Raw genomic sequence first — 287,467 nt, 5'->3', positions numbered from 1 at the left:
GTGATGGGTCTGGAGCACAAGTCTTATGGGGAGCAGGTGAAGAAACTAGGATTGTTCAATCTGTAGAAGAGGCACAAGGGAGACATTGTCACTCTCTACAAATCTCTGAAAGGAGGATGTGGAGAGGTGGGGGTCAGCCTCTTCTCCCAGATAACAGTAACAGGACAAGAGGGAATGGCCCCAAACTGTGTCAGGGAAGGTTCAGGCTGGATATTAAAAAACATTTCTTCTCAGAAAGGATGGTCAGGCATTGGAATTGGTTGCCCAGAGAGGTGATGGAGTCACCATCCCTGGAGGTGTTTGAAGAGAAGGTACATTTACTACGAAGAGACATGGTTTACTGGGCACTAGTGGTGGTAGCTAGACAGTTAGACTAGATGATCTTAGAAGTCTTTTTCAACTTGTATGATTCTGCGATTCTATAATTACATGTTCAATACGTACTGCAAGACCCTGTAGAAGGGATAGATCTCTAACAAGATTTACCATAAATAAAGTAAGGTCCCAGAGGCAGGAACTGTCTTCTTGTTTTGATCACACACAGCACATCTGAGTGGGTTCCCATGATGGTAACTCACTGTACCATACAAATAATAAGCAGGTGAAGAACTTGGACAACCCAGGGATTCCCTAAGCAGTCGTATTTCTGCCTATTTTGTTCCCTTTGCACTTTTGCACCCTCTGAAAGCATAAAAGCAATATGAGTTTTTCCACTGTCTTCTGGCTGAAAATGTTACTTCAGGGCCTGGGATAGTTTCCACTGGACACCACAGTGAAAAGCTTTCCAAGTGGCGTGCATCATTCATCAGTGCTGAAGAAAGATATTGACATTCTCACAGCAGACAAAATCAAATGGACACAATCTTGGAAATCCCATTTTCAAACGTTTTAATGCAGCATGTTAACAAACACATACAGGGCTCCTAGTCTGTGGCAAAATGCCATGTAACTGATTACGATACCAGATTATACAAGCAAATAAGCCATTTTTAGAATCATTGCTACTACTAATTAAGCTTTCGCTCTCCCCTGTACCCCAGTGGACTGCAAGTTGCTGCTGTGGCTGAAGATAATGAAGGGAGCTCAGGGACCAGATGAAAGGGTTGGTTTTTGTTTTGTTTTGTTTTTTTGTCACCCCAGAGTATTTCCTGACACTGTAAGTCTGATTATTCTTGCTTGTCCAAATCTACCCTTCTCCAGCACCTCGGCATCTTCTCTTCACTGAGAATTAAATACTCTAGTTCTCACCTTCAGAAGAAAGCAGTACCAAGAGCTCATTTAATTTCTGCCATATTTTCTTTTTCAGGCTCACACAGACAACCCAACCAGGCTGGAAATGTACCAAGTGCTTCTTAGCAGCCAAGACAGATATGAGATCTCCAAGGAAGAGCCAAAGACAGAGTACACCAAGTCAAATGTTCTTTCTTTATCTCAGGATGTTGTTCTTTGCTAACATATGGAGCAGATGGAGGCTCTTTTATGCTTTTCCCAGCCAGACTGATCCGTTCAGGTTTTAAAACAGTTACTAACAGCAACAATGCAATGATGTCCCATAATGCATCATGAACAGGACTCCAGCATACCAAACCCTATAAACAAGCGGCAAAGATACATCAAAAAAGGTATTGTTTTTCCCTGAATAATTTGCACTGCAACTCAGACAGTATAAAAGCAAGATATGCAATATATACATGCAGTAACTGGAATAAAGGCCAATGAATGTTTTAACTATACCATATTTTAGTTCTTGTTTTTTGTTATTGTAGATACTACACTGAGATATGTTTAATGAAGAAAAAACAATTAGACAGAGTTCCAGGGGCTATGGAATTAGTAAAGAGCAAGAGCGCAGGCGTGACAGAATGAAAAACATGGCAGTATGGAGTGGATCAGATGGAATAGAGGAAGGTAAGTCAGAGAATGGACAGATGAGGTTGTGGAAAAGACAGTAGAAAGAAGAGGTCCAAAATGTTGGGGAAAACACCCACGTCCAGTGAGGAGCACCAAGAATGACATTTATGTCTTGCTGAATAAATGAACCATCTACTGGCCTTTTAAAAAGTTTCTTCATTGCTGTTCAAGTGCTACTACAAGACATGCAGTATTATAGAAGGATTTATTCCAGAGAACTTTGAGGAAAAAAGTGCTCACCATAAAAACAAATAGTTTAAGTGACTATCCAGACATCAGCATTAGGAACTGCATGAAACTATTAGAGGCACTTTGGCATCTGCATAATTGCATCACCTTGGGTTTTAATAGGGGTCCATTGTCTTGTAAAGATTTTTAAGTATCTGTTATTTCTTCCCTAATGCACACAGACTGCTGATATCCTGAGAATATTTTCTTATTATTGCTCAGTATAATTCCCCAAAGAATTTCCCACACTTCATGAGAGGATTTGTGAGTATAATTTTAAGGCAGGAAATAGAATGTCTATTTTAGACACAGTAAAAATGGGGCAGCAATTGTTGAATACTCTCCATGAATGACATGTGATAAAACTAAGTATCATAAGAGTTAGTCTTTAGACTGGACGACTGAGTATTTTGTATAATTTCAAAGTGACTCAAAAATAAAATGGAAAGAAAGAAGACAAGGACGTGTAGAAGTTTCTTAACATCAGATGCAATAGGCATTGCAGGTAGAAAGCTAGGATGATGCTCAGAAATTTGATGTACAGTCTGCAGCATCTTTGTCATATCAGCTCATTATTATGGGTACACTTTGAAAAATATCTAGAATTAAACATCTGTGACTTGTTACATTTTCCTTTTTTAATGAAATGGTCTGGCCTATTCACCTTTTGGGAGCTATTAAATGCTTCTTAAGGTTCGGCATACAGCAGAATCAATTAACAGTGAATTGATAAAAATAGAACTAAAAAATAGAACTAAAGGAAAGTGTTCATGAAGTTGAGTCAAATTGCTGACCAGCAGTTTTAACAAGAAGACAGACTGGAAAATCCATACAAGCTGAAACAATTCAACTTATTTGCAGCAAAGCAAAATATTCTCATTCAGGAATGCCAAAAGCTTTAAAGTATGAATTTTTCTTTCAAAATAACATTTTTTCTCAATTTAAAAATAGCCTAAGCTAAAATGAAAACAAGAATAAGGAAAAGAGGTAGCTCTAAATGAAACAGTTTCACATTTTGGCCAATACTGTTTTTTTGTTACTGTCCCCCCTGTTCTGGTTCAATCCAAAATACTTATTAATTCCCAGCCTTCCCTTACTATATAACGATGATTATTTTCTGATTTGTAGGCTCTGTAAGTCTGTTTTCTTGGTATAAAATTCACTATTTTATCAGTATTATACCAATACCTAGAAGACTAGAGGGAATGATACAAAAGTGGTTTTGGTTAGAAGAGATGTCTTCTAACTAACTGAAGAGGAGTTGTGGAGAGAACAGAGCCCAGTGCTTATCAGATGTGCACATCAGAAAGACAAGAGGTAATGGCAGCAAGCTGCATCACAGGAAATTCAATTGGGATACAGTCCTGGAATCAGAAACCAGGGAACTCAAAAAATCTCCATTCTTGGAGGTTTTCAATATCTGACTGGATGAAGCTGAGCAACCTGATCAGACTTCATAATCAGTCCTGCTTCAAGCAAGGAATGGAAATAGATGGGCCCCTCCAACCTTAATTTACTGTGTAATTTTAAATATGTGTGTTTTGCATAATAGTGCTGTGGTTGAGATGAAAACCATACATGGAACATATAAGTAATGAATGTGATTCACTAAAAGCATTGGTCTGGAAGTTAATGCATAAAACCTCATAGAAATTGAGATGGCCTCTTTTGTGCTCTGCTTTCACACTGAACTTGGCCAATGTTGAGGATGAAATTTTCAAAAGCAAACACTTCTCAGTACCTTTGTTACACATTTGGGACAGACAGATAAATAAAAATGTGAATAATTTACTCTGAGCATTCACACTCCTTAACCATTAGTTTTCATTCAGGCTTTGTTTTGGACCATAGTAGCTAACTAACTAGAAGGATTTGCTGTAGGTTGTAACCTGTTCTAGGTGGCCCTGCTTCAGTAGGTAGGTTGGGCCAGATAATGTTTGGAGGTCCCATCCAGCCTCAACCACTCCATGATTCCATGAAAAGGCAGGCAGTGTGCTCAGAGCAGTTTCCTGCAAGCACTGCTTTATAAGGTTTGGCTTCTCCAGTCTATGGCCTTCACAATTCAAACATATTCATATAAACTTAAGGTGCACAGCAAAGCATACGAGTGCACCCCACAATTTTATTCTATGTAAACTCACTCTGGTAAGCTGCAATACAGCTCACATGGTCCTCAGGGAATTTTAAATGGAGCTGAGTTTTTCAGTAAGGCCTCTGCATAGGAATAATTTCAATCTGAGGTAGGTTTTATGATTAGGTAGATATTTTCTTCTTTTATTTTCTGAGAAGTCTAATTGGTATGGAAATTCTCACATTAAGAATAGCTAAGAATGCCAAATCAAGTACCCAAAAGTTGGGAAATGCCAGACTTAGCACTGACAGTGCAGATTGAATCCACATATGCTCCATGTATTATTCATAGCTTCATGACTGACTTGTTTTTTTTCCTCCCAAGGGACTATACAGCTTCCCCCTGCTAGAAAAGGCACTGAAAATTCATGACATTCTATCTCAGACAAGGGTTTTCTGTGTTTCCAAGAATACAGCTGCCTTCTCAGGTCTTCTCTGTGGTAGGCTTAGACCACAGCAGAGGATGCCCAGGCTTCACAGCAACCTGTTATATAGGACATCAGTTCAGGAGCAGATCCAGTTTCCTATGGGAATCCCAGCTACAGTACATTAAACTAAAATGGACACATGTCCCTTAGTGACTGTCATTTCCCTGAATGGCAGTTTCCTGCTAACATACGGTATTTTTTAACATTCTCTGTGACTTCCTGGTCAGAATTGCCAAAATCAGCCCATGCCTATAACACCATTTTTTAGGGTAGAATCAAGAGAAACAACTAAAAGAGTTTGAGCAGGTCTGAGTGCTGATGTTCCTGCTGCTTCTGTTACTGGCTGGCTCAGGTACTGACAGTATTCAAGACTCAGCAATGCAGACTGCAGTGCAATAGGGTAATTGCACAAATGAGCCTGCACACTTTGATTCTGAAATTACATTCCTAATAAGTGAAGCACATGGTCTCAAGCCAACTCAGTTCCATCTGTACAAACAGCAACCACTTCTTGATTGAAATGCTCTATTAGGGAAAAGTGCCTTGCCTACAAAATGAAGCCACGAAAACTCTCTGAAGATAAATATTAGAAGACCTATTACAAGGGATACTTAATGTTCACTTGAAAAAAATACAGAAAACAATTTTGTATAACCACGGATACAAGTTAATGGGCCTATAATTCTGTGTTTGCTCTGTGTTAATTTGAACTTTTTTTCGCAGCTGGATAGCAAGTCTTTGCATATTTATTTTTCTCAGTGCTTAATGCTGATAGAAATTCGAATGTGAACAGTCTGCCAAAGTGTTTTTCACCTCCCAAGACACTCATATCAGTCATAACAACAATTTAGTTTTGATGGCTAAACACTATTTATGTCAAAGGTTTAATGAGAAGAGACATACTTCATGCAGGGAATTAAGGTTATGATTTTTGTCAGAATGTTTCCATATTTGCATGATTTGGTTATGCAGAAGAACATGAGCTATCATGAAAAGTAATGTAAAATTAATGAAGACTTCGAAGAAGACAGTATTCCTTAGCAGTAAATTTTGATGATAGATTCTGCGTCAGCCCTAAAAGATGAACATGTCGATAGAAAAAATAAATGAGTTGAATTTCCAAGGTAAAAGTGGAGTATGGAATAGACATCCTTTAACTGAAATGCCCACTTACCTTAGGTGGGAAAGAAATCTTTTTGGAGGTGCTGGGGTGAAGAAACAGAAACTGTCCCAGACTTGCTGAAATCATTCACTAGGCTGAGAACAGAGGTCACTGAGAGTTAGATCAGATCACCCAGTCACAGCCCAGATGAACAAGACGTCAGGGCACAAGTATTTTTTTACACTTCATTTTGTTTTTTTACAGCCTACACCTTCCTTCAACAGCTGCTTTCAAGACTCTCTTCAAATTGAGCACTATGTTTTGTCTCTCAACCCTAAACCTACATGCTGGTGAAGACCCAGCCTAAAATAACCCAGCTATGGCCCAGACTAATATGTCCACATATGAGTATTCTGTTTGCATGCCTCTTTCCCATGACAGATCTTTTCCTGCTTCACTCTCTGCTTTCCCTCTTCCCAAATACAAACTCTCTCACTCTAAACTTGTGCTGCAGCTGAAACTTAGCACAACACCTCCAGGCTTTGCCCAGAGGTCTCAGGCATTAATTTTATCTGCACACCACTTCTTCCCTTTGCAATCTTTTGAAATCCATTCCAACTGGAGCTTTGTACCTCTAACCTTAACCTAAATCTTAATCTATGTGTTGAATGAGACTTAGCCCTAAATATCCTACCCATAGCCCAGATAAAAATGTCCTCACATCAAACAATGCTCAACATAAGATCCCAGCCATGGCTCAGGTCAAAAAGATCTCAGAGAAGAACACTTCAGATACCCTCCTCTTTACCTTGGAGGATTACTTCCAGACAATTACTGCTGGAAGTCTCTGCATCTCTTCTAACTCTTACCCCAAACCTAGGTATCAGGTGAGCTCAACAGCCACAGACAGAGACTACATCTTCAGTTTGTTTACTGAAGATAAAGTTTGCTTCTTTTGATCACTACTGTCCTTTGCCCTTTCAAATACCTCTACAAACAGAGCTTTAGATGTTCTCCCTTCTCCCAGCCCTAAACATGACCAGATCCCTAGCAGTAAGAACTGAGACTTAGCCCAAAGCTCCTTACCATTGCCCATGTGAGAAACTTCTCAAAGAGCAGCATTTTTTGCAGCCCCTTTCCTGGTCCACTACAGAGATCAACACTTTGTTCTCTCTCTCTAAGCTTAACTATATCCTGAGTTCTAACACCCAACATCAACTGGGATAGCCAAAGGCTCCAAGTTATAGTCAACATGATTAAGATCTCAGAACAAAATTCCTATGGCAACTCCTTTTCAGCTACAGACTCTGACCCCTTAAAACTCTTAGTATGAATGTAAAGGATGTGTTGAGCATTTGCTTCAAACTCCAAGCTAGATGAAAAAGATCTCAGAGAAGAATTAATTTTGCAGTGTATCCCTTACTCTGCAACATCAGCACTAACCCTAACACTAGCCATCAGTCAAGCCTTCCCCAGCATGCCCAACCACAGCCCAGATGTAAAAGGCCTCAGGGAATAATTCTTCCTGTGGACTACCCTTTGTAGCCCCATCCCAAGCACGCATCCAGGTGTAATGACCCTACTATTCCTAACCCAAACCTTAACCCTGATCTTCAGCCAGGGCTAAGCCTTAGCCCAAGGCACCCAGCTGTGAGCCGGGTGAGTAATTTCTATGGGTAGAACTCTGTGTGCAGAGTGCCCTACCCCTTTACAGTTATTTCTTAACATTGCCAAGGATAATGGTTGTTGGACTGGAGAACTTTTCCTTACTTCAGGATAAAGAAATCCTTAGGATTTTCCACGTACTGGGCACAGTACGCTGCAGGGTACAGAAGCTTTTCTACATACCACATCAAAGAGCAGGTACTGAGATTCACTGAGATTTTTCTGCCCATCTTCTGTGAACTCCTCCATAAAACTTTTCTGCTAGATTAAATTTTCTTATAACCAATTTCCTTCCATGCTTAGAGCCATAGAAAGGCATTATGTAGGCGACGTCTAATGTTGCGGTAAAACAAGGAACAAAGAAAAAGAGAAAGATTAAGTTTTATCTTTATTCTTCCTGGTTTTGTCATTATATTCTCTCTTGTAATGCAATGTGCTGCTCAATGTTCTGCTCTGATTCTTTGAAGACTGATACATGTTTTATATTCAGCTCTGCCAGAAGGAATCCTCAGGGTGGCTTCGGTCAAATCCATTAAGAGATTTTTAAGATTAATATTAATCTGCTGTTAATATAGAAATCAGTATGAAATAGAACTTTTCCTTTAGTTTCCTTTCTTTGATGTATAAGTCAGAGCAGCATGCGTGTTTCTGCCATTTTCAATGTCACCAAAATATTTCAATCTGCTACAGATTTCATGTCTACCTTCTAATGTGTCACATTAGTTCAGAATAAAAAGATTGTTAGCTTTATTTTGTTTCATCATCCCAAGCAAACTGAAATAGGTTATGTTTGACGAGTGTGTATGAAGAGTCTGCTACCCGTCCTAAGCCAACCAGAGACTGCACTGCTATTCACAATGCTGCCATTCGGTGGTGCCACGGGGCCGCATATAAAAAACTGAGCTGGTCATCACCTGTGCTTGGAAGGTTCTTGCAGTGTTTTCCTGCCCGTGTAAAGTCAAAATGAGCAAAATCTACGTCCTGCGATTCGTGCTTTTAAAAGCATTGTTCCTGAATGGTGGTCTGATTTTTGTGTGGTCAGTGCTCCTAATGGGTCTCTTCCACATTCAGACAAATGCTATGATTCGATATGTTCATTATTTTGCCACCTCAAATTATGTAGGGCAACATCAGAAACAAAACATTTACAGAATATGAATTTATTTAGCAAGTTAGGGTGGCTGAGTTGTGCAACAGCCTGTACCATAATAGCTCATACCTTCCAAAACAAGTGCATAGTCCGTGCTGAAGCATGAAAGCACAGAAAGAAGCATAAAAGCAGAGAAAACAAAGCATAATGGCCTTTAATTAATCTTCTAGAAGTATATAAATGTCTATTAGTAAAATAGCTGCTACCACTCCTCTCAGCAATACTTCTCACTCCAGACTGTACTCCATTAGAAAACTAGCATTAAATTGCCAGCTTAAAGGTGACATTGTAAAATATATACATATATCCTGAACTTTAAGAGTGCTTTGCTAAAATTAAGGAAGTTAAAATTCTATAAATACTTGTGTATGAAAAAATATACTGACTTTACAAATAAATTATCAGCATACAAAAGCAGTACAATCTATCATTCGCTGTTTAAGCAAAATTTATTACACCTTTTCATTGCAGTATGAAAATTTTTCTACCAGACTTCAAGAGACCAGTACTCTGTAAGGAAAGTAGCAAGCAGAGGAGATGGGGCATGCCATTATTTTCCAGCAGTGCCCACTGCAGGAGGCCAACATGTAGTTCCTCATGAAGCCAACCGTGCCAGATCCTAGGGCAGACGTCCATAATCCTGCAGTATAGAACAATCTCTATCTAAGTAATAATTTTCATAGAATCATAGAATGGCTTGGTTTTGAAGGGATCTTTAAGATCATGTCATTCCAACCCCCTGCTGTAGGCAGGGACACCTCCGTCTAGACCAGGTTGCTCATCCACAACCTCACTGGACAACCCATTCCAGTGTCTCACCACCCTCACAGCAAAGAATTTCTTCCTAATGTCTAGTCTAAATCCACCCTCTTCCAGTTTAAAGCCATTTCCCCTCACCCTGTCACTATCTGCCCTCATAAAAAGTCCTTCCCCAGCTTTCCTGTAGGACCCTTCAGGTACTGGAAGGTTTCTATAAGGTCTCCTCAGAGCCTTCTCTTCTCCAGGCTGAAGAGCCCCAGCTCCCCCAGCCTGTCCTCATACCTTTAATGTGCATGGGGAAACTTATTTGGGGAGTTCTTTACAACGCAAAAAACCTCCCTTTGCCATGCGTTCATCCATACTTACATAAAGCTTAACATATAATTCCATCTAAGCCAACTGTGGGCGTTGAGCTCTTAGGAAACATGACTCTTAGAAAACTTCTATGTAGTCATATTACCTTGCTGGAATACTCCAAAATAACATCTAATTCTTTGTGACATCTTTGAAAATGCTTTCTGCACCAGAGAAGGCCTACTGTGGTGCAAGCCTGATATGGAGCAGCATCCACATGCCTGTCCCATAGAGTCACAGAATTGTAAGAGCTGGAAGGGACCTCTAGAGATCATCTAGTCCAGCCCCCTGCAAAGCAGGCACCCTAGACCAAGCTGCACAGGTAGGTATCCAGCTGGGTCTTGAGTGTCACCAGAGAAGGCGACTACACGACCTCTCTGGGCAGTCAATCTCCATGGTGCTGAGGTTGCACCGTGGCTGCTTTGGTGCTCTGCATTTGCCACCGGGACCCGTCCTTACGTGCTGATGTGCACACAGCGTGTGGGATATGCTGAGCTCTGAGCAAGAGGTGCTCCCACAGGGCTGGTGACTCAACATCGGGAGCTTTAGGCCCCTGGGGTCTCCTCTGACCTGACAGGCCCAGGAAGGTTATCCTGTTTGGAGCTGTAAGAACAAAACCCTGTAAGATCTACAGGCCAAGAACACAGGCTGTTCAGGGAGGTTGTGGATGCCCCGTCCTTGGAGGTGTTCAAGACCAGGTTGGACGGGGCCCTGGGCAACCTGATCTAGTAAATGTGTATGTTTGGTGGCCCTGCCAGGCAGGGGGGTTGGAACTACATGATCCTTGAGGTCCCTTCCAACCCGGGTCATTCTGTGATTCTGTGAGTGGTGAAAGCACACCACAAACCCGCGACACCCGAGAGGTGGTGCAGGCGAAGCGAATTAAAGGCGGCTCGATGTGGGAAGCAGCCCCGCCGCTCGCTGGGCAGGAAGGTCACGGCTCCCTCCCTCCAGCTGCCACGTCGAGCTCGCCCGCCGCCCCGCAACGCCTCCACCGCGGGCAGAGCAGGGCGGGGAGAGAAGGAGGGCGGCTGCTGAGGGCGGGGCTGGCGGCTGCACGCTGCGGCAGGCGCCCGGCGGGGCGGTGACGTTGGCGTAGGCCGGAGGGCGGGGAGGAGGAAGAGGAGGAGACCGGGCGCCTTCGGAGCAGAGGCGATTGAGTCCCGCTTAGGCTGTGCTCGTTTCCCCCTGGGCGGCTCTCTCGGGGCCGCGATGCGCTCCGCCTGAGCTCTCCCTCTGCGGCGCACCCGCTTCGGGCCTCCTCAGGGCGAGGAGCCGCGATGGCCGCGGGCGGCTGGCAGGAGGTGGCGGCCCAGCAGGCCGAGGAGACGGCGGCCCGGGTGCGGGACGTGCTGTCGGGCGGCCTGGGCCTGCTGCGCGCCGAGCTGGGCCTGGAGCTGGGCCTCGACCCCCAGGGCCTGCCCACCTGGCTCGCCCTGGCGCTCCCGGCCGCTCTAGGGCTGGCGCTGCTGGGGCTGCTCCTGGCCGTAACGTGCGGAGGAGGGCTCCGCAAGAAGGCGGCGCGGAGCGCGGCCGAGAGGAAGGGCGAAGAGGCGGCGGCCCTGACGGCCGGCGGGGGCCCGGGCAGGGCGGCGGGGCCAGGAGCAGGGCTGCTGAAAGGCGACGAGCAGAAGAAGAGGAACAAGAAGAAGCTCCCGGAGAAAGCGGCGAGGGTGAGGGGCTGCGGGCTCTGGGGATCGGTTCGTCCTGGCCCGTGAGCTGGGGCCGGGCCGGCTGCGGGGCTGGGGGCCGTGGGTCAGTTGGCATCGTCTGAGTGAGGGGTCCGTGCCCCACAGCAGCTTCCAGAGCGAGGAGAGAGAGTGCTGTGTTGGTAGTGAATGAGGAACGTGCCTTCTCGAAGCGTTCTGATGGTTCTACGAATTACACGAAAGCAGTATCTATATTTCTCTCTCTCTCTTTTTTTTTTTAATCATCATTAATCTAAAGGCTTACTGGGTTGGGAACTGGTAGTGAAAACCTTGCTCTGGTTTAATTTCAAGGCAGGAGGTGCAGCCCAGGCAGGTACAGACGGCGGCATAACGAGCCTCGTAAATGCTGCAGTGATTCAAACTTTAAGGCGTTTTGTGGCAACGTCAGTCTGGCAGTGAGCTTCCCTCGGTGGGAATATGTCTGACTTAGTTGTTACAGTAAGGATCATCTCCTTTAATAAGGAAATCTCTCTGAGCAGCCCCTTAAAAACAGATCATTCCTGTCTTTTTTTTTTTTCGTTCTCAATATGTGCTGTGGGAGCCTTGTGTCTTTGTCGGTGGTTTTGTGACAAAATTAATAGACTACAGAAATTATCAGCTGTCCTTTTCAGGCTTCTGGGAATCGTAGGTTGGGGACTTGAATGAATTGCTTCAATAGCTTTTATTTTGTTGGTATGTTTGTAATCCTATTTATGTCCAAATGGATTATAGGAATGAAAGTGCAGCAGATGTCCCCTGCCTGTTACAACCATGTCTTGTATTTTGCACTGTAAAATCTGAATTATTTGCCTATGACCAGAGAAAGGAGGCACAAAAGGAATTTGTGCCTCTGTTTGATTCTGTGGCAATATTGAGGCTTGAGAAGTTGGTTTTTTGTGTGTGTGTATGTTATATATATTTTTTAAGATTATTTAGCTTTGGCTTCTTGTGAACAGTGCAAAAGTCTCCGTGTACCACCAAGATGTCTTTGAGCAGTGAACTACTGAAACTTGCTGGAGTTGTTTCAGTAAGCAGCAGGAGGTTACATAGAGAACATAGAGAAGAGGAAGCACTATGATTCAGAATTCTTTCAGATGTTACTAGGTCTCCATTTTGGAGAAGACATACTAAAGATGCAGCTCTTTTTACCCTCTTAAAGGGTGAAGAGATTTAACAGGTCTGTTTTATTTGCTTGGAATTAGTGGGTGCTCTCAGAAATAATCCACGTTTCTCCTATTCTGTTTCAATGCTGGAATTAAACTACAATCTCTTGCAAGTCATGACTGGGGACGCTGGGAAATTTCTCAACAGAAGACAGTGAAGAAATACACCATTAACTTGACAGTGCTCTGCTGTATAGGGCTTCATGAAAGCAAGCTTTGTATTAATTGTATGTAAACTTAACTGACATTTTTAGTGAATATAAATACTTGTATTGTCTCAGGCTTGGTTTTCTCAGGCGCAAAAGTTGAGGCTATGTAAGAGCAAACAGTTCTATGGTCAAAAAAGAGTAAAAAATGTTTTGTAGCTATGAAGCTGTTATACTATATCCTCAAGATCTTAAAAGCTATTTTCTTAGTACTCTGTAACCAGTATTTCCATGCAAAGATAGGAAAAAAAGAACCAACTTTCCCAACAAAAGAAAATGCATCAACTAAATCATTAACTACAGTGCAAATAAGTTTCTGTCAGCGGTGAAGTGAAATAGGCCTGCCTTGTGCTCGTTACCCAATGTAACTTCATAAGGACTGACCGGTGTTTGCATGGCCCAGTGTTTTCTGTCTTAGTTTCACAATGAAGAACTTAAAGGAGAACTTTGTGAATTTTAAAATGGGACAAAAATTCCTACCAAAGGATGCATGTTTGTTTTCATGTTGTATTTTTCTATACTGTGGTGCTGGTAATGAGGTCTGTGGAGGAAAAAGAGTAAGCCTATTATCAGTAGATTTACCAAAGGGCTTGCTATACCAAAGTCTAGATTTCCATTACAGGTATTACAGAAAGCTTAGAGCAACTGGTCTGCAGCATTAAAAAGCACACTCCAGATGTCTAATTAAAAGCTGTAGGGTTACTTTAATGTAGAGTTACTGAGCTCATCATGATAGTGATGTATAACTCTTGTCAGTCAGGATCAGAAATGTTCTTTGCTGTACCCTTTCCAAGGAGGAACATCACTGCCTTGTTTCATGAGTTTAGAGATCATGAGATTCAGCTCCTTCACGGGTACTATACAATCTAACCGATGCCATTAGTAAAATAAATGTAATTCAGTGGTGCTGAGCTGACTGGATGCAGTAGCAGCAGTGGGGTTCTGTTGGTTTACTTGTTGTCGATAGAGGTAAAATGAGGCCGGAATGGTTTAACGTTCATTAACATTTTTTAAGCCCTCAGCAGAAAAAGGTGGAAGCTGTCCTTAGATGGTATCTGTCCAATCTGAAAAACACCATAGAAACTTAAGAATAATCCTCTTCTGTGTTCTGCTGTACCTTGTAAAAAATAAAAATAATTTTTAAAAAAATCTTTTTGCATGCAGAAAAAAATACCAAATTAGCAATTTATTTCCTAGAGGTTGAAGTGTACCTGCACAGTTAGGGCTACATGCTAATGCTTGCTTTCAGTACAGGCACTGGCATTCATTTGCAAGAGCTTTCTATTTGGCCTCCTTGAAAGAGCTTCTCAGGCTATGCTTGTTGCTCCTAGAAATTGGCCACATAAAGATTTTTTTCATACTTTCAGCTGATACTCGCATGTTGTGCCTGTCAAATTGCAGGAGTGAGGCTGTAGGATTGTCTGGTGCTTCAAGAGAAAATTGCTGCATTTCTTTCTTAAGAAAACCTTATAGAAAATAGTGGTAAATGGATTCTTTCATTGGCCAAAAAGACTGTAGGTAGTCATAGCTCTGTCATGTGTAACTAAGGACTTGGGCTAATAAGGCCCTGTAAAACTGAAATGATAGTAATTTCATTTCTGCTTTCTTAAGTCTAAAGCTGAGGTATCCATAGCACTGTACTGTATTGAAAGAACACTACGTTTCATTTTAGCACTCAATCTCAGCAATACCTTTATTCTACTTCTGGATTAACTTAACACCCTCTAAAAGGAATATGTGATGAAAAGGGTTTATTTAAACAGCAGAGTTTAAAGGTCAGCAGGCAAGTTCAGAAGTTTGTTTGGAAATGAATATTGTTATAGACAGCATTATTTCTGCTCTGACATTATTTCACATGTTCCTGTTTGGATCAGACAAAAAAAAAAAAAAAAAAAGGTAAATAATAAACAGCAGCATTTGGATGTGTTAATATTGTTGATGGAAGTTGGGTATATTACCGTGAAGTTATAAGCTTTGCCTTTTAAAAGAAATGCCCTTGAATACTATGGAGAAGCTTCTGCTACTGCTATATCCAGAAATGGTCACATGAATTTTTGCTTAAAAGTCTATGATTCATCTGTGGGCAGAAATAAAATGTGGAAAGCTTCCACCGAGAAGGCAAATATTACAAATATTCAGGGAGAAAAGTGTGAGGGTACAGATTTTAGAACTTATTTGTGATGGCTGATGTTTACGTGATCAGACGATCCGATGGTGTTTTAAGCGGTCACGTGGGTGAGTTTTTCTGGAGGGTTCTTAATGGATATGAATTAGTTCATTTCTTCTGAGAGACGGCTGCTCTTTTTCGAAAGTGAGAGTTAAAGCTGTAATTGAAATGTTGATAAGGAAGATTTTCATGCTGAAGGTATGTGTGTTATACCAAGAAGTGAAGCAAAGCCCTGCATGGAACTAAAAGTCAGCGGGCTGTGAACATCTCTGACGCAACTCAGAGAGCAGATGTGGCAGCTGTACTCTCTAGGTACACCGCTGAATAACTCACATTCTTCCTTTAGCTTGCGACTTGAAACATTGTGGATATTGCCATGGGTTTAAAAGGTATCCTGCTGCTAACAGCATAGCTGTATGACATCTAGGGGAAATCAAGTTCGAGAACTGATATCGGCAACGGGTTATTTTCCAAGATTGATTGTTAACTCGTTGGTATCTCTGTGGAGCCTTGTTCTGGGAGCTTTGTGAGAGGAGCTTCTGGATGGTTCTGAGATGTAGATCTAGAAAATGTCCTTCGTTGTTCAGAATGCTGAGGGATCCGTTGCAAGTTAGATTTAAAAAGTCTAATTTAAGGCAGGTTATTGCAAAGGAGGAGTTGAGTGACCTGATCTTTCAATTTCTATTAATAGGTACAAAATAACAAGCTGGCATGCTCACTGGCTACAGTAAGCAATACTATGATATGCTCTGGTGAGAGCATGCCAAGGGTGCTCTGTAAGCATAATATAGCATGGCAAGATGTAATTCCAGTTCAATTGGGGAGCCATGTAATGCAGAGTTAAGGTAGCGCACGGTTTTTTAATAAACAAAATAATAATATGTGGATTAATTTAAGCTTCTTTCGAATTGATCTTTTGCACAGGGAATGCTTTTGCACCAGTAAAGCAGCTGTGAAGTAGTTATTTATGTTTATCATCCTCAATTAGAGTGAAAGCTCGATGCAGAAATCATTATGGATAACAAGAAACTTGTGTAGACACAGTATCAATTAATACCTTTTGATAATGGATTTTCACTCAGTTAGTTTAATGTCTAGCAGAATAATATTTTAGATTCTTTCAAGTCTGCAGGCACAGTAGCGTCACCCTTAGGTTTGTGTCAAAATTACTTTCACAGAATCAGAGAATGACCCGGGTTGGAAGGGACCTCAAAGATCATGTAGTTCCAACCCCCCTGCCTGGCAGGGCCACCAAACATACACATTTACTACATCAGGTTGGCCAGGGCCCCGTCCAACCTGGTCTTGAACACCTCCAAGGACGGGGCATCCACAACCTCCCTGGGCAGCCTGTTCCAGGGCCTAACCACTCTCCTAGTGAAGAACTTACCCCTAACATCCAACCTTTAAATTACTCTATTTCTGAAGAGGGAGTGTGTAAGCTAAAGCATTTGCTTTTCCTGCCAAAGGTGATGATCAGACTAATGGCTGTGCAGTAACTTCATTATCATGGAAACTTTTGGAAAGCAATATGTGCCAGTTTCCTTCCCTTTATTATTATGTGTGGAGAAAATGGTAGGCTAATGAAGTCGGACTGTCTGAACAGAACAATGGGGGTAGCCTTTGTTCGTGCTGTATGTTTAATTTCTAATCTCTCTTCTATGAAGTTGAACTAGTGAAGGAAGTGAAGGTTACGTACAGATTTGGAGAAGAAAGTGCGGAGATTTGTTCGAGTTAGGAGTACTTTAGAAAATTTAAGCTCATTCCTGAACTGCCACAAAGTGCTAAATATGTTCATTTAGTGAGTTAATTTGTAACACGTGCAGATGTAGCTGTTCTGAAAGCTGGTAACTTCTTGAAATTTGCATTCTGATAAGTAATTCCTGTGAGAACAGAGATAGAATGGAAACAATACAGAAGTTCCTTCATTCTCATTTGTACATTTGGTAAATGTGTGATTGCTGTGAATACTTGGAGCCCTCATCCAAAATTCCCCGTGCTCGCAGGTACTTCTCAGTCAACAAATAGTTGTGTTTTGGTAATTGTGTCAGTCAAGCTTTGCTGCTTCTGCTTTCTCCAGTTTTTTTATTATCATGCTTCTTGTTTATGCAGCCTAATGGACGGTCTTTCCTTGATGTATCTGAGGATGAAGTAGTACAGCCTGTCCGTAAAGAAAATATAAAGCAGCCGTTGGATGCAGAAAAGAAGAATGAAAAGGTCAGTTATGGGTTTGAAATGAAAACGTTTAATGCGCATCACTATCACATAACTCTGCTTGTGATTGAAACTCCTACTGCTTCTGTTTGAGCAAAGGGACACATTTCTTACTATGGAGAGCACTAATCTAATGTGTTGGAAAGAGCTGATAGTATTTTCTTAACTTCTGAGATCAAGCCTTATCATGGATTGTTTGCATCAAGCAAAACAAACCCCCATGCTGAACACTGATAACGCTGTTAGCAAATTGAAAATGTTAAACCTACAGAAATTAAGTTTGTTTAATCATTGCTGGCTTCTGCGGAGATACAATGTAATGATAGTATTGTTAAGTGGCACAACAATTGAGGGACTATTATTGAAAGGACTGAGACCATGTGCTTGCTTATTTCTTTTGTCAGATGTATCCATTAGTGTTTAGAGATCTTAATTTCTGCTGACAATTAAGGGCTTTGAAGTCTGGTTCGAGCTTTTTGTTATGCAAATTGAACAGCTGCGTTAGAACATCTTTTTCCAAGCATAGTCTGTAGCTTTATGTAGAAGGTAACTGTACTAAATGGTTGGGGGATTGAGTTGGAGGGTGGAGAAGGGGGGTTGGGGTTCTTGTTGTTTTTTACACTAAGGACAAATCTCTTGTAGCTTTATCACAAATGTTCTCAACTCCAAAACTCCAAGGCAATATAGATGGATTTATGGTAGGCCCCTAACAAAAAAAACTGTATTTTGGTTCTTTTTGATAACATTGTATGTGAATTTTTTTCTTCTGGCATGAATTTCTGAAGGTGCATAGTAGATATCGTGGCTAGTGCTGCAGTGAAGACTGGGCTCACAGTTTTGTTCTGATCTGGCAAAGGTTGTTGGTTGTATTTGTGTTCTGTCCTATTAGGGCTGATTGAAAATTCACCATTTTAAAGAAATATATATACGTATCTTTTGACAAAATAATATAACTTAAATCATTTGATATATTTAAGCATGAATGAATAGAATTATTTCCTCCAAAAATGCATTTGCTTTGCCTATGCTAAAGAGTAGTGGAAAGAGCAATTGTTATGCTCTAGCAGTCAGGAAACAGTATTTAGTTATTGTAATGAGTTTAGCTTGCTTGGACACTAATTAAGTTGCTTGACATACCTTGCAGTTAGTATGTTCGTTAAAGCACAACTGTACTTGCAAGTTACCTGTATTGTGTCAGTTGGCTATAGAGCTCTGAAAGCTTTCATCATTGCAAACAGGTTTCTCCGTGAAATGGCTTTGCCTTAAAATTTCATGCAGCGCACTTCTTTCTCTTCTCTATGAGTCACATATCGGATTGACTTTGTGGGTTTTTTTTCAAGGGCAGAACAAAATGGGATCGTGAAGGAGTAACTACATTTATATTCTTAACTTTCACTTTATCTTATGTGGCTTTCCCAGTAGGTAAGGTGTTTAAATACTCAACTTGAGCCTTACCGTAAAATTGCCAGCATAGTAATGTGAATTTTGAAATGTTAAATTGAAGCTGCAGCTCTGTGAAGTCAGTACATAGATTTTTATGCACCTTCCACAGATTAAGTGTTCATAGCTCTTCAAGGAAGCCTGGGAAAGCATATTTGCCTCAGGAATTGATTGTTGCCCTTCAGTTAAAAACAGCCCCAAGTACTTCCTTTAAGCTACGTTTAATAGTACAGATATCTAATTATTTGGTTAAGCATCTTGGGGTATCTGTTGTGTTTGTAACAGTATATGCCTGCTAAGGAGAATGTTGGGGGTCTTGTGTAGGTGTTCTTTGTATGGCTTTAGGTGGGTGGTATAAGTTGATGGCTGGGATTTTAGAGATGCATGCGTATGAATATATATATATGTATATCTGTGACCTGAAGGGTATGATTATTTTTTGGGGGGTACTGCTGTGCTTTAATAAGTGCTTTTGGTGGAAAAACAGCACTTCATCTGTGTTTCTATATTTCTTAACTGTTTCAGCCTTGTGAGTTTCATGTATGTTTTTTCACAATAGATGCCACTTCTTGTTCTGCTTTGTGAGGAGGGGAAGCTTTGGATAATGGCTCAGTTGTGGTTGTTTCATACGGTTCATTTCGACACTGAATAGTTTCTTCCCTTTTCTCCATATTAGTGACTTGTGTGGTACAGAGTTCTTTAGTTTTTAGTATGTGGAACCTAAAAGAGTGGAAAAAATATTTTCTGATGAGACTGTAAGATCTTAGAACTTCACTGCTGGTTCTGTTTGCCAGTACACAAAACTGCCTTGTCTTGACTACTAGAAATAAACCGTCCATTGGGGATGAAGAAGAAAGACTTATTTTTCTCTAGTTTGTTCTTGTGGGTTGTGGGGCTGGGGTGGGAGCGTTTGTTTTCAGACCTAAGTTTTGGCCAGCCTGCCAAGTTCCTCATGTGCTGTTTGGCTGGTGGCAGACCCAACACTGTCAGCTTTCTGTGTTGCAAAAGCTGACACTTTGAATGAATAGGGCTTCTGCAAAATGATTGGCTCATTTGCTCAAGAACCTTTAACGTCTTTAACCTTTGGCAGTCAGTTTGTTACCAGGATAACAGTGACTGTTACAGCACTGTGTTTGGCAGTTGATGAGTAAATGGTACCTAATGGTAGTTCTAACTTCAGAGATTCGGCTCCAGTGACTGAGGCTAAGATTGCAAGTATCTTCAGTATTTAAATTATTGACTTTTTAGAAAACAATCTTTGCTTTCAAAACTACTAAACATTGGATTTTCATGCAAAGTGTAAAACCGTTTCTCTGTAAAAGCAAGTTATTTAAGAAACTGCAGTTATAACTTAGCTGTTAAAGATGACTGCTTCTCTATATGAGCAGTGATGGCTTTGTGGACATGAGACTAAGACCTCAACTTCCAATCTCAAGGCAGCTGAGAATGGAAAATGAATATATGATAAAGTCACCGATCTCCTTTCAAATTAAGTTGAAAGAAGCAAGTCATAATAGTTTTTCTTACTGTGTGCTGTCATTTTTGATTCTTTACTTGGAAGGTGCTTTGGCAGATAATTTGGGCTATTCATGTTCTTGGAACAGCTTCTTCATAGATTGATTTTGCAACTGGCCCTACTCTTCTGGAGACCTTTCAGAAGATAAATAGCCAGTATATGGGTAAATGCAGTCTGCTGAGCAAGTGTGGGATATAATTCTGTTTGTATGCATATTATGCAGTAAGCAGTGAGTTAACCACTCTAGTCACTTCTGTAAGGTTGCGGGGTGACCTCATTGCAGCCGTTCAATACCTGAAGGGAACTTACACCCAGGAGGGGAGTAAACTCTTCGAAAGGGCTGACAATAGCAGGACACGGGGAAATGGTTTTAAGTTAAAAGAGGGAAGATTTAGGTTGGATGTTAGGGGGAAGTTCTTCACTAGGAGAGTGGTTAGGCCCTGGAACAGGCTGCCCAGGGAGGTTGTGGATGCCCCGTCCTTGGAGGTGTTCAAGACCAGGTTGGACGGGGCCCTGGGCAACCTGATGTAATAAATGTGTATGTTTGGTGGCCCTGCCAGGCAGGGGGACTGGAACTACATGATCCTTGAGGTCCCTTCCAACCCAGGTCATTCTGTGATTCTGTAAGTGCTACAGGTATATTGATATAGCACCGCATACAACCAGTGGCATTTTTATTAGCTGCTGTGCTGCTCTCAGTACCAATTTTGAAACGTTCTAGTGGTTTGGGGACATGGAACTCAAAGGCATGTACATTGCATAGCATTTTGGAGCCATAACATATCTACTGCAACTGTGGTGTTAACTTGGTTGTTAGCAATCCTAGAGAGATACTCAAAAATGTATATCAAAGACTTGCAAATTGTGAGGTCTGAACTCAAGTGAAAAGCAGGCTATTTACCTTCACCCAGTTATTAGACTTGCTCTGAATGTCCAGGAGGATGCTGGTATGCTTGGAATACTGTTATTAAAAAGTCATGCCAGAAATGTGCGTCAGTGAAAGCTGGATCTTAATTTGAGTAAATAACCTTCTTTCTTTAACAACTTGCTTTTCTTAATTATTTATTCAGATTTATCTAGTAGTTCTTCACTAGGTTGAAAAGCTTTTCAGCATTGCGTTTTCTTTCCATGAAGGCAGGTAAATCACTTTGTCATCACCTTAGCTTATCAAAAGATTAAACTCCAGGGCTTTTCTATATTATGCTCCCTCCTGATTCCTGTGTCATTTTTCTTTTTTTTTTTTTTTTCCCTTCAAAATTGTCTTTTTAACATTGTGTATTACTTACCTGTTGCATCAAAACTACTGGCAAAGGTTGTAATTTCTGTTCTTAGTCATTTACTTAATGACAGTGGAAACCTTGATATAAACAAGCTGTATATATATATTGTATGGGCTGCAGTCACATTTGCGGTTTGGAAGTCATTTTCCATGCTGGAGTTATCTTAACTTTTTTTAAACGATGTGGCTGGCATTCTTTAGCAACTGAAGGAACTGGGGCTGATTAGTCTGAGGAAGAGGAGACTGAGGGGTGACCTGATTGCTCTCTTATAATACCTGAAAGGTGTTTACAGCGAGAGCGGGGTTGGTCTCTTCTCACTGGTGACAGGATGAGGGGAAAATGGCCTCAAGTTGAGCCAGGGGAGGTTTAGGTTGGATATCAGGGAAGACTTCTTTACAGAAAGGGTTGTTAAGTACTGGAATAGGTTCCCCAGGGAGGTGGTTGAGTCACCATCCCTGGATGTGTTTAAAACCATTTGGATGTGGTGCTCAGGGACATGATTTAGCAGAAGGTTGTTAGGGTTGTATGGTTAGGTTGCAGTTGGACTTGATGATCTTTAAGGTCTTTTCCAACCTGAGCAATTCAATGACTATGATTTTTTTTTATTTTTTTATTATTCTTCACATAGAACTCTATACAGATTTTACTGGAGTGGAATCTTCCTGCCAAACAGCTGATATTCCTCTGTGGTTAGAGTAGCATTTAGCTTCTTCCACTGGGATTTGTACTCCATAGAATACAGTGTTGTTCCGAACACTTGCATACCTCACAAGTCTTTCATGTCCCTCCACAATCTTAATTTATGTTTAGAAATCAGTACAGTGTAGTATGCTTCTCATTTTCAACTGCTTGTCCAAGAAGCTTTAAGGAAAATGTATTCAAATTTGCCTGTGTTCTACTGATTGTTTTGTGCTTGGGTGTTTGTTTTTTTAATCTAAATTACTATTTTGTTCACTACATATTTAAGATAATGCTTTTTTTTTTTTTTTTTTCTTTTCCTAGTCAAAGAAGAAAAAGAAATCAAAGGGAGATGCGAAAACGGTTCCAGATGCATCACGTCTAGATGGAAAGGAAGCTGATGAAGGTATTGAGCACAAAATATAGTAGTTAGGTTTATTTTGACTTCTGTGCTATTTAAGAATTACTTGCTTGTGATTCACAAATGGGAAACTTGTTCTGTCATACCTGTGGAATTGTATGTTATATCTGCTCTTAATAGAAATTTCATAATAGAAATCTCATCTTTGAAACAAGTTTGTTTAATCATTATAAAAACAGTTGAAGTTGTTAAACTTACAGAAACTGAGAGCAGTCATGAATAATAGCTAATTTTATCCATGTTTGCTTTGTGAAGCAGATTTATTGCACTGCATCCAGAACAACGCTTACCTTTGGCCAGTCATTTGTTTTCTCAGGCTAATGCTGAAGTTGACTGCCGCATTAGTGATGTTGGGTAGTTGTTGTTTTAAAACTGAACCAGTTTTCAGACTTCAGCTTGATAGGAAACAAGGCAAAACTGTCGCCTTATCTCTCTAACTTCGTGTTGTTTTCACTCGGCAAATGTTTTAGGAGCCTGGGAAACAAAAATCAGTAACAGAGAAAAGCGTCAGCAGCGTAAGCGAGACAAGGTGATGACTGATGGTGGTTCGGGAGAATCAAATCTCCAGGGGACAGACAGCACAGCGACTGTATCCATTGAACAACTGATGCCGTCGCCATCACTGCCAGTTGGTCTCAGAAAAAATAAAGGTATGATGGTTTAGAGATCTCTAGAAAATTCTGGAAAACATTTGAGTTCTTAAATAGTGACTGTTGGAAGTATAGTTGGTATATTTGGAGATGCAACTCATGAGAAAATTATTTGAAGCCATATAATGTAGTTTTCAGTATGCAAAAATATCATTTTTGAGCCACTTGTGGGAGAGCTCAGGGAAGGACATTCCTGGGGTAAATGGCAGAGGCAGGGAGTAGAGACGTACTGCCATATTAGTGCTCCACTGACTCTGACCTTTATGTTCCTGGAAACTTCAAACTCACCCACAGCACTGTTGCAGCCACTACCATCTTCTCAAATTATTACGTACTTCCTTGTGGCAAGATTATGCCTATGAGTACTCTACATAGATCATTCACTGCTTAACAGGTGGACTTTTGTTTCGGTTTCTAGTTTATTAGTAACTGCACTGAAGTGATTCATGGTGGTGGTGGGGCACATCTGACTGAAGTAGTCAGTTGTAGCAGCTAAGGTTTCAATAAGGAAATGTAGGCTTTGTGGCTGCTGTTCTTTCTGAAAGTTGCATGGGTTTAAACAGTGTGTAGGCATAGGAATTCATATTTGGCTGTAGCTGAGCAGAGGCTTAGAAAGCTAAAAGAATACAGGCATAGTTTAGCTTTGTGGCATACTTCTAGACTGTTGATACCCTTGGCTCTTTAATTTGATAAAACTTGATGTTCTAGTAAAGTGACAAGGAGGTCAAGCCTAGCTACTGTCTATACTTTGTAACAATATATTGAAACTTTCATGATTTATTGTTTTTTAACTGATACTTGTTTGCACCTTGACTGAGTGGCTTGTTCTTTAAAACCTGAATCAGTTGTCTCAGGTTTTTGTTATTTTTATCCATTTATGTACAAACAGCTTCAATGAGTAACTTCAGTATTTCAGGCAGTGCATGACTACTGTAACCGCTTTAGGCAGAGTCCATTGTGCATATGTTCTTGAGTCTCACTGTACCAGATCGATATGAAAAGAATCAGTTATGTCTCATGCACTCATGGTAAGGTAGAAGCTAGAAATAGCTTTATGTTTCTGAAGTACTTAAAGCTGCCCTTGGTTGGAAAATGACAGCTTCTGTTTTAGATTTCTGCTCCTCATTCTTAAGAAAACTATATCTAGAATTCTTTGTAATATGCAGTTACCGGCTGTATAGGTCCTTAATTGCCTTCGAGTGTTTAATCTGTCTATAAGAATCAATGTCAAAATAGAGCATTATTTTTATTCTTGAGTTCCCTGGAAATGGCTTCATTTACTTTGAGGTACTGATAATTGTGTTTTCCTTAGATATCAGTAATGAACACCCTCAGGGTATTTCTGGTCTTTGCAAAAAACATACTCTAGCTCTGTCTCCTACCTCTTATCCAGGTGATGCTCTTCTGAATGCGCAAGTTAGCAGCTCTAAACCTTCAAAGGGGGAGTCATCGGTTCCACAAGGTAAAAGGTTTTTGTTGCTAGGCATCCTAATTAACTGGAAAAGTGTTTTACAGAAGTGAAAACAAACTGCCAGTGCAGGATGTTGCGTGGTTACTAATCTGGAACTCTATTATACAGCTGGCTTTTTTGGCTATGCAGATGTTATATTTCTAAGTAGCAGGTGGTGCTTAACACACTGAAAGTGGTCACCTTACATCTATTGGGGTGTATAAAACAAAAGGTGCCTACAATATTCATGCAGATCATCTGCTACACACGTTGTTACTTATAGAACAGCGAATCTTATCTCAAGCTCTGGTTAAAAGTCCCTCATGCTAGCTTTTCAAATTTACTTTCTTTTTCTGTTATTGAGTTACTGACTCAAAGAATTCACATATGTGAAGTTGTTTCAAAGACAAGTCCCGGCTTTTGTAGTTTGCACTCATTGCAAGTTATGTGTGGTTGATTATTCAGCTCTTTCCATTCTCCTTTGAGAACCATGCTGTGAATGCATTCATTTTGAGAATGACATTATTTGTCATTTGTCTGATTTTTACTATGTTGGGCTATGAGTGGTGAATCTCAATGGCTTTTTGATGAGCAACAGTGACATTGTGGTGATTAAAATTTGGTGTTGTGAACAAAGGTGATTGTTTCTCATAGCCATCACTAATAGTATTTCTTTAACCAAGAGCAGTCATTGTATTTTAGGCAAGTCAACAAATGAGCTATTGAAAGCACCCAGGTCCAGAAAGTGCATCACTGCTAGTTCTTGAGAGCTTTGATTCACACATTAGCTTCCTGTACCATAGCTCAGAAAGGAGGAGCTGCATTCTTCAGAGCTTCAGAGAAGTGTAATAATAGGATAGGAAGCAATGATTTAAGTTGCAGTAAGAGGTGAGGTATTCTGACTGGGCATGAGAAGAAAAGCTCTTAGTAAGTTCGCCCAGAGATGGTTTGAACTCTCAGCCTTTATGATTTCCAGAACTTGAGTAATGTGATAAAACTTTGAAATTAACTGTACAGAAGTCAGTGAAGGGTGGAATCAAGCGACTTCCAGGGATCCATTCCAACCTTCAGTTTAATGTGATTTTTGTAAAAAGTTGCTGATTGCACAGAAAGTGAATGTAAGTGATAGAAGAACAATTTGATAAACAGAACATTCAAGCTTTTACTTGAGGACTTCTGCCACCTTCTTACTAGTTTGCAACAGTTGCTTTACCAGCTACACTGTAGTTTCTGTGTGTTTGCTATTTTTGTTGCCTTCCTGTGAGAATTTTTATTGACAGAGTGTAACAGCCCTGGAGTTGGGTAGGAAAAGAGCAGTAGTTCTAGATATAGGGATTGGGTTATTACAGATGCCTGTGTTTGGAAATAGGATTTGTCTAGGAACATATAGTCGGAACTCAGCAAATTTCCTTGCCACTGATGCTGCCTTGAATGTCTTTTTGCTGCCTGAGTGGAATTTGTTTATGAAATAAAATATTCTGCAGCTTTTGTAAGCATGTTATGCTGACATAGCTGAGTATTTGCATTACGTTCTTGATACACAAATATTGCACAGATTGGCAGTTTTATTGTTAAATGATGCAGATTTCTTTTTAAAAAACAAAAACAAAACAAAACCAAAAAAAAAAAAACAAACACATGATAGGGCTATTTGAGAAAGGCTCGTCATGTTTAGGAAGTGAGTCCTCTGAAAGTATATATGAAACTTGCCTTGACTTGTAATTCCTTGGCACAGTAGTTGTAGTAGTTGTAGGCCAAGGCTTGTGATCTCTTACCATAGTGAGAGCTCACCATGTTCTTTTCCCTCTAAGTTGGTGGACTCCAGTTAATGATAGCTACGCTTCTAGTAATTTCCACATAACATTCAGAAAGTGTTTTCTGTTCCTTGGTCATTTCTTTCAGTTTGTGCTTATAGAACTGTTGTATGTTACCATAGTTACAAAACAGAAATCACTCTTTGCTCAGTACATGAGACTCTCTACACAACATCAGATCACCACGATCTGTAAGAGAAATTACCCCTTTTGTTGTTGAATTAAAAAGAAATTCTATTTTAACTATTCATCCAGATTGTATTTTAAATGTTATTTTTTATTATGCTTTTATTTATAAAAGTTTCCTCAGGATTAAATGAAAGCCATACAGTAAATGGTGGAAGCTGGAATGAGAAGCCTGTAAAAATCTCCTCCCAGATTGGTGTAGGAGAGGAAAAGTGGACTCCTGTTTCCTCAGCTACAGCTGGGAAGAGGAAGACTGAGACATCTGCCTGGGCCCAAGATGCTGCAGATGCCAATGGGAATGGGAAGGACTGGGGTGTAACCCTGGTGAGCAGGCCCTGGAAGGAGCGTTCTTTGTTCACTCCCATTGGTAAGATGTTCTAAGGAAGATGTGCATCACTTAAATGTTCTTATATAATTTTTAGTAATTAATTTCTTGAATATTGTCTCTATGTTAGAGTAATAATTGAATGTTCTAGGGAAATGTGAAGTAAGAATTCTCTGTTTCTTGTAATTTCTTATGGTCTATCATCTATGTTTTTGATTACAGCTGAACTGGCTTTGTCTGAAATAATTTTATTTCTTTGTAGGAACCAATTTTCATATCATTGTCCTAAAATTCTGAAATTGCCTAGTGAAGTCTTAGTGCAATGTAACTTCTTTTTTAATATATATTTTTTATAACATTGATATGTTCTGTTGATACAAAACAATCAAACAAGCTATAATTAGTTTGGAGAAGACTCTGGGGACACCTCCCTGTGGCTTTCCAGTACTTCAAGGAAGCATAAATAGGACGGAGAATGACTTTGTGAGGGTGGATAGTGATAGAACACGGGGGAATGGTTTTAAACTGAGACAGGGAAGGTTTAGGTTAGATACTAGGGTGAAGTTTTTCACACAGAGGGTGTTGACACACTGGATCAGGTTGCCCAAGGAGGCTGTGGATGCCCCATCCCTGGAGGCATTCAAGGCCAGGCTGGATGTGGCTCTGGGCAGCCTGGTCTGGTGGTTGGGAACCCTGTACATAGCAGGGGGGTGAAACTACATGATCATTGTGGTCCTTTTCAACCCAGGCCGTTCTATGATTCTGTGATATGATTTTATGTTGTCTTTTATTTATCATTTGTTTAGGTTTCAGCAATGAAGGTTGCTTAGATCTTATGGTAGGCTCATAGATTTCACTGACACTTATTTTCTCATTACAAGTTATTTTTCAGTCTTTTGAAGTGCAATTCTTAGCCTTTGTTGCTTACACTGTCCTGAATAATAAGAGATTTTTTATTTTTTTTTTCATTTGTGGAACAGCCTTTTTATTTAGTAGATACTGTAATGTTGTTCTTTTTACTGTTCAGATCCTACTCACTTTTGGAAGTCATTGTTCTTCTTTAGTCAGAAACACTCCTATGAGTCTAGACAGATTTCATTTGTCCCATGTATCTTAATGTGTGGCATCTGAATCTAGACTACTGGAAGCATTTCTTTTGGAAGCTTGATTATTGCAAAGTTGAAGCCAAGGTGTGTTTTGATTTCTGTGGTATTTCTTCAGAAGGCTGTATTCTGCCTTGCATCATAGAATGGCTTAGGTTGGAAGGGATCTCAAAGATCATCTAATTCTAAACCTCCTTCCATGGATGGGATTGCCAATCACTTAATCAGGCACTAGATCAGGTTGCCCAGGGCCCCATTCAATCTGACCTTGAATGCCTTTAGAGATGTGGTATCCACAGCTTTCCTGAGCAGTCTGCTTTAGCACCTCACCATCGTCTCAGTGGAAATTTTCCCTGACATATAGTCTGAATTTCTCTTCTTTTAGTTTATAGCAATTTCCCCTTGTCCTGTCAGACAGTACTTCATATTCTAATACAGTGTTTCTTATTGACTGAACATCACGTTCTTGTTTTGTTGTGGGGGGCAGATCTTGTTTGACTAGGCTGATCTGCTTCTGCTAAAGTGGCGTGATTTGTGGATGAAGGGGAGAGCAATAGATATCCTTTTTCCATAACTTCAGTAGGGCTTTCAGTATTGTCTCTGGTGGACGCAGAAATGAAATGCCCTTGAAGCAGAGGACACCAGCAGAGTTCAGGGCTGAGTTAACATTAGTCAGTCAGTCAATTGTGGTAGTAATTATCCCCTTCTACTGAGCACTTCTTGGGCCTAATCTGGAATACTGTACCCAGTGTGGAGGCTCCCCTGTACAGAAAGGATATTGATCTACTGGAACAGATACATTGAACTCAGGAATGGTTGGTTGTTGAAGCACTTGCCCTTTGAGGAGAAGCTAAGGGAATGAGGCTCATCTTGCCTGGGAAAAGGAGGGCTACAGGAGGACCTAACAGCAGCCTTCCAGAACCTGCAAGGTGTTTCTAAGACAGAGACTACTTTACAGTGGTGTATGGTAGAAAGATGAGTCAACAGACATAAACTGAAATAGAAGATTTGTACTGAATATAAGGAAAAACTTTTTCACCACAAGGCATTGTATGTAGGTTGCTCCAAAAGTAATGCCTCCTATTTATTTTTGGTGGAGTCTAAAGCAGCTACAAATTCTATAATAACTCTGGTAGAGCAGATTCCCAGCCACAGAATACTGTTTTTCAACACAGTCACTGCCATTAGCTAATTTGTGCAGATGAGCTGAATGTGGTTTGTCTTTTATATCACTTTTGCCACAGCTGAAATGTACATTTATCAAGCATCCATGAATGTCAGTGGGTACAATTTTTTTGGCATGGAGAATTTCAATGACACACCTTTGCTTCATATGTGTTACCATGTCAAATATTGTGTTGTCAGACTACCTTTCTGCTGTCACCTGTCACATGGCAGCAAATGTAAGGGAATATTGGAGGGAGTTCATCCTTTACTGCCATACTACCAACATCTGCCTCTGACATCGTGGGGCAACATAATAAATAGGCGGCATTAAGATTGAACAGCCCTTGCACAGCCTTTCTTAGTAGCCACAGTCTTCATCCTTTAGTCTTTAATACCCAGCTGGATAGAATGCTGTGCATCCTGGTCTGACCTCTGAGCTGACTGTGTTGAGAAGGAGGGTGTACTAGGAACCTTCTGAGATCCCTCCCATCCTGATTTATTCTGTTTTGTAGTTTGTTAAATGCCTGGTAGCTTTTATTTGTAATCAGGGTCTTACCGTCTGTTTCTTTTAACACAATTGTGTCACTGGTTATTTTGTTTTGTTTTCTGCTTTATGCTTCAGAGTCAATTAAATGTCCTAATTTTCCATCAGCACCTATTTGTCAGAAATACAACATAATAAGCAATTTTCTGTAAGCTAGATGTCATCTACAGAACTAACGTAAGATGTTTAATAGCTCAGGTGAAGGAAAGGTGGGGAAAATTACAGCAGTGGGGGGCTCAAAACACAATCAGCTTCTCCTCTAAGAGTTTATAGGGAAAAAAAAACAAAACTTGTTTCATATAGAAAAGTCTGTAGGGAGAGGAAGATAGTTTGAAAATCACTTCAAACTGAATGTTCACACATTCACGCCACTTATCAGCACTGATTATATCATTAATAATCAAAATAATTCAGTTTTGTAGAATGTTAATATGACTAGAACTTCCTCTGTTTTTCTCACCATGTTCATCATTAAATAGCGAACTTCTTCAATATTGCCAGCAGTGTGAAATTTGTTGGCTTTTTTTTCCCCCCTGTACTTTCCTACAGATGCTTGGAAGGTAGATGCAAGGATTAATACCTCCGAACAGAATTCTACTTCTTTCTCTTCTTTTGGATTAACTCCTGGAGTTTCTGGTATGTATGTGCTTCCAGAGATCCTTCTCTCTGCTTCCCTACCAGATGGAAATAGGATTTGCCAAATGTTATTAATTTGTATTTTTCTGAATTGTCCTTTGAAATAGTAGTGGTAAATGTAAACAAGTAGAAGACCTGCTTTGTGGAAGTCTGGGAAGCTTTTTCTTTTTTCTTATTATGCTGCAATAATGCGATAAAGTAACTTTAAAATTGATAGTCAATGCTTGGTATTGCTACATTTCAAGATGAAGATTTGAAAATTGCTTTCAAGGAAGGTCTGTTTACCCAGAATTTTGAGGGATTTTACTGTTCATTGATTGTTGGTTTGTTCATTTGTTTTCCTTCCTGAAACGGAAGCACTACTGGAAAAATGTGTTCAGTAAAATTCCCAAGTCCTTGCTCTTCAGGATGGATGAGAAAGCTGAAGTGCAGAATTTTCTTGTTTTAAAGGGTGAAATCGCTGTAGAGTGCAAACCTGGCTTCCTAACAAATCCTGTGTATTGCGCCACTGACATGAGTGCTTCAGTGATTTATTATGCAATAAAGGAATTGTATGTCAGGTTTTCTGCTCTTGCTTGCTTACTCCAATTACCTTGGAGCTTGGTGTGGCTATTTTCTTCTAGGAGGTAGCTAGCCAAGTGCTCACGTGCTTAGACTTCTACTTGTATTGCATTCTGCAGTCTTTAAACTGCAAACCTGGAGCTTGTTGTCTTATAGCTCACAAGCCTTTCATTCTCTGTGCACTTCTGTGCCAGTTTAATAAAGAAGTCGTGATTGTCAAGGTTTAATTCACCATACTTTCTGAAGACCAGTTCCATTAATGAAAGTTTGTGCAATTAAGACAAAACATTTTAATAAAATTTGATTTTCCAAGGGTGCCACTTGAATTCAAGTTCAGTTGCTACTCTGAAACTTAAGGAAATTCAGTTATTAAGAGAAAGAGACTGATCTGTGATGCATCTGCAACAGCATCATTCCAACTTCAATTCAGAGAGAAGCATAAATGGAGTATATTCATCATCTTTGATGCACATCAGTCAACAGTGTCATAATTCCATACTAATGAATATTACTGCTTTCTGTTGTGACCAGCTGGCAGAAGATGAGAATGTGGCAAGATTCCAGTCACTTGAGATATCTTTCGCAGAAGAGTTTATGAATTAGAGAGAACCAGATAGGACCATATTTGGCTACTTAAACTTACTCATTTCAAAAACAATTCTCATCATAACGTATATTAATTTATTTTAGTCTCACAATTGAACTTCATGGGTTTTTTTTTCTAAATTGTTTCTGCTTGCCCTATTTTTCTAAAATAATGTTGTTAAATGTCTAACACTATCATAGCTGGTATTGGCCTTGCTCTTTGTCCTGCTGCCTTTATTCTTCTGGAAACTTTTACTTGAACTGAGAATTTGATTCTTACTGGTGAATAATGTAATTGCTGTATCTGGTGCAAATGATGAAGTTTTCTAGTAGTTGTTTATCTTAGGCTGCTTTTTTGAAAGCTAAATTATAGAAGGTGATGGAAATTTTGTGGGTTGTGAAGTTATTGTTTTCCATTTTGAGGAGACGGCTGCAAATCTTAAGAATGCTGTTATTCATAGAGTCATAAAATTCTTAGTGTTGGAAAGGACCTTTAAAGGTCATTTATTCCAACTCCCCTGCAATGAGCATGGACACCACAGTTAGATCAGGTAGCCCAGGGCCTAATCAGCCTGACCTTGAAAGTCTCCAGGGACAGGGCATCCACTGCATCTCTGGGCAACCTATTCCAGTGTCTCATCACCCTTAATGTAAAAAAACAAAACAAAAACAAAAAATGTCTTCCTTATGTCCAGTCTAAATCTCTTCATTATTTTAGATTGAAACAATTTCTTCTTGTTCTATCACAGCACACCCTGCTAAAGAGTTTGTCCCCTTTTTTCCTGTGGCTCCCATTTAGATATAGAAAGGCTCTCAGGTCATGTTGCAGCTTTCTTTTCTCCAGGCTGAACAGCCCCAGCTCTCTTAGCCTGTCCTCATAGGAGAGGTGTTCCATTCTGTGGATAATTTTTGTAGCCTTTCTCTGGATGAGCTCCAACTGGTCTATGTCTCTCCTGTACTGAGGACTCCACATCTGGACACAGTATTTGAGGTGAGGCCTCACCAGCACAGAGTAGAGAGGCAGGATCACCTCCCTCACTCTGCAGGCCACACTTCTTTTGATGCGGGCCAGAATATGGTTGGCTTTCTGGTCTGTAAGGGCACGTTGCTGCCTCATGTCCAGCTTACTATCCATCCGTACCCCCACGTCTCTTTCAGCAGGGCTGTGCTCAGTCCTTTCATCCTCAGTTTGTATTGGTAATGGGGGTTACCTTGACTTGACCCAAGTGCAAGACCTTGCATTTGGGTTTGTTGAACCTCACGTGGTACACCAGTGCATGCTGCTCAAGCCTACCTAGGTCCTTCTGGGTGGCATCCCCTCCCTCTGGTGCGTTGACCCTACCCCACAGTTTGATGTCATCTTCAAACTTGCTGAGGGTGTACATGACCCCACTGTCAGTGTCGTAGATGAAGATGTTAAAGAGTTTTGGGCCCAGCATCAACCCCTTGGGGGCCACCACTTGTTGCTGATCCCCATGTAGATGTGGAGCCATTGACCTCCACTGCCTGCGCTCAGCCTACTACTAGCTGGTAGCTTGTTCTTCGTCCGTCAAACAGTCCACCCATCAAATCCGTATCTTTCTGATTAGGTGAGAAGGATGTTGTAGTATACTATGTCAAAGACCTTACTGAAGTCCAGATAGGTGACATAAGTGGCTCCTCCCTTGTCCATTGGTGCAGTGACACCATTATAAAAGGCCACTGATTGGTCAAGCAGATTATGTCCTTGGTGAAGCCATGCTGGTTCTCCCATATCACCTCTCAGTCTTCCATGTATTTTAGCATTGCTTGCAGGAGGATCTGCTCCATGGTCTCTTCCTGGCACAGAGGTGAGGCCGAGAGGTTGGTAGTACATGGAATCATCCTTTTTACCCTTCTTAGAAATAGTTGTGATGGTGCCATTTTTCCAGTCAACAGGGACTTCATCTGATTGCCACAATTTGTCAGATATCATAGGGAGTGGTTTGGCATCTACATCAGCCACTTCCATTAGGACTCTGGGATTCATCTTGTCAGGACCCAGAGGCTTGTGGATATTCAGGTTCCCCAGGTCTCAAACTGGATCTTCACTTACAGTGGGAGAGGGATGTTGTTTCCCCAGTCCCATCCTATTAAACAAAACATTTGAGGGTGGTGTGACAGGCAGTTATCAGAGAACACCGAGGCAAAAAAAGCTGTTTTAAAATAATAATAAAAATAAAGTTCATTTGTATTACCCCTTTTTTTTCTCCCCATAGTCTACTAATTTTGCTTTTTTCTGATTCTCTAGTTTTCTAGAAATATTTAATTCTGAAGAGCTTGTAGTTTCCTTGTATTGTACGGTCTTTAGAATATGACTCTTTTTGTTTGTCTGTTTTTCAGTCTTCTGTCTTCCTTTGTTGCTTTGCTTTGAATTCCTTTATCTAAGGTGATTCAGGAAGCTCGCAGCTTACAAATATAACTTCATTTATTCCCTTTCAGGATCCAACAGTGAATCAGTTTCTCAAGCTGGTACTTCTGATTTTCCATGGGATTTAAGTCACGCTCAGCCCCCTGTTGATGATGAATGGTCTGGGTTAAGTATGTTCCTCTAAAATGTTCATTAACAAAAATAGCAATTGCTACCGCTATACAGCGTACATACTTAGTAGCTCCTTGCATTAGCCAGTTGCTATAGTGCATTAGTAGAGTAATTGAGTTTGCCTTTACATATTTGTCTATCTGGTTGAAGGATTAGAGAAGCACGTTTCAGTGAGTCATTGAGAAGTTATAGTTTTACATCATGAGTTTAGAATTTATATAATTTATTCACATTTCTGGGCATAGAATGTTTATGGTTATACCTTCTTATAATCAAGTAGTTTATTCATAGATACCAAGTAATTGAAGTTCCATTATTTCCCTGTTCCTAGTAATGCACTTCAGCTCTAAGTGATATGTCAATATACCTTGCTGGCTTATCAGGTTCAATACAAGGAAGGTAGCTGCGTGTGCAGAAACTGAATTTTTATATTTTATTGAAAAGATTGTATTTTTTTTCTTTATTGTCCCACCATTAGTTTCTTAGACAAAGGTTATTGAGCTTTACACTGCGTAGTGATTTCTTTCAGATCAGTTAATTTTAATGTTAATGTTTCAAAGTATGAAGTTTAGGTCAAATTTATGCATGAAAGCAGGAGATGAGGGGAGAGAAATCCTAAGTAATCTTAAAATCCTACTGTACTTTTGTTTTCAGAGTATTTGTTAGTAAATATAGTTGGTTTAACTATTTTTTCTTATGTAAGTTTTCACGTATTTAAATTGAATTCTCCTGTAGCTGGCAGACTGTTTGCATCTTCACATTTGGCATTGACCGAGGGCAAGAAATATTATTGCTGATAGTCTTTCATTTTGTGTTTATATCATGTCTTACAAGCTGCTCGGTTTTGCAAGAAGCTTACTATAGCTTTCTGCTAAGCAGGCTGTCAAAGGCTGAGTTCTTCCCTTCTAGGCTTTTTAATCTGTATACAAATAAACCTGTCATCCTGCTGTCATAATGTACCATTGTAAAATGATAATACTAGCAAAATGGAATTGGGGCTTTAATACCTTATTTCTTCTAACATTTTAAGAAATGTCTGTTACAAGAAGACATTTGCTCAGTAAGACAGTTTTAGATAAGTTACTTTTAAAAAGTAATTTCTAAACATTATTGTTATTCACAGCTCATCCAAATTCCTTCACGAACTAGAAAAAATTGAGATAAGGAACTTTACTTAAATTTGTCCTTCTTTACATTGCCCATGTGAGTGTTCTGAATTGCATCTAGATAGCTGATGCTGTGTCTAGTTTGTAATCCTATCAGAACTGACTCATTACTTGCCAAAGTCTACATACTTAATTTTTTTGGAAATACGGGGAAATGCCTCTTTATATCTTGGTATCAGGGAGAGTTCTTTGCATAGTATTTTTTTAAATTATTTTTGAAGCCTCAAGGAGCACCTCTAAAGTACAAAAACTTTCCTGAAAATCTCCTTTATCTTTGTAGATGGACTTTCTTCTGCTGATCCTAGCTCTGATTGGAACGCACCAGCGGAAGAGTGGGGAAACTGGGTAGATGAAGAAAAAGTTGCTTCTGTTCCACAGCCTGAAGAGGCATTATCTGATGTTCAGAAGGTAAAAGGTGATATTTTCTCCTTAGCACCAAGACTTTGCCCTTACCGCTCCCATTTCTTAAAGCAACTTAAAGGTGATGATAAAGGTAATCTCTCCTTTACCCTGATAAGAACATCGTAATTTTGTTAATGTGTAAAGATGGATGTTGCTAATAGGTAAAATAGAAACCAATCAATTAGCTCCACATCAAATCTTGCTGTCCCACCATAACGTAAGGTATTACCTTTCATTATGTACTAATCAAGGATTTGGATTTCTCTTCATAAACACTTCACACCAAAAAGAATAATATTGAGAAAAGCAGCATTTCTGTGCCACCAGTCCATTGTTCTCTGCTGCATTTTTCATTCCCAGCTCCTATACTTCCGCTTTTAGAGAGTGTATAAAGAGTGTGGTCTTCCCAAAATGAACAGATAAGATTCGCTTCCAGTTTTATGGGTAGTTACAGGCATTGCAGCCGGTAATTTATGTATAGCATATGAAAAGGTTATTAAATATATCTTATTTCTATATCAAAGGCTTTAGATAACGAAAGAGAAAAAGCAGAGCCAGTTCTTCAAAGTTCTACAAGTGGGAAGTCCAAGAAAAAGAAGAAGAAAAAGAAGAAGCAAGGTGAAGAAGCTAACTCTCCTTCACAGGTAAATGGAGTAAGATCAGTTTGTGAGGAATTCCAAAATCAGAGAAAGATGAAATTGATTTATTTGTTGTGAAGTCTACTACTCTTTTGCATGAGAGTTTAATTTGTCAGCATTTCCTTTAATTTGATTGATTCTATGAATTGGCTGGTAAATACGTTGTAGTTCTGCTGGATTTATGGAAACACGTTTATTGTATAAATAGCAAAAGCAGGTTGCACTTGGCAATTGAAGTGTGTTTGAATAGCTGAAAACAAGTATTTTTCAAGTAGGAAAAATCTTTTGTCAGGGCATGCTGAGAATACATCCTGCTTTTCTGCCTCTGGTGGCAGCCATTCATAACTTATGTTCTTCACAAAAAAAGGAATTCTCAGTTGAATCTGGCAGGATAGTTAAATTGGAGGGGGGAAGGCAGTACTTCAGTCATACTTACTTTGGATTTGCTTCTTGTGGTTGTCATGTTTTTAGTCTGAGATTGTCCCGTCACAACAATTGTAAAAGATAATTCTTATCAAGAGTTCTAGTTAAATATCAAATATTAAAAGGCTTCCATTTCCCCTCCCCCTCCCGCTTGGTAGGACACTGAGGAACTGGACAGAGAAGCTGGAGGGGAATTTCATGAGGATACCTCAAAAGCTAAACCACAGCAGGAAATAGCTTTTTCTCTGAAGACCATAAGTACTAGTGAACCAGCTAAGGTAGGAAGACAAAATTGTGTGATTTCTGATTTTGAAACATTTAAGATGTATCGAAACATTAATTTGTGTATGGTGGTATTACTGTAAGAATACTGCTTTGAATTACTTTTATTAATATGAAGGTGATCAAGAGGTTGAAGTTACTAAGTACAGGTCAGTTATGAGTTTTCAAAAGAGGCATCCACTCTGAAAACATTATTTGCTCAAACAGTAGTCCTTTTCTTGACTTTCAGGGTTGGATTTTTTCATTTCTTTGAATAAATGGCTAAAACTTTGAAATCTTAGAACCTAAGAATAAATAGGTAAGGGTACAAGACTATAACCTTAGCATATTTTTTGGCTTCTTCGCAAACAGGATACAGTAAGTTGGTAATTCTTCATTCTGAGTTGTCATTAAACCAGTTCACAAATGGACTGTTTGCTTTGGCTCACAGTTTAAATGTATACACAGAATACAAGTTCTTTAATCTTTCTCCAAATAGATCTGTTAGGTAGAGTTGTCCCCCCAGCATCACACTTCAGGAAGGAGTAAAATAGTCAATATTTCTGATAGTATTTTGTACTCCATAAGGAACAAACAGTACCAGTGAGATGGTACCTCAGAATACTGAGTTTTTCATTTCAGAAAGTAAGCATTTGTTACTAAAGATATTGGAGTCTTAATATGTGAATCAAAATATTAGAATGGAGTCCTATATGGAAGGCTGCAGGTCAATAGAGAAAAGCTGGAGAAACTGCATGTTGAGAATGTATGACTTGAGAAGCACTCTCAAACATTAGCTCAGTTTCAGCAGACTACCTCATTGCTTAGTAATTAAAACTAGTCCCAACTTAATGGTTAAACAGCATCAGCTCTGTTGTAAGCCAGGATTGTGTACTGGCTGTTTTTTAGACTTAAGCAATCCTGTCAATGACCTGTCAGTTGTTTTCAAGATGCTTTGACATCAAATTTGGCTTTTCTGCAATTTTGCTTATGCTAAGTGGTTTTCTGATGTTTTTTGACTTCCTTGTTACAAAAAGTTTTAGAAATAGTCTTTAACTGAAGACTGCAGTGGATGACCTGAGTTTCTGCCAGAGATGATCTCTTCTTGAGCAAATATTTTGGAGGCTGAGAAGCAAATACAAGGAGAAGGAGCATGAGAACTAAGTATGAGGGAAATAAATCTAATATTAGAGTACACAAACTAGTTACTCAGAATTTTATAGAATCACAAGGTTGGAAAGGACCTACAAGATCATCTAGTCCAGCCGTCCTCCCATTACCATTGCTACCACAAGCCACTAAACCATATCTCATAGCTCCTCATCCAGATGCCTCTTGAACACTGCCAGGGATAGCGACTCCACCACCTCCCTAGGCAGCCATTACAGTGCCTGACCACTCTCTGAGAGAAAAAGTTTTTCCTTATATCTAACCTAAACTTCCTCTGATACAACTTGTGGCCTAATGAAGACCAGAAACAGGAAGACACTGAGCACTTTTTCCTTTTTTTAATCTGGTAATAGTTCCCCACATAATACATTCACTTATTTATACATTAGGCTGCGCATGCTAAGGGAAACCTCCAGTATATTTTTTCAGAAGGTACAACTCTCAAAGGATCATAGGATCATAGAATCTTTAGAGTTGAAAGGGACCTCTGAAGGTCATCTAGTCCAACTCCCCTGCAATACACAAGGACACCACAGCTAGAGCAGGTTGCCCAGGGCCTGATCCAGCCTCACCTTGGAAGTTTCAAAGGGTGGGGCATTAAACACAAGGCTAGGTAATCTGTTCTAGTGCCTCCCCGCTGTCACTGTGGATATTTTCCTTATATCTAACTTAAATCTACCTTCCCTGTGCTTGAAGCCATTTCGCCTTGCTCTATCGCCACAGATGCTGCTGAAGAGTCTTACATCAAGAGACTGATGAAAATCTTTCATTTGTAATAGTTTTGAGATGGCAACTATAATTAACGTCATGCTCTGTGACAATAGCTCCCTTTTCAGGCTTGTATCAGCTGTGCAGCAAACTTCTCTATTCATAAAAGATTATAGAAATTTATGTATGATGTAAGCAACTTTTTTTTACATTAATGATGACGATGCTATAAACTAATAATGGTAATCTTAGAACTGTGCACATCTGCACTGAGTACTGGATATAGACATACCATTATGCTCTGATAGTTTCACATTGTTGCTGTTGTGGCACAACTGTAGCTATTGCTTCTAAATAATGTCCTTAAGTTTGTTTCTTGACTGATGCTCAATTTTATTGTAGTATATTGTTATCTGAAGCCTCTTTGTCAGTGGGTTGCCTGCCATGGGATCATGTAGTAATTTTTTTTTTTTGCTCTGACTTTCCTAGTGAAATATCTTCTTTTATTTTTACTTCAACTTCTGTTTTACTGCACTTTAAATCCCTTAGGTGCTACCCAATAAGCTACAGTTACAGTTCAGCTCTCTGGTGGCAACCTTCAAAATAATTTCCAAGATAATTGGAAATGTTTTAGTCATACAACTGAACCTAACCATCTTGCCTTGAAACAAAACATGTATGTCAGTGACTTCCATTTACTCTGAATATGTATTTTAATATCTTTTTAGGTTTTTAGTGACTTTGGGATTGTTTCTCCCTTTCTTAACATGTCATGATGTTTTTTTGTTGGTTTTTTTTTTTTTTATTAAGAGGAATTAGTTTGTGTGGCTTTGCTTGTATGCAACTAAAAGTTTTGGCACTAGATGGCAGTCAGCGTTGCAGCCTTGATTTGAATTTTAAGGGTTTTTAATACTGTTTTTTCAATGCCATCTTCCCAGCAGTTGCTAAGTAGTAGTATAAGAACGTGTAAGAAAACCTTACTGATGTATGGCATGGTAAACTTTTGGGAAATTGTATTCTTTCTTTCCAACAGCCTGAGGAGGCTCCTTCTCTTGCTGTTTCTACTGAGCCATCTGTAATTGTATCAGAGAGTGATTCTGTCAAGATTGCTTCCCAAGTGCCACAGATGCTGCAAGAGACAGATGTTTCTAGTCCCAGTATTAAGCAAAACAGTGTGCCTCCTCCCCAGAGTAAGTATGTCAGTACAGTCCTTTGGTCTGGATTTAGGGTGTGGCTTTTTGTGTGTTGGCTTTTTTCCATAGAATTTGTATAGTCAGTGCTTTGCCTTGGGGTTTGGGTGTAGGGTAGCACATCAGCTATGTACGTATGTATTTTAGGTATGGATCTTGTGGTATTATAGCTTTCACTTAATTAGTTTGGCAAATGTCTTTTTGCCATGAAGAAAAACGAACTCTATATGCTCAAATGACTGAAAACATTTTTGGCCTTGTCTGATCCTTGACAGACATTTGGCTGCACTGTTCACCATCAGGACTGGAGTTCTATGCTGTGACTAAGCAGCTAATATGTCAATATCCTGCTTATTGCTCTGGGTCTGAAGTAGGAAGGCTTTTGTGACCAATTCCAGCCTTGGCGATTCAGAAGAATATCTTCTGTTCTACAGATAAAATATTTCACCTGACTTAGTACTTCTGTCAGCCAGCATGTTCTAAGGCTATCTATTTTAATAAAATTACACTGCTGCTTTACTTGATTTTGGATAGCATGTAACCACAGCTTAATATAGTTCATTATTTTAAACAGTAGTCTTTTGACTTGTAAGTGTTGTGGGATTATCATAGAATGGCTTGGGTTGGAAGGGGCCTTAAAACCCATCTAATTCCAACCCCTCTGCCACAGGGCAGAGCTGCCACCAACTTGGTCAGGCTGCCCAGAGCCCCATTCTGCCTGGCCTTGAATACCTCCAATGTGTGTATGTTTGGTGGCCCTGCCAGGCAGGGGGATTGGAACTACATGATCCTTGAGGTCCCTTCCAACCCGAGTCATTCTGTGATTCTGTGAAGGGAGTCAGTGGTTAAAATCCTATGAAAGTGAACAGTTAACATTGTGTACACTTAGATTATTTCTAGTTAATAATAATAATGACTAGTCGTGTTCCATCTTATTGGATGGGTTACATTACAGAAAATCATTCATTTTATTATTTATGGTGTAAAAAAAAAAAGTAATAAAAATAGGTTGGAGTTAGCAGACTTTGTTTTAGAGACACTTCAAATTAGCCTGTTTGGTACAACAGATAAGCAGTAGTCTCCGTCAAAAATGATGCTTGTTGCTTTATCTTAACATAGGATGTAAACATGAAAGTCTGTCTAACTGTTCTCAGTTGTGACTCTGTAGTTATGTTCTATTTTCTAGCAAAGTCTGAAGAAAGCTGGGAATCCCCCAAACAAGTTAAAAAGAAGAAAAAAGCAAGGAGGGAAACGTGAACTTGCGGAGATGGACATGCGTTGCTGAATACTGTCATGAAGATTATGCTGTTTATGCAATAATTTGTGAACATGTACAGAATTTTATATAAGTTTCAAACAATTTTTAAAAACAGAACTGCTGTGAACACACACATCTTCAAAAAGGAATCAAAGGAGAGTAACTTTATAATATAGAAAACAGAACGTGCTACAAGACATTCTGAAGAGTCCGTTTTTCCAACTTTTGGAGAGAGATCTTAAATAAGAACTGGTTTTAAAACACAATGCCCTGTTTACAACAGATTATATTCTCATCTACTGCTGCGGATAAAAAGTTAATTTCAAGGAAGGATTATCTGTAAAAAAAAAAATATTTGTCTGTACAATAGTGGGTGTTTCTTGCCTCTCTTGTGGGTGATGCAGTAGAAGCACAGAATGTCAACCATTTGAATTTGTTTCATGCCTAAATCAAAGTGCTTTGACTTAACATGTACTCTGCCATATCCTTACAGTAAGTTGGTTAGCGAGTCTGCTAGCTATTGCAGGAGTCACAAGTGCAAATCGTAATTATTTGTACAAGTCAGGCCTTCGTGGCTTGTATACGAAGTTAACACAATAAAACTACTTTGGGTTACAAGTTTGAGAATGTGATTTGAAACGTAAGTATGGTCCATGAAGTTATTTTTGATAATGTCTCTTACCTTACTTGAAATGTTGAAGATAACAATATATTGTTAAGAACGCAGTCACCTGCATAATAATGGGTTTTTCTGCTTCGTTCGCTGTAGTTCTCGGTTGATTCAAATTCCCATCCAAAACTGTAACACTTTGAACTCCTAAAATCATGCAAGGAATTGAGATCAGATGTTCTCTTCCCTTGAAACTTACTCATTTACCGCACCCAATTCTCTTTTATTCTCTACTGCTAAAGCTCAAAATAAGGTGAACTTCTTTCACTCGACAAATTATATGGGATTTCGATGACCTGTTGGAGAACTGCAGTGGCTTCAGACAGCTTTAATTGACATCAGCAAGACCAGTTATCAGGAACACGTCCTTTTTTTTTTTTTTTTTACTGCCTTAACCTGTAGTGTGTAGAATTGTCTGGACTTCTGAACAGGAGTTTGTGTTTTTATAAAGAAAAGACAGACATTAACTCAAGTATAGCAGTTACGAAAAATAAAGAACATTTCCTGCTTGAAACTGTTAATTAAAATGGTGTTTAAGATGTGTTGTCATTTTCAGGCACTGTGTAACTACGTGGTAACGACCTGACAGCTGTGTTTGTGTCTGTAAGGTGCATGCTCAGCCATGGACACTGTAAATAGCCTTTACAACAAACTGTTTGATGCAGAGGGTGATTAACATCACCTGCTGGCATTCGTAGAGAAACCGAGATGTTTCTAGGTGATTGACTTCTGGTTTTCTACCTTGAGCAGAATTGTTAACTGCTACAGGACAAGATTAGTTAATGAAGCAAGCTGGTTTTACTTGTACCGAAAATGCACCTTGCTGGTGGTCAACTTTGCCAATAAATGAATACTAATTTACACAGGTATTGACGCCTGTGTGTCAGGATCGGGTGACCTCTAAACCCACTTGTCAGAATAAATTCAGCATATTAACAGTACTCATTAATTTGCTGGGGGGATAATGCCTGATGCTGATGGCTGTCAGGCAGGATTCTCATAAGCTAAATAGAGAGCTCTGAGGTACAGTTTTCAAGGAGTATCCGAAGGCCGACACACAAATGGGATGTTACAAAATCATACAGAGTTGTATGTGTGTAAATAATACTTTAGTTTTACATTTTCTTGGCTAGAGATCGCCCTTTGAATTCAGGTTTGTAATGTACTTTCAGAAAGGTCTCCTTTCAATCTGTATGTTGTGCGATGGGCTGCTCTTGGAGGCGATACAGAGGGAGGGACTGTCCCAGAGCAGAGTCACTGCATACAGCTGGGTTTTGGTCTCTTCATGGCGCAGTTGGTGGTGTTCTTGGGTTCACATGCTCATAGCTCTGTCTGGAAAAACAAAACTATCAAACAAACAAGGTAGGAGCCCTGCTGGTAAAGTGCTGCTCCCAAACAGGATGGTATCAATACGTAGCCTTCCTTTCCAAATGTTGTTACCTATTGAGCAGCGCCTCTTACTGTTTTCTTACCATGCGGTTTCCATGTCTTAGAAAGCGAGCCTCGCCTTGTTTGACACTCATTGAAGAGGTAGTAACAGTATAGCGTATTGTCTATGAATAGAAACTTGGTTATCTGTGTATTGTCGTGTTCCTATGGCTCCAGCAACGGTTACTCTTAATGATACACTGACTCCAGACTTTGGTACCGACATAGAAAAACACCATTTAAAGAAACAACAGCCTACTTTATTTTTTCTTTTCCTTTTTGTTATTGAATGCATGGAATGGCTTCATCAATCCAACATGTTGGGGTTGTTTTTTTTTTTTAAGTACTCTGGAATTATTTGTACGTGTAATTTAATCTTGTTGTGATGCTGTGTAATCGGGTACTCATGGCATATTTTCCTTTTGTGGGGACGGGGAGGTGTACAGAACTCGTATGTGCTTGTTACGGAGGTAACCACAACCTGTGCGTTGATTTGGAAGGCAATGAAAACTGTATTTCTGATGCCCTTTTAGAAGTCTAAAGAAAACGTGCGAGAGAAAAAGCACTACTTTGATATTGACGAAGAATGTACATATTAAAAACATTTCAAACTTTATAGAAACACTTCTAGTACTGTTGTGTTGTAACCGGGTTGTATCTCCTTGGAAACTGCCTGAGTCGCGGCTCCTCGCTGACGGATTGTCCTGTGAAGGGAGGTTTGAGATAACAGCTGTGAGGTGATACCAGAATACCTAATGTAAACAACCTTTGTTGTTTAAAAAACTGAAAGAAAAACACTCCAAAGAGTTCAGCCCTTGTAGTTCATGTTCCTTTCTTCCCAGCCCTCACCTTTATTGCTTGATCCGCAGACAACAAATCCTGAAGGGGTCCCAACTGTGCTTTGTACTGGTGCTATCACTCGTCTAGAAAAGGAAGGGCTGCTTGAGATAGTTACCACTCCATACGTATCACATTCCTTGACAAAATAATTGTAATAATCAATACTTAAGTTCCTGTATTGTTTGAACATTGTATTATGAACAGAAAACTTTCGGTATGCATGTATTTCATTTGCTTGTTTGCTTGCAGAATGCACAAAGCATCTCTCCATAGCTGTGTTTTTTGGTAGTCAAGTCCTGTGTGTTCTTCTCAAGGTTATTCTTTCCAGAGCGTTTGCTGTGAGTTTGGGGATTCAGTGATGCTGGTTTTCCAGCCTGGAAAATGGGAGCATCTCAAGGTCTTTGATAATTTTTCAGATATTTTCTCCTATGATGAAAGTTTGAGGAAACTGGGCTTGTTTAGCTTGGAGAACAGAAGGCTTCAGGGAGTCCTCGCTGTGGCCTTCCAGTGCTTGAAGGGAGCACATAAACAGGAGTGGGAATGACGGTTTAAATGGGTTGATAGTGACAGGACAAGGGGGAATGATATTAAACTAAAACAGGGGAAATTAAGTTAGAAATTGGGAGGATGTTTATCACACAGAGGGTGGTGACGCACTGGAACAGGTTGCCCAAGGAGGCTGTGGATGCCCCATCCCTGCAGGCATTCAAGGCCAGGCTGGATGTAGCTCTGGGCAGCCTGGTCTGGTGGTTGGTGACCCTGCACATAGCAGGGGGTTGGAACTACATAATAACTGTGGTCCTTCTCAGCCCAGGACTTTCTATGATTCTGTGATTCTATGATGGTAGAGATTGCTTCCATTCATGTACACAAGGGTAATATCTAGGCAGTGATGTTGGGCAATTGTGCCACTCTGGCAAGAGAGCTGGAAAAGTCAATAACAGCGGGCTGTCAACCAGCACTGGCAATGTATCCCCATACCACTGCCTCTATAGGGATATTTTGGAAGCAGACTGGCACGTGACCTCTATACTGATGCTGGTGTCCATCTCTCATCACAACCTTTGTCTTCTGTGCCATGAAAGGGACATGAAAGGCCGAGGATCTCAGACCTTGGCTTCAGCTGAACTCTTTGCATGAATAAGAATGTATTTAAGTGCTCTTCTGGCATGGGCTCAGGATGTTCAGCACTTGGTAGAATGGAGCTGGAAAATCAATACCATTCTATTTTATGGTCATAGATTGAGGAGGTGCTGCTCAAAGTCATTCCAGTTGTGCAGCCTGCTAATGTAACAACTTTACAGTGTTTTAGGAGCACTTTAGCTAAGAGTCCTTAGCAGGCATGCAGAAAAGCAAATGTAGTGATTTTTAGAGGCTTTAAAACACTGAAGATTGCCCTGTCTTGAATATAAAAATACTTTGTAGGCTGTGGCAGAGACACGTGGCTGGAGGCTTCTGGAGTCAGGTGTGTCTATGACACTGGGGGCTGGTGTTTGTATATCTTGTATTTGCCATTCAGGACTTTCACAATAACATCATCTGGACACTAGCTATGGGAAGCTAGAAGTGGTGTATATCATAAGTAGTGTACATCGCACCAGAAAATAGTTCTTACCTGTTCATTGCCGGCTTGAAACGTTGAAACACTGAGTTGCCAAACAACAATATTTTGGCAGAATTATGTTGTTATTTACAATGTCTTTTGCTATACTAAGTGGAAGATGAAATATCAGGCATATTATTTCAACCTTAGTTCTGGCTTGAGGGATTTTAAGTGGGCATTTTAGTCATTTGGAGGAGCATGATGAAAAGAAGCCAGGGGTATCTTTGGTTGCTCTAATTGGAAAAACGTTAACAACTTTGTCTGTCTCTGTTTATAAGAGACAACATAAAACATACAGCACTAGAGAACTTCAGTTTTGTCCATGCCACAGAATTGTACGGGTTGGAAGGGACCTCTGGAGATCGCCCAGCCCAAACCCCTGCTACAACAGTTCTCTACAGCAGAAAATCATAGAATCATAGAATTACCCAGGTTGGAAAAGACCTTGAAGATCATCAAGTCCATTATGCCATTCCAACTTTGGAACCTGAGTAACAGAAAAGATGTATCTAGGAAGTATTTGCTTGTAAGTTATGGGCAGCAGTGAGGTGCAGTCATGGAATCTGTGGTGTTTTAGCTCTTTCTGACTGTACTTAGAAGTTGATGCTGGTTCTGGTAGGATGGAAGAAGATGGTCTGTCACTGCACGGGGTTGATATTGAAGGGCAAAATGTTCATGTCTTCTGCTAGAAACAAGGGAAAATAATACTAAGAATTATGCAAACAGAACATGGCTGATGATTAAAAATGGGAGGAGCATCTATTGCTCTGCACTAATGAAAATAAAGATGTAAGCCTTCACAAGAAGGGGAGAAACATGTGCCTACATAGAGGAAAAAAAAGAGGAATTAAATTTGGCAGAAATCCCAGTATTGAGCCAATACATAAATGAAGTCATAAATTAAAAATTAACTAATCTAACTAATGGAGCTGAGAGGAAGTAAATACACTTTGATGTACATTAGCTTTTCTTGGAAGGTCTAAAAGCCTTGCGACCCCTATGACCACAAACCCAATGTGGTATTAAGAACTGTCACTTACATTTCCTTTGTTTAAGCAGTCTGGCAAGCAGTGAGGCACTGCTGGCTGTGTAACAACCTATTTATCCCACAGCCAGAATCTCATCCTAATATGCTGTGTTCCGTGCTTTAGAATTGGCTGCAGACTACAGATAGTTTGTATCCGTCCTTATCAGTCAGTGTAATGCTGTCTACTGTAGATACTGGGGGCCAAAGGACAAAGCAAGCTGCAAGTGTGACCTTCCCCTGTGTCATCACATCAAAAGGTCAAGTGTAAATCCTGGGATGTTTGCTGCTGAGTGGTGAGGAGAAGTGGAAGAGCAGTCTCAACACCGCACCCATTGATTGAATGGATACTGTCATGTCAGATGCCCATGATTTTTGAGGATCTTACAGCACTGCCTAGATGCAGATCTGAGAGAAGCAGTAAGTAAGGACTAGAAGGGGTGTTCAGTTGGTGGAAATTCAATATGGCAGAAAGATTTGGAGCAGACTTCATTGTAGAGCAGAAGTCAATAGGTGCTAACAAGTTGATGATGGGCAGAACCAGGCTGTCAAGACCAGTAGTGGTGTCTCCACTTCTCAGTCACTCTGGATGAGTGCCTCTCATGAAGCGGGTCTTTAGCTGGGCCCAAGGTACAGGATTCAATACAAGGGCAAATAGGAGAGACTTGAAAACTTGTGCAAGGAGTACCAGAGCACGCTGCCTGGTGCTTTCTTCAGGCTGTATGTTCTGCAAATGAGAGCAGTCTGTCTGTGAGAAGCACAGCTGCAGTGGTATCCATTGCACAGGGATGGGCAGCCAACCATGCTGGGCCAGAAAGGGGAAAACCAAAGCTCTTTGATTCTGCTTTCAGAGCTTGATCCATGCTGGGCTGTAAAGCCTCTTCCCTGGCAGTTAGTAGCAGGGTTGTTCCTGCCAAAGGGCAGTTTGTCCCCTACAAGCCAGCTGATGGTAAGTCTGAGTTCATGCGGGGAGTTGTTTATTACATCTTTTATACTTCTACTTGTGCTCTGTGTTCACTCCTTTCAAATCAGATAACACGAATCTGGTGCTGGTGATGAGCTTGGGCTCAGCTCATACTCCTGCTGATGTCTAGCACCTCCTTGTCATGAGTTAATTCAACATTTCTTTGTTCCCTTTATCTCTGTTTGTGTGACTTCATTATCACTGGAGATTTGTGAGGGTCAGAGACCAGCAGGCCTCAGCTTGTCGTGTTGGGACTTTGGTCATCCCATACAAAGTGCAGAGACCCACGCCATGGCATAACCAGGAATTCTACCCTGTGAGGGCACCCCAAAGGTATCTTCTCAGTGTGCTGTGCCATCCCTCGTCTATACAGTGCCTGCCAGTGTAGCATCCTATTGATCAAAGTGGGATCTATGTATTTTATACTGTAGGATTGTGCTGGAGGAATGATGCAGGTAGCAGCGCAGACAAGAATAACACTGGATATTTTTGACTGACAAATGCAGAATATAAAAATATTTGAGTTATATGTGTTTAAATGCATCTGACTTAGAAACAGAATTTCAAAAGGATGACCCAATGGAACTGGTCTTGAAAACACTGAACACCATCATTAATGAGTATATGTGAAGTATACCAGTTGAGTCATTGTCTCCTATAAGGCCGATCATGACGTAGTGCTCCAGAAGTGGGAGAAAGAGGTCCAGGCATTTCTCTTAACAACTATTATAGGTCAAAAGAGGAAGGAAGGAAGGAGGAAGGGAAGGGAAGGGAAGGGAAGGGAAGGGAAGGGAAGGGAAGGGAAGGGAAGGGAAGGGAAGGGAAGGGAAGGGAAGGGAAGGGAAGGGAAGGGAAGGGAAGGGAAGGGAAGGGAAGGGAAGGGAAGGAGAGGTAATATTTTATTATTCATTGCTCAGTGCTGAAACAAGGGAGTCTGTCTATCTGTGTGTAGGTACCCAAACTGTCAGTGTGAGGCTTCCTATGTGCCTCTACCATACATAGTGATTTGCAATGTATTGGAGAAATATACAGTTCTCACCTTGAATTGTTTTACTCAATCCAGGAGGATGAATGACTTTTGGAACCCATTTTGAGTTGCAGCAGCAGCTCAGTTTTATTGCTGGTCCTTCTCTGTGGTACAGAATTGGTGTTGGGTATTTATGGGAAGGTGTTGGGTATTTTCGATAGTATTATTTTGGTTGGTTGGTTGGTTGGTTGGTTGGGTTTTTTTGTTTGTTTGTTTTTAGATTTGATTGCATTGACTATTTCTGCAGCCCTAAATACTTAACTCATTGCAGCCATCCTGAAACACAGGCTCTGGACCTGGCCAAACAAGAACCTGATCTTTAAAATCACTCTTTACTACAATCCCAGGCAATTTCCCAATCCTATGCTTAACAGACAAAACCTAGACCTTGGTTTGAGGGCAATGTTTAACCCTTCTCTTATCTGCTCTTAGCCTGGCCAAATACAGAACAATTGACTTATTTGCTTACCCTGGAGCACGAGGCTGATCCCACTGTGAATCACTGGCACTTTGAAAGGGCTCCAACTGCTGCCCCTGTGTGAGCTGCAGGCAGGGCTGGTCTGCAATGTAATGGGATCATTCAGGGCTGGTTGAGTGATGCCCTACCATCTCTACAGACTGTGGGTGCAGACAGAAGGTTGGAGTGATGTGCAGCTTCCAAGCTGGTCATGAAGACATTAAAACATTGGGAGGAGTAACAGCAACCAGCTCTACTGAGCACTGGACTGCACAAGAAAGTACCAGATGGGTTGGAACAGCTGCTAGCAGGAGGGAAAACTTGTCTCCTGAAGTTATTTGTAAAGGACACAGTGACTTGAACTATGAAGTCTGTGGCTGGAGTAATGCGTGGGCTCTGAAACAAAACAGTAAAAACCTCTAGTGGAAGGTGTCCCCGCCTAGAGCAGGGGGATGGAGATGGATGATCCAAAGAGTCCCTTCCAACCCAAACCATTCTATGATTCTATGATCAAGTTTTGCATATTTGCAAACTCCTCCATTCCTGACGAATTTCTCACTTCATACACAGATGACATTTTAATTTCTAGGCCTTTAAAGGCATGTGTTGCAGCACAGGTGGATTTCTCAATGACTGCACAGCCTCACTGTTAGCAGGGCAGTGTGTGGCACAGGGGCTGCGTGAGCTGTTATATCAAATCAAGTGTGCTGAGTTTTCACACTGGCTTCTATTTAAAGTCAAAAATGTTCAGAATGCACCTATCTAATACATAAGTCATGCTACCTATTATATATTCATAAGATTACGTAAGTAGAAGGTTACATAAATAGATTTGAATACTCTGCTCTTGCATGGGGGTCTTTGGTGGTCATTTAGGGAGCGTCCCACTCACTTTATCCATATCTGAACACAGGGACACAGGCTTTCTAAGGACACATAGTCTTTTCTAATTGGTTTCTGCCTTGGATTTGTGCCCCTATCTCAAGGATGCCTGTTCTTGTTGCTCTTATTTATTGAAGTCTTGAAGTCGTGAAGAGGAACACCCAGTATGTTTATCATAGATAAGCAGAACTTAAAGCAGAACTTCAGCCTTGAGCAAATGCCTCAGCCAGACAAATACATCAAATAATCAGTTCTGAGGCACTAGATGTAAGTTACTGGGTGTCCCAGCCAAGGATTATCTGTGCTTCAAGGCAGGGACTAGGACTTCTGTCTGCTCAGCATCTATCATGCCACACAAACAGAAGTAGAAAGGAGCTTCATCGTTCTCTAGGCTCTGCCTGTGAGTCTGGTATGTGATAGAAATTGATGTTTCCTCATCTTTCCCATCCGGTGTTTTTTGTTTTTTTTTAATGGAAATTAATAATTATACAGGAAACCACTTTAAAGTAATTAACATTTGGCCTCTCATTCTTCCTTTATCTTGTGAGGACATCGGGATCAAAGCCATTGATGGGAAACAATGAGATCCCACTGACCCCATTTGCTGACATCACAGCCCCGGGTGCCTCCATTCTATCCCACAGCTCTCACATGCTCCACCAGGAGCCGGTATCTGCTCCTACAGAGGCAAGTAAGGAAGTATTTTATATCTGCAGTATTTTCCCGACCCTGGTCCCTCCAAGGAGCCCCCCGGGGCTGCGGTGACCGCTCCGGGACCGTCTCAGCCCCCTCCCACCGCGGCTGCCGCGGGTCCCGCCCGCCGGGAGGGGCGGTCCCGGCCCGTCCCAGCACCGCCCCCGCGGAGCAGCGCGGCCGAGAGTCGCGGAGCGCGGAGCCCCGAGAGTCGCGGAGATGCTGAGCTCTCCCTGGGCGCGCTTCTATTCCAACAGCTGCTGCCTCTGCTGCCATGTCCGCACCGGCACCATCATCCTCGGCGTCTGGTACCTGGTAAGCGGCCCCGCTGTGTCTGCGTCCCCACGGGGTGGGGGGTTCTTCGGTCTCGTGGGTCGGCGTGGTTACACTCCACCCGCTGCGTCTGGGGTTGGGGGGGGAGCCCCGCTCCCCGTTACCAGCATCTTGGCTTCGGGTGAGCTCCGGTGCTTCCTCTCTTGTCCTTTTAACGCACGCACAGGCTGGTGCTGATCCTCTGCTCTGGGAAATAAAATCCGTGTGTATTTAGGACCGGGGCGGGGGGGGAAGGGCGGGAGGGGCAAGGCTGTCGACACAGAGCACGGCTGGTTCTCAGGCAGGGGTCTCGGTCAACGAGCTGAGTTCACATCTTCACCCCGAGCTGGGGGTGAAGGTGTGACAGGCGGGCTTCTCCTCCCCCCTTCTCCCTCGGCTCAGGCTGCGGTTCTGGGGATGGCTGTGGAGTCTGCCTGAAGTGTGCCCTGAAAATCTGGTTCTGTCCTCTCTGGTTGCTGCTTTGTAAAGGAATTCAGTATCAGAGAAGCGCTGGTCGTTGGAGCTTGGTCTGCCTGGCAGGGAGCTGAATGTGGCGGGCATCAGGTGCCAGGAAAGCTATATGAAGGGAGTGAGGAATTGACCCTTGGGACACAGCTTTAATGGGTCACCACCATCCATCCAAGCAATGGCTGCACACAGCTGTCTTGCCAGGAGAAGGCTCAGGAGAAGGCACGCAGAGCCCACAGCTCCTCTGCCGCTGCTGCAAATCTTTTCTCAATCCCTTGGGTAGCAGTTCCAGGAAAGCCGCTTTCCTGGAGCCAGCCCTGCCGTAGTCACAGTGTTTGCAAATGTGTCATGGCAATAAAGAGCCGGTTCATTGCTCTAGGTTACGTAGATGTGCTTCAGCCTCTTTCTCCTTCCCTGTTTCTTGGTACAACACATCCATCTCCATCAGATGCCAAGGCCACCCAGAGCTGTTTGCCAAGCGTCATTTTTCAAGTGGCTGCGGACGGAAGCAGATTAGACCCAGGCTTGTTTGCTAACTACTGAAATTCCCTTCAGAAGGAAGTGAAAAGTGCAGGGCTGGCCTCCATTGTTGGACAGCTCATTAAATAAATTCAATCAGCTTAACTGAAAGGCTGGGTTGACATTCGAGTCCCAGAAATCATATAAAATACCCTATGTCCTATAAGATGCATATTTCACTGTTTTAGAAAATGGTTCATCAGTTGAGCTATTCTTGCTCCTGATTAATAGCTAAATGAAATATCCACAGGCTGCAGTATCTGTAGTAATTGCGGCACTGAAGATGCCCTTTTTGCCCAGCCACAACTGTTTCAATAAGTTGGACTAGGACCTGAAAGCCTTTGAGCATTTCTTGCAGGATGCTTATTATTACTTTCTGCCTTCAGCTGAATGAAACCTCCACACATCAGCTCCATGAAGACAGGGACACTGATTTTTTGCTTTTCAGTGGACCTAAAAATATTTGAGGAAGAGGGAATTAAGTGCATCCATTGGTCTTAGATACAAAGAAATGCCTGAGAGCTCTTTAGACTTTGTTCAGTACAGTGAACTAATGTTTAAAAGCCGGTGCCCCGCTTTCACATACCATTTTCTGCCGAATCTGTTTTAAAATAGTCTTCCATAACTATCAGTTCTGGTTTACACTTCTTCTTTTTTTATAATGTTTTTCAGAGCAGGCATCTGAATGACTACAAACTAACACTAACACAAAACATCCCAGTGTACACATTGCTTTCTGCCCTTTCTCCAATATCACAAAGGTTTTCGTTTTTAAGGTAGATTGTTAGGAATAGAATTTGTGATGTATGTTGATAAGAAACACTAAACCTTTTTGCTGGGTACCAGGTTAGGAGGTGAATAAAGGGTAGTTCCTCAAGTAAATGCTGCTCTGGTAGCAAAGTCTGTTTTACAAAGTCGTACAAGAAACTATCACTTTATTCAAGAAAATCAACTGCAGTTTGATAGCATACAAATAAGAATCAGTGCCAGCCCGGTGGTAATTTTTTTCTCTGCATTGATTTTGGTTGCATTACTCCAAACCACAAATGAGCTATAAGCATAAAGTCAGAAATTAAAACCCTTTGATTTTTCTCACCACAGCAATATGTATTCTCTATGCTGTATACGTATTCTCTATGCTGTTTGCCATTATGCTTCCAGGACATTCATTCAGGAAAGGAATCCTCCTAGAGAAGAAAAAGATTTCTTGTGGCCTTTTCACACCTTGCTTCCTATGGAGTATAATTCTTTTTAAGTCTCTGACTATCAATACAATGATTCAGTAGAGCAAGTATCAATAGTGCAGGAAAAAAACAGCAGCTTGTAAGCTTTGGTGGACTTTTAACATAGTGTTTTCACACATAGAGCAGATTCTGATTTAGGATAATTTCAGGTGGTAGAATTTTATGTCTTGTAGGGCTACAAGATGCCCTGCACTTCAGGAAATGCTGTGTTGTACTGGGGAGAAGAGCTTCAGATGTGCTGCAATATTGAATTTAAATACAATGTTCATAAAGGCTGTTTGGAAGTAATATGTATTTCAGAATCTGGGGAACCAGTTCAGTTCAGATGGCTGTTATCTGTTTTCATCCCTTGACATGAACTTTATGCTTCTTAGTAACCTACCAAACATAAGGACAGAAGTAATTAAGCAGAAGACTTTGGGGCACAAAAGTCTTAGAAGTGTCATACTCAGGGAAAGAAGGAAAATTAGAAAGTTACTTCCAGTCGCTTAGTTCTGATATAGATATTTGTATCAGCATGCTGTTCAAAGCCTCTGAAATGAGGCTACTTCAGTTCTAAAGTCCCCCGATACCGGTGTCCAAGGTAGAGCTGTCATTTTGGTTAGCTCCATTTGATCCATTGCATATCAGTGAGTCAGTGTACTGTCTCCTTTGGCAACAGCATTTATACACAGAGCATGTTGTCTTCCTGAGTGTATAGGCTCCACTTTCTTTACACATGAAAAAGAATAGATAAAAAAGAAGAAACATTATCAGATGTTCTGATAGTGTCACAGAAGAATTTTCCACTGGCTTAAGTACTGTGTTCAGTTTTGGGCACCTCAGTACAGAAAGGACATTGAGGTGCTGCAGCAGGTCCAAAGAAGGGCAACAAGGCTTGTGAAGGGTTTGAAGAATATGCCCTATGAGCAGAGACTGAAGAAACTGGGGCTGATTAGTCTGGGGAAATGGAGGCTGAGGGAAGACCTGATTGCTCTCTTTAAACACTTGAAAGGTGCTTACAGTGAGAGCGGGATTGGTCTCTTCTTACTGGTGACAAATGACAGGATGAGTGGAAATGGCCTCAAGTTGTGCCAGGGTAAGTTTAGGTTGGATATCTGGAAACACTTATTTACAGAAAAGATTGTTAAGCACTGGAATAGGCTCCCCAGGGAGGTGGTTGAGCCACCATCCCTGGATGTATCTAAAAACCGTTTGGATGTGGTGATCAGGGACATGATTTAACAGAGGGTTGTTAGTTAGGGTAGAATGATTAGGTTGTGGTTGGATTCAATGGTCTTTAAGGTCTTTTCCAATCTGAGCAATTTGATGATTCTGTGATTCTATGATGCACAACAATGGTGCTTTGTGCACATCTGTAAGAGATTATTCTTTTATACCACTGACTCAAAGCTTGCTGAAGGACACAGATGAACAAGTCCAAGCAAGTCCTGGGCAAGGGTTGAGAAATCCTCTGTCTGGAGAACACTGATGGACAAGTCCTGAGCAAAGGTTACAAAATCCTTTGTCTGAGGGACACAGATGGACAAGGCCAAGGGCAACAACAGAGAGATAAGCTGCAGCTTAATGGCCATGAATTGATCTTTTGTGTGGACTTATCTCAAGGAAGATGGCCATCTCAGGTCACTCACATGACACTTGCTGAAGCACCCAGGGATGTCAAGTAGGCAGGGGAAAAGGAGGATAAAAGAGGGATCAACAACTATGAGGATAGGTGTCTGCTATCAGATCCCTCACTACAGAAGTTTTGTTTGCTGACAGACCTTCTTGGACCTGCTACCTGAATCCTGCTGCCTCCCTCTCAGACTTACCCTGTGGCTTCTTCCTTCTACACGCTTGCTGCTCAAGGCCAACCACGCTCCTGCTGCTCTCCCTCTCTGCCCTTTTGCCTCAGACCATCGGAACATCTCGCACCAGGACCACTGCTGGATCCTGGTGGTGACTATCCCCGCTTTATGCCTCTTTATATCTTTTCTATCACCTGCCTTCCCTTCCCCATCACCCTAAATCATTTGTTCTCACCTTTCCCATCACCCTAAGTTGTCCGTCCTCACCTTCCCCATCTCCCTGATTAAGATTTGTAATAAACTGGTCAGACCAACATTTGAATTGTTGTTTCTTAATCTCACTCTGGGTATACATATACCAAAGAACCTCTTCTCCCTCCTATAAACTGGATCAAGACAACACCCAGTGGCTCCACTGGCACCATCAGGGACAACAGCAATTATATTCAGTTGACTTGTGGAAGGGAAAGATGAGACATTTAGGGGGAAAAAAATCGAAGAAGGGTAAAAAGAAAACGAAAACAATCAACTTTGAAAGAAGGAGCTGCCTTTGGTGCTGTGCAGCAGATTGGGGCGACCCGGACCCCGGGGCCGCCTCGGGAGCTGTCCAGCACCACAGGAGCTGAACCGCTGCTCCGCGCTGCCTCTGGGGCCCTGCGAGGGAGCCTAAAAATAACATCTAATGGAAAAGCAAGAACCTTTTATAACTGCGAGTTATTCAGATTGCTGAAGCACCCTCTGAAGGACATGTGGGAAGAATATAAATAGAGCAAGCCTAGGTTTTTAGCCAGGGTGGCTTCGACGTTTGAGCTGCTATTTGTGGAAGGCTCAGGATGGATTGTTAGTCGTGATGTTTCAGTGCTGGACTTTTTTTCTTTAAGCACGCAGCTTAATGGTTTCTGTCTGCATTCTAGTTTTCTAATAAAGGGATTGCATCCTAATGGATGAAATAATGCACCGATAGTAAACTTTTTATTCTTTTTTAAGTCAAAAGAAAAGTACTGCTTACCATGCCCTCATTGTGCAATGGGTTTACAGGTTGAATGTTCTGCTGAGATCATTAGAGAGTGCTTGATCTGACTTAAAAAATTGAAAAATAAAAAAATAAAGGTACATATTTTGTGACTAGGTTACATTTATTCCCTCTTCCTTTCCAAGGCCTGTGCAAAACTGCGTGTATAGTGACGTGCTTAAATACCAGTTAGAAGATTACTGAAATCTAGGCTCACTTGGCAGGGAGCAGAGATCAGCATTGACTGCATGTAAACAAAAAATACCTATGCCAAGGTCCTCTAAGCTACTCTGTCCCCACACTTGCAACCTTTAAACAGTCTAGGGCTGCTCACATCAGCAAGCAGTTGTAAGTACATGTCACTTGAACAGGATGAAAAGGCCCTTTCAAGGAAGGTAAAATGTAATAATAATAATAAATTATTGTTTTGAAACTTGCATGTATTGGGAGATTTTGAAAAGGAGAAGTTACAAAATGAAGTCCAAATTGTGAGAAATTTATGTTGTACAATCAATAGAACAACTTGAAATACCCTAATCGCTCAACTATGGATGACCGAATTAATCCGTGAACAGGCCAGAAAGTCTACCTGAAAAAAAAGGATGGATTTGTGGTCCCTGGTATACTACATTACCCATATTTCTGTTTTGAGTGAAAATAACCAGTTATGTGTGTCTACTTGAGTTGCACAAGGAGCAGAAACAGCATTTTGTCAGTCTTCCCTTGAGTTTGTCCCACATCAGTGTGTTTATTAATGTGTCTGTTTAATACACTTCTTAAGGTACTGGAAGGTTAAAATTCCTTATAAGCATCTTTTGGACAGTCCATGCATTTAATGAACTGTTTATTAGCCTGTAACACAATACCAGGATTTCTGAGCACTTCTTTAAGCTCTAATCACCTTGCATGTGCAGGTTTTCTTATATTATCTCCAAATACCACAGTAGGATTTTTCCTAGAGGGAATGAATTATTGCAACCGAAGCTGATAATCTGCATCACTTGTCCAGGATAATGACACAGATGTTCAGTTTTTTTTGTTTTTTTTTTTTCCCCAATTAAAAAATTCAGTAAATGAAAAGTTTTTTGAACAGCTGTCAACCTCCTTTGAGAAAACTGGCAGTTTTAAGAGGAATTAAATTCACACAAATGCTCATTAAAGGAAAGATGTGCTAGGAGTTCAGTACGCTATTTTTGTTTTTTAAACATGTAATACAAAAAATCATGAAAGTAGTAACAGAAAGGAGAGGAGGTGTTACATTAATCTAGTAAAATGTGTTTAGAAGTTCTGTAGAAAGTTAGTATTTCCTAGTGAGTACACATTGCACTTTGTAAACTGATTGTTGATTAGGCTGACGTCAGTGAAAATGCAATTAGTCTTGTATATTCCTGGACATATGGAACGGATGTTGCAAAATAGACAGGAATTAATTTCCTCTATTGCCTTCTTCCTCTCTCATGTTATTGTGATTTGACTGTCATGATTTGACTGCAAAACTATGGAAGATCAAAGTGGCCAGGGTCTGAAAATGCTCATGCAAGTTATTGTGGTGCTCTGCAGCTGAACTTGAGGTTCAAAGCCCCAAATCTCTGAATAGCAGAATAGAAGCAAAGAACAATGCACAGTTGCTGAAGGTGCTCCTGGTCCATCTGAGGCACTGAACCTGCCAGCAAGGCATCACCAAGGAAGCAATTTGGACTTGAGCCTAGTGCACTGTTCTGGACCTCCCGTGGTTCTGCTTGCTTTCGTATGTCTACAGTCAGCTCCTGCTCCTGTGATCTTAGTCCTCTGGCTTGGAGAGATTTTTCAGAGTGCTGTGGCTGTTTTTCACTTCACTCCTGACTTGTGCTGAGCAAGGTCTTGTTCCATCAGGAGGTACATTAATCTACTTAATACAGACAGGGCAAATGTTTTTGGCAGAAACAATTTTGTGGAAGATTTTCACCTTGTGAAGGAGCGTTTTCCAGCCATGGAACTGTTGTGCTCAGGCAGACTGAATAAATGTGATCATGCTGCAGTAATTATCTGTGACACACCGTTCTTTGGTGTGTGCCCTCTTTTTCCTTTCATACCCAAACTGCTGCCTTAGCAGGTGTACATGCCTTGCTGCCAAAAGCTGAGTAGGGTCCTCTCAGTGGTTCAGCAGTGCATGTTGAGAGGGAGTGGAGGTCAGGCTGGACTCAGGCAGCACTGTGGCTGGCATGGACTCCTGCCAGTTGGAGCCACTTGCCTCTGGCAACTCAGTCTGGGTGTTCTGGGCCATCCTGTGTCACTATTCCAGATCAGCATTCAGGCTCATGAGATATAACCACACTCACATCACATGAACAGGGCTGTCCTCAGCCTTCTGTGGTTGAGGCTCAAAAATACATTTGTAGAAGTCAAGTACAAAAGCAGAAACCAAACCAACCCCAAATGACTTATTGAACGATGCTTATTCTAAGTCAAGTTTCAATGCATGCCATTTCTTTCCTAGTTCTCCATGGCATCCTGAACCAAGGTGTGCCTCAGTGGAAAACATGAGCTGGTCTGTCCACGCTGTTTTTCAGATGTTTCTGTATGATTGTATTTTGCCAGTTTTAGGTAGAAGGCTTCAGCATTCATTTTCAGAACCTTGAGCAGAGTTTAAACTTTCTTTAAATATAATGTAAAAGTAATAAAGAATCCACCAATTACTTTACATATATGTGCCTTATTTTCTGAAATCACAAAAGGACTAAGATTAAGTATATAACAAATTAAACTCTATCTGTAGGGAGACAGAAATCTCTAGTGTGCATCGTGTACTGTCTATCCATCTATTTTTTCTTTTGTAAATTTAGTCATTACCATATTTCATTAGTGACAGGCCTCTTGTGGTTTGGGTTTTAGGGCTGGCAGGCAGCAGGAGTTGAGTCATTTTTATAGAAGAGTGCTGATAAATTATGCTGGACTTCCTATATCAATTTAATCAGTGAAGCATTTGAAGCTCAATGCTTATTGTCATTATAATAATAGGAGTCAAGGTTGTATATAAAGCCTGATTAAAATACTTCTATGCAGATTTCTATTGTACAATGGCTTTAATATGCACTCTGTACTAGACTAGTTTGAGCTTGCCTGGATCGTTCTTTGATTTTTATGAATAATATGCAAAACTAGGAAACTAAGCAACAGGAATTGCAGAATCTACCCTAACTTCTCCCGATCAAAGGGTGACTTAATTGCTATTTCTGGTCTGACTAACATTCTCCCAGTGTCAGTGAAGCATTTCAGGTAGCAGTCAGAAATGAACTTTAAGAAACTACATAGGGAAGTAAGAATGACTTGTACAAGAAAGACTTTTTTTTGGTTCTCCTACTATTTTAAGTTCACACAATAATCTGAAGTTAATATTTTGTTTTTAAGATACCTAGAAATATGTCCAAGCACATGCATTTCTTGAAAAGAAACCTCTCAGTTTGTCTGTATTCCTCCTTATATCATCAGTAATGATGTGTGTTAACAAATTTCACTGGTGAAATTGGGGAAGGATTTCCCTTTAACCCAACTTGGGTTTCCCTTTAACCCAACTTGGCCATGTTTCTATTTCCCTTCAGGCTGTTACACGTGGTGAAAAGCCAGACAAGTGTGACTGAGTTTCCTTCCTCGAACCATTAATTACTTTGTGCATCACTAACATAACTGCAGCTTTTCCCTGCCCCTTGAACTGGAGAGTTGATATACTTCAATTAACATGAGACAGAAAGCTTACATAGCGGAAAGAAGGTGGAGAAGTATCTGCTCTGCTAGTCAGAACTGTTCTGCTCTGCCATTTCCCAGGAGTTCAGGCCACAGCAAATGCTCAGATGTAGCTTCTGGCTCCTTGGTGCCCTGGGAGGGAAGATGATTGATTGAACCATTTCCATGAGATCTATAATGAAGCTGTTCACATAACAACCCTCTTTTCTTCTCACATCCTTTGACTGCTCCCTACAGAAGTCAGACACCCACAAAAACTTAATCTGTGGGAAGGCAAAGGCAGATGGAGAATATCAGAAATTGTCAAAGTAGCCTACCAAGACATATATATACATATATATGTATATACATATATACATTCTTTCTCTAATGGTAAAACTGACTTCAGGTATCCAAGTATTATAAAATATTTACAGACCTGTTTTTGGTTTAGATTCAAGGTGTGAGAAAAATGTGGGGTTTTTTGTTTTCTTTTTGATATTTTTTTTTCCTAGTGTCCTATTTTATTTTTATTTTTTTTCACTCTAGACAAAGAGCAGGATCATGTTTTGCTTTCTAATTGCTTTATATCCTTATTATACTGTGGTGCCCAGAATGGCATGCAGTGCTCAAGGTGAGGCTGCACCAGTTGCAGATTGGAAGAGCAGAGAAGAGATGGAAAGAGACTCAGAGTTAAAAGAACATCTTCCATCACATGGACTGTGTGCAGATATATGCACGTGTGGTTTCAGCTATAAATTGAATTCTCAGTATAAATAGAGCTACTTTTCTTCTTACTTTTTCCTATAAGTATGAGGAATTCACTGCACTGGGAAGTCTTTGGAGAAGTCTAGTGGAATATTTGTAGAGCTGACCCTGTGGGATTCAATAAAAAACGTCAGTGTATTTTTAATGCAGTGTATCAAAATAAGCTTAATATTTTCTCTTCTAAATTCCTTTATCAGAGCAACCATAAGCTTAATGAACTCTACTGCAACACCTGACAACTCTTTCAGAACTTACAGTCATCTGTGTCATTCACTGGCTTGAACATTTCTCCGTTTGCCTGGGTTAGGTACTGGTAAAAGATCTGTATGGATGGTAAGCTTTAAGGAGTTACTGTTTTGATTTTAGATAAGCAGAGATAAATACCATGCAACCCACAGCTCTGTGAGGGGTCTGAAATTATAGCAGCAATCATTTCTTCATCACCTGCTGATACAATGTTGATACACAGTGATACTTCTCTCCTCTGCATTTTCTCTCTGTGGGTCACTTCTCATCTTCGGAGCAAACAATGTGGAAGATAAGACAACTAACTCATTGGTGGCAGAAGTCTCTAAGTTTAGCATGTTATGTCATTTCCATACTCTGGTTGCTGGCAGTGGCAAACACAAGTTTGCTTCCTTGCATTCTAAGACACTGCATGTTCCCTCTAGCAGACTTGCTTAATGTCATACAGAAGCTGTTGTTTCTTTATTGCTATACAGATGGGAGCAGTAACAGTGGCTGGAGGTGTGATCCTGCTCTCAGCATTCGTTGCCCCACTCCCTCTCACCTGCATGCAGTCTCTCACACAGTTGTTAATATTTAATTTTGTCTTCCACTCAGATCTGAAATCATTTTGTAAGACCAGAAGGAATGATCCACGTCTCCTCCAGAATAACCCCCATTTTCCTTCTTTCACTACATATACTGGAATTTCTACAAAACAGAGGGTTTATCTTCCTTCCCATTGAGATCACAGCAGGGCTGGCAGGGTCAGCAAGGCCTCTTAGTGCCCCTGGGGTTCCTCTCTCATCACTCTGGGTAGAGCTATGGCTATAACCTATTGGTCAGAGTTCTGACCTGACAGTGGAAAATCTTGCACCTGATGCTTACCAACAAACACCACTTTGCTGCATGTTCATGAATGTGTTTCTGTTTCTTAGTCCATAAAGGAGAACAACATGTCCCATCAAAGAATTATAGGGTTTAGTTGCTTGTTGAAACATGGAACAATTAAAATACTTTCTAAGTACTGCTCATTAATTGTTACTTTATTTGCTGCCAAAGGAATGTAAAGCCTTTCGAAGGAAATCTTGGCCTTATTGAGAGAGCAGCAAAACCTCCTTTGCTTTCCTAGATCAGATTTCAGCTTTCATACCAGCCACATATGTCAACAGGGATTCACTTTATGCTCTTTTCTTTGATAATGTGTCCCTGGAAGATACAACATCAGTAAAGCTTTAGGCATATTAAACATATGCATTAAAGCATTGTTCAAAATTCAATGGTTGGTTCACATTGTAAACAAAAGAAAATCCCCAGCAAATGCAACACACCCAGCTGTGCACATCTTTCTTTTCTTAAGAAAGAGGTTGAGCAAATAAATATTTGGTGTATTTCACTTCCATTGCTGACAGCACACTTGGGAGGTGCTCAAGGATCATTATGAGGATCAGAATATTAAAACCCGACAGATGAGAAAAGTGATGCATTGGAATGATTCCACTCACTGCACTAGGCTTTAGTTCAGAAAAACACATCCTGCGTCTCTGTACACAGACTTAAAGACTATGCTGACCAACACGTAATCTGAATCTGGGCAAATCCGCATGGAGAAAGCAGAATGCCTAGGTCAGTATTTCACAAATCTTCCTGTCTGCGTCTGCACAAAAGATTAAACTGGCATGCCTTTAAAATAGCAACATGATATACATTTATAGTTTCTGTTCATTTGCTTATTTTGAGTACTCTCCTTAAGTAACATTTATATATTACTGTTATCTGTCCTCTGGTTTTCCACAAAAGAGTATAAAGCAATAACTGGATTGCTATATAAAGTTATATATTTTATAATTTTATAATACTAAAAATTGAGAAGGTCTGTAGATGAATATGAATTTAATGGTCATCTGACCCGCCTTGGAAGCCAACCAAGAATAGAAAGACATGACAAGACCATGGCAACAGCATTCCTAACACAAAACTGCCTAACTGTTCTGTGACAAGATGCAGCAATGAGGATTCCTAAACCCCTCCAGATGATCTCTTCTACCATCTGATTGTTCTGATTGTTCAGCAAGTTGCATAACCTACATTCCCTCTTGCTGTAATTTAAATCTATTACTTTACCCACCTCCCAGTAGGTGTGGAGAAGTTTATTGCCTCCTTTCCTGTGTCTTTCTTTCTTCGCTAGACTAAGCACTCTCAGCTTTTCCCTGCCAGTCACACCTTTTAGATATCTAATCGTCCTCTGTTCTCCTGCAGGACCCTTCTCAAGGTTTGTATTGGTGTGTTTCTGAAGGAATTTGAACTAGGCCTATTCTGCAGAGTCCCATTTGAGGACAAGTAGGAGGATAACTTGCTCATGAAGATGGTGCTGAGTCACGTTCAGTTTGCTCATTGTTGTACTCAGCACTTTGTTCCAAGGAACTGCTACCTACTCTGTTATCTCACCTCTTATTCTTCTGCAGTTGTTTGTCACCAGTGTGATGCTCTATCCTTGTTGCAAATGAACTGTGCTCTCTGTTTGTCTGTCTTCTGCTATAGTTGGCCAAAGTCCTTACAGCCTGGCACTAACTGCAAACTTAAGAAAGATAAAATGCACAAGTTACTTGAAATAACAAGTATTTAAACAGTACTGGAGAACCCTATTCTGTAGATCTTTTGTGAATCTTTGAGAGCTATGCTTCTATTAGTCATCCTGCTGGCTACGTGCTCACCTTCCTGCATTTTCAACTAGACCAGGTTTTCCCAGCTCACTAATGAGGATCTCATCATGTCACAAGGACTGCTAAGATGCTAAGAGATTATATCTACTGCTTTTCTCCTGTTCACAAAGCCCACTTGTCTGTAAAGAAGGTAGATAGGATGAATTAATACAGCTTGTAATTGACAAACCCATGGAGAATACTGTTTATGATCATACAAATGGTAGGTAACATCAAGAACATCACTTTCTTGTCTGTTTTGGGGTTGATTTAATTCTTGAATCACACATTCTAGGCAGATTTTTTCTTTATGGCCTCTTTGCTTCATGAAAGTATAAACCGTGCTTGCTTTTTCAAATCTTGTGAGCCTAACCTATTAATAATTTTTCAAAGAGCATCGCTAACAATTCTGATATCAGCTAAACTCAACAGAACTTTGCCATCAAAAAGCATTTATCTTTACCAAGAAATTCTCTAGCTTGGTCATGTCTTCGTATTATAGCCTGTGTTCTTACACCTTTTTGTTGATGTTAGGAACCTGTGATCAGATTGGGATGACTTCAAAGTGATAACCAATGCAATAAAAATCCATCTTTTCCAGCATACTCCATTATCACCTTTCTTTTCTTTACTTTCCTGTTGATCGGTTATCTTTTTTACTTCTGTAGAATAATTTTTTAGACAGGTTGTGTTATTTCATACTGAGTAATCTTCTTTTCAATTGGTCCTCATCATTTCAAAGTGATGTAAACATTTTCTTCAAATTAGCTTTAAAATAGAGCTCTTTCCTCCCTTTACATTCCTCTCATTCCTCGTCACTGACTGTTTCTACTAAGTCTTGCATTTAACTCACTTAATACATTTCATAGACAAAGCCTTCCTAGGTGTGAATTTTCTCTGGGCAGCCTGGTCTGGTGGTTGGCGACACTGCACATAGCGGGGGGTTGAAACTACATGATCATTGTGGTTCTTTTCAACCCAGGTCATTCTATGATTCTATGAATTTCCCACTATACCTTGTGCATCAAGATGTTCATCAGGCATTGGGTTCATGCTGCCACCTACTCCCATCCTGCTGAGGTTTTCTGATCTAACAGCTCATGTGAACCAGCTCATCATTCACAGCCCCTACTAAAATCAAGTCTCTTCCAGCAAGTGATCCACTCCTTGATCATCAAGCACTTTAAAAGGACATGTCACCAATTCCAGCTCCGTCCTGCTAATAATCCCTCACTGCAACAGTCATTTGTAGTAATCTCAAAGCTATTGTTTTTAACTGATATTCGTTTTTCTGACAGAACAAACTGGAATGGTCATGTTAACATGCTTTGTAATGAAAGAGCAGAGGTAACTTTTCTGATGTTGTAGGAGAGAGTCTGAAGGAGAAGGAGTAACTCACACAAAACCAGAGAAAACAACAGTGATGTTAGTGAAAGATTACAGTTCTGTGGCTGGAAAGCAGCCCACACCTCAGCCAGCAGAGCCAGTGGGAGACATTCTGTCCAGAGTTGTTTCATGGAATATTTTAACAGCCTGAACCTTTTCCTGTCTTCCTCTCCACAGATTATCAATTCGGTGGTACTGCTGATTCTGCTGAGTGCCCTGACCGACCCTGACCAATACCACCTTACCAGCGCCGAATTAGGGGGTGAATTTGAATTTATGGATGATGCCAGTAAGTACGGACTGTCAGAACATGAACACTCATTGCTCCAGGATTTAGGTAGCTGTCACTTCAGTAATTGTTGTCATTTAGTTGTTCTAGTTCCTCAGTAGCCTTGGTATCTTACAGATGCATTTTTATTGTGAATGGTGCATTTGTGGCACTGTTCAATCTGGTTGCACACTAGTAGCCTTACAGCAACCTGTGCTGTATCCTGACTGGGCAGGGCAGAGACAGCACTGGACATGTAGATCCCTTGGTGCAGTACTGAGAGCTCTGGGGGAATTTTGCAAGATGCAGAAAAGTCAGACCTCTGAGTCCCATGCCCTGTAGAGCCTACAAATGCATAAGAACATGTGCTGCTATTTCTGTAACCATATGGATGTGTTGTCCAGATGTGCCATCTGGATTCCTGTTGTTCATCTTTGAACACCCAGCATGGCATGACTCGCACCAACCAATCAAGACAGATGCAGGTGATAGATATTAACTGCACAGCCACAGAAATATGGCGATAACACTGGGCTGCTCCTTCTCACACCAGAGGCCAAGGCAAATCTTCAACACAGTCTCAGGGCAGTGTGAGACAGGACATCTATTTCTGCTGAAAAAAACTGTCTTTGTAAATAGTTCTTCCCTCCTGGACAGTATCATTTCCAGGCCAAAAATTTGATGATATTTGGTCTCTTGGCTTAACTGTTTAAGTAATATTCGGAATTTTTTCCCCTGTATGCTATTTTGATAAAAATATCTGTTTATTTGCATTTCTGCTTAGAAGACAGCTACATTCAATACTTCCCACTGCAATCTAAAATAAGGGCTCCCACGACTTCCACTGGAGCCTTGCTGCTCACAACCTACAATCTACAGCGAAAGGCTCCAACTCCATTCCTCATTCCTGCTGCAGTCAATAAAAATATCAGCAGGAATAGCTTCCACACATGAGGAAACTAATTATAACCACTGTGTTAGAGCTGTTAGGTTATTTGTTAAGGGATACTTATTTCCACAAGTTCTTTAGTGCAGATCAAAACCTTGAAGGCTTACATTTAGTATTTGGGGGCAATTGCTATTTTACCGCGTCTTCACTGACAAAGCTCCTACTACTTCACACTAAAAATCTTTTTATATAACTGGATTTAAGAAAATAGGGACTGTCGTAGGTACAGATGGGCTCCTAGCTGATTCTGACATATTAAAACTGACTGCCTTGTCCTAATTCTCAGAGATTAACCTTGGTAATGACTGTCTGTCAGCACGGTTTTATATAGCCGACATCTGAGGCCTGCCAGTGCCCAAGGCTTTAAAATAGTAATTCTCTTTTGTAATGCAATAGCTGTCAGATCAAGTACATCGGGGATTTCCATCTACACTTGAAAATTGTATTTTTTGTATTTCTTATTGAGGCTTCTGAAGTGAACTCTGAAAGACTGTAAAAGGATGGCTCATGGGCCAGGTGACCTCATTTCCATTCATTAAAGGGAACATTTCCCAGGCAGTTTAATTACAAACAAACATTTGAATTAAGGTCTCCTTTTCTTCTTTGACTCCCTCTGGTTTAATGCCACTGGCAGTCACTGGCAGGAAAGAATTTGTTTTAATATTATTATTTTTTAATATGACTATATCTGTTCCATTTTGAGGAAACCTTTTCTTCTGAGAGAAAACATCAGATAAATTTCCTCTTGCCCTACTTTTAATTGCCTATTTTTGAGTAAATAGTTAGGTTAGCTGCATGTGCAGTAATCGTTTGATGTGAAACCATGTGTGCAAAATATAGTAAGATACATCATTTTTTAATGCTAATGAAGGTGCCGAAGTTATTATCTATATGCACTTGTGCTGACAGATATAACGATGGAAATATTAGCAGCTTTTATTCTCACTGCTTGTTTTATTGCCCCTATCAATAGCAAACAAACAAAAAAACATGTAAAATTTGCCTGCAGAGTTATCACTCCCCTATCGCCCCTCCTCAAATAGGCCCAACATCAGCTGGAAGTGGAATTAACAGCTGAATCCTAATAGTGGAGGTAGGTAAACCTGCCACTGATGACAGATTTGCCCTTGACTTCCAAGAAACCAGGTTCCACCCAATATTTGCATTTCTTTTAGACTGCATTCAGGCTTTGTTTATGGACAAACTTCAGTTTTCTGTTCCGTAAGTATCATAGTTGTCTGTCACACACAGAGGCAGAGCCAGTCAAGTGTGAAACATTTGAAAGTGCCAATGCAGCACCAGTTTTTATGTGAATGGCTGCTTATCCTTAATTTCAGGTTTTCAGCTTGTGCAAGATTCCCAGGGCATTGCCAGGGGCTCTGAACAAACTGGCTGGTTAAGCAGAAGTACTTACCTGAACACTTGGAAAAAATGCTGTAGGGCAGAGCTTTATCCTTTTATTCTGGAAAAGAAAGCAATGGGAAAAAACACACCTGCCAGGCCTTACCATAAAGCAGATGTGCTGGATGATATGTTTGGCTGCCTCCCCTCAGCATGTATATGAGGGAGCTGGAGGAAATGATTGCCAAGCCATTTTCCATCACTTATCAGCAGTCCTGGTCAACCAGGGAAGTCCCAGATGGCTGGAGGCTTGCCAGTGTGACGCCCATATACAAGAAGGGTTGGAAGAAGGATCCAGGGAACTACAGGACTGTCAGTCTTACCTGACTATTAGGGAAGGTTACAGAGCAGATTATCTTGAATGCAAGCATGCAGCATATGCAGGACAACAAAGGAATCAGGTCCAGCCAGCATGGGTTCATGAAAGGCAGGTCCTGCTTGGCCAGCCTCATCTCCTTCTACAACCTGCCTAGTGGATGAGGGAAAGGCTGTGAAAGTAGTCTACCTAGACTTTAGCACAGAGACTCTGTTTTCTACAGCATTCTCCTGGAGAAGCTGGTAGGTCATGGTGGCTCAGACAAGTGTATTCTTCACTGGGTGAAAAACTGTCTGGGTGGCTGGGTTCAGAGCGGTGGTGAATGGAGTTAAATCCAACTCATGACTGGTCACTAGTGGTGTTCCCCAGAGGTCAATAACAGGGTTTGCCATGTTTTAATATCTATATTGATTATCTGGATTAGGGAACTGAGTGCACTCCCAGTAAATATGCAGATGACAGCAAGTTGTAAGGAAGTGTTGATCTGCCTGAGGGTGGGAAAGTGCTACAGAAGGATCTGGACAGGCTGGATTGCTAGGCGTAGGCCAATTGTATAAGGTTCCCAAGACCAAGAGCCTGGTCCTGCACTTGGGCTTGGGGCAGAATAGCTGGAAAGCTGCACAGTGGAAAAGGACCTGGGGGTATTTAGTAAACAGCCAGCTAAACATGAGCCAGCAGCATGCCTAGGTGGCCAAGAAGGCCAACAGCATTCTGACTTGTATCAGAAACAGCACAGCCAGCAGGACCAGGGAAGTGATGCTGTATTCAGTATCTGTGAGGCCTTACCTGTGCACGTTGTTGGGTCCCTCCCTACACTGAGGCCCTGGAGAGCATTCAGAGAGGGGGTACAAATCTGGTGAAGGGTCTGGAGCACAAGTCTTATGGAAAGCAGCTGAAGGAACTGGGATTGCTTTGTCTGGAGAAGTCTTAGAAGAGACCTTATCACTAGCTGAGAGGTGGCGGTTGACCTCTTCTCCCAGGTAACAGCGATAAGACAAGAGGGAATGGACTTAAGTGCTGGGGAGGTTCAGGTTGGATGTTAGGAAAAATTTTCTATCAGAAAGAGTGTTAATGCATTGCAACAGGCTGCCCAGGGAGGTGATAGACTCACTGCTGCTGGAGGTGTTCAGTAGAAGAATAGATATGTTACTGGTTTAGTGGGCACAGTGGGAATGGGTCAGCAACTGGACTAGATGATCTTAGAGGTCTTTTCCAACCTTAATGATCCTATGATTATATGAACCAGGGAATGATTTGGGCTTCTTCCCCTAGCATCTGTTTAACTGAGTCTATTTAGTCTCAACTTTTTTCTTCTTATTTCTTTAGGGTCTGAGGGAGTTGTTGTGCTTGAAGATGGACTAGAAAAAATGTGAAATGTGTGAGCTTCTAAGTGCAGTGTTTTTGCTAGGAAAAGCCTAATAATCCCTGTGTGGGAGATGAAAAAGCCTTGTAAATCAGTCTGGCTTCTGAGAAGGTTTTACCTAAGACTCCTGCTCAGCTTCTTCTTCATGCAGGCTATGATCCTGGCATGTTAGCAGCTCAAACAAGTAAGGAGCATTGCTAGTTTTTATTTACTCTCTTCATGCTATCAGTTGTGTGCGGTCCTTCATAAGCCATATGAAACCAAGGACTGAAATCCTGCCTATGCCCTGTAGAAACCCATGGTAACTGTCAAAATCAACCAGTATCTCTGCCTGAGGATGTGCAGCTAAGGCAAGCAGTGGTCTCTATAAAGAGCTGAGGGGAACAGTAGGGAGAGTGTTGGGATCCTCTCCCTGCAGAACATGATATGCAACCCAAAGCACAAATAGATTTGGTTCAAATGGAAATAGTTTTATAAGGAAACCCATAGATAGCAGGCTTGAAGTTTGGCTAGGCGGATTACGGGGAACGTGTGCCTTTCCTGCCCCTTACCATCAACATCACTGACGTAGCATGAGCCCCATGTCAAAAGGAAGGGAAAAAGCTGCAGCAAGTAAATTCTTCTAATGATTAATGCCAAAGGGCTACAGGATGCTCCTTGTCGTGTGCTGGAATTAGGTTTATTGACAGCATTATGGTCAAAGGGAGGCACTTTCACACTTCAGATACCTTCTAAGTCAGGCAGTGATGGGTAATGAACAGCCTAAGCACAGTATTTATTAGTCTCAAGTCCATCAAACACCTCCTCAAGGCAGGCAGTCCAAACACACCTGGTTATGACAGTGTGGACTGCAGGTACAGAATCATAGAATTGCTCAGATTGGAAAAGACCTTAAGGATCATCAAGGATGATCACCTAACCATACTACCCTAACTCTAACAATCCTCTGCTAAATCATGTCCCTGAGCACCACATCCAAATGGTTTTTAAACACATCCAGGGATGGTGACTCCACCACCTCCCTGGGGAGCCTATTCCAGTGCTTAACAACCCTTTCTGTAAAGAAGTTTTTCCAGATATCCAGCCTAAACTTACCCTTGCACAACTTGAGGTCATTTCCCCTCATCCTATCACCTGTCACCAGTGAGAAGAGACCAACCCCCTCTCACTACAATCTCCTTTTGGGTATTTGAAGAAAGTAATAAGGTCTCCCCTCAGCCTCCTTTTCCCCAGACTAAACAGCCCAAGTTCCCCCAGCCCCTCCTCATAGGGCATATTCTCCAAGCCCTTCACAAGCCTTGTTGCCCTTCTTTGGACCTGTTCCAGCACCTCAAATGTCTTTTTTGTACTGAGGTGCCCAAAACTGAACACAGTACTCAAGGTGAGGTCTCTCCAGTGCCAAGTACAGGGGCAGGATTTCTTCCCTAGTCTCTGCTCACCACACTATTCCTGATACAAGCCAGGATGCCATTTGCATTCTTAGCACACTGCTGGCTCATATTCAGCTGACTGTCCATCAGTACACCAAGGTCCCTTTCCATCAGGCAGCTTTCCAGCCACTCCTCCCCAAGCCTGTGGGGTTGCCTGGGGTTGTTATGACCAAAATGCAGAACTCAACACTTGGCCCATCAATCCAGTCTATGCAGGTCCCTCTGTAGTGCCGTCCTAACCTCTGGTAGATCAACCCTCCCAGCTTGTATGTCACAGATACTCTCAATGCCAGGACCTCAAGAAAACTGTGTCCTAAATGCATGACTTCCTCTCTCCTCTTTGGTCATAACCTCTGAAGTGTAGTTGCAAAATGCAGTTGCACACTCACAGTTACTGTAAGGGCAGGTGCAGAAATAGCCTCTCATTTCTGGCATTCTGACGAAGGCTGATGGTGATGTATGGGAGGTATATAGGAAAAAATCAAATGTTTTTTTCCGCACAGGATTTCCTTCCAGCACTTCACGGCTTTGAATTTCTTAAATCTAATGAAAAGTTAATTGAAAGCTGAGCAGCAATAGAGGAAAAATATAGTATTCCTGTAATTACTCCAGTCAAAACCTTAAAGAATATTTTGCTACCTACTTACTTCCTACCACTTCAACTTTCCTGATAGTTATACATCTTCATTAATATACTGTGCATCTCTGTAATATTCCTGGTTGAAATGAAAGCTTCAAATACATTATGCCTCTTGTAAGATGCCTCTAACTGCCTTATCTAGTCTTTCTTTTAAAAACGTGATTCTGCTTTGCTGAAGCATTTAGAGAGATGTGATAGATTGTATGTGGTAGCTATTACTGCAAAACCAAGCTGTGGTGTGCATTCTCTCTTTGGTGTTTGTTGTAGTTTTTGGTTTTGTCTGTTTGTGTGTTTGTTTTTCCATATCCATGGCACCTTGGTCATCCTTTAGGTTAGTTGCAGTGTGGAACTGGCAATAACTAATAATGAATAATTTGAGACTAAAAGAGGGGAGATTTAGGTTAAATGTTAGGTGAGGTTCTGGCACAGGCTGCCCAGAAAAGCTTTGGATGTCCCATTCCTGGAGGCATTCAAGGCCAGGTCAGGGGGGGCCCTGGGCAGCTGGTGGCCATGGCAGGGGATTGGAACTGAGGAGACGTTGGGGCCCCTTCCAACCCAAGCCATTCTATGATTCTATGATAATGAGAACATCCTGCTGTCCCCAAGATTAATATGAACTGAGCTTTTTAGCTCAGCGCAGACCTCCTCTCTCAGACCGTGATCTTCTCTAGTCTGAGAGGCATTTCTGCAACCACGGCAAAAATGTGACAGTAGCTCCTGCTGATCCACATGGAACAGACAACCGTCAGCTGCATATACATCAGCCAAGAGCTGTCTCACAGCAGGCAGAGTTGGGTACAGAGTATAAAAGTAGGCGAAGTCCTGGTAACTATCAGGCAGCTGGCTCCTGCTGTGCTCCAGTGTCTGGCAAGTTCTCATTATCCACAGTGGTCACATTTTAAGTTCTGCACAGACACTTTTTGATGACTGATGTAATAATCACAGGCAAAATAGTCTTCTTGACAATTATTTCCCAGATATTTGAAAATTCTTAGGAAAAAAAGAGAAATTAACTATTCACAGCCTTATCGGAGCTATGGAGGCTTGTGCAGAGTAATCACTGTTTTTGTTTCTTGTATTTCAGAGGTTTCTCATAGGATCTAGAGGCTCCCTTCAGCAGTAGCTGGGCAATGTATCTGGCTCATCACCACCCACACATACTCCCCCTCCTGCCCTTTGGGATGCTCATCACCAAGCAAGTGGCAAAATAACTGAATCAAGCTCTGATTTGTTCTGCAATCACTCGTATGTTTCTCTTTCAGATATGTGCATTGCCACAGCGATTTCTCTACTTATGATTCTGATTTGTGCAATGGCTACGTATGGCGCGTATAAGGTAACTCATTATACTCCATAAAGATGCGAATTAAGTATACAAGCCTATAGAAAGCAAATTAAAAATGCTTCTCCCTAACAATTTCTTATTTAGCTGAAAACTAAGAGAAAAAACAAGGAGGTGGCAGAGATCAGTGGTATCACACAGCCCTGTGCTGAAGGCAGGACAGCTGCCCACTTGTGTTTACTGTCTGCACTTTCAAATATGAGTAAGCTCTGGGAAAGCTGCGCATTCAGAGAACTGAATCTTGTTCCTACCAAAATTAATGGAATTTTTTCCCATTCACCTCCCATGCCTGTGGTTAGTTGGCCCAGTACTAATCCCATTTATTAAGGGAAAAAAAAACATTCTCCTGTGGTTTTTAAATGTCCCAGTACCACAAGCTGTGGGACTTGCACCACACGTACTGCAGCAGTTCAGCAGCCAAGCTGGCCTGGCCAACTCTTTTGGCCAAATGTTGTATTTCCTTTAGCTGATTTTACAGCTTCTCTTACATCTTCATGACATGTAACACTGCATTCTGTCAAATATTCCTTAGGTTTTAGTACAGAAATATATGTATCCCTCCATTTTAGCTTGTAGTTGATGACTGTTTATTTTATTTCCACTCCAGCAACATGCGGCTTGGATCATCCCTTTCTTCTGTTACCAGATCTTTGACTTTGCTCTCAACACACTGGTTGCCATCAGTGTACTTGTCTACCCCAGCACAATTCAGGACTACCTTCACCAGCTGGTAAGGCACCTGATCTTCACAAGTCTTGGGAGAAAACTGTGGACAGTTTGTCGTGTATTTCTGGCCAATATTTCACTGCTGACTTTCTAGGCAGTCCTTCAATGGTCCTCTCAGTCTGAGCTTTCTCGTCAATATTCAGTATCCACACAAGTTACATTACTAGCTTAGTACAGTATCTGTGCAGAGTTCTGGAGTCTTGAGGTTCTGTGGAAGTTCTCAGCACTATTTCATTTAGAATGAGAATCATTGGAAGAGACAGACATTAAGTGATTGCTTCTGAATTTGAAGTTACTGTGTTCATATCCAGTGACTTATTTTGGTGCTATATCAGGAATGATTTTTGCTCCTTTGAATGTACTTAGTGGCTTTAACATATATTTCATTAAGTAGGATTTTGATACAAGGCAGGTTTGTTTTTGCTAGAATATATTGTCAGAGTCTGTTTTAGGGACAATTAGAGGTATCCTTCTTGCCATGTTCTACTTTGGCCAGTCATCCATAGTCAGCACTGAATGAGCCTATGATTAAAATCCCCTATAGTGAGGATGAGAGCATCTTCAGCTTCAGGGCCATGCCCAGATGGGTTCAGATGGGGTTGCAGAGTTGTAGAACCTAATCCTGCAGCCGTTTCTGAAAATCTGCCTTGAGAACTTGAATGCAGATTAGCTCAATTGTGAACTTTGTTACATGGATGGAAAAAAACAGCTAGAGCAGTATAAATAACAGATAATGAGCAGCAGCTGGCAGATAAATGGCCACACAAATCTGTGGGAAGAGGCAGTGTGACAAGCCAGCAGGAGCTGGGATACATCAGGAGTCTGTTATGATTCACCTTACTTAACACCCACCTGCATTCACAGCCAGTGCTGCACTGGAATAGAAGGAAAGGAACAATTCAAAGGATTCTTAGACATAAGAGTGGAAAAGAGCAAACTAAAGCAGGAGCCCTCCTGTTCACCCTTGCCTGCAGCCCTTCACTTGGGTCAGTGCCAGCCCCACTCCTGTAGCAGTTGAGGGGCCATGTGGCTGCATAACCAGATGCAGCTCTGCAGCTCACAGTCCCCATTCCAGGAGGCTCGTTGTAACCAGGTTTTGCTTAATGTTGGCCCCTGTGGGAGAATGAAAGGGGGAAAGCAGCAGCCTTGGGAGCAGGCAAGGAGCTATGCACTGAAGAGATCATGCTCTTCTTGTTGGGTACCACATCTGGAGCTGGCTCACCAACAAGGCAAAGGACAGCCAATTCCCTCAAAATCAGTAGGTCATCACTGTCATCCCTGCTGCAAAGCCCTTCCATAGCCAAAACAAGTGGGCCCTGGAGGATACTGGAAACTGTGCAGCAAATCGCTTTGTGATCCACCTTGCTGTTTCAGCCTACATTCCTAAAAGCATTACTAATTACACCAGGAAATACATGATTTTCCCTTCTGTTCAGTGCAGCCACCATCTGCTGTGCAAATATACTTCTGTTTTCTTGCATGACGTTTTTCCTGAGATACATTGGGGCATGAAGCTGAGTCCTGCCACGTGACTGCAAGAAAGCTGGAGATTTAATCTCCTTTTGAGAGTCCTTCATATTGTTGAGATGTTTTATTTCTGGAGAATTCAAATTAATGAAACCTTCATTAAAAGTGACCTGAAGTTAGAAAATAACTAATAACCTCAGAATCTGTAACTGGAAAGGGTAAAGGACTATTTATAAGTATATTAGAAATGAAAAACTTATAATGAAGGAGAGGCTATTTGCTGGGAAGAGGTGTTAAAATACTGATGTAAAAAAGGAAGAAGTATTCACTAGTTATTTCTGCTCTGCATATGAAAACAGGCAATATAACATATTTACATGGTCAGAGTTTTTGAAATACTTTTATTTGCTTACAGTCAAGAGTTTTCAGTCTGAACACACAGTTTTTGAATGAATAAACCCAGCTAAGTTGTACTCCAGTGTGTTAAACTATCTGGTTGCATGGATCTTTGTCTTGTGGTTGTGAGTCATTTTCTGGATGGGTAATGAGATTGTGCTTCATGAGCGCTAAACTGTCTGTGCTCAGAAGGGCAAGGGGGATATCCAGGATAATTACAGGCTGATTATCCTGGCATTGCTACTAGAGTACAGAGTAACAGCAATGCTGAGATGAGAGTCAGTTGATAAAGGATTAAAACAGAGCAATATGATTAATGTCTGCCAGCACAGTTTCATGGTATATCGATCCTACAGGGAAACTCATTTTCTTTCCCTGACTAGATTGCATGTTTTGTAAATAAAGGTGAGCAGGAACATAATAGACCTTCATGAGACATTTGACTTCATGGCATGATAGAACATCAGTGAAACCCTAGACTAATAAAGGATGTATCAAATGGATTAGAACAGGTTAGCTGGCAGATCGGGAAGGGCTGTAGTCAACCCAAATACCTTCCAATTGGTTTTTGTTTTGGGTTAAGCAAGGTCTCCAGGAATCAGCACTAGGTTTTGTGCTCTTGCTGACTTCTTCTGACAGCCTTGGTGCCCAAGGGACCATCCACCAGGTCACTGGAGAGAGCTTCTCTAAGTCACTGTCTGGAGGGATCAAGTTCTTTATGGAAGGTTGAGAGTAGGAGCCCAATCTAATTCTTGTTTGTCATGCCATGAAAGACTGTAAACTGCATTGCCCAAGGTGAATACATCTGCATTTCCCAGAGCCAGTACTTGTGACTTTTCCCAGAACAAATTAATAAAACTTGTGGCTGACACAGAGATTAATTGAGATGTAAATAACCCCATGGACAGAGGTTTACCCAGTGATCCACACTGACTGGAGCCTGAGTTCATTCAGCAATTCGTGCTACATTTCTAAGTGAAAATACATATATATATTTTTAAAGGAATAGAAGGAATACAGATGAGCTTATATTATAGCAACTTCACCTGGGATTCTGTAAATAGACTGGGGAACTAAATGACAAGAGTCTCCTTTTTTTAGGGTTTTGTTTTCCTTTTAACTTCTCTGCTATTGTAATAGGATGTACCTAAATATTTCCAGTGCCTGTGATTTTAAGATGCTGAAAGGTTCCTCTGTAAGCCGTTGAAAAGCTGGATAAACTGCAGTATGATGACAAATAACCAGCTTTTCCTGCTTAATTTGTCAAGAAAGGAAATCAGAAGGTGATGTCACTATAGCTTTCATATGCAGAACAAGTAGGTATTAAAAGGCTGTTGAAATAATGATAATGATAATTATCAATAGCTAAAAGCTGATCTGGTTAAGTTCAATTAGAAACAAGGAGTCATTTCTATTTCATCATTCACAGCAGAGATTAGTGATCTTCAAAGGCTATGTAGGGACATGGTGAATTTTGTACATTGATGCCAACTGTTGAATTTTTTGAAGCTGTCAGACCCTCTTGTTTCTGAGCCATGGTCCTTAACATCACTATCTTAGCAGAGATCTCTGGGACCCTTGCATGGAAACCCATATATGTTGGCAAAAGTTTGTCACATTTGGTTCAGAACAAGTACACTCCTGAGTAGGAAAAAGCAAACATGTTCATTGAAGCTGTGTTACCCAGTGATATCAGAGTTACTTTTGCAATGTGTGGGATTTTAGTGGCAGAATAAGATGAAAGTAAACTCAAACTTTTCCAGTTTCTAGCAATAATGCTATCAGCACAGTGCCAAATCCTGTTACACAGGCTTGCACCCATGGACATGTTCCCTTACCTTTTAATACTCCTGATAGAGAAGTCTGTAGTATGTGCCATGTTCAGGTTAAGATTGCAGTTAACACCTATTTCTCCATAGGTGAAATCTGAGTCATGCCAATTGTGTGCGGTCACTCCTGATGATTTATAAATAATTCTAGGGACATCTTGCCCTCTTTCTCTTTTCAGAGCCCTGCCAAGCAAGGCAAAAAGCAAGGGAGTGGATTGTGTTTCTTCCTGGCAACGTTACACTTCTTTTTTCCTCTAAAACTACTTTGAATATGGGGATTGATGTTGTAGTGAGGCGAGTTTCATAAGGGAAATGAGAAATCCCAATCATTCTTCAAATCCGTGATTGAATATCTGGAAGAGCATATTACTTAAGTAATAGAATACACTTGGCAGCCACAGAAGAGCATTACTTTCTTACCCTAAGGTCAAACTCCCATATTTTTAATCACTTCTGCTTCTCTATGTTATTATCTGTAATTATTCTATCTATTCATTATGGTGCACATGTGTCAGATATAAGTCTAGCAGTGGAGGGTTACAAACTATTCTGAAACCCTATATGCACTTTTACAAAGATGGTAAATAAATACTTATTGCTAGGGTAGGCAGAGCCCTCACTGAAAGTGCTGCTATTGCAAAACAGAAGAGCATAGGTTGTTTTGTAACATCAACCTGCAAGGGTTGCAAGTGTCTTTGGAAACTTTATGTTGGCTTTTAGTACTCAGCTTCACACAGGTGTGCAGCTCAAATCCTGTACATTGAAAGAGCATCTTAGTGTGAAGGGTCATGTGAAAAAAGTAGATGTTGCAGCTATCATTTCAAATGGGCTATGGAGATGACATGTACTGAAACTTTCTGAAGTTGTCCTGTTCGTTATTGGTGCTACAAGAGAAACAAACTAAAAATCTTTGCATTTCATAAATATTTCATATATGAAATGAAAATCTTTTCAATTCTTGGAGCAGTAGAGGTCTAAAGCAGTTTGACCTAAAGCACATTTTATTTCTTCACCTCAAATAACACTTTGATATATGTGCTTTCTAAACCCTTAAAATTAAACACTTCATCTCCTGTCATCTGATATCAGTATACATAATGTCTTGAACCAGAGGTACAGAACAGGCTAGTCTGCAACTGAGTTACACAACATTGTTTTTTATTAAAGTATAGATCTTTTTCAGGTCATCTAAAGAAAATTTTGAGGCATATTAAATGGCTGCAATGCTGATGTCAAACAGTTATGGTTGTATCAGTCACGCTTTTATATCCTACAGGAATGGTCTAGAGAATATAAAAGATTAAACATAGAGAAATGATTCCCATAACTAAAGCTTAATAAAAGAAGATTCTTTGTGACACTTTCTGACATTTTTAATACCATTTTATAATTCCAAAGAGGTACAATTATCTTCATAGCAGGGTTTCAAGACTCTACAGACACGCTGCTGGTTTCTTTCAGTTCTGTAAGATCTAATTATCTGAGGACTGTATCTGTTGGCTGAGAATCCACAATGGATTTTTTTTGTGATCCAAAAAGGAAGGAAAGCATAGGAGATTGTACAAGAGGGAATTAGAACGAACTTGGGCTTTCTGTTGTGCATTTGTCCAATATTGATGTTAAATACTTGCTACACAAATTTTGAAGAATCTAATAGAGTTTTGCTATGTATAAGCAGTAATTATTTTTAATTGAAAGTTTACACATATATTATTATGCATGCAATGTGTTTGGTATTTTCGACAAGGTAGGAATGACACATTAATTAAGACCTCTCATGCCAGTGCCACACCACTACGAGTACTTCTTGTTTGCATAGGAAATTTCACAACACCTTGCTGCAGAATCCCTCCTGCATTTCCAGTGATGGACTGGATATTTTCCCATCAAGCCATAAGTCTCTCCTAGCTTCATCAGACCATTCACAGTTATTTGACAATATTTGAGTTGTTCCCTGAAGTTAAGGTACCCATGCATTTCCCAAGCTTTTGGTCTGAACTTGGCACACAAGTCCATCCCTGCAGCAGGATTTCAGCCCCTGGTTTCTCCATAGCTGAGCAGACCTCTTATAAAGGAAAAGAATTTGTCTCTTTCCACTTCATATACCCATAGTAGTGTTTGAGCTCATCACTTCAGCATCAGCAGAGGACGATGGGTGCTTAATTCATCTGAACTGCTTTTGGTACTGGAACCAGCTGAGACATTTCCAGTAATCTTTCTCGATTCTGCTAAATTCTTCAGCTTTCATAAATCATTCTTCCCACAACACTGAAGGGGTTTGTGGTTGTGAGTCAAGACCTAGTAGTTCCGTAGCCTGTCTGGGCAAGCAAGTATTACGTATCTTCTTGTTGGTAGGTGTAGCCAGCCTCAGTAACAAACAAAGGGAACTTCCATGTTCTCCCATGGCCCTGGGCCATTCATCACAGCCCTGAAAGCTTTTTTTCGCATACAGAAAGCAGGGAAGTCCTGGGAGGAATCACAAAATCATGGAATATTCCAGGTTGGCAGGAACCTACAAGGATCACCAAGTCCAACTTCCAGCTCCATGCAGAACCACCCCAAATTCCAACCTTGTGTCTGAAAGCATTGTCCAAATCTGGCTTCATTTTTCCACACTCCACACCAAGACCTTACAGGTATCTCTTGATGGGGATAGCCACCATGAGAGATTTGCTGTCATCTCATGTCAGGAAAGAAACCCAGATTGCTGAGTGTGGATGAACAAACTGCAGATTTTGTTCCTCATATGCTCTCCCAGCTTGTTGCTTTCTGTGTTTATTTACTGTCTTTTCACTTGCAGCACTGCAGATGTAAGGGATGTGTTCCTCCCAGGCTTGGCCAGGTTTCATGGCTCTGGCAGATGTTCTTGCTCTTTAAGGTTTCAGGAACTTCTGTGGTCATTTCCCACCCTCCTCTTTCCCTCATGCAAATCTCAATTGCACTGATGTCTGGAAAGAGCCTATTATGTTGTGAATGAAGTCCCAGCATGTAGTTGTCCAGTCTTGGACTGGAGTCTGATTCCCAAAGCCAGAGCATCTGAGGAGGAAAGCATCACTAGGAGGTTTCTGTTACACTCAGAAACTTTTCTAACTGGTTTTTAATGGTAGGTCAGTACTAAAATTAGCCTTTTTTAGGCAGTTTTATTGGGACTGCCTCTGATTGACTGGGCTTTCTAACCTAGTGTATGTCCTCACTCCTGCAGACTACAGTAGAGTCTTCTGTGTCTACAATACTTAAATTTTCTGCATATAAGGTTTGGTTTTGCATCATCTTGACATATGTTCTTGCTTTCTTGGTCTCTGGGTGTTGCAGTTTCAAGTGCAACAGGAAAAGGGGAGGGGAAACCCTTTTTACCCTCGTCCCCCTCTCATAAAGAAGGGGAAAAAAAAGAAGAAATCAACCCAATTAAGATAAAGATAGAGAAAAATTTACTACAAAGAGTAAAATAATGTAAGATAAAAAGAAGAAAAAGCGATACAATTAATAAAACAAGTAAAATGGCAGAAAGGGAAGTTTTGACCATTCTGCTCACTGTGCTACCAGAAACTGGAAGGGCCATTCACCCCTGCCATTCAGCATGAAGTTACTCTGAGATGTACATTGAATATTCCCATTTTCTTGCATTATCGTAGAATCATAGAATCATAGAACAGCCTAGGTTGAAAAGAACCTCAAAGATCATCTAGTTTCAGCACCCTTGCTGTGGGCAAGGTAACTAGTCACTAGACCAGGCTGCCCAGAGCAAGATCCAGTTTTGATGGATGGATGAGCCTTGATCCACTAAGTAAATACAGTCTCCTGAGCAAAAGCAACCCCGGCAATCGGCTTGCCCTTGCTCAAGGCCAGGATGACCCACAGTTTTCCCTGGTATGTTCCTTACATGTACTACAGCGACCTTTTCCCCTTCTACAGTAATTACAAGGCTGGATTGGGCAGGGCTATCTTGGCTAGCAGACCCTTGAGTACTGACAAACAAAGTAGCTGCTGCTAGATGCTTATCGCAGTGCTTGAACATTCTGCCACTCACTGCTTTCAGCATGGTTTTTTACTGTCCATTGTATCATTTGATTTTCCCAGAAGCTGGTGCACAGCAGGCAATACGAGATATCCATTCAATGCCATGATTTTTGGACCATGTGTTCATGAGAATGATATTAAAATGAGTTCCCTTATCTGAGTTAATTCTGTTTGGGGCACCATGTTGCCATAAGACCTGTTTTATGAGGCCTAATATAGTGTTTTGGGCAGTGGCATGAGGGACAGGATATGTTTCAAGCCACCCAGTGGTTGCTTCCACCATACTCTCTTACTTTCTTGGTTTGTGGGTAACCATATCCACTATATATAGCAACAACCAAAAAAGTAACTCACTGAATTTAATTGTCCAGTTTCCTACAAAAGCTGGACTTTAACAAAGAAGATAATGTGATAAAAACTCCAGCCGTGGAATTCAGTACATTAACAGAAACACTGCTGTCAAGAGCAGAAAATGTGCTTATGTAACGGTTATCTGCAAATGGTTACAGCTGCTGTTGATGTTAATCACTCCGAACAGTTCATGGAAGTGCTAAATAAAGAGCTATTCTTACTAACAGCTGTCCAAAAAGAAGGAGAATTTCCTGAAGCGCTGGGCTGAGTTCTGGTACAAGGGGCATTAAGGGGTTACGTTGGATTTTCACTGTCATTGCCAAGAGTACAGTTGTAACTCGGTGTCTAGTTAATTGTCCTGACAAGGATGCAGAGCTGGCCTGCTTAAGTAATTTGGTCTGAGAGGAAGAAGGGGGTTGCGTGAGGAAGGAGCTAATGCATGATGTTATGTACACTACTGCCGCAGAGCTGTCTTGTGGAGAACGGCTCTATCTGTGAACAAGAGTTTATTCCATCTGGAACAGGAACTCATGCATGGCCATATTTCAAAGCAATTTGGAATGTTCAAGTTAATGAATGTTCTCTCTAAGCAATAGCAAATACAGCAAAACATTTTTTAGAGGTGGTTTTGCAGCCAGTGGTCCTGAAGTGTTACACAATTGTAAATCATCTAAAAAGATGGATGTTGTTGCTTCCATTTCATATACAAGGTAACAGAAGGCTCTGGAGCACATTCAGATTTAAAATCATGAGTTTGCTCTCAAGCAGCAGCACTCCTGGGGGAATTAGTCCAAATTCAGCTAGAAGAAGATGGAGTTGAATACAGACAGTGTTGTTTGATCAAATATTTAACTGGTAGGATTGTGCTGTCTAGTCTTTTCACAGAATCACAGAATTGTAGGGGTTGGAAGGGACCTCTAGAGATCATCGAGTCCAACCCCCCTGCCAAAGCAGGCTCCCTACACCATGTCACACAGGAAGGCGTCCAGGAGGGTCTTAAATATCTCCAGAGAAGGAGACTCTGATTTTCCTCCGATTTTTGTGAAAAGCTGCAACTGGTCTTTGGCAGCCACAGCCAGGACAAGATAACCTGATCTTTGTAAGAGCAGGACTTGCCCACCATTGCTCAAGAGAAGAGACTTCCTGTTACAAATCCCCCAGAGGGCTGACCCTCATTAATCTGTGTTTGTTACCAAACCATTGTGGGAAAGAATACCCAAAACATGAATAAAGCAAAAAAGCAAATCCCACAGCACTCTAAGGAACATTTGGCAAGGCAAGCATTTGCAGCACCTGCCCCAACCAGACTTACTGAAACTGTTTATTGGCACAGAGAGGCCCTAATTTAGTAGATCACAGCAAGTTTTGTAAGCTATTAATTATAGACTGCAGTAATTGGATGTTTTTTAAGTGATTCATAAGATTAACTTACAGTGTTTTGCTTACTTTTGCTTCTGCAGCCCAGCAACTTTCCTTACAAGGAAGAGATCATGTCTGTGAACCCTACATGTCTGGTTGTGATTATACTCCTTTTCATAAGCATCATTTTAGCTTTTAAGGTAAGTCCACTTGTATACATTCTACTTCTGGTCATGGGTGACTTGTCCCCTTTGAGTGTCCTGGCTCAGAAGGCACATGAGGAACTACAGGCCAGACAGTATGACAGCTACTCAAAGCAAAGTAATAGATACTACAGGGGAAAAAAAGAATGCAAAAAAGGCCACAGACAAACAGATGAACATATAAGCCACAATGGGGAAGCATGAGAGAGAGCTCGTGACGCATGAATCCTTTGAAGAAGTGGACAACAGAGAGACTGTTAAAACAGACTTGGTTTTTCAAAAGGTGTTTGGCAGAGCTTCTCACTAAAGACTATAAAAAACAAAATATATATATAAAAAAATCAACGCCCTCAGATATGTAGGGAAAGATCCTCTTTTATTGTGTAGCTAGGAAATAAAGGGTATATCGTCAGTTTTTACAACAGCAGATACATACTTCAATACAATCGTAAAATATTTGGGAAGGGAATGAAGATCTGGTGAAAACTATTTTTTCAGTGTCATTCAAAATAAGGAAAAAATCAGCTGAGAAAAGTAGAATTAAATAGATCCAAGCAGTCCCTCTGGGAGTGACAGCATAGCAGACTGGTGGATGAAGTTACCAAGCTACTATCCATCATATTTTAAAGGTCACAGCAGTCTGGTGAAGTTCTCACTTATTGGAAAAAAGGAAACATAACCCCTGTTTTCAAGAAGGGAAAAAAAAGATTCAGGTAACTACAGGTCAGTCAGTCTCACCTCTTTACTGGGCAAGATCATGGAGCAAATGCTCCTGAAGGCCCTACTAAGGCACATGGAAAACGAAGATTAGGTGATTGGTGATAACTAACACGACTTCACCAAGGTCAAGTCTTGCCTGACAAACTCAGTGGCCTTTTATGATGGAGTTACAGCCTCAGTGGATAAAGGAAAAGCAACTGAGATCATCTATTTGGACCTATGCAAAGCATCTGACACTGTCCTGCATGACATCCTGGTTGTACAACTGAAGAAAAATGGATTTGATGGATGGGCCACTTGCTGTATGAGAAATTGGCTGGATGGTAGCACTCAGAGAGTTGCAGTCAACAGCTCAATTTCTAAGTGGAGACTGGTGACAAGTGAGGTTCCTCAGGGATTGTTACTGGGACCAATGTTATTTAACATCTTTGTAGGCAGCACAGTCAGTGGGATTGAGAAGGCCAGCCACATCCTGGGTTGCATCAAGAGAAACATCACCAGCAGGTCAACAGAGGAGATTCTGTCCCTCTACTCTGCTCTTGTGAGACCCCATCTGGAGCACTGCATCCAGTTCTGGGGCCCCCAACACAAGAAGGACATGGAGCTGTTCAAATAGGTCCAGAGAAGGGATACAAAGCTCTGATGGAGTAATGGCGTCTGTGGACCAAGGAAGAGCAACTGATGTCATCTACCTGGATTTGTGCAAGGCCTTTGACATGGTCCTTCACCATATCCTTATCTCTAAATTGAAGAGGTATGGATTTGAAGGCTGGACTGTTCAGTGGATAAAGTTTTGTCTGGATGGTGATAGCCAGAAGGCTGTCAGTGGCTTCACATCCAGGTGGAGGCCAGTCATGAGTGGGCCCCCTTAGAGGGAGACCATGAGAAGAACTCATGGAGAGCAGCCCCGAAGAGAAGGACTTGATGGTCTTGGTACAAGTAGGTACAAGTAGGAGGAGAACTGACTTTTTACTCAGGTAGATAGTGATAGGTCAAGGGGGAATAGATTTAAATTGAAACAGGGAAGATTTAGTTTATATGTTAGGAAGAAATTCTTCACACAGAGGGCAGTGAGGAATTGGTACAGGCTGCCCAGAGAAGCTGTGGATGCCCCATCCCTGGAGGCATTCAAGGCCAAGCTTGATGGGTTCTTGTGCAGTGGTTGACAACCCTGCTCAAGGCAGAGGGTTGGGATTAGATGATCTTTAAGGTCCCTTCCAACCCAAGCCATTCTATGCTTCTATGATTATAAAAGAAATACAAATAAAATCGGAATAGCAAAAAATAACCACTATCCAAAAAAAAAAAAAAAAAAAAAAAGAATTCTTGAAAAATTAATAGTGCAAAAAATTTATTCAATTTTAAAGTTGCTAATATATCTTTTTCAAAGAGAATAAGTGGCTGGTTAGATTGAGATATTAGTTAATATTCCATTCTTGTATTAAAGCTCTTTATGGCCAGGATTATTACAGACTATTGCTTTTCTTAATGTTCATTCTAGCAATATATTATTGTGCAAATGAGTCACAAATATATGACTCATGCAGAAACACACACTAAATTCAAGTTGGCGTTTTAATTTGAATTTCTTGTGTTTCCAGAAAAGCTGTTATGTAGATTTTCAGAGTCTGCTGCATGAAAAGAAACTGGACGCTATCACATGCATCACACTTCTATCACTGATAGACTTAACAGATGGTACCAGGTTTTTATACTGAAACTGAAAAGGTGCTGTGCATAAAAATATGCCTTAGCTCCCACTCCCCCTGGAGTTGGACTAGGAACAAAGAGAGAAACCAAAACATTGTAACCTAGGAAAAGCTGCACTAGGAAAAGTTGCATTCATCTGGTGAGGAATATGAAACAGAATCTGAGAATTCATCAAAAATATTTGGTATCAGGACACTTTTGTTTTGGGTGCAGCTACTTTTATTTGGGGTGCAGCTACATGTAAAGGAACATGAGCAGAAATCAATATATACATGTATTTGGTAGTGCTTTGCGCATGAAACTGTAAAAAGGAGGAACAAAAGAGGGTAGTAAGAATGAGAGGCAGCCAACTACACACAGGCACTTGTCTTTACAGCAGTCAGGATTCACTTGGATCCCAAGCAGCTAACCGATATTTCAAATGGATGGATAAATATTTCATGCCAAGGCAGAGTCTTTTCCAGAGCAGACCAAAATGTGTTATACCACTTACTGTCTTTGTTTGGAAACAGAATCGAAGTTACATACCATGAAACAGATCTTTCCTATCTGGCTGGGGAAGGACATCTAGCAGTATAGAAGTATGTACACAGAACCTCAAATAGCGTATTTGAAGCACATAAAGCACAGCAGCTTTTGGACTGCACCCCTCTCTGCAGCTGCTTTGGTGAATGGGGCCTTGATTTCCCCTGACAGCCTCAGCTGAGACAGAAACCCTGGGGCTTCAGCCTGCCCTTCCCAGGCAGGGCAAAGTCCCAAAGCCCAAATCAGCCTGAGCCTAATGAGCACAAACACAACCAAAATAAACTCTTCCCCCAAGCTTTTCTGAGCACTCTGTGGCTTGCAGAGGATGGCTTTTTCTCCTCCTCCTTGTTGACCTTTCTTTTGCTTAAAGTAGGTAGGAAGAGGCAGCCTAGAGGTGTTCCAGTTCAGTGAGACAGTGTCAGCAAACTGGACAGCAGAGCCAGCCTGACCTCAGCACTCAGCTCACTTAGACATCTCTTGTCCTCCTCATTGGACAATGGATGGTAGAAAGTAACATTCCCAAGTCATCCAGGGCCATAAAGAAGAGGAAGCAAACTTAATGCATTCCAGCCAGCTCGATCCAAGTGGAAAACAAAAACAACCAAACCTCTTCCTGATCTGCAGGCGAGTGATCTGTGAGTCACATGGTATCCTAAAGAGCAGCTCGTATGTGTGACAGTTCTGGAGGGGAAGGAGGTGCGGGGCAGATGAAGAGGATAAGAGGGTTTTGGAAGGTCATCAGTGCAAGTGAGTCACAAAATATGACTCACTCGAGAAAGATACACATGCAAATCCAGTGCTGGCAGTTTAACTTGCATACACTAGGTTTCTGGAGGGACTGCTATCCAGAACCTGCTAAGTAAAGATTTAAGATGGGCATTATCAAAAGACGTTGTTTTCATCACTGTTGCGTGTGGCTATGTGAGAAGCAGAAAGCTCCAGAGATAACTGCTTAGCCCTGCTCTACCAGCCTTGCTCCTGGCACGCTGAGGATCTGAGTCCAGCTGGTCCACATACGTTCTTGTCTCCTCTCTCTTCCAGCCACTTTGCTCCTCTCTGCTGGCCAGACTGGAATTTGTCCTGCTGGCAAAGGAGATGCTGGATGTGTACACTTTTCCTAACCATTTTAAAAAGAGCTGGAGACTCCTAACTCTTTGCAAGGCAGCAGCCTTATCCCAAGCCAAGTGAGCTTCAAGAACAAAAACAGCAAAACAGCAGTTTATGATCCTGTGGTAGGATTATTGCTGCAATAACTTTTTTCTTCTTTTTTTTTTTTTTATACTGAATATATATTTCTAATAAAGGCTAAAAGGACAGGAATGATTTCAGATTTCAGTAAATACTTTTACACTGGTGATTATTTTCTCTGGTCAGGCAAGAATAATAAGACTCCTGGCCTTTTCAGTTATATATAATACACTGATTTAATCTCAGATTAAATGGAGTATTGCAAAAATGCACATGATTTATGGTATCATTATGTAGTCACATGCCAGGCTTCCACTCACAAAACAGAGAGGGATTCCTGTAATTTGTTTGACGATGCTTCAGTCTCCAGCCTGCTTGCACTTCTTTTAACTAGAAGTTGAAGCAAACACCACTAACACCCAGCAATGATACAGCTTTACTATGGAGGAGCCCCGAAGTGATTTCACAGAATCACAGAATGACCTGGGTTGGAAGGGACCTCAAGGATCACGAAGTTTCAACCCCGCTTCCTGGCAGGGCCACCAAACTTCCACGATTTCTATTTCTATTTTACTATTGTCCACGAGGCATTCTATATCTGCCACAAATGATCTCTTTTTTTTACATTCATTTTATATTTTAAAACTCACCCCTGGTAGTGTGCAGCATCTCATGCATAGCAATGAAGTGTCCGAACTCACGTATCTCTATATTTAGAGAGGTATAGGAAAGAAAGTCTACATTACAGTAAAATAGGGGTTATATACAAAAAATGATGTTATTTGGCTTATATTCAAGCCCAAAGAAACTGATGTTTCTTTTAAAAAAATTAGTCAATACTAAGTATGCTGTAATACTAAGTATCTGGAACAGTAAATTCCACCCAGATCATTGAATCATAGAGTCACAAGGTTGGAAAGGACCTACAAGATCATCTAGTCCAACCGTCCACCCATTACCGTTGCTACCACAAGTCACTAAACCATCTCTTGGAGCTCCTCATCCAGACGCCTCTTGAACACTGCCAAGGACAGCAACTTCACCACTTCCCTGGGCAGCCATTCCAGTGCCTGACCACTCTCCGAGAGAAAAAGTTCTTTCTTATGTCTAATCTAAACCTCCTCTAAACAACTTGCAGCCATTTCCTCAGGTCCTGTTTGTTGCCTGGGAGAAGAGATCAAGCTCCTCCTCATCACAACCTCCCTTCAGGAAGTTGTAGAGTGTGATGAGGTCTCCCCTGAGCCTCCTCTTCTCCAGGCTAAACAATCCCAGCTCCCTGAGCTGCTCCTCATAAGACTTGTGCTTCAGACCCCTCACCAGTTTTGTTGCCCTTCTCTGGACATGTTCCAGAGACAATTTGTTCCATAACTTTCCACAGTACTGAGGTCAGGCTGACGGGCATATAGTTCCCCAGATCCTCCTTATGGACCTTCTTGTAGGTGGGAGTCACACTGTCAAGCCTCCAATCCTCTGGGACCTCTCCAGTTAACCAGGAGCGCTGGTAGATGGAGGAGAGCGGCTCTGCAATCACCCCTGCCAGCTCCCTCAGCACCCGAGGGTAGAGCCCATCTGTTCCCATAGACTTGTGGCAGTCCAGGTAGAGGAGGAGCTCTTTAACTGTCTCCACCTGAATCAATGGGGGTGTAATTGGGAGTCCAATTTGCACAAATCTGTGGCATGAAAATGTATGTGGTTTATTTTCTGTACATAATGATGAAACTTTTCTCTTTACAGGGTTACTTGATAAGCTGTGTGTGGAACTGTTATCGATACATTAATGGCAGAAACAACTCAGAAGTGTTGGTTTACATTACCACCAACGACACTGCGGTAAGGATGTTAGACCACAGAGAAAACCTTTTTCTAATATTCTATTTGATATCTTCATTGTCTGCTAATTTCTGACTCCTTAGTTAACCATCTTAATTCTTTTGAGAGCTGTCATCCATCGGTTTTGTTTAGGCTTGAGATTTAACAGCCTGGTGCTCTGTGGTTGAAATGACACCTGCTGCTAAACTACTGATTTGATTTTATGTATATAGTCTAAAGAATATGTGTTAAACATCAACTACAGCTGACTTCATCATCCCAGGAATGCTGCCAGCCCTCAGCTCTCCAGCTGTGTGATAATCCCTTATTAAGCTATGAGATGGCACAACTCCCCCCTGCACTGTGAGGGACACAACTGGGCCATTCAGCCTGGAAGACAATCCTATGGAATATCCCAGCTGAAGCTATGTTCTACACAGTGCGGGGCATGATTAGGAATCAGGGATGCCATTGTCTACACCTGCTGTGAAATGTGGATGTAGTTATAGAAACTGTGATTTAGGACACTCAGCACTTGGCGTAGCACCATCACAGAGTGTCTAAAAAGCAACACAAGTTCACTGATCCTTCCCTCAGTACATCAGAGGTTTTATATAGTAAGGAAACAGAATGAAACAGAGCAACATGAAAAAAGTTAATAAATGAATTTTAACCAGAAAGGACGGCAGATGTCAGTTCACTTTATAGCAATTCAGTGCTCATGGATTATATGCAGTGCTACTGCTAAACAATGTCTTGCTGGTTTTAGAGGCACTGAAGGAAAGGAGTAAGAAGGAAGAAGGGGTCCCCCAAAAAAGCTAGTTGTGTTTGCAGCAATCTCTATGGAGCTACCACCCAAGAAACACATGGAGGGCAATATGTCAAATCAGCCCCTGGGTGAATCCATTAGTTTATGTAATAGTTTACATAATCTGTATAACAGAATGATAGCAGCATGAGCTTGGTTCTTTGGATTACCTAAGTAGAATTTCAGGATTGTCTTCCTCAGGTTTTCTGGAAGCTTGTGTGGTCTCCACACATGAGACATTAGGTCAACAGCTATTAGAATGAGTGATTTCCTGTGCAGCCACAAAGGCAAGGAAACTAAAACTGCTTGCACATGAAAGAAGTAGCTCTTGCATTTGTCTCCAGTATGTGGAGCTTTAAGAAAAGCATAAGAAATGTTGCAGGCTATTACCAGAGCTGGCAACTAGGACATTTAGGTATAAAAATATGGGTTTATTGGAAACTAAGAAATATTACGATGTTCTTTAGGGGTATCTACTTTGAGTAAAACCAGGAGTTTTATGTGAAGTGATTTTGATAGTGTCACGGGTTACTTAGATTTACCTATGCCCGTGACAGGGGAAGCCACCCCACGCCCCCCCCCCCGGGGCCCGGAAAGGAGGGGGAAAAGGGGAGTGGGATAAAACAGCGACAATCTAAGGAGGAAAAACTTATTTTACTAAATATGATATCGAAATACAAGATAACACAATATAATATAATTAAGGCTAACAAAATCGAACGAAACAGAGAGAGAGAGTCTCCGAAAACCGAGAGGCCTACTGTGAACTCTAGGCGACACGGCTGGAATGCTTCCCACTCTCCGAGAAGTTCGAGAGAAGAAGGAGGGCACTCCAGCCTGGGAACGAGATTATATAGAGTCCTGGTCCCGTGACTTATTGTTACTCCTGTTGTTCTCTGGGATATGTAGTCTTCTTCTGTGGACTGCACATTCAACAGAAGTATCCATACTTGACATGATGTTATGATGTGGAATACTGATAGCAAAATTACAAAATTACAAAACCATGACATTCCACCCCTTATTCTACATTATTACATCATGGTTAATATATACATATATATACATATATATACACGTATGTAAAATTGTGATAGCTAAATAGTAGAATTGCATGTAACATAACTAAATGTACAACTATAATAACTAAAATACACTACACATGCAAACATATATATATATATATAGATACATAAAATTATTGACTGCACTCCCCCAGCATCAAATTCCCTTGTGGCACACATTGAACATCCCCATCCTTCTGCATTACCCACCAAGTGCACCCAGGTCCCTGGGCAAAGACAGTTCCACGGATAGGTTTGCCCTTTCCAGAAGCTGGAAGGACCCAAACAGCTTTTCCCAACATGTTCTTTACATGTATAACAGGGACCTTATCTCCTTCTACAGTGTGTAGGGGGCTAGATTGACTAGGACCATCACGATTGACAGATCCTCTAGTATTGACCAACCAAGTGGCTTCTGCCAGATTCTTCTCCCAGTGCTTAAATGTTCCACCACCCATTGCTTTCAACATAGTTTTCAACAACCCATTATATCGTTCAATTTTACCAGAAGCTGGTGCATGGTAGGGAATATGATAAATCCACTCAATGCCATGATCTTTGGCCCAAGTATTTATAAGAGAATTTTTGAAATGTGTCCCATTATCAGATTCAATTCTTTCTGGGGTGCCATGTCGCCACAAGACTTGTTTCTCAAGACCTAATATGGTGTTTCGAGCAGTTGCATGGGGTACTGCGTATGTTTCAAGCCACCCAGTGGTTGCCTCTACCATAGTGAGTACATAACACTTACCACTGCGAGATCGTGGCAAGGTGATATAATCAACCTGCCACGCCTCCCCATATTTATACTTTTGCCATCGCCCTTCCTCCCAGAGAGGTTTCATCCTTCTGGCTTGTTTAATTATGGCACATGTTTCACAATCATGAATAATCTGCGCAATAGCGTCCATGGTTAAGTCCACCCCTCGGTCTCTGGCCCACTTATATGTTGCGTCTCTTCCTTGATGGCCTGAGGTCTCATGAGCCCATCGAGCTAGAAATAATTCACCCTTATTCTGCCAGTCCAAGTCAATTTGAGCCACCTCAATTTTGGCAGCTTTATCTACCTGATGGTTGTTTTGTTGTTCTTCAGTAGCCCGACTTTTGGGCACATGTGCATCCACATGACGCACCTTTACAACCATATTCTTTGTTCGGGAAGCAATGTCCTTCCATAGTTCAGCGGCCCAAACAGATTTTCCCCTCCGTTGCCAGTTATTTTGTTCCCACCGCTGTAACCACCCCCATAAGGCATTTGCCACCATCCATGAGTCAGTATAAAGATACAGCATTGGCCACCTCTCCCGTTCAGCAACATCTAAGGCCAGCTGGACAGCTTTTACCTCTGCAAACTGACTTGATTCTCCCTTACCTTCAGTGGCCTCTGCAACCTGTCGTGTGGGGCTCCACACAGCAGCTTTCCATTTGCGATGCTTCCCTACAATGCGACATGATCCGTCAGTGAATAGGGCATATTTCTTTTCATTTTCTGGTAATTCGTTGTATGGTGGGGCCTCTTTAGCACGTGATACCTCTTCTGCTGGTGATGTTCCAAACTTTTTATCTTCAGGCCAGTCCATGATTACCTCTAGGATTCCTGGACGATTGAGGTTTCCCATTCGCGCTCGCTGTGTAATCAGCGTAATCCACTTGCTCCAGGTGACATCGGTAGCATGATGGGTGGAGGGAACCTGTCCTTTGAACATCCAGTTCAGCACTGGCAGTCGAGGTGCCAAAAGGAGCTGTGTTTCAGTCCCGACTACTTCGGAAGCAGCCCGAACCCCCTCATACGCGGCTAAGATCTCCTTCTCAGTTGGAGTGTAGCACTCTTCAGACCCCTTATATGATCGACTCCAGAATCCCAGGGGTCGGCCTCGGGTCTCTCCTGAGGCTCTTTGCCACAAACTCCAAGTGGGGCCTTTCTCTCCAGCAGCAGTGTAGAGGATGTTCTTTACATCCTGTCCAGTCCGTACTGGCCCCAGGGCTACAGCACGGGCTATCTCTTGTTTAATCTGTTCAAAAGCCTGCTGCTGCTCAGGGCCCCATGCAAAATCGTTCTTCTTCCGCGTCACCTGATAAAGGGGGCTTACAATGAGGCTGTAGTTTGGAATGTGCATCCTCCAAAAGCCCACTGCACCCAGGAAAGATTGTGTCTCTTTCTTGCTAGTTGGTGGAGACATGGCAGTGATTTTGTCGATCACATCTGCTGGGATGTGACGACGTCCATCCTGCCACTTTATACCTAAGAACTGAATTTCCTGGGCAGGTCCTTTTACTTTGCTTCGCTTAATAGCAAAGCCAGCTTGTAGAAGAATCCGGATTATCTGCTCTCCTTTTGTGAAAACTTCTTCTGCTGTATCACCCCACACAACAATGTCATCAATGTACTGCAGGTGTTCAGGAGCACCACCCTGTTCCAGTACAGTTTGAACCAACCCATGGCAAATGGTTGGGCTGTGTTTCCACCCCTGGGGCAAACGGTTCCAAGTATACTGAATGCCCCTCCAGGTGAAGGCAAACTGTGGCTTGCATTCTGCGGCCAAAGGAATAGAAAAGAAGGCATTGGCAATGTCAATGGTGGCATACCATTTGGCTGCTTTTGACTCCAGCTCGTACTGGAGTTCCAACATGTCCGGCACAGCAGCGCTCAATGGGGGTGTGACCTCATTCAGGCCACGGTAGTCTACTGTCAGCCTCCATTCTCCACTGGCTTTACGCACTGGCCATATGGGGCTGTTAAAAGGTGAGTGAGTTTTACTGATCACTCCCTGATTCTCCAACTGGCGAATCAAATCATGAATGGGGAGCAAGGAATCCCTGTTGGTGCGATACTGCCGTCTGTGCACTGTCTTTGTAGCAATCGGTACCTGCTGCTCTTTTACTTGTAGCAGCCCCACAACAGACGGGTCCTCTGACAGGCCAGGCAAAACAGACAGCTGCTTAATGTTGTCCATATCAACAGCAGCTATCCCAAAGGCCCATCGATACCCCTTAGGATCCTTGAAATGCCCCCTTCTGAGGTAATCAATACCCAGTATACATGGAGCCCCTGGGCCAGTCACAATAGGATGTTTTTGCCAGTCTTTGCCAGTGAGGCTTATTTCAGCCTCCAGCACAGTCAGTTCTTGAGAGCCCCCAGTCACTCCAGAAATATGGATTGATTCTGTCCCTTCATGACTGGAGGGCATTAGGGTGCACTGTGCACCGGTATCCACCAGCGCCTTATATTCCTGTGGTTCTGATGTGCCAGGCCATCGAATCCACACAGTCCAATAAACTCTATTATCCCTTTCCCTCCCCTGACTGAGGGCAGGGCCCCTCTATTGGTTACCTGTGATGACTGGAGCAACTCCACTGGTGGTTGGTATGTCTAGTAGTTCTTTCACCCGTGCTCGTAGTGCAGACGTGGGCTGATCATGCCACTTCCTCATGTCTTCTCCACGGTCACGTAGGTAGCGCCACATGGAAACACGCGGTGCAATCGTACTGTTGTTCTTTGCTCGAGCTGGGAAGCGTGTGCGTTTAACAGCTGAGACTTTTGATGATGCAGGTGGGGAGTAGGACTGGACTAGTTTGATCAGATCCTTCATTAGACCTGGTGGCCCGTACGAGGATTGACCTTCATCAGTTGTTTCTGATACTATTACGGGATCATTACAATTAGTTGATGGAAACAATTTCTTGCACATTTCATCTACTCGGTTTTCTAGCCGTGAGATGGCAGAAACTGCGGCATGCAGTTGGGGGAGCTGCTGATCGATGGTTTGAAGCATTATAATCAGCTCAACAACTCGGGGCCATCTGTCCACGAATCCTTTAGATCCTGATACCAATGACTGTGCAATTCTCTCTGGTGCTGTACTTGTGATTTTCTGCCACATGTCAGGATCGGCCCTCACTCTCTCAGGGTCAAGTTCGCTTGGATCAGGGCTGTACAACATTTTCGCCATGGCCAATTCCCTCAGGCGCTGAATACCTTTTTGGACGGTATTCCAACTATCAAATTTAGGCTTCAAAGCATCCTTATAGGGGTACCTTTCTCTCACGGCTTCTAACAGCCGCAACCAGAGAGTAGCAGCTCCATCCGAACATCTGCTAATCCCTCTGTCGATACCTGCATCTTGGGCAATGCTTCCTAGTTGGCGAGCTTCATTACCATCTAGAGACAAGCTGTTGGCCCCGTTGTCCCAGCAGCGAAGCAACCAAGCAAGGATACCTTCATCTTGACGCCGTGTAAACTCCTTTCTTGAGCCTTGGATTTCAGTCAGCTTCAGAGGTCGACAATAGGTGATTTCCTCCTCATCATCAGTCTCTTCTTCATGCCTCTTGGTTTTTGCCTTTGCTTTTTTCGGTACTGCTCCATGCCCGGCACCTGGGTCTTCTGCAGCCCCCCCCTGTGCTTCTCCTTCTTTTCGTTCTAGATGCGTGGACACCCGTTTCCATTTCTTGCCTTCCACAGGGGCAACTGATATTGCTACTGATGCCTCCTGTGACTGATCAGAATTAACTTGGGCTTGAATCTCAGATCGGAAACTCTCTCTCTCCAGAATAGTATGATACAAAGCACGGTATGCATAAGCCAAACCCCACATAAGGTTTACCTCCTTAGATCTCTGACCCAAATACTCACTTAATTTCTTAGGGTCCCTTAGGTGTTCAAGAGTGAAATCCCATGACACTGCGGGTCCCCATGCTTCTAAGACTTTTCCTAAACCTTTCCATATTCCCTGCCAGTCATCATTCTCTGGTTCTGGAGGAGACTTCCGCATAGAACGAATGCATAGGAACATATATGCATGCATTGATAGTGATAACATGAATGCAAGTATGAACCCTATCTCAGTTATTGAAAAGCGTGTGGAAATCTGAGAGTACAACCTAAATAAAAAGGGTTTTTTTTAGCCTGTACAATGAATTAAACATGGTGGTGTTTGTAAAATTGCCTGTTCCATCTGGGATGCAAGTATTTGTAAAATTGCCTGTTCCATCTGGGATGCAAGTGTTAGTAAGATTCACAATTGCATCTGAGGTGTAGATGCCAAAATTCTGACCATACCACATCTCGTAAAAGTACCAGGCAGGTGTCTCCATCAGTATCCACCTTATTAGGCTATATATCTGCACAATTCCACAACACCAAATTATGGTGTTAATAGTTGACCAATACTTTAAGAAGATCATAATTGCTTTCAATCCCTTAAACAGAGCAACTGGGATGAAGAGTGGATTCATAGCTGGCAGGCTCTGTAAAAGTCAGAGCTAGCTAGCTTTGCTCTAAGGGAGAAAGAAATCCCTTTGTTTTCTACACAAAAGTTAGATAGCAATGCTGAGAATGTGCAGCAGCCCTTAATGTTGACAATTTGTCTGGTATTTCAAGGTCACGTTCTCCGTGAGCAGCTACGGAAAGATAACACTCCGAACACTCCCGTAACGAAGCTCTTTAAGAGCAAAGAGAGAGAGTTGTTCTAAAAGCTAAAAAGCTCTATGCCCGCATTCTCCACCAAAAAATCTGTCACGGGTTACTTAGATTTACCTATGCCCGTGACAGGGGAAGCCACCCCACGCCCCCCCCCCCCGGGGCCCGGAAAGGAGGGGGAAAAGGGGAGTGGGATAAAACAGCGACAATCTAAGGAGGAAAAACTTATTTTACTAAATATGATATCGAAATACAAGATAACACAATATAATATAATTAAGGCTAACAAAATCGAACGAAACAGAGAGAGAGAGTCTCCGAAAACCGAGAGGCCTACTGTGAACTCTAGGCGACACGGCTGGAATGCTTCCCACTCTCCGAGAAGTTCGAGAGAAGAAGGAGGGCACTCCAGCCTGGGAACGAGATTATATAGAGTCCTGGTCCCGTGACTTATTGTTACTCCTGTTGTTCTCTGGGATATGTAGTCTTCTTCTGTGGACTGCACATTCAACAGAAGTATCCATACTTGACATGATGTTATGATGTGGAATACTGATAGCAAAATTACAAAATTACAAAACCATGACAGATAGCTCCTTTGTTCAGCCTGTGGGTAGCTGTAACTCATCTTCAAACATTGCTGACTACACAAGCCACAGTGCTGGCAGGCTCACTGGTGGCAAAATGCCAGCTGAGCTATCTAAAAAACTCAACTTACCAAGGCTTATTAAAACCCATGTTAAAACCATGTATTGCATTGCTGCCTTTGCAAATCAGAAGACTTTGGTTTTCAGAGATATGTGGTTACTAAACTCCTCTCAGTACTTCTGTAGTTACCCTGTAATTATGCATATAACTACCAGCGGGATCTGAGCTGCCTCCTCATCTTTTAATTCCTCGTATTTCTGTGAGGAAATAAAGCCCTTACATATACTTTTATACAGACGGCGTATTCTTGCACTGAGATTTTAATTTAACTTTGTTTATCTTGATCTTACAAGACAGCTCTGGCAGATGTAGGTTTTGGGAAAGACTGTACACCCTTGGCTAGTGCCCTGACCATTGGACTCCTCTTTCTTCCTCAGTGTATACAACTTATTCCTGTGACTGTGGTCAGAATCTCTTGCTTTCAGCTATGGTGTATTTTTGTTCTTTCTTTGTAAGTAAACTCAATGCAATGGCCTTAGATCAGGTCCTGTGGAAAGCACTGGTTGGGATTTCTCAGCCAACCATCATGTTCACCACAAAATTCTAGTTCAGGAGTACAGAAGGGCTAAAGAGCTGTGCTCTTGAGGAGGAGTTTCTCAGGATCAGCCAAAGGGGCATAAGGACAGATAGTCACTACTTGCCTGGGTTTTGGGATGGCAGCAGGGCTTAGTCAAACCCATGCCTGACTGCTTCTCTCCAGTTCTTTCACCTCAAAGTTTCACAGTCTCCCTCCATTTTAATCACATTCTTCCCTGACAAACCCCATGGGCACCTGCCAGTGCAGTGCTCTCAGGGATGTGATGGAAGAGGTGATGTGCTCCTGAGCAGCCTTTCTATCTTGTTTATTGCTAAACTTCATCAGGGAATAACAGAGATTTTAAGGCTAAATCCTCACCACTCTCCATTTTGAATGAGAAGATTCAAGAAGGTTATGCTCTCTCTCTATCCACCAAGTGGTGAGCTGGAAAAGATGGGTTTTTTTTTTCCTATGCACAGAGTGAAAGAGGTGAGCAAAAATCCCTTGTCATATAATTTTTAGAAGCAACCTCAAAACAGCTGGAAAAAAAGAAAAATCAAAATGAAGAGTGGAAGAATGGGGCTTAGAAAGTTGGGAGCTGAGGACTTTTGAGGTTTTAGGAGTCTTGAAGAAACATCAAGAAATTGAGAAGTGTTCTGATAGGTCACTCTTGTCTGTTGAATTGTATAACACTCCTTCCACACTGATGTGTATTCATGTATAAAACAATGTGTTTTCATTCTCTTTAATGCTGGGAGAATTCTTTTGGCATGGACCCTCACCCCAACATGCCCTTAAGTTACACACTACAAGTTTCTTAAAAGACGTGGGTCCATCTCTGCCCTATGCTTCAAAACAAATCTATAATTATTTGGAATCAAACCTGCCATGTGAATTCCAACAGAACTGTAGGTTTTATCCATATGGCATAATTGTATTCAGAGAGTTATTTGTTTTTTGTTTATATATGTGTAAGCTTATCATCTGCATTAGCTGAAACGGTATCAATCTGCACAAACAGCAGTGAAAATCTAAGGTTAATTATGGGGTTGGACTTAATATTCGGTTGTTTCCCTCCCTTCCTTTTATGGTTTAATTCTCATGTAATTTAAAACATGAGAGAACAAGTTAAGCATAGACTTATTTTAGGGACAAATTCCCAGCACAGAAATTTCCAGTTAGTTTTCCTTGATCTTAAAAATAATGCTGATAGATGTGAACTGTGACTAAGTTGGTAGCTGCAGTTATTGGCTACCAGATAATCTGAATTTTGTCATACAGTGTAAGTGGTTTAAGCCACGCTTTTTGCAAGCCTGCCATCTGGAGCAAGGCATGTCCTCTCCACTGCTGGTTGTGAACGGGATGTTCCTGTTAACTCTGTTAGGTGATAAATCCTTTTCCTATGGCCCTTGATCGAAGTTCGACACCACAGGAGTGCACCTAAGTTGGCTCCATGCCATCCAGCTTGGGAACCAGTAGATGCTGGGCTGGGGACTCCAGCTGATGATATCATGTTATGCCCCAAGGGGTAATAGTGGCAGGTCCAGCTGTGGAGATAATGGGGAGCCAGTTCTGTACCTTAGTCACAACAGCATCAGAGTTGCACAGGAACATGTAATCATCTCCCTCCTCTAAGCCTTTTTCCAATGCTGCAAGAGATTTTGGCACTGCAGTAAGGTGGCTCCCACACAATGAACCACAGTAACCTGAACACAGTTTTTCTCCTTTCTCAATCTGGGATTGCTTTTCCTGCCAGCTGCTCTGAGCACACCATGGATGAAGATTAGTTTACTACACTAATTTAAACTGTGACAGCACTACCATGGAAATGACAGTCCAGTTTGGAGATATTGCCAATTTACGAGTGCAGAAGATTACACAAAGTTATTTGTTCTCTGTAGCATGAATAGATTCTTTGTGCTCTTGAACAGTCAGGGGATTTCATTTTGTTTGATTTTAACCCTCACTGTAACTAATCAGTGGAAGATTCATCTCCAGTCATACTGCCAGTGAGCTGTAAAGCTGTAAATATCTCTCCTCAAGCTGGGATTTACTCACTTACATACTTTACCGAATCACTCCAATGAATCCTATCTATCTGATACACATTTATCTGCAATGGTTAATTTGCATTTTTTTAGCACAGACGTATTTGTTCTGTTGACTTGACATCAACCAAGTAGTCTGTAATTAATCTGCCAACACTTTCTTTTGTTTGTTCTCCCTTTCCCAAAGCAAAGGGAGACCTCTTTCAGCAGCGCAGTTAGGTCTTTCAGTCCTGCTGGATGATTCCTCTGAGCAGCAGGTTGGAAGAGCCAGTCTTTGTGTTATTGTGTAATTCTGCATGTGTGGAAGGTGATTAGTATGTGTACAGAAGGAGAGAAGGATCCTTAGACTTGTGCCAATTAAATGGACAAAAGTGTGAAATGGAGCCCAGAAACAGACATATAACACACAAGAATTTTTGTTCCAAGAGGATCTTTGGGACCTCTGATTTCCAAATCCTGAGCCAGTTTTGAGAAGGTACTCACCTGAATGGAAGGCATCTTTGAGAACATTGCTTCTTTAAAGGTTATTTTCCATAAAGCATCATAAAAATCCCCAAAACTTGGCAACTCTCACCAGGTAGTTTGTCTTGTGCAGTGTTCCGTATACACAACATCATGGCTGGGCCACTAAATCAGAGGCAGTTTTTTTCCACTGATTAGCAACCACAAGTGTACTTGAAAGTGAGCACACACCACAAATGAATGCTGCATGCATGACTAAGCCTCTGAGCCCTTCTCAGAGCCTCAGCTGAGTGCAAGCAGGGGAATCTGCATCTTTCCTGGTGGAAACTGTCTGATAAAACCTGCAAGAGGAAAGCAGGTAAAGAGGGAGGCAGAGAAGAAGCAGGAAAAGGATGCAAGCATATCTGCCCAGTAAAATGGGTGATTAATTAGTGGCCACATGTAAAATAGTCTGTGTTAGAGACCTGAAAGTGTTTTCAAGGGCTGGGTCTGTTCTGCAGAATTGGTCCTAGAACTTCAAATTGCACGTTTCCACAGCAGTGTCTTTAATCAGAGAATCTTCAAAGGGTTCAGGTCCCACATGGATGCCTGCAGTCACATCTCTCTAATGTATGTAAGCACTTCTGCTACTTCTGTTTGACTCTGAATTGCAGAAAAGTATGAACAGCCTGTTTCTTCCCACAAACAGCTACTTGGCTGCTCCAGCATTTCACTTTCTACCTGCAGCGAAGTCTTATCCCTTGTCAATTGTCCTTGAGTCTTAACGAAGAGATTGTGTTGCTTCTTCCTTCTTCATTTTTAGGAAGAATAGGAACCTTCCTGTTATCAATACTCGGCTCTTTCTATTAATATTTCCTTGTTTATGTAAGGATATTTTCTTAAAATCCAGCATTCTCTGCTGAAGTGCTTCATACTGCCTGTTTGCTCCGTTGCTTAGTGTTGTTTACCAGTCAAACTTCTCGTTATGGGTCTCACCTATTACCAGGTGCCTGCTGTGAAAAGCCAGCTGTGCTGCTTGGAAATGGCTGTTGATGGTGTCAGTATTGAGCAAATGCCCTCCTAAGATTAAAAGTAAGGCTTCCAAAACATTTTCATTTCTCTTTACAATCACTAAATTTACATTTACTTGCAAGTAAATGTACAAGATCAAAAACTGTGTTTACCTGTTTTCCTCAGTATAATCTTGTTTCAACCAAACAAAATATATCCAGTGATATTTGCAGCTCAAATACTGGAATGACTCTAATGCAATAAAAACAAACAAACAAACAAAAAACCCAAAACCACTAAGAGCTTTGCATTAGAAAGAGAGAGATCTGTTCTCATTGTACATAATTAAAGACAAAAACACAAAGAGGAGATGTGCAATTTAGTTCTTCCGAATTGTTTTTAATTCAGTAATTCAGAGTGTTGTAATGCGGTGGGAAGAAAAAACCAAACCAAAACAAAAACAAAAAGACCACGAGTGTTTATAAATTGACAGTGTTCCTTTACAGACCATTTTTCTAGCAGGCTTGATTCACTGTCATCTGACAGCTGCTCTCTTGTAGGCTTCAGAAAATGAGTCCAAGTCTTCGGTATGATTCTGAGGATATATATCAGTGTGGCAACAAAAAAAATTGTGACAGCTTAAATTCTTAGTGCCAAGGATATATGGGTATAGAGTTTTTCAGGTCAAGCTCAAGCCTGTGTAGTTACACAGTGTAACAAAGCATGGAGGAAGCTTGAATACACCCCAGCAAATACCAGGACACCCAGTTCAAACCAGGAAGAGTAGTGGGCCATTGGGTCGGCCCTAGAAGCCCTGCCCTTCTGTGAGGCTGCATTCAGCTCCAAAGCGAGCTCACCCTGCTGGCTTTGCATCACATCACCTTGCTCAGAATGAGCCGGGCCATTGCCAAGTGGAAGAGCTCCCTGCACGTCCCACTTATTCTAGCCCTGGGCCCCTGAACTCCAATGCCATAAACTTTGCAGAGGCAGAAATGACTTCAGCTTAAGTTGGGTGGGAGGGAGCTGTTGTCGCTGGTGGTTCAGTAGGTGGCATTGTTCTCCTAGAGATCGCACAGAAGTAAAGCTTAGCTGGACTACTAGGGAGAAGTGTGCAGCTGTCATTGTTTTGCTGAGGGTGTGACAGCTATCTAGAAGACTGACTTCCTGCAGTGAGCAGCTTCTGGTGAATTCTGAACCAGTCTGTATTCATTTTCCATAAAGGCGAGAGCTTCCAGTAGAGTAACTGCATTCCTCCCAAGCTTCCCTCAAGACTCTTCATGAACGTAAGGCTTCCATCCTCCACTGCAGCTGCACAGTGCTCACAGTCTCGGTCTTCTGTTTGACAGGGGCTTTACAAATGTGGTTTACTAATGTTAAGATATTTCTACATAAACGTAAGACTTTTCCCTCAAGCTGTCACTTCATCACCTTTCTTGACACCAGCGCTTTGTAGTCTTAATGCAGTGTTACAGTAATTTTGTTATAAACACCCCACATCCCTCCACAGATAGGTGTGATATAAACATAAGATGGAAGCCTTTCCAGCAGTATCTAGAATCATTCTATGATTCTGTCTGTAGTGCAGGCACACCTGATAACAACACCCCTGGGAGATGACAGTTGCTATTAAACAATTTGGCTGCCCCTTGGGATCTATCTATAGGTTAACTTCATCTTGTAAATTCTTGAGTGGGAGCAAATGTAATCATAAGGGGTGATAAGGCTGGAGGTGGATGTTAGTAATAAAAATGTCCATTGAAAGATTAGTGTGCTCTCACAGTGTGTGCACTCAGGTCAGCGCATCAACCATTTGTTACACTGAGCCATAATGTACTTCTCCAAGTCATCTGTACTGGTGACATGCAATCCAGTACCCCCTTAGGAATCACATGCTCATCCACTAAATGCATTTGGAAAGCGTGAATGATGAACTCGGTCCACACAAGATCATGACGCACAACGGGAGATGCAGCAGCAGAGGGCTGGCCAAGATGCAGAAAGGCTTCTGTGGCCTGAGGTGCACTATCCCTCCATGCTTTGAACAGAGAGTATAATTACATCATTATTCTGGATGACTTTTATGAGGTTGTGCACGATGAAAAAATAGACAATAGCTTCCTCAATCCAATTTTCTTCCCATGCAAGAGCAATCACAATCTGCTTCTAAATATTGCCGTGCCCTAGTAATACATACATTTATTCATCTATCTGCAGCACTGAAACTGTTGTTTCATTATAGAAATGCATAAGCTCATGTAATGTTTCTTAAACGGTGTCTTGGAGAGCTGGTGGCTTAAATGATAATAAATCATAAACAAATAAGCAGTTTTGTGGAAAGTAAAAACTATCAACTCTAACTCCATGCAGATGATTTTGCAGCACTGAGGCCTACTTTCTCACTCATTCAGTTACAAGTTGTCTCCAAGCTAGTCTGCTTCCAGTTATTCCATCTGCAATCATTCTAGTGTGGTTTCCAATGGAAATGCATACATATAAACATGACAATACTTCCTGTCCATGTTGAGAGGAAGGTTTCCTGGGATTTGACAGATAGTGAATCATGAAACGCTTGAACCAACAGTAATTAATTAGAACGTTTTGGGCAAACTTTTCAAGCGAGCACATCCGTGAATACAGCGAAGTAGAACATTTCTCATTTGATATTAAATGTTATCTGGCACTGATATGAAACTCTGGCTCTGTATCCAGAGGTTGTTTTTCTGAAGACAGAGGAAGGCAAAATAAGCAGATGGGAAGATTTTTGTAAACATCTCTCTCTACCCTCCTCAGAAGTGGTTCCTTTGATTGCACTCATGTGACCAGAGCATCCATTTATGTGGTAAGCAGCCAACTCAGTTACAGATATTCATAAGCAGCAAAGAAAATGAATTGCTTCCATGGCATAATTGACTCAATTGGAAGAGCAGAAATCAGGTAGGGGAAGTAGCCTGGCAGTCTCCTGAGTGTGAAGGAAGCACCATTCAGATTGAGGTCAGCTCCCTCTCCAGCACCTTTCCTGCTTCTGTAATGTCCCTGGCCTTGGAAATCTACTTTATCCTGGACTCAAAACTGCCAAGTTACTTAGTATTACAGAATTAAGTGAAGACTGCCCTGCAGGGCAGCAAGGATCCTCAGCTGGAAGAGAGACAGAACAAGAGAAGAATGTGACAGAGGTCTTTAAAATCACAAGTGGCAAAGAAGGTGAACAAGGAAAAATGTCTTTCTGCCTTAGCAAAAGAAATAGGGGAAATTCAATAAAATATCAAGTGACAGATTTCATAGCAAACCAAAGGATGTATTTTTTTCATGTAACACCTAGATCATAGAACTCCATGATGGCTGAGACTGGCAGGGCCCACTGGACCATCTGTCCCACCCCTGCTGGCTTATGTTCAACTTTGTATCCATCAGGACCACCAGGCTCTTTTCTGCCAAGCTGCTTCCACCTGGGTGGCTCCTGCAAGTTTTGGTGCCTGGGGGCTGTTCCTCCTCAGCTTCAGGGCTTTGTGCTGGTTGTAAATTGTCTGCTTGCTTCCCCACAGATGAAAGTGGTCTAGGCTGCAGTTAACGGCTTCTGGAGGCACCACAGCTGTGGAAGGAAATCCCTCTCCTTTTAGTTGGGTGAATCACAGGGAAGCAAAGAAGTCAGCATGAAATTAGAAAATGTGATTGGACAACATTTTGTGGTCTGGAAACTCCTTCAGACCACAGAACAGTAACTCCCGTACATTTATCAACCTATACTTTTACATCCTTGGACTGGTACAGATAGATAGTTGATCTCACGATGGTGACACTGAGATGGAATGAACCCAGAGTAAAGTGCAATTGGGCTTGTGTTGCTTGAAGCTTCAGATCACATTCAACTTGTCCCTGAACCCAATGCATCAGCCCTGTGCTACACTGAAGAGTAACTTCATCCTGAATTCAGAAAGGAAAGGGCTAAAAGGTCAGCCTCAGCCAAGAAGACATGCAGTAATGCTTTATGTCAGCCTGCAGCCTGTTCCAGCTCTCCTCCCATCGCTGTGCTGGGACTGTATGCTGGACAGAGGCTCCTGGACAAGGAAATTCCTGTGGTTCAGCACTTTTACCCAACTGCACTTCATGATTCCTGCTCTGGCTCTGACATACTCTCTGTCTGGCTACTATTATTCACTCTGTGGTTACTCTCCATCCCTAATTAAACAGGAAGGAAATCCTCTACCTACTGATACTTTTTACATCAGCTGCATGAGACAAAATACTCCTTTTGCACTCTCTCCTCCCTGGATATCATAGAATCATAGAATCATAGAACCATAGAATGGTTTGGGTTGGAAGGGTCCTCAAAGATCATCTATTTTCAACCCCAGTGCTAAAGGCAGGGACACCTCCCTGTAGACCAGGTTGCTCACAGCCCCATCCAGGCTGGCTCTGAATGCTGTCAGGGAGGGTTCATCCACAACCTTACTGGGCAACCTGTTCCAGTGTCTCACAGCCCTCTCAGTAAAGAATTTCTTTACTGTAATCATGATATCTGCATGTGGCTCTCGCAGAGATTCCTGGTAATGGCCTGAGTGTCTGGGAAGTCGAGGCCGCTGCTGCAGGAGAATGAGATGTACTGCAGTGTACTATAGCTGTGATGAGGCACTGGGGGTGAACATTTCTAGATTCAGGTCAAATTGTCTGCAGATATATACTTACTTAGATTGATACTTTCAAGATGTTTCAAATAATGTTCCTGCTTTACAAATGGGAAATCTTTATATAAGAAAGTCAAATTATTTGTTAAACCTCAAAAGGTCAGAGGCAGGATCAGGACTGAATTGCTGTAGCAATGACATTAATTCTACTCAATCATGCATCGGTCATATGCCTCTGGTTATGTATTGTGTATTGATGTAGTGTGAAGTCCTTTAGCGTGAAGAAGTGGAGCATTCATTGAATAGCTCTTAGGTACTGTTTGCTGTGAACCCCTGAAATGTATCCCCATTGCCCCATGGGCTCTTTAACAGTAAATCTGGAAGTTGCTGTGCCATGGGAGTGCTACTCTGGGTGACAGAGAACTGGAAGATAATCACTTTCTTATGATGTAGAGTCCAAGCACGTGTTCCTTCCAGATTTATGAAGAAGTGATACTCTGCATTTCGCAGAGCAGTTGTTGAAGCAAACAGAATTTAAATCACTTTACAGTAAATTTGTATTTGTTACAATTTTTTTTAATCTATCCTGATTGATGTATAGAATATTGTTTTTCAAATTTAGTCTATATTTTATATAATAATCCTGGGTTTACAGACGGGAGATTGAAGGGGCTAATGTGTCTGGCAACGAAAGTGTGAAAAAACATCTTGAATACTGAGTACCATCATCAGCACTTACAGGAAAAGTTTTTAATCTGTAGCTTTCTTTTTTTGACATTATCAAGCATATATTTGTCTGTTCTGGAAGGTGTCTGAAAAAGAATTGCAGAGCTGCCTCTAACAGGGTTTGTTTCTAACAAGACACTGACAAGGTATTTTGTCGTGGGAATTCACAAAGGTTTTGCATTGTTGCCAGCCCAAATGCAGTTCAAACCAGAAGCTGTTTGTATGATTGTACCCTTCCACTCAGAGGAGGATACATACAGCTTTGGGGAAAATGTAATCCAAAGATTTCTATTGAGTTCAGTGAGTTGTGGGTCAGGCTCTCAAGAATGCAGAAATAATTGATTACTCAAATATTTAAGTTTACTCATACAGGACTGAGCACATTTTGTCCTCTACAAATGTACTGGACACCAAACAGATCCAGGATCTTGAGTTAAAACTAGAATACATGTAACTATATGAGAGAACGTGCACAAATCCTGAAGGGAAAAAAAAAAAAAAAAACTTTCTAGTGAAAGTTCAGGTTAATGGGGAAATAATAGCAAAAAGATATGGAAGGATTATTGAAATGATGCAATTTCCCCCTGCCCCCCAAAAAGCTTTGTGCTAAGATTAATTCCAACCATTTGAATGTACAAATATTTCCCTGTGTTTCCTTTTAGACATGCTGCTAATAATGACTTGAAAAATTTATTCTCCCAAAACAGATTAACTAGGATGTAAAAAAAAAAATAAAGAAAGAAATGACATATGATTGTATTAACTAAATGTGTTATAGCTATTGAGAAACTCATATGGTAATTATTTCTCCCAGTGAAGGTCATGTTCTTTATAATAGAGAGAAGCTTATGTAATACAATTATCCAAATAAGAGGGATGACACCAGCTAAGTAAGGACCCAGAGTTCTTATGGGTTACATCTGGATTATTCCTGCATGCTATAAAACAAGATTCTTATTACCAAATGCTTAAATGGCACTGGGAGCAAAGCCCAGCTCTCAGGACTCTCCGTCTCACCTAAGTACTAACTATGGAGTTACAGAGTCACACTTTGTCGTATTTCCTTTTCTTCCCAAAGATTCTTTCATATTTGGCTTCATTGTGACAACAGAAGGGTGGGAAATAGGCCTTCCAGCCTAACTGGTAACCCTGTGTCTGAGAAACTCACCTGAGAACTTGGAGACGTGGGTTTGAACCTGTTGGTTTGGGAGCCCCCAGAGCTCTAATCTCACAGTCTCTGGGCAATGTTTATGTCACATTATACAAACAGTGAGTAGTGTCACCTCCTTTTCTGGCTGCATATTAAAGGATGATATTACAACCCTATGTGATTCTTAAATGCAGTTACAGGGGTTGTGAAAGAAGTTAGGTGCTTTTTTCCTTTGGTTTTTAGGCATCCAATGGAACTGAACCCTAACCTTTCAAATGTGCTAGCTGGGCTAGCCACAAAAACACAGGCTTTTTCTTCACAGGAATCAATGAGTTCCATAAGATGTATCCTCTGTATTTATTCACTGTAGTAATTTTCAAGTGACAGTCCATAAACATTAGTTCCAGAGCAATGAACAAGTGATGAAATGCTCAAATGTAGTGCCCAAGTAGCAAAATGTTTCAGTTGTCTTAGTGCATTTTCTTCCCTGGGGTTACCATGGACCCAAAGTATACTTATGCTTTTGTCATTCATTAATTATTTTAGGCTGTACCCATTCTAATTAGGTTCTCAGATAAGACTGAATAGGGTGTTTCTGTATACTTCTCTGGCTTCTGAATTCATCCTTTCACTGTTACTGGCTTCCATTTTAGGCTTTGGAGAGCATGATTTGCTGGAATAACCAGTTTATGACCAAGGCACTCATCTTGTTCCATTACATCACACTGAGATTTAAAATTATTATTTTCATTTCATCTAGTTCAGTATAAATTAATCCATGAAAATTCAAATGGAATTATCTTTTCCTTGAGGTTTTTGTTACCATTTCAAGAGTAAGTGGTAACAAGATGAGATAATTCAGCTTCTGTATAGAAATACACTTGGCCAAAATTGACTTAATTGTGAAAAGGCAGAGCAAATATTAGCAGTAATCATAGAATCATAGATTGATTCTATCTAATTACTAATTATCTATTTATCTAATCATTACATTGATTCTAAATAATGACCTGAAACTGTTCCTGTCAAAAACAGAGCTGCAAGATTTATAATTATCATGTTATAGAATCATACCATTGAATGGCTTGGGTTGGAAGGAATCTCAAGGATCATCAAGTTCCAACGTCCCTTCCACAGGCAGGATTGCCAACCATTAGATCAAGCACTAGATCAGATTGCTCAGGGCCCCATCCAACCTGGCCTTGAACACATTTGGGGATGGGGAATCCACAAAGCTCTCTGGGCAATGTGTTCCAGCATCTCACTGCTCTCTCTGTAAAAAGCTTCCCCTGAACATCTAACCTAAATCTCCCTTCCTTTAGTTTAAAATCATTTCCCCTTGTCCTATCACTATCTACCCTTGCAAAAAGTTGATTTCCCTCATGTTTATAAAGTCCCTTTAAATATTGGAAGGCTGGAATGAGGTCTCCCCACAGCATCCTCTTTTCCAGGCTGAACAAGCCTGTCTTCAAAGGAGAGGTGCTCCAGTCCTTGAATCATCTTCATGGGCCTCCTCTGGACCCTATCCAAAAGCTCTACATCTTTTCTGTGTTGGGGGCCCCAGACCTGGATGCAGTACTTCAGCGAGGGAGGGCCTTACAAAGGGCAGTACAGAGGGGACAATCCCCTTCTTCTCCCTGCTGTCCACCCCTCTTCTGATGGAACCCAGGATATGATTGGCCTTCCAGGCTGCAAGAGCACACTGCTGGCTCATGTTAAGTTTTTCATCAACGCATTTTATTTTGTTTTGTTTTATGTATATTATTTGATTAGAGTGCTTGAAGAGTTTTTTTGAATGGTCATGGAATCTGAATGATTACTAGACAAATGATTAAGTAACAGTAACAAAAACACTGACTGAAAGTAAAACAGTTAAATTAGATTAAAAGGCTTTTACTACACTAACAACGTGATATACTTGGAGTCCCAGATGGTGCCGTGTTTTCCATAAACTCTGTCTGCTCTCCTCCAAGTTTTGTCCATCATGTCCATACATATGAATCTTTATTAAGCATCCCATATATTTATTTTTTTTAATATAACTCGAACACTGTTAGGCAAAGTGATTTTGAATTGTGCTTAATATATACACTTATTCTTTTTTTAGCTCATGATTCTGTTCATGTCAAAGAAATGCAAGATTGGGGTATTTAAATATTTAAACACAAAAATCCCTGGAGAGTAAGCCTGTAAATTCATCACTGACTGAACAGCTAAGACAAATAAACCTTACCAGCAATGAAGGGACTATAAGCATTACAGACATTTGCAAACGTTCTGGCCTTACCCTGTAGATAATTTAATGCAACGCTTCTGGATCTCGTTAATAGTCTCCCTGATTAATAACCTGTATGCCTTGAATATTCCTGTGGCAGTTCAGATGCCTTAGGAACAGCCAATGGCTTCTCCAAAGTGTCTCCTTTAGGTGCTCCTATCTCCTCTCACTTCTTACGAAGCTGTTGAGAAAGCACTTGATGAGGCTCCTTGGGGTTAGTGATGTACATATGAGTTTTGGGTCCATAGAACTAAACAGAACATTCACCTCTTCATAGCATGGTAAAAAGCTTTGCTAGAAAACTTCTCTTACCTGGGAGCTTTCATTTTGTACAAGTGAAGGGAGTAAAAAAGCAAATCCTTCAGGAGACTTAGCGCAATGACAGTAACCACAGTGTTAAGAGTAGTGATTTTGATGTAACAGTTGTTTTAGCTTTAACAAGACCAAGTGCCAGGTCCTGCACTCTGGTCACAACCCCATGCATCACTAGAGGCCTGGAGCAGAGTGGCTGGAAAGCTTCATGGAGGAAAAGGAGCTGGGCACATTAGTTGACAGCTGGCTGAACATGAGTAAACAGTGTGCCCAGGTGGCCAAGAAGGCCAATGGCATCCTGGCTTGTATCAGAAATAGTGCAGCCAGTAGGAGCAGGGAGGTGTTTGTCTCTCTGTACTCAACATTGGTGAGTCTGCACCTCAAGTGCTGTGTTCACTTTTGGGCCCCTTACTGCAAGAAATACATTGAGGCCCTGGAGCATGTTAAGAAAAGGGCAACAAAGTTAATTCAGTGTCTGAAACACATGGCTTACAGGGAGCTGATGAGGGAACTGGGGGTTGTTCCATCTGGGAAAGAGGAGGCACACAGGAAACCTTATTACTCTCTACAATAATTGCCTGAAAGGAGGTTGTGGCAAGGTGGGGGTCAGCCTCTTCTCCCAGGTAACAAGGGGCAATGGCCTTAAGTTGCAGCTCAGGAGGTTCAGGTTGGATATTAGGAAGAATTTCTTCTCAGAAGGTGTGGTGAGGTATTGGAATAGGGTGGTGTTCAAGAAGTGGCATGGTTTAGAGTGTTCACAGGCATGGGTTGGTGGTTACTGAGGTTACGTTGTAACTTACGATTTTTATCACAGTATTTTATAAAGTTGTGTGTGTTGTTTAATTAGATAAGTGGCCTGCCATAAGTTGTTTACACCCTTTTAACCTGACATAATGTATTAAATTCATTTTAATATAGAGCTTTTTAGATGCTGCAGTTGATGTGTGCATCATACGTTGCATTTAGAAGCTCAAACATATGGAATTAATAACGAGCAATGACTGACAATTTCCTTTTCTGTATAGTGAAACTTTTTTGATTAAGAGCAGAAGATGCCAAGGTATCTTTTGTAATCCAGTGATCATGTGCACTGATGTACTTGAACACAGCCATCAGTGCACGTTTGTAAACCCACATAAGTATTATATGATTCATGCTTGGAACCATCCTACAAACAGATCCAAAGTCTGCTTAAATCCATAGAAAGACTCCCACTGACTTTAATATGCTGTGGATGAGGTCCAAACTAAGTGACTATGAATGTTTCTTTGAAGAAAGCAGATTATTATTATTATTATTATTATTATTATTATTATTATTATTATTATTATTATTATTATTATTATTATCAATTTATTTAAAAACTGGAGAAATCCTCTCGTGGCAGAATTTCCATTGACTTTAGTGGAGTCAGGATTTTCTCTCTGCATGTTTAGACATTCAGCTTCATGTGCCCTTTAATGACCAAGAAGGGATGTTTATAACTTTGGAAATACCATCACAAATAATTGATCTTCAGCTGTGTAAAGTATCTCTGCCAATGCAGCACAAGTGTTATTTTTACAGACTATTGAGATATTGTAGGGAATGCAAACTATATCTTTGTTTAGACATCTATTTTACCCTCAGTTCCTGCTGGGATTTGCAGACCAAGTGCTCTGTCACTTTTTTACATGCAAGCTACTTACTGTCAGTGCAGATGTCATTAAAAGCTGCACGACAGCTAACATGCTGGCTTAAAGAAGCAGAAGCCTTGATTCAAAACCCTTGTATGTCCTTAGTGGCTTAAACTTGCATCTCCCACATCCTAGGGAGCTGCCTGGCCTCCTGCAAATTGGCTGATATACAATTAAAGCCGCTTTAATTTCTTTCAGATGTTCAAGTATTTACTGGAGGGGCTTCTGGGAATGAATGTCTTCCCTCTCACAGCTGAGAGCCCCTGAAGCACAGAAGTGTAGATTTATTATATGTTGAGCCACTGGGTAACTTGTTTTCAATTTTCTTTCCTTCTCCCCACCCACTCCAAAGCAATTCTTAGCTATTCCAGTGAGTTTTCAGAGTGGCTTGGGAGACTTTTCTCACTCTGGCTTAGGAGCCTGTGCACTCTTCCAAGAGATGTGGTTCAAGCTTTCCAGACAGAGGGCAGCTGCAAAATAAGCAGCTACTGTCACCGAAACATTGAAGGAAATCCTTTTTGACAATATAACCTTTTTCTCCTTTCCTGCAGGTGCTGTTGCCACCATATGATGACCCTGCAAACGGAGCTGCTAAAGATCCACCACCACCTTATGTGTCAGCATAAGTGAGAGGGAGCTGTATACCTAGGGAGGATAGCTTTACTTTTCAGATACTGGAGCAATAGTTTGATAATTTCACTTCATCTATGGGATGTACATTGCTGTTCTGCTGACATATTGAAACCTGAATTGTATGATCAAAATTCTGTAGATAGTTTTAATAACTTGCTGCAACTACAGTTGTGTGCTGAACTAGTTTCAGAGCAATTCTGGGTAGCGATAAGGTTACAGTAGTCACTGAATAGCTTTGACCACCATGTCTGACATGCAGTCATAGGAAATGCAGGACTTTGCATTATCAAGCAGGTCAAACAGGTTCAGAGAGTAATTTCCTTCTTCTTTTTTTCCCCCTTAATTTATAAAAATTCCAAAGCATCACACCTTTTTTTCTCAGATGCCCAATTTGACCTTCAGAAGACCTTCAGTGGTCCAGCAGGACTCACCTTGTTCCAGCCTGCAACCATTCTGACATTCAGAACAAAAGTTCTTAGCAACTAGTGATTTTCCTGCCTATACTGTGTTTTCCTCTCTAGAAACTCAAATTAGTATTTTGAGGTCACAAGATCCCTGTTTTGCAAGCCCCATGGTTAGGTGACAAAGCTGCATCTTTCACTCTTGATATGCAAATGTTTTCCCATTGGAATGTGCCTGTAAATATTGCAGTGTTCTGTTGAGCGTGAAGTAAATTATGCAGAATCTAAGATATATGCTCCCAACCGATGGGAAACTTATGCATGTAACATGAGCATTAGCAGATATTTTTAGCATATTTAGTGTATTTCTCATGTATACCAACATGAGGATTTTAGATTCCTTTTATAACTGAACTGGTTATGCTGAGAATCCTTCTCATGGGACTCATCCATCCATGAATGCTTGTGTGAGGTATTTTTTTTGTTCCCCAGAAAAGTGCCTCCTGCACATATAACCTTTTTTATTGATGATGAAGGTTCTACTTCTAATTGAAAAAGGGCAAGGAAATACAATGTGTGTCTCTACCTCTCACCACTCCTCCCTGAGGTGCCTCCTCTCCTTCTAAGGTGATCAAACAGGCTGATGCCGCTGTGCACAGGGAAAGGGCAGTGCAGAGGTGGACCACAGTTTGGAGGGGCACCAGAAGGACCCAAGGTGCCATCTCCCTGTGACTGGGCTGGCATGGGAGCCCATGCTCTTTCCAAGGAGAACACCCATTCTCACCCTCAGTGTATTGACTCCATTCTGAAGCCCAAAGGGGAGTGGAGATTTTCCTGCCTTTTTCTGGAAAAGAGCTTTCCAGGGGAACACAGGACCAACAGTTTCTCTTTACAGAGGTTCTCACTGTGACCTGTCCTTGCATAGGCCATGGAATGAAGAATCAGACTCTTCTACTGCACCCCTGGGAAAAATGCAGGTTCCAATCTGCCTTTTGGCATTTTACATTGTGGTTCCTTCACTCTGGGATCAAAATAAACAGTGATTTTGACCAAACACATCCTGAAGTCAATCAGCAGATCTCTGTCACAGCCCCATTGCTTCCACCAGAAAAAAACTTCATTTATAATTATCTCACTTCAGTTTGCTTTTGGAATTTCTCTGAATTTGAGGGTTGGGCTTCTGAGCTTCATTTCATTCCTGACAGATATGTGAAGGATTTTAAAAGCCATCTGTTTGAGAAAAGCTGGTTGTAAATACATCACATCTGTGTATACAAACTTCTCTACAATAAAGGGGCGTTTCCTCAAGAGTGTGGAAATCATTTTTGCTGAACTTCCAAGAACAAACCTACACAAATTCCTCTCCAATCAATCTGACACGGCAGGATTTGCTCTGTAAATGAACTAAACAACCACCTTTCCGCTTGTTTCTAACAGTTCTTTTCTCACTATTCCTTGCACTTTCCTCATCTCCTAGATATTAGGAGCACACACTTACTCAAAGTGTCTCCTATTTTCTTATCTTAAGCTCTAAGGTTTCACAAAGATGACACATGCTAAAACATAAATCCCAGTTCTCTCATCTGTGCCTGATGCTTTTACTCCTAATGAAACAGAGTAGCTTCCCTTTCTCAAACACACATCTGAGTATCATACTATATATACTATATATATACTATAAATAAAGAGGAATTCATTCATAGTGGTGACCTGGAAGCATGACACTTGTAAGTACATGACATTTTCAAGGGATTAACAATCATTGTTTTAGATGTTAATCTACCTGTATTCCTTTGGGAAAATCTTTGGTCTCTGAAAACAGTCCAGAATTGATATCTTTCCAAAGGCCGTATCAGACTGATTTACAGCCAGACAAAAGCTTGAAAAGGAAGCTGAGGGGGGAAAAAATGTATACTCTTTAAACAGCCCAGAGGGAAGGTGTTGTTGCATTGAGAGATTCACTGCTACAAATCTGGTTGGTTTATGCGCTCTCTTTCTCCTATGCTATGGTCAGGGGGAAATATAATCACTCCCGTATCCTTTTATGTAGGCTGTTATGTCAGTTCCATTGCAAATTTTCATCACTGGAGTGGATAATATCTTGGTCTTACTTGTAATTTGAAGACATCTACGGATTTCTTTTTCTAAATCTAAGGAAGCATTGATGACTGAATTGACTGAAACTGCCCAGTTTGACAGAGGACTCCAAGGATGTATTTAGTAGCTGCTTATCTGGGGCTAAGTTATATCCTCACCATTTATATATGTTTATAGTAGGTGCAGAATTTGCAGTCAGGTACCATGAAAAAATATGTCTTGCAAGATATTGATTCCTGTGTCTAGGGAGATGTTCCCACACTGTCTCAGTTTACAGCTCAGAGAAATCCAAACAGCAGCCACAGCTATCTAAAGGGAGGCTGGGCTCTGATAAACCAGGATTAGATTCTTTTCAGGGAAGAACTCTGGTATTTGTAAATGATGGCTCCACACCCATGGATTTGACCCAAAATGGTTCTGCGACGTGGCCAGCTTTTCAGCAGAATAGTTCAATAGGGTGTGGAAGGCAGATCTGTGACCTCCTGCCTGCAGCCTGCCTACCTCCAGCAGAACGGGATACCAGAGCAACAGGAGTGCAGCCCCATGGCCTCCCAGCCAGCACATAATAAGTCATTTCAAAGCAAAAAGGCAGTAAACATGGCCAGCAGTAGTTTAAGTGAAGAAATAACATGATATGCAATGTGTATCTTATTTCATTTACTCAAACCTTTCAATCAGGAGTGTTCTGAAGAAGATGCAAAATGTCTCTGTCCTTAGTAGCCAAAACTGGACTTAAGTAATTGGCCTGAGATGAGAACAGCAGGTCGCTTGGAAGGCTGACTGAGCAGCAAGGAGATGAGTCAGGGATGTGGCAGGTCTAGCCAACAGAGGAGCTGAGGGGCTGCCCTAAGACAGGGAGCTGCAGCTTATTCCAGAGGGAATAAGTGCTTTCAGGTCAGCGTGACCAGGAGTAGCAGGGATGAGCCACGCAGTTTTTTAGCCCAGAATCTGGGCATCATTCCAGTACCTAAAAATGCATCCTGGTTTTTCAGTTACATTTTGTAGCTTTTGTAGTTATATGTTGCAGATCACCAGTCTAAGACTGCTAATTAAACAACCAATTGGCAGAGCATTATGAAGATTGGTCCTATTTATATCGATGAGATCATTCTTGGCAGCTTCAGACGCACTCACCTGAGGACAGCAAGGGCAATAAAAGCTCAGGAACAAAGGTGAGAGCTGGATGTTAGTTGTAAATATTAATCTTTTGTGAGTTCATGAATTTTTCTACTTGTCAAATTGTTACAAAATTGGAACTGGTTTCATTTCCTTTACTGTATTAGAGCCAAGGATGAAATTAAGTTTATCAGTTACACAGACCAGCCAAAGTTTCCTGCTATTGTATGATCTTGCTTCTTTGCTTTTCATAAAGAAGAAGTAACTTAAGGAAAAGTTCAAAATGCTTTTAATGAAGAAAACCATTAGGTACAGCAGTTTGTTGTTGTGGAGGAAGCACAGCCTCACCTTCACCAAGTGAAGTCACAAGCTGGGAAAATTTTGTGATACAATCCTTGATCATGTGTTTGTGATGTCTACATACATTCAACATGCAATGTCTTTTCTGGATGTTTAATAGTTTAATTCAGTTTTTAGTACACAGACTGCAAAGTCTCTACTTGATTTTGGGTTTGCTCTCTATAACTTCCTGAAGGGAGGTTGTAGTGAGCTGGGGGTTTGCCTCTTCTCTCGTGTCATTAGTGATAGGACCAGAGGGAATGGTTTCAAGCTACGGCAGGGGAGATTCAGGCTGGACATTAGGAAGTATTACTTCTTAGAAAGGGTGGTCAGGTACTGGAATGGACTGCCCAGGGAGCTGGGGGAGTCACCAACCCTGGGAGTGTTCAAGAAAAGACTGGATGTTGTGTTGAGGGACATGGTTTAGTGGGAGCTATTAGTAACGGATGATCTTTTAGGTCTTTTCCAACCTTGGTGATTCTATGATTCTATGATTTTACTTTGCTTTTGAAGCAAAAAAGAGTTTACCCCTTTTATTGTGGGTCTGTAACTTGTCTGAGTTGGAATGGGTTTGGGTTGGACTCAGTTTACTACCCAAACAGGTTTACCACAACTACAAGCTTTACCGAAGAGGTTACTACAGATCTTTGCCATTGCATAGTTTTTCTTTTACTGTGATTTAGCTTCTTCTGTAAAATCTAATCTGACATTTGGATGAATTTTCCAGATATCTGGGGGTAGGGAAGTTGAGGAATTTTTTTTTACACCACTAGGAAGACATGAAATTATTTAAGATATGATATAGCTTCAACCAGACAGTAGTATTTTCAAGAAATATTTCATTCTATGCTTTCACCACAACAAAGTTATCTTTCAGACTTTAAAAGGATAGTGGCCTGGTATAAAGCCAAAATATTGGCAAATGCTATTGTCAATGGTTGTATTCAAAAAGCATGTTTTGAAGAGTTTCTGAATAAGAATGCTTAGACTACACATATAATAGAATATCTGTCATACAAAGTTGTAACCAAAAGAGGCTGAATACCATCCCTGAGGATTTTTTAGGTCACCTCCTCTCTAAATTTTTCCATAATTGTGTGATTTGGTGCATTACTCAAAAAACTGATAATGGAACACAGGACTGCTTGGGAAAGTATATCTTGTCAAACTCTTTTTTAATGGGCCTGTGGAATGGATCAGTATGGGTTTGAGTGGAAGCATTATACACTTGGACGTTTCTTAGACACTTCACCTGATACACTATAATACTTTAACTTTGCCTTTGTATTTGACTGTGTCCTAATGTAGGGACAGCATTTCACAAATGAAATAGATTGCAAAACAGCTGATAAATCTCAGCAAAGAGCTCTCAGCAAGTGTTTCAAGAGAAATTCAGCAGGAATCAGCTTTTGACTACACAGTGCTTAAAATTCTTAATCCATTACCTTAAGAAGCATAAATCATCAATAAAAAGGAAAAACAAACAAACAACAACAAAAAGGTCAGGTTATGTCTTGTAAGGTATAGGTTATGTCTTGTCTATACCTTAGGGCTGTAAGTAATTCATGCAGAATGTATGGAAAAAGATTGGAGTGGATTAGTGAAGACCTGAAAGAGTCATTAGAGAGTTGGAAAATATGCCATCAAGTGAAAAATTCAGAAAACACAATGTCTGTAATAACTCAGATTTAAGAGGTTACTTAAGGACACTAAATAAGTAAGTACACAGGGAACAAAATTCTAATAACAGGTGTCTTCAACGTAACCAACAAAATTTAACAGAACCCAGTGGCAGAAACCTGAAACTAGAAAAATCAGACTAGAATCAAGCTGACTTCCTGCTATTCTACATCCCCATCCTTCACATTTGGTAAAGTTTTTAAGAGCTTTTTTTCTTGTTGGCGATTTTTTTTTTTTTTTTTTGAGTAAAAAAGAAATGCTCTTGCAAAGCAATTCATAAATGTATTTGGGAATGAACTAGTGTTGGAAATTTCTGCCTCTTCTGGTATGTAGAAGCTCTAAAAAAGAATTTGGATCTTTTATTCTAAAACTGATATCTATCTAGGCAAGTTCAGTCACTGTCTACCCTTATGGATGATTGAAAAGCACTCGGAGTCCTCTACACAGCCTGGCAAGTACAGGAATATCCTGGGCAGCAAGAACCAGTCTTATTCTCTTCTCTCACCTTGAAACAGGTCTGGCAACGATGGGAGCTAACACCTACATTTCTTCATGCTCTTTATAAGGCACCAAGTCTTCCAGGAACCATTGTCACAAGTCCAGGTATTTCAGGGCCAGTCTTTCAGGAGTCAAATCTGTTTTAAGGAGATGATATTTTTAAGAAAGCACCAAAACTTCTGAACACATATTTAACTCATATTTCCTTTCCATTTATGCTCAGTTCAGGCTTTGGTTCCTCCTGAACATACCCCTTTATCAAGGTGGGTGACAAGTCAGACTTATCCGGGGACCAGCATGGGAGCAGTGCCACAGCTGGAAGAAAAAATGCTTTCAGTCTGCAAGATTTAATCAACACCAAACTGGCTCATAGTAGCCACAATTCTACCATAACAGCCTTTCAATATCACGACCATTTCAATATGCTGATTTTAACCTTTGGGGTTGTTTTTTTCACTACAGTCTAATATTTTCTTGTTTGTGATAGAATCTAACAAAACACTGATCTAGGCCTTTCAGAAATGTGACTTGCTAAAAACTTTGCAAATACATTATATTCAACACTAAAGCAGTAGGATAAGTAAGAATGGCAGCAGCTGCAAGTAAGGGAGACATGACCTTTAAAACATATTCATATCATAGGGAGCTGACAATTTTCATGCAAATGACAGCACAGGTATAATGCCAGATTTTCTTAAGAGTTCTACTGACTCAGTAACACACCCAGTGAACAGCAATCAGTAGCTATGAGGCACTTAATTTGTATAAAGGAGGCTCTTAACTTGTACAAATACATTCTTGGATTCAGGGAAAAAGAAAATAGAAAAAGCAAACAATAATTAAAGATGCTGCAAAACATGGAGAAGTGATAAAGGCAGGATTGTTATCATTAGGCTGTCCTCATCTAACCTGCTTATTTTAGGCAAAAGAAATGCATTAGATCTAATCTACCTGAATATCAGTATAGCATTCCCACAGGAGAAATTATTAGTTTAAATAGGAACTAGGAGAAAAACTGTCAGGTAAGCATGCACTTAGCTAATAATAGGAAAATGGGATGAGAGAGCATATGCTCCTTCTGCAGCATTTTCCCTGAGGGGACTCCTCCAAGCTCGGGCGGCCACACCGCATGATTCACCGGGGACTGTTTGCCTTGGCCCCGGAGGCCCAACGTGCAGGGAATGGGATTTCCATTCCCCGACGTGTCCTTTGGTAGGTTTCCCTGGAAGGCAACGCGAGCCCACACGCCGCCGGCGGAGGCTCCACGTTCCCGTGCTGCAGGGTGAGCCTCGGGGCTGGGGCTGGGGCTGGGGCTGGGCCAGGTCTGACGGCGGCGGGCGAGGGGCTGGTTGGGGGTGAGAAGGGGACACCGAGGCCGGGAGCGGGCCGCTCCTCCCCGGGCAGCCTCTCTCCATCAGGCTGCTCCCTCCCCTGGGGCTTCCTCCGCCCGGGGCTGCCCGGGAGGCGGCGGTTCCCCTCAGCCCGCGGCTCTCGGGGGGGCTGGACGGGGAGCGCTGTCCGGGGCCGCGCTGAGGGGAGGAGGCTTTCACGCTCGCTGCCGGCCGCTGCCCGCCGCCCTGCGGAGCGGCCCCTCATCCCGCAGGTAAGCTCCGCTCTGCCCTGCCCTGTCCTGACGCTCCGGGGAACGGCACAGCCGCTGCTACCCCCGGCACAGGGATCCGTGAGGCGGAGGGACCGGAGGCACCGCCGGGAGAGGGGCGGGCGAGCCGGGGGCTGCGGCGGCGGGACGAGGGGAGGCATGGGGACTTACGGGGTGCGGGGGGATCAGAGGGAAGGTCCTTCGGAGGGCCGCGATGGAGGGTTTCTTTTAGGAGTGAATGCGGCTGAGGAAGTTCTTCGGATGCCCTGTTCCCCCGTGCATGTTTTGCTAGCTCGTATAGTATGCACTGTAAGGGGGAAAACTGTATTTTACAACCAGTGCAGACTTACGTATTGCTGTTTCAGAAGACAGTACTTGGAGTGACAGACTGACCATGCCATGGTGCTTGATATTGTTGGCACAGAGGGAAGGTTGCAGCCTCCTGATCTGTGTAATACTTCATAGAATCATAGAATGATAGAATGGTTTGTGTTGGAAGGAGCCTTCGAGATAATCTAATTCCAACCCCCTGCTAAAGGTAGAGACCCTCTAGACCAGGTTGCTTACAGCCCCATCCAGCCTAGCCTTGAATACTTCCAAAGAGTAGGCATTTGCCACCATGCTGGGCGACATGTTCCAGTGCCTCACCACCCCCACAGTAAAGAATTGCTTCCTAATATCTAGTCTAAATCTACCCTCTTCCAGTTTAAAAGCATCTCCCCTCATCCTGCTACTACCTGCCCTTATAAGAAGTCCCTCCCCAGCTTTCCTGTAGGACCCTTCAGGTATACTATAAGGTCTCCTCAGAGCCTTCTCCAGGCTGAAGAGCTCCAGCTCTCAGTCTGTTCTCATAGGGGAGGTGCTCCAGCCCTCTGATCATCTTTGTGGCTCTTCTCTGGACCCACTCAGCATTTCCGTATCCTTCTTAGGTTGTATCACCTGTATCTGTGATAAATGCCTAACCTGTATCTCTTCCTGAATGCCTGTGCTTTCTTTTCCTGACATCATTCATGTGGTCAGTGATACTGACTGAGATCTAAGGTGGCATGCTGTGTTTTTGCTTTGCTACTCTCAAGCTGACAACATCAGAACATCATAATACATTTGTAGATCAGGAATTTAATAAAATACATATTGGGTTTTTTTAGCAAAGTCCTGAAACTTGAACCAAAATAATTTTTTATTGATACACTGTTCACATAGACTTGGCAGCTTTAAACATCAGATTTTTAAGCTTTTTCCCATGTACTACACACATTAATATAGGTATGTCACTGAATTGTGGAATCATAGAATGGCTTAAGTTGGAAGAGGCCTTAAAGATCATTCAGTTTCAACTCCTCCTTCTTGAAGAGAGCATATAAACAGGAAAGGGAATGGCTATTTATGAGAGTGGATAGTGATAGGACAAGGGGGAATGGTTTAAAACTGAAACAGGGAAGGTTTAGGTTAGATATTAGGAGGATGTTTTTTACTCAGAGGGTGGTGACACACTGGAACAGGTTGCCCAAGGAGGTTGTGGATGCCCCATCCCTGGAGGCATTCAAGGCCAGGCTGGATGTGGCTCTGGGCAGCCTGGTCTGGTGGTTGGTGACCCTGCACATAGCAGGGGGTTGGAACTGGATGATCATTGTGGTCCTTTTCAACCCATTCTGTGATTCTTTGATTCCTCTGCCATGAGCAGGGTTGCCTGCCACTAGATTACACCTCCCAGGGCCCTGTCCAGCCTGGTCTTGAACACCTTTAGGTATCCACAGCTTCTCTGTGCAACCTGTGCCAGCACCTCACTGCCCTCTATGTGAAGAATTTCTTACTAACATCTAAGCTAATTTTCCACTCTTTTAATTTAAAGCTATTCCCCCTTGTCCTATCACTACTACACCATGTAAAAACGCAGTCCCCTTCCTGCTAAGCTCCCTTCAAGTACTGGAATTAAACTTTATTTTATATCCTAAGGAAAGGTAGCACTTAATTTCACAGCGCTGAGACCCTACACTCTGCCGGCAATATTTATACAATTATTTTACGTGAATCTTTCCATTGACTTCACTGGGATTTCTCACAAACAAACCCACACAATTTAGAGCTTATGAGCTGGGACCCAGCTGTAACAGTAAAGATGTTTTAATCAGTTCACGTGAACTAGGGAAAAGCCAATCAGATCTAAATACTCTCCTATGACTTATAAATTGTCTCCATGGGACGGTAAAGCACTATCCTCTGCTATTTAATTAAAATCTGGACATCATTAACAAGCCCTTTTTATATAGTGTACTCACTGTTAGGTTGTGTTTTCACTGTGAGTAAGGAGTATTGGGAACTGAGTGTGTTCTATCCCCAAATTACTGTTTTACACTAGTGCTGGTGCTGAGGTCAGTGTGGGTTTGCAAATATGTTTTAGAACTACGGTGTCTTCTTTTTTTATTAAGAAAAACTATCTGTTTGCAGTTAGTCACAGTCCATTATGGTCTTCACAGAGACAAAACTCAGCAGCTCACATACATATTGGATGTCATATAATATGTGGTTTCAGATAAATACCTACTCAGAGCTGTAAAAGTGAGATTTCTCAGTTTTGCCGCACCACTCATCTGCGAACTTAATGGAAACTCTGATGTCTAGATCCGATTCAGAACCAGAAATGCACATAAGTCTGCCCCTAAAGAACACGATAATAAAAAGGTCTATTGTCCAAGTGGCAGCTGAAGGAGCTGTAACACAGAGATAGATGCTGTCATTAAGTGAAAATTCCCAGTGCTGGAGTTTTCTGTCTGACCACTGGAAACTATGCGGTGTGAACCATACTGTGGGGGCAGTTTTACAACATCACTGTTGACTTTTGTATAACGTGACATTATGAAATCACAGAATCACAGAATGACCCGAGTTGGAAGGGACCTCAAGGATCATGTAGTTCCAACCCCCCTGCCTGGCAGGGCCACCAAACATACACATTTACTAGAACAGGTTGCCCAGGGCCCCGTCCAACCTGGTCTTGAACACCTCCAAGGACGGGGCATCCACAACCTCCCTGGGCAGCCTGTTCCAGGGCCTAACCACTCTCCTAGTAAAGAACTTCCCCATAACATCCAACCTAAATCTTCCCTCTTTTAACTTAAAACCATTTCCCCGTGTCCTGCTATTGTCAGCCCTTTCGAAGAGTTTACTCCCCTCCTGGGTGTAGGTTCCCTTCAGGTACTGAAGGGCTGCAATGAGGTCACCCTGCAACTTTCTCTTCTCCAGGCTGAACAAGCCCAACTCCCTCAATCATTGAAATCATTGAAATGAACTTCAGTTCTGTGTGGGGCTCAGATCTGATGACCTTGGGGTTCCCTTCTTACTTCAGCTATGCTGTGATTTGGTACTTCCACTTTTACCTCTGTGATATCAGGAAGCTGTAAGCGAGTTAGATCACAGAATCACAGAATTGTAGGGGTTGGAAGGGACCTCTAGAGATCATTGAGTCCAACCCCCCTGCCAAAGCAGGCTCCCTACACCACGTTGCACAGGTAGGCGTCCAGGCGGGTCTTGAATATCTCCAGAGAAGCTGATAGATCCCTTAGTGTTCCTTATTTCATTAGTTGTAGAAAATTAACTTACACATGTAGCACACATACTCTAAGCTCTATAGATAATAAAGTCCATTGTGTAGACATCCTCCTACAATAATTACACCTCACTATAAAATGTAATGTAGAATCACTGTGCTGATCTTTGCTCTCTGGTTTGGTGTGCACGCTCTTTAAGATGTGTGCATGTGTCTGACCTCAGTGCTTGAATAGGCAAACTGTTCTCTCCCACCCACAGCGCTCCTCTGACAGCTTCCACAATGTGGTCTCTCTTACTGCAGCACTTGAGCCACGCTGCATACGGGAGCTCCTGCACAGCGCTGGGTTTGTGGCAGGATTTGGCTGACCACCTGATGTCATCCATATCCCTTCTAGAAAACTGCCTTGTTTTGGATCTTTATTGTTTCGTGATGTAATGTACAGCCCCGTGCCTTTTTGGCTTTATTACTTTTAATTATGGTTTTATTATAGCAGCAGACAGAATAATTAGGTATACAACTTCTGGTCTGAACCCACTGCAGACTTGGGTTACTCTTATTGTCTGGATGCTCGTTATCTCAGATTGGTGATGTTAGTTTTGTCATTGTGGTGGTTTGCAGTGCTGTTATGGAAGTTACTTGCATTTGGATGTTTGTTTTTTTCTGAGAATACACCTCATTTACTAATGCACTTTTAGTTAATGGGTTTCCCAAATTCTTTGATACTACAGACTGCACAAATGGCCTATGCTAGTGTCACGGGTTAGTAACCTAGAAGGAGTTAATGAGTGTGTTTTCAGTAGTGCGTGGGGACAGGACTAGGAGTAATGGGCTGAAACTACAGCATAGGAAGTTCCACATGAATGCGGAAGAACTTCTTTACAGTGAGGGTGACAGAGCACTGGAACAGGCTGCCCAGGGAGGTGGTGGAGTCTCCTTCTCTGGAGATTGTGTGATTCTGTGTTAACAAGGGAGTGCTGCTCTCCAGGGCTTGGTGTCACCCTGGGTAGATTCACATGCTCCTTCCCCCATGGTAGTGCCTGTCATCAGGACTGGGGAGAAATATGCAAACTTGGAGCACCTGTAGCCTTGTTCCCTCATGATAATTTAACTGCACCAGTGATTTGTGTTTTACAGATGTGGCTTTAGGGGTGTTCTACTTGTGCTGTTCTCCCGAGCCCAGCAAAGACCTCCTTGTGCAGTAAGGAGTCATGGAAAATCCAGTTTATCTTCAATGAAACAGGATGACAGTAGTGTGCTCCTTTGTAGGGGCGAAGGCAAGAATGTTCTTCTGATGTGATAAATAGCCTCCAGCTGCCCCCACACAACACCTGTGTAGCGAGGGCAGATATTTTCCAATGCTTTGAGGAATTCTATAACTATTTTTCAGGCTGGAAAATGCCGATGTCAGCAGTCCGGTCCAGAAAGATGGAGGAAATTATTAATAACCTGTGTCCTGACACCCATGCCACACACAGTGATTTTAATGAGTAATGGACTGGTAATGCATGTGCTGGCTTGCGGTAGTGAAATACCTTGGAATAAGTTCTAACTGATAGTTAGCGGGGCTGTAAAGTGTCTGCTGACTTTTTTTTGTTGTTTCTTTAACAATCTGAGGCAATAGGGATTGAGCATTAGATATCTCGTGGCTTGCATGTTATAAGGGCTAATTGGTTTTCCAAGTAGCTCACTGTGCTTCCCAGCTTGATAATGTGAACTCTGATTTTATCGGCTTACATCGATTGCTTGCAGTTTCTTTAACTTTAGTAAAACTCGATGATGTTTAAAAAGACATGGCAGTCAGATGAAGTGCCTGGTGACTGGAATAAAAGGTGATTTAGCACCCATTTTTAAGAAGGGTAGGAAGGATGACCCAGGGAGCTGCTGACCTGTTATCCTCACCTCTGCTCTAGGGAAAAGCATGGAGCAGATCCATGGGAATAAATGCTAAGACACGTGGAAATTGGAAAGTATGGATTTGCTGAGTGGGCTGTTCAGTTTTTTTGGTTACAAGGCTGTACCCAGAGAGTGGTGGTGAATGACTTGATATATAAATGGAGATAGTGACAAGAGGTATCCCATAGGGATCAGTACTGGAGCCAGTGCTCTTTAGTATCTTCATCAATGAAGTGGGATCAAGTGCACCCTCAGCAACTTTGAGGATGACACCAAGCTGCATGGTGCAGCTGACACACCAGAGGGATGGTATGTCATCCAGAGAGACACAGACAGGCTCAAGGAGTGGGCCCAGGTGAATCTCATGAGTTTCAATCAATTCAATTGTAACATCTTTCACCTGCATCACAGCACCCCCCTGCTGCCAGTACAGGCTGGGGGATGTAAGGATGGAGCACAACCCTGCTGAGAAGGACCTGGGAGTACTGGTGAATGGGAAGCTGGACGCAAGTCAGCAATGTGCCCACACAGCCCAGAAAGCCAACCAGCAATGATGAAAAGCTATATAAGGTTCAAGAGAGGGGATGCTTTCCACAGTTAATAAAGGTGTTAAAGGCCTGGATCAATGCTGAGAATTAATTGTTCATTCTGTATACTGAGCTAGTTCTGGTAGCAGCTGGAGAGACAAGGGTCTGTGGACTTGCTGTGTCTCATTCAGCCTTGGAAAGGAACTTATACTGCAGGGTGAGGATTGAGACCACCCAGAGGAGCAAAAAGCACAAGCTGAAAAATTCAGCTGAAAAAACTTCCCTGGTTTCCTACTTTGTTTTTCAGCATGATCTGACCAGTGAAGACCTAAATGTAAGTGCATGAAATGTGTTTTCAAGGTAGCTACTAATAGTAGGTGTTTGTAACATCAGGAGCTTCTCCTAGCTTGGGAGAGCATGGGTTAGTCAGCGATGTGGTGCTGCAGTGGGCTGTGCCAGCAGCCTGGCTTAGCCTGCTGGGAAGATGAGGTGTTAAATACCAAGTGTGGTGCAGTAAAGGCCATCCAGCTTCTCAAGTGAAGACAGCAGACTTTACAGAAAACCCAGAAAATAAACAGAACCGTGGGAGGGCTGTGGGCGAAGGAGCTGTGCAGCCACAATGCAAACTGTCATGTAAAAATGCAAGCAGCAGACACAAGTATGTACCTGGAGCTTGAGCAAAGGTCCCAAGTCAAAGCTGCCATCACCTATGCAAGGCAGTATAGATGTTTTCAGTTTGAGTTAAAGGGTGGAGAAAGATGAATGTGGGCTTCGATCAATGGTGCCTCCTATCACATACACAGCTTTTGGATTTGGGAATTATTTTTCTTTTAATTTGAAAATTGATTCAATTTTCCATTAATTTTTATTTTAGGTTATCCTTGTGTATTCACACTTGTTGGATGTGGCACATAAAGGGTGAGGGAGCACTGGAACAGGTTGCCCAGAGAGTTTGTGGAGCTTCATATGGGGCCATCTGAGACCCATATGGATGCCTACCTATGTGACCTATTGTAGAGCACCTGCTTTAGCACCGGGGTTGGGCTCCATGACCTATAGAGGTCCCTCCCAAGCCCTGTAATTCTGTGATTCTCTAAAAGTTCTCTGTAAAATATTGCAAAATGGCATATGCACCATTGTATTTATATTTGGGAATACTGAGTAGGATACACAAAAGGAAAAATAGACTGATACACAGATAAAGAAGTTCAGTGTGTAATGGTTATGTGAGATAGACTCGAGAATCATACATAAAAATCTCTTCATTAGAAAATATTTACACAGAGCTGCATATTCCGTCAATGAATACCTCATGAAAAAGAATATAATTCTTCTGTGGAATCAGGGCATTGAGTTGTGTTCTGTTGCTGATGGTTAGCTCTGTGTCATTCTCCTTATTGAGTTTAGGACCCTATTAAAATTGTTTTCAGCATCTGAGTTACTTGAGCAAGAATTGCCATATATTTTATGTATATTTTAATACACTGTTTTTAAAGTTGTCACTCATTTTTATGTGGAATCATCCTTTTTTGGTTGTGAATGTGAATGTTTTTAGCAATCTTTTATATATTGTGTGCCTGGTGGTGCAAGTGGTAGGAATGCCACTTTGCAACACCGGAGGCCCTGGGTTCGAATTACCCCTGTGGCACAAGTGATAGAAGTGCCGCTCTGCTACACAGGAGGCTCGAATTCCGGGGGCTGGACTCGATGATCTCTAAGGTCCCTTCCAACCCACACAAGACTATGATACTATGGTACTATGATACCTAGAGAAACTTCTGACCAAACCAAAGGACTTTCTTCTGAGAGAAGTGTGAGCAGTTGCCAGTTCACGTTTATCCATGCTGTTTCTGGAATGTATTTCTTAGCAAGTTCAGCATCTGATTTCTTGGAAGTGAGGGTGTGTCAGTATATCTATGTGATGGTACCTGATGAGACAGAAGCAATGCAGCTGGATGGTTGGAATGGTTACCATGTATCTTTTTGTCAAATTACAAAGCTCATCTCTTTTTCTCCTTATTGCAGTTTTGCATCCTTGAATGTCCCCCTACACCTTGAAAATGAAGACAATGATTGCATGCTACTTTTTGCTGCTTGGGCACACTCTACTTTCCACTATCGCTGTCATGGCAAAAGATCTCCCTGGAGGACATTTTACCCGAAGAAGGGATGTTAACTCTCAATCTCTACTAGGTAAGTTGCAAGAAGCACAAAACAACAACAACAACAACAAAAAAACAGCACTAAAACCAGTTTCAGATATAAGAGTAATAAAGATAAAAAGCATGAGCAGTTGGCCAGCCCTTAGAATCATAGAGTCATAGAATTACCCAGGTTGGAAAAGACCTTGAAGATCATCAAGTCCAACCGCAGCCTAACCAGAACCCTAACTCTAAAAACCCTACACTAAATCATATCCCCGAGCACCACATCCAAACGGCTCTTAAACACAACCAGGGATGGCGATTCAACCACCTTCCTGGGGAGCCTATTCCAGTACCTAACTACCCTTTCTGTAAAGTAGTTCTTCCTAATATCCAACCTAAACTTGCCCTGGCACAACCTGAGGCTGTTTCCCCTCGTCTTGTCACTAGTGAGAAGAGACCTGCCCCACTCTCACTGTAAGAACCTTGGCTGAGTTTGTTTACAATAAAAAAGAAGACTGTCATTTTCAGGCAGGAATATGAATTTGGTGATTTAGCAGCTCTTGAAAGAATGCATTTATTTTTGGGATACTTGATTTACTTTATGTAGGTGCCATGAAATAACTATTTGCTATAAGATTCCTGTAGTGGAAAAAAGGGATGACTGAACTGAAATCAGTGGCTGTTGAAATGGGGCTTCTTATTAAATTAGTTATTGTTAATTCCTTCATTCTGTCAAGTTAATTTTGCTTACAAGGAGTAGCTCATTTTCACTGTTCTGCCCAAAAGCTGACAACAGGATCTGACAGTGACTTTGTGGCTGCTGTTTTAAAACACAGGTTCATCTCTCTTGTTGATCATTTTCTGTTCTTTATCAGATGATTTGCTAGGTCAGTTTTTTTCCATCTGTAGGCTGTTTACGACTTAGAATCATTTTCCCTTTGCCCACTGTTTAACTGAGTGGGTAAATCACAAACTCAGATTATGGGAAAATAGCATGGACTTGACTTTGGACAAGGTCCATCGTTAGGGCTTCATGATGCACATTAGTAATAGATCTCACTAAATGTCTCCCTCCAGCCAGGAGATGTTAAGTGGTCTGTCTCCTTATGCCTTTCATCTAACCTAGGTGACAGAAGCACAGGTAAACATGAGGAGTGTGAAAATGCCCAGGGAAGAAAGAAGAAACAGTGGCAGAACATAGAAGAACGCAACAGGGAGGGAGAGCAGTGTGTTTTTATCAGATTTAAACTCTTCTTCAAACAAAACGGGATCCTTTAAACATGTAAAGTTATATGAAGTACCGTTCACAATTTGGCATGACTTAGCTTAAAACAAGAGGTTTTCAATTCCTGTAGAACAAATTTAAGTCAAATAACAGCAGGTTTCTCACTGTCTCAGAACTAATAGATGTGGTCTTGGGACTCCTGGGGTTCTGCCATTGGAGGCTGAGAAGCACAGCTCTGAAGACATAGCCCATCAGTATGCATGGATGTGGAACAGCAAGAGAAACACCTCCATTCACAACTTATTCAGCAAGACTCTTAATCTTTCTAGGATACTAAACTCTAAAATGAGATTAAATGACGGCCCTTTCTCAAGCTTTCAGAGTCTTCAGCAAATATCCTAAGTTAACTTATTTTAAGGAACTAATCGCCTGTTTCCCTAGAAAATAAATGCAATAATGAGGTGCTGTGTGGAGAAAATAAGAAGTATAATGTTTTTCGACTTCCTTTATTTTTTTTCCATAACTTTATAAAATTACTCTTATAGTCCCTTTTTCATATTTTGAACTGTGCAAAAGAATGGAAAGAACTAGTACTTGATATTAAATCAAAATGCATTGGTTAAATTACTTCTTTTTTCTTTTAAAAGTCAAACGATTTTGTGGTTCCTACAAAATTCTGGATCCCTTTTCAGTTGGGCATATGCAGGATGCAAGCAGTTCTGGCAAATCTTGCTGCAAGGACTGTTTCTAGACATTAAATGAATTAAGAGACCAGGGACAGTCTCTGGTCCAGCTCATAAAAGTACGTGGCAGTTTGGAATCAGTCTCTTGGGCATTGCTTTCTGTTACAGTAAATTAGGTCACCTGCTTCAAATTCAGCAGTTGCATATAAACAGTGGCATAGTGAAAACGTGCCTCTCTGCAAAGAACAGAATGTGTAAAATGTGTGCCACTGTGCTCGGAAGCTGCAGCAATCTTTAAATGACAGGAGAAAGAACGGGGCCAAATCACGATCTCAGTGACATCAATTCTACTGACTTAATAAAATCACTCAAGACTTACAGTAATTTAACAGGGATTAAATGCCATACTGTTCTGCATGATATGTATATAATAAAAAGTAGTGGCAATGATAATTGCTGCTGTTGTGGGAAGACTTGGTGAGCAGGCAAAAATGAGCAGTATAGCTGCAAAGAACCAACAGATGCATGGAAAAGCAATGAAAGTTCAGGAGTTTGGGATTTTTTTGTTGTTGGGTGGAGCACTCTGTGTTTTTAGGATTAAAATGTGGGATTATGCCATTTGAGTATTAAGTAGTATCAAAATAATTATATATATATTTTTAATTTTGTGATAACAGTTTTTAAAACTGAAGTTAATACTATGATTGGTATTTATTGGTAGAGTATGGGTAGGTGCTATTTTACTTCTATTCAGATGTAAAAAATCCTTCCTGTGGGAGACTGGCTATATAAATAATCAAAATGGAACAGACTAAAAATCCTATAGGGTTGTTCAGATACATGTACAAGTACTTCAGGATCGGGCTAAATTGGGATCAATTTCACTTTTATAGAATTATAGAATTACCCAGGCTGGAAAAGACCTTGAAGATCATGAAGTCCAACCGCAGCCTAACCAGTACCCTAAGACTTTCGGCAGCCATACACTAATACTTCATAGATTCCTTAGTTATCTTGGTAGGGCTTATAGGTTATGTTTTAAGGAAACTTTCTGAAGAATTGAGCTACATCATTTCTGTGTTCTTATCATCTTTCTGCTAAGCCTCAGTGTGTGTTGTTCTCATTTTTCTAGATATTTGCATGAGCTATCATTGTTTAAAGCAATTACTATAGCTAGTGATTTCCATTAAAATCTGATATCTTGTTCTGTAGGCATCAGTTAGGCATAAAGCATTTGGAACTCTCAGTGTGGCCTTTGAAAGCCAATCTGCTTTGGATAGGTTTGACTTTTCACACTTTGCTTTCTTTAAATCCTGAAGCAAACCCCTGGGTGTTTAAAACTTGTCAACTGTGCTGATTTAATCAGCTTTGTTAGTATTGTCTTAAATCTTCCTTGCAGTGTGTTAGCTCTAAAATAACATAATTGGTTTAGAGTTAGAAAATGTGTGTGTATATCTTATATTCACAGAACATATATTAAGTTGTTTTAAAGTGATATTTTAATGCAAGGTATTTGTGTTTTAAAGGATCATTTCTATGGTCCTGCGTGTACTTGTGAAATAACAGAAAGAGAAGGGGGTGGCCATGGAGTCTGTCTTTCCTGGACACAGGACAATCCCTTCTCTTCTTAAATGACACAACAAGTAAAACTGGTGTTCTCTTTCCTTTCATTAGTAATTTGATCCCAAGTGTTGGACGTTTTGGCTTATCCTGCTGTCTTAAAGGAAATTAATCTTTTGCTTTAGAATCTTCTCTTTTAAGGATTTTATTAGAACTCTAAAGAATCTTTACTGAGCTGTCTGATGAAATCTTTGTTCCTGCTGAGTGCAGCTGCTTTGTTAGATCAGTGAAAGCACACTTTGCCAGCTTAGCTTTGCTTGTGGATACTCAAGAAAAGCAGTAATGGAAATAAAATTGGCTACGTGTTTCTGAATATAAAATGATGTCTGTTGCATTAGCTCATTTCCTTTAGGTATAACTGAGATGGATCTCTGCACTTAAACTGACTGATTAACCGAGGTCTGTATCAGTTGTTCATAGTGGTGGTTACCATACTGTGATTTCAGGGCCACAGCTTCTGACCACAGCATCTTTCAGCAGGTTGCATGTTCAGAAGTGACAAATACCCAGTCCTTGCAAGATATGCTTGACACTGTGTGCTATGGGAGGATGGAGGGGGTGGGGGGAAGCACCAGGATGTTCCTACCACATTTTTGGCATTTATTGTAAAAGGCAGCAAAGCAAACCTTCAGAACTGTGCTGAACCCACAGTTGTGGAGTTTGGGGTTTTTTTGTGAACTCTGGTCTTGTAAACTTAAAACTGATCACATATTTCATGTCACATGGACATGTTTCTTTGGAGAGCTCTGAAGTGGATGCATGGGAATAATTTAATAAGCTGTGGAATAATATTCTAAGCAATTACATTCTATCTGTTCCTTAGGAATTTAGACCTGAAACATACACCTACCTGTTTTTGAGAATAACTACGTAAGTGAGTGATAATGTTAATCCAGGAAGCATTCCTGCATGGTACCAGAAGAAAGAAGCTACAAGAGGTTTACTGATATATTGCAAAAAGCTGAAAGAAAGGGAGGGGGAAAGGAGGCCAGGAGGGAAATGTACTTGGCCCCTGTTCAGTAGAAACTGCTGCTGAGCTCAAGTGTCTGTGTTGAATTACATTTTACAGCAAAATATATAATGATTTATCTCCCGGTTGTATGTATGTGGTTTCAATAATGATACAAAGGGAAGCAATGAATTACACAGCGCTCTCTAAATTTATGAATCGCTGCTTCAGTCTGTTAAAATTATTCCAAACATCCTTATATCCAACTCAGTTCTTACACTTGTGTGTATATAACTTTAGGGCTCTAGAGCATTGTCAGACTAATCATACAGGTTTAAATTTTAGACACAAATAAGAGTTTGAGTTCACTGTACATTAATAAGCTGAGGGCTGTCCAGAGATCTCTAAATCCTGCTCATGTGGGCTACTGAACCACACAGTTACTGCTGTAGGAACCTTAGTTGCAGCCTCACCACAAGTGTGCGCATGGTATTTCTTCATATAAATGCAGTTCTTCCAATCTATTTATTTATTTATTTATTTATTTATTTTTATCCTCACAGACATTGGAAGTGCAGCCTACATTGCAGCTGAAGTCAGAATAATGTCCTGACAACTGCATCGTGTTTTTGACATGATATGCTGGTATTATATTTGAGGAGATTAAAATTTTTTCAGGTAGTAGATAAAGGCTGGAAATGGTTGCAAATTACATCTTTTGAATTACCACATATTTAGTTAAAGTGTAACTGAAATCCTTTTCTAATTAAGAGTTAACCAAACTTTTATAAGGTTACAAAGTAGTCTAGTTCTTATCAGTCTAGACTTCCACTGATAGAAACATAAAATTGCCTTATAAATATGGATATATTATATTTGGAAAGAGAGCAAAGCATTTTACAGTCTGGAATCACCAGTTTCTTCCCTCCGAGATGTTTAGGTACAGTCATTGTGCTATAGTGGAGAATTAGAAATTGCATGCTTTGCTTTCAGGCACTGATAGCTGAGAAGTCTCTCATGGCCGTTATGCCAAGGCTTCAAGCTTCAGCTTTCATTTTAATATCTCAGCTGTCAGCCTCTTCCCTGCAATAGCTGGTGTCCTTAACCTACCTGGCTGGGTCTGAAGCAGTAACAGGAGTTGCACTTGACCAGTCTCCCCCACTTTCTTAGGCTTCTGGGTCTTGCTGGCAGTAAAAGACCCTTTCTCTGTAGCTCTGAGGCTTGGTAGTCTGACTAATGCTAAGGTTGTGACTCCCCAACCCTTAGTAGGGGATCTGGGGGATGAGAAAGAAGATGCAAGTTGGGGCTGTATCGCTGCCAGGACAGTTGTTCCCTGCAGAAGCTGTTACCTCTTAAGCAAGCCCAGCTTGTGGGACTGCAAGAGACTTCAGAGATTTGTGTCCTATTCTGGATAGACTCCTGTGCAGCCAGCTGTTACAGAGATCAGGAAGTTTGGGGTTTGATTTGGGTTAGCAATTTCTAGCCACGTAACACTTACACATGCCAACTGTTGTATTTAGATTTCATTATTAAAGTCCTGCATCCAAATAGAATTCAAATTTCAGCCACTTAAGGTGCAATTCACTAAATCATGTTATATATGCTATTGTATTTCTAGCAGCACAAGTGATTTTCTGTTTGTGCAAAACTTTAGTTTTGCATAAGTATTATCTATAAGTATTTCCTCTGCATAATTATTTCTTGTAACAAAGCCTGTATGTTTCTCTCTTTTCTTTATTTTCTTCTTTCTCCTTCTTCTTCCCTTCTCTCTTCTGCTGTTTTATTTTCTTATGCTCTTTTTTCCCCCCTTTTTTCCACCCTTTTCCTTTGTTTTTTTAAAGTGACTTGCAAGTTTGCTACATGGAACAAAGAATATCTGTTGCTACAGGGAAAAAACTGAGTCATGTACCAAACTGAAGATGGCCTGTTCCTGAACTTATTTGTTACAACCCCCACAAGTTACTGAGAAATGTGCAAAATAAAAATAACGTGCCTTGACACGTGCTAAGTAAAATTACAAGCTCCATTTTACATGTCTATTCTCAGAGAGCTCAGAGCCTCCTCTGAGTATTTTATCTTGAAGGAAGATTAGGGCAAAAAAGAATACAGACACTGAATGTTCAAAAGTACGGTGTTTTTGGCTTCATTGTTCAAGATTCATTCAAGATTACATGGGAAATTTTGGAAATGGCATTTTCATATCCTGAGGGACAGCTCTTTTTATAGGGATGAGTGGGTAATCGATCAGCTCTTTAGATTCCTTTGAAATCTGAAGATTTTCTATTTTCTGCTGAACTGATAGAACTATGGTTTGCCAGCCGGTATGATGCCCCATGCATTTGTGTGGGCACTGGGAGATGCTGTATGGCAGTACCCCATGGTGTGCTGTTTCTGAAGCTATTCTGGGAAGGAGTGTGGTACTTATACTGTTACCAATGGATAGAAATATGTGGTTTCAAGTCAGCTGATCAGTGAGTAATGTTGAGGTTGCTAACAGCTTTCTCTATAAACAAAGACACAAGTAGCTTTAAAAAAAGGTATGGATAGGAGTTTATAAAACACTGCTGATGTCGTGAAAGGAAAAGAGCACAAACTCTTTGGTCACTTCGTTTCACTCCTGCTTCCTACACTCCTGTTAGCAGTTGTTTACTTTTTCTGTCTCTTCCTTCTCTCATACTTTCAGTGTCCCTCAAATGGTGCCTGAGGCAAAATAGGAGTTTCAGTTATTCAAGGAGAAACAGAATGCTCCATCCCTTTGTCCTGGTGTTCACCTGCCTGCAGGAGAAGACAAGCCCACTCCCCCATCCCCAATCCTCCTGACTATGGAAGCAAGGAACCAACAGTTCCCATCTCAGACCAGATGAAATGTGCAAAAACTGAGAAAGATGAGAGTATCCCAGCAACAGTGAGCTGTTGCACTGGATAGTACACCAGTCTCAGTAAAGAAATGGATAAGTATTAGGAGTCACTTTGGGACCCTGGAATTAGATTAAACTTTATAGTAATAATGACATGGTTATTTTGGAATAGGTGACGGAGAAGTAACAGAAATAGTGAGCAAAGTAAGGTACCTCCTGATACGACAAGTAATGGAGCACTTGCATGTAGGGGAAATGGAAATTTGTGGATAAGAGCCTACTGCTGTACAGTTCTTCCAGAAATTCTGGAAGTTCAAAGAAGATTTTATCAGGCTCAATAAAGAGATGTCCAGAGGCTGCATTTGTATCTGGAGAGTGTTCCCAGATGAAGAAATTTGTAAGGAGGAGTGGGTGAACTGCCAAACTCATAATGAATCTTTGGGATAGGGCCAGAGGCCTGTGAGTTTGGGAAACAGCTCAGATTAAGAATGGGGCCAGGGAGTATGAGGGCAGGACTTGGACTCAGGGTCTGTTCCACAGCTGGAACAAAGTGGAGTCACCTGAACAACTAAGTGCAGAACATACATGTGCCAGATAAGGGGGTCCTCAGCAGTTCCTAACACCAACTCTGGGAGGTAGGTATGATCATATCTGAAACCCACCATAGAGAAAAGTGGAGGAAGTAACTTGCAGAAGATACCTCACTAGAGTCAGGAAGTGTTTGAAGTTATTGGTATTTTTCATTTTTTCAGCAAAGAACTATAGAAAATGTTTCATAATACACTAACTGGGAGATTAGTTATTTCCTTTTATTTAAGTGAAGACCATTGTTCAGTTATTCAGACAAAGATAAAAGTCTAAAACTAAACGTGGTGTTATTGCTGGCAATCTCAACACACCATGTAATTTTTGTATTTCTTAGCTCACTCCACAGTGATGTAGACAGAATATATCGAGTCTTAAAATTGCCATTAATGAATTGCCTGCTTAGGTAATAATTTTTCTGTGATCTCATTTCTTCTCAGTTGATCTCATCTTCTCTTCTTGCTTCAGCTGTCTTTATTTATAACAAAAGTCTTCATGGGATGGGTATTTACTTATATCTTAAAACTGATGTAGTATTTACCAAATGGAGCTAACTTCCTTTTGATTTGTATGCATCATTAGTTGTCTAACTGTTATCTATCTCATTCGTTAGGACAAAGATCCACATTTTCAAGCTACAACAGGGGAGATTCAGGCTGGACATTGGGAAGTATTACTTCTCAGAAAGGGTGGTCAGGCACTGGAATGGACTGCCCAGGGAGGTGGTGGAGTCGCCGACCCTGGGGGTGTTCAAGGAAAGACTGGATGTTGTGTTGAGGGACATGGTTTAGTGGGAGCTATTGGTAATAGGTGAACGGTTGGACTGGATGATCTTTTAGGTCTTTTCCAACCTTGGTGATTCTATGGTTCTATGATTATCAAATAAGTTTTATCCATATTACCAATGCATTATAGCATCATGAAGATGTAGGACAACAATAGGAAATAAGAAATCCATTCTAAACAAATGTTTCAAGGGAGTTGGCCTGCAAAATCTTCTGAAAAATCATCATCTAAAACTTGGGTCCTTTGAATGTGTTCAGCTTGAATATCCCCAAATGGAAATGTTTGAGGATGCTGATGAATAAAGTAGTGCTAGGGGACATTCTTGGGCATTGGGATGCCATTGTTATTGTTCAGTTGCTAGAGCAGACTGGCCCACGTTGATTAGCACTTCCCAGACAATCCCCGTGTGTGATGCAAAGGTTATGGGGGATCAAGGTTTGTTCCTAGGAGGCATGTGGCCACTCTGCTGTAGTAGGAAAGTAAATATAATGCTGTGAGTGCTGCTTAATGTGTATCATAGACTGCTCTCTGGCACTGAGACCAGTGAGATAACACAGCCTGTGCTGATACTGTTGACTGATGGATACTAATCTTGCAGAGTGCTTGCATCCACATTGCCTGTTAGGACAGGACCCTGGCTCATGCTTATTCCCACATCATGCCTGAGAATTATTTGAAAAAAATGTTAATTCTCCTAGGCCAAACCGTACCAGGAACCATTCTAATCTTTCAGCAGCTTAGGAGATTCAGTTCTTATGCTCAGGAATACTCCCTTCCACTGGAGTGGATCCCAGCTGGAATCGTTAAGGGAGAACCATTGTTCATTTCACAGAGGTGATATGACAGTAACTCATTTCTAGACAAACTGGATACTGAGTGGACAAAAACACATTTACTCTTGACATGACCTTTAGTTTGCTGGCCTTGTCTTTCCAAAAGCCTTACTGTGTTGGCCCACAATATCAGAGGCAGATGTTGATGGTATTGCAATAGAGGCTGAACCTTCCCACCAGAATTCCATTATATGTTGTTGCTGTGTGACAGATGGCAGCACAGGGGCAGTCTGACAGAATGGTGTCTGACGTGGAAGTGTGTGTGAAGTAAAGGAGTGTGACTGAATTCCTCTTTGCAGAAAAGAATGGACTCATTGACATCTATTGCCATTTGCTGAACATTTATTGAGAAGATCAAGCAGTTAATGTGGGTACAGTGAGGCTGTGGGTGGTGCGTTACAGCAGTGTGAAAGACAAGCCACGATCTGGATGGTCATGTACAGCTGTCACACCACTAAATGAAGTTTGTCTTGATCAGCTCATCTGCACAGATAGACTAGTGGATGTGTCTGTGTTGAAAAATAGTGTTTTGTAGCTGCGACTTTGCTCTATTAAATTGTGTTATTGTGCTGCTTGCTTTTGTTGTAGTTTCCATAGAACTAAGTAGAAGGTATTAGTTTCAGAGCCACCCATTTACTATATTCTTCTGCATAAGTAATTTAGCAAAATGGGCTTTGTTTCTTGTAGCGCTGCCCAATAGTGCTGTCCAGATTTCTTCCCTCCCTTTTTCATGTGCTACTTCAAAATAAGGAACTGTGTCTCCTCAAACTATGATCCAAATGAATGTATTTAAATAAAAAATCCTCCCTGAATTTCAAAAGTATTGAACAAGAAGGCTGTCATTTCTATGGAAAGTAAACTAGAGGTGATTTTACCCTTCCCCCTCCTCTATCCTTCCCTTCATAGACTTCTGTGCTGCCTTAGACTTCTTTCTGTAATTGACTTTTTCACCCTGTCCTGTTCCCTTAAATCTTATTATAGCGTTATCTTTACATTATAACTGTGCTGGTATATTAGTAGAAGTAATTAATAGTTAGATACACAATTGACATCATAAGATGGAAGACAGCATGTCAGGGTATTCTGTATCCCATTAAAACTGGAGTTTTATTCTGCTCAGTTTGGCATGCGCTCAACATCCTCTGTTTTTGAAAGAATAAGCAATTTGAGCATATTCTTACGCTTATGAATAAAGCCTTACTGTAGACTGTACATGAATAAATCCAGGCGGTCACTTTTATTGTCAGCAAAGAGCATTTTTATTCTATGCCCACAAACATTCTTGGTAATCCATGAAAGAGGCTTCTGAGTTAACAAGTGAAAATAGGCATCCTTCTCACCCCTTTCCTTGGCAGCAATACATGGTTAGCATTCATCAGCAATCACAAGCAGGCTCATGTAAAGGCTTGTCTGCCGACAGATGTTCCAGTCGGGTTTTTGATTGGCTCATTTGTGCTGTATGACATGACCTTTAATTATACAACCAAACAACTACTTTTTCCACAGGGCATTTGCCTGATTTAATGCCCTGTTGGATAAGAGTGTTCTGGGAACTTAATTGGGCTGTACAGAAAGGGAGATTTCTGGTTAGAGTTATCTCAGCTTAGTGAGAGGAGGTTTTTACTGTAGTTTGATGAGGATTCCTGCTACCTTTAATTGTTCTATTAAATCTCAGTTGATTTCTCATCACCAGCATCTTGTTAAGTCCTTCAGATTCCTTTTGAACTTTTAGCATACACAGCCTTCTGTGGCAAGGCTCGGAGCTCACATTCCCCTGCTTGCTTCAAGCCTACCATGTGCTGACTTTCTGTATAGGCAAAACTAGTGAATGGTCAATCCCTTGTCTGTTCTCATCACACAACTTGTGTGCGTCTGCACTGGAATCTGAGCAGGAGACAGGGAGTGTGCCCTGGGCTTTTGAAAACTTGTAGCATGCCCAGAAGGCAGCCATGATTGTTGTTACCCGTGATAGCTTGGTCTGCCTGCCTATGCAGTTTTCAGATGCAGCCAAACACTGTGGTATTTGTGGCTCTTGAGGGGGAGGGAGTGGGCAAAGGCCATGTTGACAACTGAAACAGAAAATGACAGGAAGTGTATGGGCAGTCTTTTTTTCCCGAATTGAACGCCATTGTAGAAAAGTGGATTTTTATCTTTGATGCAGACCCGGAATTTCTGTGTGATGCTGAGCTAGTCCAATAGACTAGACCTTTCCCAGATGGCCATTAATTATGTGTTTGAAATCATGGGGTATGATTTGCAGAAATGCTGAGCACTCACAGCTGCAGTTGACGTCACTGAGAGCTGTACTTTGTACATGCAAAGTGCTCTTTAATGCCAAGTTCCATGAAAAATCAGTTCCTCTGTATCTCAGTCACTCCAATTAGCAGATACTTTTGACCTGTATTTCTCTCTGTTTCCTTGTTTGTAAGGAAGGACTAATACTACCTCAGCATCAGAGTGTTGTCTGATTAGGATTTCTGAATTCTCAGGCCCTACCACATAAAGCATTAAGATTCAGCATTACTGAAATAGTAAGTATGTAACTCAGAGAGGGTTTCCATCAGGTGTGGAGTATGAGTTCAAAATCTCAGCGGTGCCCATTCTGAGCACTTATCTCACAGAAAAAGCTGATCTACTGATCACGTAATGGGCAGATAACTGTCATTAACCAGAAACCAAACTCAGATTTCTCATGTAGCAGTAGTTACAGCATTTCCTGTTTGGTTTTTGTTTTGTTTTTTTTTTTTTCCTGTATTTTTCCAACTCTTGGCAGGGTATTTACTTAACATCTTTCATTAAATCATAGGATGACTTGAGTTGGAAGAGACCTCAAGGACCATCAGGTTCCAAACCCCTTGGCCACAGGTTGACAGCTGTTAGATCAGGTTGCCCAGGACCCCATCTGGCTTTGAATACCTCTAGGGACGGGGAATTGATGATATCTCTGGGCAACCTATTTCAGCTCCTCATCACCCTCTCAGTGAGAAACTTCACCATTGTCCTATTACTGTCTACCCACGTAAAAAGTTGATTTCCATCCTGTTTATAATATCCCTTTAAATATTGGAGGGCCATTGTGAGGTCTCCTCATAGCTTTTTCCTCCTGAAAAATTCATTATCTTTCCTGCGTTGGTGGCCCCAGACCTGTACTCAGTACTCCAGGTGAATCCTCACAGGGACAGAGTAGAGAGGGACAGTTTTTGACATTTCAAGTCAAATTAATATGATCTGCATTTAAAAATTCTTGTATTTTTGTTTTCATTTTGTCTTCTAGAAAACTCTTGTAACAACAAACGTCTGGACCTTGTCTTCATCATTGATAGCTCTCGCAGTGTACGTCCTTATGACTTTGAAAAAGTAAAAGAGTTCATTTTAAAGATCTTGCAGTTCCTGGATATCAGTCCTGATGCTACTCAAGTAGGCCTGATTCAGTATGGCAGCACTGTCAAACATGAGTTCTCTCTGAAGACGTTTAGGAGGAAACAGGAGATTGAGAGAGCCGTGAGGAGAATGATACACCTCTCAACTGGCACCATGACAGGACTGGCTATCCAGTATGCTGTGAACATTGCATTTGCAGAGTCTGAAGGAGCTCGACCTCTAAACCAAAATGTGCCTCGTATCATCATGATAGTGACAGATGGGAGGCCACAGGATTCAGTGGCAGAAATTGCTGCTAAAGCTCGCAACTCTGGAATTCTGATTTTTGCCATTGGAGTGGGAAGAGTGGATATGAACACGCTCAGATCCATTGGGAGTGAACCGCATGAAGAGCACATCTTTCTAGTTGCTAATTTCAGTCAGATTGAAACACTGACCTCTGTCTTCCAGACTAAACTTTGTGGTAAGGTGTTTATATATTGGTTTGAATGCATAGATGAAAGTATAACACAGGAAAAGAAAGTCATGTGATGTCATTATTATTATTATTATTTTTAATAAGAAAATTAATGTGTTGGAATATGTGCATTGAAAAAAAGGGAAACTAGCCAGACAGTATTCAGAATAACAATCATACACATGGGGAAAAGCTAATTCTACTGCTCAGTGCCATAAAATATAATTCCTAGTGGTCATAAGTTGCAAGATACACACATACCATGATTTTCCTATTTACGGCTATTTTATGTTTTTAGGTAAGTTGTTTCATCTATTGATTTTAAAACTGATTTCCATTAGTACTGAAACTTCAGACCGATAAAAGTTATTGTTCATTGTTGGTTATTAAAACGATTCCCTGGGCATTCCTCACCCAAATTTGTATTAACCAAATACAGACAATTGTCTCTTAGGATTTCTTGTGACTGGAAGAGGCATAACTATACACTAATGTGGTAGTATTTGTATTCTATCAATTTTAAATACAAAAAGTTAGGAAGAGCCTTTACTGTGACTTTCATTCATTCCATAAAGTAAATAATATTTTAATAGGTATTAATTTACAATAGAGAAATCACTTCCATCTGTAATTCCCAGATAAAAAAATTACCCTTTACAAATACAGTGTCATGCATCATTTTAATTCAGTCTGGGTACTTGATATAATTGTAGTTTTTCCTGAGATAAGTTCGAAGGATCTTCATAGAGATTTGGCGTGAAAGTGAAGTATTTCCAGCAGAGTCCAGAAAATGAATGCATGATGATACTGAGTGCGCAATCATCTCTAGGGATGCTTTTGCCAGGAAAGAACTGAGGCTTATTGTCAGGATAGTCTGGAGAATTTTCCTTACTTGGTCTTTTCCAGAATCGTTTCAAACAGCACCAGAGCTCCAGCTGAACTGCATCAGCACATGACACCATCACAGACAATCATCACATAATAGAGTTTTTCCTGTTTTTAACTTGCCATATTATTTGCTGGCATAATGTACATTTAAAAAACAACAACAACAAAAGTAAACTAAGCATGAATCGAGAGCTTAAATGGAACAGATAGCAAATGATGTGAAATTGAATTTTATTGGATTTTTAATAGCATTTTAGAAACAAATCCAGTACAAGTACTGCTTATCCTTTTTTTTTTTTTTTTTTTTTTTTTCTGGCTAAGCAGTGCCCAGTGAATGTATTAAAGTTTTGTAGTTCACCTCTAATCCAAATAGACATCATCCTCAATAAAACCATTCACTCTGCAGATGGAGGAGTATGGAGGTCACAAGGATTGCTGCTGCATCCCTTTCTAAGGGAATGCCTCCACAACATTTGCTGTTTCAAGAACTGAAGGTGAGATACAAAACCACTTACAAATCCAAGACAAGTTCCAGAAAGAGGGTGCCAGCATTCCACAGATTTCAGCTTAAAGGACTGCATGTCAGATAGGATCTGTAACGTTTTGTTGAGTATGGGCTGTGAAGTGCAGTGTTCAGCGTGCTGAATTTCATAGAATCATAGAATATCCCAAATTGGAAGGAACCCACAAGGGTTGTGAAGTCTATCTCCTTGTTTCACACGGCTCCAACCAGAATTCAAATGTTTGACTAAAAGGAGAGTGTTGTCTGGATGCTTCTTGAACTCCAGCAGCTCAGGGCTGCCCCTGCTGCCCTAGGAAGCCTGTTACAGTGTCCACCACCTTATGGTGAAGAACCTTTTCCTATCACTTAATCTGCCCCTCCTATTATGCAACTCCATGCTGTTTTCTTGGGCCCTGTTGCTGTCACAGAGAGCAGAGCTCAGTGCTACTTCTCCACTCCTGATGAGGAGCTGAAGCTGCCATGAGGCCTCACCTCAGCCCCTCTGCTCCGGGCTGCACAAACCAAGAGACCTCAGTGCTCCTTGTATGTCTTGCCTTCCTCATCTTCACTGCCCTCCTTTAGGTGCTCCCTATTGGTTTTATGTCCTTTTTCTGTTTTGGTGCCCAAACCTGCACCCAGTGCTTGAGGTGAGGCTGCTTAGTGCAGAGCAGAGTGGGATAAGCCCTCCCTCACCTGCTGGCAGTGCTTGGCTGGTGCACCCCAGGGTACATTTGGCCCTTTATGCTGCTGAGGCACACTGCTGGAATGTATCAGCCACAACTCTACACCCATCACTTGAAGCTGAGAGCCCTGCATTCTTGCAAATCCAGTTGCAAGTATTTCTAGCTGGAAACACGGAGTGTGAACATTGATGTGTCCTTGAAGATATTGTTATTATTGATTTGTCTAAAGTCAAATAGGGAACCTGTGACAAAGGTGCGGATAAAATCTAATCCACAAAACTCACATTCAAATTCCAAAAGCATACAATCCTTTTTATTATTTCAGCCCCTGACTTTGTCTAAAAAACAGCTCCTGCAACAAATCAGGCAGAAGTCGAACATACAACAGCCTCTTTCACCACAGAAAGAAAATAAATGATACCTGGTCAGTTACAAGTAGCAGCAATATATTCTTAGAATGAACCCAGTTGCTAGGGATGCTTTTTTTCCATTCCCCTTCCATTTTTGGATACTCTTATTTTACTACTTTACAAGATTTGATACCAGAGGTCTGACTGTTTTTGGAGGAATATTATGGATGAAACATGGTGAGATTTTCTGATATGTAAACTGTTGAAATTATTTTTTTGTCGTTTTTTACGTACCTCTTCTGTCTAGAAAGTATCAGAGATCACGAACTTTACTTTTAGAAAGACAGAGGGATGAAGAGACCTGTAATACCAGCAGATGTGCAGTCACACGGATAAAAGCACTTGAGATGTTATGTTATGGCAGAAAATGAGTTCAAAAAAACTGATTAAGAGATTTGGGAATTGTGGTGGTTTCTGTATTAGCAATAAATGCATAACTTTGGTAACTGTTCCAAAGACTCAGTAAATAGTATATATTGCAAAAACACTATTTCTTTTTTTTTTTTTTTTTTTTTCCCAGAGGCTCCATGCATACTACATGCAAAGGTATTTATTAGGCTTTTATGGTGGCTGCTAGAAAATTACTGTTGAATGCCTATTCCATAAATTTCGATGTTTGCCAACCTAGCAGCATAATGAGCACATCAATCACTAACTGTCCTTGAGAAAAACAGATTATTTTCCACACATTATTCTCTGAGAACGACTCACCTGTAAATTATAGGAATGACATACCAGCAGTGCTCTACTGGAAGAAAAAAGTCAATGAGATTCATTATTTCTCCACAGAAAATCTGATATGGAAGAAATAGCTAAGTAATGAATTTGGCAGGATAGGTCTGCTTAGTTTTTCTTCCTGTCACAGTCTGTTGCATTTTACTACTTGCTATTAGAGACATAAAATATAAACAGATTAAAAAAAAAGAAAATGGGCTCAGGAACACTTATACTCTGGAGTGTAGCTCAGCTCAGCTTCCTCTTATTGAGTATAGGTGATGCTTGGCTTCACTGTAGTCATATCTTGTCCAAACATTCCTCAGAATTAATAAACTGGCAAACAAGATTCTTCATCAGGTCTTTTCTTTTTCCAATCATTATTTTTTTTTGTGTTGTGCTGTAGGGTACTTCGTTCAGGAAATTAAATGTTCTCTAGAACAATTTGTAACTAAGATACAATTATTTGTAAATTTGTGGTGCCTGTTTCATTGTTTTCATGGTACCAACAAGCAATTGGTGTTTCCAGATGCTCTATTGCAATTTTTGTTGTTGTTTATATCTCTCTTCCATAAGTAATTTCATGTCCAAAAGGATGTTGCCAATATCAACAAGACAGATAATATACAAACTCATATTTTTATTAGGAATAAAAAATATATTTCTATTTGGTAAGGATTTTTTTATACTCAGAGATACAAAAGCTTCCGTTTTTGTCTTGATGGTTGAAATTTAACTCAGTTTTTCTAAATGACTTCAGTAAAGTGTTTTCAACCATTTATTATCAAATTGTGACAACAAATAAGCAAGCCCAGTGATTAACAACCTCTTCATTTTTTCTTTCAGTGCCACACATGTGCAGTATATCCGAGCATCGCTGTGATCATTTCTGCATAAATACCCCAGGCTCCTATGTATGCAGATGTAAACAAGGTTACATCCTGAATGCCGACCAGAAGACTTGCAGCAGTATGTTATCTTTCTAAATTACTCCTTCTTGTGCTCCTCAAAAGCACTTAGCGTCAGCGGTTTGAGTTCGGTTCATAAGGAATAACTGAACTCATTGTATAGTTAATGGTAATCACAAAGAGTCTAAGAAAGTGAAGTTGTATTTCTTGTGTGTGTTTTTTTTTTAATGAAGTACTTGTAAGCCTTTGTGAAATACATCAAGCTAATTATCAAGCTGTGCTACACTGTAACTGCATAAAGTTACATTTGAATGTTATTGATGTAGTAAGTTCAAGAATGGAACAACAATCAAAGAAAGAACTGTTTCATCATCTCATATTAAATGATCTCAACTAATTTAGTAACCTGTCTAGATAGCAGTCTACTGGTTGCTTTTCTTATGTGGCACAGTAAGGCACAATAAACCTCAAACTAGAAAACAGGGACATAACTTACCATTCTGGATAACTTTCTACCTCTGCTTGAAATATAACCTTACAATCTTTCAAAAAGGAGCTTGAAAAGTCTTTCTTGTGCTCTCATTTCTTCTATTAAAAACTAGGGTTTTTTTAAGTAATTGGCCTTAACTCTATAGTTCATTGTAACAAACTATATTTCACTTTAAATATGATCTTCATAAGCAGTATTCCTTTTGTCCATTTTGTCTTGCTTCCTCATAATTAACAGAGGGCTACATGAGAAAGACATACCAAATTTATTTCTCTATCCACAATTATTTTGGATTAATTGCGGGATCATAAGTTTTATTACTTGTGAAAAATACGCTTGCTAAAAATGCAGTTCCTTACTCCACGAGACTCCATGGATACAAACCAAATTTGCCAACCTGAATTTAGTTGCGAGAATTATTTTGAAAAATGTGTTTTGAAAGAGTTGGAGAAGAGGGCAAGGGATGTCCCCTTCACAATACGTGATTTAGGGAAGAGGGGAAGAATGCAGGCTCAGATCCTGCTCCTGTATGCTCGGCATCTTAGTCGAGTAGTTTGGGATTAAAGGGTTCTTTGTCTCTTTTGGGATGACTGAAACAGTGGGAATACATCAGTATCTGAGAGGACTCTGCAGATTGAATATTAGGGCTCTTATCTCTGCAGTGAGACACAGTTTTAGTCAGAGCCTCAGCAACAAGATGTGGGGTCAAGTGGATGTCAGCACTGGAATTGTGAGGTGATTTTTTGTTGGTGTGTGGAGACATGTTCAGATTTGTTGGGTTGTAGGAGGAAATTGCTTTTGAACTGTTCACCTGCTGTGGTGCTGAGTGAGGGGATGAGGAATGAGGTTTGAGGAATCATTGTTTTATTTGCCCTTCTCACTAGCATCCCTTATCAAATGTAGATATTTATCATACACAGCTGTCTGAATTCTGTTTTGTGTTTTCAACAAGTTATTCAACATTTATTTGCATTTTTATTCAGGCTTTTGTTTTCTTAAGAGAAAACAAAAAAATTAAATGTAATCTGAAATATTTTCTAATTACTGCTTAGTTTAGCTGCTGAGCCAAGACAAGAACAGTGACGACAACAGTTTTTACACAGCCTATTCTCTATGCTTCCATGCATTTGTGCTTCCAAAATGAGTGGTTGGAATCCCAAATGAAGGCTCCAACTACGCAATCATATTTCAGTAATATCCCCTAACTACTTCTTTCCATTTTTTCCCTTTCAAAGTGCCTCTCATGACACAGTTTTCCCTGTTTATCTATCACACATGATATGCTTGTTTTGATCATCAACCAGATGTAGTAGACCTGAGTTTGCTAAATATGAAAGGATGCAAGTCACTCCATGACTTTATGGCCTATTTTTCTAAGTTACCAAACTATAACCTAGTTTTGACAATTGCACTCAAAATCTGACATTGGATTATAAACTATATAAATAGTTTATACTAATTAAAACAATATAAAAGCTCAGAGATGTAAAAGAATTCGTGAGCAAAGGGGTCCAGAGCTGGACAAACTGGACTGCTTGTTTCTGGAGTGATGGTGAGGAGCAGCGATAGAAGAACCCAAAGTCTGTGATCGTGTTAGTTACTTTCATAGGTTGCTTATTTTTCACCAGTGCACAGGGACAACGTGTTCTTCACTTGACCTCTAAGTAAAATAAATCTACATTATATTGATGTTTGGTGCAGTACATGATCAACATAAAACAGATATATTTATCTAAGTTTTGAGTGTACTTGTTAGCTCATTCACGAACAGTTTCCTCACATGTATATTTTAATACTTATTAAATTAAACAGTCAATAAAAAATGTACAAAAATATATATTCTTTTCAACTTTTGGAACCCTTTTTTATGTTGTGAGAGAACAGCGTGTCACTATTCAGTTCCTAAATGCCCTTAACCAAATGGCTTAAATCAGCAATGAATTAATAGCTTTGCTCCAGGCTGGAAAAGGGCGTTCCTCCTTTGAATGGATGGTAGTTTAGTTACTTAATGCATTTCAGTACTGTGTGAAAGGAAAAAAAAAAAATAAATGTGGTGTATTTGTAATTTGTTGCATTCCACGTGAAAGGAAATAAAAACAGCTCAACTCATCTATCTTCCAGAGCAAAATCAGGGGAAAAAGTGCCTTTGTTCAACATAAAATATTCTTGCATTTATGTCATTTAGATGGTTTTGCATCCATGCAAAAGATGGAAATCGTTGAGGTGGTTTTGTATTCATGCAAGGATGAAAACCTGTTGTTTGCTCCTTTCACCAAATCTGACTTAATTTTTATAGAGAAAAGTGGCTATGGCAGATAATGGCTGTTCTGTACTCATTTAACTGCTTGTTTAGTTTTGTTCTTCTGTAGTTACACTCAAATCTTACATTAATACACAAAATAGTACAAAAGAGCATATGTGACTGAAAAAAAATTGCTTATTTTTGGGTGTTTATATTGGAGCAAGACAGTTAAATTACTGTTTATGCTGTTCATCATGCTGCACAATATGAAGCAGAGAGCTATAAAATAAAATTAGTATTCGTTTGGCTAGTGTCCTTAAACATGTTCCAGAACATTTTTTTTTTTTTTTGTAGCTGTAAATTATAGTTATGTGTTGAGCAGTTTCCAAGCCTGATCCTGAGCAGCACAAAGTACTCTGCCTTCCAGGGATTTCACTGGGGAAACTTGGGATTCTCAGAAATCTACTCTAATTTAGTCTGTTTTAAAGACAGACAAATGTGCTTCCTTACATCAGGAGCTGAACTGACTGCATTTGCTGTAGTAATTTTTCTAATGAGATGTGTTGCTTGGGAGGGGTAACTTGAAAAGTGATAAAACTCAGAAATTAAATACTTATGAATCTTTTGCTTTATTCTCATTTTCTTTCCTTTTCTGTCCTCATTGCTTATTTAGGGGGGTTGAACACAAAAGAGGGAAAAAAAATAGACACAAATACCAAAATTACTTTTCCATAAAAATGAACTAAGCCTGGAGAAACATATGCTCAAGAAAATCTGCTACATACCAGTGTCCCTGTGATTGTTACTGCCTATAGCTGAAGGAATGAGCTCCTCAGCTCTGAGTGGTGGTTCTCACAGGTGTATGAGTATTTCTACTTGACAGAATACTGGATGTTCTGTGCTAAAGTGAGCTCAATTCTAAAGAGCTCTTCACAGCTTCCTGGAATTTATTTTCAACCCATGCCATATAGAAGGTCAAATAACTTCATATTTGTGCCATTCTGCTTTGTAGCTCAAGACCTTTGCGCTGTGGAGAAGCATAACTGCGAGCAGATTTGTGTGAACACACCTGGGTCTTATGTATGTCAATGTTATGAAGGGTATGAGCTTGATGCAAATGGAAAGAACTGTGTTGGTGAGTATGAACTTAGCCACTTGTGCTAATCTCTTGAAACAAACCAAAGAGGAGTCAAATGTAATCACCAGTTTAGACCTAAGAGTGGTGGGAAGCTCTCCTCTCTCACATGAGTGATATATATGGAAAAATATATGTTGGTTGGCATGCTTTTAGGTCAGCCAGCAAGTAACACTACTGTCTTGAAACTATGTGCCTTATGTTTTATTGTATATCTATGACCAACATTGTACTGACATGATATACAATATAACAGTTTTTCAAGAAAACATTATTACCATACATGTATCTCATTTCTTACTCCTTCCTCATTAATACACAGTAAATATTTTTAAGATGTTTGTTAGGCTATCACCCTTCTCATAAACATTTCATCCCACATCTTTCAGGAAAATACTGTCTTCTAGAATCAAGCACACATGCACACACTCATACATAGTAACCTAGAGAATCTTCTAAGAAAAAGTTTATTTGTTAGGTGTTCTCTTCAGCAAGCACTTAAATTTTTGCTTGATTTCAAAAATATGCTGAATTTTCATAGAAGTAAATCGAAGTTAAATGCTTGGCCCCAAGTCTTGCCACAGGCCACTACAAATTACCAGGAAAAACAGCTTCCAACAATTTACACTTTCTTGTTTGTTTTTTAAGAACTCTAATATAATGCAGTCTCTCTCTTATTACCTTCATAGAGTGATTATCTTGCATAATAATCTTATTTGAGGTGCAAAATACATAGAATTTATGTATGAAATCAAAAATTCTGCTTGTATGTTCACTTGGGTCTTAGAATAACACGAAACATGGGGTAACATGAGAAAATCAACTCTAATCTCCTGAAAATCTTCCCTTATGTGTGGCTTCATTTTCTCAATGTATGAGTGTTTACATGTCTTCACACAATTTAACCTTAGCATAATTTCAACACTAATATAACATTTTAAGAACCTGCTTTCTGAAATTGAAATGTTTTGAAAATGCAGCTAACAGGGTATTTAGTCTTATTTTGTGTCTTTTTAGATATTGTATAAATAAATATATTAGACATATATTTAGATATTTTACATCCACAGACATTCATCCGGTAACCTTAGCTAATCCTCATGCCTTTTGTGTAAAGGTCAAGCATTTCTCTGCGGTTGATGTAAATACAATCTGAAAGAGAAAATTCATGACTTCTCTTGTGCTGCTGAGCAGGCAATCTTCACAGTCCTAGTCTCACTCTCTCCATCTTCTTGCTGTTGCTGTCTTTCCTGGCACTGGTGGGCTGTCTGCAATGCTCCTGCAGCTGCTGGGCTTGGGCTCTCTTCACCTGGCAGTGGTTTGGCTGCTGGCACCTGTCTGCATTCCTGGAAATGCTGCATTTTTTGGCTTGTTTCTGGGTGTTAACTGGTCTTCCATTAGCCTTCTCTTCTCCTTTCTCATTTTATTTTTCTTTCTTCTGTGCTTTTACTTAACGTTACCATCTCTTCCTAGGCATTATTGTACCCTTTTCCGTAACATAATTCATTAAGACTGAAAAACCTGTATAAATATTAGTAGTAATACAGCAATACCAGAGAAGGGTGATCTGTGCTGCCTGCAGATCAGAGAGGGCAACATGAGCAGCGAGAGCGCAGGACTGGTAACTGGAAGTGAGAGATGGCTCTTGACACTCAGTAACTACTTCTAAGCAAGAAAAATGTGTTGGAACAAACCTGGGCAGATGACAACTGCATTCATCTCTCGCTTGTGCAAAATTCCATTGTCATTCCCTTAGAAAAAGATTACATTGAGGTAGTCATGGTTAACATTAAGCATTAGCATTCTGGTTTCAATGTGTTAACAGTACAGAAATATGAAAATAATAAAACTTAACAAAAAAATATCATTCTGCATTGGTCTTATATAGATTTTGTATATTTACAGTAGGATTACAGTGCTTCAGTATATGATATGTAAGTTTATAATCCTTCCCAATTTTTTTCAGGAAGATAAAAGTTCATTGGCAACTTACTTGCTGATTCGTAGGTTGTTGGCAAGTTTCACTTCTAAGCAAGTACCACCAAAATGAAATGTGAAGCTGAAAGTGAAATTAAATCATAGGCAGATTACTAATGCCAGTCTGCAGGGCTAAGCCTGCAAGAAACAAGGGTCTGTGGAGGGAGTGGACAGATAAATACACATCACCAAAAGCAGTGTTCTTCATAAAGGATTCTAAGACTAGTTGACCTATTTAGTTGTCTCTCAACTTCATAATCTTTAGTTGGGCAGTTGCAGGTATCATGATAGAACTTCAAGATGACCATGACCAAGTATCTTAGCACACCTGAGTGTGTGTTGTTTGCAAAGGAAGGACAATTACAGAGAAAGTAAATAATTTGATTAAAACAAACTACTCAATCTTAGAAGTAGTTTGGGAGGGTCAACAGTATAGAGTAATAAAAAATATTACTCAGTTGGCAAAGATGGGGAAACTGTCACATTAAACATCTGTGTGAAGTTGGATACATTACTGTCTTCTGTGGAAGGAATAGAGTAAACTTGCCAAACTTGAGTGGGCCTGGCAGCTCTTGGTGGCAGGACAATTGCTTTGTGAATTGTCTTTCAGTTCTTCCAGGGCCTTCTGCGTAAAGAAACAGCTTTACCTGTGAAGAAATAAAATAACAAAATTAACTTAACCTCCTTAGTGCTTTCAAATGAGAGTGTCTGAGTAAACTCTGAAGTATTACATTAGTACCCTTTTGGCAATTTATCTTGCAAGTATGTGTTTGTGTAATAGATGATCAGACTTAAAAAATATGTGACTAGACTAACAGTGTTTTATTTCTTTCCCACAAAAGGAATTATATAAGAAAAATAGTGGTGAAAATCAGCTGAAGCTCTCAGGCTTCATAGTTGTGCCTGATTTTACAGGATGATTCTGGAGCAAAGCAGAAGGTTTTGCTATTGATCTCTTATATATACAAGCTGCTGGGACAGGTCTTGATAATTAATATAGCTAGGAAGTAATTCAAGGGCTGGGTCTGAACAGATAGAAGACAAAACTGAATAAAATAAATTCTGCAACTCCCTGGTCTACATTATGAAGATCTGGACGAAGTTAATGAGTGAGGCATGGTTTCCAGATTTGAGAAAACACAGTAAGAAAGTTCCTGACAGAGTTAATAAATGTTCAGAAAGTAGGAGAGATAATCTGGGACTCATCTGAAATCTAATTTGAAGTGTGCTGCTTTTTGCAGAAAGGCTCTTCTGAACAAAATTTATGTCAGCTTTTCCTTCTCTTGTAGCTACTGTGTATAACTAGTATATAATCACTATGTGTAATAGTTCTAATTCTGTATTTCTAATTATACATGTTGCTTTTGTTCTTTTTCAGTTGTAGACTACTGTGCTGTGGATAATCAAGGTTGCCAACATGAATGTGTTAACACAGAGGACTCTTACTATTGTAGATGCCACCCAGGGTTCATTTTGAATCCAGACAAAAGAACTTGCAGAAGTAAGTTGTGATAAGGTTTATATATGAACAGTACATACTCCTTCTTTCTAATTCTCACTGTTCCTGGGAACACTGAGTAATATGTTGGGTATAGAAAATGATGGAGTGCCCTTGAAGCCAAACGTCATAAAAGTAAATAAAGATGTTTTGAGCAGTAGTTTATTTTTATGGAGAGGGTGTAGGTGGAGAGGCCCCTTGTATGAATGGGCTCCTGTTCCAATAGTGTGAGCCAAAAGTTTTGTCTTGCATAGTCTATTTGATTATCCAGATTTTTCATTTAGAATATCATCTTCCTACCTAGGTGAACAAGGCTGTACAAGATGATTTGTAATCATCTTGGTTGCTAAAATTAAAGAGTGAATTGTTCCACATCAGAAGAGACATTGCAGCCTGTTTTCTTGTAGATTTTCTTCCATAGTGTGTTCTTTGATACCTTGTGCCAAAGGTGTCTCTGAGAAAATGAATAGCCTCTACAAAGCTTCCATGTTTCTACCAGGCTATAATAACTTCAGAGGTTTGCTTGTTTCTCAAATTTAATTGACACTGGACTAACAAGTTCAAAAGTTACCAGAGTTGGAAGAGGTACAAAGTGGAAGACAACTTGCAGACCAAAAACACTCTTGCCAAGGCTTTCGCTAGGTGGGTGAACAAGCTAAAACCTTCATAGAATATAATACAATAGCAAACTTTGGGAAATACAAAGGGAAAGCCTTGATATACACTCCTAGTTGACTTTTTTTCTTGTAAAAACAGACCACGGTAACCATACCTTACTGACCTTACTGTTGCATTTGTAAGCAGACAAATGCTATTAGTTTTTAGGTGAGTGGAATTGCTGACACCAGTGATAAATTTAGCCTGTGCTATCTAATAATGAGAAGAATCATTTTTTCTCAAAAAAATCCTGAATATAGCACTGTATTTCTGTGATTCTACAGGGGGCATTTTGGTCTTTATCTTAAGAGACTAAGTTAACCTTTAGACTGCTGTGGGCATTATGCTTGATACTTGTTTCACTTAATATTTAGAAAGAGAATTCAAACTGTACATCTGACCTCATAATCCTGAAAAAGAGACGTACTTCCAGAAGGTGTCATACCTCTGGCTGTATTTTCCTTGACTGTGTAGGGAGTTAGATGTTTTGCCAGACCAGACACACCTGATTTATAGATCAACAGAGTTCAGAGAGATGAATTTACTTCATCCCCAAGAGACAGATTACACTTGAAACTGGTTCTTGTTGCTTGTAGCTTGTATGAAGCAGCCCATTTGTCAAGTATCTGTCAGCTAAGAGCTGGCTGAATTCTCTTATATTTCCATATCCATATGTTTTGGAAATCTTGTATAGTGTAAGTGCATTCCACTGCCAAAGCAAAAATTCTTGTGAATTCCTTCAATTTAAGAATGGGAATTTTAATCAGTTTTCTCTCCCAATTTGAACTGATCAAAGACCTTCAAACTGCATCCTTTACATCCTCAGGACCTTCTTCTCACCCCTGCCTATATCCTAGAAAACTCATTTCAGTTCCTTCTGGTTCCTTTCCCAACAATGCTTAGACATGATGGTCTCCAGAAATGCATAGGCCAGATTCAGGCACTAGCACTCATTGATCCAGAATCCTGACCAATAGATTGACTTCCAAGCTTGATTGTCACCTTGCTCTGCCACCCTAGACCTGTCCTGTGATGACTGGGCTGCTGGAGGTTTTTCCAGCACAGATGTAGAACTTTCCAGTTCTTGCTGAACTTCGTAAGACTTCTGTTGGTCCAGCTGTAAAGTTCATCAAGGTTTCTTGGTACTGCTGCTTGCTTACAGTTGCTGTCCCTAATTTAGTGTAATCCACAGATTTGAATACGGTATACCTTATGTCATCATTTGTCTGTGACTAATAAAGGTTTTTTAGCAGTGTGCTGCTCCTTACTGTCCCCTTGTGGTACTTTGGCCACTATCAGCAACCAGCGAAACATGAAGCTGTACATCAGTGCCCTTTCAGGATGGTAGCTTAGAAAATTTTCATTCTAATAGTCTTTTCTTCTTGCCTATACTTCCTCACCTTCCAAATGAGAGTACAGTGGGAAACAGCACCAAGATGATCTCCCTTTGTCCACAGACCCAGTAGTTTCACAGTTGAAGGCAATTGGGTTGGTCAGTCATGATTTGCCCTTCATAGGTCTATGTTGACTATTCCTGTTTATCTTCTTCTTCTTCATATATTTGGAAATTGGTTCTGAGAGGAACCCCTTGTGCACTTCAGTTGTGATAGGTCCATCTGGGCTTTGGGTGGTTTTTTTTCCCTTCTTTCTCCTTCTGCTATTCTGCCTTTTTGTGTTTTAGTTTATTGAGAAGTTTCTTAATTAACAAAGCAGATTTTCCAGCATGAAAAGGATCATTTGTTCCTGACTTCTTAGTATGTTTTCTTTAAAACTCATTTTGCTCTCCTGGGCTTCTTTTCATGGCTCTTTCCCAGAGGATTTTTCTTAGCAATTCCCTGAATAAGCTGAAATATGAGCTGGTAAAATCCAAAGTCCAAATTCTGTTCCTTCTTCTCCCATCATTCTGGATTATGAGCTTGGTCATCTCATGGTCATAGCACTAAGTCGAGTGTAGCCATCCAGAATTTGTGTTAGGGAATTGTCCCCATTACAGTGCAGGAACATTCTGAGTCTGTACAATGCCACCTTACATTCCCCATAGGTGTTTGGATGGTTGAAATTTCCAACCTGAACAAAAGCATGTAAATCAGAGCCTTCTGCTAGCTATTTATAGACAAACCGATCTCCTAAATCCTTTTGGTCAGATGGGCTAACAGACTCCACCGCTGCCTTCCTACTGTCATTTCCCATCTGTTCTTGACTAGAAACAATATGGGCACTTTTGTGGCTTAATGCTGGGTTTATATGGAGTGGAAGAGATCTTTTGTTGAAAGTGCACTGCTGCACAAGGGAATGTAAATTGAGATCTGGGAATGACTATAGGGCAAGCAGAGTCAGTATTCTTTGTGACAGGTCCTTCAGTTTCCACAGTGCCAAAATAAGAACTAAACAGGCCTTACAACAGTATCACAGTATCCAGGCTCAGTCAGCAGTTCAGCGACCACCAGACAAGTCCATACTGTAAAGAGATGTCCAAGGCCTGGACATTCCAATCCAGGAAATCAAGTCAGCCAGTCTGTTGGTCAGGATAAGCTGTGCAAGGCCCTTGAATGCACAAGCAAGCTAATAACATAGCTCAGGGGAGAATGGGCAAGAGCCTAACATGAAATGTAGCTCCCTAATCAAGGTGTGGAGGCTACAAACAAGGCTTCTCACAATTTTGCATCTCAGAATTCTGTTGCCGTATTAACTGCCATATCTTTTGTTATAAATACTTTAAATTATAAGGGAGAAAATTCCATCAGTTTGCAGCTAAGGAGGAGTCAAAGTGGCTGGATGTAGTAGGCCATTGGGTTTGATACAGAAACAGTAGTCAGAGAGGAATGTGCAAATATGTGTAACCATTCTCATTTAAAATGTATATCCTGAATCTAAGCATAAATACAACAAACATTTAGCAAGCCACTTTTCCTTACACTTGATGTGTTCCAAGCTCTGTAGACCAGATCACAGTATCAATATACAGGCTGGGGCCAATGGCTCCAGCTCCCAGGACATTGTGATTTTCTTAGAATCATGTTTTTTTCATTCAGAAATTTAAAGTAAGTTTCAATACTCATGGCTACAAAGAAAAGTCTGAAAATGTAAATGTTATCACACAGTCATGTGTGTCTTACAAATTTTTTCTCTGAGATTTACTCCAATTTTTTCAGAATGAAATAAAAGGAGCACAGCTCATTAGGGGAATCCTGCCAACACTGGCGGAATACTGTGTGTGTGAAGAGAGCGGTAAACTCAGATTACTGGTGAGGAAGGCAGAGGTAATTCCTATCTACTGAGTTAAAAATAGGACTTCTGCCACTGCTACTGTTTGGTTTATTATCGGTGAATGCTTTCATCACATGTGAAGGCTCAATTGTGTTAGATCACCACACATAGAAGAAAAGAACAGTTCATTCTTCAGGAAGCTCATTATTTCTGGGAGTAATAACTCACAAGTTAATTTTAAGAGATACTTAATTTTCTAACTTCTGTACTGTGTGTAGTACATGTGTTTTCCAAGAGTTCATTTAAGGATACATAGCTGGTATACCCAAATATGGCAGATAGTTTAGAAGGTGAACATTTTAGAAGGTGAATGTTTCATTTTCACAATTTGAAACAATATGTTAAGAGTTACAAATGGTGCATGTGGGAAAAAAAATCTACCTGATGAAAGAAAAAAGAGGCATATGGTTTTTACCTACCCTGTTTCTGGGAAATTATATTCATCACTGACCTAAGTTCTTCCCATTTAGGACCAGACTACTGTGCTCTTCAGGACCATGGCTGTGAACAGGAATGTGTTAATACAGATGATTCCTATTTTTGTCGATGCCAAGAAGGGTTTAGGCTTAATCCAGATAAGAAAACATGCAAAAGTGAGTAATCTTTTGGACATGGTGAAGTTCATCTCCTTTCATTTCTTAAGCCTTCTGTGAATGATCTCCTTTCTGAAAGGGTGAAAGTTTTCTTTCTAGTAAAGGTTGAAAGAAATATTTCTTTATAAACTAAAATTTTATCTGAGCCATCTATGGTGGAAAAGTTGCTATTTTGTAGAATAGGTTGTGTATTAAACACTTTCTGAAGAGATTGAGTAAAACCTGAGGTGTAATAAGGGAACCATAACAGCTCAAGACCAAGAAGTTTATTACTCTTTTTAAAACTTTGTGACCTTTTGTTTTGTAGTGATATAAACAGGGTTTTTTTTAGTATTTGGTTTAATTTTTTAGTATTTGGTTTAATTTTTAATTCCACTTTGCTTTCCTGAGTTGTTTTAGTCAAGACAGATGTACCTCATTAACTGTGAGTAGGTAATAGAATGTAATGTAGTTATGGAAAACAAATTAAAATCAAATAGGAAACCCTATACAGTTTCCATCGATCTGTGTAAACAGCCTCAGTAATGTTGGGGTTATAAACCAATTATACATATTATTTACTTCACAAAGACTTTCATAGAATCATAGAATCACCGAGGTTGAAAAAGACCCACAGGATCACCCGGTCCAGTGGAGTGTTACAGCTCCTCCTGAGTGGGAACACAGAGTCACCCAGGTTTTCAGTGTAATGCTGTCAGTAAAGAACTAGCTTGATCTGGTGACTCAGTCCCTGGGGGGAGGGAGAGGGGAGGGATTTTACTGCTGATGTTCTATGAATAGGAAGCTTGTTAAGAACAAGGAAGTTATATCTCTTGAATCTTATAACTTGTATATATTTTTGAAACTATGTTTTCTTTCAGTCTTAGAGATGCTTTCTTAGAAGCATTCTAAGAAGCATTTTCACACAGAGGGTGGTGACACACTGGAACAGGTTGCCCAAGGAGGTTGTGGATGCCCCATCCCTGGAGGCATTCAAGGCCAGGCTGGATGTGGCTCTGGGCAGCCTGGTCTGGTGGTTGGTGACCCTGCACACAGCAGGGGGGTTGAAACTGGATGATCATTGTGGTCCTTTTCAACCCAGGCCATTCTGTGATCCTATGATTCTTGATTGCCCACTTGTTGTCAACAGGTTTTCAGAAAACACTTATTTTCTTAGAGAACTATTTTGCACATCAGCTAAAATATCAGTAGTGTTTTTGCCTCATGTACTATTGACATATATTGCCAAAGGAATGCTACCAATTAAGCTAAAAATAGTCTGTAGGCCAGGGAATCATATTTTTAAATAAACTATTTGCGATAAGGCTATATTTAAGGAAACTTGTTGATGCAAGAGCTCAGAACATTTGAAGAATTATGTTTTTAGGCAATAACAAGTTGAATATCTAAAAATATATCTATCACAAAACACTGTCTGTCTTTTTTTTATACAGACCTTTCCCCTCTCCCTTCCCCTTATCATCCTTCTTGCAGTTGTTGAAGACAGAAAAAACAAATGTAATGCAGCACTCATGATGAACAAATGTACTCTAATACTACTTTCTACAACCTGCAGATTGGCAGCTTTCTGAGTACCCCACTCCTTGAAAGCATGTGCTAAAAGATTCTGCATAATCCAATGTATTTAAGTGATAACATTCACATGAGTGTAGGTGTTTGCATTGTAAAAGATGGTGCCAGACGGCTCCTTTGCACATTTTTTATGTGATCCAAGAAGTTACACAAGCCTCTTTATGATGATGTAAGTCCTTGGAATAAGGATAATGTTCCAGCTGGAACTTGCTTGAACTAGTAAAAGCTTACACCTCAACTTCATTTGTTTAAGCCAACGTTATCTCTATTTATGTATAATGGGAAATCTGGACGGACTCCTTGGAGTCCTGCAATATCATTGCCTAGCTAAATAAACAAATATATGTCAATATTTAAAACTAAGTAAATTTACATTAAGTGTAGGTTTGTTGCCTTTTTGTTGTTGTTGTTTTTTATGTGGACGTGTCTGGTCACATCTGTAAATGATTTGCAAATAGAAACATATGAGACTGTTCGTGCCTGAAGGAACTCTGCTACACTTGATCAAGTTAAGCTAAAGTGATTGGAGCCTATACAACTAAAAATAGTCATTAACAAGTCAGGAATAAAATGTTATGAGAAAGTTCGGTATAAAGTGTTTTTTTTCCCCCTAAAATGTGCTTTTTCTGTCCTTCCAGAGTCAGCAGATTACATGGTACATTGGCAAGTGCACATATTTCAGCCTACAACTTTGCTGTCTGTTCTGTGAACCGGTTTCATATAAGATTCAAAAGTTATTCTATTTTATCTTAGCTAGAATTGGAATTAAAATAGGAAAAACAAGTAAATGATACATGTTACTCCCGTTTTTTCTCTTTGAGACAATTTTGTGGTTAACAAAAGGGAGTCATGCCTTTTAAAGAAGGAAACTGCGATCCTGTGGGTAATGCCAGGCTGGGCCTCAAGACTCTCCATTAACTGCTTTGTATTAGTTTGGCAAGGGAAATCTCTGATTTTCAGGTTTGTTGTTTGCTTTGTGGAGTTGCTGTATTCATTGCACTTAGGTGTTGTTAATTAACTCCATTTTCTAACATAGATGGGCATACTGCATAAATAAAAAATATATATACTGATCCTTTTCCCTTGTTTGTGCATGAGCTATAGTTTTACAGTGTATGTATTTAAAAAAAATAATGTGCTTTCTACAATTATTAACACAAATAATAGGAGTGGACCACTGTGCAGAAAACAATCATGGTTGTGAGCAACTGTGCCTAAATACTGATGACTCCTACGTCTGTCAGTGCGCTGAAGGATTTGTCATCAATGAAGACCTACGAACCTGCTCACGTAAGTCATCTGAGAACACGCTTGATCTCAGCCTACGTGGTAAAGGTTTCTGTTTTCACACAGGGAAGAGGACACACCTGCAGGGTGAGGGAGGGGATGCCATCCAGAGGGACATGGGCAGGCTCCACAGGTGGGCCTGTGTGAACCTTCTGAAGTTCAGTGAGGTCAAACACAATGAAAATAGGTTTAGATTGAATATAAGGAAGAAATTCTTTACTGTGAGGGTGGTGAGGTGCTGGAACAGGTTGCCCAGAAAAGCTATGGATGCTCCATCCCTAGATGTGTTCAAGGCCAGGTTGATTGGAAGTTTGAGCAGCCCTACTTAGCTAGAACATGGATTTGGAGCTAGATGGTATTTCGAGTCGGTTCTAACTAAAAAAAAATTGTGATTTCTATTTTTCAGTTCACAGACTACATTTCAAAAACACCTTAATAATGTTTAGAAAACATGCATAGAGAGAAAAAGGACTAAGAAAAGGACATTTGTCAATATGGCTGTAAATCCTAGTGGTTTTTAGAAGTGTTTTGGGAGATCTGTTCATCCCCAGGTGCTGAGGACAGTACTTCAGTCTTATGGCCATCTTGATGGCAGCATCCCCCAGGCAAAATGCGTTATCTAGTCTGAGGCAGGAGAAATGTGAGTCCCATGCAGCTTTACAGCTTGCATGTGAGCCCTTAATAAGTGAATAAAAGTTGTCCTGCCAGCCCTCCACCCTTTACAGATCGAATGATCATTGAGAATCATTGTGGTTTCAGAAATTACCTCAATCACTGGAAAAAATAATACATAGAAAGGGCCAGAAAAAGAGGAATGTGAATGTATTTTTCCTGTTCATTTTTCCTGGACAAATTCTCTTTGATGAGAAAGTTTTGGCTGCCTTTTCTATAGATTGTGGAGGTGTGATATTATTCAAGCTTGTTGAACTTTGAAGCAGCTGCAGATTTTGCTCCTTCTCTTGCACTTGGGCAACACAGTTTTAATAGATACCAAGTTGACACAATAATGATTTCAGGAAGAGTGAAGCAAATCAGCAAAACAATTTGCCTTTGTCTTTAGCCTTGTCTTTGCCTCTCTGCTACCCTTTTTATTCCCACCCAATCTCTTGGCAGATTTTGCTTTTGTCATTGGACACTCTAAACTGGGGAGAACAATAATGCACATATTGTAATGCATAAAGGCATTGGGGTCTACTAGAAATAGTTTGAATATTATCTAAAAGAACCACTGAAAAATCAGAAATAGACAAACTATATCTTTAAGAACTTGTGAATGGGAAGTCTTTTTTTCCTTTGTAGTAAAAATAGGTGTGGTTTGTTGCTTTGGTATTTTTTTACCATTCAGTCATTTTCCTCCAGGCTGTAGTTGAAGACCCATCAGCAGCATTAAAAACATGCTATGGCTTCTAGAATCCCTCCACGCAATACAGCGGAGACCTTTTGAATTGTTCTTCTTGGCCATATACCCACCTCCTCTTATTTATTTAGGTATAGGACGTCTTATTCCTGAGTTCCAGATGAGCTGCTGAAACCTCATTTTTTTTTAGACTATCATGAAAAGTTTTTTCTGCACTTTGTGATACCCTGAATGAGCAGCTGAGTGGAAGGGATTAGCGTTTAACATTCACCACTCCTAGAAGGAAAACATCTGGGATTCACAACACTGGTGTCATACACAGTTGCACAGGTATCTTAAGACAGCTGGGAGAATACCTGAGTGGTAAACAGATTTCTTCTCTGTCAACTGAATACCAAGAAAATAGTGTGACACTGTGTTTGTAGCCTTCAATAAGTAGTCAGTGCTGCCTGCAGAGTTGAGGGAATATTATGTCTTGGTACTTCAAATAAGAAACCCTTAGGAAATTTGAGAAGAAAAAATGGGCCTTAGGTCTTGTCATTTGCAATTCTTTGCAAAACTTGATTAGCCTAAACCAAAGATTTCTGAGGTCCCAGAGGGATTTTCTGCCTGCCCTATTTACATCAGGTCATTTAGAAACCATCTTGGAATGTTCACAAGGTACCTATTCTGTCATTATAAAAACATTATTAAAGCATCAGGTTTTAGTAATTCAGTCTATGAGTACTGAGACCCAGATTCTGTTGAGCTGTGCTATGCAAGCTCAACAACTCCACTTACAGCAATTAATTCAGAGTATACCACGGGGCCCTCTTAAATGTAATTGAAGGTATATATGCACATATTATCAGATGAAGGACAGAATTATTGCTTATATGCCATGCAAATACTAGAAATGATAGTTTAATTGTTAATTATTTCAATAACTTCAATTGCTCCTGCAGGAGTTGACTATTGTGCTCTGAGTGATCATGGCTGTGAACATTTGTGTATAAATGGTGACAAATCTTACACTTGTCAGTGTTTTGAAGGATACAGGCTTCGGAGTGATGGGAAAACGTGTAAACGTAAGTTATTCAGCAAGTCAATATTCGATTTTTATTACATATGAAGAAAATAAGTCTGTAAGGTAGGATTTGATTGCTTAAATATTGGTTTCCAGTGACATTTTACATGACATTTTACAGAAGCTCACAAGTTTCCCTTTGGTGTCATGTTTGCCAGCAGTATGTTGATTTCTTGGTTGCTCAAGGGCATCTGAAGTGGCACTGAGTGCATACTTTTGGGCACCTGAGTCACTCCCTAAACATCTGGAATGTATAAAATTGTGTCTGAACAGACACTGGTCTGCTGTGAATCCAAAATAATCATATTCCAACTTACATTAGACAACTATAGTTTTCTTCTCAAATCAAGGCACAAATATGTAACATTTCAAAAAGCCTATACAGCAAAAAGAAGCCTTCAGTTCTAATGGAATATTCATTCCTTTGCCCAGTGTGAGATAAGGTTGATTGCAAAATAGATATCATAATTGCATTATACGTTTGGCTACATTATGTAGTTATGATGAATGGCAGATGTATAAAAAAATTTCCCTGGTATTAGAGAGCAAGCTGAGTTATCAGAGAAGAACTGTGGACAAGTCTTTGGAAAACAAAGGCATAAAGTATTCTATAATGCCAATCATATCCAAGATTTTCATCAGCATCTTTGGTTAAATAACATTTAAAAGAATTAAAGTAACCCAGACACTGACATGACAAAGAAAAGCTTTGTATTATCAGTTTTATATTGCATTTATCAGTTTTGTATTACCTATATCAAACAAACACTCTACTTTGCTAGTTTGTGTGGACAGAGATAAATTCTGCTTGTCTCATTAATAATAAGGTTGTAAAAATTGTAGAACAGAGATTTAGCTCTTTGTTACAATAAACACTTACAGTAAATGCTGTAAATGAGGATTGAGTCCAGAATACCAGCAAGGACAAGAATATTCAGTAACTGGAAGCTGTAAGACAAACCATCTGGCCCTTAACTAACACAATTCTTTATCTATTGATTTCTTCTCAGGTAGAAATGTCTGCAAATCGGTCAACCATGGCTGTGAGCATGTTTGTGTTAGTACTGACAATTCTTACATCTGCAAGTGCCGTGAAGGATTCATATTGAGAGATGATGGGAAAACATGCAGAAGTGAGTAACACACACACATATATATAGAACATTTCTGCATGTGCATTAGGCAAGGAAAGAAAAGTATTTATTGCTTCTTCACTTCTCACTAGAAAACATTCTTTTGATCCTTTTGAAACACATTATCATTCCAAACTGTATCTATAACTAATTCCCAGGACAGGACATCTGCAAATCAATCAGCCATGGCTGTGAGCATATTTGTGTTAACAAAGATGACTCTTATGCTTGCGAGTGTCATGAAGGTTTCCTATTGAGAGACGATGGGAAAACATGCAGAAGTAAGTAGTCTTACTACTTAGATAAGACTTTTATCTGTAGTATGTAGGTTAGTGGAAATCTTTTAACTAGTAACACTTCTGTAACTTAATCATAATGTGGGATTAATATTGTTATACTTGCTGGAAGCTTGTGAGAGACTCAGTGAACAGTAATAGTACAGTTTACTAGCCAAACTGATATGACTTAAGACAAAAACATGCAAACAAACAAAAAACACCTACAATTTTTCAAGTACCAAGAATTAGAAGTGTTTTCTGCATAAGTTTTTGTCAGTTTCTTTGAATGATGTCAGTAAACCTAATAAAAACTGTTACTTCTCCTTGCATAATATATACACTGAATATGAGCTTTAACCAAAAACCATCAACTGTTCTCAGATAAAGACATTTGCAGTTCAGTTGACCATGGCTGTGAACATATTTGTGTTAATGCTGATGAGTCATATCTCTGCCAGTGTTACGAGGGATTTGCATTAAGACAAGATGGAAAAACATGTAGAAGTAAGTCCACTTACCTTTAATAGAAGATTTCCTTTATAATCTGGGCATTTTTAGGCATGTTTTAAATACTGACACTCTTATTTTTTTCCAGATAAAGACGTTTGCAATTCTGTTGACCATGGCTGTGAGCATGTTTGTGTGAACACTGATAATTCATACATCTGCCAGTGTTACGAGGGTTTTGTATTAAGGGAAGATGGGAAAACATGTAAAAGTAAGTTACTGATGTTAATTATCTCAGTCAGGGATCACTGAGGATGCATGTTGTGCTAGAAACAGGTCTTATTTGTGGTTTTACCTGACAAAAAGGAGGATAGATTCTTTATTTTGCTTGGAACTTAATACTTTTAGTCTCTACATTTTTTAAATGTTCTCAATTATTAAACTGTATCAAATAAAATCTGAATTATTCCTAGGTAAGGACATCTGCAAATCAGTCAATCACGGCTGTGAACATCTTTGTGTTAATAGCGATGATTCATATACTTGCCAATGCCATGACGGATTTGTACTGAGGCAAGATGGGAAAACATGCCGAAGTAAGTTGCTTATGAATAAAAGAGGAAATATAATTTCACTTCTGTTAGGAAATTATTCACTGATTCATGGTGGCCAGAGTGAAATATTGTCCTGTATAGATTGCAATATTTCTATAAATGATTGTTTGAATTAAAAATATATTTCAGAAAACCAACCAATTTTAAGGTCAGAATGTGCATTTTAAAAAGTGAACTTCATTTTTGGACTGTGCCAAGATTTAATCTTGAGCATAGAATGTTGCCTCATTTTACTGCAATGAATTGGAGTTCTGATTGTCGTTGTGCTGTTCTGTGTACTCACGTAGACCATAATTTAACTGATTGGCTCAGCCTCTTAACATGTTTTTTTGTAAATGATAAGCAGATGAAACTCCTTCAGGCCCTTTCCAGTCTTTTCATAAATCTCTTCTCACTCTCCTAAAGCTTCTTCTACTTATCAGCATTGTTGCGGGGATGCCACAGTGTAGTAACATAGAACAAAGTCCTCTAATACAGCGAACAGCAGGATCCAGCATAGACAGACTGTTACTCACCTAATTCTTATTTGAATCTACCTGTTTTTTTTACCCTCAAAGATAGTGCTAGTCCATGAGATTCTCCTAAAGCTCATGTTTAGCTAGTTATATACCATGAATATAAGCCTTTTAAAACTCTCAGTCATATAAATTTCCTACATCTTGCGAATACAGCCTTCATCCTTTGTTTCTAAATTATATAAGTTTACTTCTGGCTATTTTAAAATGCTTATAGTTTGTTTTTACTCATCTTGCAAAAATGGTTTATGTTTCCTTATATCAGCAGAGCTGTCTTCTTATTTATCATTCCCTCAACAATAAAGTAACCTATAAACCTCAGCAGCGATTATTTTATATTTTCTTTAGGATTGTTCATTAAAATTCTAAGCAGTAGAGAGCAGGGCACATTCTTAGAAAGAAAGACACTTGATTCCCCATGTACAGTTTATCCTGAAGGCCCCTCTAGCTAATGTTAGTCCATTTATGTTCATTCTGTATTCTATTTCCTGAGTCAAAATGGATATACAGGCTGATGCCCTACTGAATTCTCTGTTATACAAATTCCTGAGCATTATGAACCTGCTTAGTAATCAATGAAAAAGATTCTTATTTACTTATCTGGGACCTATTTTTTCATTATATCAACTTGAATGTTTTTCTTTCTTTGATCTTCCCTAAGTCAAATTCTACATTTATCTATTTGGTAGTTTGAATGCAGATTAATGTCAAGCTGACAGGCTTTCAGTGAGCTCATTATACTTTTCAAACAGTGCGTGTAGGCGCTGGGGATAGAAACTCCTCAGTGTTTTGGGACTTCCATGGAGTTCCAGGAGGTAACAAAAAATGATACTAAGCATCCAAAGTGTTATTCAGCCAGCTCTTTTTACAGCTCTTGGCTGCAAGTGATCTGGAGTTACTGTTCTTTCTTCAGTAGATACTGTGTGACCTACTTCTCAACTGATGAAACTCTTCATCCTAACAGTATCTGTAGCCTATTTCAAAATATTCAGATCAGAATATACTGAATGTTTTTACTTTTCTGCCTAAAAATGGACAAGTCTATTATTTCTACCTACTAAATAACAAGATATGGTTCGAATAGGTTTTGTTCCAAACACCCCTTAATTAACTTATACTGTCCTTTATTTTGTTGGTTATGCATTCCTGTCCTGTATATGGTATATATGATATGTCCTGTATCATTTCATTTCCATAGCATATTCTATTTCAATTTCTGTTCCTTTTTTAAGTATTCTGTTATTCTTCTTAGGTGATGTCTGTAGGGTTTTTTTCTGGAGGAGTCTAGTAAAACAGGATTTAATAATGCAGTCATCATTCACTTTTGTTTAAATTATTTCACCTCTAATCACAAAGTACTTTGGCTCACAGTTGCTTTCAGCTATATAAAATCTATCCTTTTGAAGTAAAACTTTGTCTGTTGCTCATTTATTTTTCATTCCGCTTGAAAATAACAAATGTCGCACACAGCTGAGAATAAGCTGATGCTAACTAATGCTAATTTTTACCTCCATACTCATTTCTTCTTTACCTGCTGGAATGGGATCTACTTGAGTTTGTTATGCCTTGAATGTAATGCATGTTGAGTTAGAAGACTATCCACTGTAGCATGTTTTGACATCCCTTGTATTGGCAGCTGGAGTCCATCAAGTCATGTACCACAGGCTGAAGTTCATGTGAAAAAATACTTTTTTTCTACACATTAAGCCAAATTGGTTATTCTGCTAATTACTAAGAATGAAGAGAATCCAGATAGACAAAAACATAGCGCAAAGGGTGAAGAATTGATGGGCAGGTTGGGCTCAAAAGGTTGTTATAAATGGAGTTACATCAGGCTGGTGGCCACTCACTAGTGGGGTTCCACAGAGCTCCAAGTTATGGCCAGTTTTTTTACAGTATTTCTAAAAGTTTTCAGGACACAGGACTTGAATGCATGCTGAGTAAGTTTGCACATGATACTAAATTAGGAAGAGCTGTTGACTTCCTTGAGGGCAGAGAGACCTTGAAGAGAAGTGTTGACAAGTTAAAAGGCTGGGCAATCACCAACCAGTCACCAGCGCTAACTATAACAAGAGGAAGTGCTGAATTCTGTGCCTGGGATGGAGCAGCCCTGCATATATGTACAAAATGGGGAATAGGGGGGTGGTGAGCAGCCCCACAGAAAGGGATCTGAGGGTTCTGAGTGCAAGTTGAACACGAGTCAGCAGTGTGCCCTGACAGCCACAAGGCCAGCCATGCCCTGGGGTGCACCAGGACCAGCACTGCCAGTGGGTGAGGGGAGGGCTTGTGCTGCAATGAGGGCCCCGTGTTTGTGCAGCCCAGAGCAGAGGAGCTGAGGGGAGGCCTGATGGCGGCTGCAGCTCCTGACAGGGAGCAGAGGGGCAGCGCTGAGCTCTGCTCTGTGTGACAGCGACAGGGCCCGAGGGAATGGCACAGAGCTTTGCTTCATGTCGTGTGGTTTTTTGTTCAGTTTTGTATTCGCTAGCATGAATTTTTGCTATATAACTATACTAAACATTCCTTCTTTTACTCCTTCTGCTGTCAATGTGAGGTCCTCCTCCTTAATCTAGTCAGACTGATCCTAAAATGATTCAGCATCACTGGGAGACCATCCAAACCATGTAGTTCTTTCTGCCTAAGCAGTAAAGAACTCATGCCTCATGTGAGGTAAGCTGTCAATCCTTTAACTAGCTTTCAGTGTGCATGCTTCTATATTTCTTTGCTGATGGAATTACCCTTGCAATCTTTATGAACAAAATTTCAGTTTAACTAGCAAATCCCATTAAGCTTTATGTATTTCCAGACAAGGATATTTGCAAATCAGTCAACCATGGCTGTGAACACTCCTGTGTTAATGCTGGTGATAAATTTGTTTGTGAGTGTCGAGAGGGATTCCTGCTGAGAGAAGATGGAAAAACATGCAGAAGTAAGTAGTCTTATATTTATCACCACACTTTTTAACTGCATTTCAAGGTCGTGTAGAAATGTATTAACTAGCAAGAGCTGTCATCTCTTCTCAGATAAAGATCTTTGCAAGTCAGTCAACCATGGCTGTGAACATGTTTGTGTTAATACTGATGATTCCTACATTTGCAAATGCCATGATGGGTTTCTCCTGAGAGAAGATGGGAAAACCTGCAAAAGTATGTAGCATGAGAACTTAACTTGATGAACTACACACATAATCAAGGCCTCTGCTGATAAATGTTAACTACCCACTCTTTTGATGGCAGACAAGGATATTTGCAGTTCAGTCAACCATGGCTGTGAACAAGTCTGTGTGAATTCAGAAGAATCCTATGTGTGCAAGTGTCATGAAGACTTCATACTGAAGGAAGATGGAAAGACATGTAAATGTGAGTGGCCTTAGCCATAAGAAAGTGGTTTTTGTTGTTTTAAGTGTTCTTCTAAGTGTCTTGGCTGTGCGTTTGTGCATGTGTATATTTATTTGAGATTCCTAACTACTTGACCTGATTAATAAAAGATATTATCTCTCCCTAAAGAACTTCACCTAGCAACCTCTGTCCACTCTCCTCAGATAAAGATGCTTGCAAATCAGTCAACCATGGCTGTGAACATATTTGTGTTAACACCAACGATTCCTATATCTGCAAGTGTCACGATGACTTCATACTGAGGGAAGATGGGAAATCTTGTAGAAGTAAGTTGTTTAGTCTTCATTATGTAGTTTCTGACCTGTTAATGAAACATATTATTTATATAGCGTGTTCTTTGTGTCCTTAACAATCTGCTTCACAAAATAACATGAAGTCCTTCCTGGAAGATTCCTGTTCTACTTCTTAATATTCTGTGAAAGCTATTTATGTAGCTAACTGTGCTAACTACAATTCTTGTTACTCCCAGGTAAAAATATCTGCAAAACAGTCAACCACGGTTGTGAACATGTCTGTGTTCCAGCTGGTGATTCATACACATGTCAGTGCCACAAGGGATTCATACTGAGGAGAGATAGGAAAACATGCAGGAGTGAGTACCTAAAACTTTTATGGGGAATATATCCCCCCAGTCATAGAAGTAATTACAGACTTATTTTTTCTCAAAATTGGCTCATGCCAGCTTTGCATTTAGGAATAGATCTAATAAGGAAATTCTCTTAATGATTCTCAGATAAAGACCTGTGTAAGTCCATTGACCATGGCTGTGAACATGTGTGCGTTAATAATAACAGTTCATACAGCTGTCAGTGCCACGAGGGATTTGTCCTGCGACAAGATGGAAAAACATGTCAGAGTAAGTATCACAGAATCACAGAATCACAGAATTATCAAGGTTGGAAAAGACCTAGAAGATCATCTAGTTCAACCATCACCAATACTTCCCAGCTAAATCATATTCATCAACACAACATCCAAACATTTCTTGAACACTCCCTTGGTCGGTGACTCCACCACCTCCCTGGGCAGTGCATTTCAATGCCTGACTACCCTTTCCAAGAAGTAATACTTCCTAATGTTTAGCCTGAATCTCCCCTGCCGCAGCTTGGAACCATTCCCTCTAGTTCTATCACTGTCTACATGAGAGAAAAGGCCAACCCTCAGCTCACTACAACCTCCCTTCAGGAAGTTATAGAGAGCAAGTACCAATATGTCTGTCTGCCACTCTTCAGCATTGCTATAGGAAAACAAAGATCACAGAATCATAGAATTACCAAGGTTGGAAAAGACCTAAAAGATCATCCAGTCTAACCGTTCACCTATTACCAATAGCTCCCAGATACAGCGTTCTATTCTGACACGTGTTCTTTAAATGTTGTGTTTGGAGCCTGTGAATTTATAAATATTTTAAATAGAATACGTATGAATGTTTCAATTTTTCATAGGCAAAGATGTCTGCAAATCAGTTGCCCACGGTTGTGAACATACTTGTGTTAATAATGATGATTCATACATCTGCAAATGTCAGGAGGGGTATGTTCTAAAAGAGGATCAGAAAACCTGCAGAAGTAAGTACATTATATTTGGAAATACACTGTTTCTCTGAGAGTTACCTGACCTCACTTCAGAAGCCAAATTTACCAGACTCTCCTAGATTGTCTCCCAGCTTCAGTGGGTAAAACAGAAGAGGTTAATTTCAGCTATGAATAGTTACAAACAAGGTATATAAACCATTTTTATTCAATATTAGCAGCTAGAAGCCCTTCTAGCATTTACTGCCTCACTTTTAATTTTTCAGTTGTTTCTCTGCCATTAGAGTTTGTACTATAAAAATATGAGCGTTGTCCATATCGGGCAGTATTTGTAGGAGTTGTAGTACTCTACAGTGTGATGTGTATTGGCAGATAGTCACTGATTGTTGTTAAAAGCAGGCTCCTATCCTTTTGATAAAGACTGTATGCAAGCTGCTCTAGATACACTACAAGGTTGGCCAAGCAATGAGGTGCTCAAGGTTCTATCTGTGTTCACGCAGTGCTATCTACAGCTTTGTGCAGTTCTTCATCAGCTGAACACTTGTGCTCATTTATCTCCCAGGATGCACTGAAGGCCCAGTTGACCTGGTGTTTGTGATTGATGGATCGAAAAGTCTCGGAGAGGATAATTTTGAAGTTGTTAAACAATTCGTCTCAGGAATATTGGATACACTTGAGATTTCACCCAAAGCTGCTCGAGTTGGTTTGCTTCAGTATTCCTCTGAAGTCCGCACAGAGTTTACATTGAGACAGTTCAGCACAGCCAAAGACATGAAGAAAGCTGTATCACAAATGAAATATATGGGCCGAGGTTCCATGACAGGAATGGCTCTGAAGCGAATGTTTGAGAGAAGCTTCACAGAAACAGAAGGAGCCAGACCGCTGTCTGCAAACATCCCTCGAATCGCCATCGTGTTCACGGATGGACGAGCCCAAGATGAAGTCTCTGAGTGGGCTGCCAGAGCCAAGAGAAGTGGTGAGTGGAGACGTCTTTCATTCTTTCTAAAGGGTAAATATGGTGTTAAGCTAAAGAGAACACTGGGAAATTCGTCAAAAATCCCAACAGTAAGAAGACACTCATTAAAAAAGAACAACCCCGTCTCTTCAAAATACAGAAAACTACCAGGAAGTTTCCATTGTTTAATAATTTATTATGTTATATTTTTATTTCTATTATGTATTTTTAACTAAGTTTAAGCCCTGGTGCTGTTCTCGAAGGAAAAAGGGTTCTCCTTTCGTATGCATATAGCTGCAGTGAATTTCTAAACATCTTCTAAATAACAGAAGCATATTAAGCCTCTTCATACACAGTTTTGAAGGTATATGGCATATATACATTTCTGATGCTCTCCAGCCCTCTTCCTGAAATGACTAATACTCATATTTTCCTTTCATGGAGGAACAAGGGTTTAGAAGTGCTGATGTAATAATTATATGCAATTTCTTCCCAATCTAGGTATAATTATCTATGCCATTGGAATAGGAAAAGCAATTGAAGAAGAACTGCTGGAAATTGCTTCTCAGCCATCGTATAAACATCTCTTTTATGCTGAGGATTTCACAGCAATGGAGGACATAAGCGAAGAGCTGAAAGTTCAGATCTGTGAAGGTAACGGTATTCCACTTTAACTGATAGAAGAGGAATGCATGAATGCAAGCTTACAGATTGCTTTTGCATGCTAAAGGAGTGGGTACTTTTATTCACAGTGACCTCTATCATAAGGTAGATCATTGGTATAACACATTGCAAGGTGCCAGTCACTCACAATGATTTTTCCGCCTTTTCATATGTAAGGAATATATATACCTCATCTATCACTAGGTAAAGGTTCTGGACTTCTTTTCCTTTATTTTCTTAATGCTTGTATTAAATGTACACTCCTGTGCTCAGAATTGCTTCCTCCCCTTTCTTTTTGCTACACTTAAGTCAGCAATGAACCCCACCCTGCCAAAGCAGCGTGATCTGTTTCATTAGGAATGTGGGAAAATAATAATGGATTCATAAAGTTTTAATGGGAGTAAAAAATTCATTGAATATACCTTCAGAGCTACAGAGAATGGATCGCAGTTGTACGTAAGCTCCAAGTTTTGCTCCACAAACATAAGTTTGCTGCAGAAAGAAGCCTTCCTTGTTTTGGCACAACCAGCCTCTCTCTAAACATTCCCAGCTGATGTTTTGTAAAGGAAAGGGGGAATGTGAGCTGGGATTAAATCTGTACAGCCAGAGAGGACTGTGTGTCTCTTCTACTCACATGCTCCCAGCACTGAGTATTATTAGAACATTCAGATTTGTACTTGAAGCAAAACACAGTAATGTCACAGTGAGTAATATTGAGCACGGCGTAGTACAGGATGGTTTAATTCTCACTACATGTATTTGGTTGGTTTTGGTTGGAATTAATTACAAAGCTGTTATACTTTGCTCCTTAGTGTTACTATATACATTGGCTGGCAACCAACAGTGCATTTCTTCCTCATTCATACACCAAGAAAAAGAATGTGAGAATACTTCCTACTTTGTATGTCCTTTGGGCTTCTCTTAGTCATAAGAATCTTCTAGCTCAGTCTTTCTGCAACTCCAAATACGATGATAACACAAAACCAAGTCTGTTCATTAACTTTCTTACTAGGCAGATAATCCACTGATGACAGCGCGTCATCTCAAAAGCCTGGGGAGATGCCAAAGACAAAATTATCTGGCAACTGGTAAAATTATTCTCATTCACTAGCAAACCTCAGAGCTCAGTTAAGGAAATGCATCCTTCAGGTACCCCCAATAATATTTAGCAGCTGTAATTTTTTTTTTTTTTTTTTTTTTTAAATACATTACTTGTAACATGAAAAATAAGTAAATCCTGCCCCTCTGTGGCAGTTTTTAAACTGCACCTCTAGTAGCAGGGCAGAGCTGGTGACTCATAGCATCTGCCTGGCTCAGCTCTAGGCAGTGCCTCACACCTCTGGGTAACTCTGGACTTCCCAGCTGGTTGTTTTGCTGGACGCTCCAGAACTTCTTATTGCTCATCTCCTCACTCAACCGGAAATTCTGCCTCCAAATGTGTCGCACAAGCTGGAAGTTCATTTTTCCTTTCAGTTTTTCCTCTGGGCCTCATTTTTTCCCCCTCCTTCACTAAAGTAGTAATTAAGGCACCAGCATATGATGGCAGTGAGGGGCCCTCTGCAGCCCAGACATGGACTCCACCGCCAAAGCCTCTCATCCCCAGTCCCTGCCTGTTTCTAAGCAAAGCAGAAGCCCTCCAGATCTGTTTTGGGGTAAGGCTTTCTCCTTTCACTCTGCAAGAAAGCATCAGCTCTGTAGAACAGCTGCCGATTACTATTAATTATTCTCAATGATTAATCGTGAAAATGTCTTTTTCTCTTCTATTATTAAGAGGAATTATTAAGGATAATTCAGCTGGAAGAGCACCATCCATTGGCTCATTTAACACTCAGTTCTCATGATTGGAAGGACTGATGAAGATACAGCAGTATCACATACAACAGGCACTCATGGTGGTTGCCATTTTACCCCTGTTCACAGTATGGGAGCCTTTAATTACATGGTTAGATTTATGTTTGTCACCAGACCCCAGCCCTGATCAGATGACAGCACTCAGCAGCCTGCTGGTTAACATTCTGTTCTTTCAAATCACACATTATGACTCCTGCAAGTAGTCAGCCACTGCCTTGGAAACCACTTTCTTTTGGGCTTTTCCCTAACTAGTAGTTAGATTTTGTTCCAAAAGGGAACACTAGAAACAAGCACCTCAATTTAACATGAGTTCTTTGAGATCTCAGTGTTCCATCAAGCAAGGTCCCAGTCATGCTTTTTAGTGTATAGAAATGCTCTAGTTCTGCCCAGCATTATTAATCTACTTGTAAAGTAGATTGTTCTGGAAGGGCTCCAATAGTCAAGTTGAAAGGCGAGTCCTTGTGTGTAGCCAAGGGCTGAGTCCATCAACACTGGATCTCTTGAAGCCTGCACAGGTACGAGGCCATCTCCACGTATGGTGAAATACCACATAAGAAACATCATTTTTCATGGAATTACATCTTTATTATCCCTTCTGTGACCTCATTTAATTAAATGCCAATTTCTTTCTACCAGCCTTGAGAGATTCAGCTCACCAGCAACACCTGTCATCATCTGGGAGGCTCCACAGGACTAATCCACAGTCATCAGGTTGGCTGTTTGCACTGTGTCCTGCTGCATCCCCAGTCATTGCAGCATTGCTAAGCAGCCTCACCATGGCTTCTTCTGCGGAGAGCCCTAATAATTCACTTTACAGAACTGCTTTCCCCACACATTCTTTTCTGCAACTCAAATCTGCTTCTAGTACAGAAAATCTGAGATCTACCGTAACAAATGCATGGCTGCATGCTCCCTTTTACACCATCCAAATGAATTACTTCAAGGGGAAACTTGTACATCAACACTGCTTGATTTCTGTGAAGCATGTTCAGCTGTCAATCACTTGTTTCTCACATGGACCTTCCCAACTCCCTTTCAGTTCTGCAACCCGCAGCTTAAACCACATACACAGTAAATACTGCCTAACAGCTTGGTTCCTTCACGTCCATGTGTCACTAGTCCTCATCGTGAATGATGCTCGCTGCCATCAGTGAGATTACTCGCTGATTAGGGAGAACTCTGTGCATGCGAGTAGCAAAAGCACTGTCCCATTGAGTGGGTGTGATTTTTAGACTTCTGGGGGGTTTCCTGCAGGACCTGAATCAACCACAATAGAAATCACAGATGTCCTTGCCTGTCCCAGTCTTGCAATACAGCATAAGTATCTTTTTGAAGACAGTCACACTCGCTCAACAACAACAGGTAATTAGGTTCTTTCTTTAGGTAATTCTGACTGCTCTTTTAAGGAGCACTGTGTGATATTTTCCACTATATACAAAATCTACACCATAGTGTTCCTGTGGATGTTGACTTGTTTTGAGAGCAGGAAGCTGTATTAAATTTGCTCTGCACTTAGAAATCTTTGTCTTTCCCTCTCTCAGCCCACTGGATTTATTCAGCATTTTGTCTCTGCTTAACTGTTTTCCAGCAAAAACTTCCAAAGATCAATGCAAATGTGAAAACCTTGTGACGTTCCAGAACTATGCCACCAATGAAGTGAGAAGACTCACGCAGCAATATATCCTTTCACTGTGTTTCTTATGTATAAGTCAAGAACAGGTTAAAAGAAATTATAACCCAACAAGTCTAAGCTGACTCCATAGCTCACATCCATCTATTGTAATGAAAAGCTGAACTACTTCAGATTGTCAGTCACCAGGAAGCAGGGCTCTTCAGGCTTGAGACCTTCGCAGAAGGGTCCAAACATATTAATAAGGACACTTAACTTTTAACAGTTTCTAACAGTAAGTATCTTAAGGATCAGCAAAGAATCATAGAATTACCCATGTTGGAAAAGACCTTGAAGATCATCAAGTCCAACTGCAGCCTAACCAGTACCCTAACTCTAACAACCCTACACTAAATCATATCCCTAAGTACCACATCCAAACGGCTCTTAAACACATCCAGGGATGGCGATTCAACCACCTCCCTGGGGAGCCTATTCCAGTACTCTACTAGCCTTTCTGTGAAGTTCTTCCTAATACCCAACCTAAACTTGCCCTGGTGCAACTTGAGGCCATTTCCCCTCATCCTGTCACTTGTCACTACTGAGAAGAGACCTGCCCCACTCTCACTGTAAGAACCTTTCAGGTACTGGAAGAGGGCGATAAGGTCTCCCCTCAGCCTCCTTTTCCCCAGGCTGAACAGCCCCAGCTTCCTCAGCCTCTCCTCATAGGGCTGATTCTCCAAACCCTTCACAAGCCTTGCTGCCCTTCTCTGGACCTGCTCCAGTACCTCCATGTCTTTCCTCTATTCCAAAGGAATGGGTAGTCAAATCCAAGCCTAACACTCATTGCGTTGTTTACTTTGGATAATAACAAATAATCGTTTTATAGTTACAGGGACCACTATTTCCCTTATGGGCTGCTAGGGGAGGTACCAGATATAATAAGGCATTTTCAGTAAGATTCCCAATGTAGAGGAATCAAAGGAATTACCAAGGTTGGAAAAGACCTCCAAGACAATCCAAGTCTAACCATCCACCTGTCACCTGTGTTTCCCACTAAGCCACGTCCCTCTGTACAACATCTACATGGTTCTTGAACACCTCCAGGGATGGTGACTCTACCACCTCCCTGGACAGCCCATTCCAGCACCTGGCCTGGAAGTAGTATTTTTTCATAGTTTTTCCTAGTGTCCAATCTGAGTCTCCCCATTGCAATTTGAGGCCATTTCCTATTCCTACTGCAAGTTACATGAGAAAAGAGGCTGACCAGGTTCCCTCAGCTACTCCCATAAGGTTTGTGCTCCATACCCAATATTGCCCAAGTGTTTGTTCACCTGTTCACAAGCTGGGAATATGCTGATGTCCACTCATAGTGAAGCTCAAGCTGAGTGTAACATTTAACATCCCAAGTCAGTGCACATCATCTGTGTTCTAGCAGAAATGTCATGCACAGCAATATATGACTCAGACCATCATTAGCTCTTTCCTTAACTTCTGTCTACTAGAAGAAATGACAAAGAGAATGGAAGACCTGGAAAACAGACTAAAATACTGATCAAAATGTAAAGCGTTGTACACACTACACTGTGTATTTATACATACAATGTTGTGAGAGCTATTTTGTTCAATCAGTTCAAAGTAAAATAACAAATCCTTGTCTAAAGTTAAAAAGTATTTTGGAGCCCTGCATCTATACGTGTTCTGTCTTACATTGACTGCAGATAAGTTTTGAAAGTCTATATATAAAAACAATTTAGCAACTAGCAGAAATCCTAAGTAAAACTTAACTAAAAGAAGCTATGCAAAACATTAAAATGCTGTTATTTTTTCATGTGAAAACTCCATGTTTTGAAGTATTTTTAAGCTATGAATGTATTTGGTTTCCTTTTCTGTACTTCCCTCCTCCACTCACTCTGTTGCTGTTTCAAGCATCCTGATGCATGACTATGTGTATACACACACACAGACATATATGTATGTATGTATATAAGAGCAGTACAGTGCATTAACAGCAGTTAGGTTTCATACAAGCTTTCCAACATGCACAGACTGCAGAAATCAGTTGAATAGTAGAGATTTATACACCTGTATTGAAACAGCGATGAATGTAAACCAAATGGGAAGTCTGTTGAGTTACCACAGCATCACAGTCTGAAATTCCAAAGTACTGTTTGTCATATCCAGACCGGATGATGTTTCTCTCTTACAGGCCTTGGTAGATTTAAGTGATCATGGATAATCTAACGACCCACCATCCTCAACAGTGACTTGAGAACATCACCTCAATCCGATTCTACCATGTTGCATTCAGAACGTTGGTTTTTTTAGACCAGTTTGAAGATGTTACTTTGGTATCTTACTGAAACTGCACTGTTATTCATCATGTCTAGCAGTTAGTCTGTCTGCATCTGACACACAAGTTCTCTTGGCAAGAAGAGACAAGCAGAATAAGCTGCATTAGTAGCCTGTGACTGACTAGGTTAAAAAAAAATAAGTGTTAAAAAATTAAGTGCAAGTAAATTCTCTGGGGTCTCCCACCAACACCCCAAATTTGCCACTGCCTCTTAACTCGTTTCCCCATGAGAACTCCAAAAAAACACCAAACCTTAAGAAAGCCACAGCCTGTTGGGATCCGATACTTACCATGGTCAGGTCTTACTACTGAAGGTCAACTTCTACTGTAAGCAACAGGCAAGTTTTGTCCTGTGAAGATTACTTCTAACAGAACAAGACAGACAGCAGCCATAATGAATCTTCATTTCTAGTTTGCTCTCTAAAACTAGAAGTATAATACAATACAAAGCGTTCTTAAAATAGATCTGAAACCAGTTTTATTGTAGAAAGACCACCTTTACAGCATTTACTTCTCACTGGTTTGTTCTGGCATGCTTCTAATGATGTCAGAGTCACCTGGAAAACAGAAATACATCATTACAAGAAGATCTGATTTTGATGACTTAGAAAATACTTCTAACTGCATTTGTGTTGATCCATGCACAATATGCTTAGTATAATGATATACATGTCACTAGCATTTTCAAAGCCAGTACTAGAGCAGCAGTCCAGTCCTGGAGGACACAATGCATAGTATTAATATAGCGAATGTCTAGCCTCCCCTGATCATCGCAATATCAGGACAGCGAGAATATTCGCATTGTACTACACAGCAGAAAGGCTGCGTTCCGCTCCTTTAGCCTAAGCTAAAGTAAGTCCTTCCTAAGCACTCATGACATTGATGCTTACAGCCACTGACAGGATACCAACAAGCGAAATAAAGGATACTAATGAAACAGGGAATTTAAACTGATGTTATTTGGGCAATATTTGGGAGTAGCTAAAGCAGAAATCCATGTACATAACATGTATATAACGGAAATACACCTATATAAAACAACTCACAATCCAGCAGTTTATTTTACCAAGTTCCTAGATTAACAAAGTTGAGCAGTAAAAGGAGCTGAATGCAAATCTAAGAAAACAATTACTGGACAAAAAGAATAATAGATCTTGGTGGCTGTTTAACCCAAGGGAGAACTTGGACAAGGTATGACCACACCTCTGCGCTTTACTTGCTAAGCACAGCTACTGACAGGTGAATGTACCGATACATACCCACTTTGTCCATTATAAGGCAGGAGACACGTACCTGGGTCAATAATGGCCAGCGTGCACACTCTGTAGTATTTTCCACATGCTGTGCCCAATTCAATGTTGTTGCCGCTGTAATGATGGACACCGGTCTTTGCAAGCATGGCGTAGTACTCGATCTCTGATTTTCTAAGATTCAGAATCCGGGTATTAAAGTACTGACAATTGATTTGATTGACTATACAACAAAGCACCGTAACACATCCAGACCTATAATCAGTACACACCAAACAACTCATCATGTGTATTTCATAGCACTACAGAGCACATCTACAAGCTACTCTGCATTACCAGCTTGCACAAATCACATGCTGCAGTTCTAGCTGAGCACTGGAACAGGCTGCCCAGGGAGGTGGTGGAGTCTCCTTCTCTGGAGATATTCAAGACCCGCCTGGACGCCTACCTGTGTGACGTGGTGTAGGGAACCTGCTTTGGCAGGGGGGTTGGACTCGATGATCTCTAGAGGTCCCTTCCAACCCCTACAAATCTGTGATTCTACAAAGCACCTGCCTTAGTTTTTAAGTAAGACTTTTATCATACATCTGCTTACCTCAAAGCAGGACAGTTGTTGGCAAGGATGACCAACTTGGCTTTGCCTTGCCGAATCATCTTCAGAGTCTGTTTGTATCCTAGCACGTATTTCCCACTTTTCATCACCAGCTGAAGCCTGGAGTTGATGGACTCCAGGGACTTTTTCTGCAAAAAATAAGTACAAGAGTTTCATTATGTGTTATTTTACCTTTCAAAAAGGTGGCAGGGAAGTTAAGGTGAAGGAATTCCAACCACGGGTAAGCACAATGCTGGCACTATTTGACAGCTTCACAACATACTTCTTATCCATTACTTGGTAATGAAAAGCACCGCCACTGTCACATATGCTACCCAGTCACATCATGGAGTATTTATTTTGCATTTGCAAAGCTCAGCTGGTCAAAAGCTCAAATATAAACTACCTTAGCTTACAAACCTGAGCTACATTTCTAGTTTGGCACTTCGCAGGGCATGCACTAATACGTGTTCCATTGGTTGGTAGAAGCAAATAACCACATGCAGTAGGTGAAGACCCTCCAATAGGTGTATAGCAGCCAACAAGGAATAATGAACAGTGTCATCTCAAATGAAACTCACACTTGCTACAGCTGCTTTAAGATTTACAGAATCACAGAATGACCCGGGTTGGAAGGGACCTCAAGGATCATGTAGCTCCAACCCCCCTGCCTGGCAGGGCCACCAAACATACACATTTACTAGATCAGGTTGCCCAGGGCCCGTCCAACCTGGTCTTGAACACCTCCAAGGATGGGGCATCCACAACCTCCCTGGGCAGCCTGTTCCAGGGCCTAACCACTCTCCTACTGAAGAACTTCCCCCTAACATCCAACCTAAATCTTCCCTCTTTCAACTTCAAACCATTTCCCTGTGTCCTGCTATTGTCAGCCCTTTCAAAGAGTTTACTCCCCTCCTCGGTGTAAGTTCCCTTCAGGTATTGAAAGGCTGCAATGAGGCCCAGTTTAAGACTGGAAGGTAGCAGCAAATACAAAATCTGAGCGCTGCGGCTCTTTAACCACGCTATGAACACAGCACAGCCCCCCTCGCCTCCGGCTGGGGCAGGGAACCCAGGAGCAGTGAGGATACTGCATAGGAGAAAACCGAGTACAGAGAAGCAGGAAATGAGCCCCGGCCCCACAGCCGAACCACGGCCGGGCCGCCGCCACGTGAGGCCACACGCAGCCATTTCTCACTCACCGTCTTCTTTGCGGCCACCATTATCGCTGCCTGGCGTTAGGTCTGGCGGTACCTGGAAGACAGGAGGAGCGGGGGTCGGGTTAGAGCCGAACTGCGGCTCCTCGGGCCCGCCCGGCCGAGCGCCACTCACCACACGCACGCCGCCAAGATGGCCGGGCCGCCAGAAAGGAGCGAGCGGCCGGCGGGCACCGCCCATCCCAGCTCCACATCTCGCGAGGTGTCGCCATTAGTGGGGCGGAGTTAGAAGCCAGCGGCCGTGGGGACTCTGTGGCATCTGGAAAGCTCTTTATTATTGTTTATTGTTATCTGCGTGATCATAATGAGACCTCATGTTCGTAGAATCATAGAATCGTCTCAGTTGAAAAGGACCACAGTGACCATCCACAATTCACCCCCCTGCTGTGTGCAGGGTCACCAACCACCAGAGCAGGCTGCTCAGAGCCACATCCAGCCTGGCCTTGAATGCCTCCAGGGATGGGGCATCCACAGCCTCCTTGGGCAGCCTCTCATTTTCTTCAGTCCTGACCTTGTGATCACAAATTACTGAGTCATGAGTCATTATTGTGTTTCACCTGGAGCCAAAACTTCATGATCCATCAGTTTCAGTAGAGATGGCAGCAAAATGAGTTCCCACCCTGAGCTTTCTTTATTTCAGAGTTGTTTTTGACTGAAGCCACTAAATCATTTCATAACGCTGTCACGCAGCGGTGCTGACACCAGTGATGGGATGCCCTGCTGTGGGTAGGAGGCAAAAGGGTGATGCAGGGACCTCCTGAGGTCGTATTCCCCTGACACTGGCATATCATAACTCTGCTCAGCCATCCTTCCAGTGACTTCTTCCATTCCTGAAACTGCTACATCCAAAGCTCTTCACCTTTCAACTCCATTAGCAGGTGCACATCCCTGCCACTTAGATAGACCAACAGATAATCACAGAATCAGAATTATCAAGGTTGGAAAAGACCTAGAAGATCATCCAGTCCAACCATTACCAATACTTTCCAGCTAAATCATATTTCTCAACACAACATCCAAACGTTTCTTGAACACTCCCATGGTCGGTGACTCCACCACCTCCCTGTGCAGTGCATTCCAATGCCTGACTACCCTTTCCGAAAAGTAATACTTCCTAATGTTCAGCCTCAATCTCCCCTGCCGCAGCTTGGAACCATTCTCTCTAGTTCTATCACTGTCTACATGAGAGAAAAGTCTGACCCCCAGCTCACTACAACCTCCCTTCAGGAAGTTATAGAGAGCAATAAGGTCTCCCCTGAGCCTCCTCTTCTCCAGGCTGAACAATCCCAGCTCCCTCAGCTGCTCCTCATAAGGCCTGTGCTCCAGACCCCTCACCAGCTTTGTTGCCCTCCTCTGAACACGTTCCAGGGCCGCAATGACTTTCTTGCAGTGAGGAAACTGGACACAGTACTCGAGGTGCAGACACACCAATGCCGAGTACAAGGGGACAATTACCTCCCTGTTCCTGCTAGTAACACTGTTTTTGATGCAAGCCAGGATGCTGTTGGCCTTCTTGGCCACCCGGGCACACTGTCGGCTCATGTTCAGCCGAGCATCAATCAGTGCCCCCAGATCCGTTTCCTCAACAGAGTCCTCCAGCCAGTCCGCCCCAAGCCTGTAGCACTGCCTGGGGTTGTTGTGGCCAAAGTGCAGGACCCAGCATTTGGTCTTGTTGAACCTCATCCCATTGGCTTCAGCCCAGCTATCCAGCCTGTCCAGATCCCTCTGTAGGGCCTCGCTACCCTCAGGCAGATCAACACTCCCTGCCAATTTGGTGTCATATGTGAACTTACTGAGGGTGCACTCAATGCTCTCATCCAAGTCATCAATAAAGATGTTGAAGAAGACAAACCCCAGCACCGACCTCTGGAGAACACCACTCCTGACTGGTCTCCAACTGGATTTAACTCCATTCACCACCACTCTCTGGGCCCGGCCCTCCAGCCAGCTCCTTACCCAGCTGAGAGTGTACCCATCCAAGGCACGGGCTGCCAGCTTTTGCAGGAGAATAGCATGGGAGACAGTGTTGAAGGCTTTGGTGAAGTCTAAGTAGAGCACATCAACAGCCTTTCCTTCAAACATCAGACGGGTCACAGGATTGTAGAAGGAGATCAGGTTGGTCAAGCAGGACCTGCCCTTCATAAACCCATGCTGGCTAGGTCTGATCTCCTGGTCATCCCACACCTGCCACGTGATCTCCCTCAAGACAATCCGTTCCTTTACCTTCCCTGGCACCGAGGTCAGGCTAACAGGCCCGTAGTTCCCCAGATCCTCCTTACAACCTTTCCTGTAAATGGGAGTCACGTTGGCAAGCCTCCAGTCTTCTGGGACCTCACCCATTAACAGGGAGCGCTGAATGATAACGGAGAGCGGCTCAGCGATCACCTCCGCCAGTTCCTTCAGTACTCTCGGGTGAATATCATCCGGACCCATGGACTTGTGACAGTCCAGTTGGAGTAGTAATTCCCTGACCGCTTCTTCAAGAATCACAGGGGGTTCAGTCTGCTCCCCAGCCGAGACTACCAGGTCAGAGCGTGGGGAGCCCTGGGAACAACCATGATGACTTATAAAGACAGACGTAAAGAAGGCATTCAGAACCTCTGCCTTTTCCTTATCCTCTGTGATCACATTCGCAGCCTCGTCCAGTAAAGAATGGAGATTCTCCTTTGTCCTCCTCTTATAGTTGATGTACTTGTAAAAGAGTTTCTTGTTTGTTTTCACCCCAGTGGCCAGCTTAGATTCAAGCTGGGCTTTTGCCTCTCTGATTTTCCCTCTACACATCTTAACAGCCTCTTTGTAGTCATTCTGAGTTGCTCTTCCCTCCTTCCACAGGTGGTAGATTCTCTTTTTCTCCTGCAACCTTAAGAACAGTTCCCTATTCATCCACGTCGGTCTTCTTCTCCACCAACTCATTTTGCGGCTCAGGGGGACTGCCCGCTCCTGAGCCTTTAAGACTTCCTTCTTTAAGAGCAACCAGCCATCTTGGACCCCTTTGTTCGCTAAGACTGAACACCAGGGGACTGCTCCTACTAGTCTTCTGAACAAGTCAAAGTCCGCCCTCCAGAAGACTAAGGTGGCAGTTTTGCTATTCTCCCTCCATGCTCCACCTAGAATCAAGAACTCTACCATTTCATGGCCACTCTGTCCAAGACAGCCCCCAACCTCCACATCTCCCACCAGACCTTCCCTGTTTGTGAACAGCAGGTCTAGCAGGGCAGCTCCTCTCGTGGGCTCTCTCACCAGCTGCATTAGGAAGTTACCCTCTATGCATTCCAGGATAAGCGAGCTAATGCAGCTCTGTGCCATATATAAGTAGAAATCAGAAGCTTGACCCTATCTGGCACCAGCCCCAGCCCTATCTTGCCTCCATGGGTCTTGCTTGGGGGTATGCACCACTTCTTGTTTGCATAGTGAAGTCTTGAGTAACGCCAGCAGTACATAACGCTTTATGTTTTCCTCAGTGCCTAATGCATAACTATTTTGGTGCCTTGACCACCTACTCTTAAGAAGTGATGCTTTACACCGGGCTTGCTTACGCAAGCAACTGTAAGACATCTTTCACTCAGACAGCAGTGCTGTGCTGTGCGGTGCCGGAGCACTGACAACAGGTTGCCGAGAGGCTCCGGGGTCTCCTCCTTGGGGACCTTCAGTAGAACTAAAAAGCGGACACCCCCGTGTTAAAACCTCTCGGCGCTCCCTCCACAGATCGCCCAGCAGGAGCCCAGCTCCTCCTCACCCCCCCGCCCCGGCCCCGCCCGCTGCCTTCCCCTCGGAGCTGCAGAGCCATGGGCTGCTCCAGCAGCGCCCGCAGCCGCCCCCAGGAGCCCCCCAGCAGCAGCGGGGCGCCGACGAGGGGTGAGCGGGGCCGGGGGCTGGGCGGGGGGCAGCGCCGGGTGCCCTCCCTATCGCACAGGTGATGGGGGAAACCTGAGGGGCTCTCAGCTTTAGGGGCGAAAGCAATGTTTCGCCTTTTATTTCTTCCCCAACAAAGTTTGGGGACCGTTATTATAGGAGCTCGCAGGTAACAATTTTGAGCTCTCCAAAACCTGCATCCTATTTCCTATGGGAAAACCTACTCGCTTTTCAACTTAATGCCTTTCTTTCCTCTATCCTTCAGTTCTAAATACCTCCCTGCCGTCGTATTCTGGCTGCAGCACCCGACCTGTGTTGTGTTCACCCGCTAGTTGGGCTGTGTGTCTTTAGTTGTGTTCTAACCGAGTTGAATGGGAGAGGGGAGTTTGGAACAGATGCCTCTAAGCGTGCTATTAACTGGAACAAAATATCCACAGCCTCACTGGGCAACTTGTTCCGGTGTCTCACCACCCTCACGGTAAAGAATTCCTTCCTAATATCTAGTCTAAATCTACCCTCTTCCAGTTTAGAGCCATTTCCCCTGTCCCCTGCCTCCTTTAAATCACAGCTTCAAGTTCTTAGAATTGTCACGTTTTGTTTTTCAAGCATCACTGAGTGGAAAAAATCACACAGAGAAGTTAAGCTGACAGATGTAGCTATTGCCCGCTCATGCTGCAGCATGCATAATCCCAATGCATTATTATGAGCAAGCCATGATACAGCTCGTGGCAATACCTTAATAACCAATGCATTGAAGACCTGGGGTTGCACCATGTGGCTCTAAGCCTTGCTGACATCCAGCTGGCACACAGGTTAATTACAGCACCAGTGAGGAGGACTGGGACCTCAGAGCAGCTCTGTACCTGCTCCCCTCTGACTGTCACCACAGGAGCTGAGTGGGCTGAAGAGGTGTGTGTCCCCATTGTGGACCCCCTTCCTTCCTGGTTCAGCTGCCCTTTACAAGGGGAAATGATTTTAAGTTGAAGTGGGGAAGATTTAGGTTGGATATCAGGGGGAAGTTCTTTACTATGAGAGTGGTGGGGTGCTCAGAGAGGTTGCGGATACGCCATCCCTGGAGGTGTTCAAGGCCAGGTTGGATGGGGCCCTGAGCAACCTGGTCTAGTTAATGGGGAGGTTGATGACTCTGCCTGATGGCTCTGACTATAGTAATAACTATCCCAGAAAATGCAGTTCATCCAGATCTCATCATTATTACACAGCACATTTTGTGCATGACCTCCCAATCTTTCAATCCTGACATTCTTTCTGAGAAGGTTAAGCTCAAGCTCTCGTCAAACTGAATGTAATTAGAAAGCGATTAAACCAACCTGATAGGTGGGTAGAGCTCATTCTGAGTTTTCAATGAATACCTGTCAGGGCGATTTTGCCATTTCTTTGTGCATAAGTTTTGCCTGCCAAGAAGGGCTGTTTCTTTGAGGAGGTTGATGAGATGTGAAAGAAGAGGAAGTTTTATCTAGGTGAGTATTGCTGTCATTGGGTGGTTTGCTGAACATCATATCAATGGTAGTTTAGTATTTAATAACAGAACAGGTAGGTGTCCTGGTGGGTTCTGAGCACCTCCAGAGAAGGAAAGTCCACAGCCTCACAGGGTATGTGTGAGAGCAGCAGCAGCTGCAGTGTGTGAGCTCTGACAGGCAGTGCTTGTGTGGTGCAGGCCCAACTGGGCCCATTTCTCACCTAATTGATGTGCCCACTGAATTATCTGTAATTCTCTTGCTTTCCTTTGCCATGACTAATAGCATCATCAGGGGAGAACTCCCCACTTGCTGATGATTACAAAGCCATAGCTGAACAAACACAGCTGGATGCAGTGGAGGATGTGAGCCTGGCCTCTGAGGAGCTGAAATGGGGTGAGCACCCGCCAGGGGAAGAGGCCACAGCTGTGACTCCAGCCTTGGGACCAAAGATTGACTCAGTCCCTGAGAGAGAGGAGCCAGAGGGCACCGAGCCACCATGTGAAGCACTGGAGCAGAGCTCGGAGCTGCCATCTGTGTGGAGAGAGGAAAGCACCGGGACTTCACCACCAACACTGAGAGACAATGGTGGGCCTCCAGCGCCAGGACCTGCAGAGGACAGTGGGCTGGTGGAGGGCAGTGACAGCGTTGTGGTGGAAATCATCAAGAAAGCGGACATTGCTGAAGAGGATCACTTCATTGAGGGTAATATCTGTGCTTTTGTAAACTCAGAACTAATTCTGTCTCCAGAGACTTGGCAGGGAGTCCTTTTGAGTTTAATGAGAGCCACCAGAGAGCTTCTGGTGCCAGAAGTTTGGTCACGGGCTCTGTCCAATGCAGGGCATGTAAGGATGTGGCTGGGGAAGCCTCAGGCTTACAAATTCATGCTGTAATAAATCAGCCTGGAGATCAGTCACAGGGCTTTGGCCACCAAGCAACTCATGCTGCTTGCAGGACAAGAAATGGAGTTTTGTTCTTATTTGATCTAACTAGAAATAACATGGAATGACAGTGTGTTAACTTGTATGCATTTTCTTTCCATGAGGTGTGTAAAGAGACTTTCCACTTTTACACCCTGGTGTATAAGATACTTAGGACTTGCTTTGTTTCCCCTTATTCTTCAGTAGCTGTGTGAATATAGATGAATTATGTAGTAGCTTCCCTGCTGCAGCCCAGATGCTGCAATACTCTTTTCCTCCCATTGCAAATAAAACTGCACATACCTAAAATAAAGTCCAAAACCAGGAAAAAGAGTGGTTTGAACCAGGTCAGTATTTAGAATGTTTAATCAAGGGAGTGCCACGGGGAACTGGTGAAAGCATGGAAGGGATTTTATGGGCATATGCCTGGATGACAGAAGGCAATGGGGAGCATCCTGATTGATCCTTGCTGACCCACTGAGCTCCGTACCACTGTGCAGTGCCAAAGCAAAATCAGGAAGGAGCTGGGGCACGCAGCGTTCTTACAGAGGATCCTAATTTGATCTCCATCATTACCGTTCCCAGATGAGACGGGAGAACAGGTGGAAACTGAGCTGCTCAGTCAGATAGTAAGTGGAGGGCCCGAAACAAAAGAAGAGGAAACAGGAGAAGCTGTGGATGGCGCAGCAGCAACAGAGATAGGTATGTTGACAGGAGGGAAGGACTGCATGGGTTATGGTTCAGGAGGCAGAAGCTGCGCTGTCCCCAGGGTGCACATTTCTATCATGCAATGACTAGGGCTTTCCTGAACCACTTTCTGCATTTCCTTGCCTTAGCAATAGTGTATTTCTAGGGGCGCAGGAGGAACAGCCCTTCTTCTGTCTCCTTAGCATATCTCAGATAGGAGTGCGCCAGTGCAAACTGCTCAGCAAGCAGCTGGGAGCAAGAAAAGCAAAGAGCACTAGGAATGGGACAGTGGCCATTTACATCTGGGGTGCTGTTATGTAAGGAAGCAATTCTTCCATCTCGAAAGGATATTGAAGAACTAAAGATTCTGGGCAGGGAAGCAAAATTCCTGAAGGGAATGGAAACATTCATACACTGTGAGAGATCAAAAGCATTCCAAGCCTTTGCCTCTGAGAGGATATGACTGAAAGGATACGAGCTGATTGCAGCACGAAATGAACAGTGCTTTAAAGGTAGTTGAGGTTCAGCTCTGAACAAGGAGATGCACTCTAAGGGTGCTGAATGGCTCTCTGGGTTTCACACAAGTGAAGCCTAGAAGAAGAAGGTAGCCAGGTAGAAGGTACCCAGGTGGGGTGGGGGAAGAGGAAGCTCAGCCAGTAGCTGCATGTGGCTGCTTCATGTCCAGACAGAACATCCTTACAGATGGTGGAGAAAAGCAGCTGCCCCCTCCGTGCTGTGGTACTTCAGGGAACTTGCACCTTGAATTCCTGTAGGGTATATTGAATACCAAGATTTATCCTACATTAATCGCTATGTTATTTCTTTTTCCGTGTGTTTCAGAGACAACCAGTAACAAGGAATAGAAGCTACATCTGTATGAACATCCTCTTCTTGGGCCGACCCTTCTGTTCACATGAAAGCTTTTTAATCTTGCTGCATTGGGAAAAGAGAGCTGTTATAGATGGAGCCATGAAGCAGAGTAAGAAGCATCAAAAGAGGTTTTATATATTATATATGTTTTTGAAGTCAAGCTGCCGAGACTTCAAGTATTTGAAATACCTGACCTGGTATCTCCCTGCCACAGAGTGCCTTCCATACATTGCCAGCACAGCAGGATGATTCCTACAGATGTATAACCAACCAGTTTTCAATTAGGAGCCACTCCAGGTTTTAATTTCAAACCTCTGAAACCTTCAGCATTACATAGGGTAAAGAATATAGTGTAGACTGGCTTTAGTTTGATTTTAATGGTAGTGCAAGCAGAAAGTCAGAAAGGGAAGTCCTGCTTCTGAGAACTCCTGTAGGTGCAGGTAATGCCTCTGAGTGACCACACAACCAGGTTATGGAGCTGCTGCTTGGTTAGCACACATGGTGATTTAATATGGTGTCTTTAGTAACGTAGCTCCTAACATACACTCATGGCTTCTAAAACAGGCACCTAGCCAGTGGCTTATAGAAGCCTGTTCCCATAGGAGAGGTCATCGTTCCATTCCCCCATTTCTCCAGGAAAATCATGCATTCAGGAATGGTGCTTTGTTCCAGAGCACTAAGGAAGCATTTCAGAGTTGAAGCTGAATGGCAAAAACCTTCAAACAAAGTTTATGTTGAAAAGAGGCCCCAAATATAACTGGTGTTATGGAATGGAGCATAGAACTTTCATCTAATGGTGAGTTACACGAAGGGACTCTGTTTTTATTGGAGACTGTTTGGGAGACCCTCTGGCATAAGCAGAACCCAGAGGGAAGGTCAAGCATCTCAGAAGGGCAAACACTGCTGTTTCTATTAGCTTTATTGTACAAAAGGACTTCAACAAATTTTATTGTCAGCAGCAAATTATCAAAATCCCCTCTAAGCTAAATTTTGTGCTGCGTATGCATGCCTGACTTCAGCTGACTTCTGTCTGTATTAAATATTTTAATTGATATCCCTGGCCTATCAGCTTTTTCTACTTTAGCTGATATTCCTTAGCCCTATCACTGCATTTACGGTTTTCTGCCTGTCAGCAATCTTTTCAGACTGCAGCTATTTTGTCAGCTTCTTGTAAAGGTCACCTTCCTGCAGGCATACAGCCCGGGGTCCTCCACCTCCAGCAGCCTCAGTGGCTGAGTTCCTCCTGTATGCTGGGGATTTGGTTTGACTACCAGCACCTGAGCTGGCACCACCCAGCTCCTAAATACAGGGAGTCTGCTGTGCTGATTGCTTGCAAGATACATGTTAGATCTGGAGATGCAGTTTGACTGGCTCTTTTGAAAGATTTAAATGCAGAACTGATGGCATTTCCATGGCAGATGGTACAACATTAACAGCACCAGCAGAGACAGCACTTGGAAATAGAATAAGAAGATACAAGGAACAAGATAACCTGTTCACCTCAGAATCACTCTTGCTGCCACCATTGTTACAAGGAAGACAGGTGACAATATACACTCCTACCTCCTTATTCAACTTTTTCAATCATGAAAAGCAATGCTAATTGGAAGCAAGAGGAGGGTTACCTGATTGGTGACTCAGCAGCTCAGCCTTTCTCTATCATCTTCAGTCTTTACATCCCTTGCAATTACAACAGATGAAAGCTATATTACCTTTTCCTTCCCAAAAAGTGAAACATGCATGATGCTGTACTAAACACAAGATGTTACTTGTATCAGTTACAAGATCAGAACTCAGATGCCAGACTTATGCTGAACATCCCTCCCTTGAAAAATAAGACAATCACTGTCCTGCTGAGGCTCAGTATTTATGGTCACTATGCTACTAAAATACAATGCAGTTATTTGCTTCTGCAAACCTCTGGACATCACAGAGATTGCCAAGGGCAGAAATCGGTCTGTGGATCAAACAGCTTTCTCAGCTTAAGATACAGCCGCAGAGCTAGTACAATGTACCTCAGTATCTTATTGTAAACATCACCCAAATAAAAATGAGTTTTCCTAAATGCATATCAAAAGCCAGACTATCTTAAGTCTTAGACTTTAGCCAAGCTACTGCTTACCATTCCATGATATTATAAGTGTTGAACAGAATCATAGAATGGCCTGGGTTGAAAAGGGCCACAATGATCATCCAGTTACAACCCCCTGCTATGTGCAAGGTCACCAACCACCAGACCAGGCTGCCCAGAGCCACATCCAGCCTGGCCTTGAATGCCTCTAGGGATGGGGCATCCACAGCCTCTTGGGCAACCTGTTCCAGTGCATCACCACCCTCTGTGTAAAAAGCTTCCTCCTCAAATCTAACCTACACCTCCCTGTCTCAGTTTAAAGCCATTCCCCCCCCTTGTCCTATCACTACTCACCCTTCTAAGCAGTCATTCTCCCTCCTGTTTAGGAAAAATAGGACCCTTGCATGAATAAATCTCTAATCTAACTAGAAAGCCAGACATTTTGCTTCAATTACTGAAAACCATAGCCTTAAAGAAGTTAAGCTTGAACCCTGCTGGCTCTATGCAGCCAAACATGTTAGTGTTAGGATCCCAGAAGCAATGCAGCTTGGAAAGGTTGGCTCTTCTACTCAACGCATAACTTTTTTCAGATAAATACTGCATGGAGAACAAGGTGCTTGCAGCAGCAGATTAGGGCAGGTGAAGTTGTTATACATTTTAACAGAGAATAAAGTTTAATTAAAATTGTCTACCAAGCTTTATTTTTGTGTTGTTTAATCTGTGGGGCAATCATTAGGAGGGGAAAAAAAAAAAGCTAAAAGAAAACCCTGGGAGAAGGTGCAAATTGAGGAAGTGCTTTGCTTTCATAGAACTAAAGACCTCATTTTGTTTCATGCCAGCAGCCCATTCTAGCAATCAAACAAAAGCTTTGCTTACCTTAATTCCATTTCAAGCTGGATTTAAATATCTTCTACTTCACTAAACCAAGAGGTACAACACTTGTGTTTCATACTGGACAGTTACATGGCTCTGCTTTTTATAATAAAAAGCAGCATCAAGAAATATAAACAACTGCTTTCAAAAAAATAAAGCTTTAAACATCTGTGGAAGGCTGATTGTTTGTGTGCAGAACAGCTACATCATAGCTGTAAATAGAGCTGCTTTCAGTTATTCAGTAACAAATGAACCTGAAGAATAAAAATCAAAACTGCCATCTAGTGTTAGGTTGAAGATTAGCAAAGCAGCAGTATGGAACAATTAAGGCGGGCATCTTACATTGAAGCATGTTGCAAGGTGTAGCTGTTCTATTTACTGTACAAAGATGAATTTAGCTCACATTTAACATCACTGAGATCTGCTGAAGGTGAACTATAATTCTGCTACAGAAACTGTTAACTGTTCTGCTGGAACGTAGTTATGTGAGCAAAGCTGTAACAGAAACATACAAAAATAAATTAGGAATCTGCTTAAATACTGTAATCCCCCTGCATTGTATTATTCTTAACTGACAGAATGAAGCAACTTTTGCTCTAAGTTTCATAGAAAGTTATATTCACATTACTACCAACTTCTAACAAACCTGATGGTGTTTTGGTAGGATTGCTTCTTAAAGCTGTAGGAAATAAAAGACATTGACAGTATAGCCAAAGAGAGAGAGAACAAAGAGAAGCCAAGACTAACAGCATTCATGTGTAGAAAGCGCTTATGTAGCAGATTCAGGCACTTTTCAAAGGTCACTGCTTCAAAGTTCAGAAAGCAAAGAGAATTCGTTCATTTACCCTAAAATAAACCAATATCACGTTAAGTAAATAGTTGTAGGGGCAAGACAGGGAATCAACTCTAGCATGAGTCAGCTATTTTCAAACTAGTTCTTATCTTAATTAAAATCATTAAGTAAAAACATCCATTTCTACTTGCTTAGCTGGAAAATGAACACAGAGGAATGGGATGGCTTACCAACTCCAGCCTGACTTCTCAGTACTGCTTAAACACACCAAGAAGGTTCATTCACTCTTTTAATGGCAGAGAAATGCCAAGAACCATACTGCTGTGGTAGCTGAAAGCTTTCTCTCTCAAAGGACTGTTTTCGCCCTTAGCTATTAGGCAAGAGATAACAAACCTGCTCTTTAGGTTTGAATCATCTCTTAAAACACAAGATAGGGGTGTCAGTTTGGGGTATTTTTTGTTTGGTTTGTAATGGAGCACCAAAGTATAACCAGGGAAAGTTTGCTCCCAGAAGAAACAAGCATATTTTAAAACATGTGATTATTTATTCTCATTAAACAGGTTTTTCCCCCCACCCCATATTTCTGGAATGTCTCCCTCCCCCCCAAAAAAAATCACAATATAGTCTAAGCTGAATGGCTATGAAAAAGACTATGAAAAACATATCAGGTAGAGAATCATTTGCAGCTGATTTGTAACTATGAGGACATGATTTTGGAGAAGCATCACTTTCTTCTTTCTAAAATCAATATCCACCTGGATTAGCAATTGCTTCAGTGTGAAAAATGTAATCGAGTCTCAGCACTAAACCACTCTGCAAAGAAAGCATTTAAATAATTTAGAAACAAATACAAATGAATTTCCCAAAACACAGAAGTGAAAACATATGCTGACCAAGACAAGTGCTCTACTGGTTTCCCATTTGACTTCTTCCAGTATTTAAAATGATTACTAAAAAAGTTACTCTTAAAATCAATGACTTTTGTACGTCCTGCTCACCCACAGTGTAACTGTTACACAGTTACCTGAAGTGTGTACTTTAATATCCTAATACCGTCACAAAATAAGGCTCCTGTTCTCCAATCAAACCCAACAGACTTTAAAGGCACACCCATAGGTTTCAGGCTTTGCCTGCAGAAGTCACTATAAGCTTCTATTTCATAGACTAGAAGGTTGAAATCAAGAAGAAAGCACCTTTCCAGGTAAGCTTAGTGTAGGACATTTAGTCTTCACTTATGAAGAGGCTGGAACATTCTGGATGGGTCCTTGAACAGCAATAGCTTCAATCTCAATTCGGGCACCCTGCAAGAAAGCAATGAAGAAACATATTAGGAACTTTAAATACCTATTTAATGAAGCTATTGGGTATATAACATGACCTAATATGAATAAAGAATGACACCTGGAAATGATATATTCCTGACAGTTGCATTACTGATTTAGCAATGGTAAAAATTCACTTTGTTCTTCCTGAGGTATTAGAAACCCTTATTTCTAGGGCTGTAGCCACCTTTCACTATGCAGCCAGGTTCTCCCATGTTTTCAGAACTTACATGCAGGAATAAGACTAATATTCCTTAAAGTAAAGAAATAAATACTTAAGAATATTCAATCAAATAGTCACAATGGAGGCTATTAGAGAATAAGAGCTCAGTTATAATGTTTCAGAAACAAAGACTTTCAGGATTCATTTTTGTAAGTTACACTTACTATTGGCAAAGCAGCAACCTGGAAGGATACTCTGGCTGGAAAGTTTGATTTGAAAACTGCAATTGAAACAAAAACATCCACTGATCATTTGAGTTGGCTTGATAAACAAAGCTCAAAATCATTTGTATAGAATGCAGTCAAGTTTCAAGTTCAAAAGTACAAGACATAAATTTCAGTCCACACTCTCCTTTCTCCAACTCCTACTGCCTCCCACATTCGTTTCTCCCCTAGTTTTCCACCCCCCCCCCCCCCCCCCCCGCACCAGTGACAATTAACACCAAGCTCAGAAATGGTACATTCATACTCCAGCAGGCACAAGGCAGGTTAATAACTCACATTAAAGAGCAGCAACAATTGCCTTCTTTAAAAACAGGCAGGAGGGCTCTTTGGCAACAAGTAACTAAGCATCCAGCCAATCTGTTTTCACTTCGCTTAACATACTCAAGTCCATTTTGACATGTAGAAGATTGTTCATCTAGGCTTCATTCAATGTGAGATGCTGCTAAGTAACTAAAACCCGAACCCATATAAATAAGGAACTTCTTTGCACAGACTCCCAAATTCTTCTGCATAACATTCACTAGTCGCAAATGAATGTTCTGTTCTTACATCGTATTTCTACTGAAGTCTCAAAGAACCTGGGACTATGTTAGCTGAGTCACTGAAACACTTCATTTATCATGAATATCATCAATTCTGCAAGCTGTACTGGTAAAAAAGTAACAAGTCTACTTACTCTGTCCATAAACTTCATTCATATCATTGAAGTCCTTCATGTCTGCCAACAAAACCGTGGTCTTCACAACTAGAAATTAAATACAGTTATTTTGTATCTTTTGTATAAAAGTTTGAAGTCTTTAATGCAGTTCTTGCTCTTATTCCAAGTATCTCAAATATTTTAAACACTTTGAAAAGTTTTACAAACAGATATTGACCATCAGAGCAACCACCTGCAGAACCACCAAGAAAAACTGAATATATAATGCATAACACTTGTATATTCTCGACCTGTTTTGAGAACAGTTCTTCCATTTTAGATTTCATTACAAGCCCAGTTCTTCTAAAAGGGACCAAGGCAAAGATTGATTAAAACAAGGTTTTAGTATGTCAACTGTTGGCAAAAAAAAGAGTACATCATAAAACCTACTGCTAGAATAGTCCTAAGACATCTGAGGATATGGTCTATGTCAGGGTTTTCTTTTTAAACCCATGACTGCCCAATACCAATTCTAAATTTGGCTCCATTATTTGAATCAGTCAAAAGATAATGAACATGCCTGTAACACAGATGCCACAGAAACAGACCTGTTTTTATCTGAAGTAAAGGATGATTAAAATGCCTGTGGTCAGTTGTAGCTTTACCTATATATAAGCTGCTTCAGCTTGAATTGAAAATGTTAGTACCATGGACAGAAGCTTCAGGTGAGAGGCAGTAACCCACTGATACACATCACACAAAGACTCACACATTAATCCTTTTCCTCTATTGATAAAAGATGCACATTTATAAACAACTTATTTATTTTAAAGGTTGATTTTTTTTTTAAGCCCAGTGAAAATAATCACTTGTTTGCTACCTTCAGACCAGCACTTACCATTGCTAAAGTCACAGCCTGCAGCTTTCAGGATTTCTCCCAGATTTTTAAATGCCTGTAGAAAAATGAGACAGAAGTCTGTATGTATCACATGGGTTGTATATAGGCAAGTATATAAACATAAATTGTAACCTAGCTACATTTAGGTTGTAGCTCACCCAGCAGGCCTTCAACAGTCAGAGCAAAATCAAAAATAGATTGAGAACTGTATTAGTAAATAGTAACTTTTAAGGAACTCCTAATAATAAACCATGTATTTATCAAGTGTGAAAACAATACAGCTTCACCTCATCATATCTACTACCTCACACAGCTTCAGCTGGGGAAACAAGTCTTACGCCAACTCAGAGGCTCAAAACATCAATTCCTTCTTATACGAGATACAGATAGTCTCCCTGACCTCCAGGTTGTTTGGATGGAGAATGACAGTGAATGAATTATTTCTTGGTTTTACCTCACTTTGGAAGATTTAAGTCTCCTCAGTCTCTCATGAGCCTAAATCATAGAATCACAGAATTACCCAGGTTGGAAAAGACCTTGAAGATCATCAAGTCCAACCACAGCCTAACTATAGTACCCTAACTCTAACAACCCTTACATTTAGCATAACAGAAAAGATTATTGCTAGAACACATCTTACCTGCTTAGCTTCTTCCTTTACACCTCCAGGGACAAGCTTCCCACTGGAAGGATCTAGACCTACCTGTCCTGCAATGTACATGGTCCGGTCTACAAGCACTGCTTGGCTGAAGAGAAAAGTGACATTTCAGGTTGAAAGTTCCCTCAAACTATTTAACGACTCAAAAGTACTGCATGAAAATATGAAATGCACTTAGAACATCTGTTGTTCCGAGATACTATATCATAAACTGAATTGGAAAAGATCTTTGATATCAAGCGCAAACATCAACCTGATTGACGCTTCTCCTCTCACCAGGTAACCTGGGTGCTATGGTAGCTAAATTACTTCAGCAGATGAAGAATCTAAGCTATTTTTTACATGTACATCAAGTGTGCTTTTGCTGAAGTAGAGTTAGAGATGTCAATAATTGCTAAGTACTACAAACAGATTGGAAGATTAAAACAAAGACTTTAACCACCTAGTAAACATTATGCAAGAGACAGAGCATACATCAGATGGTTGAAGTACTTTGCAAAGGAATTGGAGAAAGACTCTTTTCAAAGTGTTTGTGGTGTGTCAACATGAACTTTCTTATCTCTTGACATCTGATAAGAAAATACATTCTTCTGATAGTTGAACAAGCCCCTGAAATTGCACAACCTGGAGTTAAACTCCAGTATCTAAATCAGGACCCCAGCTTCACTTCAGCATCAGTGGAGAAAGAAAGCCACTCTTTAATGAATGCATCATTAAATCTCTTAATTGCTCAGTCTCGTTGACAGGAGATGTATATAAGAACACAAAATATGTCCTTAGGTTTTCCTTTCTAGCACGTCATAGTTTGAAGTATAAACCATCAGACTATAACTTGTGTTTCTATTGAACACATAGGGAGCCACGTAACAAGTTATTAACACTCTCAGCTCTCTGGAAAAATGAGATTGTCTTATACTGCTTATAGTAAAGCAAATGACAACAAAAACCCTTATTCTTATGGAGCTTCGGAAGATCCCAAATCACGAGTAACTGTGAGGAAGGCACAGGGAGAAGCACGAAGCCTTTCACTGCTGAAAATGCTGATCAGGCAATCTGGAGTCTTCTCTGTTCCTCCACTTTCTTCTCCTTGTACGGTTACCATGGAACCCCCCATTCACTGCCACTTTCAACAACTCACTAACTCATGAATATACTTCCACAGCAACCAAATGCATGAGCAAAGTTCAGAGACTCCAAACACAAAAACTGCGATCAAACTTTAACTGCAGATGCATCCTGTAACAAGGGTCAACTGTGCATCTCTGCTGGAATCATAAGGAGTAGTTAAGTGCATGCCACACATCATTCACATCTCAGTACACTTGAGTGCAAAGCTATATAGACATTATGACCTTGGCCAAAACAACACCATAACCCTCAGACAAATGGCATCAAGAAACACTCTTCAATGATGACAAGTGGGAAAAGTTAATCAGACTTGCTTTATACAGAGTTATTGCCACAAGTACAGCATCTCTGTGCATACACACACAAGAAATCACTGGAAATTAGAGGAGTTTAGTAAAGGAGGTACAAAGTATGGTGCAAATTGCACACAGGACTGTAGCAGAACCAGGAATACGACCCTTCTATCCTAATCCTCCCATCCATATGAAGCCTTGATTGAGCCCAAAGCTCAGAACTGAGATGGAGCAGTTATTTCTTACGCAATTATTTGTTCAGTGGACTTTGAAAGTGCACTGGAACATGACCACTAAGTTCACCACTAACTTAGTTGATGCTGGCCCTGCAAGTTCAACAACACGCTGTACAATAAGCAGCATTCCATTAACAACTACAGGACAGCACAGGACATGGGAGCGCAGTTAATCTATAGCAGAAGGCTATGTAAAGACTAAACCATTTGGTGTTGAAGAACCCTCACTTTCCACACTTCAGGTGCTCTCCTACCCACAGGCAATGCCAAGCCCTGGCTGCAACCATATCAAATCGACAGGGACAAGAAAGCTTTTGTAAAGCTCCAAAGTGCCACAGGTGGACAAGTCAAAACCTGAGGGGGCTGCGTTTATAACAGGAAAACACAGCTTAATCCCGTTATTAAGAACCCCCAGACAGCACTGTGGTGACCCCCAGAGCTTACACAGCAGCCCACCACCCTTCATTAAACATACAAACCCCCCCCGTTACCACACGGAACAATAAACCTCCAACAAACCTCCCCTACGAGCCGTACCTGTATGAACCCAGTGGCGTAGGAGCCTTAGCAGTGCTGATGATCTTCCTTACCACAACAGCCATAGCGACAACCACCCTCACAGACCAACTCACCGTCCCTCAGCGCCCGCCTAAATACCCTCCCCCGCCCGCCCCCAGCCCCCCACACCTTCTGTGTGTGGCTGCGCTGTGCGCATGCGCTGTAGGGGCTCGGGAGGCCTCGTGTAGCCAAGATGGCGGCCGCGGGGAGCCGCGTTCGGGAGGAGGTTGGCTGCTCTGCTGCGCTTTAGGCCTGTCGGAGCGACAGCAGGAGGGGCTGTGTGAGCTCCGTGTCGAGCCGAGATGTCTACGGCGAGGGAGAAGAAGCGGGCAAGGAAGATGAGGAACCAGCCGGCCAGCGTCACGCTCCCGGCCGAGCCGGCGTCCTTTACCGGAGGCGGCAGCAGCAGCAGCGGCAGGGCCTGCTCGGCTCCAGGTACGGCCTGCATCCCCCCCGGCATGACTCACCCCCGGTTGCACTCACTGAGTGTGACCGCCCAGCCAGCTCCTTATCCAGACAGCAGGACATCCAGCACATCCCGCTGTTATCCGCTATTGCGTCTGGGATGTCACGCGGGACAGTGTCTAACGATGTACTGTTACTTACTGCAGCAACATATGTGTGCCGTGCTTGCTTTATTACTGCAAAAGAAATGCATGTGTCTTACTGAAGATAGAAGGACAAAAATAGCTAAACTTATGGGGAAAAAAAATAAGAGGGGAAAGTTTTGCTGACTAAACAACAGTAAGTCACTGTTGGCACTGTCACTGATGGCAGTCACGTGGGCTGATTTTGATCACAGAATCACATAACAGCTTGGGTTGAAAAGGACCACAATGATCATCCAGTTCCAACCCCCTGCTATGTGCAGGGTCACCAGCCACCAGACCAGGCTGCCCAGAGCCACATCCAGCCTGGCCTTGAATGCCTGCAGGGATGGGGCATCCACAACCTCCTTGGGCAACCTGTTCAAGTGCGTCACCACCCGATGTGTGAAAAACTTCCTCCTTTATGTGACCTAAACCTCCCCTGTCACAGTTTAAAGCCATTCCCCCTTGTTCTATCACTATTCACCCTTGTAAACAGCTGTTCCCCCTCATATTTAGATGCTTTATTGCGTGTTTATATCAGGTTTATATCTTTCCCTTTGGGCTTCATTGATCCATTCCTGGATGACTTTGTATTTCTGTTATCTGTGTTCATTTCTAAACCTTTTAGGAGATGTTCGTTCTGAGCAGCAGTATCAACAGAAGAAATTTTTGCATCAGTCACCTGGGCCTCCCTACAGGAAAGAACAAAATAGAGGAGACTCAAGAGGCAGAGGAAGAGGAGGATGGCAAGGAGAACATCAGAATTCTTCAGAGGAAATGCCTAGATACATAACAGGTTTGTATGTATAAGAAAAGGTCAGAGTTTCCAGGGCAGCTTGCTAGAAGTTGCTTGTTGTCTGTCTTAGATTTTGCACAATAGCAAAAGTCAGAACGGATGTTTTGGTCAACATGTGTATTGTCTTTTGTTTTTCCTGATTTTCTCCAAAATACAGAAAAGTTTGTTTACTGAAATGAATTACCAGCTGTTGTTCAGTGAGTCCTTTCAGACTTCTGAGTTGAAAAATTGCACTCCTTATAATGAGGGCATGCATTTGGGTTACGGTTTACCAGTAAAATGAATACTGACAGCCATCTGTTTTCAATGTAGTCAGTGGAACTGTTTATGCTCATATTGTGAGTTAAAGAAACTTCTAACAGAATGTTTGTTTAGGAAAGCAAAGAGACAAATTAGTTTTTCAAATTATGGTGGTGCTGTGATAATGAATACACTTCCATAAGCATTAAACGTAATCAACCTCTGACTCCTTGATTTGATCATTTTAAAACAGTTTGCAGTCTGATCATTGCTTCCTGCTTTTTTTTCCACGATTAAGTTTTTCCGTCTGTCTGAATAATACATGAAAACATGGCTGCCATAGTAAAGAAGTACTTTGTGCAAATAGAACATGTTGCTTATACCTCAGCTCTCAGTATTTGCCTAAACATATTGGTGAGGATATTTGAAGAACAGAAATTACTTCTGTAATAGACAGTAGAGGATATTTTTGTTTTATCTCATGAAGTCAGTAGACTGGTGTACTAGGAATACTCTGCTGGAGTTCACTAACCTATGTATGTTGTCCCTTTCTTTTTATCTTTGCCATTTGCCATGTTCTGATGGAGTTCTTTTCATTCCAGTGTCTACCTTTGCTGAAGCTCGTGCTGCTGAGCTCAAAGCCATGCTGAAAGCAGTTGCGCAGAAGTCTTCCAACTCTCTAGTGTTCCAGACTCTGCCCAGGAGCATGCGAAGGCGAGCTATGAGTCACAATATTAAGCGCCTACCCAGGCGGCTGCAAGAGATTGCCAGAAAAGAGGTATACGTGTAGTTTATAGTATTTGATGAGGTGTATAGTGGATGTAACTATTGTGCGGTGCTGTACGTTTATTACAGTTTACAGCTGAGCTTGCCTGCAAAGCTTCCTTATATACAAAGGCTGACAAGCTTGGGCTGACATTTGGATGCAAAACCTACATTTTAGTAGATCTCAGTGTAATTGTCAATAATGTCTTGGATTCATCGTTGTTCTATGTCTTGAGAAGTTACTGGAGTCATGATGATAAAACTCCCTACTGCAGGACTGTTTGTTTTGGATGGTGTATCAAGGTCTCAGGTGATGTAAGACTCCTCAGTAACACCTGCCTATCTTGCAGCTCACCACTGCTTTGAGCTGTGACTTTGCACAACTGAAGCCAGCACAACTTGTTCATAACTGGCACAGTATAGCTCAGACAGGGTCAGCACAGTGGAGCAGTGGATAGGTTGCATGCAGCTTGAGACCATTCCTGGTCGTGAAGCTCATTTTGGAGTAGTGTCTTAACATTTAGTCGGGATGCTCTTATACATTTACTTATTCCTTACTTGCTGTGGCATTTCTATGTGTTACATTTACATTTTTAACACATTTTAAACATTTACATTTACATTTTTAACACATTTAATTATGTTGGTACTTCCTCTATCCTTGTCTATGCTAACCTTTTTCCTTAACAGAAGCTTTTCCTTTTGAGATTTACTTCAGTGTCTTCTCTTTTGAAAACAGGCTGAGAAAGCTGTACATCAGAAAAAAGAACAGTCCAAGACTAAATGCCGCAAAGCCAGAAGACGCCACATAAATTTGGTAGCAGAGTTTAATCACAGGCAAAGGAAAAATATTTGGCTGGAAACACATATTTGGCATGCAAAGAGATTTCATATGGTAAAGAAATGGGGATACTGCTTAGGAAACAGCCCTACAGAGAAGTGCTACAGGGCTTGTTACCGAGCCATGACAAATCACTGCCTTCTTCAGGTATCACATTTGCATTTTCTTTATTCTTCTGCCAAGGTGAAGTTAATCACCTGTTCATTTCTAACCAGTGTTTCTACCTCTTTGAAGCAATGTTGTGTCAGCTGCTAATAAGTGCTAGCTATGAATGCAGGGCAAGGGAGGTGATCTTGCCCCTCTGCTCTGTGCTGGTGAGACCTCACCTGGAGTACTGCACCTGAATGTGGAGTGTCAGTACAGGAGAGACATAGACCTGTTTGAGAGCATCCAGAGGAGGGACACAAAAATGATCCAAGGGGTGGAATGTCTTCACTATGAAAACAGGCTGAGAGCTGGGGCTGTTCAGCCTGGAGAAGGTTCTGGGTAGACCTGAGAGCCGCATTTCAACATCTAAAGGAGGGCAGTAAAAAAAGAAGGGGGCAGATTCTTTAACAGGGTCTGCTGCGACAGGACAAGGGAAATGGTTTCAAACTAAAGGAGGGGAGATTTAGGGTGGGCATCATAGGGAAGAAGTTTCTTGCAGTAAGGGTGGTGAGGCAGTGGAACAGGTTGCCCAGAAAGGTAATAAATGCCTTATCGCTGGGGACACTCAAGGTCAGGCTGAATGGGGCTCTGAGCACCTAATCTAGCTGTAGGTCTCCCTGCTCACTGCAGGGGATTTGTACGAGATGACCCCTAAAGGTCCCTTCCAAATCAAACAATTCTGTGATAAATGAGTAATTTCATAAGTGTTGTGAAAAGTGGACAGCGTGAGAGAGTAAGATGGGGCTATAGAAGAGTTTTAGGTATTAAAAAGGTATCTGTAGCTGAAATACTTCATCTTCAGCCATAGGAGCTAATAGATCCAGTGAATTTCTGCATCTTCTTGCGAGAAGGATGCTACCAAAGACAGACACTTCGTTGTGTGACCTTTCTGGTCTATTTATTCAGGGGGCAGGTTGTTCTGCAGATGAGAAACGCCTGACAGCAGTCCTACAGCAAAAAACTATTTAATTAAGACATAACAATATTTTCTCTTTGACTCAAGCAGTTGTTTTTCATTTACTAAAATTTAATTGTGAATTATGAAGCTCAGTGTTGACCCTTCCTTGTCAGGTTCATTTTCAGGAGTTCTCACTTTTCCACTGTCCTTTTGTTTCAGGATTTATCATATTATTGTTGTCTGGAGTTGACTGGTAAAGAGAACGAGCTTCTGAAACAGCTTGCTCGAATATGTAGCGTTGATGCAGGTAAGATTTAACTAGTTTCAAATAAAGCTAAGTTTTTGAATAGACTAGAGCAGACATGTCCAGCCTGCAGGATGCATGTGAATCAGGACGGCTTGTACTGTGGCTCTTCCCATGCTGCTGTGCCATGGTGGAAATGGCTCTTAAACTTTTTTATTTCTTAAACAAAAAGTTACTTTGCTTTTCAATAAGCATCTTCTTCTTCAGGACTAACGTTTGGAGCAGCCAGTTGTCTGTCTGGAAGATTCCAGGGATCCTTGAATATTTACCGAGCAGATCGCTATCCTGAGGACATGCTTGGTCCTGTTACATTTATTTGGAAACCAAGGTCTGGGTCTGAAAACAGACAGTTATGGATCTGGGTGCATCCAGCTCTCAAACAGGTATCCTGTTTTTTAGAGTTGAACTCAAATTTTTTCATGCATTGTCTGTTTCTTTTGCTGTAGATACCTTCTGAAAGGTTTCCACTCTAACTATATATCTGTTTGCGTCTTGTACTTACAGGAATTGTACAGAATGTGAATGCAATTGAAGTATTTTGTGTGAGCTTGTTAAAAATTTTCTACTTCCACTTTTTGAGGGATTTGTTCACAATATATTAGTGCCTGTTTTGCTTCCTTCCCACGACAAGCTGTTTGGTCCCTGTCATCACAAGTAGTCATGATCTGAACTGAAATTACAAGCATACTTTTTTCTTTTATTAATTTAAGTGATAATAAATTCCTAGCAACAGTATTACTTTCAGCATGTGATAGTGCTCTCCATGGACTTAAACAGAATGAAGATCATTCCGTATAATCCACATTAAAACAGAAAACAGAACCACTAGAATTTAACTCATGAAACTGGACTGCTTACTCTCATAATCAAAACTTCTCACTTTTCTTTAGGACATACTGAATGAGTTGAAAGCAATTTTCCAGTGTTCAGAGCCTGAGATCTGTATTCCTGAGCCAATTACAACATTAAATCAAGAGGAAAAACAAATGGATGTTGTTCAGAACCTTGGCAAAAAAAGAAAGAGGGAGGACAAAGAAGGAGATAAAGCTGTGCCGGTGAAAAAAATAATTGGTGATGGCACTAGAGATCCGTTCCAGTCCTACTCCTGGGTCTCACAAACGACTGGCATTGTGATCAGGTTTGCTCATAGTAGAGTTAGAAACTGTGACCCTTAACCTGTTAATGTAGCTGGATCATAGTATGACAGAAAACTGCTGTACAATTGCACACTCACCTGAAACTTCCCTCTCTTTCAGCGATCTAACTATGGAGATTCTCAGGTATCGACTGATTGGCCCATTATCACACTCTGTCCTTACAGAGACCCTGAAAGCTGCTTCTGTCCAAACAGTAAGGACAATGGCTTGTTGGATATTACTGTAATTAATATAAGGGTCGTAGAGCATGCAAACTTCTTCTTGCTAGAAAGAATCATTAGGAGTATTTATTATAAAGGTTAACCTGTATATTTCTGTTAGCTTCTCCATACTGAGCCTCTTGATTAATGTTGACCTCAGGAAGGGTGTGTATCTGGATTTCTAGTATGGGTAGAGAGAAAATGGAAGCTGTGATGCTACTGAGAAGGCTGTAAAGGTTTTGCTACAGTGATGCGTTGTGTTGAGAGGTCCAAAATAATTTATACTCTTTTTGACAAACCATAGATTATATTTCTCATTCAGTGAGCTAGATGCTCCTATAGGGCAAGACATAAAAGGGTATAGGAAACATTCATGTTTTAAATCAAATGCATACTTTCTCCAGGATTTAGTATTTTGTCCACCTCTTAGCACATAACATCACTGTAGTTTTAATGGGTGTCAGATTTTTCGTGTGTCTCTTGCTGCAAACATGAGGAGGCCGCAAAATCTCTGGTTTTCTGTAAGAAGTCATTGACTACAGAGCGAGGAAGAATTGTGGAGTGCTTTGTTTACTTTTGGAATACAAACTCAATATGCTTATTGGAGAGTACCATAAAGTGAAATATAGGAATAAGCTTCATCAGGAAAAAATGGTTTTGATTTGAAACTTGAAGGAAGCGACCGTGGTGATTAAGGCGAACAGACTGAATTCATACTGATTAGAAGTTACTGAATTACTACTTGACTTAATAAGATGATGTTGTTTTCCAGGAGATGGTGGATTCAGAGTCGAAACTGAATAACTGGTGGGTAGAAAACTGCAAGGACTCTGAAAAAATATCTCTTCATCGTCGTCAAACTGCTATCTTTGAGCTCTTAGAAGGTATTTGGGCATGGGCAATAGGGGAGGAAGGGGAGACTTAAATTTTAGTGGTCAAAACTGGCATGCAACCAAGTTGGCTTCAGTTTGGTAAGACGTAGTTTGTGTTTGATCGAGAGTGTGATGCCTTGTACTTAAGTAATTACTGTGGCACGTCAAAGATTTGAGAAACATTACTTTTTATTTTTTTAATGGAACTTTAGTCCTTTTTGAAGGCCAACCTCTCAATAGATAAATTTCATTTTCTTTCTTGTCTTCATAAACATTTCACTTCTAGCACTGAAACAGGTAAGGGGCTGACTGTGGTAAATCTCAAACTATAATCAAGCTATCCAGTATGAGGCGGTTAAGCAGAGATGAGGTAAAACTTTTGAAGATGTTTTATAATTTCCTTTAACAAGCGTTGATGAGTTTTAAAAACATGATAAATCGAATACTCTGAATTGCTACTCTGGCAAAAAAGTACAGAATAACAGTGCAGAAAAAAGAATCACAGTTCTATTGGTGGTTTTATGGCACTGTTCATTTGTGTATTTTTAAGGGATAAGTTCGCCATCAGAAATGCCACCAGGTACAATACTGGGCCTCACTGTTGGAGATCCTCGAGTCAATCTGCCAAAAAAGAAGACAAAAGCCATGCCGGATCCAGAAAAATACCAAGGTAAAATGCCTTGTTTACATTGTGCTTGAATGGAACTGCCAAAGGCATGAAATTCAGTTTCTCTGTTTTCATTTACTGTCCTTTTACACTGATTGTTTTTTTTTCTTCTTGTTTTCTTCTGGCATTAGATTTCAGAAGTTTCCTCTTTCTTATTACATACCTTGTTGTAACAGAAACAGTGTTTTAGAACAGCACTTGTGAGGGAGGGACATGCACCATAGCTGGTCTTGTGCTCAGTGGAAGCCTCTGTCTGACCATACAGATGATCCAGGTTCGAATCCTGGCAAGGCCAACCAGGTGCTAAAAGCTACTCAGTAACTTTCTGTTTGGTATTTAGTCTTCCAGGTGCTGTTTTTCTCTCCAAAAACAGCTTTAGAGTTTGGTTTATAGTATTTGAATGTCACAGTTTCACTGTAGGAAAATGCAAAATTAGCATTTGAGATTGCTAGAAGATGCATGAGTGACTTTCATTTAAGTGCAGAATACATGATGAGTTGGATTTGAACTTCCTTGGAAAATATGCCAGAACGGGTAAAATGGGATTTCTGCACAGTGCAGTGTTTGTGTTTACATTTAGGTTCACTAGACACAGGCTGCCTAAGGTAGTATGAGAAACAGAATAGCTTGCTAGCAGACAAGAAGTTTCTTTGATCATGTGTTTCCAAGATACTAGAATAATATAGCCTTAGCTTTTGTTTAAACCAAGTTGAACACTGATTTTAGTTGCCATCTTACCAACTCATCCTATTCAGACTTTCTTATATCTTCCTATTCCAACCCTTGTATGTGGAACAGCTTTTGTCCTGTGTATTATAATTTCTGAGCAGTTACTTTCTCATCATTAATGTTCATGTTGGAAGTGTTGCTGCATATGCGACCCCTGCTTTGGTTCCTTCCTGCTGAGGAGTAAGGTGAGCTATATAGCACTTGTTTACAGGGACTGGTTTGAACTGGTAAAGGAGTTAGCAACCAAAACAAGTTATTTGTCACTATTCATTCTGCTTGTCATGTCTGTGAAAATATGTTCAAGAAGGTGCAATGAGCTGAAGTCTTCTAAGCATTGGAAATGCCATGTAGCAGTTTTTCTCCCGCTGGCAAAGATGGTCCTCCCTCAGGATGGAGGGCTGTGATAGAGAGGTAATAATGTGTGACAGGGAGTCAAGAGGAAGAAGGCACTTACACTGTTTTTATTTTGACTGGTTAGAAATGGCCATCTCCAAGTCTTTCTGTTTGGAGTTATGCTTCAACTTGCAAGAAATCTTGTAAACCACAGTCAGAAAAGCTAAACTGGTTTTGCTTTCTGGTTCTTTTCAGATTGGGTATTCTTTTGCTTTTTCTTTCATCATAAACTTAATGCTGTATCTGACTTTTCTTTAGGTGAGGGGAGAAAGTCCTTGATCAGCGAGCAAGAAAATGTAAACTGCATACGATACCTTCTAATTTAGGTTCTACTAAAGGACCTGTTGTTGCACAAATACAGCACTGCCAACTGCCAGATCAGGTGGAAGTAGGCAGGAGAGTGAAGGATAATACAACTTCCTTCTAACAGAAGATAAAAAGGGCATTGTGGAAAGAGAGTAGAAAAGAATAGTTGTTCTACTAGGAGCAGTAAGGAGGTAATTTCCCACCTGAGTGACTTCTTTATACTGTGTGGGAAGACTTAGAAGATTATTCAGAATCTCCTGTGTACCTATTGCATTATGTACTGAGGAAATGTTACGGCATGGTAGTTTCTTATCTAGGAACCTTAGAACTGAGGTGTAACTGCCACTCTTCTCTCTGCCTCGTTGATATTCCTAGGTGTTAGTTGAAGAGAGAAGCTATTACTACCCTCCAAAGCCTGTTGTTCCTATCTGAATTTTATAATTGACTATGTGACAGCTACTACCAGTGCTATATCCTGCCTTAATAGGCTCATTTGTTCAAGTAGTTGAGAGAAATTACTTTTTTCTTTTTTCTTCAATGCTTATAGAAAATCAATCCGTATTGCATTCAAATACTTATGCAATTTTCTAGGCTTGGGAAAGCTTTCAGTTGCATTTGATTGTTTTTGTTGTTTTTTTTTGTTAAAGAAAAATTGCATCAGTATTAATGAAAGAAAGCTCAGACATAATCAGCTATTGTGTGAAATGCATACAAAAGGCAGATTAAATATATAATCCAATCTGTTCCCTCTATGCAAGCATTACGATTTCTTCCCACTGTATTCTATTTCAGGACAAGGAATTATGTGTAGCTTAGGTTGTGATCTTGTTAGGGCATGTGATCTTATTGCACTTTTCACTGCCTCTATAAATCAACTGTATTTTTTTCCTGTCAACCTACTTGATTGCCTGGTAGTTTTGCAGTTCAAAAATCCATTAAATAAATGGAGGAGAATCTGTTGGACGTCATTCTGCGCAAAAAGATCAACACTGGGTGAAGATTGTAAGCCAAACATGTTTGGAATAACAATACTGCACACTGATCTGAGTGTAGCACTCTTCCATAGAACTCTATTATTGTCCATGTTTGATGTTCATATTACTGGAGTATCCAGCAAGAATTCCATCAAAAGCAGTGCATTACCAAAGGTTATTCTAGTTCAGTTTAGCAGTTTTACCAGCATTTTTTCCATCCAGTTCCTGGATCCTTTGGTTCTTTTGCCCAGCAGATACCCAGGAAAGGAACTCTTCAAATGTATGAAGGGCAGTTTGTTTAACAAAAAAGGAATTTAATATTGGCAAATTATATGTATTAGTACAGCAACAGTACTACCAATGTTGCCACAGTAACACCCACAAAGAAAGTTCGTTTTCACTTCTAGATAGTTGATCCCCAGTGGAAGATGAGGTCTGTAATTCTACTGAGTTGGTTTTAGTTTTCCCCTTGAGCAAATAATTTTATGAGCATTAGAATTACATAAACTTTCTGAGTCTTGGATTTAATGTAACCTTACTCAGTCCTGGTAATATGGTGAGATGATCTTTATGTGAGTAATGTTACTAGTTATTCATCTTTGTTGTATTTAATGTTTTTCCCCTTTTTGTTTCTTGGATATTCAAATACTATTGGTATTACTATTAAATTTGAAATGGTACTGCTTATCTTAGCAGATTCCATATTTGTTTTAATCTCTCTTGTTTTTTAATGTTATGTAAAAGCTAATTGCTTTTCTTAACATATGCCTACTATTTGAAGATGCATTATTTGTCAAATGTGCAAATGGTGTAGGTAAGTTACAGCCTTCTTAGCCTATATGTTGTCATACATGAAATCTGTGAAATGATGTGCATCTATCTATTTCTTCTGTCCCCCTTGTTTTTTATTCAATACATTGTAAGCTACAGTTGTGTACATTTTTCCCCCTGTGGATGATGATTTATCAAATCAAAGGAAATTTCAGTCTTTCCCACTTAATCATACGCCTGAATGCATATGCATGGGTTCAGTGTGTGTAAAGGACATGTGCTGATGGGGTTTAAGTGCAGGAACATCCTAATTTCTTTAGGCTACAAGATGGAGATCTTATGAGTAAATCACTTTTTACTGCCTTTTCGTCAGATTTATACCTTCTGGAAGTCAAGCCGCTGAGTAAGTGGTCAGTGCTTATGCAGTTGCAAACTAGCGTTAGTCTTCTCTCCTTTTTAAGTACTCTTGTGGTGTTTTGGTTTGCTGCTACTGTCTTAGCATGGTTTGCTGCTCAACATGGGGTCTGTTGGAACCTCTAGACAGTGAATGAAATGCAGAGGAGAATACATCATGAAAGACAGGTGAGCTAAAGTTCCTTCTGCAAACGTGGAGCCAGGGACTTTGCCAGTAAACATATTCTTGCAGAACTTTACATATCTGGCCTTATACACTGGCTCTCTTGATACCACCTACATACGTGCTCTGAAACTACTCCTTAATGGTGCTTATGTTTCTACTTCTGCTACTGCTACTCCTCTCGGATGGAACGAAAAAATTCAAATAGATGCAGTCTTAGTCTTAGCCCTGTCTTCTAAGACTGCTGAGGTAATCTCAGAACAACAGTTGGAAACAGAATTAAACCTTCCTTTCTTTCCCTGTGTTTCCTGAGCACCAGCTATTGGCATCAATGGAAGTAGGTACTACGATGGCTGTTGCTGACTTTTGTGTGCTTAGTCATAGGCACAGTAGTTTGTGTGCTTAGTGTTTCCTGCACTAGTTGTAGCATCTTATTTGCTGCATCATTAGCAGCTTACTCATCAGTAGGTTTATTTCCCCAGCATTCTGTGAATGTGAACTAAAGAAAATGAAAGGGGAAAAGTTTGAATTACAGTATGTTTTGTAGAGAGGTAAAATTCTCCAGGTTGAATGGGGATGAAAGAAAAACAATGTACAAAGTTAGAGATCTTAGAATAGTGAGGAGAACATTGGGTGGGCTGTAGGAATGGAAAGAGACAGATATTAAAGGGCTCTTTAAAGTGGAGAAAAATACTCATGATCTGCGGGGTAGCAGTTCTAAGGAATGTGTGTTATTTAAGGAAGGGTGCTTAGCAAGTGTCACCTTGATAGCACTATCAAACTCAGGAATGCTGCTATGTTTATTGTTTCTGAGGATTTTTCAACTCATAGTAGGATGGACAATTTTAAACCATTTACAATCATTTACAAATGATTACATAGTTATTGCAGTTATGTTTGTCAGTACCTATCCTATTGTTAGGACAACTTAGTAATCCATATCTTCTGTACTGAAATTCTTTGTCCACATTAACTGGAAAAAATTAGCTGAATTTTGTCTTTCAAAAGATTAAGTTATTTAAAAACAAGCAAGAAATATTGTGTTCCTTTAATAAGCAAGAGCACTTAGATGACAAAGCAATCCCTGTAAGTTTTAACCACAGAAATATTAACAGCTTCATTGTGGGTCATTTTAATTGGTAAAGTTTATTTTACTTAAAATATGGATTGATATGCATTGCATGCTGGGTACTGAATGCTGAATGCTTTTCATCCACAGAGTACAAAAGGTAGGTATATTTTTTCTTTATTTTGTTTGAATTGGGGAGTTGAAGCAGAATTAGTTTTAATGCCCCATTGAGGAGTTTTAAAGCTAAAAGTCTTATCTTCAGTAAGATATTTCAGTAACAAAATCTGAGTTTTGTTTGAAGGTTCTCTTCTTTTGTAGATAATGATAAAGTTAGGCAGCTGTACCTGAAGGGTGTACCCGTTGAGTGTGCTCACAGCTTTATCTGGGACCACGACATCTGTAAGAACGTCACTGAAAATAAAATCTCAGAGCAGGTAACTGATGAGGTGGATTGTCTTGAAGAAAATGGCTAATGGCCCATGTAGTACGAATCTTGAAACTCATATAATTGCAAGAGCAGCAGTCTCCTAATGTGGTACTAGCACACGACTGAGTTGAAGTGTCTGTTCTGTAGTCTTTATGTGATATTCTTCTATAGCAGTTATTAATATCCATTTAAAAGAAAGCTTTTCTGGATCTTCCACTGAACTAAGTAATTGTGGTTTTTTTTTTTCTGAGAGATTTGAAATTGGATTTTCCTGCATCACTTTGTCTCATATAGCACTTGAAAGGGGTGAAGTGCATCAGAGATGCTCTGTCCATTTACTCCTCCGTAGCCAAGTGGATTCTCCTGGCAGGAAAAAGATGAGACAAAGTAGATCCCTCTGGTCCTGAACTGCAGTACACTGTTGTGGTCATTGTAGGCATCTGTGTAGGCATACACAGTTTAGCTTATAGAACAGCTGGTGCAAAAGAGGCATGAAGAGACACGTACAGTTCCAATCTGGTGTTCTGCTGGTTGTTTTGTTGTTGTTTTGGTTTTTTTTTTCCCCATACATGTATTTTTAATGCAGTACAATGAAATGTAACAAGTAATGATTGACAGAGCCTTGGTGCCAGCATGCTTTCTTTGAAACTGATTCAAGACAAAATGCTCTTTTCATCTCTCTGGATATAGTTCAGATTTTCGCCATGAATTAACAGTCTGTTTGAAAGCACGTGCTCAGTCTAGTCTTGTGCACAGGTCTGTAAATACCAAGTTGGAATACTTGCCCTTTTCCTTTATCTGTGCTGTACATCTTCATACTTGAGTTTCAATACCTTCCCTCCATCAAGCACTATGAAAATTTAAAGGGGTGGGGGCTGGAGGCTTCTTAAATGCTTTTTCTATAGTTTTTTTTCATGCTTCAGTGAAAGTCAGTTCATATGTGTAGAGTGTTACTAGTTTATTTGTTCTAGTTATAAGTTTATCTCATGTCTGTATCTTGCAAGGATAGGTGGAAGAGGGGAAAAGTTACTAACTTACTGGAAAATTTTCCTTCTTAGGAATTAAACAGAATGAGAGCCCAGTTACTGGTACCTGGATCTCAGCTTGATTTGGGTCCTCGTGAATCTAAAATTCCTATACTGTTGGTGCAGCAGCCAGGAAAAATGGCTGGAGAAGATCGACCAGGATGGGGGAGTGGCTGGGATATCTATCTCCCAAAGGGCTGGGGCATGGCTTTCTGGATTCCTTTTGTAAGTAACATTCATTAAAAATGGCAAGTAAATATAACAAATGAAACCATTTGGTCTGAAATACCATTTTAAGCATACTTCATATTGTGTAATAAAGCCATCACAGTATCAAAATCCCGCTATAAAGAGGATGTATGAACTGGTTCATGACAGTCTTGGTCTTAAAATCTTAAAAATAAATAAGCGATAGTTTTCTGTATCTTCCTTTGAGTGTAACTGTGCCCTTATGGCAGCTTGAAGCAGGAAATGAGAGAACAGGGTAAGAAGAGAAAGCTGATATGATAGCTGTTTGGTTTTGTATTTCTAAGAGCGTATGTCTCTAATGGTAAATCATTTGGTGCCAGTTACTAATCATACAAATGTTGCTTTTTTGGTGGGGGGGGCTTGATTTTTATAACAGATATACCGAGGTGTACGAGTTGGTGGCTTGCAAGAAGCTTCCAAACATTCTGAGTATCAAAGAATACCTCACACTCCAGATGATTTCCCTGATTGCCCGGCGGGAATGCAGTTTGCCAAAGAACTGGAAAGCAGCCTTCTTGACAGATTCAAACGGTAACATTAACTTTGATTGATTACAAGAATGGAAGAAAAAACCACCAGTGGTGCTTAAGATAGTCCCTTCATTATCTGTTGTGTTCATTTAGACTTGGACTTCAGGAAGGTCTTTCACTATTGTGTTTTAAAGTAATGACAATAAATATATTCAAGCTGTACATAATAGAAAAGTTTTCCTAATCTGGTCACATAAATTAACTAAAACCTTCTATTTTCAGAGTGAAGCTCAATTAAAAGACCCAAGTAAAAAATGAAATAATTTCAGGCAAGCTTCTCAGCTATATAGAGAGAAGGCAGAAGTTTGCCTTTGTTTTCATTACAATCATTGCCATACCATGCTTATGGGGCATCTGGAAGCATCTTCTGAACAAACTGGTATCAGTTGCCCTTCCAGCTACAACAAGGAGGAGAATTTCAGAGGAAATGGTGATAGTGTCAGTAGCATCCAGCATTGCTGAAAGGACATAGTGAGCAGAAATATATCAGCATTGCCTAGAAGTATAACTTGACAATTATTGGTGAGGTTACTGAATGCACAGTTAACTTTCTGTTTTAAATGCTTGCTTACAGAAACAGAAAACATTATTAGAACAGCATGACAAAGCAGGCAATTAGCCTTTTTAAGTGCCAATTTGAAAGAACACTGGTTATAAATCTTACTATGTACTTGATTTCTTATTTAGACGTCCACCTGCAAAAAGGGCAAATTATGTCAAACTGGGCACTCTGTCCCCTTTCATCTGTCCTTGGGGGCAGCTGGTGAAGAGCTGGGAAGGAAGAATGAAAGCTTCAGAAGAATCTGTGTGTCCTTCCCCACATGCTGAGCACTGCACAACTGAAGGACGTGACTTTTGTGACCCCAAACCAGAACTGGTGAAAGAAGCTTCCCCTGAGGCTGGTGAGGCAGAGGATACCATGGAAGTAAGCTCCGAAGATGCCATAAAGACAGAGGGTGATACAGGCACCCAAGATTTTGGTGAGAGAGGTGAAACTATGAGAAGTAACTTCATTGTTCTCAGGTATGTCAAAAGGTATAAGCACGCAAGGTGTTACTTCTTTATTAGGAGTAGTTGAATTGGGAAAAGGAATGACTCAGCTTTGATTGCAAAAAGATTTGATCGAAATACAGTGTTGAGGAGATTAAGTAATTTTGCTGTTGAGTGGAAGTCCTGCTTTCCTCAAACACCTTAAGTAGATGATGTAAGGAATTGTCTTAAATACGACAGGCTTGAATTTAGCACTTTCTTGGAGCTGATGTGCTCTGTCTGCTTCTGGGTGATCATATATGTGATTTCAGACTTGCAGTGTATATCAGCACATGTCCTCTTTTCTAATGCATTGTCTCAGATGCTCTGCAAAGAAGATAGAATCTCCTGTATTCCACTGTAAATTATGTGGGTGCCAGCCGTTGTTTGGAAGGTGCCTGAATGCAGATCTTTCATTTTGATGTAGTTATCAGGGGAAGAAATATTGTCAGTTCAAAACTGAATTGTGTCACTGAAGGTTATAAAGCTTTTGTGATCAAGCTTTAACAAGCTGAGTGAAATTCTTGCCTTCAGAACAAGTAGCCTCCTTATGCATGAAGTTCACTTGCCCTTGTTCTTCTTGTGCTGATAGTTACAGACACCAGCTTGAAAGGTGCTTCTTTAATCACACTCTTTCAAATAGGTGACTTTCTGGATTTCTGTTGTACTACTTATTAATTACTGTCTTTTTTTGTTTATTTTAACACTTATTAATAGGAATGAGAAATTACTAATGCAGTTATCAGCCTGGTGCTACCCCACTTCTGGAAAAGATCGGCGACCTCGCCTTGTTTCTCAGCTTGGAGGAAAGGAAATGACTGAAGATGTCCTTTTGCCAATCTTGATGAGCTATCCCAGGGCTCTGGTATGGGTCAAATTATCTCTCTTGAGAAAGGGAAACCCTGAAATACATGCCATGATTTGCATCCCAACAGAAGATGATTTACTACATTTAAGCAAGGACAGACTCTTCTGTGGTCCTCAAGAACCCAAGCATCGTGACGTATTCAGGCACAAGGTACAGAAGCTAAAAGAGAATAAGAGGAAGAAGAAAGAGGAAGATAATGTGAAGGCTCAAGAAAGCAACCCTCCCAGTGTTCCAGAGAAAGAAACAACTGAGGGATGTAAAGACCTCATTCTAGGTCTTTGGTCAGGCACTCTCCCAGATGTTACTTCCCATTGCTCCAGAACTCTCTTGGGATATGTGACTCGAGGGGATTTTTCACTAGCTACGGGCTGTGGAGAAGCACTGGGTTTTGTTAGCTTGACAGGGTTGCTTTATATGTTATACAGCCAGCCAGCAGATAAAAAAGGGCTTGTTTTGCTCAGAACTCCAGCTTCTTTACAGTACAGATTTGCAAGACTTACTATTGAGGTTTAAATATCATTGGAGTTCAGTAGAATGTGAAACACACCAAAGTATGTATTATGTCTCATATGACCTTTCTGCTAGGCCTCTAATTTGAGGAAGTGTTTCTCAGCCTTGAGGAATATGAAAGAATTGCAAAGCTTTGTAGCAGTATTAATGGGAATAACCGATGCTTAACCCTGGTATTACTTCTGATGTCCTCAGTGTGCAGCATTTCTGACAGTAACATACATGTTACCGTGATGTCCTGTATCTCTAAAAAGCCTGGTTTTCACCTCAGTGCTACAAAACAGTTCTGAAAGACCAAATTACAGGTTTTTGTTTTAGCAATCTGTTGATGAGATGGCTGATGAATTGTAGCTTTCCAGATCAGTGTTCACATATAAGCATGTGCCCTGCATGTGCCTGTATACATATAGCAAGTGGCTTTTACCAGTTCCTTGAGTCTGAAAATTATTGCTACGGTGGAATAGAACTAAGTAGACAATTCTAGCACAGACAGCAGGTAAGATATGTTGGTGGACAAGCTCTTTGTTTAAATGAAATGCAAATATATGATAGTCCAGCTGCATAATCTTAAAATTATAGCAGCTGAAGCTCTTAAATTGGAAAGCATATCAGTTTCTCTCTATTCTGAGAGAGGAAACTGTCTTTTTGAAAGATAACAAGCTTTGTGGATGTAAATTGCTCTTGGTGGGTCGGCATAGATTTTCTGTTGTAAGTGGGAATATTTTGCCTCCATGTAACATTATTTTTGTGTGCTGGGACCAAGGCTGTCTTCATTATGCTATAGGGTTTGTGAATGTTGAAGCAGTCATATAACCTATAAAATGTGTAAGTATGGGGAGAAAGGTGTTTAATTTGATTGGGGAAGGGTGGTTACTTGGTTTTGTTGCTGGTTGGGCTTCTTTCTGTGCTTTTCTTTTTTGTTAACGGTAACCCTAAACTTCTAGCCGTTCTTGAGTTAAGCAGCTTAAAAACGAGTTTACATTCATGCACTATAGTTTAGTATGAGCATGGTACAAATATTTACCAGTTGGTAACATTAACTTAAAATGAGATGACAAATAAAAATGTAATCTATTCTTGATTCAGGAATCTTAATGATTCAGCTTGATTCGTTGAAGTAATAAATTAAATATGGATCAGTTGATGAGTTTGTCTTCCTGAGTATCAGTCTGTAACTTAATCCCCACAGCCACAGTTTTGCTTGAAAAAGCCTTGGGTGAATTAATGAACGTTTTGTGGAGTTCTGTTGCTGCAGGGAGGATTTAGTGTAACTTAACTTCATAGTTATTAATATTTAGGGCCGTTGTTGGATTAAATGGAGATATTCAAGACCTGAAGGATGCCTCCCTATGGCGGGCCGGTAGGTGGCCCCAGAGGAAAAGACTTGGTGCTGCAGAGGGTCCAACCTTCACATGCTCGCCATGTGACTGAGAGCTCCGCAGCATGGAGGTATGTGGAAATAAAGAACCCCTTAAACATTACGGTCTGGCTGCTCTGATCAAGTTCTCTCATGGTAATAATCCTGGATTTAATGAACCTTTTGAATTGTGAGCTCAATTGAAATATTTCTAGGATCAGAGTTTCCAGAGCTGTGCTTCGTGGGAAGAGGGGAGGGGAGGTGATGCTTATATGGCCCTTTTCCCTGCTGCCCCCCCATCTTCTCAGATGCATATTGCCTGACCTCCCTAGGCCTCGACTGTAAGTGAAGGGGGAGGGAAGGGGAGAAGCCCCCCACCCAAGCTATCATTTTTGTTTCTTTTCTGCTTGTCGTTTTTTTGCTCACTGAATCTCTCCCAGGTTTTCTGCTTTTCTTTCTTTCTTCTCTTTTTTTAAACATCTGGAGGCTTTTTTCTTTTCCTCTTATTGGTAATTTCTGCCAGGTTTTCATTTTGACACTTCCTGTTACTTTTCTTTGATTTCCATCCTCTCTTTCTGATTTATGATCCTTCTGTCTGCTGAGCCAATGAACAGAAACTGGAATCCAAGTGCATCCTGTTCTGTATATCTTGTAATATTGTTACACAGTTGTTTTCCTTTAAGTCAGTGATTTATGCCCTAAGTCTTCACTCTCCTTGTAAAATGCACTGCAAGCCTGATAAGTTAAAAATGCTCTAAACTCTCAGCCAAAGTTTGTCAGAAAAATACTGTGATTTTATGTAGCTGCAAGGAAATTTTTATCTGTGGTTGGGATTTCCAGATTCTGAATGTCTCAAGGGGGACTTAGTCATAAAAACCGTGTCAACACTGGATAATCAAGCTGTGGATAATTAAGCCTGTGCTATCTCTGTGTCAGCTGGACGGTATGTCTGTGTTCATCATGTTGAATCAGGTGTAGGTTGTGGCACACATCTGTTAGGCTGTATCTCATTGCAGTTACAACCCTTTGGTTAACTACCCCAAAGCATCTGGGTTGGCTCCCATGAGCTCTGATACATGAGCATTTTCAGGAACCCAGGAAACTCAGACCCAGGGCAAAGAAAAAAAGCTCCTATAAACTATCTGGCTCCCATGCTGTTCTCCAGATAACTTTCTCAAAATGGATGCCAGCACAAACCCTTAGCTCTCATTCCTGGCTTGGCAAGAACTTTTGGAAGCTGATGCAAAGCACAGAAGGCAATTCTGGCATTATCTGAAGCACTGAAGAGCTCAACTGCTACCGCCTGGTCATGTAAGCTCTGCATACAGCTCCCCCAGAGCAGCTGAACAGATGACGTTCTTCAACCACTCACCTGATTGAAGTGTCTTCTCCCCAGCACGGGCCACAACTTGAAGGTAGTCTCGTGGTACACAGAAAGAGGCCACAGTGACAAACAGACCTACCCACGCTGAGATCTTCATGGCTGTGAAATGCATTTTACCATTATAAATCCACAAAATGAAGCTGGTGATTACTGAGTGGAATGAGGTGATGTGGGAACTCTGCCAGACCGTTGTGCGTTTGTTGAGGAAGTTCAGAACAGGTTTAGGGCAGTCGGTTTGCTTAGCAGTGTGTAAGGCATGGAAGAAGTTACCTGACAGAAAAGCAGGTGGGGTTGTTGGAACAAGTCTAGGAAAATAACTGGCAGGGTGACAAAGAGCACTTGATGGAGGTATAAGCCCTGGGGGGATCGTGGCACACACACACACATAGCGGGTATTCAAATGCAGCATGACAGCTTTCTTTCAGTGCTCTAAATCTGGAAGAGCCAGATATGTCAAACCTGATTCATTCACATGGCCACGTGGGGTAGGTAGCAGGAACAGAGCTGTGGGGGAAATAAACTACCAAAGGAGCACTATCACTGAGAAGAGCAGAAAAGCAAGAGCTCGGTTTTATTTTCCAAAAATACAGCCTGTTTAAATTAAAAATAAAGGAATCCCATGTTTCTAAATGCTCTTCCCAGAGGCTAACAATCTAAATAATGCCCACACTTTACCTCTTGCCAATACAGCTCAGCTGTCCTAAGCTCTCCTTCATGAGCACTGGTCTCATCAAATCCCTGTGAGAGCGAGTAAACTTAGTACTGAGGGAGGAAATCTGAGAGAGGACAGATGTATTGAGGCCACTGTGGCAAGAGCTAATGACAGAGCCTACCCATCCCTGGACAAAATGAGTTCAGTATAGCTTGCAAAAAAGGTGAGGTGACAAAAGAACGGAAATGGCAAAGCACAGCTTTCATTGATTAAATTGGGTCTCATCTCGAAGAAAGGCGGTTTCTTCCACTGTATGAAAAATGCCCAGACAAAAAGATGAAAAACAAATCTTTTTAGACGCCCTACAACCTGCAGAACTTGTACCAAATTCAGCTTGCATGGCCCTTTTTGCACGTCTGATGTGGCAGCCAGGCAGAACTAAAACAGATTCTTAGCAAACGGAAATCAAAACGTTGTTCAGGGCAGAGCAGGAATACAGCAGAGAATCAAACGGCAGTCTGAAGGAAGAGGGAGGCTCAAATTTCATGATCCAAGTATCTGAGGATTTGCTGTAATTTCTACAAAGGAGGGTGTAATTTGGTATTTCATTTGATGTTAAGATGATCAAATAATAGCCATGATGAGAAAGACCATTTCTTTCCGTTCCATCCTTTTTTTCAGCATCCTATTTCTTAGCCCACAGAATGTTTTATTTTAGGAATAATATGACAGTTGTGATGGGTGGGAGAACTCGTGCATCTGTAAGCCAGTGTGCCCATTGGGACTCATTCACACACGTTGCTTCTCTTAATTTCTGGGTTTGTTCTTTTGTCACTGGGTAAAACCAGAAAGGTTCGCTTCAGACTGGGTGCAGAGTGCCACTAAGATGATCAGGGGGCTGGAGCATCTCTCCTATGAGGAAACGTTGAGCAAACTGGGCTTGTTTAGCTTGGAGAAGAGAAGGCTCTGGAGAGACCTCATTGTGGCCTTGCAATACTTGAAGGGAGCATATAAACAGGAGGGGGGAATAGCAGCTTACAAGGGTGGGTAGTGATAGGACAAGGGGGAATGTTTTTAAACTGAGACAGGGGAGGTTTAGGTTAGAGATTAGGAGGAAAGTTTTCATACAGAGGGTGGTGACGCACTTGAACAGGTTGCCCAAGGAGGCTGTGGATGCCCCATCCCTGGAGGCATTCAAGGCCTGGCTGGATGTGGCTCTGGGCAGCCTGGTCTGGTGGCTGGTGACCCTGCACATAGCAGGGGGTTGAAACTGGATGGACATTGTGGTCCTTTTCAACCCAGGCCATTCTATGAGTCTATAAAAGTGTGAAGAGAAAGCAAAGTAGAGCAGGCAATGTTTTGTCTTTAGGAAGCACACTGTGAGATGACTTCTAAAGCAGCGATTCCAAATCTGTTTATTTCTGTAGCCCTTGAGGTGCCGCCACATCTCATCTGTGGGATGGATGAGGTTTCTCAGGCAGTGCCCAACCTGCATGTTGCCTGTTGTGCGTGCTGCTGCCAGCCTGGCTGGGATGGGCCCTGGAGCAGAATGGAGCAACCTCTGCAAATGTCTCTCCTGGAGCAGAGTGAGAGCAACTCCCTGCTGAAGGCTGTGGAAACCCACCTGTCCTGTCCTGATCCTTTGATGTTGGAGAAGGAAGGGCGAGTTACGTAAAGAGTGCAGAGCTTCAGATACGGGCCTTCTGGGTTCATTTGCCAAACCAAAGAAGGAACAAAAGAAACAAAAAAAAAACACTTCTATTTTTAGTTTTTTAATTATTTTTTTGGTTAGTAGATGTGCCCAAAATTAATTCCTTTTTAACTTGTCCAACAAAATGAGAAATATCCAGAAAACAGCAAGACCCCACCCGCGGGCTTGTTTCTCACATTAGATGCATTCAAACCTGCACTGCTGCTCTACAGCTTGCTGCTGTGAAACAGCAACTCTGCACTGCTGCAAGTTATTACCATGCAAGTGCTTCCACTTGGGCAACCATGCGTGCCATGCACGGTAAGAGGCTTTCTAATGAAAGTGCATTTAAATCACTGCTTCCCTTGGAGTAGGCTATGCAAATCATTTTTTTGATGGCCTGAGGCATAGAAGAGGCTTGACGCAGCTTTCAAATGAAAACCTCCAAAGCCTGAGATGTTTTTAATCTCTCTTGCTAAAAGCGCTGTGGTTTAAAACTCAAGTTTTTATTTAGAAAGGTAGTTTGAATAAGCACGCTGTGTTTTAATTTGTAAAAATGCCATAAGTTCCATTCCTGTGAAGGGAGGACATCCCTGCAGCCTTATTAATGCATTAATATAGATCACATAAAAAAATGAGAGTCCTAAGAAAGGATAGCACAGAGCATGAAAGCATCAAAATACAGCAGTGACATCTTGTTTGAGGAAGTTCATTTTACATTTTTATAGCGGGCAGAAAGATGCTCCAAGTTCTGTATCCTTCCTGCAGTACCTCAGGCATCCTGGCTAGATTCACACTTGGAGTTCTTTCCTAGGCCTGCCTAGGGCTATAAGGATACGTATACAGGTGCATCAGTGAAACAATCTTTTGGCTGCTTCTCTGGGCAAGCAGTAAACCTGATGCTTGAAATCTTCTGCAGGAACAGTGGTGGTCAACCATTTGCTGTCTGTTTTCATTTTTTTTTTCTACTGAATTTCTCACAATTCTATAGCACTTGAATTAATATAGCATTGCTGTAAGGCTTGGCGTTATTCTCCATAGAAGACACACTTTAAAATGCATCAGATGAGGAGTTAGGAGTAACATGCATCAGTATGTCTCTCAAAAGACAGGTACTTTTCTGTACTTAAATGCTGTTTATTTCTAAAACAATTTCCATTCCCAGTGTGTGGCTTGCCACCACCACCGAGCCCACCTTAGCCCATAGGAGCCTTGGGCCTGGTTGTACTCAGATCCTCCAGGTTCTCTGCTTAGTTTGCCCTGTGTGATTGCAGTTGGTTCTGCTATGGGATGGTCTCCTTTTTGACAGTTTTCCTGTTCCAGTGTTGCACAGAACACAGCAGAGGGAAAGGCCACGTTTGTGCTGTAAATTCCACTTTGGTTTTACTCCGAGTAAATCTTGGCCTTCATTTTGAAATACTGTGTACTTTTTCTTCAGACTTCCTTTTGTAAAAGGCCATCAAAAGCTGAAAGATTACTGTCCCATAGTACAAAGAGAGATGCTGTTAGTCTGGCCAAGTAGCTATCAAAAATACGCAGGAAATACAACATAAATTCATTTTTTCTCCAAATGTTTTCTGCAGGCAGGATCCCAGGCTATTAGGTTAACTCCAGGGACTACAAAGACAATAATTTGAACTAGAAGTCCCAGGACAGTAGCCAGGTTTCGTGTGGTCTTCAGGGACAGTTACAAAAAACCCTATCAAAAATAATAACTTCCCTTTTGCCATTCGACACTGAGCCCAGCTGTCAGCTGGATTTCAGATATTTTACTTTGAGAAGCAGGAGAAGCAATCTTTTCTATCTGCAAAGTCATTAAATTGATGACCATTAAAAACTGATTCTCATCCAGGTTCATTCATAATGTTAATTTACATATTCTCAAGGATGTTAATTAGTCTGTGGGGATGTAGGCCTGGAGAAAAAACATACAAGTTACAGTATCTGTTTTCATCTTTTCAGTCCTCAAAATGTTAAGACCAGTGAGTAGTGAAGCATATTAAATTCTTCAGACTATCTCCTAACTGAAGTTTGACTCTTTTCAAACAGGAGCTGAACATGGCTTCTGACCTCACGAACAGGATTATCCCATAACAGAGAACGATAGAAAAGCCTTAAAAGCATCCCCCTTGAACTTCAATTGCTGTCATTAAAGATGCATTCCGTGTGCATCATCTCTGATAGGCTGCAGTAGACACCCTTCAGTTCACTGGATGTTCTTCTGTAGGTACCTTCACAGTTTTTGTCAGGGTGAAATTGTTTCAAGCAGAAAATAGGAGGGAGACAAATTGAAAGGCAGGCATTTTCCCTCACTCTTTAGGCTCTGTAGGTATTTTTGCTCAAGTATGAATCAGTATATCATATGGAAAGCTCAGTATGATTATGGTTTCATGATGAATTAAAATACTTTATTAATTTTAAATGTAAAATGCAAATAGTGTGAATGAAGTTTTCTGCTTCCATTAAATCTAACTGGATACCACTTCCAAGCCCTCAAATACCCTTGGAAAACTTGGTAGGTGCTACTCTTTCCTAAATCTTTTTTGGGCACAAGAACGCACTCTGGACTGTTTCCTTCTACAAAGTAAACCCATAAATCTCTTATTTCCTGCCACTCCAAATTCAAGCCGGATGTTGAAGGACAGAAAATGGAGATTGGCAGATCTTGGTGAGGGAGACAAGAGCAAAGAGTGCCAGCTCGTCCCGCAGAAAAAATCATGTGAAATTATTCCTTGTTCAAGGAAACCAGACCAAAACTCTCACTATAACATCAATCACGGATAGAAACAAAAGCTTTCATGCTTCTGAGCACTCATCAGCTTAATGAAGGGACAAGCAACAAGAGAAAAAAAAACAAGGAACCCCCAACTGTGACAGCACATATGAGCAACAACTCTTCGTGAGGGAAATAATGTACTGAATTAAAATTTATGGCTTCCCAGTAGCATTACATACCACGGGAACTGTGAATGTTTTGTTCCTTCCCAAAATGACAAGTGTTAAGATCGTAAAATCAAACTCAACCAGAGTAGCAAATTGATTCTAGTCTATCTGGTTCTTCCATGCTGTGTCACGCAGAGCAGAGTCAGTGGTTGGTTGCCTAGGGTTGCAAAATATTAGGAATAACACAGTATTTAGTGACTGTTCATTACGAGTGTGCCTCTGAGAGGGGAGGTGTGCTCATGTGCTTAGCGCAGCAGAAACCCTAGAATGGAGTCAGTCCTGAATGTTGCATTTCTGGCCAACTTTCCAACAGCAATGGACTAATAGCATTTCCAAAGGTTAAGATTTCTGTAACTGTGCCAAATGGTAGGGTCATGCCCTGCTTTTCTGCTAACACAATTTACTTCCCTTGCTTTTTTCTCATGACCTTTTCCCCACTATATGCCATCATCCATTTTGGCCCTTTCCCGTATTGTCTTACTGATCTTTAACATGCCGCTGAAGTTGTCTTTGCATTTTGCTTGGGCTGTGCAAGTAACTGCTGCAGAACTGCTGTAACATATCTGCCTAAGACCTAGCTGCTAATCTTGCAACAAGCAAGGTTGTCCCTTAACTTCAGAAGTGTACAAGGATGTTTATGTGGTCAGCATCTTTTAAGGTGCTTAAATCCAGCTTTTACAGAATATTAACTGGTCAGTAGTAAGCACACAGGCGTGTAGAGGCATTGCCACAGTGCTCACCGTTACAGTCTGGTGACGTATCCCTCACCCCATCTTCTTTTATGAGACAACACTAAGCTCTTCCTAGAAGAATGTTTTCCTAGAAGCCTTGACTTGTGATAAGGAGACCATCACCACTTTCACCTGGCTGCAGTTACTCAGTACAGGCATTCCTGCCCTTTACTCTGACCATCTGTTTGGGGCCAGAGATGGAATGATGACCTGGTTGCATCGCTGATGATAGCTGATATTCCCTGTCTTTTATGAAGTTTGATGGTTCTTTGCTGTTGGAGGATATCCAGCACATTTCTCCACCTCTGAAACACTTCTCACTGAGTATGAAACTTTCGCTTAACATTTGTTTTCACAAGTGTGATCTTCTAATCTTTTCCCCTTGTGTGCTGTGTGCTGCTCCTGGTGCAGCTAATCTATCACAGTGATGTCTCAGATATCAGGGCTTCTGTGCCATCTCCTGGCTCAACAGAGCCACTCAGTGGCGTGTATGCAGTGAGGAAAATAAGAGATACAAAGAAGAGATTATCCCTGCAGGAAGATGCTACTCTTTGTGTAAATATCTCTGAAGAGCAATACTGGCCAGCATTTACTGTCCTTGTATCTATTGGATCCTATTATTCAGTGTTCTCATTGAAAAAGGTCTATAAAAGTGTAGTTCCACTGTGACTATTTTTCCTAATTTGAAGTCCAACTTGCTTGCACTTTCCTCAGGAGCATGTATTTATTGGAGGCTGGTAGAACCTGCTGATGACTACAGAATCTACCAGCGTCTACCTGGTGAACAGGAGTTGCGATATCCCTGTCAACCCCAATCAGACAGACAGACATGCCATGGATCGGCTTACAGGGGAGAGCACTACCATGCCATTTGAACTCTGCAGGAGCTCTCCTGATGCATGGGATTTGTCCTTTCCAGACCCTTGGCTTCCTTGGGCTGTTGCTGAAGACAGCAGTTCTGCACGTGGCTGTTTGCTGCATATAAATGATCCAGGTGCGGGTTTAATGAGTCTGTGAGACAATAATACCCTACTGCACATGCTCATTAGGTGGTTTCCAAATCCTGGTAACTGTCAAGTCAACAACAAAAGTTTCCTCTGGGACCCAGCCTTGTGCTGCACTCTGTGAATGTATTTCCATAGCAAGTGTCACTGCTTAGGACTGCCTTTTGCTTTGAAGTGTTGCTTGGAGCATGAGGGAGGGCAGGGAAAAGGGTCTGAGTATATTTTTATAATGAGGAAAGGATTTTTTTTTTCCACTTCCCACTCACTCAGTAACAGCTGAACTTTGCTTCCTTTCTTCTTGTTAAGAAAAGGTGCCAAAATAAACAAAACCACATAGCTGCAAGCAGCCGCGATGCCTGGAAATCTGGAATCTAGAGGTGGTAGTTCCATAAAGTTTGGGACTGAAAGTGAGGTTACGATCAAAGCCACTTTACCACACCAACCTCTGTTCTCACCTTGGTTTTTCACAGAAGACATTGCCTAAATAACTTATGCAAAGCCAACACGAGGAGAAGCAATACAAGGAGAAGGATGTGTTGGGAGAAAAGGTGCATGTCAGAGATGGGGGGCTGCCTGTGAGGCGTGAGGTGAGCTCCAACAGGCCTTCTGCCATGCAGCAGAAATTTGGAGGCCTCGGAGGAATGATATGGTCCATGGAATCATAGAATTACCCAGGTTGAAAAAGACCTTGAAGATCATCCAGTCCAACCGCAGCTTAACCATAGTACCGTAACTCTAAAAACCCTCTGCTAAATCATATCCCTGAGCACCACAAGACACAGTGATGAAGTGTAGGAAAGGAGAAGGAGCCATGTGGTCATCCAAGGGGGTGAGAAGATGGAGGGAAGAACAACCTGAGAGGCTAAAGGTGATGGAGTGAGCTCGTGGGGCATCTCATGCAAGGAGGGACTGTGGGGTGGTTGGGCAGAGCCTGAGGCCAGAGGAGTGTGCCTATGGGACATGATACAGCACATCAGAAGATGAAGGAGATCCCTGCCCACCTCTCCAAGGAGCAACCTGGCTGCTGTGCTGGCCCCGTGTGCAGGGATTGGCCATTGCTGTGCAGCACATCTACCTCTCCCCAACATGTCGGCTGTGCGCCATTGGCTCCTCACTATGGCCAACAATTTTCAGCTGCTTTTTAAATGCAAACTTGGGACCTGTATTTTAGCTCTAAGATAAACATTTTGAAAGCTATCTTCTTTCTCATAACACAGGCATGAGGTGTTTTTAATTAGCTTAGGGAAGCTTTCCTTGGCCAGGCCGATTTGTTCACTGTTTCTTTTGTATAGTTGGTCTGTTTGTCTTGTGGAGCTGGCCTATAAACCAGCTATTAGGGGTTTACCATATAACATTATCAAGAGAATAATCTTTGACAAAACATGAAATCACTTGTTACAACCCTTTTTTTTCCCCTTTGCAAATAACTTCAAGGGAGCCAAAAGTTCTCCACAGCTGACCAGGCAAACCTGCTAGAGAATGCTTATTCCAAATACAAATTAAAGCCTGTTTTAGTTCTAAAATATTTCAAGTGAAGATTTGGGTGGGGAAAGAAAGTTTTCCAGGGAGGTGGTAGCAGTATTGGTATGGGAGAAGGATGAATTCTCTTTTCTTTAGGATGATATAGTTTTGAGTCATCAATGCATGATAAGTGCAGAGACGAGCAGGACGTGCTCTTTGCTGGATTTATGTCTGTTTCATACACATGCACACACATATAAAGTGATGAGGAGAGGGAACAGTGGATTATTACACCTACTGGCTTTATTATTGGTTTTGCTCTGCAGACTCCTAAACTGCGTGGGTGTTGATGGTTGACTTTTAAAGAGACTTAATGAAGGTTACCAATGGAAATTTTGACAGTCATGATGATAAATGCTCTATTCACTTAGAAGAATTCAGTTATCTTAATCACATAGCTGACTATAACAAAAACTGCATTTTCTCTCTTTTTTCTTTGACATGCTTTTGCATTTTTTTCCTTTTCAGAGTTAATGCCAGTATTTTCAGATGACGATAATTTCTTTTTTGTTTTCTTACTGACAAGTGGAATGAAGTAATCTTAAGTGCTTCATGTTCTTGTTTCTCAGAAGGCCTGTGCTCAACCCAGAAAATGAAAGAAACCCATGAGAAAGCCTGGTGCTTTTCGGGGGTGTCTTCTGTTACCCACCTACTTTTGTTTCTTGATATGCTTTTACACTGCTGACTATTGACTGCTGACAAAAACTTCACAAAAACTGTACTCCTCACACCTTGCACACTTTGGTCACCAATGAACTGAAGTCATCTATAGCACACAGGGCATTGAATGTGTCAGCTCTGATTTTAAACTCTAATTCATGGGAACACCCAGGAGATCTTCTATCTCTGGACCTCCACAAATGCTTGCAGAAGAACAGTGTGGGTTACATTTTGCGTTGGGATTTAAATATTCCCTTTACTCTGACAACAGTTAGAGCACTATTTTCTACTTAGCTGTAAATTAGAGCTGCGAATAACAATGGAGAGGTCTAACCACCCCCTGCTCTACCAGCATTCCCTCATGAACTCCGCAGCTTTTGGGAACAATGCAGTTGTGCTCTAAGATTCTATTTTGCACAAGTGTCCTTGGGACAGTATTTCTCAGCTTGTGCTCTGGGACCCATTCGTGGTCTGAAAGGCTTCAGAAAATGGTTTGTAAGACACTCTAAAACAAAGCAACTCTCCCACTACCTCCCCCACCCCAAAAATGACCAAACCCACCCACGTGTTGTCACAGCATTCAAAGGGTGGCCTAATTTTTAGTTGATTATTCATGAAGGCCACTGCATTAAGACTTCTCAGGCAACCTACATCTTTGTTTGCTAAAAACTGGATTAAAAGGCACAGAGAAACATCATTTTGAAGAAGTTTGTCTACTGTTTTATTTGCTTGGGTAGACCCCAAATATCTGCCTCATACATTGCCTGTACTCTTTAGAGTACATCATGTGTACTCTTTAGAGTACATCATGGTTCCATCTTGCAACAGATACATAATTCTCAAGAAGAAAGTGTACTAGATGTGACAGCGCTGTAGTAAAACCCAGCAGCTTTATATGATTTTCCTCCACTTCTGGACACCATCTCCAATGCTGCTGGACTCCTTGTTACCACTGTTGCAGTAGGCTGGGTTGGCTCTTCCAATGTAAACATTGCTGCTGGAATACCTCAGCTACTGTGCAGCCTGGGCTCAAGGGCAAGTCTTTTCACTTCCTCACAGCTCCGCTACGCACAGACGAGGTGCTTTCTGCTATGCACAGAAGTTTGCATTGCAGCTTTACAGCTGCAGTACGCCAAGACTGAATGTAGCAGCTACATCAGATTATGGAGCATGAGAGGGGGAGAGACTTCCACAGTAGTGTGGATGGAAGCTGTATTTCCAGACTCATTTTTATGGTACATGTCAACCTATTTATTCTTGTGTTCATGCTGCCATTTATCCTGATGAATTATTTGTGCTGCGGTCACATTCTGATCCCTAACCAGCATCCACTGAGTGCCTAACAAATGCTGCAAGCAGGGTGACCTGAAAAGATGAAGGAGAGACCCTACTCAAGAGATGCACAAAGTGAATGTTTGCTGTGGGGTTAAACTGGTGTCCTGGCTGCTCACAGCTCTGGTGCCTCTGTCATCACCAAGTGTAAGGCAAAAGGAGGGACTGTGGGACAGCCAACAAGAGTCGTTGCTCCAGACAGGAGGTTTCTACCAATGTTATCTCTACCGAAATAGACTGAAGCAGAGTTAGGAGCATTTTGCAGAGTAGAAACCATTCCTATCATACTTTAGCACTTCCTTATAGGATTCTGCTTAGATCATCTTTACAGCTTTACAGTAATGTCTGTAGCATGAGTTAAATGACTTCATCCAGACTCAGCCTGGCCCTACTCATGTCTGTGCTCAGAGATACCACTTAGCTTTATTAATTAGCATGGCCTTGAGTTCTGGCCAGCCAGACTTGATATAGTTATGATTTTGTTTTGGCCAGCAGTCAATGACGACACATTTTAAAGCTGTGATTTTATCTTATATTTATGCATAGCAAATGAGTATTTTTCTTACTCCTGATGATATTTACTGCATGTTACATAACTTTGGGCTCTAAGACTCTAAACTTGGAGTGGCACAGCATGTTGTACACTTGTGAATGAGTGCAGTTGTCATCCTGCCAGGGGACCCTCACTCTGATGCAGAGAAGCCATGAGCCTTTCCAAAACCACAGGCCAGAGTGGGACAATGGCATTTGGCCACTTTGGTCTCCAGAGGTGTCTCCCATCAGGGCTGGGGCCTGTTGTTCCAGTGCTGCTGTCCCAGCCAGGCGGACCCAGGCAGACACAAAACAGGACCCGTATGCTTTATAAAGTTCTATATGAAGTGCCACCATGACACCTGCTGGACCTGGGGGTCCTCAGTCCCCATCACCCTCTTCTTGCAGGTCTATAAGTCCTAGTTCTTATCAGTGTTCTCACCAACAAGACGTTCTCTGGAGTCGTGCATGCCCTAACCTCACTTGGGTTACAGAGTGCTGAGTCCTTTGGAGCCATGCCCATGTGCAGGAGCCCTGTTCATCCCTGTGGCCTGAAGGCAGCTGGCGGATGGGGCTATGAGAACAGTCCCTAATCTGCTCTGAGCAGCAGCAGTGAGATTAGCAGAGACCTCCCTTCATCCATAGTTAAGCTGATAGGGTGATCATAGCTGCTATGTAATGGCTTTGGCTGTAGCCTGGCCAGTGTGATGGCCAGCAGCTGGGGGAAATGCCATTTTGTGCTCAGCACATCCTTGGCAGAATTACAGCTTGTCTCTCTGTGAGTGTCTCAGTGAACCATCTGGTGAACCTGGGATACCCCTGGAGTTCACGTGGCCACTTATTCCTCATGAGATTCATGTAAGGCTTGGCCAAGTCCAGCCGTCTGCAGCATCAGGCCCTGAATTGAGGAAGGGGTCTGTGGTCAGACTCCTCCTTGACCAGCTTGTCCCAAAATGTCTCTCTCTGCTTTCCTATCTTCCAAAGGTGTCTTGTGGGGCTCCCAAGCAAAGCCTTTGCCAACCACAGCTGAAGAACAAGGCAGCACGATCAACAGGAAAGTAAGAGTCTATTTACCTCTGGCACAGCCTGCCCTTTTCTAGTCTGGATGGAAAAGAAGACTAAAGTCCACGGAGCCCTTCGGCAAACAACAACCAGCATAACAACAAATGCAGCAGAAGAGAATGCCAAGGTTGTCATCCCCCATCAGCGGTTTGGATGGATTTCACCCTGGGAGAAGCTTTCGGGACGCTCGGGGCGGAATCTTGCGCAGGAAACAGGTGGTTTGCTTTACTGAGAGGCATGTGTAATGGCCAGGGAGCTGCACCGCGCCACGCCAAGCTACAGCAGATGGGCTGCAGCTCGCTCTGCTCCACTGAAGGATATTTTTCATGTTATGTGTGGAAAAGAGCAGTAACCCTTGTTTGTTATATGAGGCCTTGTAGGACTTTGTTTGGAAAGAAGCCATTTGCAAGATAAAAAAAAAAGCCATTAAAAATATGAGTCACCATAATCACATTCAAAGTGCTCCAGCATGGCCTTTTATTTGCAAAGCCTTCACTGTAAAATCAGCTTTTTTTATTATTATTTATTTTCAAATGAAGAATTCCACCACAGGTTACCTTGGGTTGATTGATGTGACTTTATCAATCTGTTAATTTTAGATTACTGAAAAAAAAAGCTCAACAAAACCCCAAACAAGTCAAAACACATAATTCAAACTGTTCATAGTGCAAAAGAGCTGTGCCTTCCCTGTGCTATATCCCTAGAATAAGATTTGTAAATATATCCCAAAATCATCTCAAATACAAATGCATTTCTTTGCCATACCAAAACCCGATACTCTGTTTTGAGCCATCAGGTGCTCACATCCTCCCAGATGAGAGATGACTTAGCTGCTGCTTTCAAAATGCATCCTCCCTGTGAGACTGTGAGCAGTGAGAGGCAGAGGGAGCAGTAACCTTTTTGCTATGTATCACAAATTAAAGCACTCATTCTCTGGTGAGCTGTCATCAATCTTGAAGCAAGAGCAATCTTTTGGGCAGGCTGTCTCCACATAGAGAGACTTCCTTTCAGCCCAGAAAGACAACCGTATCCTGGGCTGTGTCAAAAGAAGTGTGGCCAGCAGGCTGAGGGAGGTGATCCTGCCCCTCTGTTCTGCACTGGTGGGACATCACCTGAGTATTGCATCCAGATGTGGAGTCCTCAGTACAGGAGAGATGTGGACCTGTTGGAGCATATCCAGGGAGGGCCACAAAAATGATGCAAGGGAGTGAACACTTTCCCTATTAGGACAGGTTGAGAGAGCTGGGGCTGTTCAGCCTCAAGAAGGATCTGGTTAGACCTGATAGCATCCTTTCAGTATCTGAAGGGGGGGTGTAAGAAAGAAGGGAACAGATTATTTAACAGTATCAGTTGTAACAGAAAAAGGGGAAATGGTTTCAATGAAAAGGGTTTTTTTTTTTACAATAAGCATAGTTAAGCACTGGCACAGGTTGCCTGGAGATGGTGGATGCCCATCCCTGGAGACAGGGAGGATGGGGCTCTGAGCAACCTGATCTAGCTGTATGTGTCTGTTCACTGCAGGGAATTTGGACTAGATGACTTCTAAGGGTCCCTTCCAACCCAAGTGATTCTATTATCTTTATGATTCTGTTTACTTACTGCACCTCAAATGGCTGCTAAAAAATCACACTGCTCTCAAATCTGGGCTGAGCTCAAGCTGCTCTGGCACTGGAAAAAGGGCAGCTGTGTGAGGTTGCTTCCTGCTGCTGCTGTTTACAGTGAGAGTGGTGAGGCACTGAAGCAGTTTGCCCAGAGAAGCTGTGGCTGCCCCATCCATGGGAGCATTCATAATTGGACAACCTGATCTGGCAAACGACAGCCCTTCCCATGGCAGGACTGGGTAATTTTCAAGAGTCCCTTCCAAATGAATCTTTGCTGTGATTCCACAGTTCTAATGCACAGTGCCACCGCTCCCCTGTCCATCCCTGGGCCACTCAGTTTCAGGGTTTCCAGCTGTGCTGAGCCTCCTGGACACCTCTTTGGACTACCACCAATCTCAGGGATGACTCAGAAGTCAAGTTGCTGAGAATTATCTAGATTGCTGCATCTCTGTGAGTGCAAAACAGCCACTGTTAAATTATAGTGCAAAAAAACCTAGGCATATATTGGGAGAGATGGCAGCTGGGCCAGGCTCAGCTTTGGAGGAGGCCAGGCACCCCAACCACTGCATTCTGGCTCCAGCCCTGCTCCGTGCTACTTTGTCAGTGGTGTTAGGATCTGATTTCTACACCATATTTGGCACTCATTAAGCCAATTTTAGACTCTGGAAAAATGGAGATAGAGCAGAAGACAACCACAGAAAGCAATTTGAGGCTGACAAAAATGTCTGAAGGTGAGAGACTTAAAAGGTCCGTCTGTTTGGCTCGGCAAAAAGCCCAAGTCATCTTACTGTATTTTACTAGAGGGACTCACCAAGTGCTTTAAATCACTGGTAAAAGACAAATAGCTGCAAGCTAAATCCAGACACTTTAAAATAGACATAAGGCACAATTCAAAAGCAATGACTCACTGCTAGTACTCTTGCTAATGGCGGCCGTGCATCCTCTTACTTGACTTGCAGAAGAGGACAGAGTGCCTTTTCCTGCATGTGGGCCTTGCACAGCAGTGCCTGGAGCAGGCAGAAGGCCAGATAAGGTGGCAGCAAACTGCTTTCTCCTATCTGCAACCCAACTTCATCCACGCTCCCGGAACCCAGGCGGTGTTTCCAGGACAGGCTCATTAATTAGCTGTTAGATATTGTTTGGAAAAAATAAACACATGAGTAACTGTGATGTTTAGTAATGTTAAATAATATTCCTCATCTCCTTTCCCTTGTAAAACACAGAACAGTTGTTCTTGGAAGACAGCACAGAAGTACTTTGGTGTTGCAGTCCGTCGTCATGTGATGCGTTACTGGCAGTAATCTCCAGTGACAGGCAAGGACTACCTAACGAGCTGCCTCTGTGCCGTGCAGGCTCTCTCCCCTGCTGCTGGCTGAGTGTACCAGAGTGCATTTGACAACATGAGGCCCCAGGCCTGTGCACATGCTATTGAAGCTCAAGAAAAACACTGTCATTTTTTTAAACACAGAGAAAAGTCCTGATCCTGTGTTAATGCTGCTCTGGATGTATGCCCACTAGCTATCAAATAGAAGACGAATGACGGTGCTGCTCTTTCAACCCATTTAATGATTCTGGCAAAAGACCTGGCAGCAGGCTCCAAAGATTTCATCTAGGCAAGGCAATGCCTATTCCAAGAGTGGAAATCTCCAAACTGGAGAGCTGGCAAGTGCATATTTGTGCTGGAAGCTTAAATCAATCATTTCCATTTTCCCCAGTGTGACCTAGCAAAATACAGAAATTGGCTCCTTCATCAGCAACCACAGGCCACTTTCATGTTTAAGGTATTAGTGCTGCCAGCTGTAGTGATACATCGACTTCAGGTTGAACAGTGAGTGTTGAAGCCACCTGTCTAATCGCTCTTCTACAGCAGCGCTGCTCTGAGAACTGCCATCACTGCCCTGTTGGCACCGTAGCCAGTTGTCCAGGAGCCCAGTGTAGCTTACCAGTCTCCTGATCCCATTCCTCTGTGTCTGTGCAAAGCTTCCTGCCACCATCAATGGTCATGTCTGTCGGCAATCAAAATGCTTCTGCAGAATTTATATTACTAAGTGCACTTTCCCCCTGAAAGGCCTGAGTTAACTATAGGGGCCTAACAGCAAAACTGGGATGTTAGAAACCTACTGAGTAGCCTTCTAACTCTTTATGCAGGGTCTCATCTGTTGAGACTGGAAGTTCCTGAGGTGACAATAGTTCTGCTCTTGTGCATACCCAAAACTGGCTTTGCTAATGCTGGTGGCAATCAAGAAGTAAAGAGAACATTATCTAAGTCTGTAGGTTTTCACAACTTCCTGATAGATGGAAACTCTCCTTAGGTTAAGGGAGATGTGCTGCAGTACTGGTATTTTTATGGAGTAAGCCTGTGGTACACACACAACACAGTCTGATTTCACAACTGTTCTGCATGAAGTGCACACCAAAGAGGCATCAGTAGGATGCTCAAGGGGGCCAGAGTCCATAGACTGGCTCAATATGCTTCAAAAATACGTTTATGCACAGCCTAAGAAGCCACGTCCTCTGAACAGCTTCAGATGTGACAAGGGGACAAGAATCCCTTCTTAACAGTCATAACTGTTTTATACGTAGTGGTGCATTTGCCAGTGCTGCCCCTCAGTAACTTAATGGTTAGAAGGAGCCTCTGTGCTTCTTCCAGCTAAAAAAAGGTTGAAACAACTCCCAGCTGTCAGTATCTCAATCTGATTTTCTCTTTGCCTGTCTAGGCAGAGAATGGCCATCCTTCACTTCCAAATCAGTTAAAAAAATTAAAAACACATTCAATAATATCTAGAATCACTGTTTATTCACTGATGTCTCTAATTCTGTCCCAGAACCCAGAAACACTGCGAACACAGAATTTCTCATACTTCTGCCAATCCAGAGAGCTGAGCTTTTCCCTACCTTTTTCTCCTCAAGAAATCCCATGCTGTACAACATCCAGCTTGGCCCTCCAATAATAATTATGGTAATTAGCATTTATCACCTTTGGGCCAGCTGCTAATGCAGCCCAGCTGATTTCTCCAAGAGGAATAAACAAACAAACAATAAAAAAATAAACAAGAAAAGGTCATGTCTCAAAGGATAAAAGCAAAGGCCAAACTGAAAGACAGCTCCGTTTAATCATTTGCACCCCGCTCTCAACAGTTTTCTCTACAAGCAACCAAAGACCCTGCAAGTGGTTTGGGAGTAGAGATTGCAAGGGAAGACCATTTTGAGGTCAGAAGCAGGGTCATTTGGTACCAGTCCATCCTTCTAGCACTGTTCATGCGCCTTATAGCAAATGGTGATTGGAGAACAAAAACCAGCCCTTATGCAAAGTGGTGCTTGTGTCCCTGCTCCTCACTGCCTTCAGGGTTCTCCATATGCCATGAGCTGCCTATGTCAGCCCCACAGTGCTCACTATCCATGGCCTAATGAGTCTGGCCCAGGGTTTTGCATCATCACCACAGCTTCGAAGCAAAGAAGCTCCAGCTAAGAAGTCCGATCTTCTTTCTTTTGTTTTAGTTGACCAGAGCCCTTACATGCCACCAGAAGCTCCCAGGTTAGTGAGGAGCTAGCACCAAGCCTCACAGGTGAATGCCAAGCTCCTACCATTGGCAGATGTAGGAATCCTGTCCAAGATGATGATGATGATGATGATTATTATTATTATTCTTTGATAACTGAAATGCATCCTGATATTTTTTTGTGGCAAAAACCAGACTGCCTTGCTCTACCCCAGAGTTCCCATTTCTAGGCCAGTTAATACTTCATCTTTTACTGCAGCTGACCAGTAGTGTAAGAAGCACTGAGTGAGTCCTGCTGGTCCTGGTCTGTTAGCCAGCAGGGACCATGTGAGATGCAGAGTGTCCTCTGTGACTCCCTTCAGTTTTATTTCCTCAAATCCTGTGGAGCATCTGCTCAAGAAAGTTCAGTCTGCAGGTGCAAGTTTCACATTTTGTATCTGGCACATGTATTTGATGTCAGGAAAAAACACTGCAAGAAAATAACTCACTAGTAAAGAGAAGGGTTTCAGGAGGTTTTTTATGTGTTCCAGTGAAAAAAAGCCAAACTCTTTTTCAGTAAGCATTTCTGTGCTACTTGTCACCTAAACATCACAAGGCAAATCACAAAATCACAGAGTCATTCAGGTTGAGTAAGACCACTAAGGTCACCCAGTCCAACCATCTGCCCATCCATAGAATCATAGAATCATAGATCCAACCCAGGATGGCCTGGGTTGAAAAGGACCACAATGATCATCCCGTTTCAATCACCTGCCATGTGCAGGGCCGCCAACACCAGACCAGGCTGCCCAGAGCCACATCCAGCCTGGCCTTGAATGCCCACACTGTGCCCGCTAACCACGTCCCTCAGTGTGACATCCACATGTCTCTCCAGTGATGGTGATTCCACCAGCTCCCTGGGCAGCCTGACCACCCTGAAAATAGCACTGATTAGAAATTGATTCTTGAAACAAATCATGTCCCTTTCTTTGCAGAGCAGTAACAAATTATCATCACCATGTTTCTCTGACCCTGTGATATGTTAATTTGTTGGAATATGTTCACATTTCCAAAATCATGTCTAATCACAAGTTTTAACTGCACGTAATTCTTGCCAAAATTTTCCTCTATGAATTAATTTTAATTACATTCAAGCTTACAGAAAACATTTTTAACCCTTACAGTTTTGCATAAACCCACATGAAGGAAAGATATGATATTTGAGAAGAAATCAAAAAATTAATAATCAATTATAACTTTTGCTATGGGTTTGTACATTTCACTTCGTACTTGGAAGAGAAATCTCCTTCATCCCTCCTGAATCACAGATGTGATTGATCCCTCCTTCATCCCTCTTTCAGCCCTCCTGAATCACAGAGGCAGATTTCAGAAAGATGCCCAAGGCCACTAATTTTAACAAGAAGCAAAAATAAATCATGTCCCACTTTACGCCTCAGGTCATAGAATGAAAAACTATAGGCCTCCTATTTACATCTTTAGCACATGTTCTCACTTGAGAATCAGAAAGTTACTTACATTTGACATACAAGAGGCAAGGAGCATAGGAGGCACAGAGATACGCCCTTATTCCCTGCAGAAAGCATACAGAATCTGGTACCTTTTGTTTCTTAACCTTAGAAACTTGAACTCAAGCTACAAGAGGGTAAAGGAAGGCTGCAGGAAGTCAGTTGGTACAAGCAAGGTGCAGACACTGAGCCCTGTCCTGTGCCAGATGGAAAAGATCCATGGTAAAAAACAGCTCTGCAAATTTCACAGCTGGGACATTGCTGTATAGGAAAATCTACAGAGCTGTGCGCACTTTGTTTGAAGTGAAACCATCTCATGGATCTTTGGCTCTACCTATTTTAGAATGAAATAAACAATTACTTGGGAAAAGAAAAAGGGAGATCTCATTTCATCATATCCCAGTGAAACAAAATCTGCACATCCTACTGCCCATATTCATTACAGCAGATTAATCCAATCCCAAAAGAAGTATCTTGTCCAAGATGTGAAGGCTATTACTGAATGCTTTTCAAGAGCACTTTCTTTCTCAGAGGAGGTGTGTGAGCATTGCAGTGTCAGCTAGGGCAGGCCAGATATACCAGCAGAATGGATGGGCACACCATTAATGCCCAGCAGCAGTTTTCTTTCCAAGAGGCTGGGACTGGGGGGACACTGCAACTTTCCAGACCTGAGCACTGCTGTGGTTCGCCATTGCTGTCAGCTTTTCGAATAAATGTGGAGAAACTACCATTTAATGAAGGAAAATTTGTGCTGCTGTCATGACTCCAGTGACCCCATGTTTTACAAGCTTTCCTCATGCAGGATTGCCATGGGTGTAGTAAAGGTGCAGGATTTGCTTTAATTTCTATTTTAGGAGTATTTCTGCAATACCATATAGTCATAGAATGATATAGGTTGGAAGGGACTTTAAAGCCCACCCAGTTCCAACCCCCTGCCATGGGCAGGGCTGCCACCTGCCAGCTCAGGCTGCCCAGGGCCACATCCAACCTGGCCTTGATTACCTCAGGGAAAGGGCATGCACAGCTTCTCTGGGCAGCTGTGCCAGGGTCTCACCACCCTCTCCTCCCTGGTTAGTAGTTCCCAAGATTTTACACATATTTTTATCACTCAAGCTATCGCACAAGAGATTTTTCAGGGTGTTGGAATACACATCAAGAGATGAAGCCTGGATCCCTCATTTTCTCTTTGCGCTTCCTTCATTAAAACTCTCTTTTCCTAAAAACAGTGGCTAAGCCTCAGACTAGACCAGACTAATTTAAAATATGGCCAGTCCAGCCCAGTACACAAGACATGGGATGGATATAAAATGCGACACGACTGCCCAGTACCTTGCAAATACATGCATGTGCACCGAGGTTTATGACAAATGCTCTTCTCTTTCCCCCACCTCAGATAAGTGCTTATGTCCTTTGAAGATAAGAGAATTAGTCTGATGGAAAAAGATAATCAGGATTTTCCCTCTGCACATAGTAAAAACATGTGTACAGGTTTTGTGCATACTGCATATATGCCAGCAGTTTTGATTCTTGCGCAAGCAGGATCAGAATTTTAAAGGCAGCAGATATACAGCAGAAAATTTTGAAGTCTCTCACAAAACTCCTCTTTGTTTCTCATCTTTGTCCTTAAGCATCTATGCACATCTGGAGGTTTTCAAAAACAAGTTTTAAAAATCCCGTCATGTGCCTATTTGCATTTCCAGGCAATTAAAAGTCTAAAAATATCCCTACTCATTTACTAAGAGGCATTTATACTTCGGGAATGTTCCGTTTCATTAATGGTTATTGAGTTTTTCTTAAGGCTTTCTTTATCTTCAAAACACATTTGGAACAGCCAGGGGATAAACTAAGCAGCATTAAATAACGTATGACTCATCAATGTGCAGGAACTCAATGTCTATGTGAGTACGTCCAATGAAAAGGTGCTGCTGATTCTTGTTCCAGTGGCATTCCTCTCATTAAGCAGAACTTAAGGTGCCTTCTTCTTTCAGCTTTGACTTTTCCCCGAGTCATCTTTATTATTCAAAGTGCCATAGCATGAACCGTAAGAATCTGGTTGTATTTTGCCTGTCAATTTTTGTCCTATGGAAATGGGGTGAGAGAAGGGAAAAACAACAACTCCGTGAAAAATTTTAATAAAACAAATCCCCCAACCAATCCATCATTTGAACATTCCTTGCTCTAGTAATCATTGTTTTCATTTGACCGGTTGTAACAATAGCTTGGAAAAACTCTGAAAAATTATTTGAAAAATCTGTTGGGAACAGGAATAGAAATTAAGGGAACAGTATATTTATTAAATACGACTAGAGCGCATTTCTGACTCAACTCTCCTAGGTCATTCCATTATCTGATATCTCATTTTTAAACAGATGGGGAAAAAAAAAGTCCTACTTACCGGGAATACATCCACAGTCAATGTAAGGAACTTGTAAATGCTCCTCTTTTTTATTTACTGCAATTACAAATACACTGAGGAAAGACAGGAGACACCTGCAAAATAACAGTGGCATCGTATTATTAGAAACAGTTCACTGCGACTGAGATGAGAACTTTTACCCATGTATTTTGTTCAAGGATTTACAAATACAAGCTGCTCTGTTTTTAAAGAACCTTTTGCTGCTGCCAGCTCTGAACCTTCATCTTGGGCTCCTGTCAGACTAGTTCGTGCCTCCTCGAACTTTACAATTGCTTCCAAGGGCTTTGTAGAAAAATGACGCTTTCAGTAACATATACCTAATCAAATACCTGTGAGTGTGATACCGCAACCTTTGGATTCCTGAGCAAATCTTCACACACCACCTCAGCTAGCACTGCAGCATCTGCGATTTCATCAACAACTCGGGCTTGTTGCAGACAATCAACATCTCTGTTGTTTTTCTCACTTGACTGCGTGTCTCAGGGGCGAGCTATAAGCCAGGAGCAATGAGAAACCGCTACGCTTGGACAAATCTCCTATCTACTCTGTGTTGGACACACAACCACTACCTCCTGCCTGCCAAATCCATGGTTGGATTTGCTCATCTCCATTTTCTTTCACTTTTCCCATAGTCATGCAACACTGCAGTTCTGGGCATCTTCTGCAGTCTGACTGCAGGGGACGAAGATGTCTGGAGTTGTCAGCCCATCTGTCTGACAGCAAGGGGACAAGATGGTCTCACAGTTCTGGGAGGTGCTTTTAACCATCTTATGCCCATCCTTAATGAATGTTCACCTCTCTCCCCTGAGCTGTTGCTGTGCTGGTAGCCATTTTATTTCTGGCTGTCAACACTAAGGGCCTTTTTCAAACATGTATTCTAACAACTTCTTAGGATGCTTCCTTGGCACAGGAAGATCCTTGTAGGCAAGCAACTCCTCTAAATGCCCACATCTAATGGCTTCAAAGGGCAGCTGGACATGCAGGTGGAACGTGCCATGGGAGATTTCTCACATAGGTACAAGCAGCCCTACAACATCTTTGGTGGAGAGCAGTGGAGGAACACTTGCTGCTAGCTTGTCATCTTGTCATGGTAGTAGTTCATAAGTATCTCACATTTTTAGCTATTTGGATTCAAAACCAGGCCTCCAAAATCACATAGCACAGATATGAAGTCTTTCCTTTAATGTCTTTTCATCCTACTATTCCATAATACTTTAATAACAAGATGGGCTTCTTCTTACTGAGAAAAGAAGAGGTTCCATGAGGCAATGCTGTTGCAGTACAAGCGTTTGTGCAGATTGCAGGCTGATACACTTACCCGAACAGAAACATGAACACACTCAGGAAAGCTGCACTTTGGAATTCCTGATAAAATATGACCCCTGGAATGTGACAGAAACAAGAATTGCAGATCTTGACTGGATTCCAAGTGATATGAATTACAGCTGGGAGGGTCAGGAGCGATGTCATGCTCAAGTGGAGCAAAAAAATCCCAAATATGGTATTAATACACATTGTGGTGGGTTCGTATTATATACCCCTATGCCATTATCAGGTCTTTCTCAAGGTACTGCAAGAGACTGGAGAAGATTTAGTCTATCAGGCTGGAGTGTGTGCTGTGTTAGTTACTGAACAGATGCAGGTATTTTTTTGCATTGTCAGCAACAGTTTTTGTGCAGGTCAAACTCAAAGTCTAACTTATGGGCATACAACTAGCAGGTTCCTCATGGATTTAATTAAGCCTCTCCAACTGCGTGGACACATCAACTCCAACTGGGAACAGGTTTTTGATAACTAGCTGTGTCCCTGGTGTTTGCACCAAGTTAAGGGCTCCAGCAGCCAAGTTTGCCTAATCTTTCTGGCTGAATGGATCACTAACTCTTTCTGGTCACCCCTCAAACAGGAATTAGCACCTCTGCAGTGGAGATGACAGAGCCAGATGTGTATCTGGATCTCAGCTGCCCTAATGCACAGCCAAGTGTATTTGCTTTAAACCACTGATGAGCATAGTTTTGCTTAGAAACACCAGAGTGTGAACCAGAGCCACTGAAGTGTGACTGTATCTTCAAAGGCTGCAGCTTGGGATGGGGAAATCACAAGAGGAGGTATCTTCCACCAGTATCCCAGCAAGATTCAGCAGAGCTTGTTCTCTAAGTCCTACACTGGTTTAACTAACCTGATGCAAATGCATATGTATCCAGTCTCAAAGCCATTAAGCCATTCCTGAATAGGTACTTGATCTCTTATGGAGGCACAAGGCCAATTTCCCCATATGGCTGCAAGAATGCAACCCCCTTTTGGCAAAAGTCTCAGTCACAAACTGAAGGCCTCCTAATGCAGGTGCTGAGGCAATCTGTGCACGAAGCTAACTCCCCTTCTCATTAATGGCAGCTCTGCATGAGAAACTCCTGCGCAGCAATGACAGGAAAGCCCCCGGTGTGTGTTAAAATGAGTCATAAATGTTATAACAACACGATCATTTTGGCTCATTGCTGATGCAGCGTCTTAGTTGTCCTCCCTGCTCATGTTCTTCCACTCTACACCATTTCCAAGATCTGAAGTTCCTCTTTAACAGCACCGAGTTCAGAGTTCTCACCCAGAATAAAATGCTAAATGCTTAAAAGGTCTTTGGAGTCATTTTATTTCCTTCACTTAACCTAGAATTCCACCTTCTGAAACTGAATATACACTAACTACTATGAAGCACAGCTGGTTGTCATTTGAGCAGTTTGCCAGGCTGTTAAAATTACTCTACCAGCTCAGATACGGGGAGGTTGGTGTGCACATGGGAAATGCATTTGCTGAATGTCAAGATGGGGCTAAGATGAATGCAGGTAATTCTAGTGAGCCAGTAAGGCACAGAAAACTGTACAAATCAATTCTGGAAATGCCAGAATTTGGTAATTTTTATTTTGCTTTGAACGCTGTGAACCGGCTCATTTTTCAGAGCATAAACACCTGTCACTTAGGAAAAACTTTTTGTGGAGACAAATGTGACTGGTTTGTGGTCTCCTCTAAAGACAGTAATGTCTGAAAACTCAGTGTTTAGAAAACCATTCTGTAGAGGCCAGCGGTCAGAAACCAACCTGAAATGATGGCGCTCATGGTGCAGAACACAAAGTTAATGGGCACAACTGTTCTTGCTTCATATAGGTGCATTGCTTGATTTAAGAACCTGGAAAACAAGTGTTATTGCACCACTTGGCTACAGGAACTTCATTACACTTTAAGTAAGGTTAAGCTGGCTTCTGTCAGTTCAGTGTGACCATTTCTTACCACTAGAGCAAATAGTCTTTGACAGATGGGTAAGTGTATTGAATTTACTTACCAGTTTTGACTTTGCAGAGTACAAACAACAACAACAAAAAGAGCAAAGCAAGAAAGTTGGAATGGATTCTTCTGGCCACGGACTGCCATTGGAGAGACTTGAAGAGAGAGATTTGAAGCACTCCTGGAAAAACTGCCTGCCACAGATAAGGGAGGAATGGTAGGATATTGCTGGCCATGGTGTGCCTCAGCTCTTGGAAGAAGTGCTGCCAGGGACAAGTTGCTCTAATTTAAGAAAGTTGGGTAAGGATATATTTCCAGCACGGACATACATATGCAAGTCCTCATAGAACTGTTGCTCAGTCCAACTTGGCTAAAGCATGCATTTGCATGTTTATCACCCCATGCAATCGCACCCAGATACACTCAGATCCACTGGGAAAGTCCAGGAAAGTGGCTCCAGGCCTGTGCTCCTTGGGTTGGAAACTCCTGTTCTCCTTAGAAAGGCAGCCCAAACCCTTATCAAAATAGTCAGCAAGAATTTGCAGGCACAAGAGTGTGAACAGCAGACAAACCTGCAGCACTGAGATACTGGCCGTGAAGCAGCCCACACATTCTGCATCAGCAAGCAAAGAAGGCCAAGCACTAACCCTCTTGTAAGGAGACCAAAACCATCAACATTTACCCACAAAGCGATGAATCATGAGCATGAGCTCTTGGATGCACCGATAGTCTGTTATGGGAACGGTGCATTTCAAACTGAAAGAGAAAAATCAGAAGACTGTAGAGTGTATTCAAAACCACACTTAAATGTTTCAGTGGTACAATATATGTGAACAGTAAAAATCCAAGCTTGGATCTGTTTTAGCCATTAAAGTAATTGCATGGTTATTTTAGCAACTGTTGAACAGTCTCCATGGTGCTTTAAAAATACAGAAATCCTACATATCCACAGGATAGTCAGGATTTTGAAGTCATTGAAAACACCTCATTATTTTCTCCCACTTGCAACAAGCTTGGTCACAGGGACTAAAATAGTGATACTGAGCCCAGCACTGAGTCCACAAGGATGCAGCAGCCCAGGTTGTTGTGAGCTGACATTACAGTCAAATAAAATAAGAGAAGAAACTGAGAATGAAAAAAGTAAACTGACAGCATTGTCTCCATTAGCAAATGCTTCCAACAGAGGAAGGATGAAGAGTTGAGGAGCCCAGGAAACAAAATGAGCATATTTTCATTTTGACCCAGAAAAAAGAAAGAATGAAATTGTTGGCACGGAGAGGTTAATTCAGCAGCTTCCTATTTACCAAACTTTTATTTCCTATTTTTAATGCCCTGAGTTGTTGCCCCAGGGAAGACAAGCTGGATGTAAATCACTCCACTATTGGTTATGGCAGAGTTCCCGAGTCAGCCATGGAGAGTCACTGCACAATAACACATAGACTTTCTGATTCCACGTGGGAATGGTATGTTCTGCCACAGTAAAGCTGGATTGGCTCTTCTACCAGCAAATAATCCTGTAAGTAAGCACTGGAGCAGTCTAGATGAGATTACTGAATGATGCTATCAGCACCTGAAGCATAAAGGGAAGGGACCCTCTGTTCAGCTGCAAGTCATATTTTACCAGGCTGCCACCCCTGGCAATCTGCAAAGTCAGCATGAAACAATCACTTAACAGGCCAGAGGCCAGCAGGGAAAACTCTGATGTCCCCCGCTCACCAGAAGCTATTTCCTAAAACAGCACAGGCATATAAGGCAGCAGAGAGCAGCATGCACATGTTAACAGAAACAGGGAGAAAGTGCGGGTAAACTCTTCTTCAGTACAATGAGTGGCATGAGCTAGGGACAAGAGGTGTAAAATGAGGGTAAATGCGGCCATTTGATTATTCAGCACTGAAGATTTCTGAAGGTAATAAAGAAAAAATATCAGGAAAATAAATTTCACGTAATGAGTTCAAAACTTGTGCTGAAATAAGAACCACAGTTGGCCAAATTTTGTTTAAGGTGACAGTGAGAGGAAGCATTGATCTAATTAATCAATTATGAACTGAGAAATAAAGCCTAAATAAACAGTGTTATCAGCTGTAGGGAATTCATACATCTGTCAGGGTTCTGCCAGGAATTTGCCACATTGAAGAGCAATTTGTATCTAGGGGCCACGTCAGCGCTGAGAAAAAACGACAGATAAATAGATACAAAGCTGAGGAGTTACGGAGAAACTCACTTACTTGACTTGGAAAACACAAGAAATTGCCATTAAGATGAGCATGATATAGAAAACAGGGTAAGTTAGCTGCATTTTCCCCTTGGCAGAGAGCATTATCATGCTGGCCACAGCCTTCACGGTGATGACAGTCAATGAAGCTGAAAGGGAAAGGAAAGGATTAACAGGGCAGGACCCACAGTGGTGACCTCAGAGCATCAGTGAGAGATGTGCCATGGAACTGATGCCTTAAGAGACACTGAGGTGGAATTTGGGCACCTAAAGCCAAGGGTGTGATTTATAAACATTTGCTAAGCTAATGCCTCAGCTCAGAACAGCTTTAACTCTGTGTGTGCTTTACTGATGTGTTTTGCAGGTCTTCCAGTACTGATGTCTGCCACCCTGCATCTGCCCAAAGTCTCCCTGCTTTCTGCATAGCAGAGGTAACAGACTAATAAAATCTTACACAGTGCGCAAGATAGAGACAGAAATTGAGCTGGGTTCAAAGAAGACCCTATCAATTTCTGCTGCAGAGTATATGCCCTCCACAGTGGGCAGAGGTGCTCAAACAGCCTCCACATCTGTCAGACATCTTTTATTCAGCCCCAGCTGCTAATTTGGACCCCTTGTTGCATTGTGCAAGCATGAGAGGCCTCCTTCTCCACTCAGAGAAGTCAGCACACCTACTAGCAGTCTGCACATGACACGGTAGCCAGAAATAACCTCTCACCCTCAGGATTTATCTGCTGAGACGAGCTGGTCAGAGCTGATCTGTGGGATTGCATCACCAAGCACCTAACTCTCCCCACAGGTTGTGAACAGGGTCCAGGCAGTGAGCACAGGGTCTGCACTACATGTCAGGGGGGCGAGTCTTAAGATCTAAGAATAGTGTGTTTTTAATCCATTCAATCATCAGGGCATTACGAAAAAAGAAAGGTCTAGATTTGGTATAGGTGTCAGCAGTTTGGAGAAGTCTTGCAACACACATCTTCTAGAAAAGGAGCTGAGAGCTGAGCTAAGAGCTACTTCAGGTTTCTTTTTGGAGTGCACTCTTGCTTTGTTGAAGCTAAACCAGGGAGGCTGTGATGACTGCAAGAAAAAGTACAACAAACTCAAACTGATAATGGTAAGAAGAGTCAGGGTGCAGCGGTGACCTTTGAAGAGAGGTAATTCATCATCAGCAACGCTGCTCCCCAGCTGGGATCCAGTTCCACCCAGTTCCAGAGCTGGGAGTGTTGGATTTCCGTGTGTGATTCATCCTCCTGTTGCTGCAAAATTCAGATTGGCAAGGCAAGCTGCACTGTGCAAAGAGTACAGAGCAGGGGCTTGGACGGAAGGTGGGGGAAGAAGAATGGATTTGGGTCTGAGGTTTTGACTGCAAGCATTTTTCTAGCAGCAAGTCCAAAAGTTCAGGGGGAGTTTAGGAGTTGTATGCACTTGTGATGATCCTGCTCACCATCATGGAATTCATTCCTTTAATGGCAACCTTTGCACCTAGTGCTTTGCTTCCTGCTCTGTAATTGAAATAGGTGGAGAAGTTCACCAAACACAACAGTAACAGTGAGCAGGGTGGGTCAAATCCTGACCCACACTGGGGCTTATGATAAAAAGCCAAAAATACACAAAGCCCCCACCAAGCAGCCCACATAATAACCAAGATTTGTGTTGCAACAGAGAGAATTATTGTTCCGGAAAGAACACTTCCAGGTAAAAACCAGAGGTCTGAATTGTCCAAATAAGTAAAAGTTGCTGAAAAATAGTTTCTGATAAAAGGCTCATTTCCTTCCCTTATAATTTTAACAAACCAGGAAAAGCAAGAAGGCGCTTTTTGGGTTATGCTGTTATTTTTGTTTTGGCTTTGTTTTGTTTGAAAAGATGGAATGCTCTTTTAGCAAACAGACCTGGAATAGGTTTCAGACCCCTAGGAAATGGTTTCTCAGTCTCTGAGAGAGACAGAGAAGCTCCAAGCTTCTCCAAGCTAGAGTGACAAATGATGACACTGTCTGGCTGTTAGTGCAGGAAAATCAGAAATCCCACTTTAATCTGAAATATTTTCCCCAAAACTTATGATAAGTCCCAGTACATGCATAAGGTAAGATAATTCTCACCAAATGCACTTGCAGACTTACAGTAAGTAAAACATTTGCAGGTTTCATGATCTGTGTTTTCTTCATAATGGAAGTAGCTTCCACATCCAGTGGAACACAAAGGCTGCCTTCTCTTTCTACATTTCATGTACATTCATGTGCACTCTTCACCAGGAATGAATCTGTGCAGATGTTAGGTAAGGCAGAAATCCCCTTCCATGAGCTGCCTTGAGAATTTTGGGCATGGTGACTCCATTCCTCACCTGCCTGTCCTACAACCACTCCAAGGGCAGGGAACACATGGGATGGGTGTGAACCCTCCCTCACATCCCCATGGCTGTGCCCAGCAGAAATGTCAGATAGGAAGGAGTGCATCTCTGCAGGGACGTCCAAGCATTGAGTGCCTCCTGGGCTTTCCAGAACTTCTGATGCTCAGCATCCTCATATGTTCTTTTGGCACTGCTGGTGCTGGGACTGGCAGGCTCCACAGCAAAGCAAGCACGCAGGGCTCCACAGCCTGATGGCCCACCTCCTCTAGACTCAACCCAGAGCTGCCCTTCTGTTGGGTCTGACCCAGACTGTGGAAGATGAGCATGGAAATCCATCCTGAGTTCTTCAGCTGTGTGGCAAGGACGCCGAACCACTCATTGTCTGGGAACACTGTGAGGATGGAAACCAGTGGGCAGCTCAGCGAGCTCTGCCAGAGCTGCCAGGCTCTATGCTAGGAGTTGTCTGGACTCACAATCTCTCTTCCAAACCAAGAAGCAGTCAAACACACTGATGGCTTTTGGGACTCTTCGATCTCTGCTTCATACAGGGAGAAGGAAGGCTTCAAGGCTTCTGCAGAGCAGCTGATCCTAATGTTCAGTGTGATGGGAAATTTAGTAGGGGGACAGTACCAGAAAGGTAGATATGAAAGGAAGTCTGAGCTTCTCAGCTAAGTGGAAAGCCAGGAAGGAGTCCGGAAGAATGCAGCCAATAAATCTGCATGGGTTTTACAGTATATCACCAACAGACTTTATTGAAATTCAGTTTTATCAAAACTGTTCTGACCAGCTCCATGAGAAACACAATCTGTAAGTCTTTGCAGGCTGATACATCCATCTAGAGAACTCAGTGAAAATACAAGGGCTTCTCCAACAGTAATGTCTCCTATTTGATTATGTCAGCCCATGACATCAGAGGCAGATGTGGGTGCTATGGCAGTAGAGGCTGAACCTTCCCACCAATATTCTGTTACATGTTGTTGCTGTGTGACAGATGGCAGCAGAGGGACAGTCTGACAGAATGGCGACTGATGTGGACGTGTGTATGGAGATGGTGTACCAACAGGGTGTCATAGACAAGCTGACAAGGACGAGAAAAGAGATGGAGCAGTGACAAATTCTTAATGTATGCCTTCTTGCAGGGGAGCTTTAAGGGCCCCCTCCTGATATTTTTCATAACTGGTTCCAGTTTGACTTTAATGAAATGCCTAATAAATGTTCTCTCTTGTTTCTCTGGGTATTGATTATTTTCTGGCGGCAATGTTAATCAGGGGGCAAACTTCAGTGACCTGCTGAATTCTTATTGTGTTTCTAGAAAGATGGTGAAATAGAAATTTCCATGCAGACACAGAGTATCACAGGATACGCTTACAGAGTGCTTACACAGCCTTAAACTACTCTGGCTTAAAAAGTTGATTTTCTCAGCTATCCTGCTCTGCTTCACAAAACAAAGTTCCAAACAGTTTGCTTTCCCAAGATCTAAAGCATTGATTTAAAAAGCTTCAGAGCATCGTTGCACACACCATATTCATATAAGGAGCTCTCTAAAAAGAGCTAGCCCCAGCAATGAACACAGAAACTACATTCCGTAATTGGCTTTTCTCTTCAAAAAGACCACAGTAAAACGATGTGAAATGTTTCAGTGATTCTCCTCCCCTTTGAAGTGACCCTAATCTAAACTGGCTGGGGAGTCTGGGTGACAAGGAATTATCAAGTGACTGACGGGAACATCAAAGTGAGTAATACGTTCTTACCCAGCAGTGCAACCATCATTAACAAAACCACGACGTGTTTCACAGCCTTTATCTTGTAAAAATAAAGGAGAATGCAGAATATTATGATTTCTAAAATCTGGAAATAAAAGGGAAGAAAGTTAGAGCCGCAAAACTGCAATAAATGCTTCATTCAAAGTCTTTGGAATATCATGCTTTTGCACCTCTAACTATATTTTCTCATAGGTAGCATTGGAAGACTTTTAAGGTGACAGTAAAGATATCTATGTTTACTGAATATAATTTCTGTAGAACTTCTGTGTTTTTAATTCCTTTAGAGTAAGGCACTTACATGGGGAAACAGCAGTCTCCCCTTCTGGATATGGTATTCTTAGTGTCACTCCTCGAAATGTGCAGAATTATGCTTGCTGACCTCATTGCCCTTCTCCCAAGCCCTGCTCAGAAAAACCCCCCAAACCCAGTCTTTTTGCTCTGACTTTCTGCCATACATCATCATGGAGAAAACATTTATTTGCTGTGGCAGTTCTCAGATGGCAGGGTACCTGTCAGGAGCTCACCTGGAAAAGCTCAGTGACACACCAGCAGACCACACTGCAGGACAGCTGCAGCTGCTGAAGCACTTTTACTCACACTGTGCATGGTCCAGACTTGTTCCCTCAATAACATCTGACAGTTGGTTAAATTTACAGACTTGATGTTAATTCGTCTCGTTGCATCACCACCTCTGTAGAAGCTCCCTGCTGTTCCAGCTGCCCAAGCCACCAACAGGCTTTTCTCTGTGCTTACTGGAACTGAATGGCTCCAGGGAGTGACTGAGCTTCCACATCCAAAGCATCCCAAAAGGATGGGGATTCCTCCCCTGCCACGCTTAACATAGCTGCCCAAAATGCCCCTCTTGGCTAAAGTCAACAGAAATCCCAAGTGCAGAAAACCTCTTGAAAACAAGACTGATGGGGCCTCAGTTCTGAGGGGTGCTGAGAGCCTCCTGGCCTGAGAGACTGGATGGAGAAAGAGAGGTTTGTGCACATGAGGAAGGAACTGAACAGGGGAAATAAGACAGAAAATTAGATTGTCATTGGTACTGAATGTGATTAATGTCACTCTTTTACTAGTGAAAAAAATCAAAGAAAAACCTCTCCTTTACCCCTTTGGTTCCATCATTACCATCTTATTTTATATCTTATACAGCCCCTCCACTCTTAACACAGCACTACAATAGAGAAGATCTGGGTGTTGCTCTGCTGCTATTTAAAAAGAAGGAACAGAACAGTTAGCAGCAGTAGTTCTACAATGTAAGACTGCAAGTTTCTCATCATGGAAAATGAGTGCACAAGTAAGAGGTTGTCAGCTGCATTCAGCAACAAACATTTTCTACCACACTCGCTCTTCCCAGATTATTAGTGTGCAAAAATGCGAACAGGATGTGGTTTGCTTTAACTCACAGTACCAGCACAAATTTGGGTTGCATATTACCATTCTTCAAAGAAATTCAAACATTTCTTACAAGAGTAAGATTTTTATTTTTTTTTTTTGGTAAATGTTTGAAAGCATTTTGTTGTTGGTTAAAAGAAACAAAAGCATTTCTGGACTAATCATTGTTCAATCATCTTTGCAGTCTCTTACAGAATGCTGCTCTCCTCTCCTTCCAGAACAACACTCCTAGCGTGCCTGTGGGGATGAAAGCTGGGACACCATATGGTAGAATGAGGCCTTTGCCTTAGCCTCCCAGTAAGGAACCTCAGCTGCCTACCCAGCTTCATTCTGCAGTATAACACTGGGTATGTCTCAATTGGGAAACAAAGCAGAAGACACGTTAGCAACTGCAGGCTTGTGAGTTCATCTTGGTCTCCCTGTGGAAAACTGCAATGGTTTTGAGGGAACTCAAGAGGAAAAGTAAAGGTAGCAGCTTCACTGTTTGTGCCACTGGCAAACGCATCTCAGGGCCTGAGGGAAATATCACATTATCCAGCTGCAGCTACAACAGACTTCAAATTGCTTCAGTTGCTTTTTTTTTTTTTTTTTTTTTTTTAATCAGCCAACAAATGCTAATGGAATAGAAGAAAGCTGTGCTAAATAAATATCTCCCATGTGGAAAGGTCCTCATGCTAAAAAGAATTTCAGAGATGTCCAAGAACTCCTCCTCCATGATGTGCTGGCTCAGGAGGTGGCTGGACAACCTGGCTCAATGATGGGGGCATGGCACCATGTGACATGGCACTGCAGGACCTGCTCCCATGGCCCTGGTGTAAACCTGAGAACCCATAGCCTCTCCCATCCACTCAGACTGGTTGTGTAGAGCGTGCATAAAAAACACGAGACAGCATGATGCAAGCAGCCAGCTGTACCTCAGGTATCCATCCATTCCGTAGTCCCTAGACAGCTTTAAGAGATCCAGTCACCATGCAAGAAACGAGAAATGCCTTCAGCTGCAGCTGAGCCTAGGAAGAAGGCTGATGGTTTCTTCTCGTGGCTGTTATTTAAGTTTATACAACTCTCCTTTTCTGCATTTAGCATGAAATACAAAGTATCAGATCTTGCCTCCTGCTACTCAGCAGACAAACTGTTCTTCCCATCAAGAGGTCCCCCTTAATCAGAAGACAAGGGGAGGCCACTGCACTGCACTGAGTTGTATTACAAGTGGAGTGCATGGCTCCTAACAAGACCTCACGCAGACTGGGACCCTCCTTGGGGGTGTTCTGGCTGTTGCCTTTGGGTTGTCTTGAGAATTACCCCGAATGGTACTCAGTTTCCACAGATGTTATCTGCAGTTGTGTTAAGTACAGCAACCAGGAATGGGAAACGCGTAGAATCTAACAACTAACTTAAATATATTCTGTTTATAGAACTGAAGGAACTCGACTTGTTTACAATCATTTTTACAATTGTAACTTATCTGTACTGAAGTCTTCTCAGGTCCACATCATCAACGTTTTTATAGTTGTGATGTTTTCCATGTTTCTAAGCATTACCAGAAGGCACCTGGAACAACATACCACATTGTCTGCCTCAGCTGTTTTTCTGGGACATACAGCAATGCAGGCACCAATGAACCAGAATGGACTTTGAAGGAAAAACAGAAACCAATATTGCAGATATTGAAAATTAGCAATCCAGCGTTCACTACTCTCCTGTTTCTAAAAGCTTCACCCATAACTGACGCCTTCTACAGTGACTCAAAGTGTATGTATACAAAAAAGAAAGCAAGCTAGGATAGTGGTTCCCACTTAGACATGAATGCAAAGTCTCAGAAGGTGGCTCATAATTGTCTCATGGGAACCGCAGGCTATTTCTGCAGAACTCCACTGATGCCAGTGGTGAGCCACATGGGGATGGTTTATCACCCACACAGAACATTTTGTACCATCAGGGCTTTGTATTCCTCTGCAGACCATACTTCAGGACTACTTTTAGAAAGACTGTTGGACTGCTTCATACTGTTGCACTGTCTCCTTTCTATATATATTTATACTGGAAACTCAGCAACTTCTGCTGTAGCTGTGCCTTTTTATATATCAGCAGCCAACCTGTGCTAGAAATTTTACAAACAAATACGAAGTGCTAATTCCCTGTCCAAGAGAATATTTACAGCAGGGTTTGCTTGAACTTCCAGCAGCATGCCAGGCACATCAGGCTGGTACCCCTGGGTCTCTTGCGGGGACTCTAATTCTTCCCTTTTCTTTTGACATGGGAAGCTCAAATTAATCTAGGGAGTAAAAGGAACAAATCAAACTTGATTTATTGTTGAGTCAAGAGCACTTGCTATGTAGTTGCTCCATTCTCCCCTGCAACCAATGCTGTAGAACTGGATGCCGGCTGAGGAAGGGAAAAGAAGGGAAAGAAAGTCCAGGGGTTACCTGTCACTTCTTTATACTTTCTCCTAAGAAGAATATAATAAAATCTTCTTATGTATTCAGCTGTGTTCTTATTAACTGTTCCTGAAATGAAATCTGGAGGAAAAGCCCTTTTCCAGCAACCTGCTGGCTTTAAGAAAACGTGCACATCATATGGCACAGAAGTTTGTGGTTTCATGGTGGGTGGATGGAAAATTGTCTCCTTCCACCTTCTTTACATGAAAAGGGTGAAGCAGTAGTTCTGTACCTAGAATGACAGCCTGGTTTGGTACCTATAGGTGGAAGGACATGGTTGAAGAGTATCTTCATTAGGAAAAAGAGAGGGTGCTCCAGAAAGAAGTAACTGAATTTCTTGTTCTGAATTGCCTCCTTAAAGGGTCCCAACTCCCTCTGTTAGCTACATGGACTTGCTGAAGCTCTTGCCAAAGCTGACCATGGCCTTTCTGAGTACCCCAATACTCCTAGGCATTGCCTTCACAAGCCAATCTGCTACCTAAACCTAAAGTGCATGCTATGTTATGTATGTCTTTGGAGCATGACCATTAATTTCTTTCCTTATGTTGGATTATCATATTTAAGAAGCCTTAAAAGTGCACAAATAACAGAGCAAGAGGATCAACTTTTGTTTTGTGTTATCACGTACCTTGTGCTCAATAAGAACCCCCAATGAGTAGTTAATTTATGTTTTAAATCTGCAGGCTGGATGAAGCATGAAGACCCACAGTCTGCCTACTCAGTGGCTTTCTAACTCAGCTCCCTCCTGAACAGAAACCTGGGCACTAATAATCTAACCCAAGTGAGAAAAAAGTAACCACTTCTGAAGCATCTTTTACATTCAGTGGGAGGAAAAATTTTCCAGAATTCCGGAGTGGAAGAGAGAGAGAAATTCCTGCTGTTCACTCTTATTTTGTTCCTGATGCTAATTACATACATCAAAGGAGATGGATGGGATTTGAAGTTTGTATGTGGATCGTTTAACCAAAATGGCATTTTTGCATTTAATTCAAACTGCAGTTCAGATGAATCTGAATGGCAGTGAGACAGGCTTTCTATCCACATTTCAGCTCCATACAAAGCTCCTCTGGGGCACTCAGCAGCATGTAGATAAAATGGAGTGATATAAAAGAACAGAGGACTATTTTCAAAAGCACAATTTCATTACATTCCAGAAAAGCACTGTAACTAATATTTATATATGCAGACAGTGAGGCATGCACACATATTTTTGTTCAGCACATTTTCAGCTTGGAGGCTGGAGCTCACTTTCCTGTGGAAACCATGCAGGGAACAATGCCTGTACCTGCCGCAGCAGTTTTTCTGCTGCCCAAAGCCCTGTTATTCTGATTTAGGCAGAAACATGAACCAAATACTCACCACATACACCAAAAAAGGCCAGCTCACTAAGTCTTTCTGTATTCGTCTTGCTGTGAGCTCTTGGGGTACGTTTGGAGCAAATGTCACCAACAAGTACATCCCTACAACTGCCAGACTTCCTCCTTCAGAGAAAAGGAAATCATGACTCGTTAATACACGTAACTGTGGTGATTCTTGCTCTCCAGCACACTTAGAAACAGCTTCTAAAAGAAAGCTGAAGTCTTCTTGATCAGATCTGGGCTTAAGTATTTGGACTGTCTGTGGTTCTATCTAGTACAGTTTTTATTAAAAGCATAAAGAATTCTGGAAATATAAAATAAAAAGCTGTCAGTAAAGCCTCATGGATTAGGGTCCCAGTGCAGCAGCACATTTTCATATATGCTCAATTCTAACACCCAGTGCATTGCGAAGGAGAACTGATCTTTTGTACTCTTCATAGGCACAAAGCAGGTCACAGAAACTTCTAACCTGGGAGAACGTGTTGTTAAGACAGAAGATCATCAGGGGATCATTCCCCTCATCTCGAGGGGAAATGGCCTCAAGTTGCACCAGGGCAGGTTTAGGTTGGATATTAGGAAGAACTTCTTTACAGAAAGGGTAGTTATGTACTGGAATAGGCTCCCCAGGGAGGTGGTTGAATCACCATCCCTGGTTGTGTTTAAGAGCCGTTTGGATGTGGTGCTCAGGGATATGATTTAGTGTAGGGTTTTTAGAGTTAGGGTTCTGGTTAGGCTGCGGTTGGACTTGATGATCTTCAAGGTCTTTTCCAACCTGGGTAATTCTATGATCAACCAGCATAAACACACTGCTCTCCTGAAGTCATTGTGTCCACTGAGATCTGCACCAGTGACAAACCTGCCATGCAAACATTAAGTGCTACAGATACATTCTAGTCCAGTGCTCATGCAAAGCTGTTAGGAAGCCATTATTTCAGCCACTCCTCGCTGCACTTGCAGACCTATGAACTGCTTTATAAAAGGCTGATTTGCAAAAGGCTGCTCAGCCATTGGGTTGCTGGGGCCCCTTTTCAAGGTTGAACTTGCATTATTGTGCTTTTAATAAAAATCTGGAAGTTCTGCCTTGTGGACAGCCAGCTGACAAACACAGATGTTCACTGAGTTATCTAGATAGAAGTGAGCTGATCCTGAGCTCATAAGCTGTATTGGATTAGGGAAGATATTAGCTAATCAATTCTTTTTTCCAAGCAATCTTCAACATTCTTGGCAAACCCATAAATCGGTGTGGAGTACAATGCTCAGGAATACAAAACAAAGCACATCCGGAGGAGGGTTTTGCTGGCACTGCTATCACACACGGTTTCTTTGGGAAAGCAGCACCGTTCTATATTTATGTGCTTGCAAAAACATCACCATATTTCCCATCATACAGCTCATTCCTATGGAATGTAGCAACATTGTTAAATCCTTCTTGCATAGTCTAACTCACAGAAATAAAATAAATCAGTGCTGAGCACTAGTTAAAACAGCCCGCAGTTATAAGGCCATAAGGGAAACACGATCAGTTGAAGGGAGAGGGGGAATTTTGAACGTAGCAGCCAAGCTGGCAAATTTGGATCTCAAACCTAAATAAATATTATATAGTATTCTTGGAACAATTCTGAATGGATCTCTCCAAAACATTCATGAAAACAGCTGGGATGAACTTGTTATATAGTATGGACAATCAAGCCTAGATGCTGGAAGCTCTGCAGTGACACCAGATGTCCCGTGGCAGGTACCCATCAGGTGCACTCTCTGTGTTGAGAATATTTGGTGCAAAATCCAAACTCTGAAATCTGCTTGTCTCTCAGTATTACAAGCAGGGCAGTTTTGATATGTAAAAAATCTTGGACACACACACACACATAAATATGACATACTTTTGTAATGAAGACCACATTTCCCAACAGAACTCTTGACAACATGATTGTTTGCTCTTTGAAGTGATAAAATTAATACCAAAAGGGAATTTGCCACTTTTAATTGAACTTCAATTTTTGTGCAATATCTATGCAGTAAGAAATAAAAAAACCCTTCTATTTGAATGAATAACTCAATAATATCATTAATTTTATTAGAATTGCGTTATAAAGATAACGTCAAATACAACCTCAGAAGTAAAAACAGACTATGAAAATAAATCTGAGCAAAAGGACACATAAGGAACGAGTTATGGCTATAAGCACGGAGGATTTGGGAGTGCAGCCTGTTTCACATGCACTGAAGATTCTCCCTCTTTTTGTCACTTCTTCCCAATTTTGTAAGTAACTGCCTCGAAACACTCACTTGGGAAGTAGGAGTGTGAAGTGGGGGGTTGCATGAGAGCTTCAGCTTGCTAAGCATATGGCCACACACATGTCCATATTAGCAAACACTTACCCACTATATCTGCAGCCCTCACGGTCTTCTTTAGGAATAAGACAGAAATAAATGCACTACCTAGAACAGAAATATAAAGTCTTATATATATATATATATATATATATATATGTATTGGATTGAATATCAAGTGCTATAGCAAAAAGCCACTCTGAGCCAAGTATAAATATAACTCAGGGCTGTTGCACTGTACCATGATATAACCAGACAGGAGCCCATTCCAGCAACCAACCAGTACTTTTGTATAATTTTAGACATAACCAGCATGCTCTTACGTAGTTGAAGGGCTGCAATACCCTTCCTATCTCCCACACAGACACTACATAAAACTGGCCTAATTCAGTCATGTGTGGAAGCATAAGGAAACTCAGGCACTGATCAGACTTGCTGTTCATCTCCCTGTTTTTCCCTCAACTAGGAAAGGCCTTTGAGAGAGGTGCACTGGTGATGCTAGATCTAGAAACCTCAAAGAATGAGATTTAGAAACCTCATTATCCTGGGAGGGACTGTGAAAGGATACGTTGAACCTATGTTGTGGGAAGCTGTTACATGTTCTCTGTTCCTGCCTATAGGATGAAGTTCTTGGTTTATTCTTGAAATAATAGATCTTTCTGTGACCACCTTTGCATCATCATCTCTGTCATTCCAATGGAACAATTAATCAGTCATTAACTCCAGATATATCAAAATAAGTTCATAGCAAGATAATTAGAATGAGAATTCAGCATCATGTCAGTAGAAAATGAGACAAAACTTGAACTGCATGAAGAGTGGTGGAGCTCTATGCAAATGAACGAGAACAGTAAAAGAATCTCTAACTGAAAGTGCCATGCTGAAAGCAAACTATCTGACATAGTTTTCTTTTTTCACTGAGAACCCTGCTGTAGAAAAGACACTGGTATCCAGGCAACGCTGGCAATACCGGAGCTAGCTCTAAGAGAGAGGATAAAAGGCAGGAGAGAAGCGACAGCAACCTGAGTTAGTGCAGGAATTAATTACTGCTGTCAGAGCTCTCCCAAACCACATCTCAGACCACCCTGTATGTAGCCACTGTAACAGTACAGATCTGTTGTGTAATGAACTGATGCCTCCGTGATTTCTTTTCTTTTCTTTTCTTTTCTTTTCTTTTCTTTTCTTTTCTTTTCTTTTCTTTTCTTTTCTTTTCTTTTCTTTTCTTTTCTTTTCTTTTCTTTTCTTTTCTTTTCTTTTCTTTTCTTTTCTTTTCTTTTTTTTTTGACTATGTCTGGGCTCCCCATGGAGATATAATAAACACAGCATAGAGTTCAATCCTGGTATTGGCATCCAATTTGGGGTTATATGATTTATGCCCACATTTCCACTTCCTGGTTCTCTGGAGATGATAAATGGCAACCTGGGTACCCCACAACCTCTGAGGGTGGCTGTAGGCACAGGAATGCATCCAGGTAAGGAAACCAGTCACTCAGCCTGTCATCCACTTGAATAATGCAAATGTGGCAAGCTCTTTCTCCAGAGATAGCTGGTAATGCACAAGAGATCACAAGCTTAGCAGAATATATGTATAATTAATGCTCTTTTTGATGTGTAATATGTAGAGGATTTTTTTTTTTAAAGTTTAAAGAACATACATTAGGCCATCTGGGATGAGAGGAAATGGTAAAATCTGAAGTAGGAGGGGAGATGCCAATGGAAGAAGAGCAGAGTGAAACCCAGGGGAGACTTTGAACAGAAAAGGCACCTGTCCCTGTGGATAAGCCACCAAGGCTTCATACATATTCAAGTGAAGCAGAAAAGCAAAAGCCTCACAGCCTCAGGTGCATTCCGCTGCTTGAGATGTTCACTTCTCAAGCCAGTGTTACCTGACAAATATTACCCCTGCCATCTCCTTTGTGCACAGTGACCTCCAAGCTGCTGTGCTATGAGCAGGAGGCCGGGACCTCCCAGGGTCCCCTCCAGCCTGAGTTATCCTAGGGCTGTGGGAACCCCTGGCAAAAGAGTAAGTGGGCCGCCAAAGGCCAGAGAGAAGCACAGCAGATATATGAGCTAAAACCCTTCCCACCACCCAGCCCCAGTTTCCCCTTTCCTATGGAGGGTCCTTTTGTTCCCCTCTCTGCCACAGGAGCTATGGGCATCCTCTGATGTTATACCAGTGTGGGAAGGAAATCCCTGAACATTGTGTTCAACCCTACGAATGAGCAGACTAAGTTGGGCAATTGCTGTGCTGAAAAGCATTAATTCATCTTTCCAGTTCTTCATTTATTTGCTTGCTTTTCTTTAAAATAACAATAATAAAGGCTATAGACAGTCATACAGATTGAGATCCATGTCACCGAGGACTGTTCTCTGGTTGTTTTTTCAATTGGCCAGCAATTGAATTGAGCTACAAAGAAAAGTAAACAAAATAAATTGTCAGAGCATAAGCTGGCAACAGCGTGGCACCAAAGCTAGCAATTTATCATAGTTCTGCACACTAATTGTTTTGGAACCACTGGTTCTGCTATATAAGAAAAGGGCAGAAAATCATCACTGGAGGGGTTTGAGAAACATGTAGATGTGGCACTGAGGGACATCAGTCAGTGGGCATGGTGGTGATGGATTGATAGTTGCACTAGATGATCTAAGTGGTCTTTTACAACCTCAGTGATTCTATGATCTGTTAAGGACTGAAGATTATAGAGTCAAGCCTGGGCAAAGAAGAACCATACTAAACAGATAAAATCAAATAAAATCAATATAGTATCTGTATCTTTACAACAGAGCCTTTTTATAGGCTCCTGAAACTCTTCGATCTGGAAATCTGGAATTATTATTTCAAATGAAAAATATAATGGCTTGCAATTACATCAAAATTGTGACAAATAAAAACTATCAAATGGAAAGGGGAAAAAACGTTTGATCAGGAGCTTAATTGTTATGCTGAAACAACCTTGCCTTTTTACACATCAGCATAAAACAGTCTGTTTTGTACTTACTGTCTATTACTACAGCGTGTGAATTTCTATTTAAATTGAAAAATATGATAGCAAAAGTCCATTTTCTGCATGGTATAAAATTAAGGGCCTGAAGGGAGAGGTGTAATGGTGCTACACATAAATTAGTCAAATGCTGAGTCTCCTTGGAGAGTGATAGCATGCAATTATCTCCATATGTAGGTTTTCTGCAGAAGAAACAGAAATAAAGAATAGCATGATGTGTGGGTTCTACCACCAGCAGACACTGAAGGGTGAGAATCCATCTCAGAAAACAACTCCTCTGCCTCCTAGACAAGAAACGTGCAGTTCAGCTTCTTTCTTGTTTGTTTGCTTTCTTGTTTTTAAGAAAGGAATAATACACAGCAACAGAAGTTAGGAACAGAAAATACATACTGAACATGAGAGCAAATTTTTTGTGTTTAATCCAATCCAACCTTAAAAGACTCAAATAAAAAAAAGTGTTCATTATTCATTTATTTTTTGTTTATACTCAAAACAATTTAATGAATATTTTTCATGATTAAACTGTTTTCCTGGTACTGAAACCATCTATGAATCTCACCATTTTATCTTTACTTTTAATTTCAGACCTTACCTCGAGCAATGATTTTCATAACTGTGCATAACTATAAATCATAGAATATCCCAGAGCAAAAGGGACCCTCAGGGATCACTGAGTCCGACTCCTGGCTCCACACTGGACCACCCAAAATGCCAGTATATCCTTCATTTTTCTCATTTTAACCCTTAGATTAGCTTTATTTAAAAGAATTGGTACAATCCTCAGAAAAGCACAGATACATTTTGCTTTTTCTGTCTTTTCAATAGAGAGAAAAAGAAATTGAACATTAATCCCAAATACCCATTATCTTAAGCTTAGCTGATCAGTAGCCAAGCTGAGGTCACACCAGCAAGGCAAAGGCTCCTAAAAACACCTGTTGTGCAGAATGCTTCTCTACGCATTTCACTGGCAATATGGATAAATGCCAAAGGAGGAGGACTAGCGTTAATGTGAAGATTTGTTTAATGTTTGCACCTCTCCCAGTTTGTGCAGTAGGGAAAACATTTCACTTTGTGTCCAAGCATTTACTCCGCTTTATGGGTCTGCCTGCAACTTATGAAGCAGTTTAAACTCACCCAGATGATTTCACACTAGAAATGCTGAGGAGTGCTCACACTGTGAGGATGCTGATGCTCAGGAAGGTCACATCTGAAAATATGACCGTAAAATGTGCTTTGTACAGAGAGATCCTCAGACCTCTGTCTGTCTTCTGAGCTGAAGAGATTCAGGGCCATGCTGGTACAGAAGTGAGAGAGATCGTAATAGGTTGAATAATGATATAGGTCAAAAAAGACCGCTAATCCGTCCAACCTAATGTAGGCTGCCACACAGACAGGGAGCTCTGGAGAGAAGATGAGGCATGTAGTACATTTGATTGCTGCAACCCAAACGAACAGGAGGCTGAGGGGACAGATAATGGGGAGCAGCTCTTCCTGGGCAAGTACCAGGGTTCTGGAAGCCAAGCACTAAGAGTGGGACAAGGAAAAAGACTGAACAGTTGAGGTTGTTGGTCATCGCAAGAACGGGATTTAGCTGAAGAATAAGCACCTGTAACGTCATCTCCATGGTGGGGTCTGCAAGTAAACAATTCACAACAGGATCTCCCAGAGAACATCAGCATGAAGCTTCTACCATCTTACCCTTCTGCATCCCTGTCTTGCTCACAGAGAGGGTAGTAGCCCAAGAAAATCCAGGCTACAGTCCTATTGTGGGTCATTTTGGAGAGACAAGGGAGAGGCTTCAGGTGTGAGGTGGAAAGGTACTGTTAGACCTGGTGGGACCTGGGCCTCCTTTGTGGCCCATTAACATGGATTTGGAGAACATGAAGGAACATCGGCATGCACAGATGGAGTTAAACAGATAGCCAGGTCTGCCCAGAACATCTAGGAACAAATTCATTACATCTAATCATTAAGGCTACTCTTAGTTTAAATGGCAGCTATTAATGGTGCACTAAATATAAAGGAAGATACTAAAGATTTTAGTCAGATGCCTGACCTCTTGACAGCCATTCTGCAAACTTGCAGCATTTCTAATGTGATGAAAAATCACTACTGGAAAAGTGGTGGACAAGACATCATTTGCTTTTCCCCCATGTCGATATCCTAATAAACAAGCAAGCAAGATGTCAGAGAAATTGCTCAAAAGAAAGGCCATAATGGTGAGCTTCATTCTGGAAACTGGGTTATAGAACACACACACTGCAGAGAGAAGGAAGAACCCTGGAAATGATTTTGTTGCATCTTCAGAAAAGCACTTTAAAGAAAAGACTGTTGAATGCTTCCCAGTTCCCATTTGTAACAGAGTTCTCAGAATCTCATGGTCTTGCACCACAAAGGTGTTACATTACAGGGAACGGGAGAAATACTTTTCTGCACAAATATCTGAGATTTTTTTTTTTCCTATAATACCATCAGGGATATCATTTTCCAAAGCCTAAAGCAGTATCTCGCCCCACGGCTATTTAGAAGGAGCATACGAAAATGAAAAGGGATCTCAACACTGTCAGCCTAAGTGAGTTAAGTGTAAAAAAAACTCTCTAGAGAATGATGAAAACTGCATAAGAATCCATCTCTGGTTCCACTGGCCTCTCCTCACACAACCCCCCTAAGTTATTTCTGCAAGCAAAAGCAAGGGAATGAACAAAAAAACCACAAGGGTTTAAAATTACCCAAGCTGCATATAAAAAAATGAATTCTAATTTTTAAGTATAAAAAGCTTTTTAATGATCCCATCAAACATGTACTACACCCCCCCCTCTCCCCCCCCCTTTTTTTTTCTTTTTTTTAATTAAAAATTTACCATTTTTTTCCTCTGGAAGAAAACAACTGCTGTCTTCTCAAACTATTTAAAACCCTGAACAGATGCAGAGCTTGCATCATTGCAACCACACATAGAAAAGCTTCCACTGTGCAAGAGAAGAATATATCGTCTTTGTAGATTAATTCTAAGAAAAGAGAAAAATCTGCTGGTGTTGTGCCAACTCATGGTCTGTGGTGATGAATTCTTTCTAAAATATCCATCAGAAGCGCCCATCCCAATAGGACGAAGCACAAACTTTTTGCTATTTAATTGATACTGAAATAATTGCAAAATTCAGTTGGATTTGGTTAAATGTGATTGTGGGACATAATAGTTGCTGGCTCCATCTATTTTAAGACCCAGGATGCTTTCCATTTCAGAAGTTTTGAGATACAATATGGGAATAGCCCAAATCTGGACTGGGCAGACTCCAGCGTGCCTTATCCTCTCCCCACATCCTGGTTTCCAAGCAAAGAAAAGACTCCATGTGGACCACGAGTCACAGAGATCTACAGGGACAGCTGAGCACACCACAAAGCACAGCTCTTCTCTTCATGGCTACGGTTACTGAGCATCCAGTGTCAGTGACAGAGACCTCTTACCTTCTAAGGTGTGCTGACAACACATTCAGAAAGAAGTGCTGATCCAAAGGGCAGAGTTAAGGTTCAAATACGGATTTGGAGTTTGTTAATTTCTTTGTTTAAAAAAATAAGTTGTGAAAAGTTGCACATTCAACAATGTGCCCCAAAAGAGCAGCCAACTAGACTACACAAAGCCCACATTCTTCACCTAAAGGAGAACACAACATCATGAAAATTATTTCTTGACCTTTAAAATGGAAGATCTGTCTTCTGCACAGCCATTGGCAGCCGATGTGGTGCTTCTTGGTCAGTTTGCCATTGCCCTAAACTCTAAACTATTCTAAAATTAAAAAGAGGCTTGCTCTCTCTCTGATTCCAATTTCAGAAGACAGGGAACTATCTAGTGGTAGGAAGTGTTATTGGGAAGTTATTGTTGCAATTGGCCGTTCACATCATTTTTACTTTCCCTTCCTTAAAGGGAATGATAGCTAGACTAAATACAACTTCAAATATCTCTATTGTTTGGGCTAAGAAAGGGATACTGGCAGCTGATATATGGGAATGGAATATAAAGTATTACAGTGCTTTCTGGGGTCTTCCAGAATAAATATTTTGGGGTCAGTTAAATTTTTTTTTTTTTTAAAAAAAGAGAGTGGCTAAAGGTTTTGACAAAATGTAACAGTAAGGAAAATGGTTTTTTGGTATTTGTTACAAGAAAGGGGAAATGGAAAATGAAGGAAACAGATAGAGTTCTTCATATATTGCAAAGCTATGGAAGAAATCTGTTCAGATAAAAATCACCCTAAATATGACCTTTTCTTTGCAGCACCTTAATAACCAAAGAAATTTTTTCCCTCCCCAATGCTTTTCATTTCTTCTTCCTAGATGTATATGTTTGCATTTTCTTCAGTATGGGCAACAAATTAGATCAGGTTCCTGTATGTTCAGAAACATCTGGAAATGCCTACAATTGTTAAAGATAAAACCGCAGCCACCAAAGTCACGCTGGGATCTGTCCTGTTAATTTACATTTTCATCTCAGGTAATATCTCATTCCTTTCCTTGATAAATCTTTGCTACAGTGGTGAACTACAGTCGTTTTATGTCTCATTCTCCAAAATTCTGCAATAGTTTAACATTAAAGGTTACAGTAAATTGCCTGCAGTTTCCTTCCCCCACTACTTCTTTGCTAAATTGCACCCACATATGTTTGGCTGCCTCCTTCCACTACAGACAGACAGTCCACAGGGAAGATAATTCATTTGTCTACCTTCCCATGCAGAATTGCTCACTGCATCATCGCTTCCAAGCATGAAACTGGTAGCTAGACAAAGACCATGAAATGTTATCACTTGTCAATAGCAAGCAAATGAGCTTCAGTGTATACAGAACTGTTGTGCTACCTCTCAGCCCTGTTTGTTTCAGCTGTGGATGTGAACAACACATTAAAGGATATGCTGTACTCTGTATCTGTGTTTTCCCACACTCTATACAGCAGTGCCCTGTGTACTCTGCTTTGCATTAGCACAACATAACCACATCTTTTAAAATGTATGTTTCGTTATCAAAGAAGCAAGAGATCTCAAACCTGGGATAGGTTTCTAAAAACCTTAACTATGAGAAAAAAAAAGTCCAAAATAAAGAACAACTACAAAGAGTAAAAATTGCATTAATTGCATCCTAACGATACAGATAATTCTGCTGAAGTCCAGTCTGCACATCTGATTTTTGGGTGGTCTTGAGCAAAGCCAGGAGTTGGACTTGATGATCCTTGTGGATACCTCCCAACTTGGGATGTTCTATGATTCTATGAAATGTCCATAACTAAGCTAAGAATTCCAGGAAATTTCTAGTCCCTGCTGCAGTAAGTATTATGTCAGAGAAGGGTTCGTAAAACACATTGAGAAAAAGAAAGTAATGATCTAATGAAAGAAAAATTGCTGTCAATTTATAGAGCATAGTATTCTGCAGAAGTGACTCTAATATGTGAGTAAGGACAAACCAGCACCATTCACACCCCGAGGTACATCCCAGTGTGAGGGCACCTGCCAGCAACAGGTGAGTACAGACAGGTGAATTTGCCCAATCCAACATGAAGCATGGAGATGGGCAAGGAGCAGGCAGCAGGAACTACTTGGTATAATGTTAACACAGAAATCACATTGTGGGTACTCAGGCTCTGACCATAACTGCAGGCAGCAGGATATCAGCCCCTGGCCTTGATGGCTTGTGTTGCCAGCACTATTGGTATGGCACCAGGTGACAAAATGGCAGGAATTAGCAGAGCACAGAGGGACAAGAGTCCCCAGAGTGAAAAATAATTAAAAAAAGGAAAAAATTAGAAGAGCCTCTGAGTTAAGTAGAGGGTTTGTGTTAAATTGTCAGCTCACATAATTATATGAATCATTTCTTTTCAAACCATAGCATTAGCATTTTCCCCTCATGCTCCTGCTGCAGTTCCCCTGGTATTATCCTTTAGTCACAAATAAGCATTCAATAAAGCAGGTACCAATGGAAAACGTGGCAAACATCTCACCTATGATAGATACACATCCTAGCGGAGCAACGAGGGCAATGGGGGCAAATCCATAGGCTGTGAAATTGCACAGCTCTCCAAGGCCAAGCAGGGCAGCTCCACACCACCACAGCTCACTCCTGTAGAAGGGCTTCAGCTCTGCTTGGCGAGCCAGTCGGAGATGAGCACATTTCTGGAAAATTAATTATTAGCAACAGGCATGAAAAGAAAGACTTCCATTGTGCTCTTATGTATAGCAAAAGTGGTGTAATTAAGGGGTTGTCATCTTTGAATTCCAGGTGCGTCAATGTTTTCTCTTTAAACACGCCTTTCAGCTTGCTATTGCAGACAGATGGCTTTGTGTTAACTCAGATGTGTACTTCCTAAGCCATGGTGGAAATGACTGAAAAATTAGACCTCTGAACAAACCTGAAAAGCATGAAGTGAATGCTAGCTAGTGCTTCTCAGCCATCCCTGCAAGCCTCTGTTCTAGTCTCAAAGCACAGATGAGCAGGTTGTGCTGTGAATTTAGCAACACCCAAGGGGAAGAGATGGGTCAGAATCAGAACTCTGGCAACAGACTGGGATAAGGGAACTGAACAACTTGGTTTTTCTGCTCCTGATAAGTATTCTAGCTAGGAATACAATTCCAAGATGGAAAAGGCAGCATTTAATCATTTCTGCTGTAGGGAGGACTCTTAATTCTTCAGGGAGAATTTAGGATTTGGCTACAATCCCCTAACTGACCTTAGAAGAAGATCTCAGCTAAAGCATTATTTTCAAAAGGAAAACCAGCTTTAACAGTATCAACAGGAGAAATACATACTCAAATAGTATTTCATCAGCACTTGTCACATGGAGAAGGTATCACTTACACAGTGTCATTGTTCTCCCTCTGACTGGACAGAAAGTACCTGTATGTAACAGGATAATCTGACTTTGACCATGCAGGAGTTTTGAAACAGAGCCCAGGCATTCAACACAAGGAAGTTGTCATTATGGGGAAGAACACAATGTTCACCACATTGGTTCTGCAGAATATCATTTCCTTTCTCAGATACCCCATCAGCCCCTTTGCAAGGGGAAATGAGTTCAAAATGATGGAAACAAACTGATACAGCTATCATAGTATAAATTATTGTAAAGTGTGCATTTTACTTCACCATCTGATATCTGATTTAGGAAGCATCACTGGAGAATCACAAAGAAGTTGTAAATCATTTTCCTCATGCTTCCATTTCACTCTGCAGGTTTTGCTACAGAATATGGTTCAAACAGTAATGTCTGTGACATGCCATAGCCTCAGTTGTTCCCCTTGGTGAGAAAAAGCAGAGCACTATGGCAACTTCATGCTTTGGAATATGCTCAGGGGATGAAATCCTAGGAAGAAGTTTAGCCCCTGAAGGAGAAAGGGAATATAAAGAAAGGCAAAATTCCCCAAGCCACAGGCCACCAATGCACAGTAATGTACACTATTTTGTATGCTGCATCTCTATTTTAAAAAATAAATAAATAATACAATAAAACAAATCCTAAAATAAGTTGCTTTCTAAAAACAAACAGCTCAGAATAAAGAGAAATAATTTCATACCTGTATACTCAAAGCGACGCTCATCAGAAGATTTGAGGCAGCAGCAAGTAAAACTCCCAAGAGCTCAGTCTGCAGGATCACCAAACAGAGAAATACAAAACATACTTATTAGGTGAAGAAGAACAATATGACAGTGGTTTTCTGATAGTACATCATAACAGTATCAAAAACAAATTATTGCACATTTCAGTCACTGAGTTCAGGCTGCACTAAGAAACCGATAAAAAATATCACTATACAGTGGGCTGTAATAACAAAGCTTGTGTGTGGTGCCTAGGGGTTAAGTAGTAAACAACTGGGAAACGGAAGGGCATCCTAATGCAAGAGGTGGTTTTACAGCCCTTCAGATGAACACATCCTTCAGTCTTGCAAAAGAAAAAGCTAGATGTGTCTGACATGAGCACTACACACAGAAATTCTTTTTTTTTTAAGCATTTTTTTTATTACATAACCCAGAAGTAAAACCAACAGCGATCACATTGGTCATATTAGAACACAGTGATTTTATGTTTCAACATATCCACTATTGGACAGAGCAGCCAGAATCATGGGTCTGCTGACAGCTTCTTTAATGTATCGTGTTATTTAACCAAATCCTTTTCTAATCAGCCTAATTTTCATTAAGATCTGCAAACTTTCTGTGAGGCTGAGAAATTAAAAACATCCAAGTAGGACTTATTATTTTGGGAAACAGCCTTTCAAAGGTATTATTTCAGCAAGTTCAGTGCACAGATACACAGCAGACATCCCCATCTATGTTTGAAATGTTGCAACCTTTGTATGCTGTCCTAAGTGTATTCATCCATACAAGGCTACTGGTATGGTATCATGAGAAGACACATTAGCTTGTAATATCAGTGGACTTTTACAAGGACAACGAATGAGCATCTCCAAAAGCATGAAGAAAGAACAGTGTTACTACAAAAAGTCTAGAAAAGAATGATACTCTTAAGAGGCACATCTGAATCCAACTATCTCCAGCCTCATGTACTCCTGCAGCAGCTTAGGCTCAGGAGGAAAAGCAGACAACAGAATCATACAGGGTAAGATGCTCTGCAGGTTGCAAAATGTCACCAAGATAAGTAGTACAGGAACATGAGGAGTTTTGCATTCTCTTTCCTCACAGGGAAACTGCTACCAAATGGCCAGCACCCAGGGCCTCATAGAAGCACAGGGGGTGAGTTTTCCTCCCCAAAGCTTTGGTGCCAGTAGCATTACATCTCATGCAAACTTCAACTGTCCATATGTGGATTATTGCATTTCTTTCTTCATCCAGCAAACAAACAGCAATATCAATAAAACAGCAGTTAAATCAAAATTATTTCTTTGCTCCCAAAGACTTGTTCTTTTTAAATGACAGCATGTTCCTTTGTGAGGGGGTGGAGAGTTGACCTTGTCAGCCTCATCATGAAGGGTTTAAGAATAAGGCAACAGCAGGGAACAGAAAACAGGAACTGCCAGCTCATTTACCTCATCATTTTGTTGCCTTCACGTAACTAATTGTAATATATCCCTGCTACTGCAGCACAGAACATGGTCTCTGTGGCTTTTTCCAGTTCAACAGCCAATACAGCCCTCACAGCTGTATCTCTGAACAGCCCCTTACAGCTCTTTAATCCCAGCCCATGGCTGCAAACACCAAGCAGGACTCAGTAGACAACCAGACTCCAGGGAGGAACTGTGCTGGTCTCAAAGGGGGGTCTCCATCCAGCTTTTAAGCTGCCAAAAGCACATTCATCATTCAGTGTAAAATTCCTTCAGCAGGAGCCCTAGCTCCTGAGGGCAGCCAGCAATCCTCATACATGGCATACGGATCATGGCTACAAAGGGTGAGCTACACTGTCAGTGCAGAACATGGGTGAAAACAGTGAGGTCACCAAATTCAATCTGCATGAGTGGGCAGACCTGTGGTCTTATATCCGCTCTGGGTTGCTGAAAATCAAGGTGTAAGGTACCATATGGAATGACTATCATGGCCTATAATATTTCTCAGAATCATTCCTTTTCTCTTAAGGTAAAACTTGCATGCAGCTGGTGGCAGAGGATGAGACTCTGTTTAATTTGTCATTAAATACAAAAATGAAAAAGTGAAAAATTAAGTACCCATTTTATGGCTCTATGTAACACGTGAATAGGGACTGCAGTAGGAAGTATTCCCATGCTGAGCATCTCTGTTGTCCCCTCCAGCACTAAATGCTTTTGTACCTCAGTGGCTGGTTTGTCAAGTACACGAGAGCTTTGCTTCATTAGATTAGAGTGAGCTTTCTTCAAATAGCCTTGTGGGCTGCTTCAGATTTCTCACCGTGATCACCCAAGTTATGAACTGGAATTATCTCCCAAAAGTCATTGCTTATTTTTCAGTTTCCATAAATTCCCAGGAGCAGCTCAAACATTAGGCCTTCTAATTTTCTGGGAAGCACTTAGACAACGTATGCGACCATAGTTTCAGTACTTCCCAGAACTTCACTCAGCATTCCACATCTCCAGGGCCAGCAGTGCCAGTAACTCCTCATGGAGACCATAAGAGTAAGGTCTTCCCATCCCAAGACAGGAACAGGCAGCCAGGGGCACAGAGCAGCTCCCTGGGGATGGAGATAGAGGTTGGGCAGGTCCATAGGCTTAGCTTGGCAAGGGCCCATTGCAGGCTGGAGCCTGGCCTTGCTGTGGCCTCGCTGGGGCAGAGTCTGACAGTCCTAGGGATGATGTGGAGACTTAGGCCATGGGCAGGGCTGAGGAGCCAGGGAAAAACAGTGCTTGCACAGGATCATGGCAAATCTATAGTGGCAGTCTGAGCTCTAAATTTACCCTCACTGCTCAGGTCATTTTATCATAATGACCACATGGTTCACCTGAATGTTGCTGTTGGCATATATACTGCGCTGCCTGCTCTAAACTGACATGTGTTAATGAGCTCTGGTTAATAGCGTGATAGCATCATACTTCCAATGCCAGGGCTGGACAGACACCTAAAATTAAAAGCAGAGTGCATTGCAAGAGTGAGGTCAAATATCACATGGGTCCATTCAGGGAGACAAGATGAAAGTACAGTCACACCAAATGGCTATAGCACGGCAATACTTTCTTATGTGAGTTCATATGTGAGTTAATTCATGCCAATGTTAAAGAAAATAACACAGAGCAAAAATTCAGTAAAGGAGAAAATTAGATTGCAAACTTCCCAAATCAAAGAGCATCATAAGCTAACAGACTTTTCCTAATGCACAAGAGCTATCACATAAAGCAGTGCTCAAAGCAGGAGAGAAAAAATAGGATACAATATTTCAGACTAATAAAATGGGGCATGAATGAAAGATGATGACTTGCACCAGAAGAAAGATCACCCTATCAAACTGAGACAGTTGCTGTATTGCCCTGAAGGCCACTAGAATCCTTGTGTTCCCATCTTGACATATAAAAGGCTTTATCATTTGTGCTATGTCCGCACAATGTCCTTTAGAGGCTAGAGGACTGGTGTAGCAGCCAGTTTTCTAAGTAATAAACATGACATTCTCTGAACACAGAGTTTCCAGTTGAGATATCCAGTTGTGATATCATCCATGCAGAGCTTCCCACACAAAAGTCTTGAGACAAATCTCCATGAGGGAATTCAGTTGCAGACACAACTCAAGAGCCATGGTGCTACTTAACACAACTAAGAAGTTCTATGGGAAAAAGACTGAAATACTCAAAGTTGTTGGCATAAGATGCTAATCCCTTCGTATCCAAAACATCTGTCTGAACCTGCAGGCCACTCTGTCGTACCCCAGATTTCAAACTGTTGACACATTCTTCTGATGCTTCCAAATACATTACACTTGTCCCAGAAACATCCTTCCTGTAAGTTTTCCAAAAAGTAAAAAATACAGACATTTTATTTCCTTTACCTTAATTTGATTTGAAACAAGTTGTTAAAGCCACTTGTTGGCTTTGCAGCACATGCACCATAGACAGAGACAGTGGATTTACCAACGTTTGGCAGATCTCTAGTTGCACAATTGTACCCAAAAAGTGGTGGTCAAAGGTTCAATGTCTGGATGGAAATCAGAGATGAGTGTTGTTCCTTAGGGGTCAGTACTGGGACCAGTGCTCTTTAACATCTTCTTCAATGACACCAACACATGCACCCTCATTATTTTTTGCATTACACAAAACTGTGTAGTGCAGACAACATGCCTGAGAGATGGGATGTTGTCCAGAAAGACTTAGACAGGCTTGAGCAGTGGGCCCACATGAACCTCACGAGGTTTAACAGATCTAAGTGCAAGGCCTTATACCTGGATTGTGGCAACCCTTGCTTTCAGTACAAGCTGGGAGATGTAAGGAAGCCCTGCCAAAAAGGACCTGGCAGTACTGGTGGATGGCAAGCTGGCCATGAGTCAGCAATGTGCCTTCACAACACAGAAAGCCAACTGTATCATGGACTGCATCAAAAGAAGCAGATTCTGTTTCTCTTGCTGGCAAAACTGGTTCAAGGAATGCCTTTCAACCCCATTCCCAGGCCTCCACTCCTCACTGCCTCATTTGTGTTAAAATAACTATTTGTGAGTCTAGAAAAGCACTGTTCCAGGTTTGAAACAACCCTCCCAAAATATACCCCGTTAGTATCATGTTCTTTATAAGCCACCTGCTAATGTTGGACACTGAAGGCGGATTGAAATTCACAAGGCAAAGTGAGTGCTTTAAAATGGTGACCCTGTGTTGTTTGCCAGCCATAAAAGTAACCAAAGGATCATGACTTTACGAGGAACTCTCACCAGTACATGGCATCCCACATACCAGCTCTCACACAAACCCAGACATGGGGAAGAGGGCTCTGAAGAGTCAGACAGAAGACATCATTTGCCAACTGCAGTGGCAGTGTATTGCTACTCAAAATAAATGAGCAGCAGAATTACATATTGCTGCATGTGATCCTCCTGTGAGCACTCATGCAGAGCCTGATGCTTTTTTACCCTAACACCTTTTCCCATCATTCTGGCAGTATTTTAAAAGAGCCTTTTATATGTAAGGTCCCTTTTTATTGTTAAAGTAAAGCAAGGGACTTATGGTAAATGTAAGCCAGGGTGAAATCTAAATTTTTGGCAATAATTCTAATAACTTTATCCCTGGCAGAGTACAACCTGCATTGGAGATTCAGTTATACAGTGAGGTGCAAGTTATCCACATTACATTTGTATTTTCCTATTGCACGTTAAACTGAAGTTTCCAGGCCCCTGAAATGAATACTTAGAAAGATTAACTGAATTTGTATTGAGTAAAAGCTATATGGGCATTATCTGTGGAAACTTTTCATGCTGGTAAATTAAACTCATGAAAAAAAAAATCATTTTTCATATTTTCTGCTTATTTTGTAACACCAGTTAAACTGCTCCTCCTATTTTTCGTTATTTCTGCATTTATTCATGATTTAAAGGTGTTCTCAACAAACGTAGTGAATTACATGGCTTCAAAAGCCACATTTGAATTCCAGTAATTAGGATTTCTCCAGATTAGGATGGATCCTGTAATAAAAATATGAGAAATGCCTCCTAAAATTCCAATTCTGCATTAACTCTGAATCAAGGCAAATTCAGAATCCTTAATAAAAAACACAGCTTTTAAAGAGTTACCATGTGGAATTATGAGAAGCTTATCATTTAGATACTATTATTTGTAGAGCCCAGGCTGTACTCAGTGCTTTAACAGATGTATAAAGTAAATTAGTTCCTTGTTTTCAATGGTTTTCACAGTGCAATTTGTAAAGTACTGATGGAGACATGAAACAATAGCATAAGAGTAATTACCAGCATTGGAACATATAATGAAAATACAAGTGGATTGTTCATTGTGACATGAAAGACAAAGGACATACAAGGAGAGAATGAAAGCATTTGACTCCATCTTTTTTTAGGAACACAAGAAGAGAGGAGAGAGAGGGAACTAAGCCAGAGTAAATCTGAACAAAGACAAGACACTTCACATGTTTTACACGAGTCATTACAAAGGATTCCAAACCACAGTAGATACAGTTCCTATCTCACAAACATTGCTGTTCTCTTGCCTTTACTGGGTTTTATCATCCATTAGCTTCTGAATTTAGAGTACATCTTTACAATTTGTCTCTTTCCTGGAAAAAGAAAAGGCTGAAAAAAAATAATCTTGGTAAGGTATCAAAGGGTGCAGGAGCTTGAGGGGATAGGTCATCCACAGAGATGGGGCAATTCTGTTCAGCTCCATACTTTGATCATGTTCATGCATTCTTAATTATATTTCTCAGTCCGATTAGTTAACGTTCATAACGTATTCCAAACTGAGGTGATGAATTTTAAAGGTAAAAGATAATTAAAAAGTAATTTTTGACACACTTGTATATATACGCACGTATACAGACTTATCCATCCAATATAATATTACAAGCACTATGAGCAGTAATTTTTTTTCCTTTCTGAGAAGTTACAGCAAAACCTCTCATCTCCTAAATTTCAATTTCTAATACTTGAGAATCAAATATCAGAATCATCAGAATCAGGAAATAAATGAGAGAATGGGGAAGGGACAGAATGGTTTTTTACACTGTTCCTCAGATTAAGAGACTGTGACACTGTGCTGCATAATCAGAGAGCATTTCATGTTTTAATATCACCTGTTAGATTGCAAATAAAAGCCTCTCCAGTGTGTGCACAATAGAAGCTCTAAAAAATTCAATCAAAGTTGCTAACATCTTAATAGAAGGATTTTCTCAAGGACCATCACATAGCATCTCCATGGCAACTACAGAAATTACATACCCAGAAAAACAAGAAAAGGATTGTTTAACTTTGTCAGTTTCCAAGTCCCTCAGGAGATACAAGGATGCAAGCACGGTCTGACCAGCTTCTCCCATAAAAAGGCCAACTGGCTGAGGGATACCCCTCTGCCAATGTGCTTGAGCTGGCTTTCTAGGTGTTCCAGTGTGGCCCTGTCTTGCTTCTGGAATAAAAGGCAAGGTACAATCCTGACTACTAAAACACCTGGTATATTAATTCCCAGAAATGATATCCTGGCTCATAGTGAGATCTCCACCTGTTTCTTGTGTTTCTCTGGACACCTAATGGAGTGCTGAGGAGGAGAAAGCTCAAAGCACGGAGCACACACAAGATTCATGGGGACAGTTCATGCTCTTGAAGATGGAGTAGCTCTGCCCGTACTCAGAAAGACTGGCGAACTCAGTAGGGAGCTATCTGAATGACTGAATAAATCATGCTGTTAAGTGTTATGTTAGGTTGCAAGAGAAGGCACAGAGTGCCTCGCTCTGACTCTACACACAAACGTGCCTCTGAACAAAATACACCTAGCTTGTTCCCTTCTGGTATTTTAGTACAAGCCTTGCTGGAGCACAAATTGCACCTACAAATACACAAAGCCTGGACAGCAAGAGTAAAAATCTCCTATACCAGCTGTGAGGAGCAGGACAGTGACATGCCCTTTCCAGCACGCACCTCTCCAGCATCACTTTCCAACAGAGGCAGACGAGTCTCTCATCCCCTGAATGAATCTCCCATTAGCTGTAGCTACCTCCTTCTTTCGTGTGCATGGAAGAGTCTTCTCAACATGCTCAGCTGTTGGATCCCACTGACACTGGTGGGCCTGGGTAAATATGAATGGGAAATTAGGACACTCCAAGGCTGGTGGCATTTCAGAGCAGCTCCTAACAGGAGTAATGAAAGGAGGGGTAAACAGAAAAGATCCGACCGCATTTATAATGAAGTTTGATCCATCTGGGAAAAGAATTATGTGATTATATGGTAGAGGAATGGACAGCCCAAAGGCCTTTCCAGTTCCTGCAGAGGAGTGGTGCTGTACATTTGTTTCTTGCTTTTCTTCCTGCCCCTCACGCACTTGGCTCTCCTTGTTCATTTCCACAGAGAGCGTTAATCATTTACAGATAGTTTGCAATGTAAAAAAAGGACTGAACTCCAGAAGGCAGAACATTCTGGTTAGCAACACCATTCATTTAAATATAAACAACTGCTAGATTATCAGTGATGATTTAAAAACAAGAGGTCTTGCACTCACTAAAATATTCACACACATGTATATGGGTGCACAGACGCACAAACACAACTGGATGCTTTTAATTTACAGATGCTTCTGGTCAAAGCCTTAAGATGTAAATCTGGGGTTTAGGATAAGGAATACATTTCTTGGAGAAATGATCTCAGACGCCAACTTCTTGCAGGGGCCTGGGATGTAGACAGTGGCCTCATTTTCCCTTTCTGTTTCCTTGTGACATATTACAGTCGTGCATTTTGATCTTTTACTTTGATCTGCAACTCGATATAAAGCATTGTGAGCCATTTTGTAGTTTGTGATGGGCACTGGCTGGCATACAGAGGAAACATCTAGTTCACCACAAACCAAAACATCTTTTGACCTGCTGGAGAAAGCAAGAATCAGTTGTGATGAACAATTCCTTCTAAGTACCTTTGTCTCCTTTTTGTGCTCACTGTTGCTCCTAAAAAAGATAAAAAGTATTTTCATCTTGTTTTGAGCATTCTTTCAGCAAGTTTAGCTTATAGAATTTTCTGGCTTCTTTTTGTATTTTATAGAATACAGTATGAGGGCTGCTCCAAAGCTAATGCCTCCTATTTTATTATGTTGGCCTATGGTGTCAGTAAACCAGTTTCCACTCAACAGGAAACACTAGGGAGATGAGATCTATACAGATAAATTCTGTCCATTCTGTTTTAGGAATTAAAGAAAAAGAGGGAACTGAGCACCCTTTTCCTCAGGTGCCATCAGCTCTCTTATGTAAACCACATAATGATCTTTAGTTTGTCCTAGAAGCTTTTGATCTATAGCCAAGAGATGCTAGAGCGTTCACCTGACAAAAGCTGGTAGTCTTTGTTTGACTGAAGCTTTAGCAGACACTACAAGCTTTGCTCTGTCATCTTGACATGATGACTGCTGCATGATAACACAGACACTGAATGATAATGTTCATAGTGCTTTAGTCACTGCAGGGAAAAAAAAGACTGTCACTGAAATAGGAAAAAAAAAAGCAAAGAAAGTAATATCATTAAAAGTCAATAAATGCAAGATCTTTGTGACAAGTCCAAAACATAAATATATAAATAAAATGGCAGGAAATAGTAGGTTTGAGTCATAAAGCGAAGTAAATGGAATCAGAATTCACTCACTCCAAGGCTGGAGCCCCCAAAATTTAAAGCAGGTTTTAATTGTCAGTTGACTCTCTGGTTACAAGTCTGCTATGTACACAAAGCTCATATTTTGATTGTTTTTACAGGAATCTCTTTCCAGCGTGGATATCTTTGGCTGGTGATGAAAAAGGATTCAAGTGCAATTCGTATCAGTTGGCAAAATTACCTCATTTTGATCAAGATAATAGTTAAATCATTGTACATGCTAGCTAAGATTCCAGTGTAGATTTTAGCTTCTACTGAGTAGATTCATTTAAAGGGGATTAAAGTCAGCAAGTTAGACTTACTAACTACTTTGTCTTAGCCATCCTGAAGTAGCAATGTCCAAGCAGCCAGCTTGCTTTGCTGTGAGTCATGATTTTCACACATGGAGGGTCTTCCTCCAGATCTTGCACTTAGCATGGTGGGCCAATATCCCACAGGCCCAGGAACCACAAGATTGCTTCTGTAGAAACAATGCCAGATACAAAGGGTGATGCAGGCCTTAGAAAGTCACTGAGTGCCTCATCCAGCAGTCCCATTATTTCTTTCTATCACTTTTCCACAATCTCTCTTCGTTTTCACCTTACAACCAAAACAGATCATATCACCAAAGGAGGCCAAAGCTTCTAGCCTAGATAACATAAATCAGGCATGACTATCGTGGCGAACAGTGGAGTTACACTGGCATAACCTCAATTTTTGCAATACGCATGTGTTTGTTTGATACTATTTACTTTTGAGCTTACTCTGCAAATATCACTGCCACATTTCTTAAGATCTCTGCTACAGGCCTGGCGTTGATTCGCACACCAACTGGCTGTCTTTTGAAGCTGCTGGCAGTATGTTTCTAGTCTAGATTAGTCACAGAATGGAAAGCATATCTCCCAACTGTTCACATTAATAAATGCCATTCTTCTGGTGACACTGTAAACATGAACATAACAGTTTATACGTGTCACAAAAACTCCAAATGGAATAATCATAGCCTTGGTTATTAGGTTAGCCAAAGGTCTTCACCCCCTTTATGACTGAAATGCACATTCTGGAGTTTGCTCATATTTCTAAAGCCTTGTTCCCTGAGTTTGGTCAAATTTCTACTTGAGTCACTGGGATTTTATTGATTCCTTCAAACAGGAGTTAATCAGACCCAGCATATTGCTGGAGAGATGCAAAGGTAAGATTGAGACATCGATTTTTGTATGCCCAAAGCAGACTTCCAGAACATAAGAAGATGAACATCATTTCTTAGCTTCAAAGAGCAATGAAGACTTCTTTGGATCACAAAATCATAACTATCCATATGGTCATAGGTGAGATTTTAAGAGAAGGGCAACTTTTATTTAAGAAATTAGATGAGAATTCCCCTGTCCACTTATCCAGACAAACTGTCTCACTAAATGAGGCACTATGGCAAGTGAAGCAGTGGAAATACAGGTTTAATATCTTCAGTGATGCCCGAGAAGCATGCAGCACCTTCACAAAATCTCACTTGCAGACGTTGCAGGTTGATTGCATGAGTAGTCAGACCTTCAATTTACTTCACCTTGCAGCTCTGAGGCAAGACAGTGGGACACCAAAATCAACATAATAGTCACGGCCAATTTAATTTAGAGCCTATTATTTGGAGAGCTTCAGTGTAAGCAGGACAAAGCAGGATAGGGATTGAAGCTTGTCCTGTGCCTGGTGTTTCCTACTTGGTGATGACCAGAGGAAGCAATCACCCTTCTCTGCTCCAGGGTAAATCTGATTCTGCTGCTCTGAATCTCTGTCTTGAAGAATAGTGCCTGTTTTAAGCTCTGCAGTCAGCGCAGGCTGGATATCTGACAGTCTGCACTATAACCCAAATCTTTCAGTTAAATACCGCTTTGAAGCAGTCCAAAGCAAAACTGATTTCTGCACAAGGCAGGATACTTAAAATGGTGAGTAAATTTCTCTCACACTGATCTTCTGCTCCCACTTTCTAACTAATGACAAGCTGTTCTTACTGCCTAGAAGATTTCAAATTAATGCTCTCAAATCTCTTAAAACAGATTAGCATAATTAAGAAGCCTCTGGTTATATCTATCTCCTGAATGATTAAAAATACATAAATCAATCAAATTGACATCCTCTTTAATATCCCCAGAAAAACTGAAAAACTCATTTTACCATAGCAGGGGCAGAAGGGAAAGCACTGGAAAGAGTTTGAGATTTGAGAAAAATAACCCAGAGAGAATCAGGAAACAGACACTCAGCAGAGCTCTAGTTGGGTCTATATACATAGAGTTCTGGGACCTACAGCAGTGCCTGGTGGAAACCAGATCAGCAGACCATTCCTTAGATTGGCTGAGAAAACCGTAAGCTGCCTCCAGTCTCTGGGCTACTTGCTCATCCACGGCATCTGCTCCAGACCTCCTGCCCCATCCCCTACCTTCCCTATATTAAATTATAAACAGCCCCATGGCTTAGTCCCATTCTTCCTACAATGCACATAGGAAAAAATGAATTTGAGCTGCAATTTGCCTGTGGTACAAGTACAAGGAGGACAGGCCAAGGGTAAAGCTCTTGTGTAGTTATTTCCTTTATCTTTGAGTGATTAATACATTCTCATGCAGCAGCTGTTCTTTCTCTAACCTGGATAGTGCAGATCAGACCTGGAGCTTTGGCAGAATCTGAAAGCTTGCGTGCAAAGCCAGCCCCACTGACAGCCCTGCACTTCTGATCCTAAGCAACATGTCCTTTTCTAGCAGAGCTTAATTAAATGTGGACAGAGCAGTGGAACTGCTGCTGGATTCCCAACAGCTGAACACAGCAGAAGAGCATGTAACAGCACTGACAGCAAGTGTTCACAGTGTTTTTTTAATTACAAGTTTTGACTTTTGGATTCCACACGACAGATTAAAAGAGAAAGGCAACTCCTTCTTATAACTTCAAGGGCTGTAAAGAACATGCATTTCCACTGAGAATTCTGTACACATTTTCTCCCATACACAGTCACCTGTATAATAAAGGAAATGGAAACCCTCTGAACTCTGAAGCCTAACAGGCTGAGAATGATATGAGGAAGTAGAGTCAGTTCTGATACCCTCATTGGCTTTCAACAGTTTTCTAAGAGGGAGCTGGAGCAGGGGAAAACTTTCCACTATAGCCTTCACAGATGAGCACAGCAGCAGAAAGCAGGGCGAGGGCATGTTTGTTTCTGTTCTCTCTGTGCTCAGGAACTGGTTTACCAATCAGCCTGAAACAGTGAGCATCTGCAGTCTATCAGGGAACAGAGTGTGGCATGAGGGAAACTACAGAGACTGGGAAGAAAAAAGAGTCCTGATAATACTTGGTGGTTACTTCTTGCAGGGGAAAAATTCATTCTTTATGTGCATTAAACACACTGATGGAAGCTTGTAGGACAGCATCTGAAAACAGCTTTCTCTGGTGTGTCAGCTCTCACAAAAGAGGATCTCACTGTTTCTGGGGTGCTTCCTCAGCCAAGGTATATGAGGAGATAACCTTTCTCTGGCAGCTCCCTCTGGGGCCAAACCATGCTTTCACCTTGCTGAGAACATCAAGAGGCTGCATCAAGCTCATAGCAATGAGAGGTGAGATGAAGCACTGAAGACTTCCTCCTTCAAAACAATGAGCTGAAGCCTTAATTGTAGCACTTTACATTTCACGTATATGATAGAAGGCAGCACAGAAAGACCTCACAGCAATGTGCTTAATCCTGGGGGTTTCTCACCACACCTGATGGCAGCCACTGCTGCCGGCAGATCAGAGCACACAAAGATTGGGTTTCCTGGCTGCACACAGCCACCACCTGCACAGTGAGCCTGTGACAGATGCTGATATATTGCCATGAGACAGGAGGCCACCGGTCCGTCTGAAGGAGCTGTCAGCATTGAAAACCTCAAGGATAGAGCCGAAATGACTTATCACAGCCTGTGAAATAAAATAACCTCTTAACGTGTCTGGGCAGCCTGTAATAACCCCTAGCTTATTAAGAAACAGGCAAAGAAGGGAAAAAAAAATGCAGAAATGAAAGGACTTTCCCTCTCAGGCTCAGCTTCCACACTTGAACAACCATACACAGTGACTACACGCAATAGTCGCATAAAATACTGAGTTATGGAGGAAGCATTTCTTCTGAGCTTTCATTGATGATTTCTACCCAAGCTCTTTTCTCCTTCCCTGATACATAGTTGTACCTTGATTAATATCAGTTAATAACCTCGACTAACACTGCAAAATGTCTTTGCCCATAAACAACAACATTGGAAATAAATAAACAACCTTTGGGATTTGCCAAGAGAAATTAAAAAAAGGATTAAACTGAGGCAATTACATGTACTTTAAATTAAGCAAACAAACTCCACATGTGGAGTTATGTTCATTACTCCAACAGACTCAAAATATTACAGAAGTGGTAGCTTGTTAGGAAATACATCAGGTAAATGAGTATTTAATCAGATTTTACTACATCATTAAACACGTCCACGGCCCATGATGCACAACACGAGACTATGACAGGGAAGGCTGTCAGTGCACAGCCCTAAGCAGCACCAAGCAAGTTCCATCCATGTGATGCCACCAAGTCCCACTTCCAGCCTTTGCAACCACACATTTCCCCAGCTTCATTCGTGCCAGTATCCAAGATCAATAAGGACACAGGCACTTTAACTTCTTCCTGGAAGCTTCATGTTTACAAACGTCATTCAGGACTTACTGGAGTGCCACATATTTCCCTAATATGTGTTAGATCTCCCTGCCTCAGTAGACGCCCTTGATACCCACATGGCACGAGGCAGCTGTGGCCACGAGCCATGCCAAGACCCTCATGACTGGGGGATATTTAAACTCCTGACGGTTCATGAGGCTGAAAAGTGCTCCTCCCAAAACAATCCATCTCCTCCTTCCTGGGATGTTTCCAAACAGATGAGAGCTGGTAGAGGCAGAAAACAGAGCTCCTCTTCAAAACCTAATGAAGGGGACAAAACAGTCTTGTGTTCCCAAGGGGAAAGGACAGAACCTCTGCCTGCAGACCTGAAATGACTGATCCACGGAGACAGCCAGAACAGTCCATTTGCCAGGAGTGGAGGGAGGAAATGATTTTTGATGCTTCTAAAAAATGTAAAATGTGAAAATGAGAGTGCACAGAAGAAGCGAACTCCTGGGAAAATGAAGGTTCTTGGCAGCTCATGACCCAGAGTTACCCACTGTCTGCTCCAAAGCCTCAACTATACCAACACTGAAAACCAGAGCAAGAAAACCGCCAACTTAAAAAGCTGCAATTCCCACGCAACTACTCCAAGAAACACAGGAGCAGGGCTGGGATGTTTCACAAGCAAATTTAAAACTCCATTGTAATGTACAGGCATCCCTGCAATCCCCAGCAGTTCTGCAGGCACTCCAAGACCTAGGGCACTAATTCCCATACACACACTGACTCCTGGCTCCACACTCTTGCTTCCATAAGGGGTCCTTGCTCTGGTCCCCAGAAGCATTGCCATTGGGCATCCAGCAGGAGCACTGCTCTGCTGCTCAGAGACCCCAGCAGAGGAATTCACAATTTTCCTCCCCTCTAAAGCTGAGAAACACCTCCTGCCACCTGGATATCCATCCAGCAGCACATGCAGAATCCAGAGGGAAACATTTTGGGGACCTTCCCTGAGTTACAACCTGCTACTGGGCTGCTCACAAAGAAAGGAGAGCAGTTACCAGCAAGCCATTTTATGCACAATTTATACCAATACTTTGCATCATAAAAAAGTGGTTTGCTTCTTACGTAGTGAAAAACAAGAATGTTGAGTACCCTGCCATGCCTCCTACTTTATGAGGCAAAAAAGAAAGGAAGAAGTAAAGGATTTAATCAGCCTCCAATTCATTTTTATTGTTAGCAGATGCTTCAACTTGCTAGTTGTTGGGGGCCGCTTCAGTCTCTGTTTTGCAGTCGCCCAGATACCACATTGTCAGCACTGACAACATCAGAAACACCAACAGCAACCAGGGCAGACCAGGGCAGTAGAGCCTCCTGCACTGCCACTGCTTGGGGGGTGAAGAAGGAGCAGGTACTGTCAGCAAACGGGTGCTGGAAGGTGCTTTACAGAGGACTGTGTAGGGAAGCTGAAATGATTTCCCTGCTCCCCCCTCCTAGCGCTGCAGGGCTGGTGCTTACCTGGTGTTTGTTGTACCAGGGGCTGGAGAAGGTGCCCTCAAAGAACATGCTCCAGGACGCCCACTCTGATTTGGGGAGGACGCCCATGTCCCCCTGGCCATGCCATGCACAGCCACACCAGTACGGAAAGGCAACTGGAGGCGAGGCAAAGTGGAGGACGTGGCACTTGCTTCCTGGTGCAGACAGGGCTATGCTGTGCAGGTAGGTCACCACATGCCTAGGGGTGCACAGAGCAGCACAACACAGCCAAGGGCTCTGGCAGATGCTCAGCTGGAGAAGATCTGCATCAAAGCATACAGGTGTGGAAAGGAACTTGGTCTGCAGGTGTTGCTGCTCCTTCCCTGTGCTCTCAGGTGCCTTTTTTCTCCCTCTCTAGCTTCCCAGTGCCCCACCCTGCTCTGAAAAAGCAGCCTGGGAATTTAACTCCTTCAAATCAGAGCCTAAATCTCATAGCTGTAATATTCACTTCTAGGTTATGAGTTTTATTTCCATAGTCATGTACACACTTGCAGAAATTGTTATTTCTGTCATATATTTTTTACCTGTGAATAGGTGTTCTGAATAGATTGCAGAAATGGGTTTGTTTCCAGGCTGTGGCTTTATCCATTCGTTCTGTTACTTCTAATGTAGTCACTTAATCTCTCCTGGGGAAAACAACTGAAAAAGCTCCTTAAAAGGTAGTCGAGCAGCTAGTAAGGTGGGAACTTAGCAGTTACGCTAAGGGACAAAAAGGGACTTATGGAGGGGTACAGAAAGCAAATATTAAGCTACTGCATCTTCTGGCTCCAGTCATGTTAGCTGCTTGTTACTTGGAAAGCTCAGAAGATGCTCTACCATGAAAGTACTGAAATATTGGTCAGCTGGGCTTGAACATGTCTGAAGTGACAATTTCTGTGACAGGCTTGGCCTGTAGTGATTGTACCACCTGCTGTAGAAGAGATTCCTCCAGCTCTGATGCAGAAGAAACGGGCTTGATTCTTGGTTCCAGAGGGACTGGTGGTCCCAGCATCAGCAAAAAGTTTAAGGACAGAGAAAACCAGCATGCAGAGAGCAAGCTGGGGAGTGTGATCCAGAAGGCAAGGAGATGCAATACCCAGTGGATCACAGCAGCAAAGATGACTGTAGAGAAACAAATGAGGATACAGACCCCTGGTGTGATTAACTTGTTTGAAAATGGAAGGAACACACAATTACAGGAAGGAAACTGAATTAAATCAATACTTTCCTTGTTTACTACTTCAACAGTGCCTGAATTAGCCACAGGAATGGGATCTGAATCCAGCTAGAGGTAAACTAGGGTATGGGAGAGGCAGAAGTGGCAAAGCAATGCTTGGGTTTAGATGATGATATAACACCCTAAAACAAGAAACCTTGCTTTATAACATGAAATGTTTTGTTCCCATGTCTGGTCTAACTGGAAATACCAGTTTCTGTGATTACAGCTCCGTGAGTCCTCTGTAAATAAAAGCTGGAGCTAGCTGTACCATGTGTAGGTAGGTACACTGAAAAAATACCAAACACAGCTCCAATAGTTCAGGGCTATGTAAATTGCTGCAGACTATTTTTACAGCGTTGTGTAATTATTCTCTGGAGTCCAGCTTATATTTAGGAAAAAAGTTTCTAGGCAATTTGTATTACGATTGCAAAAAAAACCCAACAACCTTCCACTTTAAAGTGGAACTGGAGTGTAAACTGCTGCACTGATATTTGCTTGGTCCAGAGAGAGCTGGAACAATAGCTCAGAGGGAAGTGTGAATGGACTCATTCTTCCAACTGGAGCGCTAAACTGGAAGTCTGCTGACAATTTAAGTGTCAACATCAGCTACTTCAAGGAGGATCATTTTAGCAGAAACACCAGGCTAATGTTCTTATTTGTCATCCTCAATTCGCACTTGTTGGATGGCAGATCCTGGGGCAAGGAGGAAAAGCATTAACCAGTTGACAAAGATTGCCTGGGCTGAAGAAGACTCTCCCATTCTTCCATCACCCATAGTCACCTCTGCTCCAGCTCAAAACTGGGAGAAAAGAGTTCATGAGGCAGGGGCCCAAAACCATCTCTGGTGGCCAAAAGCCAAGACAGTCCCCACCAGGCTGGCCGTGACCTGTGCAACATAGTCCTCTATTGCCAAAAGTTCACAAACTGGTAAGAGACTGAAACAGAGTCTAAGGGGAGTGGGAGGAGAGGAGCAGACCGAAATATCTCTTGAGGATAGTCTTGTTGTTTTCCTTCATTATCATTGGTTCCCTGACTAAAACACAATGTGACTGTGATTTTCTCATGCATAAGAATGCTATTGGAACAGGTTTTCTGTAATGCTGTCGATGTGGAGCCCTTGTTGAATTGCTTTTGAAATTGATCTAGCAGTGATGGATCACTGTTCTGCACTGGGTTCAGACATGCCTGAGCTGTCTAGGCACCCCAGGGGCCCTTGTGGCACGCTTTATTTATTAAAATCTCAGATTGTCTCATGTGTAAGAGCTCAAAGTTACTCAGATTAATTTAACCTTTCTTTAGGTTTTAAGCCAGTCCTAACAGGAAAGTAAACAGCACTTTAGAAACAATTTCTGCTCAGTTACTACCCTGCATTATTTAAACTAACTCAGTATGTGCACGTTTCCCTGTACTTCTGCATTGCGGATTTCAGGCTGCAAGTGATACTGAAATGGTGGGCATAAAGGTACTAAATCCCTTGTGACTACACTCAGAATATTCTGAGGACATGTTCCATGGAGGCAAAACAGAAGATGGGATCTGTAGCATGTTTTGACAGAGAGCAGTGTTTCCAGTCTTCAGTGGAGCCAAAGATGGAGTAGATGCTTCCTGAGTTGGTAGTGCTGCTAAAAAATCTCAGGAATGCTTAAATTGAGTCATGCACAGGATGGGAATCTTCAACACTTCCCATCCTGTTGCAAGTCATTTTGGGGCAGGAGAGAAGGGGTGGCTTTCATCAAGTTCTTATCAGCTTGTGTTACTTCTGAGCAATGGAGGCACAAGAAACTACTGTGGGATTTAATTGCATGGTTTCCCCTACTCACATATTGTATTTCTATCACATATGCCTTGGCCAAGCATGGGTCTCTGTTAACAGAAGATGATGTTTGTCATTGAGTCACAGTTTTGTAGACTGCAATGGACACTTTGTTGACCTCCGGCCATTATTATCTGGGACGGTGCTTCATCCTTGTCATTCCCTGAACCCTGGCTTGGCTGTTACTGGGATCACACAAACCAACAGGGTCTTTGTGCTGTCTTTTGCATGCAGTTTCCTAGCTCTAGCTGCTTTAAGCTCCTGCTTTCTTCCGTGGATAGCTTGACCTCACACTAGGGTTTCTTCATTTCAGGCACTCCATTCACTTGGTTGTCTGAAGCCTTTCTTGTTTGAGAGGAGCCGAAAGCCTATTCTCTTACTGAGGTTATATTTTAGTTGGTGGGTACCTACAGCTTCTGCAAGAATTAGAAGGTAGGATGGCAGAATAGCAAGCTTCTAAGAACCTGCCTCACTGCCAGTCAAAGGATCAAATACAAGAGATGTCTTAGTTCTTACCATTAAAAGTTCTCCCTTTAAATTGCATTTGTGCCCATTGGGCTCTTTTTTGTTTCTGGTGCAATTTTGATAGCAGCTGGAACAGTCTAGAACTGCACTGTGGTTGCACTGTAGGAAGTAAGTTTTGTTTGCCAATCTCCTGTCGCTTCTCAGAATTTACACTTTGTTATTGTAGATGAACCACATTTTTAGATAAAGTACGCATTCCTTGTCTATTGGGTTTCGGTCAGTTAAGAACACTCCTTAAGCCATTAAGCGGTTGATGTTATTGTTACATTCTCAGTCAAATAGGAAAGCAGCCCTTTCTTCATACCTTCAGGATATGTTGGTGTTCCTATCACTGTCTGCTCTCCACAGTTTGGACAGAGTCCCGATAATGGATAGGTCACTTCTGGGATGGATGGTCTCAGTTAGGCAACAGAGGAGAAAGTGAAGGCCTTGGCTTTGAGGACATGACCACTAGTGTCATATTAGTGTTCAAAGCACAAAAATTGTTCAGAAATATTTCTAAGTTAAGTGTCCATCAGCAGGCTTTTGCTGGATCATTTACTGTGTCAAGTAATGTTGGTACTTGGAGGACTGATTCCATGAGCTGGGGAATCTGCCCAGTGTGAGTTGCAGGTTGGGTATATTGTGTAGTATTAACACAGGACAAAATTGTGTAAGATTTGTGCAGACAATACACTGATTTTTACAAGTAACTTTTATCTCCCTTCCCGCAGAACCTTTACAAGTCCACAGTACAAGAGTGTCCTACTCCATATGCTATCAATCTCTGGAAGTTACTTTCCATCTTGAAGCCTACAAATGTATGAGAAACAGGAGTCCTGGAATCAAGATGTACATTACAGACCTTGGAGAAGTCTTTTGTCTTTCCTTTCTGGATGGTGGATCAGGGAGAGATTTGTAGACTTTGGATATTTTCATTTTTGCCTTTTAGACTCTACCAATTTAGGCTTAAGACTGATCCTTTCCCCAAAAAATGGCAAAGTTCCCACTAACTTCAAAAGAGACAGCCTGAGCTCTCAAATACTTTAAAGAACAATTTAAAACAAACAAACCTAAGATGGATAAGAATTGCATTTTCTCTCTCTATTAGGTATGCAACTGATTTTCTCCA

The 287,467-nt window shown here is 41.4% G+C and overlaps 8 protein-coding genes, 1 long non-coding RNA gene and 1 other non-coding gene across 30 annotated transcripts; 6 read left to right on the top strand and 4 right to left on the bottom strand.

Annotated features, from left to right (window-relative positions):
- Nucleotides 1-10,652: 10,652 nt before the first annotated feature.
- MTDH (metadherin) lies at nucleotides 10,653-44,017 on the top strand. Of its 4 annotated transcripts, XM_015856102.3 has the most exons (13): nucleotides 10,653-11,400; nucleotides 17,064-17,168; nucleotides 22,404-22,485; nucleotides 22,971-23,150; nucleotides 24,544-24,612; nucleotides 26,716-26,967; nucleotides 30,289-30,375; nucleotides 33,982-34,080; nucleotides 35,528-35,655; nucleotides 36,174-36,293; nucleotides 36,869-36,988; nucleotides 39,883-40,039; nucleotides 41,226-44,017. In XM_015856102.3, exons 1-13 carry the CDS (start codon nucleotides 11,008-11,010, stop codon nucleotides 41,294-41,296), a joined length of 1,863 nt encoding a protein of 620 aa, XP_015711588.2. In that variant the 5' UTR covers nucleotides 10,653-11,007; the 3' UTR covers nucleotides 41,297-44,017. The 4 variants fall into 4 exon arrangements, with proteins under 4 accessions (XP_015711588.2, XP_085395524.1, XP_015711589.2 ...); XM_085539398.1 differs by lacking the exon at nucleotides 24,544-24,612; XM_015856103.3 differs by lacking the exon at nucleotides 30,289-30,375.
- Nucleotides 44,018-51,053: 7,036 nt separating this feature from the next.
- On the top strand, nucleotides 51,054-114,132 carry LAPTM4B (lysosomal protein transmembrane 4 beta). Of its 2 annotated transcripts, none has more exons than XM_015856097.3 (7): nucleotides 51,054-51,200; nucleotides 65,185-65,296; nucleotides 72,637-72,710; nucleotides 73,324-73,446; nucleotides 82,963-83,061; nucleotides 88,942-89,037; nucleotides 112,342-114,132. In XM_015856097.3, exons 1-7 carry the CDS (start codon nucleotides 51,105-51,107, stop codon nucleotides 112,414-112,416), a joined length of 675 nt encoding a protein of 224 aa, XP_015711583.1. In that variant the 5' UTR covers nucleotides 51,054-51,104; the 3' UTR covers nucleotides 112,417-114,132. The 2 variants fall into 2 exon arrangements, with proteins under 2 accessions (XP_015711583.1, XP_032298696.1); XM_032442805.2 differs by having other exon boundaries at nucleotides 65,185-65,344.
- A 1,836-nt stretch (nucleotides 114,133-115,968) lies between these two features.
- MATN2 (matrilin 2) lies at nucleotides 115,969-177,725 on the top strand. Of its 8 annotated transcripts, none has more exons than XM_015856088.3 (27): nucleotides 115,969-116,093; nucleotides 128,150-128,317; nucleotides 141,085-141,654; nucleotides 145,692-145,814; nucleotides 149,498-149,620; nucleotides 152,976-153,098; nucleotides 157,490-157,612; nucleotides 160,352-160,474; nucleotides 162,773-162,895; nucleotides 163,905-164,027; nucleotides 164,186-164,308; nucleotides 164,687-164,809; nucleotides 164,901-165,023; nucleotides 165,226-165,348; nucleotides 168,685-168,807; nucleotides 168,902-169,024; nucleotides 169,115-169,237; nucleotides 169,420-169,542; nucleotides 169,746-169,868; nucleotides 170,010-170,132; nucleotides 170,722-170,844; nucleotides 171,371-171,784; nucleotides 172,265-172,417; nucleotides 174,914-174,988; nucleotides 175,532-175,639; nucleotides 175,866-175,955; nucleotides 177,389-177,725. In XM_015856088.3, exons 2-27 carry the CDS (start codon nucleotides 128,164-128,166, stop codon nucleotides 177,439-177,441), a joined length of 3,831 nt encoding a protein of 1,276 aa, XP_015711574.2. In that variant the 5' UTR covers nucleotides 115,969-116,093; nucleotides 128,150-128,163; the 3' UTR covers nucleotides 177,442-177,725. The 8 variants fall into 8 exon arrangements, with proteins under 8 accessions (XP_015711574.2, XP_015711576.2, XP_085395516.1 ...); XM_015856090.3 differs by lacking the exon at nucleotides 115,969-116,093 and adding an exon at nucleotides 119,711-119,836; XM_015856087.3 differs by lacking the exon at nucleotides 115,969-116,093 and adding an exon at nucleotides 119,926-120,157.
- A 969-nt stretch (nucleotides 177,726-178,694) lies between these two features.
- On the bottom strand, nucleotides 178,695-181,449 carry RPL30 (ribosomal protein L30). 2 transcript variants are annotated; one of them, XM_015856098.3, is made up of 5 exons: nucleotides 181,411-181,449; nucleotides 181,281-181,332; nucleotides 180,085-180,230; nucleotides 179,533-179,663; nucleotides 178,695-178,796 (listed from the first exon to the last, which is right to left on the bottom strand). In XM_015856098.3, the coding sequence occupies exons 2-5, from the start codon at nucleotides 181,299-181,301 to the stop codon at nucleotides 178,747-178,749; spliced, it is 348 nt and encodes a 115-aa protein (XP_015711584.1). In that variant the 5' UTR covers nucleotides 181,302-181,332; nucleotides 181,411-181,449; the 3' UTR covers nucleotides 178,695-178,746. The 2 variants fall into 2 exon arrangements, with proteins under 2 accessions (XP_015711584.1, XP_085395523.1); XM_085539397.1 differs by having other exon boundaries at nucleotides 181,281-181,449.
- Nucleotides 178,907-179,041, bottom strand: LOC116653048 (small nucleolar RNA SNORA72). Its single transcript, XR_004306456.2, has one exon. It is a non-coding gene; the product is annotated as a small nucleolar RNA SNORA72 (small nucleolar RNA).
- Nucleotides 181,450-185,043: 3,594 nt separating the features above from the next.
- ERICH5 (glutamate rich 5) lies at nucleotides 185,044-190,710 on the top strand. 2 transcript variants are annotated; one of them, XM_085539395.1, is made up of 4 exons: nucleotides 185,044-185,150; nucleotides 186,908-187,327; nucleotides 188,128-188,244; nucleotides 189,070-190,710. In XM_085539395.1, exons 1-4 carry the CDS (start codon nucleotides 185,081-185,083, stop codon nucleotides 189,090-189,092), a joined length of 630 nt encoding a protein of 209 aa, XP_085395521.1. In that variant the 5' UTR covers nucleotides 185,044-185,080; the 3' UTR covers nucleotides 189,093-190,710. The 2 variants fall into 2 exon arrangements, with proteins under 2 accessions (XP_085395521.1, XP_085395520.1); XM_085539394.1 differs by lacking the exon at nucleotides 189,070-190,710 and having other exon boundaries at nucleotides 188,128-188,474.
- A 1,682-nt stretch (nucleotides 190,711-192,392) lies between these two features.
- RIDA (reactive intermediate imine deaminase A) lies at nucleotides 192,393-199,080 on the bottom strand. 2 transcript variants are annotated; one of them, XM_085539396.1, is made up of 7 exons: nucleotides 198,993-199,080; nucleotides 196,781-196,886; nucleotides 196,141-196,195; nucleotides 195,282-195,350; nucleotides 194,546-194,601; nucleotides 194,030-194,137; nucleotides 192,393-192,538 (listed from the first exon to the last, which is right to left on the bottom strand). In XM_085539396.1, exons 1-6 carry the CDS (start codon nucleotides 199,055-199,057, stop codon nucleotides 194,069-194,071), a joined length of 420 nt encoding a protein of 139 aa, XP_085395522.1. In that variant the 5' UTR covers nucleotides 199,058-199,080; the 3' UTR covers nucleotides 192,393-192,538; nucleotides 194,030-194,068. The 2 variants fall into 2 exon arrangements, with proteins under 2 accessions (XP_085395522.1, XP_015711640.2); XM_015856154.3 differs by lacking the exon at nucleotides 192,393-192,538 and adding an exon at nucleotides 193,361-193,649.
- Nucleotides 199,081-199,183: 103 nt separating this feature from the next.
- POP1 (POP1 ribonuclease P/MRP subunit) lies at nucleotides 199,184-217,091 on the top strand. 3 transcript variants are annotated; one of them, XM_015856147.3, is made up of 15 exons: nucleotides 199,184-199,448; nucleotides 200,232-200,399; nucleotides 201,242-201,417; nucleotides 202,144-202,392; nucleotides 203,510-203,597; nucleotides 203,802-203,977; nucleotides 204,485-204,732; nucleotides 204,851-204,944; nucleotides 205,724-205,835; nucleotides 206,374-206,493; nucleotides 211,628-211,743; nucleotides 212,795-212,986; nucleotides 213,387-213,541; nucleotides 214,228-214,563; nucleotides 215,287-217,091. In XM_015856147.3, exons 1-15 carry the CDS (start codon nucleotides 199,316-199,318, stop codon nucleotides 215,948-215,950), a joined length of 3,027 nt encoding a protein of 1,008 aa, XP_015711633.2. In that variant the 5' UTR covers nucleotides 199,184-199,315; the 3' UTR covers nucleotides 215,951-217,091. The 3 variants fall into 3 exon arrangements, 2 of the variants coding, with proteins under 2 accessions (XP_015711633.2, XP_085395517.1); XR_014943316.1 differs by lacking the exon at nucleotides 211,628-211,743; XM_085539391.1 differs by lacking the exons at nucleotides 211,628-211,743; nucleotides 212,795-212,986; nucleotides 213,387-213,541; nucleotides 214,228-214,563; nucleotides 215,287-217,091 and adding an exon at nucleotides 207,871-208,078.
- A 176-nt stretch (nucleotides 217,092-217,267) lies between these two features.
- On the top strand, nucleotides 217,268-231,273 carry LOC146761719 (uncharacterized). The gene is made up of 2 exons (XR_014943318.1): nucleotides 217,268-217,396; nucleotides 230,737-231,273. It is a non-coding gene; the product is annotated as an uncharacterized LOC146761719 (long non-coding RNA).
- A 5,133-nt stretch (nucleotides 231,274-236,406) lies between these two features.
- NIPAL2 (NIPA like domain containing 2) lies at nucleotides 236,407-283,202 on the bottom strand. Of its 5 annotated transcripts, XM_015856136.3 has the most exons (11): nucleotides 282,803-283,202; nucleotides 267,497-267,565; nucleotides 265,927-266,098; nucleotides 256,996-257,055; nucleotides 254,618-254,739; nucleotides 249,414-249,510; nucleotides 245,332-245,467; nucleotides 242,923-243,011; nucleotides 241,155-241,218; nucleotides 239,816-239,910; nucleotides 236,407-239,499 (listed from the first exon to the last, which is right to left on the bottom strand). In XM_015856136.3, exons 1-11 carry the CDS (start codon nucleotides 282,887-282,889, stop codon nucleotides 239,405-239,407), a joined length of 1,086 nt encoding a protein of 361 aa, XP_015711622.2. In that variant the 5' UTR covers nucleotides 282,890-283,202; the 3' UTR covers nucleotides 236,407-239,404. The 5 variants fall into 5 exon arrangements, 4 of the variants coding, with proteins under 4 accessions (XP_015711622.2, XP_015711623.2, XP_085395518.1 ...); XR_014943317.1 differs by lacking the exon at nucleotides 241,155-241,218; XM_015856137.3 differs by lacking the exons at nucleotides 241,155-241,218; nucleotides 242,923-243,011.
- Between the last annotated feature and the right edge of the window lie 4,265 nt (nucleotides 283,203-287,467).

The sequence above is a fragment of the Coturnix japonica genome, chromosome 2 (assembly GCF_054131305.1).
Source record: "Coturnix japonica strain WE chromosome 2, WE-NBRP24, whole genome shotgun sequence".
Taxonomy (NCBI): Eukaryota; Metazoa; Chordata; class Aves; order Galliformes; family Phasianidae; genus Coturnix; species Coturnix japonica.
The sequence above is the reverse complement of the archived record's forward strand: the minus strand, read 5'-3'. Positions and strand labels throughout refer to the sequence as shown.

Excerpts from the sequence above, each read along its gene's own strand:
- MTDH (XM_015856102.3), top strand. The coding sequence starts at position 11,008 with ATGGCCGCGGGCGGCTGGCAGGAGGTGGCGGCCCAGCAGGCCGAGGAG. Across the intron at positions 34,081-35,527 it reads TGATGAATGGTCTGGGTTAA|ATGGACTTTCTTCTGCTGAT; the intron begins GTATGTTCCTCT and ends TTATCTTTGTAG. Across the intron at positions 36,294-36,868 it reads AAGCTAACTCTCCTTCACAG|GACACTGAGGAACTGGACAG; the intron begins GTAAATGGAGTA and ends CCCGCTTGGTAG.
- LAPTM4B (XM_032442805.2), top strand. The coding sequence starts at position 51,105 with ATGCTGAGCTCTCCCTGGGCGCGCTTCTATTCCAACAGCTGCTGCCTC. Across the intron at positions 65,345-72,636 it reads CTCATTGCTCCAGGATTTAG|ATATGTGCATTGCCACAGCG; the intron begins GTAGCTGTCACT and ends TTTCTCTTTCAG. Across the intron at positions 72,711-73,323 it reads CTACGTATGGCGCGTATAAG|CAACATGCGGCTTGGATCAT; the intron begins GTAACTCATTAT and ends TTTCCACTCCAG.
- MATN2 (XM_015856088.3), top strand. The coding sequence starts at position 128,164 with ATGTCCCCCTACACCTTGAAAATGAAGACAATGATTGCATGCTACTTT. Across the intron at positions 160,475-162,772 it reads AGACCTACGAACCTGCTCAC|GAGTTGACTATTGTGCTCTG; the intron begins GTAAGTCATCTG and ends TTGCTCCTGCAG. Across the intron at positions 168,808-168,901 it reads AGATGGAAAAACATGCAGAA|ATAAAGATCTTTGCAAGTCA; the intron begins GTAAGTAGTCTT and ends ATCTCTTCTCAG.
- RPL30 (XM_085539397.1), bottom strand. The coding sequence starts at position 181,301 with ATGGTGGCCGCAAAGAAGACG. Across the intron at positions 180,231-181,280 it reads TGGTGGCCGCAAAGAAGACG|AAAAAGTCCCTGGAGTCCAT; the intron begins GTGAGTGAGAAA and ends TATTTTTTGCAG. Across the intron at positions 179,664-180,084 it reads AACAACTGTCCTGCTTTGAG|AAAATCAGAGATCGAGTACT; the intron begins GTAAGCAGATGT and ends TCTGAATCTTAG.
- ERICH5 (XM_085539394.1), top strand. The coding sequence starts at position 185,081 with ATGGGCTGCTCCAGCAGCGCCCGCAGCCGCCCCCAGGAGCCCCCCAGC. Across the intron at positions 185,151-186,907 it reads CAGCGGGGCGCCGACGAGGG|CATCATCAGGGGAGAACTCC; the intron begins GTGAGCGGGGCC and ends CATGACTAATAG. Across the intron at positions 187,328-188,127 it reads AGAGGATCACTTCATTGAGG|ATGAGACGGGAGAACAGGTG; the intron begins GTAATATCTGTG and ends TACCGTTCCCAG.
- RIDA (XM_085539396.1), bottom strand. The coding sequence starts at position 199,057 with ATGGCTGTTGTGGTAAGGAAGATCATCAGCACTGCTAAGGCTCCTACG. Across the intron at positions 196,196-196,780 it reads TAAAGGAAGAAGCTAAGCAG|GCATTTAAAAATCTGGGAGA; the intron begins GTAAGATGTGTT and ends ATTTTTCTACAG. Across the intron at positions 194,602-195,281 it reads GAATGAAGTTTATGGACAGA|TTTTCAAATCAAACTTTCCA; the intron begins GTAAGTAGACTT and ends TTTCAATTGCAG.
- POP1 (XM_015856147.3), top strand. The coding sequence starts at position 199,316 with ATGTCTACGGCGAGGGAGAAGAAGCGGGCAAGGAAGATGAGGAACCAG. Across the intron at positions 205,836-206,373 it reads TATCTTTGAGCTCTTAGAAG|GGATAAGTTCGCCATCAGAA; the intron begins GTATTTGGGCAT and ends TGTATTTTTAAG. Across the intron at positions 212,987-213,386 it reads TGGCTTTCTGGATTCCTTTT|ATATACCGAGGTGTACGAGT; the intron begins GTAAGTAACATT and ends TTTTTATAACAG.
- NIPAL2 (XM_015856136.3), bottom strand. The coding sequence starts at position 282,889 with ATGGGCGTCCTCCCCAAATCAGAGTGGGCGTCCTGGAGCATGTTCTTT. Across the intron at positions 257,056-265,926 it reads AGGATGTGTATCTATCATAG|GTAGTGCATTTATTTCTGTC; the intron begins GTGAGATGTTTG and ends TTTCTGTTCTAG. Across the intron at positions 239,911-241,154 it reads GTGTTCATGTTTCTGTTCGG|GTGTCTCCTGTCTTTCCTCA; the intron begins GTAAGTGTATCA and ends GTTATTTTGCAG.